Source organism: Amphiura filiformis, chromosome 14 (genome assembly GCF_039555335.1).
Source record: "Amphiura filiformis chromosome 14, Afil_fr2py, whole genome shotgun sequence".
NCBI classification, from domain to species: domain Eukaryota; kingdom Metazoa; phylum Echinodermata; class Ophiuroidea; order Amphilepidida; family Amphiuridae; genus Amphiura; species Amphiura filiformis.
In genome coordinates, this window is record NC_092641.1 from 27,839,300 (window position 1) to 28,127,657 (window position 288,358).

At 37.6% G+C, this 288,358-nt stretch overlaps 8 protein-coding genes and 1 long non-coding RNA gene across 20 annotated transcripts in view; 3 read left to right on the forward strand and 6 right to left on the reverse strand.

Annotated features, from left to right (window-relative positions):
- The first annotated feature begins 37,360 nt into the window (after positions 1–37,360).
- Positions 37,361–72,561, forward strand: LOC140169888 (uncharacterized). Its single transcript, XM_072193199.1, is given in 13 exon segments — positions 37,361–37,549; positions 51,582–51,722; positions 53,679–53,764; positions 54,687–54,748; positions 56,984–57,116; positions 58,147–58,211; positions 60,544–60,721; positions 60,724–60,834; positions 62,388–62,485; positions 63,958–65,182; positions 65,184–65,390; positions 66,661–66,739; positions 70,200–72,561. Coding segments are annotated over 13 exon segments (2,691 nt in total). The 5' UTR covers positions 37,361–37,389; the 3' UTR covers positions 70,346–72,561.
- Positions 72,562–76,244: 3,683 nt separating this feature from the next.
- On the reverse strand, positions 76,245–84,112 carry LOC140169889 (uncharacterized). Its single transcript, XR_011861427.1, has 2 exons — positions 83,983–84,112; positions 76,245–83,881 (listed from the first exon to the last, which is right to left on the reverse strand). It is a non-coding gene; the product is annotated as an uncharacterized lncRNA (long non-coding RNA).
- Positions 84,113–84,146: 34 nt separating this feature from the next.
- LOC140169891 (neural cell adhesion molecule 2-like) lies at positions 84,147–184,275 on the reverse strand. 11 transcript variants are annotated; one of them, XM_072193201.1, is made up of 18 exons: positions 184,135–184,275; positions 119,343–119,492; positions 117,725–117,868; positions 115,869–116,048; positions 114,456–114,617; positions 113,421–113,839; positions 112,322–112,484; positions 111,388–111,587; positions 110,331–110,424; positions 105,441–105,602; positions 103,450–103,575; positions 101,798–101,928; positions 100,820–101,033; positions 100,131–100,205; positions 98,115–98,331; positions 97,648–97,764; positions 92,142–92,233; positions 84,147–86,230 (listed from the first exon to the last, which is right to left on the reverse strand). In XM_072193201.1, exons 1-18 carry the CDS (start codon positions 184,181–184,183, stop codon positions 86,190–86,192), a joined length of 2,736 nt encoding a protein of 911 aa, XP_072049302.1. In that variant the 5' UTR covers positions 184,184–184,275; the 3' UTR covers positions 84,147–86,189. The 11 variants fall into 11 exon arrangements, with proteins under 11 accessions (XP_072049302.1, XP_072049304.1, XP_072049301.1 ...); XM_072193203.1 differs by having other exon boundaries at positions 84,147–86,985; XM_072193200.1 differs by having other exon boundaries at positions 92,142–92,236.
- Positions 184,276–195,605: 11,330 nt separating this feature from the next.
- LOC140170473 (prefoldin subunit 2-like) lies at positions 195,606–205,430 on the reverse strand. The gene is made up of 3 exons (XM_072193834.1): positions 205,250–205,430; positions 196,010–196,133; positions 195,606–195,800 (listed from the first exon to the last, which is right to left on the reverse strand). The coding sequence occupies exons 1-3, from the start codon at positions 205,399–205,401 to the stop codon at positions 195,606–195,608; spliced, it is 471 nt and encodes a 156-aa protein (XP_072049935.1). The 5' UTR covers positions 205,402–205,430.
- Positions 205,431–217,756: 12,326 nt separating this feature from the next.
- LOC140168990 (uncharacterized) lies at positions 217,757–223,391 on the reverse strand. 2 transcript variants are annotated; one of them, XM_072192286.1, is made up of 2 exons: positions 223,301–223,391; positions 217,757–219,529 (listed from the first exon to the last, which is right to left on the reverse strand). In XM_072192286.1, the coding sequence occupies exon 2, from the start codon at positions 219,326–219,328 to the stop codon at positions 217,940–217,942; it is 1,389 nt and encodes a 462-aa protein (XP_072048387.1). In that variant the 5' UTR covers positions 219,329–219,529; positions 223,301–223,391; the 3' UTR covers positions 217,757–217,939. The 2 variants fall into 2 exon arrangements, with proteins under 2 accessions (XP_072048387.1, XP_072048388.1); XM_072192287.1 differs by having other exon boundaries at positions 223,249–223,385.
- An 8,325-nt stretch (positions 223,392–231,716) lies between these two features.
- On the forward strand, positions 231,717–236,223 carry LOC140169893 (uncharacterized). The gene is made up of 2 exons (XM_072193211.1): positions 231,717–232,402; positions 234,572–236,223. The coding sequence occupies exon 2, from the start codon at positions 234,798–234,800 to the stop codon at positions 236,163–236,165; it is 1,368 nt and encodes a 455-aa protein (XP_072049312.1). The 5' UTR covers positions 231,717–232,402; positions 234,572–234,797; the 3' UTR covers positions 236,166–236,223.
- A 9,515-nt stretch (positions 236,224–245,738) lies between these two features.
- Positions 245,739–247,701, forward strand: LOC140168991 (uncharacterized). Its single transcript, XM_072192288.1, has one exon. It carries the CDS (start codon positions 245,929–245,931, stop codon positions 247,444–247,446), a length of 1,518 nt encoding a protein of 505 aa, XP_072048389.1. The 5' UTR covers positions 245,739–245,928; the 3' UTR covers positions 247,447–247,701.
- A 2,510-nt stretch (positions 247,702–250,211) lies between these two features.
- Positions 250,212–256,267, reverse strand: LOC140168992 (NADPH-dependent 3-keto-steroid reductase Hsd3b5-like). The gene is made up of 4 exons (XM_072192289.1): positions 256,113–256,267; positions 253,987–254,214; positions 251,466–251,636; positions 250,212–251,049 (listed from the first exon to the last, which is right to left on the reverse strand). The coding sequence occupies exons 2-4, from the start codon at positions 254,183–254,185 to the stop codon at positions 250,265–250,267; spliced, it is 1,155 nt and encodes a 384-aa protein (XP_072048390.1). The 5' UTR covers positions 254,186–254,214; positions 256,113–256,267; the 3' UTR covers positions 250,212–250,264.
- Positions 256,268–285,468: 29,201 nt separating this feature from the next.
- LOC140170474 (3 beta-hydroxysteroid dehydrogenase/Delta 5-->4-isomerase type 3-like) overlaps positions 285,469–288,358 on the reverse strand; it is a 3,586-nt gene continuing 696 nt past the window's right edge. The window contains exons 2-3 of the mRNA XM_072193835.1: positions 286,674–286,844; positions 285,469–286,256 (exon numbers count right to left, since the gene is read on the reverse strand). Of these exons, the coding sequence (XP_072049936.1) occupies positions 285,469–286,256; positions 286,674–286,844 (959 nt within the window). The remainder of the gene's footprint in view (positions 286,257–286,673; positions 286,845–288,358) is intronic.

Below are 288,358 nucleotides of genomic sequence, written 5' to 3' on the forward strand. Positions count from 1 at the left end.
GCCTACCAAGTACCATGTATACAATTCACCTTCTCAACATTTTTCCGATGTCCAATTCTTCATAAATTTGCGTTCGACATCCGTTACTATGTAAAACACCCCGGGTTTGACATCCGTCACTATGTAATGCACCCGACGATTTCGCTGAATCACTTGTGTCATATTTTCAGTTACAAAATAACCCATCATTGATCTATAAGTGTGTTGTACTTTTTCATATATACACTGCAAACACTGTGTCTAGAGCCCGGGGGCACTTAACACAAATGACCATACGGGAATGGTCCCCCAGAAAGAACTTCCCAGGCTCCCCTTTTTTTAGATTTCGCAGCTCCGGAAGACTCCCTATATATTTGGCAAAAATAGAGCTCTGAATTAAGACACTTGACTTTGATAATTTTAGCTCTTTTAAAGTCCACAAAATCGCTCATTCCTCTATTTCTGTTTTTTTCAGGCAATTTTCAACCAAAAAGACAAGAAATGCCCTTGATTTTGACTTTCGCAGCTCCTTAAGTCCCCATTTTACTTGTTCGCAGCTTCAAAAGAACCCCTTTTACCGGTACGCCGTCAGCTCCCAAAAACCCACCACCTCAAAGTTCCAGGGAACTATACCCCCTTACATATCAGGGCGGCCAGCATCCGACGGGGAGACTTCTCAAAGGGGCCAGCTGATCCTCCCACATCCCTTGGCTATACGCCACTGGATCGGGTAGCAACGTTTGCACGGTATTTCTTGTGCTATTAGCATTACATCACATATCGAATTGGGCTATTCCAAATTTCAATAAACGCCCACCCCTATAATACAGCCTGTCTCAAAAAAATTGTGCAAGTGAAAACCGCCCTCTCTGGCAATTAGAAAATACCGTTGTGACATAATGCTTACATCAACGTCAAGGGCGTAGTCTTAGCTCTCAAATGTTGTTTGTACTGTTCAATTTGCTTGTTTTAATCTTGAGATATGTTAAGTGAAAGACGAAAGGGTAAAATCACAATTGTGCCACTTTTACTAGGGAAGAGGGCTTTACATGTAACAGTGATAGCATCAAGTTTATCAAGAGTTCCTTCGTGAAATCAAAAGAATGCATCAATTACACAATACAAAATGTTTTGACTGTTTTTACTGTTTTATCATGATGCAGGAATGATGATTCCTTTTTCCACTTAAAAAGAGATTAAAAGATAAATAAATATTTCACATTCTGCTGTAAAAATTAAATACATGTGCATGTCAATGATTTTATCATGGTAAATGCTGTTCTCTTAGTTACTTAAGGCATGTTAAAAGACAAACAAATATTGCGCACTTATACATGTTTATATGTTAATGAACAAAGAGCTTTTAAATAGAAATAGAGTCGCAATAGATTATATAATCTTTTGTTCGTTTGATGCCGATTAGAAGTTGCAACAGGCTATTCATAAACGTGGTACCATTGTTTCGAATAAAGGGTTCCGCCATTAAATTGGTCACTGATCCGGCATCATATTAACGCTCTACACAACAGGCGAGTATCAATAAGTGACCACACTACAGTCATGTGTAAGGGCAGTCATGTGTAAAGTGGTACCATTGTATTCACGTATCCCAAATGTGTGCTTGTGTGGGTCTGAAATCTATAAGGAGGCTTTATCTGTCGATGCAATCATCTTTACCACCCACCTGACGTTAGGCGTTTCATTTAAATAAATTGAATGCTCTTGCTGGTCGATTACACATTAGAATGTATGAAGGCTGCCATGTCCAGTCCATATATCTATATTACACTATAATGGTAATCGCTATGCCTATAAAGGTTGTTTTAAAAAAAAATCCATTTAATTTTATTTTAAGAAGGAGATTGGTATAGAAAAAGTGGCGTACCCAAAGAGGGGAGGGGTTGGGGAGGGCAGATTCACCTCTGTGAGAAGTCTTGGGAGGGAGGAGGAGGAAGAGGAGGAGGGGATATGGAGAATGAGAGAGGGCTGGAGGAAGGGGGAAATAAAAAGATATAATAAAGACAAGTAGATAAATAGAAATATAAGGAAAATGATGGGAATGAGAGAGGGAGGGTGAGAGGGGACAATGAGAGCGAGGGAGTGATAAAGTGTAGGCCTAGGAAAGAATAAGTACAGAGAAGGGAAAAGAAAGGAATGATGAATACAATTAATAATAAATATTAGGCCTATATAATAACTAAACACATAACAGCACTGGGCAGCCATTCGATGATGTCAATGCCTTTATTCGTTACGTAATTAAAACGCCCAGTCAGATGTATTTCACACCTACCAAACACAACTCACCCAATTTCGCAAACTGGACGTTGAATGTACACTCTCATGAATATTGATTGGCAACATTTTCCAATATGTCAGCGCTCTAATCGGAAACAACAATAGAACAATAGACCCTGCAGAGCGTTGTTAATGAACGCGTATTACTTGTTGGGAGAGATATTAGACAAAATAATGCACGCGTGCTGATGTTGATGCGTCTAATGCATGCGCCCCGAAATGAGGAGTGCATTAGACGCATCAACATCAGCAATCATTGATTTACATGTACAACTCTCTTCCCTAGTAAAAGTGGCACAATTGTGATTTTACCCTTACGTTGTTAAATAAACATATCTCGAAATTGGAAGAAGCAAATTGAACAGAACAAACGGCATTTGAGAGCTAAGACTGCGCCCGTGACGTTGATGTAAGCATTATGTCACAACGGTATTCTCTAATTGCCATAGAAGGCGCTTTTCACTTGCACAATTTTTTTTGAGACAGGCTGTAAATCAATGATAGCATCAAGTTTATCAAGAGTTCCTTCGTGAAATCAAAAGAATGCATCAATTACACAACAATACAAAAATGTTTTTAGTGTTTTATCATGATAAAGGTATAATGATTCTCTTTTTCCACTTACGACAAATTAAACGATAGATGAATATTTCACATTCTGCTGTAAAATCAAATACATGTGCATGTCAATGATTTTACCATGGTAAATACTGTTCTCTTTGTTATTCAAGACATGTTAAAAGACAAACAAATATTGCAAAGTTATAGGTTAATGAACTTGGACAAGTTCATGAAATTTGACAAATTAATGAAATTAGACAAAATAATGCTCGCGCGCTGGTGTTGATGCGTCTAATGCACGAGCTCCGAAGGGGGCGTGCATTAGACGCATCAACATCAGCTATCATTGATTTACATGTGCAGCCCTATTCCCTAGTAAAAGTGGCACAATTGTGATTTTACTCTTTCGTCGTTAACTAAACATATCTCGAGATTAAAAAGAGCAAATTGAACAGAACAAACGGTATTTGAGAGCTATGACTGTGCCCTTGACGTTGATGTAAGCATCATGTCACAACGGTATTTTCTAATTCCCAAGGAGGGCGCTTTTCACTTGCACAATTTTTTTTGAGACAGGCTGTAGAGGGCATTGGAATTCCAGAATTTTCTGCAGCTTATTTTGTCTGGAATTCCATACTTTTTTGCTCTTTGATCATGGTGTCGGAAAAATATAATAAAAAACATAACAGAAACCGCTGGAATTCCAGACTAATTTTGAAAATGTGCTCTGGAATTCCAGGTTTTTCTTTCTAAACACAGATTTGCCCTTTATAGGGGGTGGTCGTTTATTTTCTGGAATAGCCATTCTGAATACGAGGAATGTCCTGATGATGAAAAAATTACATATCAATTTTTTTTTTAAAGTTGAAATTCGCGATACAATTTTATGGCAAATTATTAAAAATTGATATTGTTGGTATTTAACAGTCCTCAAAGTAAACTTTATAAATCTAATGTACTTTTAAAAACTTGTGTATGTAGCTGGGAGGAAAAGCCGACCAGAACGTTTTGACCTTTGGCTGAAGATGTACATTTTTCCCAAAAGACCAAAAGGTCTTTTGGGGAAAAATGTATAATTATCTTCAATACGAAAGGTCAAAATTTACATACACTTGAAGTACATATCATTAGATTGATAAAGTTTACTTTGAGGAAGTCCTGTTAAATACCATATTATTATTTGAAGACTTTGTGTTTATACGTAGGCCTACTTAAACCCGGGGGGAACTTCAATTTGAAATGGATATAGGTGTAGGGCTGGCACTTGGTGTCATTGGGTGAGAGCATGATTATTGGCATTCGGTGAGAGCAAAATGTAAAAAATATGGGGTCATTGGGTGAGAACATGACCTTTTTTTAAATGGAATCTTTGTGTGAGAACCGAAACAGCGCCACAGAAACCTCGAAAATCGAATTTCTAGTTCTAAATGGCTTCAAATCTTTCATTTTTTTTTAAATAAGTAACAAAATCAGTGATAAATGAAAGTTGCTGTTCAAATTGAACTTGTATTTTTGGGTCTTTAGGTGACAGATCAAATGGAAAAATAGGGGGTTTACGGGTGACATCGACAGAACATGTGTTCGTAAAAAAATTATGGGGTCTTTAGGTGACAGCGATGCTGAAAAGGGGGGTCTTAAGCCTGGTGGATAGTCACAGCGTTTTTCTCGCAGCGGCAAATCGCCGCGATTTCTCGCCAACGTGTGCGACTTTTCGGCGAAAGTTTGCGACTTATCACGCTGTCAATTGCGAGAAAAAAATTATAGGCTGGCGTTGCTAGTCTATTATGGTGACATATGTTGCCTAAATAATAGCGTCTTGCCCGTTTTTATGCATTTTATAACAGTGTCATTTTCGTATGAAGTATAGTACATGATTGGATACCAGTGATTTTTGAAGGACAATTTCAGATTTTGTTTCTTTCTCTCTCTCTCGCTCTCTCTCCAGTCTCGTGAGCTTTGAATATTTACCGCGAAATAGATTACATGCAAGAAAATAACAGCTGGTCAACACTCCGGCTGAGTCAAACGGTCAGGCTAAAAACAATAACTATAGTAAAACTATTAATGATAATTCTACAGCGGTAATGATAGACCCTATACGCTGGCGAAGTTACGTAATAATCGGATTAACTATCATACCACGCGGTACCTCTGCATTGAACCATATCGCTGATCACTTGCACCTGTAAGATTAGTTTCTTTGAAAAGACCAGTATTGTATTCAATCTATGATTGCAGACATAGGCCTACACAGGTGATTAACCTGCTTGTAGTGCAGCGCGCGGGGCAGCGCGATATGTTCAAAATTGTTTTCACCTATTGCTATGGTAGTTGATCCGATAAATTCGAAAGCGTATACCACTGAGGATCATGAAAGTATAGCCTAGATCACCACACATGCACATACAGACCTATTAAATTGTGCTCATATTAAACATAGATCTAGGCCTACACCTTCGATATTTAACGCAGAAGCAATGGATAATCACTCCGACGTAAAATATAGAAAAGATTTTGTTCCACATACGCTAGCTTACGCTGTTCAATTTGTTCGGTCAAGTTCGCCATGAATGTCTTTGATTTCTTCATACTTACTTGGGGCAATATTATTTCCCGGTAAATTGATCACGTGGTGAAATCGTACCCCCCCGGGGTGAAATAACACGACCTGATTGGACAACCACAGAAAATCGCCAGCTAAAATCGTTTCCAGTAGAAAAAATTTCTACTTGAACTCTTTCTATCGCAACTCTGTCGGCGGCAAAAAATGGACTCGCTAGCGTTTTCCGCTGAACAAGTGCGACAAAGTCGCTGTTCGTCGGCGGGAAAAAAATCGCGGCGATTTGCCGCTGCGAGAAAAACGCTGTGACTATCCACCAGGCTTTACTCTTAACAGCCCTACATGTACGCGTCACCTCCAACGCATCTAATTCCTGAACCTATTCAGTATTCTTAAAACATGTTTAAAAGTATGTTTACAAAATAATATTAATTACTAGTTTAGTGACTTACATAATGGCATATCCGAGAAGCGTTTACTGTATTTGGCCCTCTATTTGACGGCAACACAGATGTTCCAGAGCGGGAGATTGAATTCGTAAAATGAATACTCATGATTGTGTATTGAATATCACTGTTGTGTACAATTTCCGGGTACGATTCTGTATAGCACACAATAAAATATAATGGATGGAACCCCCGGCCTCGGGACACCGCAGTTTTACATCGCGGACACCGCAGTAAATGGCGAAATCGGATAGGCCGCAGCAATAGACGCTAGCTGGCAAAATGACCCATTTTTTGTTCTTTTCAGCCACTTTTTGACAATTCCGGTCGCTTGCCCCCCCCCCCCTTAGCTAACTTTCAAGAAAAAGTTTTTAGAAAAGTGGAATACATGTGCGCGCGAAGCGAGCAAACTGGCACTTTTTAGGCTAAAATGGCCAAATATGAGGTTACTTTGCATGGTCAGAAACCACAGCGTCAACATGGGGGAGAGGGGGTGATTGTATGGACTATCCCCCTGTCAAAATATTGGGGTGATTTATCCCCCCCACCCCCCAATCCCAATCCCCGGTCCCACTCCCACCGAACTCCCTCCCAACAGTACAGTCAAACATCAAACAATTCGCTCATTGAATTGGTGTTGCAGTTACACATGAAGAGTACACATCCGGGCAACGATAATGTTGCTAGAACAAACATGATATTTATTTAGGCTATACCGTACCTAGCCTAGATATTAATTTTGGCCAAATATTTCTTTACTGATTTGCACCTCCAAAATATCAACATATGGCATCTATATAAATAAAGTGTTGCTGCCGAAATGCCTATACTCCCAAAACGAACAAAACGATTTTTAAATTCATGTTGGAGTACTGCCATAGGCCTAAACAGTGCTTTTTGCCAAGAAGTATTGCGCTCGCAGTATAGTTTTTGAGTTACGGCCAACTGAAAACTGCCAAAGATACAAGTATCAAAATGATTGGTACCCATCAGATTTGGATGAGCATGACATATCAAAATTCAACATAAGATAAAAAAAAATTGAAGATTAATTGTATAAAAAAAAAGTCTTAAACTATACATTTTGGACATTTCAAGAGTATCCACTGTTGTATCTAGAAGAGGAAGGCTTTTCAATAAACATCAAAATTGATGGGTAACAATCATTTTGATACACCCTGTATATGATAATCATTATAAAAAATACCCATATTAGCTTTATTTGAAAAATTCGAACTCAAAATTTGGCCTAACTACTATGGAATAATGGAACTATTAAAGTAAACATCATAGCAACTGAAACCAGTGGCTTTGAGCAAGGATAGATCCAGGGGGTGGAAGGCCGATCCCCATATAAAACATATCCTGTTCGGACGGTTCATGACAATGTGTGCGATTTTGACCGCATTATTTGCAAATGTTCCGACTCTATTAAGCATGTTAAGGGGAACCCCCTCCCCCAGAAATTTTTCAAGAATGGAGACGGCAAAGGTTCCTTAAAATGACTAAGGGGTCATTCATTCAGATAACCCCATTTTAAATTCCCACCCCCTCAGTGGGAGATTAAAATCGTGTCTTGCAACATAGACTGTAAAAAGAATTACAGTCTATGCTTGCAAGTTGCAAGACTTTTAGTAATATTTCAACAGCAATAACCCATCATCATCAGCAAGGGCGTAAATCGGGTGGGGGACAGGGGGACACGTCCCCCTCACTTTTTAAAGTGGGGGCACAATATCATATGTCCCCCCCCCCACTTTTTGGTTTCCACCCCTAAAAAAAAGGAAAAGAGAGAAGAGAAAGGGAGAAAAAGAGAAGAAAAGGGAAAAAAAAAGAAGAGAAAGGTTAAATTGCATGTAATTGAGTATGCCCATCACTGCCCATGCCTACAAAAACCGCACAGTCGGTTTATATAGGCCTGTGGTTATTTTAGGCATTGCGTGAAGGCGGGTCCACGGCCCATAAAGCGTGTGAAAATTCCTGCAGGGCCTGTCACATTTTATCACAAAAATAAAGTCAGTATTAAGACGGACTCAATGTTGATTTCAACATCAATCCATGCATGCTTTAGCATGTTTAGTAATCATGGTAATTGTGAATCTCAAATCTCAAGTAAAATTTTGACAAAATGACTTCAATTGGACCTTCATTTTGTAAAATTTTCCAACGTCTGAAGGGAATTCAGGGGGCGGGTCTTATAGGCCTAACATATCATCAGTGGATCTGTGTAACATTTAAAATTTTTCTAATTGAGTTCGGACCCTTTTTTCTGTTTAAGCAATGATTTAAATAGTGTAAATATGATGCACCAAATGGCTTCAATTGGACCTTCATTTTGCAAAATTGTCCAACTTCTCAGGGTGGAACATCCTATTCCCCCCTCAGACACCCCCTGCATGCGTAGTGGGCAAACAAGTAGCCATTTTCGGTTCTGCTTTCCACATTTGCCAATTTATGTAATTTATAGGCCTACAATAGTAGGGAAAACTTTTCCACGAACATGGACCGTCATTTCACATATTTTTGGCTTTTTAAAACTAATATTTTACACACTAAGTGCCAAAATGGGCCACCAAATCGCTTCAATTAGGTATTCATTTTGCAAAAGTTTCTTACTTATGAGGGGGCACATCCCCCCTCAGACAACCCCCTCGTCGCGAAAGCGCGACGCGATGGCCGCTTTGCTGTATTTATTGATTTCCCCCACTGTCAGATTTTCCTCACTGTCAGTGTGTCCCCCCCACTTTGGACCTTCATTTTGTAAAATTTTCCAACGTCTGAAGGGAATTCAGGGGGCGGGTCTTATAGGCCTAACATATCAGTGGATCTGTGTAACATTTAAAATTTTTCTAATTGAGTTCGGACCCTTTTTTCTGTTTAAGCAATGATTTAAATAGTGTAAATATGTTGCACCAAATGGCTTCAATTGGACCTTCATTTTGCAAAATTGTCCAACTTCTCAGGGTGGAACATCCTATTCCCCCCTCAGACACCCCCTGCGTAGTGGGTAAACAAGTAGCCATTTTCACTTCTGCTTTCCACCTTTGCCAATTTATGTAATTTATACATGTAGGCCTACAATAATAGTCAACACTTTTCCACGAACATGGACCGTCATTTCACCAATTTTTGGCTTTTTTAAACTTAAATTCTACACACTATAGTGCCAAAATGGGCCACCAAATCGCTTCAATTAGGTATTCATTTTGCAAAAGTTTTCTTACTTATGAGGGGCACATCCCCCTCAGACAACCCCCTCGTCGCGAAAGCGCGACGCGATGGCCGCTTTGCGGCCATTTTTTAGTGTATTTATGTCAGATTTTCCTCACTGTCAGTGTGTCCCCCCCCCCCACTTTCAAAAACGGATTTACGCCCTTGATCATCAGGCTGGGTCATCAAGTTTTCCCGCCAACTATTACCCACCCGTATTGGTCCGAGTATAGTCCCGCCCGTTTTTTAGGTGAACATTTTTCACAATTGGGGGTGGGATTATACTCGAATTTCAACAAAAAATTTTTTTTTTTTATTTAAGTTTTTTTTCGGTTTTAGAGTGTCCCTGGACCTAGACCTAAATGCTAGGATCATTCATGGTTGACCTAAAAAAAAAAAAAAAATTCAAGATATTTTGTATTTTTAATATGAAAATTGATAATTTGTATTCATGTCATACTCTATTAATGATTTCAAAATGCATTGAACTTTAAATTATTATTTTATTTTTTTTTTACAATTTCTGGAATTTTTCGAAAAATGGGGGGGTGGGACTATACTCGAACGTGGGACTATACTCGGACGAATACGATAATTGTGCAGGCCTGTGAAAATCTTGTATCAAAGAGACTTATTGTTTTCATTGACCTGGAACACAAGTATCCCAACATGTGTCTTCTTGTTGACCTGTTAATTAATTAAGCAGCTTAATTACAATTAACGCCATACAAACATACATTTACAATTATAGCGTCCGTGTGGAATTCAAGTTCTCTAAAAAGAAGAATGCTGATTACATTTACAGGTCTACTTGAAATGACGATAAACGATGACGACTGGAAAATAGTAACAATGTTCTATGCACCATTTGAATTTGTGGGCGAAGTTTTTTTATTATTCAAAAAACTCCCACCCACCCCCAAATGGTGAGCCCCTAATGGCTTCCAGTTCATAGGCCTATTCGCCCATGTTTTCTCCGGGTCCTGGGGGTTTTCGTCTAAAACTGAGTTTCCGTCCCTGATTTGCCTCAATTGAATATCATAATTAAAAGCATTGGAAAAAGGCGCAAATGGTTTGAACCGTCCTACCGGTAAAATAAAGCGCCAATAGATCTAAACAACTAAAATTTAGTTAACTAAAATAGAACCTTACTAAATCCTTCCACATGTTTTGCTATCATTTTGTTTACTAATTATGAAGTCCGTCTTCTTATAGGCTATGCATGATTCACAATTTATTACTGTATCAGATATGTGACACTCGCGTGCTCGTCTCATAACAAGACATAATTACAAGCAAATTTAATTAAGGTCTTCCGGGAGCTCTTCCCCTTTATAACTAGACCGATGATTTCCAATACATCATCATCACTATTCATCAGCAACAACAAAACAACAACAACAACAACAACAACAACAACAACAACAACAACAACAACAACAACAACAACAACAACAACAACAACAACAACAACAACAACAACAACAACAACAACAACAACAACAACAACAACATCATCATCATCATCATCATCATCATCATCATCATCATCATCATCATCATCATCATCATCATCATCATCATAATCATCATCATCATCATCATCATCATCATCATCATCATCATCATCATCATCATCAATTCATCATCATCATCATCATAATCAGCAGCAGCATCGTGATGAAGATGATGATCATGAATGATGGATCATGATCATGATGATGAGATGACCCGGGGATGATGATCATGATGATAATGATTTATGATCAGCAGCAGCAGCATCATCATCGTCAGCATCATCGAATCGATCATTATTTAAATAATTTCATTACTTAAAATTACCATGATAAAAAAACAATTGAATTCGTGAAGCTGTTCATTTTTCAATTTCCTTAAAGGCAGGGAGGGACCACAAATTCACAATAGCCTCATCCCAATTGCATAGTTCAATAACCTCAATTAAACAATCAGAGTGCAAAATTTGACCTCATGTTGCAGAGTATGAGTTTTTGTACTCAAATTTTTAAAGGTCATTCAATGAATGTACAAATGTATTGGGGTTATAGAACTGAGCCCGGACAGATGAGCATGCATGTTGTGGATCCTGGTGTAGACCTCAATTTTTTTATGCAAGTATCCCACACACCGACACCGCCTGGCTAATAATTATTTGGTGCAGAAGGGACACTAAAATGAATACACGGGATCGATACACGTGAATTGCTATGCACGATTTTGATATCAGACGAAAATCTTCTGATACCGGGTTAGAAAATGATGAATATCTCCCGTCATGATTTTTTTCTCAAGAAACCAGATTTGGTCTCATAAACTTGGAAATACGTGTTGAACAGATATGATAGTCGCTAGAATGCGCTTTGAAAATTGGCCGTGCGCTTTGAACTCAAAATTTGACCATTTTATATTGCGTTGGTCCTGTTATTCGCTACTTGCACGGTTCCGCCATTATGCACTATGTGCGGGAGAGCCTCGAACTGGCAGCATACATGAATGGGAATTGAACTAGTCATAACGTTCTGTGTAAGGTTACATAATTCTTCCTTTCATGTATGCTGCCAGTTCGAGGCTCTCCCGCACATAGTGCATAATGGCGGAACCGTGCAAGTAGCGAATGGATTACAGCGTGCAGCGTGTAGTACAGCTGCACTCACTGTAGGCAGTATGATAAAAGTCGATGACCATTGACCTCAATGGGGTATACAAGCTTAATCACGCACAACCAAGATCGATTACCCGGCTATTGTGAGTAGCCTTAGTTATGTCCCTCGACTAATTATTAGTTTAAAAGAGCTTTAAAGGTTTGAACCAAATGGCTAATCGTGGCTGTGGATTTAACCTACCATGGCGATTCCTGCCATGAAGATATAGGGTCGAAGACACTGTGTCCCAGAGTCTTGAAATCCTGATGACATCGTTATTTTATATTCACATAATCAAGTACAAAACTATCACCGACGATTCTTTGATGCAAAGTGCAATCACACTACGCAACAACATGGTTCCAAACGCTATCGCCTGGAAATGAGATACGCGAACCATTCTGTAGTAAACAGACTAAATACTTTCTTCGGAGAAATGAGGAGATAGTTCGTTCCTGGACTCCGTGAATATTGAAATACTGCGGGGAAATACTGATGTCACTTTTGCCTTACCTTAAAAGCTAATCGTGGTTTAAAACAAGCTGGGTGGGGTACCAAGAACAAAATAATGTCATAAGACTATTAAGAGAAACATTTTTTATGTTGTAAGGACAACTCGCTCGCTCGCTGTACCCAACCACAAGGATTTTACATTTATTTAAAAATTTGTGTTTAAACACCCATAGGCCTACACAAAATCAAATAAAATACACAGAAACAACTCAAATATTGTCTTTGCCGTCCCAACCTGACCTTCTCGTTGATGTACCCTTGGGAGGGGTATATAAGTACAGTACAAATTTAGTGCCGCAATTTCGCCCATTTTGGTCATGCTGGTTGGCCAATATTTAGGGTTAGTCTGGTAGGCCCTATATGCATTGGTCTTTTTTCAAATATTTGTCTCAATTTGTTGTGTTAACAAAAATCATAGCCCAATTTTTGGTATCGATGCGTCTTTTCTTGGGCAATATTGCTGGGAAGGGTTTATATTATGAGGTCCATTTTCAGATTCCGACTCTCAGCAAAACTCTTCTCAAACTATAACTCGACCCCCCCCCACACACACCCTACCCCACGATTTAAATGGGAAACGGATGGCACCATCATAAATTTATCCCCCCTAGTAGCCTGATATATACATGTATTAATAGGCCTACAATGTATATTGGTCAGCCATACCCACACATTGCCGATCGTCATGGTGACGTGATTTGAAAATTTCCCGGCCTAAAATTTCTTTTAAATCACCTGGCAAAATCCCACCTAGATTTCGTACTCAGTTACGCTATTAATCATTAGCTTGAGAAGTTCAAGTTAATGTTTTGACACGAGTTTAAAAGGTCATTTACAAACTTGAGAATTGATGACACTTTAATAATGTCTGGTTGAAATAGAGTGCATTGAATAACTTAAACTATGGTACCTCCGTCGCTCGTACCATGCTCATAAGCCAGGACACAGTTCTCTAACCCCAATATACTTGCACATTCATAAAATGACCTTTGATACTCTGGGGTACAAAAACTCGTACTCCGCAACTTGAGGTCACATTTGGAGCTAGGATTGTTCAATTCGGGTTATTGAACTATGGTTTAGTTTGGATGGTCTATGGTTCATACATACTGATCCTGTAATACTTGAAAATCACAACGAAGTACATGTGTAGGGGCCTATACCAAATTTAGGCCTGATTATTTTAAGGTCTGTTGGCATGATATAGAACTCATCTGTTTCGTATTCTCAAGTTCACGTTATTCGGGCTAGTACTAGTAGTAAATGTATCATTTTAGGATGAAACATTTTCAGTTATAAAGATCCCAATTTAATTGGGATTATATAAACTGAGGAGTAGGACTATGCAGATTTTGTACAAGGATTTTACATTTATTTAAAAATTTATGTTTAAACACCCATACACAAAATCAAATAAAATACACAGAAACAACTCAAATATTGTCTTTACCGTCCCAACCTGACCTTCTCGTTGATGTACCCTTGGGAGGGGTATATAAGTACAGTACAAATTTAGTGCCGCAATTTCGCCCATTTTGGTCATGCTGGTTGGCCAATATTTAGGGTTAATCTGGTAGGCCCTATATGCATTGGTCTTTTTTCAAATATTTGTCTCAATTTGTTGTGTTAACAAAAATCATAGCCCAATTTTTGGTATCGATGCGTCTTTTCTTGGGCAATATTGCTGGGAAGGGTTTATTGATGAGGTCCATTTTCAGATTCCGACTCTCAGCAAAACCCTTCTCAAACTATAACTCGACCCCCCCCCACACACACACCCTACCCCACGATTTAAATGGGAATTGGATGGCACCATCATAAATTTACCCCCCCTTAAGAAGAGTAGCCTGATATATACATGTATAGGCCTACAATGTATATTGGTCAGCCATGCCCACACATTGCCGATCGTCATGGTGACGTGATTTGAAAATTTCCCGGCCTAAAATTTCTTTTAAATCACCTGGCAAAATTCGGACGATATCTGACCAAAGTCTGAAAGTCCATTCTTTTAGTTTTGAACTTCAAATAAATATTTAAATGCACAGTGAGTTTGGAAAAAAAATCCACGGTGGCCAACGTGGTGGTGGTATAAAAAATGACCTTTGTATCAAAAATAATACATAACCCGGCAAACACATCGCATGTAACATGCCGAAACAGCTTGATTTCATAAACAAAAAAATTATGCAAGTTAAACAAAAACACGAAAAGCTAGATTTCGTAAGCCACGTACGAGAAACAATGAAATTAAAGACAAATAAGCTTACCTTGTAAACAAATATATACACAAAACAGTTGTAAGAAAATCATGATGACAGGTTTGTAGGTCCACTTTATCGAATACAAAATGTGGTGCGTTTTATTCCATTAATTATCAAAAGTTTGATTAAGATATCAGCCAAGCATCTTGCGATTTACAAGTGGTATTTCACCGTGGTGCTCTCTCCGTGCCCCTGAGTCAAGTGAATTCAAAACAGCAGTGACAATTTGTAAGGCCATAAATATTACTCAAAACTATTAGTTGTTTGTTGTTCAGATTAGCAACTTTTGAAACTTTTTGTAATAATAGTTCGGACTGGTAAACTTCCGTGAAGAAAAGACAAAGAAAAGACAAATAAATATTTGGTTTTATCACTTGGAATTTTATAGCGTTTTATGTGGTGCGAATATGCAAATTAGGAACCTAATAGTGGGGTGTGAAAATGTTTGTACACTTTGCTATCTCGTCCATTTGTCCTGCCATTTGTTTAGTAAATAAAAAGTAGGTTTTAGTAGACGGGCCGAATGGTCATTAAGGTATAGGATTAGGGTTGGGGATATTAAAAGTTAGAGCATATAGGCTTTCAAATTAGTGTTAGAGCAGCATAAGGCTGTGCAAAATGAGCCAGGGTTTTAAATTTCCATAGGCCTACGGCTCGCCAAAAATTGCTTGCACCCCCCCCCCTCTCGGTCGCCAACCCCCCCGGACTGCCAAAATACCTTTGCCCCAACCACCCCATATATGGAATTGCATTCTGCACACCAAGAATATCCTTCTGATATCTCAAAATTTTGATTTTTTTTTTAATTCGCGACAATACAAATTTGATGGCAAATTATTAAAATGTGATATTTTTGATAAAATAACAGTCCTTAAAGTATGCACCTAAAGTGTATGTAGCTGCATGGAAGGAAAAAGCCGACCATCAATTGAAAATGTTGACCTTTCACATTGAAGATATACATTTTTCCCCCAAAAGACCTCATTTTTTTTGGTGTTTTACAGAATAAAATCTCAAAATTTTCATATGATGGACGGCTTTTCTCCCCAGCTACTCGTAAGTACATCGTTAGATTTATAAAAAATTACTTCGAGGACTGTTAAATGTCAAAAAATTTCAATTTTTAATCATTTGCCATAAAATGTGTATTCGCGAATGAAAAAAAAATATTTGATATTCCTTGTTTTCAAAAAGACATGCTCATCTATTAAGGCACAGTTCTTCAACCCCAATACATTTGTACATTCATTGAATGACCTTTGAAAATTTGGGTACAAAAACTCATACTCTGCATCTTGATGTCAAAAACTCAAAGTTGCACTATGCTTGTTTTATTGAGGTTAATATTGAAAGATGCCATTGGAATGAATGAGGCTATTATGGTATATAGTGACGCGGTGTATGTCAAGTGGGAGTTAATAATAATTAGTGTTAAACGTTTGATTAATGTGAGGTGACAATATGAATTTAAAACAAAGCGTATAAGACAGGTGAATTCTGAGGTCATAGGGTCATAGTTCGTATTTAGCAACATATCATACCATGACTGTACCATTAATAGGCCTATCGTACAAACCTGACAGGTCACTGACTCACCTTACTATATTCATTTAAAATCTATTAAATACTATAGGGCCTATTATAGTCCCATTTGTCATGCGAAGTTTACAGGTAATAGTATATAGGGTTTCGCTTCGTTATTCCGAAGGGTCGTTATTCCGAAGACTCATTACTCCGAATTAACGATAAGGTTCGTTACCCGGTGTCGTCACTTAACATTCAAAGGCGTAACGCATGATCGTTCCCTAAGTCAAAAATACCCCCCTATTTTGCGCGGTTTCAAGAACATTTTCGTCATTTTTTACCCCTATTTTACACGAAAACGGGTACAAATTAGCCTTAAAAAATACCCCTATTTTTTGCATTTCAAATACACTTTTACAAAAGTACCCCTTTTTTAACATTTCAAGAACACACACAAAAAGCTACAAAAACACTTGTTCTGGTTCATTTTCTTTTCTGAGGAGAACTCTGTTGTCCTTTTAATATATAAATGAGGAAAATAACAGAAAAATATATAGGCCTACAAATACATCCAATAGGATGCATCAAACTCGTCACAATCGCGGCACTATTTCTGGCATTTGCCACGAACAATTCCTTTATGATCAGCTTGATCAGGTGCCATTTCGAAGAGTTTGTGGTCCGGTTTGTGGGTACCCAGTTTGTCAAGGCTCCGGAGGCCGGGCGCGTCATTAATAAAGCCGATGAAAAAAGTCTCATGGAATCAGCGGCCAAACTGGGTAAGTCCCCAGTGACGTAATCGGTGTAAACAAACCATGAAACAAATAAAACCGAGTCAAGCGTGTTGCTGAATAGCCGGGATATTACTATTATTAGGAAGGCAAAAAAGTTTCACAAAAGTGAAATCCGGGAGTAAATTGAGCGAGAAATGGTAAGATTTCTTGGGATTTCAACATTATCAATTTATCATGATTCACAAAAATATACCCTATTTTTTAATTTCGAGTACACCGTCGTCAAAAACAACCCTATTTTTTAAACATCGCGAACATAAAATGTTCGCGAACATAGTTTAAAAATAACCCCTTTTTTCGCGAAATTGGGAACGATCATGCGTACACATAGTCAATGTTAAGTGACGACACCGGGGTTCGTTATTCCGAATGACCGTTATTCCGAAGGGTCATTATTCCGAATTTACAACAAGGTTCGATATTCCGAAGGGTCGTTATTCCGAAGGGTCGTTATTCCGAAGGGTCATTACTCCGAATTTAAAACAGGGCTCGTTATTCCGAATTTACAACTAGGGTCGTTATTCCGAATTTAAAATAAGGCTCGTCCCGAATTTAAAATAAGGCTCGTTATTCCGAATTTAAAACTAGGCTCGTTATTCCGAAGGGTCATTACTCCGAATTAAAAAGTAGGCTCATTATTCCGAATTTAAAACAAGGCTCGTTATTCCGAAGGGTAATTTCTCCGAATTTAAAACAAGGTTCGTTATTCCGAAGGATCGATCATTACTCCGAATTTAAAAGAAGGCTCGCTATTCCGAATTTAAAATTAGGCTCGTTATTCCGAATTTAAAACAAGGGTCGTTATTCCGAAGGGTCATTACTCCGAATTTCGGAGTAATGACCCTTCGAGTAATGACCCTTCGGAATAACGAGCCTTGTTTTAAATTCGGAATAACGAGCCTTGTTTTATATTCGGAATAACGAGCCTAGTTTTAAATTCGGAATTACGAGCCTTATTTTAAACTCGGAGTAATGACCCTTCGTAATAACGACCCTTCGGAATAACGACCCTTCAGAATAATGACCCTTCGGAGCAATGACCCTTCGGAATAGTGAACCTTCCCCGGAACCTTCGGAGTAATGACCCTTCGGAATAATGAGCCTTGTTGTAAATTCGGAGTAATGACCCTTCAGAATAACGGTCCTTCGGAATAACGACATTCCCCCAAAATTTTGGCATGTTCCCGGGGCATGTTCAAAGGTGAGGCAAGGATATAGGCCTATTATAAAGTAAACTTTGTTTTTTAATTCACCGCAAACGGAATATTTTTTCTTTATGGTCCCGAATTGTGGCCCACTCTCCGATCCAGCTTGATCCCAACCCTGACCTTCTAAATGCGAGGGGTTTATGAAAATACCATTAGTCGATTTAGTGTTTAAAACAGATATAGGGAAACCTGAAGGACCTGCTGACACTATAGTCTAAGTCTCGTCTCTGACGGCTAAGTTCGATCAATTCCATTCCTTCTTTATAACAATCGTATCCTAAACCGGGATCCTAAACTTTGATCAAAGCATTAATTTTTGTACCCAACTTGTTTTAATGTCATACTGATGCGCCTATACAACATATGGATTAAGGAACTGTACATTTATTGATGAGTTTGGCGAGAGATAGCGCGATCTTCTAGGGTCTATGGATGCAGATCTGAGATCTCATGATCATCATGAAATTCATGATCAGTTTCTCCATTTCTCCCCGATTTTCTCCATACATTTTTATTTTGGTTAAGAAAAGTATCATGTGTTTACCTGTTTATTGTTTGTAGGCCTACTCATTTGAACTTGCATGCAGATTAATCGCCCGCGCAAAACATTGACTAGTGCCCGGGGACTAGTGTAGGAGTAGAAAAATCCAAAAGGTCGACGATACCACGCAGGTAAAAGGTTAAAATTAAAGTGTAAGGCGATAAGAAACAGTAGAGGCAATGTAGATAGTACAGATTTACTTGATATCACAGGGTGATGAACAATTGCCTCCAGTGTAAATTTGTGTAACTTGTGAACTGCGGACCACCTGCCGTGGAACAAGTGGTGCCCTGCTGTTTAAATGTGCTATTTGGCGCATTTCAACATTCTTGTTGTGTATATACCGTCGGACAGGTAGCTATACGAGGGGCAGTCAGTATGTTTTAAGAGTGGACTCGTGACGTCATATGTGGATTGTTTTCATGGCATTTCTCAATGATTACATAAACACTGTACCTTTGTCTTTCAAACAACACATGTAAAAATTATATCACACACATGATTACGTAACAGCATTAGCATAAAATCAATGGTCTAGAGTCACCTGGTGAAATTGAGTCGTTTTTGTTAAAGGAAATAAGAGGCTGAAATGAGGTATTGTTGTATTTTCTATATTTTCTCGGGAATTAAAGAATATAGAATGCTGCCTTTTGGAACAGTAATAGAACACAAACTACCAGTTCATTAAACCATGTTTGTTGGGCTGTAAAGGTTTTAGTTTGTTTAAAATGCATGGTCAAATATGTCTTATTTTTGACAAAAACAAGGCTTTTCTTTCTATACAAATCTTGATATTGCCAAAAATAGCAAACGTGGAAATTAAATTTTTTTGGCCAGCTCTGTTGACTAATCTCCAAAAATTTAAACGGGAGTCTCCCTAGAAAATATTTGAATCCGTGATTAAAATATAACTCTTATTCTACCATTGTTACATTTATACAAAAAGTAGTGGTACAGAGAGAGAGGACATCGTTTTAATAAGAAATTTATTTTTAAAACTTTTCTGTTCATTTCAGGTTGAGATCATCCATAAAAATTCATATAAATATTAAAATTAAAATTTTCATAGCATTTTGTAATATTTTAGGCCCTATTTACATGGAATTTTGCCATTTTCGTGCATTTCCACCATGTTGTATCGGTCATCCTACCTACGCATGCGCAGATTACTGTTTGATTTGCACCAGTTATCATCGCACTGAGTACTAGCTCTCACACGTGACCAGTCATTATATTTTAGTCTGTTTCATTTTGGAGATAATTAATGTCATTTGTAATAACTGCTTTTTAATTAACGCCATTTTTGCAGAATAATTTTTCTTCCATTCAAGCACTAAAGTTGTTGAAGTTTCCAGACGTCCCATTTCCACCACAGTTTAATGACAAGTCTCATATTTTACCAAATGCAAACTGAGGACCTAGTGTTTATTCCTGCCAAAAACTAGCCTTATGCCCCTTGTACTTTTTCTGTTCTCGGACATTTTAAACACGTGTCTTTGCAGTAATTTAAAAGGCCCGCCTTTTTGCGTGATTTGGCAGTGTCCCTAGTATATTGATTTTATGCTAATGCTGTTACGTAATCATGTGTATGATATAATTTTTACACGTGTTGTTTGAAAGACAAAGGTACAGTGTTTATGTAATCATTGAGAAATGCCATGAAAACAATCCACATATGACGTCACGAGTCCACTCTTAAAACATACTGACTGCCCCTCGTATAGTCCGCAGCTCAAAGTTCAATGTTTTTCGCCAAAATAGGGTTCTGCAAAATTAAAAGCGCGCAGTGGCCTATAAGTTTCACCTTCATTTGAGACTATTATAAGGGTAGACGTCAGACGATGGGTAAGGGTTGGTCGAAGCCCCGGGGTCGAAGCAGTCAAAAATCGATTTTCATTACCTAAATAAATATATTCAAAATAACACTAATAGCCGGGACTAATAGCTACTAATGAATCATATATAGCCTACTACTTTGAAAACATGCTTGATTTATTGCTGTTAATGAGTATACATTTTACAAAAGTGTTGTTGTTTCAGCCTTCTTTACCAAATAAGTCAAGAACCACTGGACTAGGCCTACGCCTATAGTACAAAAGTCCCGGGGGGATCACTCATGTATAAAAGTTGTAAGCATCCGCGTGAATTGACTTTCAAAAATGACCCTAAGCTAGGATGTCGAAAATTTGTCAAACTGACCCTAAACAAGGATTGAACTGAAATAAAAACACCCTAAGCAAGGAATTGTCTTGAAATTTACCCCTAAAACAATAGACATTATAAAAACACCCTAATCGAGGAATTGGTTAGACATTTGCCCCAAACAAGGATAGACATTGCGTGTATCGGTACAGTGATATCAGTAAGCTTAAAATTGGCACTGTTGTTGAAGTCGGCTCCATTTTTAAAATCTGGTTGGTAAAATTGCTCAGAAACCACTCTTTTGTGCCGAATAATTTGATAAATATGTCACCACTAATGTCCGTTAATTGGGTAATTTTATAAAATTACCCTAAGCGAGGATCATCCTTTAAAAAAACACCCCTTCTTTTACTAAAATGAGTGTTTTGAGACCCTAATCGCGGATCCGCGCGGATCCTCGTTTTGCTTTTCAAAACCACCCTAAATCCGCGTTTTCTTTCACGCGGATGCTTACAACTTTCATATATGAGTGGCCCCCCCGGGACAAAAGTAGGCCTATACCCCGGGGCCTATACCTGTGATATTTGAATTCTACATACTCGTTATGAAATGATCAATGCAATTTTTGCCAAAGCTCACTAGGCCTATCATTCGCAAGATGTTGTGAACCCCGGGTTGTGAACTACCAAATCGCAACAGTTTAAAATAGTTGCTGAGGGACCGTTCACAAACACTTGTTAGGGGGGCCTGATACAAAAAGGGGGCCCTGAAAATTTTTGACCCTCCTAAATAGGGGCCCTGAAAAAATGACCAAAAATTTTCCTGGAAAAATTGAGTTTATATGCTTTTCTATGGGGTTGACCCATAATTTTCATGTCAAAAAAAAAAAAAGGGGGGGGCCTGAAATGTTTGAGGTCTGTATTATTTAAGGGGACCCGAAAATGTTTCGCGATGAAATTTTTTTGCATCAGGCTCCCCCTTACAAGTATTTGTGAACGGTCCCTAACCTTAAGAATATTATCTAAATTGAAAATTTGAATATTTTTCAAAAATCAAAAATATTCTCTTCTTGTTTCCCTCCCGCATCCAAAATTGAGAATTGCAAAATATTTAATTCTTTGATTTTTATTTCACTATACTTTCTTACTTTGATCATCTTATTAAACTATGAATCTGAACAAAAGAACACCCCTGCATTATTATCTATGTATAAAATCAATCATAATTGCAATTAAATCCGCACTGCCAAAATGTGATGTATGGGCTGTGACCACTCGTTTCAAAATAAAGAAAATAATAGGTAATTAAAAATTAATAATTAAAGGTTACCTCGTGCCTTTTTAAAAATCTTAAAGAGTAAACATGGTAAGAATTAAGGGGTTGTGCAATAATTATGAGCCCGCGGCCCCGGGGGGTAAAATTTTCAAATGGCTTGCCAAAAATCGCTTGCCACCCACCCTCTCGGCCCGCCAAAATCGCCCCCCCGCCTCTCGGCCCGCCAAAAATTATTTGCACCCCCCCCTGCACATGCCAATTTTTTGGGATCCCGCACAAGTAAAATCCCACACCGTAATAAACCTGCTGAAAATCAGGGTCACCAAGTTGACCCACAAAATTGGATTCATTCTTCCAATTACAATAATGAGGGCGTGCACACTTAGGCTGTCATATAAAGTCAAGACAATGATATGGTCATGGTGGTATTGATCCTAAACATGCTAAAGTTGAGCCCAATAAAACACTTCATTGCTCATGGCAGCTTTAAGTTAAGGGGGAATAATACCCTGTTTTCATCAGTACCCCTCTTCTTTTTTTCTTGCAATGAAGTACATAAATATGTTCATCACCTCATGTCCTGAACTTATAAAATATATCTACATACAAAGTGTTTTTAAACCATTTTAGTAAATCATTTTAGCCCTATATATTTTTTGTTTACTGTATCCTAGTAACTCAGATGCGTGTTTCATAACAAACCATAATTTATTCTATTCAACATGTTCAAGTAGGGTACATGAATAGAAAACATTAAATCCTTTGTTATACTCTCTATAGAAAATCTAGTGGTGCATGCAAAATATATAACACTGAATAAATTAAATAAACACTTACACAATGGATGCATAGTCATTAGTCAATTTAATACTATAATGTGTTGTTAGGAGAAGAAAAGGCTATTAGGTAACCGTATGTCAGATTATAGGTCAATTGGTTCAGGTCAAATTTAAGCATCAATTTTGAATACACATGCGAGAGTCTGTGATATCAAAATGAGGCATAATTTTGATATTCTATCTTTAACTGGATATATATCGAGAAGTGCAAGGTGGATATACTAATATACCTTGGGATGTAAATGGTGAGTACAATTTAGAATGCCTAGTTGAGATGGATTTCACAAATAAACATAAAATAGTTACCCGGGATAGTTACCAAAATCATAAAAGTTAAGCTTACGGAACCTACCCAATGTGGTGGTATAGGTGACAAGAAATATAATTTTTTTCAACATTGCTGTAGTATGGTTGTGGTAACCTGTTACCTGTGGCTTCATTAAGTTTCAGTGAAATAATGTCGCAAGTTAAAAATACAAAATATAGCTCAACATTGAAAATAGAAGCATTTTAACCAGTTCCTTTTTTGATAGTTGTGGAGCACCAAGTTCATGAAGTCATAAAAGAAATCAGGAACCACTTATTCCCATTTTACATATCAACTTTATTTCCCTAATGTGTTTGCAACATGATATCCAAAATTTTAACGAAATCCGTTGATAGTAAGCTTTCCAAAATGAAGTGAATTTAAATCATCAGTGATGTACCACCTTTTGGCTTCTACTTTTAAAAGCATGTAAGCTACGTTGATACCGATGCCACCAATAAAACGAGAAGATTTGCCCCTTAATTTTGCATACCACTTTGTCCATTTTTTTTTTTTAATTTCTTCACAAAATGCAAAAAAATGCAAAAAAAAAAAAATCAATGGGTGTAGTACCCCCTTAATGTAGCTACATCTAATGTGCTTATGGGGGTGTACAGGAAGCGTAATTTCTTTCTGCAACCATAATGGGCCGCAATTCGATAACACATAGTACATACATGAAATTATAGGCATATGAGGCTAGATATAACACGAGAATATTACCATTATTATTTCCTCTTACTTAATAAAATAAAAAGAAATCGATAGAATTAAAATTCTACAAGGGTTTACCTGGGGTTCGAACCCACAATCTATGTATCCATAGTCTAATGCCTACACGACTGTGCTATGATTCGTTGTGCCAGAAATGTGTTTGTTTATGATACTTATTGATTACGGAATAAAGTGCATACACACAATACATACTGCAGTTACTGTCCGTTTTCCTATACACAATACACAGTGCTCTCACCATTGAGCTGTGACCTGTACAAATCGTGCCATGTTAGAAGAATAGGCATTTGTCTAGTTAACGTCAATGTGTGAAAAATAACCGGCCAATATTAAAAGTACTCTCAAAAACTTCTAGCAAATATATTCCTCTAACATGAACTAAAATTACAGCTAGGTTAGATGCTCAGAAATATTCGTACTTTGGTAAAATAGTGAGTGAGGGCAAGACATAGCTAGCCAACGTCCCGTGTTAATTGAATGGAGATTTGACCGAAAATTTTGGTAAACGGACCGCTCATTTCTGAAGAATGCCACACGAAAACGGTACAAGCTACATTTAAAGTACTCTCTGTTCGATCATCATGATGAGTTTCTTACATAGTATGCCGAAATTGGGTACTGTAGGTGGTTGACAAAGGGTCGTACTTCGCTGATGAGTAAGTGACAGTGAACATGAAATTCAGCGCCCATAACCCAAGTTAGTAGCTAGTTAGTGGAGGCCGTCACGGGACTGATTATTGATTATTGAAGTGCCTTATTAATAGATACGCACGATTTAGGGCAAGAAAAAACCCGGGACACTTTTGGAGACATCATCATCATCATCATCATCATCATCATCATCATCATCATCATCATCACTTTCTACATTTTTCTAAACAACATACTGTTTTAATAAGATTTTTTTCTTAAAATGCATTTAACTATAATTATTGTTTAGAGCGTGGTGAAATAAAACATCACGATTTTCATCACAAAACAAATATAATGCATAAGAAATCGTTTGTTTTAGAGCGTGACGATGAAATAAAACATCACGGGTTTCATCACGAAACAAAGTAATACATAAGAAATCAATTTTTCGTGAGTGATGAAATAAAACATCATGATTTTCATCACGAAACAAAGTAATACATAAATCGTTTGTTTTAGAGCGTGATGAAATAAAACATCACGATTTTCATCACAAAACAAAGTAATAGGCCTACAAAAGAAATACTTTTTTCGAGAGTGATTAAATAAAACATCACGATTTTCATCACGGAACAAAGTAATACATAAGACATCGTTTGTTTGATTGCAATCAACCGCGACAGTTCGTCTCACACACATAACAATGCACTGCGATCAAATAGGTTGATGACAACATTTGATTGAATGGACTGCACTGCGACATGATTACGGTGCACCGGTTCAAATCCTTTGTTTGGAGCCAATCAATAATTTCACGTACAGCCTCTATGCAAATTAGAGTTTACACACGCTGCAGCTGGGGTAATCGACCGAAGCTGGTTGTCGTTAGTGATCGAATGCATGAGCTTATTTGCTTTACTGAATCGATTTACTGGATTAATATCCTGTTAACTGGGTTTAATGCCACAAAGGTCGAATCGGGCTTGCCATGGACCATAAGTGCATCATGATACTATTACTAGTATATTAGTACTAATAAATACGAATATAATCCTAACCCTAACCCTAACCCTAACCCTAATCCCTAACCCTAACCCTTACCATAACCCTAACCCTAACCCTAACCTTAACCCTAACCCTAACCCTAACCCTAACCCTAACCCTAACCCCTAACCCTAACCCTAACCCTAACCCTTACCCTAACCCTAACCCTAACCCTAACCCTAACCCTAACCCTAACCCTAACCCTAACCCTAACCCTTACCCTAACCCTAACCATAAGACCCTAACCCTAAGACCCTAACCCTGACAATAATGAACCTTGCCTCGGACTATGCGGTTAGTGATATATTGCGGCCCATTATGGTTGCAGAAAGAAATTAAGCGTACAGGAAGCCGGGAAATGAAACTGAACAATTTACGGAGATATAAAAATGCCAAATAGGCTCACTGAATGGTGACGCAAGAGAATCGGATAACGTTTGTACAGTATTTGTGGGACATGAGAGCATATCATACACATTACACAACCACCATGCAAATTGCATTCTAAATACGAGGAGTGTCCTTCTATATAGTATCAAATGATTTTGATTTTTTTTTTAATTCGCGATAAAATACAAATTTTATGGCAAATGATTAAACAGTGATATATTTCATATTTTTGATATTTAACAGTCCTCGAACTCGAAGTAAACTTTATCAATCTAATGATGTGCTTAAAGTGTATGTAGCTGGGATGAAAAGCATTCCATCTTTTGAAAATGTTGATCTTTCGTACCTACATTTTTCCCTAAAAGACCTACATATTTAGACCTTTTGGCTGTATATTTTATTTTGAATATATACGAAAGATCAAACTTTTCAACTGATGGACGGCTTTTCATACACATACAGCTACATACGGTACACTTTAAGTAGGCCTACATAGGTTTACTTCGAATGTCATAAATATCAATTTTAATAATTTGCCATAAAATTTGTATTATATCGCGAATTTCAAATAAGCACAATTGTTTGATTCAGAATGCAATTTGGTGTGTCTAATGTGCTCATGTTCCACACAAAAAATACTGTGCAAACATTGCTATCCGATCCGTTAAAATTGGTAAGATTTACATGGTAACCATTTGTGTAATTTCAATGGATGATTCAGTTTTGGATTTCAACCGGTTCATTTCATTAGCATCAAAATACAGTAAAATAGTTGACATGAGGTGGAGTGAAACAAAAACCATTGTTAGATTAGGCCTATGAATCAGAATGGGGCACTCGCATGTGCCGCTTTATGTTTTCAAGTTTTCAAAAGTTGGGTTTGGGGAACTGATTTTCTCCCAACAAATTGTGGTGGTGAAATCTAATTACCAGAGTGAGAATGTGAGCTTCCTAAAAGAACGGAGCATTGTTATTTTTTTACCCCTGTATAATTTTATTATGTAGGCCCAGAGCCTACCCTTTCGTGACCTCTCTAGCTACCAGAGGTCAAATTCATAATCCACATCTTTAAATGAACATTTGGAACTTGTAGTTCATGCGTGGTAATTCTCATGCTTCTACTAAAAAGTGCACAATAGTTCTCAGTTAGGGAGTTTAGCAGCTCTACTATATTAAACCGGAAGTCGGGAATGACTAAATGGAGTTTGTGTATGGGCGAGTTGTGCTTGGGCGAGTTGTGGAGCGAGTTGTAGGGAGAGTTGTATCGAGAGTTTTTGTAAATCAGAGGGATCAGAGGTTACTATGCGTCAGAGATCTTCTGGTTATTTGGAATCTCATCAAATTATAAACAAATATACTGATCACAGTAATTATTGCTATCTACTGAAGAGAATAATTATGCAATTTTGTATTACTGTCTACTACTACCAGAGACAGTAATTATTTAATTTCTTTTACTATCTACTGAAGATATAATACCGTAGTAATAACAAAATATATTATTACTATTAACTCAAGACAGTGATTTATTAATCTACTAACTTGGACAGTAAATACCGTATAAATTGCTATCTTCTGAAGACAGTAATTATGTTATTTGGGGTCTGAATTCATGAAGTCCGTGCTCATTCTTGGATTTCGGTCCGAGTTCATTTTATGAAAGGGGTCATTTAGGGCTAAACGGGCATTTGGGGTGACTTTGTGATTATTTGGGGACATATTGGTGTTAAATGTCATTTGTGGTCACTTTGGAGACATGCCAATTGTGGTCGCTTTGTGAAGAGGGGTCATTTGGGGTCACTATGGCATCAGGATGACCTTTGGGGTCAGGGATAATTTCGTTTTACTATAATACAACCGACAGTAATTATAAAGTGTATTCTTACTATCTATCGAAGACAGTACTTATTATCAGGGTCATCTTTCACTTTCAACTGCAGTCCAATGATGTGGCCCGGGGGGGGGGGTCGCTCCCATTGTGGCCTGTACACCATCCGCGATAATGAAAACGCGTAAAAAGGGTAGTTTTTCGTGGATATGCACGATACGCGCGTAACGTGTTTAGGGTGTCAAAAACATGAAAAATTGGAAAAAAGGGTATCAAAATTGCAATTGCTAATACGCGGAAATAAAATTTAGGGTATGAAATTTGATGCAAGGAATAAAATCCCTCTTAGGGTATCGTTTTAGCCAAGGGTTAAATCCTTGTTTAGGGTGTTTTTCAAAAGTTGATTATCGCGGATGGTGTACAGGCCACAATGGAAGTGACCCCCCCCCCCCCAAGTGGTCACTTTGTGCAGCTATGCTATTTGGAGTCACTCTGGCGTATAAGGATGAGTTTGGATCACGAAACACCTGGGATATATGGCAAACTATTCTTTGGTTAAAATGTTTTTTTAAGCGGAACTATTTGAGATCACTTTGATTTTTTTTTTCACGGCAGTGAAATGATGCCACTTGCACCCATATCTCATATGCACAGTTTATCCCTTACATATCCTGTGTCTTGAATAGCTACATCTAGTGACCCTGTGGTTAAGAGGCTAGGAAATAATTCCTAATATCTCATACCCTAGTTTGTATGCCTTTATCTAATCTTGCCCCACTGACAACTTACTTTTTAACACTTAACCTGTCCAAGAGTCTGTCCAGCGTAGGAATTTTGTAGCCTTTTTTAGAAACATGTTTGCAATTGGCTTATGGCCATCACATGCTGACAATACACATAACTGATTGGTTAATCAAAACTAGCAGGGGTTAGGCCAGGCCTCATCACAAAACCAAAACCTTGATTAGCAGATAGGCGAGATCTGCCTGTTCTCTGTTGACAAGGGGCAGTCTTCAGTGAACGACTCTTTTCAGAGTCATCAGTAGACAAGGGGCAGTCTACATGTCTCATTCTTAGGTACTTTGTCCTGAAGAAGTCAGAGCTACTCCTGACGAAAGCTTGACAGTTCTAAACTTGTCCGACGGCGAACCCGAAAAAACCCACTAATTATTGTTTTCCAGAGTCAAGATGCAGGTATCACATTATTAGCCTCATATCACTTATTTATTGTCAAATAAGTGCAGAGTAGGCGTTCATGAAAGTTCATCTGTATTGGTATAAATCATGATTTTGATTTAAACTTTTGATCCAAACACAAGGAGATAATTCCTACCTCGGAATTTTCAGATGGTACTCCATCTTTCATCAGCGAGTGAGTGACTGTATCAGGTCGTGATTTTCTTGACCTTTGACCTGATAACAGACTCGTAGACTCAAGCAAAGACGGGGGCCGGTTCAAGCTTTCAGGAGTCTACGAGTCTGTTATCAGGTCAAAGGTCAAGAAAATCACGACCTGATACAGTCACTCACTCGCTGATGAAAGATGGAGTACCATCTGAAAATTCCGAGGTAGGAATTATCTCCTTGTGTTTGGATCAAAAGTTTAAATCAAAATCAAGTGCAGAGTAGGTTAGATATGAATATTAAATGTTAGATCAAAGTAGCTCAAAGTACATGTACTATACACCTGATCCGTGAACTTGTCTTTTTTAAAGACAAATTCTTGTTACCCCTGTGGACAATGATGGAGACCAAAATTTGACATTTGACCTTTATGCCTATAATGCACGAACTGTATGTCGGAGATAGGTCAAACTATACTTTTTCTGAATCCTAATGGTTTTATCCATATTCGCCCAATTTTGAAATTGAGGCCTGCATTAGCGGCCATTTTGGATATATGCAAATTACCATGCATTGTATTTCCCCTATTTCCTTTTTTGGATACGTTGTTCCGGAGTGTTTACAGTCACTAGCAAGCAAAAACATTGGTGTTCCATTTCTGTCTAGGTGCACCCATTTTTGTACTTACATAATTGACTATAGTCTAAAGTCTGCACAAAAAGTAACGCGGCTGTTATAAATACGGGTATAGCTTCAGAACTAAAAACTGTTTTCACAATATTCAACATGAAGGATGATTTATTTACTACTACTACTACTACTAAACAGCATTTAAAATAACGCTTTACGTAAAAAACCACAAAGCGCTTTACAACTTAATACTACAAACATAATATACAATGTTACTAAAGTACAAGCAAAATGTAAAAAGGAAACAATATAATATACAACAATGAATTTTAAAAACATGGGATATAAATAACATGGCATAGAAAACAACAATAATCAACAGAGTCCTATAAGTCAAATAGATGCGTTTTCAGAGCACGCTTGAAAGAAACAAGGGTTTTAATGGAACGCAGTCTAGAAGGCAGCTTGTTCCATTCCATAGGTGCTGCTGCTGAGAAAGCCCGACTGCCATAGGTGGCAGTTCTGATGTTCTTGAATGATGGTCTTTTCAACAAAGGGCTCTCAATAGCAGACGACCTGAGACACCGCACTGGTTTGTGGATGGTAATCAAGTCCAGGATGTACTGTGGAGCCAACCCGTGGATGGCTTTGAACGCGAGCAAGAGGATTTTGAATAAAATCCTTTTTCTGATAGGCAACCAGTGTAAGGTGCGAAGGACTGGCGTCATGTGAACATGACCGCGCACTCTAGTCACTAGTCTGGCTGCAGAGTTCTGCACTCTCTGAAGCTTATCGATGATGTTCTGAGGCAGCCCATACAGAAGACTATTGCACGTGTCCAATCTTGAGATCACTAAAGCATGGACAAGTGTTTCTGTTGAAGCTTGATCAAGGTAGGGTCTGAGTTTGCCGATGTTATATAAGGCAAATGACGCATTTCTACAGATGTTATTAACATGTTGGTTCATCGTAACATGCTGGTCGATGACAGCCCCAAGATTACGCGCAGATGCTGACGGAATAACGGCAGCATCTCCTACTTGAAGAGATGGAGATGCAGGCGAGGAGCTGAAACGAGATTTCAAATGTAAAAGTTCCGTCTTGGAGTCATTGAGCATAAGATGGTTTCTTATCATCCAGCTACGGATATCCGCGACGCACTTTTCAACGGCAGACACGCTGATGTCCATGTCTTGATGATCAAAGCAACAGTATATCTGGCTATCGTCAGCGTACACCATGCACTCCAGGCCGTGTGCTTTAATGATTTCTTCAACCGGCGCAGAGTAGTATGAGAATGCCATTGGTCCGAACACGGACCCCTGTGGGGCCCCCTGACGAACATACTTCCACTCCGAGCAAACGCTGTTTATCTTAACGCATTGTTGACGTTCTTGGAAGTAAGATTCCATCCAACGAAATGCTGTTCCCGTGATACCAAATCGGTTACGGAGACGTTGAAGCAGCGTTTGGTGATCGAGCGTGTCAAACGCAGCCGTGAGGTCGAGTAACACAACAATGACGTTCTGATGGATATCAACTGCTCTGAGGATGTCATTGGACAATCTTACCAGCGCGGTCTCCGTGCTGTGCTGTTTGCGATATGCCGATTGTCGATCGCCTTCCAATTTGTTCTCACTGACATACTTCTGAATCTGGTTGCTCGCGACACGCTCAATAACCTTGAACAAGAAGGGTAAGTTCGATATCGGTCTATAATTCTGTAGCACATCCGGGTCCGAGTTCGCTTTCTTAATCAAAGGAGTAACGAGGGCACGCTTGAGACTTGATGGAACAATCCCTTGAAGAAGCGACATGTTTACAATTCTTGTAATAACAGGCAGGGTAGTGTCAAGAATTTCCGGCTTTGCGAGGATACTGGTTGGCATAGGGTCCAATCCGCAAGAAGTCTTGGCAGAGTCACTGATTATTTTGCGAACAAATTCCTCATCAACTTCCTCAAACGAGCTCAAACTTGAGGCACAAGAATCAACAACATTAACTGATACAGTTGGAACATCAGTGCTGCTAAGTTTATCGTGAATCTTTTCGATCTTACCGTCGAAGAAACCGTGGAAATCCTCAGCTAATGACTCTAACGAACAATGGGCAGGGAGAGTTTTTACTGGCTTTGCGGAGGTTAGCTTGTCTGCGAAACGAAACAGCTGTTTTTGACTACAGTCTTTGATCTTAGATTTGTAATGGTCTTTCTTTGCAGACTCCAAGGATTTGTGATAATTTCCGCAATGTTCTTGGAAGATCTCCTTGTCAACCTGAAGGCCAGATTTTTTCATCTTCCTTTCCAGACGACGCTTCTTGCGTTTCGCTTCCCGAAGACTGTCATTGTACCAGGGAGCGTGCGGGCGCAATGAGATGCGACGCTCAACTTCCGGAGCATGGTTATCAGTGAGTTCACGCAGAATCAAATCATATCTTTGAACTAAGGTTTCGAGATCACCAGTGTCTTCGTCTTCTTTGCTTATATCAGAAGACAAAATGTCACTGCGAAGGCTGTTTAAGTCGATATCCCTATATTTGCGAAATTTGACAATATGCTTAGAAAGTTTTGGGCGAGACACATTCAGATCACACCTGACAGCAGAATGATCAGATCGCATTCCGTGAATAACAGATGGATTCGTAACAGGATCGTCACATTCACGTGAAATGATCAAGTCTAATGTATGGCCACGCTTGTGAGTGCTACCGGATATGTGCTGTTTCATTCCAGCTGAAGAGATAATGTCACGCAATTTTCTTGCATCATAGTCATCATCACAATTTTACACGCATTTTGATACCCCGTTTGTCCAAATTTGTTCAAGATGGAATTGCATGAGAAGTTTTGCACTGCAGCACTGACAGGAACATTTAGTGGTAGTTCATTTATCATTAAATAATTATACACTTACATACGTGTTTTGGCGCAGCGTCAGCCTTCTATTCTAGCTAAAAATCACGGTTTTTAAAAATTAAAAATATGCAAATGAGGTAGCTAATTTGCATATTTTGCGACAAAAATCACATGGGATCTTAAGACTGTCCCTTACCACCATCCCACCAAGTTAAATCTCTATATGCCTCACCAGTTCCAAAAAATGGCAAAAAGCCTTTTTAAAAATAAACAAATAATATATGCAAATGAGGTGGATGATTTGCTTATGTTGTGACAAAAATAGCATCTGATCTTAAGACTGCTCTTAACCATCACCCCACCAAATTACATTTCTATATGCCTCACCAGTTCCGAAATATGGCTAAAAGCATTTCGACAAATAAAAAAATAGGCAAATGTGGTGACTAATTTGCATATCTTACGACTGACGCTTACCACAACCTCATCAAGTTACATCCCTATGTGCCTCACCGGTTCTTCGAAATAAAAAAAAAAAAAAAAAAAAAAAAAACAATTTTTAAGTTAAATATGCAAATTAGCTACCTAATTTGCATATTTTGTGCCAAAAATTGCATCAAGTCTTAGGGCAGCCACTTACCACCACCCTACCAAGTTACACCCCAATACACCTCACCAGCTCCGAGAAACTAACCTGGAAGCCAAAGGCATTTAAAAACAAAGTTCACACAATACAAATGTATAAGACCCCATTATAGCATAAGGCAATTTGTAAGTCGTTTTAAATGATTTTAAATGTGACCTACAGCCTGTCTCAAAAAAAATTGTGCAAGTAAAAAGCGCCCTCTGTGGCAATTAGAAAATACTGTTGTGACATAATGCTTACATCGACGTCAAGAGCATTGCCTTAGCTCTCAAATGCTGTTTAGTCTGTTCAATTTGCTTGTTTTAATCTCGAGATATGCTTACTTAACAACGGAAGGGTAAAATCACAATTGTGCCACTTTTACTAGGGAAGAGGGCTGTACATGTATAAAAAATCAATGATAGCATCACGTTTATAAAGATTCCTTCGTGAAATCAAAAGAATGCATCAATTACACAACAATAAAAAATTGTTTTTAATGCTTTATCATGATAAAGGTATAATGATTCTCTTTTTCTTCTTACGACAAATTAAACGATAAATAAATATTTCACATTCTGCTGTAAAATTAAATATATATATATATATATACATGTGCATGTCGGTGATTTTACCATGGTAAATACTGTTCTTTTTGTCATTCAAGAGCAGTGTTAAAAGAAAAACAAATATTACACACTTATGGGTTACAAGTTCATGAAATGTGACAAATTAATGAAATTAGACAAAATAATGCACGCGCGCTGGTGTTGATGCGTCTAATGCACGAGCCCCGAAGGGGGGGTGCATTAGACGCATCAACATCAGCTATCATTGATTTACATGTACAGCCCTATTCCCTAGTAAAAGTGGCACAATTGTGATTTTACCCTTTCGTTCTTAACTAAACATATCTCGAGATTAAAAAGAGCAAATTGGACAGAACAAACGGTATTTGAGAGCTAAGACTGTGCCCTTGACGTTGATGTAAGCATCATGTCACAACGGTATTTTCTAATCGCCAAAGAGGGCGCTTTTCACTTGCACAATTTTTTTGGAGACAGGCTGTATAATATTTGTCTATAACACAGGGAGATATAAAATGTAGGGATTTGGGTACTTTTTGTTCAATTTTCACAGAAATTGAAGGATTTTGACCTATGTTTTTTTTTGTCTGTTTACCCCAGGGTCGCTGAAACAAAGATTTGTGTGGAACTGATAGATTTTCACATATGTATCTGATCTTTTCAGTCACCGCACTCCCTCTGTTTGTTAGCTTCCCAAGTGGACTACTGACTTTGCCTGGTTAAGATTTTTAACACGGAACTCTATGGAGAGTTAGGCCAAATTCTGGCCTAACTAAAATTGGCCATGATGTAATGCATCTTTAAATGGATCTGCCTTGTGATTAGTCGCCCATATCTCGCTATGGTTTAAATATTCCGGGCTCGCACCATTACCATTAACTACACCGTATACGCCACTATCTGTGGTATTTGCGGCGCTTTTGTGTTGACGCGAAAGTTAATCTCTCATCAAACATCTAGCGCGTCTTGTACTATATGCTTAGTACTTGTGGTTAATGGACTGATAAACAAGTATATGCTTGACACAAAGTTGACAGTGTGTTTTTAGAGAGCAAAATCCCGGGGTAAAGTTCTGCTTAAAATTCAAAGTCCATAGTCGGATTTTCGGGGTTCGCTATCAATAAACTGGTAGATTCCAAAATTAGAATTGTTCAGTATTAAAGTGAGCCATTATAATTATGCAAGATAATGTTGCATTTAATTACTTTTATTGTCACTAATCATCTGATATTTTTAACTCTTTGTGACCATTTTACTATTGAATACTTTAATTTGAATAAACATCATTATAATTTTGAGTTCAACGAAATGGGTTCATCATGACTAATAATAACATATTTTTAATAAAATTCGACTATGGCATAGTCTACCCATAGAACTGCATGTTAAATGGCCAAAATAACTAGCAGGGTTTCTTTCACTTTACCTTGTTATTTCAACTTAAAATGGACAGCAACCCTTTCCGGCAGTTATTTTTGAATAATAATATTTCTACATTTTGAATAAAGAATAACAAAATTAAAATTTGACGGAAATCGTACATTAAGGCTTTAAGGTTACACAAAGAAACGTATAAAAGACGTATAAAGTTGTTCTCTAAAACAGAGTTTTCTCAGTAATCAAATATCGCAGCGAGTGAAATGTTGGTGCATTGGATGTAGCTTTAACATATTTATTTGTGTGTGTGTGTTGAAATTTCTAGAATAAATTTTAAAATCCTTCGTTTAAATCCTTTTTACGCACCACGGTTCACAAGATCAAAAACGCGTTCCATGACGTTTTTTTTCCAAATGTTCGCCCCGTATAAAACCATGCCGAGTGATTGTTTTCTTCTTTTTGGGTGGGTGCGGCGTGCCGCACCCACCCTGTATTCTCTGACTATTGACCTACTTTTTCACATGCCGCAGTGTTGAGAAAATATTCGTGCCGGTTATATCCCAAACACCCACAGAGGTGATAGTTTACGGCGAGTTTTGTAATTATTACTTGATTTTGATATGTAAGTAATACGATAAAGTCGTCATAGGCAGTAATGTGTTTGTATTAAAAGAAATAACAAAAATAATTATTTAAGTAATAGAAATACTATTTGGAAATTGCAGCAAGATTTGCAGATGTTTTTATTTGAACAGTACCAGTTCACCAGTTTTGCTAGTTTTCCTAATCTTTGGGCTAAATTAATAGCATCGTGAAGGTCATATATATCATTTTATACTGACAGCTTCGGCATGTACTTAAATACAGCTTGTATGTGCATTGTGTTCAGTGTGTATACATAGGCTATTTACTTTTCAAATCTTTGATGCTTGTATAAGGTATTATAGACAAATTATTAGAATGCATGTGCACCAGTAGAAATGGCCCAGGTTGAATAAAATAAATAAACATATGAATGAATATTTTATTCCCTGGATTATTTTTGTTGGGACAAAATAATGATATAGTTTGACGCTTTGAAATACAGTTATGTTAATCATAATAAAGTTACAAAGTTAAAAATAAGATCGAAATATTGTAAAATCACATTTCCCTCATAAGTTGCAATACAACATATTGAGGAAATTGATATGACAGATTTTAAACTTTGATATGGAAAGATACCCCAGCCCTGTTGTCTCACCAGAGAAGATGAGCAGAAGTCTTTCTATCTGATGATAAAGAAAAAAACCCTCTAGGTATGATTACGAAAATGTTTTAAATAACTATTATCTACAAAAGTTTTATATAAAATGTTAACATAAAACGTCTTGTGTTATGATGTGAAGGGTTAATAAAAAAACAGGAAAAATCTGTTCCAACTGACCAGCAGAGAACAAAGGATAAGCAATAGATCAGATTAAAATCAGGAAAATATGACACAACCTCCAATGGGGAATAACAAACGTATAAACGTATAAAGTTAAAAACTCTTAACTTTGTTTATACGTTTTGTGTTATTCCCCTATTGGAAATCGATGTTGTGTCATATTTTCCCTGTTTTTAATTGTGAACTTGACTTACTCATTCTTTCATTTCTCTTGACAATTTTTCATTTGCCCACCCTATTCCTTTTAAAGGAATTTTTATTTGTATTGTACTACAAATCGATCAACGAAATAATGTTGCCATGGGGAAGAACCAAATACAGTACCGATTAAATTTTAAAAGCCCGTTTTTGGGGAACATTTTCGAGAATCTTGCTTGAGAAAAAACTGTTTTGTTACATTATCGATATCTTGATTGTAGAACATTAATTTTGACATCTAACTACTCTCTAAATTCTAAAGAGTGAAAAGTCAATCCTCCTCGGAGTGACTCTTCGGGTCAATCGACGATTGACATTTCAATCTGCCAAGAGTGAAAATCACATATTTTCCTCCATACGAGTAAAATTTTCACTCTGCAAAGAGTGAAATTTTAATCTTTTCAGGGTGAAATTTTCAATCAGGGCCCCTTTTTGCATCAGGACCCCCCTACATTGTGCGCCCGGATTGTGCGGTTTGTGAAAGGTCCCAAAAATCCCACGAATCGGTAAATGCGCGCTTGAATTACTCGTCGAAATTGGGGTGCTCCTACCGAAAGGAGGAATTTCAATCAACAATACAAGCAGAAAAAGAAGATGGCGGCTCCCACGAAGGAACACGTTCTCCAACAAAAACGAAGGAGAGAGAACGTGGAATTGTCTTTTGCTCAACGTCTTGCAGGAAATGAAAAGAAAACAAGAGACAGAGCAATAAAGAAGTTGAATCAGTGGATCGAAGCACGCTCAAAGAAATCCGGTAAGCTTAAACATCATAGTTAAGCTTAAGGTAGTTCCAGTTAGTCGGGATTATGCACTTTCAGTTTCTCACGCGTTTGAACGGGAATTGGATTGCGTACTTTTTCGATGTCTAGTGAGCAAATTTCTTCAATATTTTGAGAAAATGATGTCAAATTTTCTATTCTATATTGTTTGGTAATAATTAGGTAACCTAGGCTAGGCAAACCTTAGTTAACACATTTACTAGTCAGCGAATTCACCGAGACCGGGGCCCCAACACAATGCATATTTACATAGAAATTTGAATTTTTTTCGAGAATAGGTGGGTGAAGGAAACCTACATAAATATGTTTTCTATACTTCACTTGACCCAAATATATGATTTTTATGGTGATAATCAAGTCGCACATGGAATTTTAGAGGATTTTGATAGCAGTTCCATTAAAAAAGCTGCCATCGCCATGAGACTAAGATCTAGAAACACCCCGAAATGCCGTTTTGGGGAATTTTGCTAGCTGAATCTTTTTGATGAAAGTCAATCTTTGACAAGATGTAACTTTGCTACGGAAAGTGCTATGAAAAAAAGGTTTTCAGTTTTGGCTTAGTTTACTCAAGGGCTTTAATTTGATATATAAAACGATGCAATTTGATGGCAAATTTGAATTCACCTAGGATACCTATAATAATGTCTTTTGCCAATAGTATGTTTAAAGTTGTAATTTTGTGTTTTTGATCATAAAGATCGGATATTTTCGCTTCGATTCAATTCTGAACCCTTCGCAAGGGTGCCGACTGCGGCAGAACTTTGATGATAATTTTGCCTTCTTGGACACTAAAATGCATTCGATCCTTAATTTTGTTTCAACCGAGTTTTAAATTAGCAAGCACAATAAGGTTGGTACCACTTTTATATACATTGATAAAATTTTAAAGATTTTTTTTTTCAAGTTTCTAACCAAGAATCGTTAAGTGTGTATTTCCCATTGACATCCAAAATGGGAAATACGAGTCTGATGGACATAGGGAACGGCGTCCATGAGACTCAGCGAGTCTAGTTCCAGTAGATAGGTATGCCAGGCAAACACATTCATGCATTTGCTAGTCAGCCAAATTCGCCGACAATGTCAATACATTTTTACATAGAAAGTTAAAACAACTGGCCGAAGAAAGAAACCTACATAAATATGTTTTCTATACTTCACTTGACCCAAATATATGATTTTTTATGGTGATAAGTCACTCGCACATGGAATTTTGGAGGGATTTTGATAGCAGTTCCATTAAAAAAAGCTGCTATCATCATGAGACTAAGATCTAGAAACACCCCCGAAATGCCGTTTTGGGGAATTTTGCTCTGAATCTTTTTGACATTGTTTGATGAAAGAAGTCAATCAAGATGTAACTTTGCTACGGAAAGTGCTATGAAAAATGGTTTTCAGTTTTGGCTTTGTTTACTCAAGGGCTTTAATTTGATATATAAAATGATGCAGTTCGATGGCAAATTTGTATACCTACATTATGTTTATGATAAAGACTGAAGTCTTGCTGGCATGGCTAAGCTTAAGGAAGCTTTTTATCATCTGCTAAGTGTGGGTATCCCAGGCAAACCTTAGTTAACACATTTGCTAGTTAGCGAAATTCGCCGAGACCGGGCCCAAACCATGCAAACACATGCATATTTACACGTATAGAAATTTGAATTTTTTTCGAGAACAGGTCGGTGAAGGAAACCTACATAAATATGTTTTTTATACTTCACTTGACCCAAATCTATGATTTTTATGGTGATAATCAAGTCGCACATGGAATTTTAGAGGATTTTGATAGCAGTTCCATTAAAAAAGCTGAGCACTATCGCCATGAATGAGACTAAGATCTAGAAACACCCCTAAATGCCGTTTTGGGGAATTTTACTAGCAGAATCTTTTTGATGAAAGTCAATCTTTGACAAGATGTAACTTTGTTACGGAAAGTGCTATGACAAAAATGTTTTCAGTTTTGGCTTTCTTTACTCAAGGGCTTTAATTTGATATGTAAAATGATGCAGTTTGATATCAGATTTGAATTCACCTAGCATACATAAGTGCTAGCATCATAACTTCCATAAGCATGACTAGCTAGTTCGCAACACAACCTTAAATAATGGGCAAAACAGACACATCATTTATCGGTATGACATTTTCGTATTGGTGCTGCCCTATCTAAGTTTGCACTGAAGTGCCATCTCAGTTTTGGTGCGCCGATGCATGTGGCTGTGGATCATGTGTTAATGAATTTATATTTATTTTAATTCAGGATAAATAATGGGGTATTAATTACAATTACAAGCATAAGAGTAAAGACAAGAAGTACAAGAAGCTGTAATTAATATTATGACAAACATGCAACTATTTAAGCTACAGGAGCCTTGTATAGTGCAAAGTGGCACTAGCTTTTTGTATACACTTCATCCCATACCGTTGTACGGTATGGGTTCCTCGTACTAATGACTAGCAGAATCTTTTTGATGAAAGTCGATCTTTGACAAGATGTAACTTTGCTACGGAAAGTGCTGTGACATAAAGGTTTTCAGTTTTGGCTTTCTTTACTCAAGGGCTTTAATTTGATATATAAAATGATGCAGTTTGATGGCAAATTTGAATTCACCTAGGCTAGCAGTGTTCGATTTACCGGAAAAAAAGGTACTTGCATTTGTGCAGGACTGCAGGTAACATAAATCTACCTGCACAAAGTGAAAGTAAGTTGCACACAATTTAACCATGATATAAAATAAGAAGTTTGTGCTGTGAAGAAAAATAAAATTGGTGTCACTTCGGAATATTTATATTACTTCTTTGATTTAGAGGCACATTGTATGTTTCTGATTCCAACTGTGTAATTTACGACTAAAATTCCACATGCACTTGTGCAGGTACATTTGAAAAGGTACCTGCACAGAATCAAAGTCACCTGCACAGAATCAAAGTCACCTGTGCAGGCGTGCAGGTGGTAAATCAAACCAAATAAAATCAAAATCAAAATCAAAATCAAAATCAAATCAAATGCAACCATCATTCTGTGTATGATCTGAGATATGTCATTTAAAGAAATAAATGGTCATCCATTATAAGGCATTGCTAGCAATAGTGATGAGTCAAATAGCCAACCAACGGTGCAAGGGACACACAGAGAAAGGAGAACGTTGGTCATCCACCAACTTACTGCAAGTGACTGTATCAGAAGTGAAGGGCAAGCGATGATTAGTATGGTACATGTAGTCATACAGGTGATGTGAGTGGTGGTAGTCAACCAACAGTTGGGTATGCAGTAATGGGAATATAAGGCCCTTCGCATTTGATTATTAGTTTCCTGTTTACCGCCCGCGTCCAAAATTGAAAATCTCAAAATAATTAATTATTTTATTTTTATTTCTAATTTTCTCCTTTAAAATAACTTTCAACTACTTCTACTTGCCATTTTATGACTTTAATAATATCAACAATGATGATGAATGTACATAGAGTACAACTCCACCTTCACTTATTTATAAAATCAAATATTGTTGTGAAATAATTAAATGCCTGCTCTAGTCAAAACGAGTCAACAGTTGCTTGTAATAGTTCAAACTAAATAAAGAAAATAAAAGATAATTAATAATTAATAATTAAAAGTCACCTTGTCCCTTTTTCAAAATCTTAAACAGGAAACTAATAATCAAGTGCGAAGGGCCTAATGATGGCCATCCATGAAGTTGTGTTGCAAAATAGTATCCTCTCATCAATCTGGCAGTGCAAGGGATACTTGTAGTGAAGAGAAGTTTGGCACCGAGAGTGTTTGTGATCTTCTTTAAAAGGCCTTAGGTCCTCGGCAAATTTTTTAGGACCATGCAGTGTGGCTTTTTGTGATAAGTGTGGGTGGACAAAAATAAGACTATAGTCTTAACAGGAGCCCGTGAAGACAGGTGAATACAGGTGAAAAAAAACCACCACTGTCACCTACATTGAGTATACATGGATCGAATCCATGGGTTCCTACAGTCATGGATTTATGGATTAGTTACAATGTACTGTCAAATGAAGTAAACAGTATTAAATGTCAACAAAACATGCTGCTGCAGAACTCTTTGCCTGTGTGTGTGTGTGTGTGTGTCTGAGGGCCGATGACCGGGCCGATGACACACATTCGATGGGTGTACATTGAATATAAGACTTCAAAAATTAAAAGGTGTCATCGGGTAGAAAATTTTTATTTCTTGTTCCAAATTTTCCAAATTCCCAACAAATTTGCTGAAATACATGAAATAAGAGAATTTGTAAATGTCCATATAATTTCATTATATATATATATAATTAGTGTCTGACCGATCAGATCCTTATCTGGATCGGCCGATTGACCGATCATTTCCCTCTTTGATCTGCCGATTCAATCACCGATTACCAATCAATCCCCCAAATCTCAACAATGGCTGCCATCGCCGAGTAAATTTCACCCGTATGTTGAAAGGGTACTTATAATTAATGCATGCTCTGAGCACCAAAAACACACTCCCGTATTCATTTAAAATACTTAATTTGACCATGATTATTCTCAGTTCAATTTACCTTTTTCCCCTAATGTCCGAGTCTGTCGAATCAATTCGATCGCCCCATTTTAACATTGTGTTTTCGTTCAAGTCATGTTGCACACGGCCCGTAGCTCTCTCCAAACTGACACGCACATGTTTGACCCGGAAGTACGAACTACAATAATGTACATGTTCATCTGTTGGCCGTACGGCGTACGTACATGTGCATGCAGGGAATTACCTGATTATCTCAGCTGCATGCCTGAATTACGGTATGAATATAAGTTTATCGCCTACAAAGCTTGTTCTTTTGCTAAATTTTGCTTGATTTAATTAGTCTAATTCGAAGAAATATATCAATAAATGAAAACTTGTTAAGCTTCAACAATTACTTTCATGATACTGGGTGATCGGTGCATTACATCGGTGGATGAAGGAAAAATCGGCCGATGCAGATCACTACCGATAAGCTAATAATCGGTCCGATTCGGAAGCTACCGATCTGATCGGTCAGTCTCTATATTTCATGGCATTTTGATGGTACCATTCTAGAAAGAAAGGGGGTCAATGGGTAGCCGTATCTAAAAAAAAATGGGGGGGGGTCATCGGGTATTAGAATTTTTTTTAAAGGGGTTCGTTGGGCATAGTCGACTTCAAAAGAGGGGCCTATTGACAGGCACATACCATCATTTTTAGCTCATTGTGTTAGCACAATGAACTCTAGGCATGATCCATTTTTCTGTATGTTTTTTCTTTCTCTTGCTACATCGTTTGAGCAATGGATCTGGTAATTTGAGGCGGCGATCTTTGCATGATGGTTCATGATTGTTACTTATTTAGCTAAAAAAATTCGGACGGAAAGTATCATTTTTGGAGCATTTTCTTACGAAAAGTTTTACCTAGTTTCATGGAATAGTCTCCTATGCAGACTGTTTGTGGTACTTTTCATATTACAAACACTGTACAAACTCCTTGATCGTGCGAATTTGTAAAAGAGATGGTTGAACTTTACTGTTTCAGTGCGACTACAATGTCTGCTTTTCAGTGTTGCTTTTAGCACCAATTGGGCTTGTGCAGTCTATAGGCCCTTACTTCTGTGCACGAGCCATGAGCAAATAGTGTCTCAAATTCTCCCAAATCGGAACTAATTGGGCTACCAAATTGTTGGTTGGCAACCCTGATTATGAACAAACATCTCACTCATTTACACTTTATATCACACATCTTGACCCAATTAGTTATGTAAACATTTACTCAAGGACACAGGTGAAATGTCCTTTTGACTGGCACTGGCCTAGTATATCGTATATGGGACCATGACAACCCCTCTCTGACATTACAAAACAGACAACCAGAAAGTCTGAACAGGGAAGTACTGGGGTAAACACTAGGCTAGTGGCCTTTCCCTGTTCAGAAGATTGAATGGAGCACTTGTTTGAAATATGAAGTCAGGAAAATTAGATGTGTGTGCAAAATTTTATTTATTTATTTATTTCATTTACCATGAAAGTGTTGTAGTTTTTAAGTTTCAAGTTTTTATTTGGAAATTGCTTTTACATCAGTGGCACTCATCTATCCGATGGTGCATCCAAGACATTAAATATACTTGTGAACAAAACTGTATTAAACAAAATAAAATCAAAGGATACTCGACAAGCAAATGGTACAAATAAATAAATATCTTGAGAACCGCAAGTATATTTTCAAAATGCTGATTTGTGCTTGATCACAGCACTATGGTGATTTTGAGGTTTGAGAATACTGAAATGTGTTTTTTCAAAGTTGGCAGCCCTATATACATAGTTATACATCAGAGGAGGCTTAAAGGCATTCCTACAATGCACTATGATTGGGAAATTTGATCAATATAACCTAATTTTAAAGGCAAAGTCCCCATTGCCACACACACAAAATGGTAATTTTAAAACTGCAGCCAACGAGCTAATAGTTGAGACTTAGGACTGATATTTGATTTTCTTACAGGAAACATTCATATTGTCCCACTGCATTAATTTTATTCCTAAGTCTCGATGTTTTGAATGTTAAAAATAATAGGATGAAAACACTAGATATTTGCACACAATCCCAATGCAAGGTATGATTAACTATACCACATGTGTACAAAAGCCAGACATACAAGGTCAGAAACCCCATTGGGTTGTGGGAATGTCTTTAAACATCCTCTGGTTATACATGGCTATACATGGCTATACATAGCTATATATGGCTATACATGGCTATGACATGGTTACATATGGCTATACATAACTATGCATGGCTATACATGGCCATACATAGGTATACATGGCTATACATAGCTATGCATGGCTATACATAGCTATGCATGGCTATACATAGCTATGCATGGCTATACATAGCTATGCATGACTATACATAACTATGCATGGCTATACATAGCTATGCATGCCATTTACCATGAAAGTGTTGTAGTTTTTAAGTTTCAAGTTTTTATTTGGAAATTGCTTTTACATCAGTGGCACTCATCTATCCGATGGTGCATCCAAGACATTAAATATACAAACAAAACTGTATTAAACAAAATAAAATCAAAGAATACTCGACAAGCAAAAGGTACAAATAAATAAATGCCTTGAATAAATAAATATCTTGAGAACCGTAAGTATATTTTCAAAATGCTGATTTGTGCTTGATCACAGCACTATGGTGATTTTGAGAATACTGAAATGTGTTTTTCAAAGTTGGCAGCCCTGTATACATAGCTATACAGGGCTATACATGGCCATGACATGGTTACATATGACTATACATGGCCATACATAGCTATTCATGGCTATACATAGCTATCCATGGCTATACATAGCTATCCATGGCTATACATAGCTATGCATGGCTATACATAGCTATGCATGGCTATACATAGCTATGCATGGCTATACATAACTATGCATGGCTATACTATGCATGGCTATACATAGCTATGCATGGCTATACATATGCATGGCTATACATCGCTACGCATGGTATTCCTGACCATAACCCATAACAAATATACATAGCTATACAGGGCTATACATGGCCATGACATGGTTACATATGACTATACATGGCCATACATAGCTATTCATGGCTATACATAGCTATCCATGGCTATACATAGCTATCCATGGCTATACATAGCTATGCATGGCTATACATAGCTACGCATGGCTATACATAACTATGCATGGCTATACTATGCATGGCTATACATAGCTATGCATGGCTATACATATCTATGCATGGCTATACATCGCTACGCATGGTATTCCTGACCATAACCCATAACAAATGAGCTACAGCACCAGTGGTGCTCTTGTTTAAAAGTTGACCCCCCGCCCAGGGTAAACTTGTCAATCAATGCTTAAACCTGTAATAAGGTTGTGTGCAATAATTTATGATGTATCATATGATTGGGGGGCAAATACATTACATACTAAAAAATGAAACAATTTACATGTTTTTGTACTAAACTGATCTCATTCATAAACAGTTCATCAAAACCCTATAAAATTATCACTGCAATTCCTGCAAAGCTAAGCCTTACTATGAATACACACGTGCAAACAATTGGTCAATTTAGTGGAAAAGTTAAATTTTATTTCAAAAATATACCATTTACCATACTTACATGTACTGTATGTATAAACACCTGTTCTGCTAAAACCATTTTTGATGTCATTGTAGGTTTACAAAAAAAGCAAACTTGTAATGATGAGTTTATATGTTGCCTAACTGAGATACAGGGTGTTTAAACGTCGTACATAATTTTTATGATTTTTATTACATTTTCAATCAAAACCTTTTTTCCTTCATATGCGCTACACAAAAACCAATGACATTATTTGAATTCCTCATCAAAATAATTTCCTTCTAAGAAATGATAACTTTTACAGAAGTAGGGAACCGTAACCGTAACTTATTCAAGAAATGTGACATTCAAAACATTTCGGAGCATAAATGCATGCTATTGCTTAGTACAGTAACATATACGTAAAGCCTGGAACCCATGACGCAGAATGCAACACATTAACAACAAATTAAAGTAGCTTTGGAGTAAAATTTGTCACATTACCTACTAGAGTTCCGGTACCAAAACAATGGTATGTATCCATCCCAATACCTTGCTGGGTTATGAAGTTACAGTAAAAAATAAATTTACAGTAAAAAATCAATTCGAAATGCACTAAAAATCAATATTCCCTATACTTCAACACATGCCTCAACCGTATTGACTCTCAACAGTATTCACCACCACCCCTGACATTACTTCGTTTGAATTGCAATACCTGTATCTCAAGAAGGAAATGTAGTGTGAAGTGGTTACTTTCCAAAATGTTAGCTAGATAAATTAGCAACAAAATGAGCAGGGCTCGAAATAAGGAGCCCTCGGCCCCCGAAAATCAGTGAGGGCCCACAAAAGACACATCCGGCAGGCCCAAATGGCCCGCAAAATTTGTGGCAATTTGCTCACTTTTTTGTGGGGTTCATAGGTTTTAAACCAATTACCCAAATTTGGGCCCACAAAAATTTGTGAGGGCCCTCAAACATTTAAGATCAAGGGCCCAAATGGCCCTGTGAAATTCTGGCTTATTTCGAAGCTTGAAAATGAGACCATTCTTGAGATCTGGTATAGAATGTCATGAAAAAAATGTAACACCACAAGCTTTTCCTATACCCCAATTCATGACGCACAACCATAAAAGCAGTTCCAATAATAACTCAAGAAAGTGAGTATTTTACTAGATAGAGTAACGATTACGAACTTGCCAAAACATTAACACTGTAGGGCACCAATGCTACAACTTGAGAACAAGTCCTCAAACATTCAAAATTTGTAGATACTACAACTGGTATCAACTTAAGGGCATACTACACCCATATATTGGTTTGATTGGTCTAAAAAATATTTTTTCATTTATAGCTAGGCGATATATGCACGGATCATGTGAAATAAAAAAAATGAAAAAAAGAAGAAAAAATGCTTTTACACATTGTAGTAAGTCATTTTAGCCCTATATATTTTTTGTTTACTGTGTATCCTAGTAACTCAGATCTGTGTTTCATAACAAACTATAATTTATTCTTTTCAACATGTTCAAGTAGGGTACATGAATAGAATACACATTAAATCCTTTGTTATACTCTCTATAGAAAATCTATAGTGGTGCATGCAAAATATATAACACTGAATAAATTAAATAAACACTTACACAATGGATGAATAGTCATTAGTCAATTTAATTATATAATGTGTTGTTAGGAGAAGAAAAGGCTATTAGGTCACCGTATGTCAGGTTATAGGTCAATTGGTTCAGGACTTCAGGTCAAATTTAAGCATCAATTTTGAATACACATGTAAGAGTCTGTGATATCATAATGAGGAATAATTTTGATATTCTGTCTTTAACTGGATATATATCGAGAAGTGCAAGGTGGATATACTAATATACCTTGGGATGTAAATGGTGAGTTCAATTTAGAATGCCTAGTTGACATGGATTTCACAAATAAATATAAAATAGTTACCAAAATCACAAAAGTAGCTAAAAGTTAAGCTTACGGAAAACTACCCAATATGGTGGTATAGGTGACAAGAAATACAATTTTTTTCAACATTGCTGCAGTATGGTTGTGGTAACCTGTTACCTGGGGCTTAATTATGTTTCAGTGAAATAATGTCGCAAGTTAAAAATACAAAATATAGCTCAACATTGAAAATAGAAGCATTTTAACCAGTTCCTTTTTTGATAGTTGTGGAGCACCAAGTTCATGAAGTCATAAAAGAAATCAGGAACCACTTATTCCCATTTTACATATCAACTTTATTTCCCTAACGTGTTAGCAACACATATCCAAAATTTTAACGAAATCCGTTGATAGTAAGCTTTCCAAAATGAAGTGAATTTAAATCATCAGTGATGTACCACCTTTTGGCTTCTACTTTTAAAAGCATGTAAGCTACGTTGATACCGATGCCACCAATAAAACGAGAAGATTTGCCCTTCATTTTGCATACCATTTTGTCCAATTTTTTTTTGTAATTTCTTCACAAAATGCAAAAAAATGCAAAAAAAATCAATGGGTGTAGTACCCCCTTAAAAGGTGAATTCAAATGTGTCATCAAACCACATCATTTATCTATATAATAATACGCATCGTCTATCTGTCTGTTTATCTGTCTGTCTATCTGTGTGTCTGTCCGCCTATTTTCTCGGAGACCAGGGGTCGCACGTTCCTCAAACTTGGTGGGTGGGTGCATGTTGCCCCCATACAGATCAAGTTTGTATTGGTTAGTGGGTCAAGGTCACCCGAGGTCATCCAGGGTCAAATTAGTAAAAACTGTTTTTCTTGGACACTGGGGTCGACGTTCCTCAAACTTGATTTGGTGGGTGCGTCTTGACCCGGGACAGAACGAGTTTGTATTGGTTAGTGGGTCAAGGTCACCAGAGGTCATCTAGGGGTCAAATTAGTAAAACCTGTCATATGGGCATGCAACTTGGTGGGTAGATGCATCTTGACCTAAGACGGAACAAGTTTGTATTGGTTAGTGGGTCAAGGTCACCCAGGGGTCATCTGAGGTCAAATTAGTAACAACTAATACGCATCGTCTATCTGTCTGTTTATCTTTCTGTCTGTCTATCTGTGTGTCTGTCCGCCTATTTTCTCGGAGACTAGGGGTCGCACGTTCCTCAAACTTGGTGGGTGGGTGCATGTTGCCCCCATACAGATCAAGTTTGTATTGGTTAGTGGGTCAAGGTCACCCGAGGTCATCCAGGGGTCAAATTAGTAAAAACTGTTTTTCTTGGACACTGGGGGTCGCACGTTCCTCAAACTTGACGGGTGGGTGCGTCTTGACCCGGGACAGAACGAGTTTGTATTGGTTAGTGGGTCAAGGTCACCAGAGGTCATCTAGGGGTCAAATTAGTAAAACTGTCATATGGGCATGCAACTTGGTGGGTAGATGCATCTTGACCTAAGACGGAACAAGTTTGTATTGGTTAGTGGGTCAAGGTCACCCAGGGGTCATCTGAGGTCAAATTAGTAACAACTGTTTTCCGCCTATTTTCTCGGAGACTAGGGGTCGCACGTTCCTCAAACTTGGTGGGTGGGTGCATCTGGACCTCAGACAGAACAAGTTTGTTTTGGTAAGTGGGCCAAGGTCATCCAGGGGTCATCTGAGGTCAAATTAGTAAAAACTGTCGTACGGGCATGAAACTTGGTGGGTACAGTCAACTTTTAGAGTCAAATTTTTGGACGGTCATTTTGGGGTCATCCGGGGTCACCCAGGGGTCATCTGAGGTCAAAATAGTAACAAATGTCGTATGGCATTGAAACTTGGTGGGTACAGTCAACTTTTAGAGTCAAATTTTTGACGATAATTTTGGGGTCATCCAAGGTCAAATTACTAAAAACTGTCGTATGGGCATGAAACGTGGTGGGTACAGTCAACATTTAGAGCCAAATTTTGGAAGGTCATTTTGAGATCACAAGGGGTCATCTGAGGTCAAATTAGTAAAAACTGTCCTATGGGCATAAAACTTGGTGGGTAAAGTCACCATCAGCCAGGTAATCGCGACAGCCGAGAACCGCCAAATACGGGTAACCGCATCTGAGGTCAAATTAGTAAAAACTGTCCTATGGGCATAAAACTTGGTGGGTAAAGTCACCATCAGCCAGGTAATCGCGACAGCCGAGAACCGCCAAATACGGGTAACCGCCTAGTCTATATAATAATACGCATCGTCTGTCTATCCGTCTATCTGTCTATCTGTGTGTCTGTCCGCCTATTTTCTCAGAGACTAGGGGTCGCACGTTCCTCAAACTTGGTGGGTGGGTGCATCTTGACCCCTTACAGATCAAGTTTGTATTGGTTAGTGGGTCAAGGACACCCAAGGTCATCCAGGGGTCAAATTAGTAAAAACTGTTTTTCTCAGAGACTGGGGGTCATACGTTCCTCAAACTTGATTTGGTGGGTGAATCTTGACCGGGACAGAACAAGTTTGTATTGGTTAGTGGGTCAAGGTCACCAGAGGTCATCTAGGGGTCAAATTAGTCAAAACTGTCATATGGGCATGCAACTTGGTGGGTAGGTGCATCTTGACCTAAGACGGAACAAGTTTGTATTGGATAGTGGGTCAAGATCACCCAGGGGTCATCTGAGGTCAAATTAGTAAAAACTGTTTTCCGAGGGGTCGCACGTTCCTCAAACTTGGTGGGTGGGTGCATCTTGACCCCTTACAGATCAAGTTTGTATTGGTTAGTGGGTCAAGGACACCCAAGGTCATCCAGGGGTCAAATTAGTAAAAACTGTTTTTCTCAGAGACTGGGGGTCGCACGTTCCTCAAACTTGACGGGTGGGTGAATCTTGACCCGGGACAGAACAAGTTTGTATTGGTTAGTGGGTCAAGGTCACCAGAGGTCATCTAGGGGTCAAATTAGTCAAAACTGTCATATGGGCATGCAACTTGGTGGGTAGGTGCATCTTGACCTAAGACGGAACAAGTTTGTATTGGATAGTGGGTCAAGATCACCCAGGGGTCATCTGAGGTCAAATTAGTAAAAACTGTTTTCCGCCTATTTTCTCTGAGACTAGGGGCCACACGTTCCTCAAACTTGGTGGGTGGGTGCATCTGGACCTCAGACAGAACAAGTTTGTTTAGGTTAGTGGCCAAGATCACCCGAGGTCATCCAGGGGTCATCTGAGGTCAAATTAGTAAAAACTGTCGTATGGGCATGAAACTTGGTGGGTACAGTCAACTTTTAGAGTCAAATTTTTGGACGGTCATTTTGGGGTCATCTGGGGTCATCCAAGGTCAAATTACTAAAAACTGTCATATGGGCATGATACGTGGTGGGTACAGTCAACATTTAGAGCCAAATTTTGGAAGGTCATTTCGAGGTCCTCTGAGGTAAAATTAGTAAAAACTGTCCTATGGGCATAAAACTTGGTGAGTACAGTCACCATCAGTCAGGTAATCGCGACAGCCGAGAACCGCCAAATACGGGTAACCGCCTAGTATCAAATTAAAGACCTTGAGTAAAGAAAGCCAAAACTGAAAACCATTTTGTCATAGCGCCAGGCTTCCAGTTAGTGTGCGTCATTGCGTCCAGAAGCATATTTGACAAATTTGGGCGCACATTTCAGATGGCCGATCAAGTATTATTTTGCGTCCATGTCACATGCATGTGGATACAGACATGCATTAGTTACGTATTAATCACCCTATTCATTTCTAATTTAATTTGCCTCAGTTTGATTTGTTTTTGTTCAAAGATTGCCAGTGAATAAATATGTATGCTTGAACCATTTTTTGTACCGGTACATTGTACTTGTTCTCAAAATTTTAAAAATGACTTGGGCAATTGTCGTAGCAGGGTGACAATACGGTAAGAAGAAAAAATGGTTTATGGTAAAATGACTGATAGAGACTTTGATCTAAAAGTGATTTAAACTGTATAACCTTATATATGATATATTAACGAACAGGTGCCTTCTCTGAAGAAGATTTGATGAAGCTATGGAAGGGTCTGTTTTATTGCATGTGGATGAGTGACAAGCCATTGGTCCAGGAGGAACTAGCTGGAAAAATAGCTGACTTAACTACCAGTTTTGCAACGCCTGATGCAGGTATAGTTGGATTTTGCTACGAAAAAAAGAATATGTGACACGATCTGGTCCATGGGGGCCAAAGGAGGCATTTTTGACAATCGAGTTACTGTAATTATTACATTATACATACAATATGCTATCATTTACTGAAAACACCAAAGGTCCAGCATACTTGGTTCTAAAGTTATGAAGTTTTTTGATGCCTATTTTCTTATGTATTTCATTGTTTTTTACTCCATATTATTACCTTTATCTCAGTTTCAAATTCGCCGCCTTTGGCCCCCATGGACCAGATCGTGTCACATATATAAAATCTAGCCCAGTTACTGGTAATTACCCCGGGTAATTACCCCCTTTAACAATTTCACTCCGAGCTGGCCAAGCATACCCCAATGATAAACCATAGTGGGTAAACCCACTGATAGAAAAATGTTTGGTAGTGGTACACCTTTCACAACCCTAAATACAGCTCTATCAATTGAGGATCAGGGGATAATTGGAGTTATTAGTGGTTTTAGTTTGATTCCATTTTCGTAGTTTTAGTTTCATTCTTTTTTTGTATTCAGATGTGTGTTCAGATAATACATTTTAATATAAAGGCAAAAAAGAAATAGTTGTTTGGTTATCCTCAACCGACCAACCCTAATCTTGAAATTCTGGAAAGGAGATTTCACTGTACAAAATAATGGATTTTTTTTCTTTCAGAAATGTTGCCATCCAGAAAAGATATTTCAATAGTTTCTTTACTCTTCTGAGCTGTTTTAAAACATGAATGAAGTCACACAGTAATGAAAGATCCCAATTTAGTCGTTATTAATTGACCTTTTCGGTAAATCCCATTAGCCTTTGCGAGTACACCTGAGATGTCATCATTTGATGCATCGGCCTGACGCATCGGCCTGAAGCGTACTGACGTCAAATGACGACATCTCGGGTGTGCTTGCAATGGCTTATGGGATTTACTGAAAAGGCCAATTAAGTTAATTTTGGTTATGACCTTTAAAAAAGATCTGACGACTGACCCTGTCTGTCACAAGTTGTTGAGAACAGCCAAAGAACTTTGTTTCCTTATTTGGGGAACAACCCAAAGGTTCGATGAAGCCCTATAAATGAAAGTCCTTTCATTAGAAGGCTAACCCCCTCCCCTCTAACGTAAGTGTCAAATATCGAAAATTCCAACCCGTATTCATTGAGCACAGGGCCGTCGCTATGGTCGATGGGGTTGCGGGGGTGCGACATTGCTAGGATATTGAGCACGTTTAAGAAACAATAATTCTATTTTATTTTGAAATATTTTTCTTCATAAAAAATTAGGACTTGCTGGAATTTCAAATAAAAAAGAATGCTTTAAAAATAAACTTACAAGTTGCAGGTTGAGAGTACTGCATTCTATATTAAATATAGAATAAATTTTATTGGAAGTCATTTTGAAGCAACCACTGTAAAATATCGTACTTCAGAAAATACTAAAATTTTACAATTTATTAAATACTTAAAAAAAGATTAACTTTGACCTATGTTTTAACTACTTCTTTACAAACGTAATCGGACTTTTTGACCCCCTCCCTCCCTAAACGAAAGGACTTTCGTTTATAGGACTTCATTAAACTGTTGGGTTGTTCCCTTAGCCTAATATGGGGGCCACATCAAAATAAAAGGCCAACACTTTTGTGCAATATTTTTGACAAAGCTTGTAATGGTGTTAACATTTTCATTTCACTATCAATCATTTCCGAAGTGACGCAAGTTGCGATATTTGGGTTATAAATTTCATTTTTGTTTGATATTTTTTACCTAATTTAAATAGCTATAAGATAGCTGTGAAAGTAAACCAAGTACAAATTTCATATTTTTGGTGAATAAAACATGTCACCTATTTAAATTATCTGTTAACAAAAATGCTCTTCTTTATGAATGTAGGTTTTATACTAAAAGAAGTGGCCATAATTATATTTCTTATTGTTTCTTTTATAGCGCTTGGTTTCTTTGATACCTGCCTGATGACAATCAAGAGAGAATGGGCAGGGATTGATTTCTTCAGGATAGATAAGTTTATGATGGTAAGTCGCCTTAACAAAATTGAACAATTATTCATGGAATAAGTATAGAATACCCTAGGGGTGTAGTTTTGTAAATTTGCAGTATTCATTTTGGGGTGTAGACATGGTTGTCTTGGTTTTTATGTCAGGACAGCTGGCGTAGATGCACTTGAAAGTTGGTAATTAAGGATGGTGCTATAACAATTGAAGACAATGAACCCTTGATGGGTGTGTGTTGGGCACAGAGGAGTAACATATAACAGAGAAAGTACCACCAGTCAAAGTCCCCGTGTATTGTATACTGCCAGTTCTCGATATTCATGAGGGCCGATTGTTCGATCGCGCCGTGTCAAACAATCACGCCAGCGCTGCGTGCCTTCGCTTGCGTGTTTTCGCGATTACGCGATAGACCATGAAAATACGCAGTAATTGCGTAGCAGTCTCGCCTGTCGCATTTCATGGAACAATCGGCCCTCATTATCGGATGAGGCGGAGACTTTGACTGGTGGTACGCGGTCTGTTATCTCTTTCGTCCATGGTGTTGGGAGGTGAGATAGGATACTATGGCTATGCCAAATAAATAAAGCTATTAAAATTTATTTTGTATAAAATTTTGATAAATTAATACTTCTAACTTTGTGTTAATTCAATTAAATTCAATTCATTCAAATTCAGAGTAGTGTATTCATATAATATGCTTTTCCATTTTACATGACATAATAACCAGGTACATGATAACAATAATAGTAGCATAATAAATAAGGTACAGTATAATGTATGAAAACCTGTTATACTTTATAAAATTGCATTTTATACAGGTATGCTCATTTTATACGGGTGTCAAGACAAACCTGTTTTTGCAAGTGCAAGTATTTTTTGTAATTTTTGCTCCTATGTTTTACCAATGCCATTATCAATTCACCTCTAATTGTTACCTTTACAGATGGTGAGGAAATGTTTGGCACAAGCGTTGGTTATACTGAAGCAGAATGACTGGAATGAAAGGTAATGAGTGCAGAGAAAACAAGAAGTTTACAAGATATATTGATTTTCCTCCCAATTTTACTCATTCATCCATAAATTTATTATGATGTCGACACATGTGTCGACATAACCCATACCATTTTCTTCAGAAAGTGATATTGGCGATATCAATATTATTGGATAGTCGATTTATCGACATTGACAAGTGGGTATCGTCCTTGAACAGGGCACTTTCAAAAAACACCCCAAACACAACAGGTATATGCATTGATTTGCACTCCTAAACAAGTATGGCAAATGTCATGTATACACCTTAGTATTGGCATTATCTTATTTCCCAGGCATGAGAATGGCTTTTTTGAAAACTGCTTGAAAAAGCCCCTGAATTTGACCTTTTAAAAAAGGCCCAAAACAGGCTGAAAAAAATATAAATGCATAAATTTGGACAACAAAACTGTCTGAATTCAGGCAAAAGCCTGACAATTCTCATGCTTGATTCCCTAAGCAAGTAAAGTATCAATTTTCTGGGCTCTTAAGGGCTGGGGTATGAGCGTTTGGACAGTATTTATTTTGGGACATTAGAGCACATCAGACATATCGAATTGCATTCTGAATACTGAAGAATGTCCTTCTGATATCAAATAATTTTGATTTTTGAAATTCGCAATGTAATACACATTTTATGGCAAATCATTAAAATTGATATTTTTGATATTTAACAGTACTCAAGTAAACTTTATAAATCTGATGATTTATACTTAAAGTGTATGTAGGTGGGATGAAAAGCTGACGATCAATTGAAAATTTTGACCTTTCAGTATTGAAGATATGGATTTTTTCCCAAAACACAAAAAAAATTAGGTCTTTTTGGGAAAAAAATCCATATCTTCAATATGAAAGGTCAACATTTTCAATTGATTGTCGGCTTTTCCTCCCAGCTACATACACTTTAAGAATATGTCATTAGATTAATAAAATTTACTTCGAGGACTGTTATATATCAAAAATGTGAAAAATATCAAATTTTAATAATTTGTCATAAAATTTGTATTATATCGTGAATTTCAAAAACAAAAATTATTTGATATCAGAAAGACATTCTTCGTATTCAGAATGCAATTCGATATGTCTGATATGCTCTCATGTCCCACAAAAAAATACTGTCGAAACTCTAAAATGCTCATTCCAGATCCCTTAACAAGTTATTTGAGACACAAATCCTTGATAATCAACTGGGAAAATACATAAAACTCACAAGGTTAGAAAGTTTTTTATAATTCATACAGTTTCCTTTTTGTCACAGGACCCTAATATGTACATGTATGATTTATTGAGCAAGAATACCATTTTCCGCAAATTTCAGTGCTTGTTTTTGATACCCTATTTGCATTATGTACGTGCAGTGCTTTGATCTTGAAAATGGCACTTTTTACATGAATATTTGTTCACATATGAAATCTCATTTCAAAAACAAAAATTATTTGATATCAGAAAGACATTCTTCGTATTCAGAATGCAATTCGATATGTCTGATATGCTCTCATGTCCCACAAAAAATACTGTCGAAACTCTTAAAATGCTCATTCCAGATCCCTTAACAAGTTATTTGAGACACAAATCCTTGATAATCAACTGGGAAAATACATAAAACTCACAAGGTTAGAAAGTTTTTTATAATTCATACAGTTTCCTTTTTGTCACAGGACCCTAATATGTACATGTATGATTTATTGAGCAAGAATACCATTTTCCATAAATTTCAGTGCTTGTTTTTGATACCCTATTTGCATTATGTGCGTGCAGTGCTTTGATCTTGAAAATGGCACTTTTTACATGAATATTTGTTCACATATGAAATCCACTAGTCCATTACATACCAAAATTCACCTTCATCTTGGGTTAAAATAGTATGAAATTGAAATTTTTCACATGCAAACATCCTAGTAAAGTTGCAACAAAATATGCTTGGATCCCTCTAAACCAAAAGGTGGCCACTTGAGTGCACATGCCTTCCTCACGGTGAGTTTGGGGCCTCCAAATTCTGACTTGGCACAGGGCCCAAAAAAGGTAAATCCGGCCCTGCCTGTTTGTACGCTATTCTATATCAATCCACAATGTTACGATTCCCAACGATTATGAGCTGACCAGAGTCTATTTAGCTTGTGTATAAGGAGAATTTTCTCATGAGAGTATAAATAAAGACCAATATGATGCCCATTGTGGTTGTAATCTTGAGTATATCGTTTGTCTTTACAGCTTGGTAGATATGTTTCTTCAAATCCTCATCAAGACCCCATTGAACCCAGATGCCTGGGCTTGTCCTGATGGTTTGCGTATCCATATCAGCGATATATTTAGAGAAGAATTGGGTAAAATAGGAGCCGATCAGGTGAGAAAATCTGTGTGGGGATATGGGGGGGTGGGGGGTATGCTTACCCAGATGCCTGGCCTTGCACTGATGGATTGCGTATTCATAACAGTGGTATATTCAAGGAAGAATTGGGCAAAATAGGAGCGGATCTGGTGAGAAAATCTGTGTGGGGGTGTAGGCTAAAAGATCCAAAAATGGCATTATTTAAGATGTCCCTGGTTGTCACAGGGTGTAGGACATGTACCCGATTGTAGGTTTTAGTGTCCCCAGTTGACACGCAAATATCCCCAATTGACACACAAATGTTCCCAATTGACACACAAATATCCCCAATTGACACACAAATGCCTCCAACTGGTGGGTTTTAGGCTAGAACTGTGTGTCCACTTTTGGCAGTTTTAGGCAAGTGTCCCCAATCAACATACGGTACAAGAGAGGGTGTGTGTGCTTGTTCCTACATGTAGATGTCTGGGCTTGTCCCAATGGATTACGTATCCATATCTATGAATATTCAAAGAAAAATTGGGCTATTCCAGTTGAAATCCACACTAACTCTGTGGAAGATAAGATCTAACTCTGTGGAAGATTTTAAAAATATCTTTCACAGGTATAGCCATAATACAGGGGGAGTATGCATTTCAAATGTAATCAGTCAGAGGTAATCATTTTGAAAACCCATACTCCCCCAGTATTATGGCTTTTCCTACATTTTCCACAACTGGAGTGAGTATTTCAAATGGAAGTTACCCAGTTGGCTATTCTATTTGAAACTCATGCCTCTGTGGAAGATTTTAGTTAAATCTTCCACAGGGGTAGTGTGGATTTTAAATGGAATAGCCCTAAATTGGGTAGAATAGGAGGGTATAAGTTTTTGTGCGCATGTTTGTGGGTGTGCTTATGAATGCAGAAAATAGAACAAGTATATGGCAATATGTTGTTCTTATTTAAGATGAAAAAAAAAAACATCAGTTAGTACTATATAATCTACTTAGAGTAAGAATTTCAAGTTTTACCATCCATATTTCTATTCTTTGTTATCACATTACAGCTAAGCAAAGAACAAGTGAATAAGTTTGTGGATCCATTCTGTGTGTTGGTCACCACCACTAAGAGGTAGGAACAATAATAACAATCTTTACAACTTCATGATTTTGATTTAAACTTTTGATCCAAACACAAGGAATTAATTCCTACCTCGGAATTTTCAGATGGTACTCCATCTTTCATCAGCGAGTGAGTGACTGTATCAGGTCGTGCTTTTCTTGACCTTTGACCTGATAACAGACTCGTAGACTCCTGAAAGCTTGAACCGGCCCCCGTCTTTGTTGAGAGATGGTTGGTTGGCTTTGATATGAACGGCTTCTTTGACTCCACGTTGGAACCACCTGCTATCTCTGTCAAGTATGCGGACTTTATCCAAGTCCACAAAATGTCCCGGAGACTCGATGTGGATGTGGTTTGAGACCTCTGATGCTGTGTTCATTAAAACATGTTTTCAGAGAGCTTAGAACTTCATGTTTACCTTTATCCTCTAATAAAGGGGGTGTGAAATTTTTGAAAAGGGGGCGTTTATTACAGGCCTAGTTCATTTTTACAACAATAACTCACAGAGAAATCGTTACGTAAGCTTAAAAATCACACTGAAACAAAAAATGTACTTAGGATCAACAACACTCGGATCACTTCCGAGTTTACGAGGCAATTTTCGCCAATACCGGCGCCATTAACGGTTGTGTGTACGTGGTAAGCTTACTTACACAAGATGGCATGGAAATTGTTTCTTTCAGGGGAGTTGGGGGGGCTTTTATTAGAGGAGGGCCTTTATTGGAGGATATATGAGGGGGGTATCAAAGGTTTTAGAAATGCCCAGAAGTGAAAGAGCTATATCAATGAAATTTTGTCAGTGCAATCACTGGTCCTTATGTACACTATGGTGCAAAAATGGTCTCATAAGTATGTTTACTTTTTTTACTGGAGCTAGATGTCACTACCTGCCTATGTAACCGCATAACCAGCAAAATGGAGAAAATTGAGGCATGCAGTATGATTAAGTTCCATTTTAAGGGTTACAATGCCCAGAAAATCTGTGATGAAATAAAAATTCCTTTTCCAAAAAGCGACAGTGACATTATCACAATCACCACCGAAAATAACTTTCATTTCATCATCAATTTTCTAGGCACTGCAACCCTTCAAAAGCAGGATCTTAATAATGCTGCTTGCCTCAATTTTCTCAATCTTGCAGTTTATGCGCAGTAACTGGGGCAGCAGGTTATTGGCATCTAGTGCCACCTGTAAAAAAGTAAACATACTTATGAGACCATTTTGGACCATAATGTACATAAGGACCAGTGATTGCACTGACAAAATTTCATTGATATAGCTCTTTCACTTCTGGGCATTTCTAAAACTTTTTGATACCCCTCGAATTGAGTATTTAAGACAGTACAATAAAATTAAAGCTAACAAGTGTCCACTTGCATCAATATTGGCCTGTTAGACTTGAATGCCCACATCATGCTGAGCAGTTGTAACAAGCAAAGCAGGTTTGGTGATGTGTTTTTTCCATCTACAAAATAACATCCATCGTGTAGAGGCTGGATTTGCAAAATTCTCAAAAATAAACCCCTCACGAAAATAACCAGTTACACAGCAGGGGTGTCTATTCTTCCAGAAAATTGAAATTATTCCCTCACCCTACCGCGCTGTGTCACATCCATCCCCAGATTCTTCCCCAACTGAGATCCCTAAAATGGATCCAAAAGGGAAAATTTTAGGCTGGCTGCTATCTACATGTACTTTATCTTATTTTCTTGTTCCCTCCCTTCCCTGCCTGAATGTGTGTTGTCAGACCCAGAAACTTCTTTATACAATTGTTAGGCTAAGTTGTGAGTTCTATTCTGTCTTCCAAAAACATCACAAATTCTTTCCTAGATGGTACAGTCTGGACACTGAACCATTGCATCTAAGGACTAATGGTTCAAAGGGAAGACAGGCTGGCAAACACCTTGCCCAGGTAGGGAAGAATTAACTTTTCCCTGTTTTATGCTAAAGTCCATGGTTTCCCTCAAAATAATTAATTTTGGGATGGGAATGGGTAAAAGCCAAGGGACCACTAGATGTATGCTAATGCTATGTACCCATTATAATTCTTCCCTTAATGACACTTGATGAATTCACCTACCCTGTAGATCAGTCACTGCCAGCCAGTGACCATTTATTTCATTCCAAAAATAGTCATAAAACATATTAATACATGTTCCAGTTAGTTAATTTTATTTTTAATCTTCCTTGAATCCTGTTGACTTTCATCTGGTTTTCCTCTATTTTTCTTTTTCGAAATGCAAAATTCTTCCCCAAAGGGATAAAATTATTCCCTCCCCTTTAACGGAAGAATAGACGCCCCTGTAATACACAGTATTCTATATTAATTCATTCTTTCCAGTAAATCACTTTCGCAAATAATGCTGCAAGAATTCTTTGGTGAGATTGTGAGCCAATCAGACGTGGGCATGGAGGAAGGCAGCGACTCGGAGGACGAAGGGATACAGTCTGGTGGAGATGGAGAACAAGAGGCGGTGTCCTTGAAAGATGAGAAGAAGAAACAGAAGAGGAAAGGGAAGAGGTTGAAGATGAGGAGGAGGAAGAAGGGGAGGAGGAGGAGGAGGAGGTGAAAGAGGGAGAGGAGTTGATTGACAAGTGGGAAGAGCATCTGGCAGAGATTCCACAGTTACAGGTAAGTTTAGAAAGATATGACTGTGGTAGGCAGAGCCAAACGAATGCTCAGTGCCAGAAGTGGGTAAGTCCAGTAGGTTCCATGTGTAGCTGTCATGTGTAGATAAATACAATATACTGTGTGTAAATTGCTTACTTACCCACTTCTGCGCACTGAGCAGTCAACTTGAATATCTGAAAACAACAATGACAACAAGTCCATATGTTGGCCAAATTTGACAGCAAAAGTAGATTACCAATTTATTTACAGGTGCCAAACTGTCAGAAATAAGGAACCTAATAATAAACATAAGATTCTGCTTGTCGAAATATATAAGTTGTCCCAAAAATGTGTAATGGGCTATTCCATTTAAAATCCACACTACCCCCGTGGAAGATTTTGCAAATATCTTCCACAGGGGGAGTATGAATTTCAGATGCAATGAACACATTTTGCAGCACTATTTGAATTTCATACACCCTCTGAGAAAGATTCAACCAGAATCTTCCACAGAGGAGAGAGAGTCTCAATTGGAGCTGCTTAAATGTGTTCATTCCATCTAAAATTCATACTCCCCCTGTGGAAAATATTTCCAAAATCTTCCACAGGGGTAGTGTGGATTTTAAATGGAACAGCCCAATATTTTTAGGTGCAAAAAAAAAATATTCAAATTTGCTTGATGATTTTTACACTGGACTGAAAAATCAGTCGGTAAGAATTCAGAAATCTGCATTACATAGCTTCCAAATTCACCATTCTGATCTTGATCACTGGCACCGTTGGTTAACTCGGTGAAATGGGTAATGAAAAAAATTCAAAATTGAACATGCTGAACAAGTAGGCATCGCAGCATACAGCATGCTAGCTGTGATTGGGACGAGGTGATAACATTAGAAATTGTATAGAAAATACTCAGTGTTGGAGATCTTGATAATACAAATAACTTTTAAACATGACGTCAAGTTTTATTTGTTTATTAATCATAAATTTGGAGGTTAGGTAAAATATAACGGTTGTCCATCGGACAAGTGCATGGTTCATCATGGTTGGCCGACATAATTTGGGGACAAGAGGACAAGTGCTTAATCTTCATGTATTATTTTTCTAGTTTTCACACTCTAGTATGACTTATATTCTTCAGTGGCGTAGATTTCTTTTTGACTTTGGGGGATGGGGTTGAAAAAAATTTCTTGAAGTATTGTGAATCCAGCACTTTTTGTCGACATAATAAATTTATGGTTCAAATGTGCACAAAAAAAATTGTCATATTGAAGCTAAACTGATGAAATATGGTGCAAAAGTGGAATAAATTTGTGGGGAGCATTCTAAAATTGGCACTTTAGGGGCTAACATTACCAAATATGAGATTAATTTGGTCAGAAACCTACATACATCATCAACATTGGGGGGATGATTGTATGGATCATCCCCCAGCAAAATATTATTCCCCATCCGGGATCTACGCCTATGTTATTTGTCAGTTTGATTCTTTTTTTTTTCATTTGTGTAAACGTTTCAAATTTGTGCATGTAAGTTATAACTGTCTGTATTATTTTTCTGTTTTCACACTCTAGTATGATTTTTCAGCCATTAGTGACCGTCTCTTGGAGCTCGCTGGTAGTAAAGATACTCTTCATCATGTAAGAAGGAATGTCTATATCATGGTGCAAAAGTAAGTGTGGCTGTAACAATCATGATGGAAAACAATATGTGATGCGATCAAGCAAAATCATCAGTTTTGAAGTAGGACAATTTTGGGATTCTTACATTTTCATCGTATTCAAAGCTCCATATCAGTGAAAACCCTTTGTCAATACGACCTTTGGTTACAAAGTTACTGCAGTTTGAACACCGGTGCATTAAAAAGAAAGAACCAGGGAAAATCAAGTTCGAGTACTTTAATCGAGTCATTTTAGCACACCTAAACTACATGTAAATTCATAGTCAACTTAGCAACGATACCTTTGGTTTAAGATATGGCTACTAAGTTTGGCATAACAAAACGCTAAATCAGACCTGCTTTTGGAATAATTTCATGATTTTTGACAATTATCAAAGTTGGATGGGGGTCAAAGAAGTCACTTTTTTAAAAACATTTTTCCTTCGGAATTTCATCAAAAAATATTTTCAATTTCAAGTGAGACTTTATGGCAGTGCGATTCTTGTGATTCAAGTGAATCGGGCTCTTGCTTTGAAATCTTATGGATTGTTACTCATTACATTCTGAAGTTGTATGGGCGTCAGGGGCGGATTTAGGGGGGCGCAGCCGGCGTGCGCACCCCCTCTATTTTTGACTAGCAAAGGGCGCTGGTAACTTAAAAATACAAAAATTGTAAGAAATTAAAAAAAGGAACAAATTCGCCATGAACAGCAAACAATGGGCCAAAAGCGTTGAGTTTTCGAGGGGGGAACCCCCTTTAACACATTTGTCGTCGACCAAAAGGCGCCCCTTTATCAAAAATTCCTGGATCCGACACTGGGCGTCCCTTCACAAAACTGGTTCAACCCAGCAAAAGTCTGGTCCGGAAACCTCTTCTCTGTGTATTTTTCTAAACTTGCAAGATGTCAAGCAACAAAGAAAATTTTTCATTCCTGAAAGTAATTAAAGAATTGTTAATATGGTACACCTGTGACAGTAAGTGATGTTGGAAATACAAGATTATGTTCCACTGTGGGAATCATTAACTGTACCGAAGTTGCTGCTATCCATTGGAAACACACTTAAAAAAAGCTCATCTTGTAATTATATTAAAAACTTACCAGACATAATGTTTCCACAAAAACAAGAAAGGTAGAATTCTCTGAGTGTTTTGAAGGCTGTTTTTGTGTAAAAATGAATACAAAATCTCACACCGATTTTGGTACCCTTGACCCATGAACTAATCGGGAAATGAGTATTTCTAACATCGTTAATTGACCTTTTCTGTAAATCCCATAAGCCTTTGCATGTAGACCTGAGATACCGTCATTTGACGTCACCCCGATGTGCAGATCGTTTAGCGAACATCATTAATGCACATTGCAAGTCTGTGTGACATCAAATGATGACATCTCGGGTCTAATCACAAGGAATTATGGGATTTACGGAAAAGGTCAATTATATACAGTGACTGTAGCAAGACTTTCTGTTTTACATTTGTGCAGGTTGAGAGACCTCGCTGTTGGATTTTATCCATTGCCCGACTTGGAGCAGCTGCAAGAGGAGGTCCAGAAGGTTGAGAAGAAAACTGAAAGGGAACTGGATCCAGAATTACGGGAGAAAGTAAATCTCCAGAATAAATTGAAGAAGAAGAAGAGAAAGCGAAGGAAGAAGACCAGTGAAAGCGAAGGGGATAGTGCTGGTGATAAGAAGGATGATGATGATGATGATGAGGAGGAGGAGGAGGAAGTGGAAGAGGAGGAAATGATGTCTAAACAAAAGCGGAGGAAAAAAGAAAAGAAAGCACAACAAAAGGATGTTGGACCGGCTGGAGAAGATGGTGAAGAAACAACCGAGAAGCCACGAAAGAAGAGGAAACGAAGGAGGAAGCAGAAATTGCAAGATCAGCAAGTAATTGGTGAAGGTCAAGAAGATGATGATCCTAGTCCAGCTAAGATGGCGAAGGTCAATGATGATGATGCTTCTGAAGAACAGGTCAAAGGTCAAAAGTCAAAGGATAAGGGGTTGAAATCAAAGGCTGATGTTACGGCAGAAGATGCATCTGGCACAGAGAAGTTAGAAATTGCAAGCCCACCGAGATCATCCAAGAAACAAAAGAAGAAAGGCGACCAAAGTGAAAATACACTACAGGATACTAGTAGAACTGGTGATGTTGAGTTGGAGAGTCCAATGAGATCTGCGACAAAGAAACAGAAAGCAAGTCCTGCAACACAAAGTAAGAATGCTCCCAAGACACCTAGGAAAGACATTGTCCAGCAAGAGGAATCTGGATCATCAGTAAGCTCTCCGAAGTCAGTAAGTACTCCAAAGTCATCCAAGAAGGCAAACCGTAAGTCTAGCATAGAAGGTAGTCTACCGTCATTGAGTGAAGAGACATCAGGACAGGACAAAATCAAGGTACAGGGTGAATCAGCGAAGAAGAAGAGAAGAAAATCAAGTAAACTACAGGAAGCGGAAGACAGTACTCCAGACACATCAAGTAGAGATGCAGCTGTGGAACATGGTGCCGAGCAGAAGACTGCAACTCCCGGAGAAAAAGCACAACCAAGATCAGCCAAGAAGAGAGGGAGAAAGTCACAAGTTGCAGGAGACATCAATCCAGAGGTACCAAGCAGTGAAGGTGCTGAGAAAGAGACTTCAACTCCTAGATCAGCTAAGAAGAAAGGGAGAAAGTCAAAGGCTGCATCCGAGATGGAAGACGGCACCGAAGATTCAAAAGGGCACCACCGATAAGAAGGGAAGTCCAGTGGAGAAAGAGGTGACACCAATCTCGAAGAGAACAAGGAGGAAGAGCGCCATCATTCAGGCTAAATTGAAAGAAGTAGGCGACGATGGTGATGTCCCGTCTACTCCAGTGGTTACCAGGCGATCCAAGAGACTGAGTGAGAGTGAGGATGGCGACAAAGGAGATGAATTGGTGAGTATTATTATAATTTCATACACTCCTAGATAGCGAGAACCAATCAGAGCCTCTGTTAGTAAATTACTAGCCGTGCATAAATGTTGTACAATTGCACGGGCGCGCACTCCTCCTCCTCGTAGTACGCGCAGTACTTTCGGACGCGTTCATTTTACTTACGGGTTGTTGCATTTATATTTGCCTGCATTTTCCAAATTTTTAGTGACAATTTTGTTATTAAAATGCAAAAATCACAGAATTTTTTTCTCGTGTATGAAATAGGTTAATAAATGCGTATCACTTGTTGTTTGAGAAATTGTACAAAATAATGCACTTGTACTGAGATGTTGATGCATCTAATGCACTCCCCCTTCGGGGCTCGTGCATTAGACGCATCAACTTCTTCTTCTTTGTGGTGAGATCTCAGTACGCGTGCATTATTTTGTACAATTTCACTCCCGACAAGTGATACGCATGTATTAACCTATAAATATTTTATTTTATATTGTGGTTTGTTCAGACTGATGTATCACAGTTGACTTTAAAGTTTATTAACCAATCCTTTGTATTAAAACTGAACACTCGCTACGCTTTACACTTTCTAGATTTTTTACAGCAACCCAAGTGACACCTCTGATCTATGGCAAACTCTCTCTCTCTCTGTGTCAGGTGGCGCTGTGTAGCGCTGCTGTGGTCTTCACAAGAGTACGCCATCTCACTCGATCTGATGCCAAGAGCGTTGCACCTTGCATTCCTTGGTTAGAAACCAGCTTCACGTCATTAGTCCAAGATGTTGGTGGACGTCCTCTTCCTCGTTTGCCTTCCTTAGCCCCTTGCAAAATCTGTTTTTCTACACCTCCATGTTTCCTGACAATATGGCCAAAGTACTTCAGCTTTCTCTCTATTATGCCGCTTCGGATGGTTAGACTTGTACCAATCTTGTCGAGGATCCAGGAATTTGTTCTACTGTCTTTTCATGTCACTCGTAGAAGCCTCCTGTAACACCACATCTCAAAAGCAAATGGCAAACAGTCTTTGTGAAATATTGATAACTGTGTAATAAACTTACGGTCAGGCAATCAAATTCTATTTATTGGATTGCACTTACTGCATATATTCAAGATGTTATGAATCACATTTATTTACTTATGTTGGCAGGTTTCACAAGGTCTTTTTGTGATATACAAGTTTAAAATTATGTTTTTTCCAGAGTTTTACAATAGGTCTACTCCTGGCATTGTTCATTAACAATATCATTTATCTCTGTGCAATATTTCTTTTTCCATAGACTACTGTAAAGCCAGCCACAACACCTGCCAGTGCCAAGAAGAGAGTCAAGATTGCACTGTCTCAAAATGAAGTCAGAGGTAAGACCAGTATCTTGTAAGATGTTCCTTGGTAAAGAGATGTCACTGAATTTCCAATTAACAATTTACAAAACAAATATGAAAGGCCTATTCAGTGATTTGTTCATCTGGAGGATCGTAAAAATCATCAAAATGCAGATTTTGCCACCTTGGTTATAGATGTGCTAATATAACCTGCTAGTAAAGCCGCATATTAAAGACAAAATTAGACATTTTGAGTCACTACCAGCAAATGCAGACTGTGATACACATTTTTTGTTTTTACTATCCTACCGCAAAGCCACTTGTTTGAGTTTTATGCTCCCAGCATCCACTGACCCTGCACCCTTAACCATTGTTGTTCCGGCTCGGAACGGAACAATACATCTTTCACCACGTTTACGTTTACGTCGATACTCAGCAGGATCCTTTCCGGACGTCATGCCAAGGGTGCAGAAATGTTGATCACGTGCAGACTAGACATACAGGTGCAGCCAACGAAAAACTTGAAAATTTAGGGTGCTGGAGTTGAAGACAACTGGAAAACTCAAATGGTGCGATGAACTGGATGAAGTGCGAGTAAAAACCAAGCAGCATGATTACAGGCTGGATGAAACTCCTCCCCTGAAGACTTCCAGGGTTGGTGCAGTTAGTACCACAACTGGGAGGGAGTTCCATAGGCAAACTGTCCTCGGGAAGAATGAGTTCCCATAGAGCTGAGTGCGGCTGGTGATTTTCTTTAGCTTGCTTGGGTGATAGTTTCTGGTGCTGCTGGTGATCATTGGTGCGAGGTATTCGGATGCATTGATGGCAACCATGTTGTGTTGAATTTTGTACAGCATGGCCAAGCTGGCAGCATGTCTCCTCCATTCCAGGGATTTCCACTGAAGTTCTTGTAACATGGAGGTCACGCTGTGTCTCTACGCTGGTATCTTTGCAGGACGAACCTGGCAGCTTGGCGTTGGATGCTTTCCACTTTGGTGATATCTTTTTTACTGTGAGGGCTCCAGATTGTGGGTGTCAGGCCCAGTAGCTTTCGTAACATTGAGAGATGTCAGAAGTTTTACTACTCCATCACAAGTAACAGTAATGTGCTTCATCGTAGGAAGAGATGATTCGCCAAGGTCGGGAATGTTGGTGGTGTCTTCACTGGTGAATACAGAACTGAACTGCATGTTGAAAGCCGATGCTTTGCTCTTACTGTCAAAGATGACCCTATTTCCAGCTTTTAAAGATGTAATATTAGCAGGTTCTTGTTTTTTGGAGTTAATGAATTTCCAGAAAGACTTATGCGACTTATCATCAGGGTCACTGAACATGCTGTTCTGGAATTCCCAGTAGTTTTTCCTACAACTCTTCTGCAGCTGTTTCTGGTATTGGTGGAATTCAGACCAGTCTGAAGCTTTACCGTGGATTTAGCTTTGTTATACAGTTTCTGCTTCTTCTTAGATTGCCGCCTTATGTCTCTAGTTATCCAAGGTTTTGATGAGTTGGGTCTAGACATTTTAGATGGTATGTGTCTATCCATTAAACCAGTGACATTCGATTTAAACAAGTCCCAGTCTTCTTGGACGGTTTGTTGATCAGGGTTGGCAGAAAAGAATGCGCTCTGAAAAGCATTCAAATCAGAACGTAGACTGGTCATGTCACCTCTGCCATACATGAAAATCTTCCTAGGCTGTTTCTTGCTAATCTTAGGCTTGAAATTTAGAGAAAAGCATACCATAAGGTGGTCACTTAAACCTCCACTCACTTTGCAGTATTCAATGAAATTTGGGTGTGAAGTCAAAACCAAATCAAGAATGTTTTTAGTTGCACCTGATATTCTTGTAGGTTCGTGGTTCATCTGGTCCAGAAAATTGTCATTACAAATGTCAAGCAATAAAGCACATTTTGATGACTCATTTGCATACGGCTTGACCACTCTCTCAGGCCAATCTATGTCGGCTAAGTTGAAATCTCCCGCAATTACCAGGACAGCATTCTTATATTTCTGATGGATCTCTCCGATGCTGTCAGCAAGTTGGTTCAGGTTGGATGGAGCAGACTTGGGGTCGATAAAAGAGCCAATAATTAAAGGCTTGTGACCCTGAATATGGATTTCGATAAACATGAGTTCGGCATCGGTAACAGTTACATTACATTCAGTAGCAATGAGGCTATCACGGATCATGATGACGATTCCACCTTTTCTACTAGTGAGCTGGTCTTTCCTGTAGGTTGTAAAGCCAGGAGGGGTCATTTCGGCCGTAAACATATGACTTTTCAGGTGGGACTCAGTCCCGACAATTATGTCAGGTTTCTGTTCCTGGATGATTGTTTCAAGCAGTTGATTCACCAAGTGATTATATTTCGACCATTACACAAATTTAAGGGAAGGGGTATGAACGTTTGGACAGTATTTATTGTGGGACATTAGAGCACATCAGACATATCGAATTGCATTCTGAATACGAAGAATGTCCTTCTGATATCAAATAATTTTTTGAAATTGCAATGTAATACACATTTTATGGCAAATCATTAAAATTGATATTTTTGATATTTAACAGTACTTGAAGTAAACTTTATAAATCTGATGATTTATACTTAAAGTGTATGTAGGTGGGATGAAAAGCCGACCTTTCGTATTGAAGATATGGATTTTTTTTCCCAAAACACCCAAAAAATAGGTCTTTTGGGGAAAAAATCCATATCTTCAATATAAAAGGTCAACATTTTCAATTGATCGTCGGCTTTTCCTCCCAGCTACATACACTTTAAGAATATATCATTAGATTTATAAAATTTATTTCGAGGACTGTTATATATCAAAATTTGACAAATATCAAATTTTAATGATTTGTCATAAAATCTGTATTATATCGTAAATTTCAAAAAATGAAAATTATTTGATACCAGAAAGACACGCTTCGTAATCAGAATGCAATTCGATACGCCTGAGGTGCTCTCATGTCCCACAAAAAATACTGTCGAAACGCCATAAACGCTCATTCTAGATCCCTTAAGACAGTTAATATTTGTTTTATATCACTCATACATAAATTCTGTTGCTCAAAAATACCATTTAAGATAGGGAATACATTTTTTCATCAACATAACACCATGTTTTGCCATGACATTTTGCTGTGACAAGTTGCAAAAACACATGCACACACCTGCATGACAGATGGTTACATCCCTGGAATGAGCTATTCCAGTTGAAACGCATACGCCCCCTATGGAAGACACGACCGTAATCTTCCACACAGGGAGTGTGAATTTCAAATGAGATAACCTGAATGAGTGACTCCATTTGAAATTTACACCCCCTGTGTGGGAGAAAAAGGTCACATCTTCTATATGGGGTGTATGCATTTCAACTGGAATAGCCCAATGCATTCATTATCATGAAGACATGGAAATTTGTAAATGATGTCATAATGATAATATTAATACACAATATTAACTTGCCTGAAATGCTACTTGTTCTCTTTATCAGCTGCTAAGGATTACCGCAAACGTGTCCAGAATAGTCCGGGAATCCCGTTTGATAGCGCCAAGAAACCAGTCCAACCAGCACTCAAGTTCACGCCACCTACAACTAGGGCTAGATCTAAAGTTGTGTCTGCCAAGAAGAAGAGATGATGCAAGGAGAATACGGGACCATTCGTATGATTAAGATGAAACTTTTTTTAATGATTTGACTTAATGGATGAATAGCTACTTGTTGGTTTCAGGGTCGTAACTAGGGTTTATAGTACCCTGGGGCAAAGATAGAGCTGACTTGCTCCTGCAAATACCAAAACACTTTTATTCCTGATTTTTTCAAAATTTTGGTCGGTATTCATTTGTATAGGAAAAAATTGTTCAGATGCTTGTAAAATCTGTGTCGGTCAGGCCCATAGAACAGGGTTTTCTTTTTATCGTCACCTAATGATACTGTGTGAACAAAAAATTTAGGTGAAATTCCTTCCTGAAGGCACCAGAACCAAATTTGTTTGATCTTCCAGTGAATCGACCGTCGATGCTGCTTTGATGCTTGTTATTAATGAACTATCAACTAATTAATCAAAATTAATGCTGAATTTTTATTGGTCAATATCAATACACACATAGATTTGTATGTAATCACAATTAACAATAGTCAGTTGATTGCATGAATAATAAGGATCGACCAAGCATTGATGGTTGATTAAAATATCAAACTAATTTGGTTCTATTGCCTAAACAATCACATGATGACTTTTTTTGTTGCTTATTATCAAGTTTTATTTTGACCCCAACAAAATGTAACAAAATATATTCAGGGTTCCTGTGGTCCTTGAATTTGAAAACACCTTTTCAAGGCCTTGAAAGTCCTGGAAATTTGCACTAGGTCCTTGAAAGTCCCTGAAAATTGGAATTTTACCTAAAGTGTAATTTTGACAAAATTTGGGGAGTGGAGAGGAGCTGTCACTTTAGAATATCGTGCAGCGTGCATGGAGAGCCGCATCATGATTTTTGTGTTGTGGTTAGTCCTTGAAAATCATGCTTTTGGACCTTGAAAGTCCTTGAATTTTAAAGGTTTCAAGGTACGGGAACCCTGTTTAAATAAGTTGGGGTTGTGTGCATTTTGTAATTATTGGCCACAAAATAATTTGCAGGTATTCATGGGACCATGTTTGTGAACTGGACTTCTATTCCAGTGTGGCTTGTTTTATATTTGTTTTTAAAGCTTGGCTTCATTTATGCTTGTATTTTGTCCTTGGGAATTAACCTTAATTAATTAACCTTGTTAATTTGACATTTTCATGAACTCAGGGCTTGACCAGAAACCTTCTGTGACCAAAATTTGCTGATTTTAATAATTTACGATGTTTTGGGCATTAAACCCAAGGGGGGAAGTTCAAGACAAAGGCTCATGAACCAGGGATGATATAGCTGGAGCCCACTGTGTGCAGGATGTGTCTTTTTCTTGGCGCATTCAGTTTTATTTCTTCAGTTTTTAATTTAACTTAGGATCATTTTAACTTACAATTTTTTTTATAATTTAATTTATAATATTGTCATTTTCACAAATGCAATCGCATCAAATGGACTGTTGAGAATCTAACCTAAATTTTGTTTTATTGGTGCACAAAAATACTGTACTTTTATAAGACATTTACACAAAGGACGGAAGTCCACAAAATTGTTATATTACTCTAGGGGCTGTCATTTACTTTGGAAGGGGTGGGTGTATGTAGGGGTGTTTTGGCAACCTAAAATAGGGGGGGTCATTTATAGCACATTTAACCCATCGTGGGGACGTTTTTCAAACAAATTCCGGCGACCGAGTGATCATGCATATTACGCTAAAGACGAAGGACAGATGAATGACCGGCAGCCTGGATTTGTTGAAAAAGCGTTCCACGATGGGTTGAACCTGCTATAGTCATTCAGCTTTTTCCCCAAATACAAATGAAAGGTAATTCAATTGAGTGCCATGAGAGCTCTCATTTATGCCTTCAAAAACTTGTCAAGAATCATTTTACATTTGGTGATGTGCAAAGGGGAGGGGTCATGAAATTTCAGATTGGTGGTTACACAGTCGCTCTATTTCCAAAGAAAATGACAGCCCCATTATGTGCTCAAATAACTTGGGTATAAACTTTATTTGAAAGCATAATCATGTTTTAGGACAGTGAATGTTTTGAGGGTCAGTTTGGGGTCAAATATATCTTGTTACCACGCACATTTGAATAATTTGTTTATTTTTAAATTACATTAACTTAAATTACATTTGTTATTTTTAAATTACATTTAAACCTAATAATGTACTAAACCAGACAGTAACTAGTGCCTTGATTTTTGTGATGCTGAAAATAAAGCAAAACAACATATGTGGATCGAATCGATACTGTCTTTGAAGTGTTTAATACTTAATGTGTGGTTGTGTGCTTTACGGAACAAACCAATACCCAAAGCCATATTGTAACATTTCCATAAGAATAGATTGTATTTCTTTTCTACTAAGTGTTAATTTTTATTATATCACTCATACATAAATTCTAGACAGTTCATTGGTTGATTACCATTTATCATTTTTACTATCAGCCTCTCTGTGTGATAGTCTTTACCATCATAGTGCCTGCCGTAGTGCGCCTGCGACAAGCTGTGCGCTGACTCTTAGACTCACCGATTTAGTTATGGGGTGGATCCCAATATGTGAAGTATATCACAGCAAAACATGGTGTTATGTTGATGAAAAATGTATTTCCTACCTTAAAGGGGGTAACCCTATTGGTTTTGGATATGGATTGTCTTTAAAATTACATAATAATATCAAATATTGCCCCTTTATGCTGCTTTGTGAGAAAGCCAGAGCATTGTCAGCGTAAATGTGAATAAATAGCCAAATTTGCAATCCAATACCTTGGTATACGTGAATTGCATTATGGGCAGGCAAGCAACAACAACAATTCCCGTTCGTATGACGACAATGCTGTACAATGCCCGGCCCGTATTGACTGGAAAATATTTTGTTTTTTTCGTTCCGTTTCAGAAAAAAGGAAACAAAATATATTTCCCTTTGCAATTTTTACATTTCAAATGAATATAAAAAAGTTTGGGTTAAAAATGGAGAGGAAAAAACCCGTCCGATACCGGATTTTGAACCGGGTATCTCTCGGGTAAAACACAACGCGCTAATCGATTGAGCTAAATCGCCCACCTCGTCCATCTGGGATTTGTATAACTATATACGGCGTACCGTCTCCTCAGCAGTTAGTGTGGTTCGCTTTTTCACAGAATGTGTATGACGCGAAACCAAAGTAGCTGTTGAGGGGACTGATGATTCGCAATTATTTCCGTCCCCACAATTCCGATGAAGTTTTAGTATTTACAAACCGGTAACCTGTAAAAACCGCTGCGACTTGGAGCATCAAATTTCAGGATAGTAATGAGAAAAATAGTATCTATCATGTGATACCAAAACCTCATCAACAATGAAAAATATCGGGGATGATGCTGTCGATCGGGTTACGGACCTTTAAATAGTATTTTAATAATAGAATTTATGTATGAGTGATATAAAACAAATATTAACTGTCTTAAATTTGTGTAATGGTCAAAATATAATCACTCGGTGAAAGATGTATTGTTCCATTCCACTCACCGTTCCGGCTTGTGGAATGGAACAATCCATCTTTCACCGAGTGATTATATTTCGACCATCACACTCATAGACAGTTAATATCGTTCCGGCTTGTGGAATGGAACAATCCATCTTTCACCGAGTTATTATATTTCGACCATCACACTCATAAACAGTTAATATTTGTATACTGTTAGGTATGAGATATGGCTCCTCCTGCACGCCATGTATGTATACAGTGTTATCAACATCGCGTATGCATTTGACTAATATTTTGATCGTATGAATCGTAAAATGGCAGGACAAAGTTGTTTGATTAAAATATTAGTTTGCAGGGTGCATTACTTGAGGACATCCTCCTCAGCAAATGTTACAATATGACTTTTTTAAAGTAGCTGTGTATCTTATAAACAAAACTACTCCTGAAACCAGAATAATTTGGCAGTAAATTTGGGGGATTAAAAAAATAGGTAAATTGTATTGCATAACAATAAATAGGAGGTGGATAAACCTTTGTTATTACAATACGCATATTTCAGTCAAACTGATTTTAAGACAAACCTGGGATCCACGTATAGAGGGAAAGAGAGTCGTGTTCGAGTGCATTCCAAATATGGGATTTTGGTGTTTGGTGTATGTGGGTCTCTTCTTTACTTCCTTAGGGAACTTGTATGCGAGTTGCTATTGGTCGTCATGTTTTAGCCTGATCGATTTTGGGAAAGGGAAGATGTAAAAATCATCTATTTTTATAAACTTTTGAGCAAAATTTTGTGTTATTTTGTAAGATGAAGAGATTAAAGTGACGGTTATGAATGAGGTTAATAACTTTGCATGCATCGGTAATATATACCGGGCATTGTGAAAAATCTAAACATTTTGCTTTGGACCTCGGAAAATCCTCGGGCGACGCCCTCGGATATTCCTCGGTTCCAAAGGCAAAATGTTTAGATTTTTCACAATGCCCTCCAAATAACCGATGAGTTATTAACCTCTAAATATTAACTTGCCTGAAATGCTACTTGTTCTCTTTATCAGCTGCCAAGGATTACCGCAAACGTGTACAGAGCAGCCCGGGAATCCCTTTTGATAGCGCCAAGAAGCCAGTCCAACCAGCACTCAAGTTCACGCCGCCTACAACTAGGGCTAGATCTAAAGCTGTGTCTTCCAAGAAGAAAAGATGATGCATGGAGAATATGGGACCATTCATGTGATTAAGATGAAACTTTTTTTAATGATTTGACTTAATGGATGAATAGCTACTTGTTGGTTTCAGGGTCGTAACTAGGGTTTATGGTACCCTGGGGCAAAGATAGAGCTGACTTGCTCCTGTAAGGCGACAAAAAAACCCCTGTTCTACGGGCGGACGGACCTTTCAAGTAGGGTTGGTTGGTCAGGCTTTTTTTTCGCAAATGACCCAAAAAATTACAAAAATCTGTAAATATTTTACAATTTGGGCAAATACCAAAAAACTTTTATTCCTGATTTTTTCAAAATTTTGGAAAAAATTGTTTCCAGATGCTTGTAAAATCTGTGTCGGTCAGGCCCATAGAACAGGGTTTTCTTTTTATCGTCACCTAATGAATCCATTCCAAATATGGGATTTTGGTGTTTGGTGTATGTGGGTCTCTTCTTTACTTCCTTAGGGAACTTGTATGCGAGTTGCTCACACAAAATGAGCGTAAAGTCGCAAGTTTTGAGACCTCCTGGCTCGTCAGTTGATGTTCTTTGTTTGACGCCCACCTGTGCAAGCCAGTAGTATATATCCTGTGTGATTGCCCCATTGTGTATATCTTGTGCGCCACTCACCAAGGATATACTCCTGGTTTGTAGCCCATTCAAAAACATTGTCACAAAGAACACCAACTCACAAGCCAGCAGGATTCGAAGTCATCAACTTGGGGACTTTATGCTCATTTTGTGGGAGCAGGTCACATATAGCAGCATTACGTAACATCAGGTTTTACAAGAGGTAAACAGTAAATGAATGCAAATGTACTAAAAATGGAGGATGGGTTGTACCAATTCCCAAATGCTTACAGCCAAACTAATCCTAAATCCATCCTTTGCATTCATGCCACATTGCGAGGCCAAGCATTGAGGGTCGTGGGTTGGTTTCTTCAGTAAAACCATGATTTTCATATTTGCTCTTGTGAATTTATTCTTCGGGACATTAAACTTGGTCCTTTTTGTGGCATTAGTGGTTCTCAATCATGTAATGCACTGCATGAGTTGTATAATATTTGCGAGTCCAAATATAAAATACCACATCCTGATCCTGCAGAGAACCAATATGGGAAGTACTAAGACTTTTGATTGAAAATGGATAAGGCCAAGTTGGTCCGGGCCTCCGGCCAGGGAAAATTATTTCCACCAGCTCATTTTATATAAAAAATACACAGTACATCAATAAGATAAATGACACAGAAACACTTGTTTTTAATCAAATGCAAAAACTTTTTATTTTATTGCATTTCAAAGATTTTCATTTCATCATGAACCCCCACCCTGATCGTGTTAATATAAAAACTATATAAAATATTTCACTGTTTGTCAATTAACAAAAACAACTTACAAACCCTGTCAATTAATGGCCATGTAAACCTGTACACAAGTTCTATCACATGTACCATAAAAAATTAAATTCCGAACAATTTTTATTAAAAACCAAAAAAGGGTGTGAATTCTATTCAGGTAACCATCATATTTCATTTGATTAACAGAATTTATGAAGCATCGCTAACGTTTATACTTTGATCAGCTCGTAATCGGCGGGAATTATTAGGCTTTTATCACTACGCCGAAAAGTAGACCCATGTTAAGAAGTACATTATTGATCGCCTGGTCGATATTTTGCGTGTTGAAGAAAGTAGACGAAGTATAGGACTTCAAATAATACTTTGTAATAATTCTGTCGAGATGTCACGAGACAATTCTCCTAATAAAATATATTGATATTAAACCGCGATGTTATAAGGCCTGCCGATTACGAGCTGATCAAAGTATAGGTCAAGAGCACCTTATAGTGTTCTTGATTAAAACAAATCGTATGGGAACAGACAGACAGTATGATATGATAGAAGGAAATTGCATACTAAAGCTGTTTAAACAAAAGCACAAAAATGACAATAAAATCATGAACCATTGTCAGTGTAAGCACTAAAGCAAACCACTGACTTTGAATCCTTAAGAAGGGTTCTTGGGGCTTGGGTAGGTTTCCATGCTGGTGCAGGTGCGGCACAAGTGACCTGTATGTACAGGACTAAAATATTATGATTGGGACCCAAATACCAAAACAAAAACCTTATAACAGAACTCTTAACAAATACTCATTCATGATGATCTATACATAATCCCTAAATAAAATTTCTGTTTCTCAAGATTTATGACCTATTTGGGTATTCCATGGAAGAAATCGCCAAAACTATAGCCCAGTGTGAAATCTTCATTTAGGGATTATAAGCTTTATTCCATCCATATCCATATAATGTATAATCCCTCAATTCACTTTACTTTAGCCTAACTCTGCATGGCTTGTATGAAGGAAACTGGTCCTCTTCCTGGGAAGTTGTGATTGTATTCCTATACAGGTTGCTCTTGATTATTTTCCTGTTAGTCCCACCTCAGTCCTGCACTAGCATGGGAACCTAGCAAATCCCCTCTCCCCTGTAAACAAAAACACTTCTTGGTGCAATTTAAACCCAATGAAGTACAGGACTCGAACTAGTCCACCTTTCTTAACAATGCCCCATTGTGGGACCCAAAATTATAACCAAGACTCACAATTGTTTAGCTAAATCTAAAATCATAACTTCCACTGGAAGTTTACAATTAAACATCACAAATAAAACACAATTTTGCTATATACAGCAACATAAACATAATAAAAGCCCTTGGAGGGACTTAGAAATGGGCTATTCCACTGTATCATGTACCCCTATGGAAGACATGACCTTAATCTCCCACACACAGAGTGTTAAGGGATGAAATCAAAACTTGACCAGTGGTCAACCGCCAGTTCCGTCCGGTTGGAGCCAGTTTCTATTGTTCTAAACAATGGAACCAGCAGTCGAGTTTTGATTTCATCCCTAATTTCAAATGTGGCTACCTGAATGGGCAACTCCGTTTGAATTCTACACTCCCTGTGTGGGCGATTAAGGTCATGTCTTACAGAGGGTATATGAGTTTTGACTGGAATAGCCCAATTAGGAGTAAATTATAGGCAAACTTTGCATATTACTTGCTACAATCAACAGAAACACATTTAATCAAATGTGCATAAACAGAGAACATAAAATAATTATTGCTCTACACAGTGAATATTTGTTAACAGAAAAAATTCACTGTGTACTAACTTTAAAAATAATAAATAATCATGACACTGGTTACATGTTGTACTATGCTTTGTGCATGTGGCATTGTATACTCTGCAAATTAGCGAAACTGGTGTTAATTTAGTAAGCAATAAATAAGTAGCAGGTTGCATGCGGGGAAGGGGATTGATTATCAGGGGAAGGGGTTTATCATTAAGTTTTAATTTTGCACAACTTGACGTCCTGAGATTTGCGACTTTGTACACACACAGGCAAATTTTAAAAGGGCATTAATTCCGCATAACCGAAGGTCTTGGGGTTAAAATAATTTGGATATGTTTCAAACAGCACACACAACAGGGCTCACACAAAAGATTTTTAACTCTCGACGAGTCAGTAATGGCAGGGTGCATTTCATTGAATTGGGTGCACATCAAATCGCAGGCGTTTAAAGATGCCACCGCACATATACATGCACAAAATGGTTGCCTTGACGCCGAGAGAAAAAAATAATATCATTCTGCATACACAGTACTTTACATGGTGGTTATATTAAATAATGGCTACAATTCAAAGCAAATTTTATGTAACATTTCAAACATAATCAATAATTAAAGCCAAAACGTCATAAATATCATTAAGCACATAGCCACAAACTCTGAAAGCAATAAATAAGTATATCTATAGCGGGATTATGTAACCAAGCACCGTCTTTTGTGATGAGTTCAGAATATATAATTACTGAATTTTTTTTTAAGCTTACTTGGAAGTTCTTTACATGAGGAAAGCTGCTCTAAATTAACCAAGACGGATTTCTCCACCTTAATCTTCCCAAAAGACAGCGCCTGGAAGCTAAGGGTTGGATGTTATAGGGAAGGCTTCAAATCCCAACTGCCATGCCCTAGAACCAACTGGCAGTTTAACCATGTTCTATTGTTCCAAACAACAAAAACCAGGCCCAACCGCTATGCTAGGGTGCAGGCTGTCGACTGGCATTTGAGTTTTGACGCCATCCCTTAATGTAATTACCCCCATTTTCTCAAGCAATATGTACTGGCAGTACTGGTCATGCAACCTACATATACAAACAAATTTCTACTTAGTTTTCACCATCATGACATCAGTGTTGATATACCCTATGTGTACAGGGTTTCTCAAAATGATTAGTACCTGTACGCATGCTACAACTTTTTCAGACATTCTGGTATCACTCGGTACAGACTTGAACCAACCCAAAGTTTACAGCAACGATGGATCTTTCGGTAGTGTTATCAAAATTCTTTTCAAACAATTGTCAACCTTGCTTTGAATAGCAAGTAACACTTCCATCAAAACTGTTGCATGGATGAATACTAATCATTTTGGTACACCCTGTATAGTATCTTTCATGCTTCAGTTACCGTATAGACTAATCCAATTTCACACATTCCTACTCCTCAATGGCAGCCATTAGCCACGACGGGTACCCTAGTATCTCACCTAAAATGTGAGATGATGCAGCCTTGAAGGGTATTATAAACTGCATTCTATCACCCGTGTTACACATAGACAAAAGGATGACAGTTTACACCACAAAATAATCTAACATCGAATTTTAAGCGGGTTTAATCCACCCAATTGGGCACTCACAACACCTGTTTGGTGCATGCGGGTAACCAAATATGGCTGACCAAATCCTGACCATGACTTGGCTCATTTGATTCGTCTATATAAACACTGATATCATTTTCATATTAGGTGTAGAGAATGCTTACATGCTATCTAGACTCATAGCTCTAAATAATATCGGGCTACTCCAGCTAAAATCCATATATCCCCTATGGAAGACAGGAGGTGTAGATTTCAAATGGAGGCACACATTCAGGTTACCCCCATTTGAAATTCACACTCCCTGTGTGGAAGATTATAAAAGATGTCTTCCATAGGGGTGTATGGATTTCAACTGGAATAGACTTATTTTTTTACTAGAACCCTTCTGATCAATGCTCCCCAATTGTTCAACCAAATATGTATAGGCCCTACCTTATAAACATAAAACATATCTTTAACTACGGTACATATTTATTTTCAAACGAAAGACACTGATAATTATCATGCCATGTGAAATCAATTAACATACTTGGAACGCTTCTTTTCATCAATTTGGTCCTTCATAAAATTAACATCGTATTGGGGCAAACAAAAAAATCCACATTGATTTTGGAATAAAACCAATCTAGTTTAAATCCATACACCCCATACGGAAGACATAACCCTAATCTTCCACACAGGGAGTGAAATTCAAATGGGGTTCCCTGAATGAGTGACTCCATTTGAAATCTACACCCCCTGGGTGGGAGATTAGGGTCATGACTTTCATGGGGAGCATGGATTTCAACAGGAACAGCCCAAATTTAATACGGATTAACCCGGATTCATCACCTCATATAGATTGGCCTACAGAACAACACGTTCAGAGTAATTAGGACATTTTCAGGGGTACTCATTGCATACTTGATAATTTACATAATTAGATTATCCCATGTAGATTGGCCTACAGAATAACACGTTCAGAGTAATTAGGACATTTTCAGGGGTACTCATTGCATACTTTATAATTTACATAATTAGACTGGGTTGCAATTGTTTATGGGGAAAATGTTTAGTAAAGTGAATTAATAACAACTTTGAAACTTTGGGGAAAAAAGTATGTACAATATTCTAAAGCTCAACACCTATAAAACAAGAAACGATAACAAATATCAAAAACATTGACAAAATCTCAATGATCAAATTCATCAAATTACAAATAGTTATCACAAAATATTTCCCGTCTCTAATTCATGATACAAATTAATCATAAAATATATGCATAATTAATTTTTAAAGAAAAAAAAAAAAAAAGACACATTATTTTAGGGAAATGTAGTTACAGATCACATAGAATGGTATGATTATAGACATTTCAAAGATGTCTGATGCTCATTCATTTCAAATACAATTGGTGCTTATTATTACCTAATGTTACCCCAAAACCATTTCATGGCAAATATGACACTATACCATGTATCACCCAGGGGCGTACTGCGGCTACCAAGCCATGGGGGACAACTTCTCCCAATTGTCTTGCTAACCCCCGCTACCAAAATGATTTTACCGCTATAATTAGCAATTTTAGTGCTAAAATGGATCCAAGTTAGGACAATTGTGGCCTAAAACCGGGACAAAAGAGACACATGTTCAAACTTTTGGTCAATTTTGTCCCGGTGTTTTGAGACCACCACATGGTCGGTACGCCTCTGGTTTCACCTCGAGCGTAGTAGTGACATAGATGCGCGCATTATCCTTCTGCCGCATAACGTATGCAACACATACAAGGGCATTTTGTTGATATGCTTGCGGCACGCGCTACAGCTTAAAGGCACTGACGTCACTACCAAACTTCAGGCGAAACAAATTATACAAAATTGACTTCTTGGTTCTGGTAATTTGTAAACTCGGACCAACCATATTTGGTGTTTTCATTCACCGATATTTTATCAACAGCTTGGATTCTTTCTAGAAAAAATCTTACAAAAGACAGTATAAGAGCTATAATTAGTTTTCTTTTCGTCCCATTTAAATGAGTCCAAAACTATATACACTATGTATATTTCTATCTATCATAGAACTGGCTTGTTTATGATACAAAAATCACAATAATAATCGGGGCAAAATATTTCAATGATGCATACCAATCATCTTATAATTAATTTGATTTCATCAAATCAGAAACAGTCGGATTAAAGTTGTTAGTTCTTCAAAGCACTGGTTTGACCAGTCATAAAACCAGAAACTACTAATTTATCAACACATTTCAACAATTACATATTAATTTTTTCCACTTTTGTGATGGTTTTGCTCTAAAATGGATATTTTATGAATTCACAATTGTTGCATATATACAGTAACAGCCTAAAATGAGTGAAAAAAGGCCAAGTATTTACTGATATGTACACTTGTTTTAAATATGACACCTTCTGACCTTTAAAACTAATCATGACTATACAAAATATTTTGTATAGAATTGCAGTCCTCATGTGTAGTGGTAATAAAATGAGAATAATTTAAAATTAGACTTTTGTGACATCACAATAGGTGATGTCACCTGATCAGGTTGGTCAGAGCTAAGAACATCGGCTGATGACAAGACCGCAAAATAAACAAGTGTTGAAGCCCAAGTTTAAATTATTCTCAAAATAGGTAAGTTTATCACTAAGAGTTATGCAATGGATGAATTTGTGTGCAAAACTCTAGTTGATGTATCACTAAAGGCAAAATATCTAATTCTCGATCACGAGAGGGTGTACCTTCTGCGTCAGCATACTGTTCGTAGAATAACACCATTGCACGACCTACATGACCGAACCTCCTAGTGAAGACCCAATTCAAAAACCATGATTGGTCAATTCTAAAAAGCTTTGTTTGAGCTGCAAGCATAATGGTCTTTGTGTAGTACGCTCGACACAAATATCTATGGGTATCTAAGATGGGTCTCATGATCGAGAATTAGATATGCATAACATTTGAATGAGCAATTTTGCTTACTTTTTTTCCATAAGGCAAATATGTTTTTCATCTTTATTCCTTAAAATGAATATTCAAGGCATGACTTGGGAACATACTACAAAAGCAGCAGGTTATAGAAAACATAACGTAATACTATGTGCTATTCCAGTTGAAATCCATACACCCCGTGTGGAAGCCATGCCCTTAATCTCCCACACAGGGAGTGAGAATTTCACTATTTGAATTCTACACCCCTTGTGTATGGGGAGATCAAGGTCATGTCTTCCATATGGGATATATGGATTTAAAGTAGAATAGCCAAATATTAATTTAGTGATAGCCCTGATTTTTCGACAAAAAAGGCACTGCCTGTTTTAATAAGGCCAAGTACCTGAACCAGCATACAAAATTTGTAATTTTTACTTAAGGTGAAGGTTCAATCTTATCCATTATGGGACCATCTTCAAATTCTTGCTTCTAAATATTACACAGCTTGATATCATCTCAAGAGTACAGATGCAAAATGTGATAAACCAAACAGCTGCCTTATGTATAAATAATATCACTTACCACTATATAATCAAAGACAAAATTAAAAAGACTAGTTTGCTTCAGACGTCACTGTCATTCAAACCCCCAACGACACTTCTTTGTTTAGTAGCACATAAAAAGAAGGATGATTCATCTGATGACGATCAAAGAAAAGGAATCACAGAAAATGGTGAAATATTATGGCACTTTTACAAGGCAAAAAGCAACTTTTCTCGGCATTGCTGACATGATTACTTCAGGAAAGAAAGTTTCCTGCTATAAAGACCTAACTTTTCAGACAGTTTGAATATTTGAAGGTGCAAAATTAACCACAAGGCACAATGTTTTACCGCCGTGTTCAGAAATGCAACCATCCGTGCCCGAGTTTGATCGACAGATGACTTTTAGATGCAAACTAGTCTTCAATTCTGTCTTTGATTACATTTTTATGCAATGAAATACATTGTAATTTGCTAATCAAGGGCACTAATTAATTAGTGTGAGTATGGTATTGAAAGCTTGTGATCATGATAAAAGACTGAAATATCTTCAACACAAGGCAGCCATTGTGTATCACATGTTTGCAACTGAATTCTTTGTCTCATGAATATCTCAACCTTCCCTTACACTTTCTTATCTTTTCTTTGGCACTTTGGTAAATGTACTGAGTATATCATATTCCATGAGATAAACATGTCCCTCCCCATAATTATGTTAATTCTCACTTAAGACACTTCTGAACTCTCTAGTGCTTGTAAACAGACATTGATAACAACAAAATATATTAAAAAAGCATGAACCGTACATTTTGGAACTATTTTTCAGTGACTGAACATGTTCATGTTGTATTAGGTTCATCTGGATTGTTCATAAATATTATTTGATGGGAATTCATACTATCAAATCCATTTTGATGAAGTGCTGCATACACTGTAGCAGCATGAAACTGTAACAAGGTATGTCACCAAAAATGGATTTGATAGTATGAATTCCCATCAAATAGTGAACATGTCTGTTATATAAGATGTAGACTGTTCCATAAAAAGAGAGAACCTTCTGTGTAAGACTTGTTCCATCACTTCATAGATTAACTTGACGTGCCACCATGCTTATGAAAGAGTACAATGAATAGCACTGAAGAGTTTTTCAAGTCAATTTACTGTCAAAAATCCATACATAAAACCATAATTCTTAATCTCAAATTGTACATAACAACAAATCACAATTCATTGAGATGTTCAGGTAAAACTATACAAACACAAACAATATTACATCTTCATGCTCTGATGAAGACCAGAATACGCAGCGTCTCAGCACCCAGGCTATTCACAGCCCGTGTGCACCATACCAATTACCATGCTAGTATGTGAATCTCAGCTGTTTTGAATTGCACACATATAAAAGTCAAAAATTATCCGGAAAGAAACTTCTTTCTGTCCAGATGAGATCTACTTGTTGTTGCAACTACCGCCATTATGTTGTGACAAGTTTATTGGTTTACGCTGAAATGGCTCGAAATAATCACTAACGGTTTTAATCTAAACATATCAAACTACAGCTGCAACATCAAATAGATGCAAAAAACTACTTTCCTGGGATTACAAATTGCTCATTGAATGCAACAAGGTCATTATGCACATAATAAGGCCTATAAAAAAGTTTGCAATGCCTTTTTCAGACTGACCACAAATATCTGAACAAATAGGGTCAGGTTTTATTTAATTATTATTATTTTCATATATTTGGGATGAAATTTGCAAAATATTTAGCCTGTTTCTAATATGCACCGCACAAGTCAGTTTACCACTTGATTTCTGAGATGAACTTGCACTTTTTAATTATATGTGGCAAAAATGTATAATAATTATAATAACCGATGGACCGACTTGACTTTGAAGCTTTACAAACTTTTTAGGCCTATCAAATGACCTATGACCTTATTGCATGCAACCATCAAAATGGGTCTGATTTCACAATGAAGTGCAAAACATCACACAGGCATGAAAATAAACATTTTTTTCAGGAGACCATGCAGTGACGTATGATATCAGACCCAAGAAGATTAAATCACCCATTTCAAACTTTCCATTATCATGCCTCCCAAGTCTCATTTTAAAGTCGTTGTTAAAAGAGTTTGAAAATATGCCAACAAAGCAAACAAATAAAAAAGTACCACAAGGCGACAAAAAAACATCACCAAGTTCTATGTGCCCAACCGATCTAGACTTATTTCGTAGTTGATTTATTTTGGCTGGAAAAAAATGTGAGTGAAGGGGGCAAATGCAATAAAAAGTGCAATATATTTGCATAGTTTGGTGATTTTTAGAGTAATTTGATTTAAAAAACCATCCAACACTACTTGAAAAGGTCTGTCTGTCCGTAGAACATAGTGGATTTTTCATCACCTTATCACAATATTTGTATGTGGAGATTTGGGAGCCATAATGGAGGAAAACTTCAAGAGATCTCATATTGACTACATGACGTCACCTTGTAAAAATGTATCATTATAACATTCTCTTTCCATGAGCATACAAAACCCACTTCCCGATACATCAGACTGTGGAAGACAGGTTATGTATGTGACATGCATCATAAAATAATCGCAAATGTTGTGCCCAGCTGTGGTGGTCCACTTTATCATTGATCCACTTCTGTAAGTACTCCACATTTATGCAATACATTTCCACACTCAAAATACATTTTGACACCTGCATTGTTCATCGTAATGCTTATGAATGTGGTTCAAGTTCACATTATCTTTACAATTCATAAAAGATCTGCAGCTTCCCTCCGGAAAGTACTATGACTGCATATGTTGCCTGTGCAGCACCATTCTTGAAATATCCACGGCTGAATTAACCTTCCTCTTCTTGACTTGAATGCGTACGAGTTGACGATTTAATACAATTAACGCAAAAACAGGGCTAAAACACGCCCTCTATCTAGCTAGCTAGGTCTCAGCACTGCGATCCCCAGTGATCATCATCATCAAGTGCTTTTAGTTTCACTTCAAACTCATCGATGCCACGGACTTCCTCCACGTCGCTGTATCATGGAACAACAAAAAGCACGAAGGCAACGGGATGAGAAGTAAGTCTTTATACACAAATTGGTTTTATGTGATGAAAGTCTTCATGAATATATATGCCTTGTTTCAGCATTATCTGGTAGTGATTTTTTTTCGCTGAATAATGGCTATATATGCTCAGATTGTTATTGTTTCAATATATGGTTACATATCCAACACCTTTTTCCACCTAAGCACAGACTTTGTGGTACAAACCTCAACAGTATTATTCACATATCATGTGAGAATACCATGCTGCACTGTGCTGTGTATTTTGTGCATCATGGGTGTTAGCTCATACCACTTTGTGTACAATCACAGAACATTTCACAAGTTAAGACCATTTTACAAAGTGCACCCAATGATTTGACACAGACGCCCTGTTACTGTTAATTTTGTCACAAGACCTCAATCAGTCGGTGGGATTCAATTGCACAATCTGACCAGATATTGAGCAGTTTTGACATCCAATTTCAGTCTTCCTTTTTAAGAGGGCTGAAAATACGGAGTCAAACTGTGAGCATAAAATGTTTGATCACATGATTCATCACATGTTATGTCACATGATTCATGAGTGTCATCAATCAGCATATCAAGGTATTAATAACAACAGGCAGGAGTTGTGATGAGTATAAAAAATAAGTGTTGTTAACGCCATGAGTTATAGTCATCGTCCATTGATTTCAGTTGCACCTCAAAGGGATCTATTCCTTGCGTGTCACCTGGTTCACTTCTGTATAATGGTGGAAAGAAAAACATGAGGATAGGGTGATCAATGAAGATGGTAAACAAAAAATCAAATCAGAAATAAGGTGTAATGAAGAAATATAGGCTTATTACTAACCATATCCCACACCCTGATCAAAGTAATGGGTATTTGTGACCTGCTACCACCAAATGAGCATAAAGTCACAAGTTGGTAGTTTTGAGACATCCTGGCCGACTGAGTCGATGTTCTTCGTTTCAAGCACACCTGTACAAGCAAGTAGTATGTCTTTTGTGAATGCCCCATTGCGCCCTATGATGGACATACAGACATACCACTGGCTTGAACAGGTGCATGTGTTGTGAAACAAAGAATACCAATGCAGTAGCCAGGGTGCCTCAAAACTACCAACTTGCGACTTTACACTCAGTTTGTGGTACATGTAGTAGGTCACATTTATCTGTGTGTATGTATATGTACCTCAAAGCTTTTTGTGGATTTATACTTTTTGAACTCTCAGATTGGTTTCTAACAATTATTTCATCTGAATGGGGATTTCCAAATTAAGAGGGATGTGGTACAAAATGTGTTGTTATTAGTCTTTCCAGTCGAAGTCGGGGCCAAGGGGCTACTGAAGAAATAAAGTGTACACATGCCAAAAACAAGAAGTGGAATATTAGCAACCATGCAAGTTAAACCATGCAAGTATCTTGCATCATGCTTTTTCGGGGTTGAAAAACTTGTTCATTTGGAAAATGGAGGGCATTTCAAAAGTGACTTTTCCCTCAAAACCTGCTAATTATGAGCGCAGCAAGTGTTGATCTGTCACGCTATAATGAGCTGTTACAAGAGCCAATAGGAATTTTAAGGATGAAATTTCAAATATCTCAAATTTGTCAGTTTTGAAATGCTCTCCTTTTCCATTCAAATTGGTATAACTTGGGGGAATAAAGTCCCATTGTGCTGAATGAGGTATCAAAATATGCAGAATAAAATTCATTATTTTATTTTTTTAATTTAGGTTTAGTGCCTATTAGATATTGGTTTTGATTTTAAGTGTATGGATCTGTTGTGTGCAGTATATAATTTCCACGATCTCCATTCTATAATGCATGCCGTCTAATATAAATAAAAGTTTGTGAGACAAATACAAATGTTTGGCTTACTTGCATCCATGCACAAATGGGCTGTTCCGGTTGAAATTCATACACCCCTATGAAAGACATAATCTTATAAATCTCACACACAGGGGGGTATATATTTCCACCCATTTGACATTCCCCGTGTGGTACGTGGTACATGTAGATTAAGGCAATGTCTTCCATAGGGGTGTGTGGATTTCCACTGGAATAGCCCAATGCATTCGTTTATCATGAAGACATGCACATTTGTTTCAATTTGTAAATGTTATTCCACACAAATCATTTTGTATGATTGGATATAACTAGTAATAAGCCCATATAATGAAGCAGTTCGAATTTAATTAAAACAAATGCAAAATGTATCCACCAGAACTTTGTTAATACAGAATAGAGCAACAAATACATTCATCAATTCATAATCCATGTGTGCTTATTGCTTTAGTGCAACAGAAACCTGCAAATAAAATAATGATGTTATTTACCAACCACGCAATAAGGTTTTCTGAAAAGCAAGTGTCTTTAGATTTTAGTCATCAATTCCCTTTAACAGATTTGGATTGGAGCAAGAGAAGAATGAGATTTAGAAGATATTGGAAGGGTTTTGCGAAACCACCATGTATACAAGTTATACGTACACCAAAAGATTGGGACTATATAATTGAAGAATTATCAAAGTATGTACATAATTTAACTGTGGTGAATATTTACTCTTTAAGAAAAGTTAAAGTTTGGTTTTGCAGAGAAAAAGTTTATTTAGTTTTTTTTTTTTTTTTAGGTCACAATAAGTATGGCAAATTCCCAGTGAGGACCAAAATAAGATGCAAAGAATGGTTGGTGGTTGCCTAAAACAAAGTAACACATGTTGTTATCATGTACAGCCATGCATAATATAATACCATGACTCATCACTTTATCTACTTGTAGGGTCAAACAGGTTATATTCCAACACTTTTTTGTTCCCAACATTTTGAACTCTGCAAATTAGTTCATCAGTATTGTCAGTAAACAGTTATTTAAATCTAAAATTTGGGTTGATGTTACATTACGGCTCAATGACAGTTTCGTGCGAAGATTTGGCACTTTCTCAAACTGACTGACTATAATTCCCGCACATCGTCGGCTGCTTGCTGTCGGAGCTGACTCAACAGAGACAAAGGGAACTACCTTCTTCCGCATATGACCAAGTCCTTGCAGTGACATCTATGTTAGCTACAACTGGACGTAGCAGACAATGTGCAGGAATTGGTCATGTAATTTAAGAAAGTGCCAAGTCTTAGCATGAAATGGTCATTGAAATACGTAACATCAACCCAAATTTTTGATTTGTATAAAAGAATGCAAAAACAATCAATTTCAACTCTGATTATCTAAGCTTTGTCTCTATTCATTGTTCCAATGTAGTAGAAAAACTTTGAGGAGCAAATGGCGATATTGGAACAAATAACCATTTGGAATAAAATGAGGTTGGAATAAACTTGTCAAAATGCAGCAAAACCCTATTACTAACAGGAATCAATCTGGCTATGCTACTGATAATTATATCACACAAAGTATAGCATAATTATACCATGCAAAGTGAAATAAAATGCATACAAAAATATAACTGTCCTAATATAATAATATACTCTAAACTAGCAGGGATCATCTTGGAAAAGTTACTGATTCTAAAATTGCAGCATGTGTATACATGTATCAAAAAGAAACTATCTGAATAATATTTACTATTTGGTAACATACTTTGAACTAATAGTGCTATAAGTTCAGTCACTGTCGATAAGCTATTGATAACAATATTGACATGCATGATATCATGCAAACTGAAAAACTATCATAACAAAACTGTCAGAATATGATAACACTAAACCTAACAGGGGTTGTTGTGGATAGCCATGGACTGATAATAATATTGCATGACATGCATGTGCACATAGGAAAATAGGATAGTACTAACAGAAATATTACACATACCCTAGGGTTCATTTGCTGTTACCTAATAACATTGCAAACTGAAAACTAACAAAATAAATCTTGTCAGAATAGGGTAACCTACCTACACTGAGCGGGAAAAACCTCATAATGTACTTTTGGCCCTTGAACATGGATAAAGCCTTGTAGGTGTAGACTTTATATTGAAGAGGTTGCTTCATCCATGTTCAAGGGCCAAAAGTACATGCAGGAAACACCTCATATTTACATTTGGCCCTTGAAAATGGATAAAGCCTTATAGGTGTAGACTTCATTTTGAATGGTTTGCTTCATCCATGTTCAAGGGCAAAAAGTACATGAGAGTTTTCCCACCCAGTGACGTTACTCTAAAACTAACAGGATTCATTGTGGATCAACTATGTGTAAGGATTGCATGCACCAAGAAAACTAATAGTTTCCATCATAAAAGAGAGTAAGGGGTAAGGTAAAGCATAGCTTCAAATGCCATGAAGCAGTTTCCACGGGATACCATTAATTTTGTGAACTCGATAAGCAATATTCTATTCTTGACGATCCAAATAGCCCACAAAGATCCATTTATTTACTAGGGCATTTACAACACAATAAAAGTAACAAAAAAACTTTTAATCAAAACTTTAAATTATTTTCAATGGTTATGGTGCCATTCAAGTCTTAAAATACTCGGTACAATTATCAAACTTGCTAGACTTGAGTTCAGTCTTTGTTTACAAGATTTAGGGTTAGGGTTTATGGTTGGTGTAGAGCAGTCTTGTAATGAGACTAGTGGAGTTGCACCCTATTAAGTAATCGCTCCCAATACTCGATGATAGCAACTAAACAAAGAATGTTGTATCAAGAGGCATTGGTTTATTCCAGTTGAAATTCATACACCCTGTATAGAAGACATGACCTTAACCTCTCACACAGGGGGTGTAGATTTCAAATGGAACAACCCATTCAAATTACGCATTTGAAATTTACACTCCTTGTGTGGAAGAGTAATAAGGTCAATGTCTTCCACAGGGGGTGTATGGATGTGAAGTGTAATAGCCCATTCCTGTGCATACCATGGTATCTAGTCCTGTAAACTGATAACATTTACATGATAAAATTCAATTTATGTTAACAATAAAATATGGTTCACCCCCAGGGTTCAGTAAAAGTTTCTGGGAAGTGAAAAAAAAAGGTATTGTAAAAATATTTTATGAAAATAAACCAACAATAAGAATTTTTCCATGATTTTCTAGAAGATTGAGACCTATGATCAAAGATACCAATTTCATTATGTACCAATGCAAACTTTTTGATAAATGATAAGGCGACGAAAAAACAAACCCTGTTTTACTGGCAGATTGACTTTTCAAATAGGGTCGGTCGGGATTTTATTTGTTTTATAATTATTTTTTTCTGGAAGGTAAAATGACTTTAAAATATCAAGCTTGACAATTTTGCAAAAAATTGATGATTAGTTGCAAACATATTTTGAAAGTAATTTTCCAAAAATCAATAAAATTGTGGCCCCAAAACGGCTGATTTCACATGATTTGAGCAAAAAGTACAAAAACATTCTCCCAAAATGCAGAACAGGGTTTTTTTTTGTTGCCTTACTACATTTTTTGCATGAAGTGTTTGCATGATAAACATATGTTAAAGAGTGATGTAAATACAGAACCAGATAATATACATGCAATTTGATAATTCACGGCAAGAGATATAACAGAAGAATAATTCAGACAGATTTCCCAGTGAGTCCACTTTCCCAATTTTAACAGAATATCAATTTTGAAGAGGATTTTCATGATAAGAACTATAATAGTTCCATTTTTTGTACAAGAGAGAGATTCAACATCATTATATCACAGGATGTCAACTGTTGATCACACAAGGGACATTATCGAAAAAGTAATATATTGTTAAAAGTTGTAGTAGTAGTTTTAAGCAGAATTAAAAGACTTAACATAATGTTAATGCAGTGCTGTATGGAGGCAGCTGTGCTATGCTTAGTTTAATGAAAGTTATACGCCCCATTCTACCTACATACAGTATCGTAACAAATATAATATGATATGCAGTAACTATAATATATAAACCCACCAATAAAGCTATGATGATGCATGATGTCTGATGGCGCCTCTCTTAGGCCTCGTTTCTCGGGGTACCGACGGTATCCGGGTAGATGCTCCTCACTGCTAACCACCAACACAACACACACAAGCACCCATAATGCCACACCACCAAATCGACACAAATAGGTTGCCATGGAGATTTGCAGGTCACATGTCACAAAATGACAAAGTAATTCAGTCACAATTGGGGAGATATCCAAGAGGCGAGAGAGAAAGAGGAAGTGTTACCATGGTTACATGAGAAGGTAATTGACAGAGATTAAGGAGTAGCATGCATTGCAATCATATTGGAGATAATTTTTCAAGAAATCCAGGTGACAGAAGATTTTTTCGGGTGAAATTATTTTACAAGTATAGTATTATGAAAATAAAATATTAATAATAACTGTGTACGTTAGACCAGCAGTTTTGTGTGTGAATTTCTATAAGCTCTACAAGAACTGATTTTCTGTAATTATCAATAATGTGCTTGTCTGAATCACACATTTCACTGAACATCTCATTATTTTAACCAAAGCAAGCCCATTGTACATGTATTTTCTTCTTTCTTTTTTCAAAATTGTTCATAGGTGTATCAAAGCTAAACGCACAATGGTAGCCCATTTGGGAAATTGTCCCTATATCAAAGTGATTCAAGAAAGTTCAACCAAGTTTGCCTAACATGTTCTTTAAAATTCAATCCAATTTCATTTTAGCAGATTTTTTGGCGATTTGTGTGATTTTTCATGTGGCCTTCCCACAAAACAATTTTATTTGCAACCCAACTGCTTTTATTCCAAATTCAATACAAAGTGCAGTATCGTGTTTTGTTCTTATATCTGTTTTTTTTCCTGATCATTCTGTTTGTTCACCTGGATTTCAATAACACAGTAGTCAAACTGAGCAAATACCAAGCATCTATTTTGTCAACTTTGGAGAGCTCAAAATGCTCGCACAATTTGCAAAATTTGACTACTCAACATCGGTTTCTGGGTTATAGGTGTTTATAGTAAATATCATGCATTTTGCTGTGACATTATAATGGGTTAATTTACATAGCAAATCCATGCAGTGAGAAAAGAAATATAGATCAAGGCAGTGGCATTATGGGATGCGTATACAGGTACTCATGCAGAAGAGCATTGTGAGATAGTTAGCATTTAAAACCCAGAGGCATTGTGGTATAGCAGTGATAGCAGTATACATAGTATGAGGGTGTTTCTAGATGATTGATTAAAGCTGTTGGAGCGTGTCATGTTATGATACCGTGAACCCAGTAGGCAGAGTGAGAATGCGAAGAACTCCAATGGAATGGGCTGTTCCGGCTGAAACTCACACACCCCCTGTGGAAGACATGACCTTAATCTCCTACACGGGGTGTAGATTTCAAATGGGGTCACCCATTCGGGTAACCCCATTTGAAATTCACACTCCCAGTGTGGGAGATAACAGTAATGTTTTCCACAGGGGGTATATGGACTTCAACTGGAATGGCCCAATGTTGAATGTCATCGACTATGTACCCCTCACACTAGACTAAGTTATAAACTATAATGATGACCTATTTTACGATACACCATATGTCAAAATACTCCCCATAACAATTACTCTATAATGTCCTATTCTGTAACGCATTATGCATCAAAATATTCCACACAACTCATTGAAATTGCTTCAAATTTTTGTAAACAGAAATACCTTTCCTTCATTATAAAAAACCTAACCTCAATATATTCAAACAACTATATATTGTATGCACAAATTCAAACTCCAAATAAACCGAACTAGTTTTGCCCTTCCAACTATTTGGATCCTTGACATGTTTGTTGAAATGGTTCACACTCCTTAGACAACAAATTAATCGACCTGATCCGTAAATTACTAGTCAATTCTGACCTGCAGCTATGCACTCAACTTGCTAAACCTATCAAATTTCTATAAAGCTAACATTATATCAATATCTTTGTATTGCACAAACAGTTAATTTCTAGGTTTAATATTTTTATGAGGGTCTTCAAATCGAGGTGAAAACTCAAATTCCTTACTCTATCAATATAAATGTAACTCCCACCAATAAAGCCAATAAAAATATATCACATAACTCATGTAAGCCTTGCCTCTAGTACAAACCTATAAAAAAAGTCCATCTCTATTGCACCTGTTTTTTCTCTTCTATACCCTACTACACTAATTGCTGAAATTTTCATTGCCTTTGTCATATCTTATTACACATGATTTGTTTGTCTGAAATTCTGGATTGATCTTGTGGTTTTAAAACCTTGTAACTTACTATGGCTATATGTATCATATATTATTATGTCAATGTGCCATACAACTGATGATAACAAAATCAAACCAAAATGTTGCAATGGTTTAATAAATTGATGCAAACACATATCAAAACAAAAAATAAAACCAAATTTATGATAAAATAATAAAAAATATAATGACCTATATTCACAGTCTTTTAAATAAATTGAACATGCAACTTTAAAGATACGAATCACTAAAAATAAATAAATAATAAATAGCACTTTGTGCAGCATAAAATAATTATTTTTTACACTATCAAACACTATGCATGATCGTCTCATGCATGCTATAAAAGATGCACAATTCAATTATTTTATGTTTCATTTACAAACCTATACTTTTAGTCTAGCTATTCACTACAGCCATCGTCATGATGCAAGGAAAAAAATAAAACAATTTAGTTCTTTTATAACCATTTGAAAACAATATAAGACTTTTAAACCAAGACTTTTTTAACAATTCAAACTTTTTTCAACCACAGACCCTATTAAGAAGGGTATGTGTTTCAACAAACTGAGAATTTGAAATCTAACAACATATTTGCCCTATTCAATTTCTCTGCAGCAAATGTCCATATGATGACAGTGAATGTCAAGTTAAACTAACACAAATAATATTATTATACTTAACTTTTCAACTAAGTTAAAAGTTGGAACAAATTTTAATCTTTATCCAGCGCACATAAAAAAACCAATAGCTAATGCATCTGGCTGGACTTAAAACCAGCAACCTTCACAATACTTGCACAATGCTCTTACCAACTGAGCCATAGAGGCATGCTGGAGTAGAGCAGAAGTTTGAAATTTATAGGTATCAGAACTGCTTAATATATAAGTTAAAAGTTATTTATTTTCAAATTACTAAGAAAGTATACGCAAGATATTTGAAGCTTAAAAGATGCTACATTTTATGATTAATAAATTTTTGGAATCTAGATTAAAAATGCATCTTTATCAAAAGGGCATTTCAAGTCGCATACAAAAACATCACAATTCACTATAACAGTCTCCTTCTGAGACAGGTTTTCATTTATACAGGCCTATTTGTCAAATAAATTCAATGGTGTGTTAACAGTCTGCAAAAGAAAACCAGTTAGCCCGTTCTTTGTTTGAAAGAAAAACAGTTACATGATCAAAATGAGTTAGTACATGATGATGATAATGAGGATGATGATGATGAGGGTGGGTTTACCATGGTTACATAAAAATTTAAACATTACATATGAAACAACAATTAATAATTGAAACAATTTAATGGAAAATTAATTTCTTTTGTGAGATTACAATGAAGTCACATAGTTAAGCCTGAAAACAAAAAAAAGAGAAAATGGGTGTAAAGTTAGCGGGTGTCGGTGCTGAGTTACTGCTTCAGAACACATGGACAGGTGATATTTTTTAAATATAATTATATATAGTTCTTTGTAATTTTATGCAAAAGGTTAAATCTTAAGCAGCTTCAGGTGCAACGTTGATTCACATGCTGAATGCATATACAATGTGTATCAAAATTAAAATCTCACAACCCATTTTAGATTAATTTGGCTTTAATCATAATAGTGGAGTCTGGTTGGTTTTTATCATGAAAGCTTTCCAGACTTCCAAGGACCTTCATCAGTGTTCTGAAGCTGCAACCTTGTCTACAATGATGATAACTAACATGGAACTTCTAACTTAGCTTGACCACTATGTAGTATGATTTCTCTTAACACAGGTACTTTAAACATGGAACTCTGTTGCACTGATCCTGGTGCTCAGCATTTGTGCATAAATTATTATATCTGCACACCTTTATTTTTTATGCTAGTCTTCAGCAGCAAACTTGATATTTCCCCCAGGCTGCTGCAATATTCCACAAAAGCTACCATAACCCTAATAATGTTTTACCCACTGGAGAGGTTTATACATATTTGTAATCAACTAAGGTAGAAGCTTATAGATAAAGCAGTGGCTAAGTTTCGTGAACATTTTTAGGATCTGCCATTTTGTTACTTGGCCATCATTATGTGCAAGTTTACAGAGTTCGCAGATCCCTCAAAGTTCAAAACTCTGCCACTAACGCACATCTTCGCATGGCTTTTCACATAGAACACAGGCTATTGCTTTTGCCATTATTCTTCCAACCGAAGGGGTCCAGTACAAATGCTCTATTCCATTTGAAATCTACACCACCTATGGGAGACATGACCTTAATATCACACACAGGGGTTGTATATTTCAAATGAAGTCATCCATTCAGGTAACCCCATTTGAAATTCACACTCCCTGTGTGGAAGATTTAAGGTTTATCTTCCATAGGAGATGTATGGATTACAAATGGAAAATTGTCTGCTTTGTTCTGATTGGATCAGATCCTGTGACATATTTATTTATCCAACATTTTGAAGTGACGGTTACAAGCAACCTTCAACGTGACAAAAGCATGAAGCGCCTTGTGTTATACTTGAAAAGCCATATGAGGAAATTCACCAAGAGGCAGCCATTCACCACGTTTTACTCTCTCGTTATCTAATTTTACTTGTCAAGATGAAATCAACATTGGACTATTCCAGTTGAAATCCCCCCCCCCCCCATGGAAGACATGACCTTAATCTTCCACACAGGGAGTGTGAATTTCAAATGGGGTTATCTAAACGAGTAACGCCATTTGAAATCTACACCCACTGTGTGGAAGATTAAGGTCATATCTTATACAGGGGGTGTCTGGACTTCAATTGGAATAGCCCACTGTGCTACCTCTTTGTGAATTTCCTTCATATCTTTCATGATACTACACTATACTTTGCCCCTTCTCTAGTGAAAGATGATGCAATGCTCATTGTAGTCATCGCAGTTACTCAATATCAAGCTCTGAACCAAAGTCAAGAAACCCGATCTGCAAGTGGACTGCAAAATCTACTACACAGTGACATCACCTTGCACTAGAAATAAGATAAAGCAACGCCAGAGTTGTCTCCTCACAAGTTGAGAGAAACGCCATGGATTTTGCAGTGGCAGATTGAAACAGTACATTTACGTGGTTGCGTGATCAGCATACGGACAAATTGCGTTTGTATACGCATCAAGAGATTAGGTTAGAGCGAGCGATTTGAATCTGCCACTGCGAACTCCATGGCATTATTCTCAACTTGAGATGAGACAGACTATTATAGCATAATACTACTCTACTATTGTAAGAACACACACCCCTCGGAAAACCCATTCACGGGTGGCTTGACGATAGAGTCGTCGTCATCGTCGCTATAACTCTTGAGCGGCATGACTGTGTCTGGTACTTCACCATTGCCCCTGTCTAATTTATTGCTGTGTAAGGTTCAAAGGTCACAAGTTAGGAGAGGTCATAGGTTAAATTGAACATGTACATACATTTTTTTTTTTTACTAATCAATTATTGCACACAATAATAAAATGCATAATAATTGTAAACACACATTTTAAGCTCAAATTTTGATTAACATTTTTGAAATATTTACTCATCAGGTACACCAAGAAGCTAAGATTAACATTCACAGTTCCTCTGCAATACATGGTCTAACAATTATTTTGTATCTTCAACTAATACTGCTTTAAAGAAATTCACATAACAAAATCATTATAAAAACTCCATAATCATAAAAACATGAGCCTACAAAGGCAACACAATAGACACTTACCCATACCCTGGTGGCCCATCGCCCAATTCTAGATCGTCCTTCTCATCTGGCGGTACCTTGCCGCAACAGTGTACGCAGATGCACATCATGAACCCGCAGCTATTCATGAAGTAACACGAGATGTCGACTACGATGAGTAGGACGAAAAACGCCCCCAGGATGATACCAATAAGTGCTGCTGTGCTAAGATCACCCGAAATTTGCGGTAATTTATTGCCTGTGAGAGAGAAGAGAGACAAGAGAAATGAATGAGGTGTGGATGATTTACAAATTGCTAGGATTTTGGCGTGTCTGGAAGCAGAGATGTTCTAGTGGCTTGGCGGCACAAAGACTTATTTCCATTAGCTGTAGTGATATGGTGTGTCCCCTTAGTTGCCATGCAATCATATACAACTCAGCACAAACACCGAAAAATGAAGTCTCTGTGCCTACTACTTGGTTATATAGAATCTGAATGGACATCTACTTCTTTTGTGAATGAATATGCAGCAATTCACTGATTTCACTGACTATGGTTGGCTTGTGATTTTATATTTTTGCTTCTAAAGTGTTTGAACCCACATTCATGAAGTAACATGAGATGTTAGAAATAAATTCTATAGTGTTTATCTGGTAAATGTAATTCTAGAGTTGTGAAATGAGGTTTCCTTGCATTTTTCACATATATATCGCATATTGTGAACAAGAAACAAACTGGTTTCAACAAGTTTATTAAAAAAATGTCTGTTACATTTTCATTATCAACTTAATTTATATATTGAGGGATCGGTGCAAGTAGGCCTATCTGCAATAGTTGCCATAGACATTTAGACAATTGCTGCGTTCTATATTGTACACATCTTCAAATGACACCTGGCAGCTTTTGCAGAGAGGACCTTATTGCCTGCGATATCTTGAAATCATTTCACTTGCTATTTTTCAAATTAATCATATTAAAAGGGTGTAAACAGATCATCGTCTCTTTGCTCATTTTGCAAATAGCCATGCAAATGCCCTCTTTTTGTGCTAATGCAAATTTGCTGATGCATAATGCTATGTGCAGTGAAGCATCTTTAAAGAGAATTCAGCTAACGCTTACAAATGTTCTTCTTTTATGCCAATATTATGTCGTATATGGGGTATTAATTCAAGAAAATAATCCTGAACATTAAAATAGGTTAGTCGGACGGGATTAGGTTAATAATGGTTAGCTGGTGTAACAAATGATTGAATAATTCAATGGAATTATAGTATTCGGCAAGGTCCTTCAGCAAGTGTCCGACTGCTCTTCCCGGTTATCGCAAAATAAAAAGAACTAGGTCAAGATGCAGATGTGATGACAACGTGAATCAATTAGCCAATCAGAACCTCACTTTTGTGTTGACAAATTGGCAGATTGTTGCAGAACCTTGCCGAAAACTATGGCTACACGAAGTGCTTCCTATTGCAACTTCTGAACATGCTTAGTACTAAGATAATTCAATGCAAAAAAATGTGAAACAAATCTTCAACATTAAATACAACAAAATTCAATTTTAAATCATAACAAATAGAAAAACAGTGGCAAATCCAGATAGCGAGTTTCCAGCGATTCAGCCAAATATAGCCCCTCAACCCCCCTGTTTAATATTAAACCATTTTTAAGTAGTGAATCCAGGGGGAAGTGAAGGGGGATACCAGCATCCTGACAAAACTGCAACAATCATGCGAATCTGCCAATCTTAGCCTTTCAACTCCCGTTTAATTTTCAAGTAGTGAATCCAGGGGAGGGTGGGGGTAACAGTCCCTTGACAAATCTGCAAAAAACATGCAAAATCAGCCAATTATAGCCTCTCAACCCCCCCTAATTTGACCATCATTTAAAACCTGGATCAGCCTCTGAAAAACACCAAAACTCAAATTATCTTTAGCAGCAGTAACGTGTGTGTGTCTTTAGCAGCAACATTTGTGTAAATCAATCAAAGAAATTGTGAAAAGCAGAAAACTCAAAATTCAAAATGGAAGATTGATAATCATATCAATCATTATCTGCCTTACTGTTGGGGTCTCTAGTCACGTTAACCTGTGGATGGGACTCATCAGTTGTACCCGGGGTCTCGGTACCTGGGGTCTCTGCAAGTAAGGATTATTTTCAAATACATGTACACTGTAAATTATACATTTGAGTACAATTTATTGGTAGTAAAAATTGGATATAGACAAAACTTATTGTAAACGAGTAATATATGAAACCGTCATCAGAAATATCACTCCTACACTATTTTGCAAAGACCTTTCGCACTTGCTGATCGATCGCATAAAAATATTCATGTCACATGATTCTATGCAGATTGAACTACGAATAAGGTGCTAATGAAACCCGACCTCATATTTACGCCGTAAACTGTGCTAAATCAGGCAGTGTGAAAGGTCTTTGCAAACAGGTTCGTCCACTCTAAAGATTTTCTTTATCAATCCGGAATAACTACCCTCAAAACCCTTCTTTGATTGACAAAGCTCTACTCCGATATTAGAAATTCAGGATATAGATGTCTTTCTTTTGAATAAAATTGTCTTCAATAAAATGTTTCTGATACAGTAAAAAATGTTTTAACTGGAATGGTCTAACATGTCAAACAATGAATTAACTACAGAAAAATGCTTCTATTTGGGGAGGTCATTTTGGTGGCCTGTGAGAAGGTTTCCCCCCCCCCCCAAAAAAAACCCCACAGTACACACTGACTCACCTGGATACTTAGTTGTGGGTATTAACGGCACACCGCCAGGCATCACTATATTAATGCCGTCTGATTTACTTAAACCAAATGCATTCCTTGCATATATTTCTATCCAATAATATTTTCCCGGCTCTAGATTGGTTATTGTGTATGCTATTGCGTTTCTATCAACTTCGATATCTTGAGGGTCTGGTCCTAGCTCCGTCTCGTCTTTATTTGATACCTGAAAATAAGAAAGATGATTATAAGCAGAAAAATAATGTACATATGTGCCCGTCCACAGCGAAATGCTCGTAAAGTCAGCCCTGGTCAAATTTGTTTTCTTCCGTGTTTAGAAAATATATATCATAAGCTTTACAATGATATATCATTTGACTTCAAACGATATCCAGAAGTGGAGTTATGGCTTGTTAAACTTTGCTCCGTCAGTAAAAGGTACATTATTTTGGTACTTCATTATTTCTCTTTTTCTTCATTGCTGGTATTAAATATCAAATTGTCATAATTGGCGGTCACTTCAAATCATCCCCAAGTCAACGAGGTTCAGGAATGTCCTCTCATTGTTAATTGTTGGTTAACCCACCACTTGAACAGGATTTAGCCAAAGCAAACAAAGACTAAAGCTACTGCCAAAAACATGCACTCCATGTTCAAACCTTTGTAGCGCTCAAGCTTACACACACCAATCATTCCATTTCGGGCTGGGGGTATTTACCAGAGCATTACACAGAGGGCAATTTTGAGTTGGTATTCTTTGGGTTGAATCTCTTTGATCTGGACAGATAATTTGATCTAACCAATAGGCTATTCCAGTTGAAACCCCCCCCCCCCCCATGGAAGACATGACCTTAATCTTCCACACTGGAAGTGTGAATTCAAAATGGTATTACCAGAATGGGTGACTCCATTTGAAATCTACACCCTCTGTATGGGAAACTAGGGTCACATCTTCCGTGATTTCAACTAGAATAGTCCACTCCAACTTACCAGGCTCCAACGAATTTCAAATTTCTGAACCGGACCTCCGCCGTTATTATCAGCTTCTCTCCATTCCAATGTGTATTTATCACCCCTGCCGTCATCCTTTTTGCTCAGAATGATGGGTGCATCGGGTGGGCCTTTAACATAACGTAAGTTAGCATTTAGTAGTAAGGCTAAAAACACACATTTTTAAGTTAAAAAAATCACACAAAATGAGTCTAATACCAAAAATGTTCAAATTCATGTTTTTTACATCAGTTACTAGTAGGGCTGTTGTCGAGTAGAATTTTCATTGTCGACAATCATCAAATCCCAAGATCCGATGTTGGCAAGTTGTTGACAAAGCAATACATCGTTTTAGTCCATATATCAAGTTCAGAGACCATGTTATGCATAGTTTATTTACATCAAAATATTACCGTCAACTATACGTAATCAAATTGGTAACTTACCACTACAAAATGAAATCTATTAATCCGCCCTATCATTGTCATCTTGTGCTCAATTATTACTTTTTATTAATTTCATGGTAAATAATTGTGATCTTAAGCTTAACTCTAACATTTTTAATGACTAGTCTTTGTCGACAATAGTTCATGCTTGTCGACAATCGGGAAAATTACTTTGTCGGCAACAGCCATGTCGACAACAGCCCTAGTTACTTGTCCTTTAATGTTTTGATGCAAACGCCATGAAAATTGCACACTTTTTTACCATGTTATAGACAATTTATTAGTTCAAAATCAATACTTGGGCTACTCAAGTTAAAATCCATACACCCCCTATGGAAGTAATGACCTAAATCGCCCACACAGGGAGTTTGAATTTCAAATGGGGTTACCCCAATGAGCGACTTCATTTGAAATCTACATCCCATGTGTGGGAGAAGATCATGTCTTCCATGGGGGTGTATGGATATCAACTGGAATAGACCATTGGCGACATATAAGACTCATACCACTTGATAGCGTCACATCTCTGACCGCGGCATATTCAATTTGGAGAGCATTATGCTTCACTGATACATGTTACACGTATCCTTACACACAGTACATGACGCTGCAAGATTCTCAATCGCACCCTTGTTCATTTAACGATGAATTTCTCAATTATTCTTGGATAAATTTGGTAATGCATCTAACAAAATTCCTCTACGTTCATATCGACTTGATTGGTTTAATTTAACTGTGCTCAAGGTATGGCTACTCAATGTAATGGGACTTTCTGGGGTTTGCTTCCTTGGTGTGCTTTATACTTGCTATGTCTGTCAAATTTAACAAGATTATTTTAAGACATCTTCTCGGGAAACAAATTAGTATGTAACCGTTTTATTGTAAAAAGCAGTTCATTATTAGTTGTAACCTGTTTGGTAAACTTGACAACATTGTAACTATGTTTAACAAAAAAAAATCAAGAATTAACTAACTTAGAGACTGTTCAATATTTATGCCGGAGGAGAGGGAGGTGGGAGTTTCCCATTTACCATTTCCCCTCATGTTTCAAAACAATTCAGTTTCCCCCCCTCAAGATAAATGTGGATTCCCCCTCCCCTGGCATAAATATTGAACGGTTCCTTAGTCATTAGAGTAGGTAAAAGACAAGATACAACATGTTAACAAAAATGCCCATAAAAAGAACACTCCCACGCTATTACTTACTGTAATACTCTGTAGTGACAGTTTTGTTATCGGAGAATTCACCAACGCCTACATCATTGACGGCTGCCACTCTATAGAAATATTTCCTGTCAGGAGTTAGCCCTAACACTTTAATGGGTTCAGTTTCTGAAAAAGAAAATTAATAACAAATTAGTCAATCGATCATTCCATCTTTTCCGGTGGAAGATTCTGGAAATATCTGCAGGGAAGTATGAATTTCAAATGAAAAGAACACAATTTAGACAGCTCCAGCATCCAGATATGATTTCGAGGGTTGAGAACCAGAAGCCTTAACTCAGGGATGAAAACAAGCACTGACATAAATTCCTGAAACTGCTTTAACATTTCCTGAAAATGTGTATTTCCCTATACTTTGTACAGAGAAGAGCCAAGCAAGATTTACATCCTTGTTAACTCAAAAAATGCCATTAAGAGAAAAACCAAGTTTTAATATTTTTGTTAACAAAAAGTATTTATAACTCACAATGATAGTATCTGATTTAAATAACAAAAGTTTGGTCCTATAACCATAACTTATCCTATTCATTATGTCAGAATAGTGGAATTTAAGATATTCATTAGTATTCCCGTAAGTACTATGTTACTCCATTAATTTCTGGTTCTGAACCCTCGATTTCTTTTAAAGCTGATCAAAACTGTAAAATTTTTAGACAGGGTGTCCCAATAAGAACAGACCTGGCCAAGTTGGTTCTATTTTCCAGATATCATTTTATTATGTCATTAACACCACTGGTGCCCAAGCCCCCTTTTTGACACTCTGCATGACATGTTCTGACTATATCAAATAACACTAGACAGAAAGAATTCAAGTTCAAAATCATGAAAATAACATAGACGGTGATCATTACATATTTTTGCGACCAAGTATCACTATGGACCACAATGGCCTCATCCCAATGCCACAGTTCAATATCCTCAATAAAACACTCATAGTGTAAAATTTGACCTCAAGTTGTAGAGTATGAGTTTTTATACCCAAATTGTCAAAGGTCATTCAATGAATGTACAAATGTATTGGGGTTAAAGAACTGTGCCCTGATGGATGAGCATGTTGTGGATCCTAGTGTCTTCACACAATACTCAATCTCATAATGTAAGGTAAACCTGCCAAGTGTGTCATAATTCTCAATTGACCTTTTGAACTGTTGTATTTTATGTGTCTGATTGTGTCTCCTTCCCACCACAGATGGAATTTTTTTGTCATTCAATTTTTTTTTGTCCTACGTGAGCTGTGGATCTCTTTAGTCCCTTTTAATGTATAATTTTCTAGTCTTACAGTTTTTCTTGTCTTAAATTGATTATCTAACAAGTAGCTAATAGTCAAGAATGACACATGTCCCTCATGGAAGAAGCATTATTTTTTTTAAACTGAAGATCAAACAGTTACCATTTAATGCCAGTTCTTTCAAAATCAAAATGTTTCTCGAGCTAAAGCTTGTCAACTACAGGTCTTTGTGAAATGGCCCTCACAAGTCAAGCTTGTTAACAACAGGTCTTTGTGAAATGGCCCTCACAAGTCACATCTTATGACATACTTTTCTCACAACAGGCTCTTCTAGTTGAAATCCATACATCCCTATGGATGACATGACCATAATCTCCAAATCTTTTCAAAGGTCATTCAATGAATGTGCAATGTATTAGGGAAAAAGAACTGCACCCTGACAGATGAGCATGTTGTGGATCCTAGTGAATTCAGCTTCAGGGCACAGAGTACATACAGCTTGTTAACAACAGGTCTTTGTGAAATGGCCCTCACAAGTCTCATAACGGGCTCTTCCAGTTGAAAATGGAAGACATGACCATAATCTCCCAAAACATGGGGTGTAGATTTCAAAAATGGAGTCACTCATTCAGGTAACCCCATTTGAAATTCATACTCCCCGTTTGGAAGATTCAGTTCATGTCTTCCACAGGGGTATATGAACTTCAACTGGAACGGCCCAATTCCTTTGCTATAAAAATCTTACCGTTAAAATCTTGGTAATCTTCTGGATACCCTGGTAGATGATAACCGACTTGATAGCCTTCTATTCTGAGCCCGCCGTTATCGTCTGGGTCCTCGACCTCAATGGTAAATGTAGTGGAGCTGATGTCTGTCACACGGATGTTGGTGAGTGGCTCCGGAGGAACTAGGAATGCAGGTGATATCAATAATGTACATATGAGACAAGAATATGCACAATCAAATCCCATCGAGATACTATAAATTCCGTGGGTATACCATAGAATGAAATCCACTGAGATCCATCTTTGAAACTTGACAATTTAAAAAATAAATTTGTTTTAACTATCCTCTACCGTCCTATATTTTGAGCTTTGCTGGCGCTGGTGCAGCTCGTATCCGCTACGATAAAATATTGGACCTGTCTGTTGTCAATCACACAATAGAGGATAGTAAGATCATAAATTCGTATTGTTCATTCTCACTCTTGGTTGGTTAAATATTAACAACTTAAACAGGAAGACCAGCTTGCCCATTTCTCCACAGAAGAACTGACAATACACCTGTTACTTTGATGACAGACAGAACAGAATTTACACGGATAAATTTTAACCTTGACTAATTCCCTAAGGAACTTGAACCAAAAGTGGGGCTTCCACTTTAAACTAGGAAAATTAAGGTACCATCACAAAAACTCCTCTAATTCTAAATTGAATGAAACTTTTCAAATTCAATTGCGTATATGGTGTGGCACTGACAACATGCTACATATGCGCAACTAGTGCGCACCTCCAGAAGCGTGAACAGACACTGCAGTATGGCATGCAGGACCCAAATGAAATTCAGCGCTAAATACAAGCTAAACTACAGCCACTGACTAAGAATTGCTCTTAATGTTTGTTGAAATACTGCTAAGCCACAATACCAAACTGAAAATGTAAGCATTTCTCAAAAAGTGCTTCAAGCACAAATATAGCATGCATCTGAAATCTACTTGCACTAGTACTGTGGGGTATTTTCGCTGGGTTAATTTGTCTCAATTTTATAAATTCTGGACAGTTTTGTGGGCATTTAATCCATATTTCCACATATATTCACATGAAGTACTATAATGTAAACATTGTCAATATTTTCGGCAGGTTAAAAATTTGCAGCTGCCTATTCGAAAGCGAAAAGCGTGCACATTAAATCCCACAAAAAATTTCCACAATACAGTATTCAGGATCAAACAACAAGCACCTCATCAGGAACTGTCTGTTCATGCATTTTTAATGTATAAAAGCAGCAAAGAACTTTTGCAAGCATCTTTTTTTAAATGGTCAAACGTTGAGCCAAGGGTAGCGCTAGAACAAAGCGCTCTAGAGTCCGTAGGGACCCTGTAGTAGAGTTTGGTGAGTCAGAATTGCACAAATGCAGCATAAATAGTACATCTGATCTGTAGTAGCACTAGATTGAATAGCTGGGGGTCTGCAGGGACCCCTGAACTCGCAGGAAATTTCAAAATAGGGGGTGCGAATTGTATTTTGGTGAGTCCGGGACCCCAAGAAGCAGCCTAGCGCTAACCCTGCATTGAGCTAACTAATAAAAACAAGAGCACCAATGGCGCTGTGGCTCTGTGCTTTTTTGAATGTGAAAGTAATTGCAGTCGAATGTGCAACAGGTGAAATCATATACATTGTATGTGCCAGATCACATGCAATCATACATCTTGCTGGTTGGTAGCTATATCTTATTTGCAGAGCATAATACATCCATCAATAAGTTTCATATCCACATGAGGTTTTAGTAATTTGACCACAGATGACCCCTGAGTGACCTTGGATGACCCCAAAATGACATTCCAAAAATTTGGCTTGAAATGTTGACTGTACCCACCAAGTTTCATGCCCATGCGAAGTTTTTAGTAACTTAACCTCAGATGACCCTGGGTGACCTCGGATGACCCGAAATGACCTTCCAAAATTTGACTCTAAATGTTGACTGTACCCACAAAGTTTCATGCCCATACAACAGTTTTTAGTAATTTGACCTCAGATGACCCCTTGGTGACCTCAGATGACCCCAAAATAACCGTCTGAAAATTTGACTCTAAATGTTAAGTGTACCCACCAAGTTTCATGCCCATACAAGTTTTTAGTAATTTGACCTCAGGTGACCCCTTGGTGACCTTGGATGACCCCGAAATGACCGTCCGATAATTTGACTCTAAATGTTGACTGTACCCACCAAGTTTCATGCCCATACGACAGTTTTAGTAATTTGACCTCAGATGACCCCTTGGTGACCTTGGATGACCCCGAAATTATCTTCCGAAACTTTGACTCATAATGTTAAGTGTATCCATCAAGTTTCATGCTCATACGACAGTTTTAGTAATTTGACCTCGGATGACCCCTAAGTGACCTCGGATGACCCCAAAATGACCGTCAGAAAATTTGACTCTAAATGTTAACTGTACCCACCAAGTTTCATGCCCATCGACAGTTTTAGTAATTTGACCTTAGATGACCCCTGGATGACCTCGAGTGACCTTCACCCACTAACCAATACAAACTTGTTCTGTCTGGGGTCAAGATGCACCCGCCCACCAAGTTTGAAGAATGTGCGACCCCTAGTCTCCGAGAAAAAAGGTTTTTGCATATTATGCATAAATTATGCAAATTAGGTAGGTAATTACCATATTTTGCGCTGAAAATCGAATCAGGTCGAGATCCTCTGGTCATGCTACCCCACCACGTTTCATCATCATAGGGCTTAGCATTCTTACAGATCCCCAGAAACAGCTTCACAAGGCGGATTTCTTCAGATTTCCAACCATTTTGTAGAAGCGTTCCGCATAAATTATGCAACTTAACAACTAAATGCGCATACTTTTCGCCAAAAACTAATCAGGTGATCAGCAGGTGTGTATCATTCCTGTCACAAGGTTTCGTTACCATGCACCGCTATCAATTTGCGCTGATATTCGCATAAATTATGCAAATTAGCTATGTTAATTTGCATATTTTCACCGAAAACATACAATTACGGAGCAAACTTGGATACCCTTCCTCCCACCAAGTAAGCGCCCCGTGAGGTCTTACGGTTCCCCAGATACAGCTCCGGACAAACATTCGGACATCCCACCCCCACACACAGACGGAAATAGTGATTACTAAGTCCCATCCTGAACAAAGTTCAGAAATGAAATTTTATCAATTTGCGCTGATTTTTTGCATAAATTATGCAAATTAGCTATGTTAATTTGCATTATTTTTCACCGAAAACATACAATTACGGAGCAAACTTAGATACCCTTCCTCCCACCAAGTAGCGTCCACGCGTACTCGTGAGGTCTTACAGTTTCCCAGATACAGCTCCAGACGGACACACGGACATCCACACCCCGGACAGACAGAAATACTGAGGCGAGACAAAAAATGAAATTTTATAACAAATTTTTGTGACTTGAGATCATTTGCATTTTTTGTAAACACCAAAACTGTTCTGTCCTGACATGTCTGTTGTGTCATGTGTGTTGAACCGGTCCAACCGAACAATCGTAAGTTCTGTTCGGATCTGGATCTGCCTGGTCTGGATGCTGTACTCCGATTAAGCAGGACTAGCCTACATCACATCAGTGTTTATTTCTGATAGATTTCACTTCATGATTTTTTCTTCAATTTCATCACTTACGAAAGTACAAAAGTAGACAATCTAGTAGTCAGTATAACCTCGGAGCAGTTCGTGTGAGACCTACGTACATGGAATAGTAGTACATGGCTTCCGAATTTGGAACTTCACATGTTCAACTTGTCATGCCGGTCGAGTCCAGCGTTTACAACTAAAATCAAACCACTTCTAGATTAAGTCCATCGCTGAATTTTACAAATAACTTAAATAAACATCTTTATATTTAATAAAAAAAATATTATGGTAAGCTCGTAAATGCTTTGGAATGACATTTACCAGAAGCTCATGAGCTCAGAATGGTAAACAAACTAGCGTATTTTCACCTCGATTATGCACCGTAGCTCTCTGTGGTTGAGTTTGCAAGGTCAGTGGGTCAGTGAACTTAGTCTCCTATGCAGCCAGTTTGGTTACGCTCCCTCCACAAAAATGTTTGTGTGGAAGGGCAGAACCAAACTGGCTGCTGTGGAGACTACTGCAAGAATCGATCAATCACACAAAACTGTTTGCTGATTGGTTCAGAAATGGTGATGTCATCAATCAAGAAAAACTAATCGATTTATTGGTTCAAAATAGCCTCATAGAAAAGTACGAAGTTTGTTGAGCATCGCAGCTTATCGGTAAAAACGTGACCTTTAACAAAAAAAATCGGCACAGTGCTTTCAGACTGCACTTGCGCAAGCCAAATAGTCCCCAGAAAAGTCATTTGTTCAGATTTATTCGGGATTTATTCAAGATTCAGACATGTTCTTGACTATTTTTGACATTCCTTACCTATCTCTTTATTTAAATTATAAAGAAATAGTGAAGACAAGTTAAGAAGTAGTCAAATAATTTCTGATCTGAACTAAATCTTAAGAAATGTACCTCCATTGGTTTCCGTCTGTATTACGCATCTTAAATTATACAGACCAGAATAATCTCTAGCACACACAGGGAACCAAGATATAACTCGATTATCGTGACTATTTTGGTCTTTTTTACCCAAAAATAATACTTTTATCGCCTGAATTTCAATAAAATCTGGAGTGCAATCGATTCGAAAATAACTTAGCCAAACTTAGAAACGAAACTTAAGTCTTCATATCAGTCATTAAATGATCCTTAGCATAAAAACCAACAGCGTATTGTGGCCTGAAAATGAATGCTAGTTAGTTGCATGACAAAGGCACTGATAAGCTCCGCTCAGAGCCAAAAACAGTGTCAAAATTAGTGCAAAATACTTCTGCAGAATACAGTTACTTACAGACTTGCTTGAAATTAATATTATGAGTTGCTTTTCCTAGGCGATTCTCTGCATGGCACTCGTATGGGCCAAAATCCCTGGATGTCGGAGTCACCTATGGATGTGGAGAGGGGGGAGAAAGAAATAATAAATACAATACAGTTTTTTTGGGTTTAATACCGTAAGTTGACAAGACATCCTGATATACCAAAACTGACTGATATCAGCAGGTCCAAATGAGTCAAGATAGCTAGGTTATCAACTTTTACTCAAAAAAGCTTCAACAATTTTCACAAATTTGAGATTTTCCTCTAGCCCACAGCAGCTCAAATGTCCATCCCATCGTGTTTTGCAGTAAAATAATACAACTGCACGTGCCATAGAAATTGCACATTAAATCATTCACTTCTAACTTTCAATTACTTGATTATATAACAGGGTGCTTAAACTTTGTTTGAAAAAATAAGGCCTGTAAAATATTATTATTACTCTCAATATTTAAGCAGCTCTTACTTATTTTTTGTATACATTTGATATAGAGAAGTAAGCAGATACACTGTAATGACAGAATATACTCCCTTTAGATGCTGTATTTGATCCAAGACCAAACAGCCCCATCACATCAGTTATCAGAAAGCGCCGCCTACAGTGGTTTGGCCATCTGCAACGTATGGATGAAGACCGCACCCCCAAGAGGCTCTATCTTTGGAAGCCAACCCATGGGAAACTCAAACCTGGTCGTCCAAAGACATCATGGAAAGACGTCATCCACAGAGACATCTCAAGGCTGGACCTAGGGTGGACTGTAAAGGATGCTGAGGTTGCAGCTCTGGACCGTAGGACTTGGAAGCATCTCTTGAGCCAGGCAGCATGTGCAGAAATGCATGAAGCTGACTATTAGGTAGGTAGGTAGATGCTGTGCTCTTCTGGCTCAGGACCAGGATTTGAACCAACAAACTAGGGGCCTCTATTTTGTAAACTTCAAAGTAATTGTTCCTATCAGAATTAATACATTGTTGTCCCAGGTCTACAGACGTAACCTCACACAAACACAATCTCAAAATTACTTTTGACTTACATATAGTATCGTAATCACTCCGCCAATAACCTCTTCCGTCTCGATAGTAGCATTGACTCCGTCCTTAAGAGGAATTTGATTTCTCGACCACCTGACCTTAGCGTCTGGAAAAGCGTCCCAGTGGCAGGTCATGTTGGATTCGTTGTCCACCCAACCTTTGACCTCGTGAGGTGAACGGTTAAGATCGATAACAGGTGCATCTGCAGGAAAGAAGAAATTTTTGGTTGTTGGGTGAATCATTCAATGTCTGACAGAGTTCTCCCGTGATCCACAATTTCCCCAAGTACTATATACCATTTTTCACCCTGATGTTTTATTTCTTACTATCTACTCATGTTGCCCTTCTAAATACCAAGAAACCATATAAATATTGACCATCAATAAGTTATGTCAAATTGTGTACATTTTCTGTGACTTTTTGAACATAATTTTTTTTTGTGTATGTGTGTAGCATTGAGAATCATTTACATATGATTTTGGAGACAAAATGTAAGAGTTTTATGGAAATGAAGCATGCTTGATCAAACAAATTGAACACGTTACTGGAATGTGCACACCACATCATGCACTTTCTGTTCCTATACAGATTTCGATACTGAAATCATTCTGAAAATAATGTTTTGTGATGATTTACGTTAGATTTACGTGATGATTTTCTAGAGCCGTCGTTATAGGCTAACTACTCCATGTACACTTCTTTTGCATTGTGTAAGACATAGGGATGCAAGCTGACCTGAAGGAAAAAGCCTGAAAAGTGTGTGAATCAGGGCCAAAAGCCTCTAAAACGGGCTGAAAAAAAAGAAAAGTGCAGGAATTTGGACTTTAAAAAAACCAGGAATTCCTGCAGAAGCAGGAAAACTTGCAACCCTGAAGACAGAGATGGAGGCTTCAAAGAGGCATCAACTAAAACTGAACTGAACCGAACTGAACTTACATTCAACCAGCAGCCAATGATCCTCTTCGTCCTCTCCTCCGGCATTCTCTGCCCAGCAGGTATACGGCCCCTCATCTTCCTTCGTGATATCAGTGATGCGTAGCACTTTCACTGTGCTACCCTGCTCCACACGGGAGAAAACCTCCCACCTTTCGTTGAACTCCTGGAAATAACGACAAATTATTAGAATGATACAAACAGTGGCGGCGCCAGACATTTTTTTCCGGGGACATTGAGGGGCAAAGTGAATTTCAGGGGGGGCAAATCAACCAATTTTGCGCAAAATTACATAAAAAAGGTGAAATGTTCGTAATTTTGGGTTTTACTGGGGTGGGGCAGCCCCCCCCGATGGCGCCGCCACTGGATACAAACTTGGAATTGTCAGCATTCATGGAGGAGTTTGGTTTTAACAAATTTTGAGGTTAATATTGGGAGGGTACTGTAATTATGGTAGGTGGAGTATGTAAATTATATGTATTTCTTCACAAACCTTACTATGTTCGGCAAAGAACATTTAAAACGTTCAGCACCTAGAAAACACATTCGTACAAATGTTTTATAGTCAGAAACGTGTCTCCGAGTATTTATACTTTAAAGAACTGGGGCCAAAGCACTGATGAAGACCTCAGCATGGCTGGAAGCATATTTTTTTGCCGACTTGGAATTTTTGCCATGTTCAGGGATTATGTCAGACACAGCATAGTATTTCAAGGCCTTATTTGTCGGTATGTCTCCGAATCAGTGGAAGAAACTCCAATTGGAACCTTACTAATATAACTTTTCATGCCAACATAGCCACCTCTACTTTATTGCTTTACATGCATGCAACAATTTCTTAGAATGCAATTCACAAAAGCAACAGAACTATCAAAGCACTGTTACATTTATATCACCATCTGGCAGCCAACAATAATGTTGCCAATTTTATATGACTATCCCCTAATAGTTCCCCATTTTACACCAGGGTGGAGCGGAACAACCCAAGATAAAGTGTCATGCTCAAGGACACAACACGCAGGCCCTGACAGGGTTAAAAACCCACAACCTTTGGACCACGAGTCAAACACTCTAACCATTAAGACCACCATGAAATACATACCTGTTTGCCATCTCTCAACCATTTTTCACCTCTTCTCCACCTCAACCATGTGTCCTCCTCTCCCCGTCTCAAGAAGCACTCCAACTCCACCTGCTCATTCAGACTCTTTGTCTGATTAAATGCCGGATTCAGCAGCGGTGGGATGAAGACATTCAGAAAGCCTGCTTTCTGGTCTATTCCAGCTGCATTCTCTGCCTGACAGGTGTAATCGCCCAAGTCGTTCTTCACCAGGTCCTTGATGGTCAGCTCCCGACCCTCGTCGCCCAGCGTATACTTCTCGCCGTCTTGTAGCGGGTCGCCGCCGCCACGGTACCAGGTGTACTCGGGTTGCGGGTCGCCTTCAGCTCGGCAGTAGAATGTGATTGAACCATGCTCGGTACCGTTTTTGTCTTGCGGTGGTAGGATGATCTTGGGTGGTTCTGGGATAAAAATTATGACAGTATGATGTTACCACATAATAGCTTATGGATCAAATCAAAACTCGACCAGCGGTTGGCCACCAGTTCCGTTCCGTTGGAGCCGGTTGCTATTGTTCTAAACAATGAAAAGCGGTTTAACTGCCAATCAACCGGCGGTCGAGATTTTGATATGATCCCTTATTAACAAAAGGCCAGCACCTCAAACCTTCATTCAGAAGCTGGCGATATCAACGTATCATGAAACAAAGCAACAAACCCATTTATCATGCCAACTAGAAAAAAAATTTAGTGTTTAGAAAGATGATCTACTTTGTATGTCTGTGATATCCATAGGTTTGTGCACAGCTTGATGGGCAGCTTGACACTTGTATAGTCCCCTCATCGTACCGTGTCACGTTAGCAATGGTTAAGTATGTGTGTGATCTCCTCGCCCTGAACTGTATCTTCAATTTTACCTACCTTGTACATCTACCGTGATATCCAGAGATTTGATCACAGCTTGCTCAAGCTGGGAAGCCTGGCACTTGTATAGTCCCTCATCGTACCGCGTCACATTACCGATGGCAAGTATGTGTGTGATCTCCTTTCCCTTAAATGTATCTTCAATTTTACCTACCTTGTACGTCTACTGTGATATCCAGAGATTTGATCACAGCTTGCTCAAGCTGGGAAGCCTGGCACTTGTATAGTCCCTCATCGTACCGCGTCACATTACCGATGGCAAGTATGTGTGTGATCTCCTCACCCTGAACTGTTCTTTGGAATGTGTATCGTTCATCTATCAAAGAGAAGTAGTAGACAAATGTTAGGATCCTACTACCCCTAGAAGAAGTTTAAGGAGGTCTTTCAGTACCATAAAGTGGTAAGTTTTGAACAATAATTTTTCCTCCATGCAAACAACTTGAAACAATCTTACTTGATTTTTTTTAATCATGTATCATTTTTCTACACTTTTCTACATTTTCTTAACATACCGTATATTTCCATTAATAAATGCCCCCTGGCATTACATTTTCTAAAGGAGGGGGGGGGCATTTATTAGGTCTCTTTTACAACCATAATTCCTGTAAAAATTGTTAGGCAAGCTTAAAAAAATTCACGGCAGAATGACAAACTGTGAACTTCGGGTCTATGACTTCTGGTTCACTTCTGGGTTTACGATGTCATTTTCGGCAATTACAGATTGTGTGTGGACTGTGGTTTGCATACTATAAGCATGGAAATTTCAGGATTTTTTTAACATTTTGGAACTTGCTTTTTGCAACTTTGCTACGTTGAGTCTGGAACCACCAGACTTCATCAGGCAACTGACCTGCTGTACTGGTCATGTGATAGATGGCTAGGTATCGTCTTGATGGCCTGGTCCCATGCATGAGATAAGTTAAAGCGGAGTCCCCCTCTCTGGTTTAGTGATGGCTGCACTATACGCTCCTAGACGGCTTCTTTAATGCCTCTCCTATGCCACTGTTCCTCCTGATCCAGAATAACGACTTCCTCATTATCAATCCGCTTCAACTTATCTCATTCACAGTACCGGGCCATCAAGACGATACCTAGCCGTCTATCACGTGACCAGTCCAGCGGGTCAGTTGCCTGATAAAGTCTGGTAGTTCCAGACGCAATGTAGCAAAGTTGCAACAAGTAAATTCCACTATTAGATTTATTTCCAAAATTCAATCTTTTCACACATTTGGTTGCACAGACCATGTACCTATATTATCCATAAAGGAAACTAACTGACTACCTAACTTCAATGCCGCTCTCTCCTATCCCTCGGTATGTATCACAAGAGTCTTTGACAAAGACTAGCCCCCATCAGGCCCGTACACAGGATTTCATTTGGGGGGTGCTGATTTTGAAAAAGTGGACTTTTTTCCAAGGGGGAGGGGCAATTTTGTGAAAAGTTGACTTTCTTCCCAAAAAGTTGACCTTTTTTATCAAAAAAAGCGTAAAAACCTGATTTTTTTTGATCGCTACGCTCGATAATTCTTAAATTTTGGGACTTTTTTTTATACTTTTCCAAACTTACCAAGCTCCGAGATAGGATTGCCCTTGAAGTTCCATCCTATTGTTGGTTCTGGTTTACCAATCACTGTACACTCCAGCCTGTCTGCTTCGTGAATGATGATATCTTGATTGTCTTGATGCGTCTTGTCACATGGCGGGTCATTGGGACCACGAGGACACTTATTTGGGAATTCCAACTCCTCTGTTAGGTACAATTATCAACAACAATAAAACAGGCATGAAAATTGGTCTTGAAGAAGAAAAAAACACTGAAAACCATATTTTGTTACCATTTTCTGTGAATTTCATTCAGAAATAGGTTGAAAAACACTGTTATAACAAAACAGCTAAAATGCTGAAAATTTTAATGCATGAATAAAACATTTCATTTACCATATATTTGGTTTTTGCTACAAATATAAAGACTACCTATTCGTCCAGATTGTATAAATCTACTGCTGCCCTTGTTCTAATTATAAAACGTGGCTTCAGACATAGACCGTGAAGAGATGGACGGTCGTCTGGATAGTGATTCTATAGAAATTTCACATTATGCTGAAACCATGTACGTCTCACTCGCACCTGTTGGATTAGCGTGTTTGAAAGAAGCGGCATTCAATCGAAGTATACACGTTGTCTCTGACACAGTTACGACTGCAATTGTAAACTCTGTTGTCGCAAAACAATTATAGTTACAAGAAATGAAACGGTAAAAACCCTTATTTGCTGCAGTTTCAAGTTAATTAAATAAATACATATATTCACCGTTTCAATTTATCTAACACTACCTGTTACTCTGGCATTGAATGAGTTTCAATTTGCGTTATATAAGCCTTGGTCTCAACGTCACACTTACACGGATGCTCCGAGCGCAAAATTCATTTGGATTGCGACTGATAATGCAATTGAGTGGACGAGAGTTGGGTTATTGACCTTTTGTACGGTAAATCGATTCGATGGCAGGTTTGAAGACTATCTTGCCTTTGTGTTTGTGCGAGACGATCATAGCTTCAAAGGATATGCCGCAGATGACCGTCCATGTCTTCACGGTCTATGCTTCAGATCAGATTTACTTATGGTTTTCCCAAAACTATATCCTGAAACCCCTTCAGAGGGCAATGGAGGGCACGTGCCCTGAGCGCCATCTTGGGGGAGGTTTGCAGCATCAACCAATTCAGTGCCACTTATTGAGTAAATCTGGATTATAAAAAGCCTGAAATCAGGACATACCTGAATAAATAAAAGTTAATTTCTTTCTTAGATTGACTGTTTTACTTCATGCTTCTACAACTTTTGGATACAACTAAGATACATCTATGATGTAATTTATCTATTGCTAAAAATTCATCTTCAAGGTGCCGAATTCAACAGGTTTTTTTTCCCATGATTTTACCAATTTTTTTCTTTGACATTTTCACATGTAAAAACATGTTTTGATTTTTTGTAAATACCTGATAAGATTGCTTATTATGCCTATGATTTTCAAATTTTTTTTTAAATCAAAAAAAATCAGCAACCCTGCATTATCAATGAGGAACAATGTGGATAAAATGGTACTAATACGCTGGCGAAGTTAAGATGTAATAAACGGATTAACAACCATACCATAGCAATAGATGAAAACAATTTTTGAATATACTGTGCTGCACTAGCACGTTCACGCTGTAACCATATTATCATGCTGATCACTCGCACCTGTAAGATAAGTATCTTTGGAAAAACCGGTATTGTATTCAATTTATGATTGCAGACATACACAGGTGATGGGTTCAACCTGCTTGTAGTGCAACGCTATACAAAATTGTTTTCACCTATTGCTATGGTAGTTAATCCGATTTATTACGTCACTTCACCAGCATATTGACCGTTTTCTCTTACCAAATACAATTAATCTTCTTGAGTCCGAATCCTGGCCGAGGACGCAGCCATATGATCCTTCATAATTCTGGATGATGTTAAAAATATTCAGCTGAGATCTCTTGTCTGCTGGATACACAACCACATGCATATCTTGGGATCCACCTAGAAATGAACAGCAGTGATAATGAGTTAACCCCATGAGAACTATCTGCCGATTGGCCAAAAAGAAGTTTTCATTATCAATTGGACCAATCAGCAACATTGTTAGAATGATTTCACAACACAAAAAAATTGGGGTGAATTATTTGCAAAGCACCATTCTGATTGGTGATTTAAGTGTAGATATCATGTAATTGACCAATCAGAGGCAATGTTAGATCAGCAGGTAGTGCTCAGGGGGTTAAGGATACACAACATATTGTTGCAGCCAAAACAATTGATTTTCATTAATATATTATTGAGAAATAACACTTTGATGTTTTGCAAAAGTTCATTCTACAAATCATATACTTTGAAAATGTGCTGGAATTAAATTGTTGTTTAAATAAGTTATGAACGTTTTACAAAAGTGTTATTGTTTCAGCCCTCTTTGCAACATAACTCAAGAACCACGGGACCTACAAAAGTATCTGTGAATGATATATTTGAATTCTTCTACATGCTCGCTATGAAATGATCAATGCAATTTTTGCCAAGGCTCACTACCATTCGCAAGATGCTGTGAACTACCAAATCACAACAGTTCTGCGCTCTCATGAACAGGGCCGATATAGGCTATCTAATTCCCTTATATACCCACCCCCACTAGTATTTTGAGCAATATTCAAAATATATTTTGTGGTACTTAACCACCACCCCTTCTCCCAAGTAAATGCTGTCATACTTTTCAAGTATCCTACCCAACCATACAAGTCACAGCCCCTTTACCCACTCCCCCCCAGGGTAACACTTATATCAAATTCAGAATCTGGATATACCTTCAAGTACACCATCCACCCCCTGACAGGTCACAACACTTTGACTCACTTGCCACACCCCCTTCAAGTGTAACATTTTTACTTCTTTCAAACTGTGGATCCGTCATTATACCGCTGTACCTTTTGTTTAAGGATGGTCTTAACCCTGGAATTATGGAAACTTAGAGCCTTGTAACTGCTAAATTGTTAGTCTAAAGTATATAAAAGTATACATGTAGAATGGTAAAGACTTGATCAATTCATCCGAGGTCAATTTGGGCCAAAATGTTAATTTTTAGCCCCAAATCCCCCAAAACATTTTTTTTTTTTGCCCAAATATTTTCGTTCAACGTAACAAAAAAATTCTTGGGTCAAAAAGATTTGTTTATTAATTTTTAAAAACTAGACAAAAATATCTAGGATCTGTTTTTTATTTTTTTTCTTAAATTATGACCAACTTTGAGAAATTTGCACCAAAAATGGTCAACGAAATGCTTAATTTTCAAAAAAATCATAAAAAAGCATGATCTTACTTTCAAATATTGTTTGCCATTCTAAATATGTATACTTTTATATACTTTAGACCAACAATTTATCAGTTATGAGGCCCGAAAATGTCCGTAATTCTTAAGACCACCCTTAACTTCCCCATCCACCCACCCATCCCTGTACATACTTACCATTGTCAATAGTTCTTATAGGATATCCGTCTGTATCCTGCCACGTGGGTATGTCTTGGGACGACGGGTCGTTATTTGTGCATGTGAACAAGACACTCTCGCCAACACTTTTTGTTATACTTGTAGCTGCTGGAGTTAGATATAAAGCCTCTGTTGATGACAAAATACAGAACACAAAAAAGATTAAAATTAGTGAATTTTGTCCAAGTATTATGGAGCTACTTTCTGGAAATTGCTCAGATGATCCATGCATATTCATTAAATTTATTCATCCACATCACCTCAAATGACCAAATCATAATCATGGGATTTCACCTAAATTTACCTAAATTTTTGTCCAAAAATATTGACAATTTTCCTCAATTTCTTTACACATTTTAACTGAAAGTGAAAGGCATGCCTCCTTCATACTGGTTCTGACCGGACTGTGTGTAACTGAGTGAAGGTTCCTAGCTGGCACGGTCTTGCCCCCTTGTTGTTTGTGCATTGGCCCTTGCTACATGGCTATAAGTTAATTCTTTGGTAAGTATACAAATTACGGTCTAGACCTGGTCCACACAAGTGTTTTTCATCATTTTATCATGATTTCCCCAACAACACAAAATTGGTCAGCACAGCTTCGCCATTGTGCCGTGATCACTTCTGGTCATACAAACACCACTGTATTTACCATGTCATCATTCATGATGTTGGCCTCGGATTTGGTTTATTGAGTAAACATGGTATAATGGAGCAATGCAGGCATGCTGGAAATTTTTGGAGGCAAATACAGTTCACGATCATGTTTCAAACTAGCCCAATGATATTGAGGGGAAATTTAGGGGGGGCAAAATCAACAAATTTGCACAAAATTGCGGTAAAAAGTAGAAATTTTCGCAATTTTGGGTTTTTACTGGGAAAACAGGAGGGCATCCCCCTCCCCCATTTTCGTACAAATAAGGCGACATTGGATGGAAACACATTTACTAATTCATTAAATTACAAAATTGTAACACTATATGGATGGGGAAAAACACACTCTTGTGGACCGGGTTGCAGATACATCAATCCTGCTAGCAATAGCCTACATGAATGCATGTTATCATATGGTTTAAAATACTTTATTTCTCCATTGGCAACTGGAACTGGGTGGTGAACTTCCGAAAACCAACCTAGTATTATTTATATTGACCATTATACATCATATACCAAGGCTAGGAAATACTTCAGTCAATAGAAAGTTGTTTGAGTCAGTCAAGGACAAGGGTAAATCAATCCTCAAATAAAAACATTTCATTGTATTTGTGTGATGCACGTCTAATTAATCCCTACAAATGATATAGGCCTATTCAGCCATCATTTCTACCTTGTCAATAATAGGGCCAAGTTCTCATTCTTTTTTAAAGTACCATCATTTTTTGGACAATTAAACAGCAATTATTGAGTTTTTGTGTCAAGGTGATGGACCATGACCAATTACAGTGTACACTCTACCAAATACACATTATCACTCTGTGGTTTGTTTTGTATATCCTACAACTATTTGGGTCTTATCAATGGTCAGGAAGTGGTTTCCAAAGTTCCAAATGAATGTGTAACCATACTGCAATCACAGCGCACAGAAACTAGAGTGATTTTCACACAATCGCTGCACCATGGCCATTGTTTAAAAGGGGGGCAAAAAAGGAGAATCATCGGTGCTGCAGCGCAGCATGTCACGCTTTCGTGACGCAGGAAGGTGTCTGAGGGGGGATGTGGCCCCCTGAGTAGTAAGAAACTTTTGCAAAATGAAGACTTAATTGAAGCCATTTGGTGGACCATTTTGGCACTATTATTGTGTAAAATGTTTATTTGAAAAAGTCGAAAATTTGTGAAATGACGGCACGAGTCATTCGTGGACAAGTTTTCACTAATATTGTGTAAATTATTGCTTTAGTGTCGGGTGCCCAAAGCAGAAGCGAAAAGGGTAACTCATATATGGTCGAATCCAACCAAAAGTGTCCACGGGCCAAAAATAAAAGTCCGATATAAAAATGTCTCCACAAGTTTTTCCTTTTGCCCATTGATTGATGACATATTGGCCTTATAGGAACCAAAAGTGCCATTACTAATCTTGAAAAATAAATCCAGGACGTGTGATAGTAAATGTGATATCAAAACCCAATGTTACCTACGAATACCACTAGGATGCTTTCACTATCGCAATACTAATCAACCTAAAACAAGTGGAATATTCCCATTAACGCTTTTTTCGTGTAATGTAGACCACAGGGTGTCAGGAAAATGCTAGCTCAACCAAAAAATATTTATTTTTGTTTTTATAGGAACCAAAAGTGCCATTACTAATCTTGAAAAATAAATCCAGGACGTGTGATAGTAAATGTGATATCAAACCCAATGTTACCTCGAATACCACTAGGATGCTTTCACTATCGCAATACTAATCAACCTAAAACAAGTGGAATATTCCCATTAACGCTTTTTTCGTGTAATGTAGACCACAGGGTGTCAGGAAAATGCTAGCTCAACCAAAAAATATTTATTTTTGTTTTTATAACGCGATCATTATGATCTTAGTCAATTTATGCTAGTTTATTTTTGAAAATGAAGTTTAGGTCAGCTTCTGTATTTTATTTATCAAATGAGTATGAATCAATTTACACATTGTATAAGAACGAGTGGGATATATGGTTTCAAGAAAATTTGGAATTATACGCATACACCTAACGCTTTATAAAATGAAAAGGTGAAGAAACCCGGGTATTCGTAGGTAACATGAGCGACTTAACAATATCTATATTGAGTTTAGAGGTTTAAATTTTGCTATTATGGTAATGAATTAATAAAATGGTAGTGTTTAGATCTGTTTCAGATGGCACGTCCAAATGAATAAATGCTATTACCTTAGATCAAAAAATGTTGATGCTTTTAGCAAGATTTTGAACACTTCATTTTGATATATACAAGTAGTTAATCAGCAATTTTACATAATAAATAATTGTTGAATGAATCCGTATATGGGTAATAATAGTGTCCTGGGGTACCGCTTAAAGTTTTTGACGATTAATTTCCATTGGTATGGACACTTCATTACACATGGCACGTATTATGCTGTATTCGTAAGTAACATTTCAGTATTTGTAGGTAAGAATTGGTGGATATCGCAATCAAAACTTCATTTTATAAAGCACTTTGAATGTATTATTTTCTTTATGTGCGTTTATTGATACTTGAGACCCTATCATGTATTAATAATGTCGGTTCACAGCGGTTGAAAGAGGATTGAAGTAAGAAACAAAGGCACTAAAGTGACTTTAATTTGCTTAATTGCACACAAATCGCATAAAACCGTTATTGCAGACTTGTGAAGTCCATCTTGGAGTCAGTTACGTCTTGTGGCCTTTCGTTTGAGGGCAACTACAATTAGTTTTATACCAGGGTCCATCACTGTGTTGTCTAGATCATGAGACAATGAGAACTGTCTTTTTTCCATGGTATTAGTAGGTAACCTTAGCGTAAAAACGTCAAAAGTTACCTTGAATAAATCAATTTGGACACAAATTACTCAGAAACCAGAAGGTCGGTAAACATTTAAAATGAAGCACACATGATAGTTGACAAATCCAAGTATTTATCCCTTCTAATCTTCTTGAATCTGATTTTTCTTTCAAATGAGCAGACCGTCGTCTATTTCAGTACATATTTTTCAACAAGTAAGCCGTATTCAGTTTTGCATGGTGGGCATGTATGTGAATTCGCAAATTTCATTGACATATGATTTGATAGCAAACATACAGGTCTTCGTTATGTACCAATATGGGCATTGGCATGAATGGCGGTGTTTCACAATACCGTCATGATGTCAAATTGTATTCGTAGGTAACATTCGGTTACCGAAATTTACCTATGAATACTTGCTTTTATTGTTGACATCTCAGAAATATTTAAACGCAGGCTATTAAAACTTGGTAGAAATAAAGAGTGTATTACCCTGCACCTATTGCTTAACTATTGTTTACTATTCTCTCAGTTTGTGGAAATGACACAGCTTTTAACATGTATTCGGAGGTAATGCATATTTTTTACCAAACCTACCTTTGTGCCATTTAGAATTTCTGGCAGCTAAACACAATAATAAAGATGTCTGAATGCAATGTATTTCACTATTGGACATATCAAAGCTTGTATCAATTGCGCATTTATTAGTGATTTCCATTTTTAAAGATATATCTAGTGCTATGAAAAATTGTATTCGTAGGTAATGTAAAAAATACCACTCAAAAAATTATCACAAAAAATTCATAATTATGTACAAATATGTGAAAAATTGAACAGGCAATCTTTGAATACACACCTTTCAGGAAATCAATTTAGATTCAATCCAATGACTTCTTTTCATAACTGATTTAGATGTTTTTAAAAATATTTTAAGAAATATTTTGAAAAATGGGTAAAAATAGCATGTTTGGGGGTCTCTGTGTCTAAGTTGTTCACAGAAGGGGGTCTTATTATATATGGCGCGAAGCGTATGATCAAGGCGAATAAACACAACACAAAAACGAATGCCAATTGATTAATACTTTTAAGTTATGGCCCTGAACATGCCGTGTACACTTTTCGTTGGATTCGACCATATATATGGATATGTGCACACAAGGGGGGGGGCGGTTAAATTTAAATTCTTAATTGTTTCTCTTTCTTTTGACACCAGTTGGGGGCATACCTTAGTGGCATTTTGATATACGTCTATGACCAAAAGGTTACTCAGCAAGTAAGATAGGGCCTACATTATAGTCTGCACTAAGATACACTACAGGCTGCACAATAACTGGAAAATTGCTAACTGCATAAAGAATCCTATGTTTCTATGGTTTCATTTTCCATCATTTCTAAATATAGAGCATCAACTATATAGAACATTCAAAATATACACATGATTCCATGAAATTATTCAGGCAGTGACTGAAATAGCCAATATAATCAATTTCAACTTTTTAACAGCTATTTCAAGCAACATTTCATTCATTCGTACCTCGAAAGCCACCCACCGCAAATTGCATTACATGTGTACACTAACAGATAATAATTGATAAATCTATAGAGAGCTGCATCATTCTTTGATCTCCATCAATAGCCATCATAATAATACTCCTACTAGCAAATGGTGCAGAAAGCAATCCATAAGGCTAGCTTCAGACTCCATATTGTACGCATACAATATTGTATGTACAATACTTTTCGTGACGTCAAAAAGTATTACACGTTCAATAAATATACGTGCCACGACTAGTTGAATCAGATTAAATAACGCGCTATAACCCTGACGGTTCATTGTTTGCTAAATCCAAGCGAGGACACCAGAAAATCTATGCAAGATAAATTTCTACTGCTGCTGATGAAAAATCCTACAGTGCGTTTGGAGGTTTTTTCTGCACTTTACCAGTAGGCCTAATAAATTCATAAAAAATAAAAATCAAATAAAGATTTAGGGTGAATGTTTTTAATCACTGCTCATCTGATCCACTTTCCCAGGAAACTAAATACCGATACTCCTTAGTTTTTCCCTGACTTTCCAGACATAATTATGACTAAACATCAAATTTAATGTTTACAAAACAATAAAATATATATACATTCGTTTGCATTTTGTACATAAATATTAATATTAATAATGTACAAACATTAAACAAGGGGGCCTAAGAGTATGTCTATTTTTAATCATATACTAATTCCGCCATGCCCAAACATATTTTATATAATATGAAATACCCAAATTCCAATCAAAAATAAAAACAAATTTGTTATCAAATACACTAGGCCTATGTTGTATTACAGGAATTTAATAGATGGTGCATTTTAATAAATAAATAGATTAACACGGGTAATGGACGATAAATATTTGGCAATACCGGATTTACCACAGAGCCAGTGGATAAAGAAATCAATTACAATTAAAACAAATTAAATGAGAAAATGAAAGCAAGGACATTTTGGTGTTCAAAGTTCCGGTTCAAAGTATTGTTTTAGAATGCGAAGGAGTCCTAAATGTTATCCTGGCCCAGGACACTGATTAATGTAAATTCGACCCATAGTTATTTTATCTACTTTTGCCACCATTCAACCTGTTCAATGTGATTTGTGCCTATTTTTAATACAATTCCAAATATGACGTATCAACGTTGTATCGGTCCACAAACTATGATCCGAGACTATTTCATTTGACACGGTTGTATGGATTTCAAAAGATCGGTCCTATAATAGATATCGATTAGAGAATTACAGCATGAGGCTTTGAGGATGCCGTAAACCTCTTGACAATCAACCAATCAGAGAGACATATTTCAGATATATGTTCGTATAATAGAAACTCCTTCAAATCTGAAATATATATTTCAAGTAATCTCGTTTCACGTTTATGGATGTATTGGGATTATCATAAGTAGGTCTATAACATACACCATCATAACATGCCTCAACGATATCAACATGTAAAAAGCTGTTGCAAATTCATAACACAACGTGTTATAATGTATAATGTTATATGCCAAAACTTTAAAAAACAATAAAAATATCGGTATCAATCAAATCAAAACCAGAATAAATACATAGGCCTACAAATAATACTTAAGAAACTGACTAAATCAATATATGACTAAATGTCGGTATAAATGAATCGCTAAATCAATTAATCAATCAGTAATCAATCAATCAACCAATCAATCAACCAATAAATAAATAAATAAATAAATAAATAAATAAATAAATAAATAAATAAATAAATAAATAAATAAATAAATAAATAAATAAATAAATAAATAAATAAAAAATAAAAAATAGGCCTAAATAAATATATCTATAAATAAATAAATAAAAACTGAATGTGCCATTTATATTATTATTACAATTTTATTATTATTATTATTAGTAGTAGTATTAATAGGCCTTTTAATATTAAGTACAGTTGAATACAAGAAGACATAAAAAGATGTTTAGCTTTCCGTGTACGAACACTCACTAAATTTACCACTCTTAGAAATTTGGCAACTCCGTATCAATTAAGCAACCAATGATTGTAGCAAAATATATATTTTCCCGGTACATACTATTTATTGCACGTGTAATACTTTTTGGCGTCACGAAAAGTATTGTACATACAATATTGTACGTATAATACGGAGTCTGAAGCGCTTAACATTTCACTAATGTAATGTTTAATATTATCTGATTCAGATTAAAAGCTATTATCATGATTATAGAGGCCTAGATGTGCATCAAACTCAATTGAAAGATATAGATCAGAATATGGTGAGCCTACACTACATTGTTGTCAATTTATTCTATATAGCCTAGGCCTATAGCAAGGTGTAGAAGCTTTAAAATGTTCTCAACTTGAAGGTCGGTGACCTGATCGACAGCCGCATCCCCCATATTTATTCATCGAAACTGAGATTTTGGTATCAGAAGAAAGCTCATATTATTTTTCTCATTACCCCAGTGAAATTTAACGCCCAAGATATGTTTCGTTTACATGGGGTGAACAAAAACGTAGTGATATGTGGTTACCACACTGGAAGTTTATGTACTATTTGATAGGGCATTGTTATACAGGTCGGCTTCTCTTAACAAAACCTATGCAGCAATGCAACTTGGAATTTGGAAATGAATTGTTTTTTTAAATGGTAGGCCTCAATCTAAGATAAACAAGTTTTTATGTAGTTCAAAATCGGCAAAGTGCAAAAAATGACATTTGCGAAAATTACCACTTTTACAGTATAGGCCTACTTGTTTCAATGGTGAAAATCAGTTTGTTTGGGTGTTTCTGGTACTGGAAACTCTAACTTGGAAGCACTAACATTAGTGTTAAACCACTGACAAAAACAGCAATGAAATCCAGCTCGTAAATGTGAGCCCAGATTTGCATACAATGTTCTGAGTGATCAATCATAACATTAATTTTTGAATGTAATATTTGTCAGGAAATAGTGATTTGATAAATAAAATAATATTTCAAAAGTTCCAGTTAAGTTGGATTTATGCTTTATTGGGACAGGACAAACTCCAATATGAACCAATATTACAATAATACTGTTAAACCACAGAAAAACAACATTGAAACCAAAACCAGGCCATTCAAACAGGCCCATAATGCAAACTTCTGCATACAAAGAGAGGGCGCTTCATTCCTCACACGAAGATTCACACTTTTTCTCTGTAACAGGTGTTTTGGGGACAGTACAAACTCGCACCATGGACTAATATTACAGGCATGAGACTGCACTTTCCTAAAAAAAACTGAAAAAACTGAAAATGCGCGTGAAATTGGGCAAAAAGTACCAAAAACAGGCTGACTATAATAAAAAAAAACTGAATTCAGTTTTTAAACTGAAAATTCTCATGCCTGATATTAGTGTTACACCACATAAAAAACACCAACACCAAAATCAGGCCATGCAAGCATAGGCCTCCAAGGCCTATGATGCAAACTTCACCATAAGGAGAAGGCGCTTCATTCCACACTTTTGCCCAGATGTTTTTGAGATGGGACAACATGGATGGAATAATAATAGAGAAAAACACTGCAACCAAAATCAGGCTATGCAAACTTCTGTAAAAGTCAGTTCACTCCTCACCTGAAGATTCACACTTTTTCTAAAGTATTGGGCTAAGGCACAAGAGAGTAGCACATCAAACTTGAGTCATGCATTTCTGTGTCATCCCTGTAACTTTCACTGATGTGGAAAATTAGACTAACACCTTCCAACACCTTCTGGGTCAAAAAGGCAATCTTGGGTCTACACCTTATTACCAGGAGGGGGACTTGTCAGCGCAACCATGTATCCCATGGGAAATTAGCTCAAGAAGTCACTCAGAATGGGATGTGCAAATAGATTGTCAAGAAAAATAGATTTTCCACAAGCAATAGACAAACAGATCCAATTGCTGCTACATCTTCCCTTGAGGGATGGATGATGGCTGGTTTGAAGCATGTCCACACGGAGGACTTTCCATTTTAAAGAATCACAATTCTCGAGCATAACCTTGGGAAATCCGCCGTGTGAAATGTCTTGAGGACCCCAAACCCAAGTTTGTCCCCAAATTTATCCCCAAGAAATTTACAGAATTTACATAATTTCCCGGAGTGATCATAGAGTGCTACAGCCTACTGCTGTGTGTGTACAAGCAAGGTTTTTTTTTTAAATTCTCAAATTCTGAGCTTAACCTATGACGGTGGTTTAATTCTAATATGGTTTGATTTGGCAAGTCACTAGAGAGGCTAGGTCACAGCACAGATAAGCTTACGGTTGTAATTCATTCAAAGCTGTTTTCATCAGGCATCCCAAAACCCAAGGATTCCAGTCTTAGAGACCCTGTTCACATTAGAAAATTTCTTCATTCCACGAAGATAAGTTAATCTTGATTAACTAATATTAAGCATGCGTACACATTACACTGAACGAAGCTCGAACGAAGCTATTAATGCCCGGCTATTATTAAAGCCAGCGAAGGTCACTCGTCACATGATCACTTTCCTTCGTTGAACGAAGCAAGCATACACATTACAAAATAAGCTTTGTTGAACAAAGTATTCCTTCGTCGATATAACCTTTTTTGCTTCGTTGAACGAAGCAATTTTAATCTTCGTCGAAGGAAGAAAAGTGCGTACACATTAGGAAAAAATTATTTTTTATCTTCGTTCGAGGTTTGTCGAAAAAAGGAAGTTTCCTAATGTGAACAGGGTCAGAGTCGTACATAAATTATGGACAGCGACACACAGTCGGGGATTGACTTGGGAATCACAATTCTCAAGTATTTCCAATCCTCAAGAACTGTATAATCATCTGAACAATGTGAACATGCCTTTAAATGAGCATCATTCATGGGAGGAGAAAGCCCTATCTGTTTCTCTTACTGAATCCTAATGGGTTTGTGACTCAATAGTTCTGGTATCCAAACACTGACTTGGTTTGATGGAGGAAACTGACAGATAGACTGTTATTATGACTGGCTTGTCAACTGGGAACTGGGACAGGTCAATTAGGTTGTCCAAATCTGGCATTGGGAGCTAGTTTTGGGATGTCAAGTTCATGGTGTGTGAGTTTGGATCCAAAGTCTTCATCACTGATGTCATCTTTTCCATGGTGATTGGTGCATACATGTAGATCTATCAAAACCAGTCATATGATGTTCAACCTGATCCACTGATGATATAGTCGTAAGTTCATAGAATAAAATAATAAACTTGTGATCTTGTTGATCACTGTTAAGGGGGTACGACACCCCTGTGGTAAATTTGTGACTATTTTTGCATTTTTCTCAAAAACTAATAGCACAGTGGTAACAAAAGCTATGCATATTATTGGGGCAAGGAATCCAATTACTACACCGAAATTTCTGTGACTCAAGACAAGCGGTTCAGTATATATGATAGGAAATGAGGTACATCCTAGCGGTACCTTATTTCTTATCATATATAACGAATCGCTTGTCTTGGGTCAACGAAATTACAGTGTAGTAATTGGATTCCTTGCCCCTATAATATACATAACATTTGTTACCACTGTGCTATTAGTTTTTGAGAAAAAATGCAAAAATAGACACACATTTTTCGAGGGATGTAGTACCTCCTTAAGGATTTGTGAATTCTTATCTGAGACCAAAAAAATGCTACGTCACAGTCTGAAATTGTCTATTCAACAGTCCTGATTATGCTCATCTCATTAGGAATTACTCTGACAGTCTTTTCTGGTAAAAACAATAAAATGGATGCTTAGCTATGAACAGAAATAAATTAAAGCTCATTGTGTAATGTCCACACAAACTACATGATTCATGTTGGGATGGTTTTTATACCATTTAATTTACAGCTACCATGGATGAATTTCAATGAAATCAATTTAGCATAGGCCTACATAATGAGGGCCATAAACTGCCATAAAATCAAGTGCAGCTACTTTTGGAAGACACCAATTATGACCATTACTGACTTTACACTACCAATCACTTACAATCTTTATTCGATAAATTACAAAATTTATTGGGCAAACTCAAAACTAAATTTGAATAATGATTGCATGGTCTACTTAACACTGCACACATTGTGTAGCCTTATTTTTGGTTATTACTCAATCTCTGAAATCAATCCTAATTTGATCAACTCCATAAACTAATTGATTAGGCCTAAAACTTACACATATTGATCTAATACATGTATTAATACTTGTAAACAAATGCAAAAATACAATACATTTATGCGGCCTTATGTTTGGTATATTACTCAATCTCTAAAATCAATCCTAATTTTATCAACCTCATAAACTAATTGATTATATTGATCTAATATTACTTGTAAACAAATCCAAAAATACAATACTGTTACATGCTATTGCGATCAAAGAATACTGAAACTAAGTAAATATGAGAACCTTGATTGTTTTGGATAATCCTGCAGAACCTTGATGAAATTTAATATCTTCAACAATTATATTATTATTTTCCATAATTCTTTTTCCTGATCTCATAAAACTCAATTGTTCAATATTTTTTGTGAAGGTCTTCGTGTTGCATTGTGATCAGAATACAATTGAATGGGCTAATTTATTCAAATAATATTGACTAGTTCTATCCAGGGTCTATGGTTCTATTAATAGGAGTAGGACTACTCAAGGCAAATTCAAAGAAAACATCCACCCACTGCATGTTTGACTTGTCCATTTCCTAGTTATGACTAGTTTTAACCCAACTAAACCACAATGGCCTAATCATGCTAATGCCTTCATTTCAATTGATACAAAATATAATTTCAACCAGCCAAGCCTCACATTCATGACATGCATTAGCATAGGCCTACAATCCTACGTATCTTCAATGTGTGCATGTACACCCCTGAGGGTTATTTCCATGTGAAATAACATTGTCCATGTTAGGAATTATGCGCTCATGTTCACAACGATCCAATGACAGTGCAGGGTTCTATTCCTAAAATGGCCTGTAGGCCTTGCTTGTTGTTCGATGATAAACATTCCAATTCATAGGCTTTGTGAAGGATTTGGGCCTTGTTCTGAAATCCCTGCAAAGTAAACAGGGAAATTTAACAGAAACAGTGAGGATCCAGGAAGTCAGTCAGGGAAAAAAATAGGATGAGTAGAGATGTTTGAAATAAGAAGAAAGCAGAGTAGGTAGGAGGAAAGAGAAAGAAGAAAGAGGAGGAGGAAGAAGAGGAGGAGGCGGAGGGGAGGAGGAGGAAGAGAGAGGAAAGAGGAGGAAGGGAAAGAGGAAGAGGAAGAAGGGGAAAGAGGAGGAGGAAGGAGGAGGAAGAGGAAGAAAACAGAAGAGGAGGAGAAGGAGCAGTATCAGTCGGAGTTGCCATTTGGAAGTGGGATTTAGCAATTATGCTTGGGAAGGGACATGAACGAGAAGGAAGAGGATACAGAAAATGTGGTGAGGGCAAGAAGAAGGGGCTTGCGGGTGCCTACACCGTAATTTAACCCATTGCACCCCTCCCAAATTAGCGCCCCCTGAGAACTTTTCACTAAAATGTGGGTAACTTTTGCATGAAAAGTAATAAACAAATCACAGAAAAATTCATTTACTAAAAATTAAAATGTAAGGTTATTAATTTATTTTAATTTATGTATTGCAGCATTATACATGCATGAATATCTTGTTTCCTATTTCAAAAGTCATAAATGAATGATAGGGCAAATTTATCTCTTTACAAGGTCAGCATTGGGAATGTGTACAAAAGATTCTTTCTCCCTGCATTGTTTGATGTACCTGTTCAAAAAGGAATTAGCCACTGCTTAGTGCCAGAAGTGGGTAAGTGCAAATAGCTGCCCTGTGAACATTTGGTAAGTTACACAGTATATCATAGTCATCAAACACATGGCAGCTATTTCAGTTACCGGTACCCACTTCTGGCACAAAGAAAATGTTGGGAATCCACAGAAATGTTAAGCTCACATCATACAAGCTTATATTATAGACCTGTACTAAACACAGGGTTTTCTCTTACAGGTGCAAATGAATTCTGACAGCTCTAACAACAACTTGAAATACCTCAACAATGGATTTAAAAAGTATCATCTCCCTTTAAAGTGCATTAAAACTCAATAGAGTATTTGTGAAATGGGGGTGTTGTCACTCTTCAATCTCTGGAGTGTTTACCTAGCAGCAACTGATGTGCTCCTTTGGAGACTGGTGTTTAGAGAGTGAATTGACCCAGGGAAGAGGGCAGAGATGTTGGCAGAGAACCACACTCCTACAACACAAGCAAAGGTGTTGTTTCAAACTTCATTGGGATCTTCTTCTGGCAATTGAAATAGACAGGGACAAAATATCGCAATTTGCAAGCGTAGCGAGCAAAAATATCAGGTTTTTAAAACTTTTTTGGTCAAAAAAGGTCCATATTTTGGGAAGAAAGTCCACTTTTCACAAAATCATGTCCCTCTTGAAAAAAGTCCACTTTTTCAGAATCAGCACCCGCTCCCCCTCCCCCCAAAAAAATCCTGCATACAGGCCTGGACAGGGGCATAATGGAGAGGGGCTCTGCTCTCAAGACCCGATGCACACCATACATGAGCTAGGAGTATTAAATTAATGAAAAACATTACTGATTGGGCTATTCTACTTGAAATCCATTCACCCCCTATGGAAGACATGACCTTAATCTTCTACGCAGGGGTGGGAATTTCAAATGGAGCTACCTGGATATATCGGCGACTCCATGTGAAAATTTACCTTGTGAATGAACTTGTGAAAAATATATTCAGGCATTTAATACCATTTTAACAGGGTTTCTATTGGGTTTCAGGTATACATAATTTTACTGTGGGTGGGGTTCTGGGTATTCATTCAAATGTTTCTATTCTACCCACACACTTCCCATATTTATATTACAATCCTAATGCCGTTTCCCCAGGTCGCTCACTTCAATATTAATATTATTTTTGAAAACATATTTTGATACTTAGTTGTCAATCAAGTCAACAACAACGTGCCCTGTATAAATATAAGCATGCAGATTGTCAATAAACTTCTGACTTCCATGCAGATTCTATCAACTTGGAAGATTCTTCACCAGACATGAACGCCATTGAAAACTGCTTAAATTTCCAAAATAAATCACACAATACCACTATGGTCATGCTTCATAAGATGTGGACAAACATCTGACGCAAAAGGTGTCACTGCAATTCAGGTAGATTTCTTGAGAGTACCGCAAGCTGTGTGACATTGTTTAATTTTACAATGGAATCCCGGACAGATAATAATATAAGCAACGCTTTAAGCTTAAGCCACTTCCAAGGTTTCATCAACACAACACCAATGCTTAAATTTCACCATGTGTAAATAATACCTCATCGGAATACAATACTTATTTTTATTTTTTTGAGATTTTCAGTTTGAAACCGTCAGTATTCGAGACCGATAAGATTACTTTCCTTATGCAATGAAATATTTTGAATGTTGCAATACAGAAAACAACAAATTTGAAACCGTCAGTATTCGAGACCGATAAGATTACTTTCCTTATGCAATGAAATATTTTGAATGTTGCAATACAGAAAAACAAGGAAACTGAAGAAAAAGATTTATAATGAAATTAATTTGGCAAAAATGTTGCATTCAGTTTGTATTCAAAAGTTTCAAAAGTGACTGAGATTCATGGTGAACATGTACATTTCTTTTCACTTTGAATTCAATTATTTTCACTTTGATCACTGGGTGGCAATGGCCTTTGTAATTTTGTAATCTTCACTTTTGTCATCCAACTCACAATATTATGCTTTCAGATTTCTTGAAAAATTCAAATTCAAATCATAATTGCTCAATCAATTCTACTTTGGTTGCTATAAGCATGATAAGGGGAACAAACCACTTTCCAAACAGCAGGGCTAGAACTTCTGTATGGTAAATTAATTCTAACAAAAATTCTTTAAAAATTCTCACAAATTTTTTTAAAAAGATTTGTGTGGTTCAACTTCAAGGTTGATTTTTGTAGATTTTTGAAGCCTACATACATGTATTTTGCACGAATCAATTAATTTCAAACAGTTAACAATAATTGTTTGACACAAAATTATGTTTAAAACACCTTATTAAAGTCCTGTTGTAATAAAAAGGTGTCAGAAGAAATTTGTCCACAAAATATTTACGATAATTATAACAATTGTGTCTCTATTTGTACCAATTAACGACTGTGTACTTGAACAAGTTGTACTGTTAAAAGTACAATATGGATGACATGTCCGATTAGGTCAATAACTCAATTTAACGCCCGATTAGATTCATTCACGCTTATCATGCAGGCACCCACCTGATCTCATCTGGTCTAATGGTAATTGGCATTCACCTCAAAGTTGTCAGAACTTGTAATGCAATGATTCACTCCCGGGGGGGGCACTCAACTTTTTTTTTGGTAGGGGTGTGCCACCGCCAGTTTCGAACTTGAGGTCTAAGGAACTGATCGGCAGGTCAAAAGGGGGTCTAGGGAACTGATCGGCCGGTCAAAAGGGGGGTCTTGAGAACTGTTTGACCGGTCAAAAGGGGGGTCTTGGGAACTGATCAGCCGCCAAAATCTGAAAAATCTCAGCAACTAAACCATGCAGGCCAAACCAGGGTTCAATTTTGTTGCGTTTTTGCCACAGATTTTTGAAGGAATCGATTTCACTTTGAATTGTGCATTAAATTATTAAATCAGGAAAACCATTAAATTTAATGCAAAATAGGTCTGGTTTGGCCTATTACGATGAAAATCTCAGCAAAACAAAACAGCAGTTGAATCAAAATTACTAGACCCTGCAGACCTACAATCTATGCTATTAGCCTACTGATAATTATAGCAGCAGCTAGCAGCATTACATAAAAGCCCCCCATAAAAACAAACCCACAAGAATTTTTTTTTTCAGTGCCGAAAAGAAAAACATTTTGACTACATAGAACTGCATGAGATGATTGAGTGAAGTGTGCAGAATTTGACACCATTCCACTAGACCAGTAGATCGTAAATTACCTTTTAATTCACTGTTATGGCCAGCTGCAAGGATGTGCACACAATTATTTGAGGTACTTTTCCTCATATTTGGCAATTTTATTCCCAAAAGAGATCTCAAAATCATTTATTTCTAGCAAAATGTTCATCAGCTGAAGACATCGGCATCGCGGCAGTGCAGTGCTGTTTATAACAACAAACCAGTGTTGCCACTACTAAAGGAGCCCAAAATCCCGCCCAAAGTTCACCTTATTCCTAATACAACGTGTTTCAATGGGGAAGAAATTTATGGAAAATTCCCTTTGATGTTTTTGGGCTCGCAAAAGTAGCTTTTGGGCTTGAAATAGTAGGACAAAAAACACGCCTGTCAAGATGCCAATGAGAGCGGAAATCGATGATCTGAGGGTCTATGGAACGGCTAGAAAATTTTCGGGCTTCAGAGCGGGCAATCAATGAATTCAGAGGGTCTAAGGAACGGCTAGCGGCTCTGAAAAGGGGGGTCGTCGCCATGGCACATACCAGTATAGTTGGGAAATGTGAGTGCCCCGGGATTCACTCATTGGCATTGACATTCACTCATCAATTGAATAGTCTTCTTTCCATTTGAGCTGTTGCTTTAGATTACTACATGTACTATTCAGAATTCAAGCAGAGAGGGGTCATGCTTTAGTGCCCATCCAGGTCCACAGGCTGTAGAGTAGAACTTGATCAGTTCCCTCAGATTGTGATGTCCCAACAGCACAGGCGCATACTGAGGTGCGCAGTGCAGAGACGAGAAGAGGTGCATAGCGCCCACATCGAGGCGCGCAGCGCAGTGTGCCTCAGATAAGTCACATTGCTTGTGGATATGGTAGTATCAGACCTCATTCAGTGTGTTTCAACTGAGCAAACGGTTGCGGGTGAATTCAAGTGAATTCGGGGTGATGTGAGGAATATGTATGTGGTAACAGCCCCAGCAGAAACAGATCGGGTGAAGGTGAATGCGCGGTAATGCAAGTGAGTCCCGTCAACCACCTAGATTTGAGGTGGTTAATAGTGGTGAATACGCGGTAACGTTAACAGTAGAAACAGTTTGGGTAATGATTTTGGTGAGAGGATTAAAATGCGGGTGAAGGTAAAAGCGTGGTAATGGTAGTGCAGGGAATGTAACATCATCATGCTTTCTTTTATTCACAACTGGCCCTCACAAACTGAGGGTTCAGCGCAAAAAAAATGCCAAAAATGCGATTTTGGTATCAAAATGTAGCTAGAAACACCATCCATTTGACAGCCACAAAATCTAACTCCACCATGGTATATAAATTATATTCACACAATACACAATAGAAATATCAGGCTGCTGAATGCGCCAGAGCAACAACATCGTAGAGTTTGCATTGGCTCTGCAGGGGGTCTTTTGCACTTGGAACCACAAAATCTTATCTCCACCGAATTACGATAATGTCGTTTTGTGTTTGTCACATTAAAAATGCAAGTTAAAGTAGACTTCTTGTGATTGCTTTGTCTGCTTTAAAACATCACCTGCATCATGCAGTCACACCCATCAGACTTTGCCAGTTATCTTCCACTGAAGTCTGTTGCCCACATGCAGTCAGAATTTCAACTGAAACTTAAGCCAAATTTCACCACCAATCTGACAGCTCATTTACATGACTTCAGGCCAAATACCAACTTATAAACCCAAATAAAGCATAGAGGTAAGTAAAGCGAGAAATCAAGCACTTATAATAGACATCTAGTGAGCAAATATAATGACCGGTGTCTAAAAAGCATTGCATGAATGTACTTGTTAAAACACTCCAGGACAACCATTCTGATCTGGTAATTATCTGATCATCAAAGACTCTATGATGTGGATGCTCAATGTGACAATTCATGATATTCATAATGAAGCCTAAAATACAATTTGAATACTAATTAGCCACTTGCAGTTCGCCATTATGCACTATGAGGGAGAGCCTCGAACTGGCAGCATACATGAATGGGAATTGAACCAGTCATATAACATTCTGTGTAAGGTTACGTAATTCTTCCTTTCATGTATGCTGCCAGTTCGAGGCTCTCCCGCATATAGTGCATAATGGCGGAACCGTGCAAGTGGCGAATACCTTAAATCAGGATAGTGATTTTACAAGTTAATGATGGAAACATGGGTGGATGTATCACACTGCACAACCAGAGTCCTCCCCTCCCCCAACCATGAAGGTGCCCAGCCCAACTAATGTCCTAAAGTCTAAGAATTTAAAAATGGTTGCTTCTGTACCTAAGACAGGCCATGGAAGTACTTCGATGGACATACCAAAAGTCTTTGCAATATCAAGAGACCAAGAGAGGCCAAGCCTTGCTTGGATTTAAATTAATCATGGATATATCATGACCTGATGTTTCTACAATCCTGGCAAAACAGTTGCCACAATGCAATGATGCACAGTGTTTCACTGTACATTTGTTTGAGATTGCAATTATCCCACCCCTATCTTTTCAAAGTTAGAGGGTATCATCATCAGAGGCTCCGGAAGATTTTTAATATTGGGGGGCCTAATGGCGCCTGGCTCAAGTTATTGTGGGGCAATGGTACTTTCCCATAGCCACCCATAGCCACCAAAATTATTGCTCCCCCCCCCCAGTTCCAGCGCCACTGATCATTGATCTTCTGACATGACTGACAACATGGCTTTGTCCAACATTTCATTAGGGGCATTCACCAAAGTCAAAGAACAGTAATTTATTCAGGATTGTCCACAAATCTCAACACAGGGCAGGAGATGAGACTGTGGTCTCATCTAACAAAAAATTTAATTGTTTTCAAACATTAGAACATTCTCTGCAAAACGCAAAAGTTTTTGTCCAGCTCCATCTGCACCATACACCTACGTGTACTGCATAAATCTCCTAGCTAAACATTAAATGTAGGAGGCATTTAAATCTCCCACATCAATTGCTTTGAACTGCAGGGCAAAAGTCTGGAGTCACTCAACAAAAGTACAAACAAACAGTTCAGTGTTAAAATGCCATCAGAATAGTGGCTCAACTTGTTGTATCATTAGCACAAATTGGTCGCAACACCCGCTTGCACACTTCGCTTTCAACGGTTTCATTAAACGAGAGCAAGTGTTTGCACTTTTCGGTACATTTGCTGACTGTTCATGCTTGATTTTACCTGTTAGATTTGTTACCAGGCTGTACATTAACAAAGGTTTGGAAATCTAAAAAAGAAAAATTTAGGCTATACCTCAGACGCATTACTTCTGCACGAACGGAAATCATCAGCTGTTAAAATATGTGTATGGCCTAAATCCTGCATGGAATTTATTCCTTATTTTCATAAGTTTTGTAGTTTATGTTTAAAACTAATCCAGATTTAGTATTAGTTTTACAATAAAACTGTATGTACATAAACCATCACAACTATTGTGGTAATGAGGTTAGAAAGGTGAAGATATTAAAAATGTCCAACGTGCAAGATTCAGTTTTACTTTCTGCGCATTCACAGACCTACATGTATTACAATCATGAAATAAATGGTGAAACATAATGAGTGGGATTTGATCTTCTCTTTAGACGTCATCATCACAGCCCGGTGGTACGTACGTAAGCTTGGTTTTGGTAGGGGTGTTGAGAATTTGAAAATAGACCCATCAATATATCAATTTTTCAAGAAATTTAGACCCATCGATATACCAAAATTCAATATTTTCGGCCAAATTTAACCCGAATTGTCTTGGTTTTTCAAATTTTTCCAAAAGTTTTAGGAAACTTTCCGATAATTTTGGCTAGATTGAGGCACAATTGGGCTATTTTCCGAATATATTGAGAAAATTTTGAAAGGACCCATCCATATAGGCCTACCAAAATTGGCTTAGAAAAAGGGGTCTTTGATATAGGTCTACTACCCATGAACATGCTATTCATGTTTGCAGCATGTCCCCTGTATGGTCATTTGTATTGAGCCCCCCCCCCCATCACAGTTCTTGTCTGTTTCCTAATCACAAGAACTTTAAAACAACTACTCATGTTTAAACTGCTCCTTACAAAACATACGCATACCATATTTGTACAGCTAAATGCTAAACTAAACCAGAAACCAGAAATTGAAACAAAATTCACATCTTCATTAAAATACCCCATCACCTCTGCTCATCCAGTCATCATCTCTTCCTCACAGACACATCATCAACACAGAAGCCTAATTAGGCCACAACAAACACCTCCCAGAAAAGGTGCAAATGATCACTGATACTCCACCGTGTACCAATCAGCATGATATCATGCTAACGCAGCGTGATTAGGACAACAGAAAGTTATAACTGACATTGGATCACCCGTATTCCGTTTCTTCTAAACTTGGACATTTCCACGGTATGTTATGATAAGGATCGCGATTATTTGTAATGTCAGTTTTGCACTGATGACAAATAATTTGTCTTGGTCCCTAAATCAAACTGTGTGCTGAGAAGCCTGAATTGGACAAATCACAATCCTGCTCTGACTGCACCCCCTTTACCAAATTAATACAGCACTTTGAACACTCCAAGATCTGTGATAAGGCGCTATATAAAAACCGATTTATTTATTTACCAATTTTCTTCTAAAAACATGAAAACTTGCATGCTTCCAGAATTGGACCATTGTTTTTTCAAAGGAAAACTGTGAGCATCCCAAAATAGATCCTTGGTTAAAGTCACCATGTACATGAAATTTACCACAATCATGATCACATGAGTCGATGAACTATGATCACCAGACCACATCCAGATTGCAATATTATATGAGAGTGAAAGTAAGAATGGTTTAATTCTTAGGGATAAGAACAACTAAAATGGATTGAAAATCTTTGGTGTGAGGTCAATTGAAAATAATGCTAGTATCCTTGATTCATGGCAAAAGTTCATGAAAACAAAATGTTCAACCAGATCAAGCTGATATTCTGATTCTGACCATAGATTGTATTAAAAGGAAATATTATATATTTATTTGAAATGCTCCATATTTGTAAGCATTCCTAAAATGTTTTGTATGGTCAATGCTCTGCAAAAGTTTCATTTCCATCCAAATTGCGTTTGATTTATTTATAACCAATTCAGTTTCTATGCACACCAGTTGTGACCAACAAAACAAAGGTCTCAAAATCTGACAAATTCATAACTCATATGACAAAGTACTTACTAACTTTGCCATAAATTTAGTTTTTGTGTTGTTTTTTTAACGAAAAATGTAACTCAAGACGAATTGTTATTTATGGCAGTGGGTGTATGTTGCCATGGTGACAAGTCAAAATTCTGGTAAAATATGTTGGACTCATGCTGTAAAAACTCATCCAGAAAATAGGGAGTGAAACATTTCGGCCTACATTATTGAGGCCCACACATTTTTTCTGGTAAATAATTTACAGATAAAAAGAGTTGCATGAAGGCTGACCTTAACATATGTAAACATCACAGAGTAAGACACAAACATTCCAAAACATTGATAACCCCAATGTTAACATGATTTTCTGCATCTTAAATGAAATATGCATTCCACATTTACACCTTCAGCCGTTTGCAAAAGCACAAGTTTCAAAGAATATTAGAATGAACTACTTACACTGTAGGTTGTAGGCATGGCATAGATAAAAATATTTCTCCATTTTATAACACATACCACAAATTATGAATTTTTACCACCTGAGGGTCAACCATTTTTAAATAATCCAGAAATGTACGTATAAACATACAATTTCAACAAATTTGACTTTCCCAGTAGACAATGAACCAACAATAAAATCCTCTCCAAACTTTTACAAACTTATGAATGGGTTTAAAATGTTCTACTTAGCAGCTGAACTTTTAACACTGTTGACTACAAAATGCTAGCCATGTGTTCCCCCTGCAGTCAACACTCACCGTTTTTGTGGTTCTTCAGGACCCCATGTTTGTTGCTTTTCTATGACATATTTCTACGCATGAGTGGGTGTGCCTCTCATCTGGAGGCACGTTCTGGAACCCAGATGAAACATTGAAGCCCTACACTTCGAGGCAAAGTTCAAGACTATGCAAAGCAGCATTTGGTAAAATGGGGTAACTATGACTTCTGGTAACATTTGATGATAAAAAGTAGCTTAATAACATAATGGTAACCTTATTGCAAGTTAATGATATCTTTTCAGCACGTTACTGTCTGGGAGGTGGGGTGGTGTAAAACCCCATGACTGGGGTAAAGGACCATGCAATCAGTCTGTTTGCAATTGTCTCTTCTAACCACATCTTAGCTACAGGGTAGGAGAGGTAGAATGGATAGCATTCAAGGGTACCTACTCTCAGATTAGGCACAAAAAAAGGTTCGTCTCAAAGCTCACTTGTTGAGTGGTTTGAAAAAAAAATGCAAAATGAAAAAAAAAAAAAAAAATGTATTCCTGACTTGGTAATATTATGGTATTTTAAGAAAAAAGTATGATTTTCGATAAATTTTTCCAGAATTTTTTTTTTTTTTTTTTTTGAAATAAAAAAAAATCTGAATTTCTTTTCTTTCAAATCTCGCGATTTTACAAATGCGGGCGCAAGCTTTGAGACAAATCTTCTTTTTTTTTTAGCCTTATCAATTTTGGTCTGATTCTAAAATGTAGGGACCTATAGATATAATTTGGTGTACGGTCAAACTGATTGTAGTTTAATAACTTGAATTATATTTTATAATCCCTTTTTTGATATGAGTCCTTTCCAATGAAATAAATCGGGTTTTGAGTTCATTGTGAAATGAAACAGAAAATTACGCATTCTCCAAAATATCCTCCAAATAAAGCAGATTTACTGTAAATATCTAGAACAGAACAGATGTGTATAACTTGCAACCCAATTCTTTTATTTTCAGATTTTCTGTTAAGCCTAGGCTAAACAAACAAACAAAAAATATATTTCCTGTAGGATGCACACCATAAACGCATTTAATTTTTGTGAACAATTTTACTTCATGCATTTACTTTATCGTCAATAAACGCCAGAGCCCAGAGGTACACTATTTGCCCTCCATGAGTGACAATCCAAAATGGCAAATTTACAATGTAGCACTACATGTAGGCCTACACACAGGGCAGTTGTGTCGATACCCGTTGGGCCTAATCTCTTCGGTTTTGTCACAAATAACGACAACAAATAAAATCCAAATGTTACATAGCTCAAAAACATCCTCTAAAACCAGGGATGTGTCCCTCAGTCCATGTCTGACCTAACAAACAAATTGGGCTTTCCCCGTTTTCCTCCCCAAGACAAAGACGATGGTTGTTTTATAGTAGGCTGTGCTTGTGAACTGATTGTGATGTTAATTGTATGCTATCATCATTTAGCCTAAAGCATCTGTCTGCATTTTGACTAGTTATCATATGTTTGACATGTGCGTTGGGCTATTTTAGGTAGACTGCTAGCAGATCTATGCCCTGTAGCCATTGACACTCTGTTTCGCAGCATGCGCACCTATCTGTATAGCTATCAAAAACAAATGGCTCTTTCCGTACCTTTATAACAAACTTAAAGGGACTTTCTGAGATCTGTTCAGGTCCACAAATTTGTGAGGCCTAGATGATGTAGGCACTTCTTCTCAATCTTCTATTTTCTAGTTTCACTTTTTTGCTTGGCTACAAGCCAAGCAATATTATCATTCGTTTGCGACCTCGACCTTTGACCTGAAGTAGGAAACTAGTCTTGTTAACATGCATTGCTTCATCCTCAGTAAAACAATGTTGTAGGATAATGCTCAAAATTTAAGTTGTGGGTTTGCAGGAGGCTAAAGCGTAGCCTCACTCCCCATGACTCAATTCATTTAGCTATATATTCAGCAGTGAACTCTTTGACTTGACCATGTTAACCCAGGGATGAAAAAGCAACCTCCCAGATAACCTCATTTCCCTCTTAAAGCAGTGCTCAGTAGTGATTGTTTTTTGACCTGGAGGATGATGAGTTTTAATGACTGTTGACAGGTGTAACATGGAACTTGCTTGGTTTCCAAGATAAATTTAACAAATTATTATATTGTCCTTGGACATGGAACAATTGACCAAGAACAATTTTGGTGGTTAATGAACTTTCGCATCACAGTATACTTTGGTATTAGAAAGTGTAATCACAGTCTATTCATGTGTTTTACTTCCATGGACTATGAGTACTGCGAAATTCTTGATTTAATGTAGTGTTTGTCAGTCATGTTTGACGTTTGGGAGAATGGATAGCTACTGTTTTATAGGTAGGTGGGTATTTAGGTTGTGGGTTGGTAGTCTATGTTTATAGGTAGGTATATATGGCCTATAGGTAATGGAAGGTAACAATGCATAGGTCAGGTACCGTGGTAGTTGCTGTTGGAGCAGGTGTGTAAAGGGCCAGTGCTGACTCTGATTGGATCAGATCGTTTCATATAACCGAGTATAGGCCTACTGCAATAAGAGTTCTTGTAGTGTAGTATGTTCTTTGTATTTATTTTTTGATATATTTCATTCAGTTTGGGTATTCCAAGGCCAAGCTCTCCCTTTTAAAGGGATTTTTATTAGTAGATCCACATAATCAAAAGTATTACTCTCTCGAGTTGAGCAAGAGGGAAACACAGCTCTAATTACGAAAAACATTCAGATTTTGTACATACTTTTGTTTTTTAAGTCATACAAAGTAACACAAACTTCTCACATGATGCACACCATTTTGGAAATATTGGGAAATATGCATTCATGTATGTGTATTGTGTAATGTAGTTGTAGACATTAACTTTAGTTTGCTATTTCACTTTTAGTACGTATCCATGTGGGCAAAAGTATGCAATGGTACTATCCAAATCAAGCAAATGTTTTGAATGACGTCTGGAAAGTAATACTGTAATCCAAATTATTTATATAAACAAAATTGTATGAACATTTCAAAAAGAAACTCCCATACTCCCTTTATTTCAAAAACTAATCATGCTAATTACTATACACCAAATCCTATACCAACAACATTAAACTCAAGACACTGTAAGGTAATCCTGGAAGTGATGAGATGACCAATTTTATGAATTTGTGTCACTTATCTTGTCAAAGAGCACCAATATATTGACCAGGGTTGAGCACTTAACATCAGCTGTCATGTCAGTACAGTTTACAAATAAACATAGGCCCATTGAAAAATAAACAATTTTATGTACAGACCTACTAACCTACATTGAACTTGCTTCAACTAAGTTTTAAAAAGAAAGTTTATGACTATTTATATGACTATGTAGATATAAATGAAATAAACTCAACTGTTAATGTGAGCAATAATTATGCAAGTATAACCTGAAATTATAATTTTAATACCTTTTCAAATTAAAAAAAAATGCAATTTGTGGTTTTTGCAAACCTGGGTCCTGACTCCAAACTTCAAGTTCAGCAAACCAGCAGTTCTGATTTAGTGATCTGGACTTGTCCCAAATGCTATTTATATTGGTTCATTGTGATAATGCTGTTCTGGAAGTGAGAGTTTTGAATAACTTCCTGATCTTTGTAATTCAAGATAGTAGCTACTACGTATTTATACATAGTACCAGACTATGTATAATTACCCAATATGAAACCAAATGTACAGTTACACTCGAGTTAATTGGTAGTAAGGCACTAGGCCAAATACTTTTTGTTTCAATTTTTTTTTATTAATAATATAATTATTTTCTTTCTACTTCTTTTTTTTTCTTCTTTTTGAGAGAGATGTCATTCATTAGATTATTTTCAATGCCGTTTTGCGTGTGTGTGTCTGTGTTCTGTTGTGAACTTTCTTAAAGTTGTTTACCCTTGTTTTTGTCAACATTTTTCTCACTATTGCTCAAATTCTAAGTCTGTTGTTTTGTTTTCTGGTCACATTGTGTGACAAAAATTATTTTTAAAACAGTACCTTAAAATTCACTTCTACACATTTTTTCAAGATTGTCTTGTACCACTTTCTCCATGAATCATATAATGTTATTAACAAAAAATTGCTCTCTTTGTTTTCCAATTAGCATTTTCCTCTCCCAACAGGTCAGTGAACACCATCCTCTCAGCCTTCTGTTTGAACTTCAAGCTTGTCATAAACCATCAGATAACACTAGCAATTTAATGCACTTAACTCTATCATCTCACCCTTCTCATTTTGAGCTCCACTTCTTCAGATCTAGAGAGATTACACCAGTAAGTACCATGTCAACCGTAATCCTCAATAACAAAGCCTAAGGACAGCGATTTCTAACGACTCGCAACCTTTAATTGCTTGTCGCGATTAATTAATCCTGAATGATGAAGTGAGAGTAAGTTAATCCTCTCTCCTAACCATCCTCCTCACCATCCTCAGACCCGACTCCTCCTGGCTAGAATTTGTTTACAAGGCCCATCTGTCAAGCATGTCTTCATCATCTTCATGATGGTATGGACTGTATGGTACATTAAGAGGTGCCATGTTTATTTCTACAGGTTCTCTATTTAGCATCTGAACTAAGATGACCTCAAAATAAGAACACATTATGAAGTTTGAAAACAACTTTTGCATTGAAATGTTAATTTATGAAATAAGGCCAAAATTGAACTTGCATTTTCCATCCCTCATCCTTATACCACGTAAATGACCTACTTTTTGTTATTTTAGAAATGGAATGATTATTTATGAAATTGACCAAAATTTTTTTTGTTCCATGCAAGCAGTTTAACCCGAACTCCCTCTCTACATTTTGCCTTCCAAAAGAAGGAAGCATGGAAGAAGAAGAGAAAAGCTGTTTTCCTCGCCCTGTGAATTGACCCAGCAGAACGGGTATAGTAAGCCACATGTGCGACCGCCACCCAGCCAACAGTTTCATGCCTATAGTTTGGAATGATTACGCAATCGGATCATGTGGGATGCATGGTCTTGCAGTCGCTTCTTTCTGTATGGTTTTGTATAGTAGCGTTAGGGTTAATAGCAGGACAATGCTTTTTTCAGGAAGATCAAGTTACATTGTTATCTATGCCCGTGGAACGGTGGCATAGATATTGTATTTGTTGTGTTTAGTCTTCTGGTTCTCCTCCTCCTCCTCCTTCTCAAGACCAGTCCTTTGCACTCCTCTAGCTCAAGAACCAAAGTAGCCTTGGGGCCCATACTTGGTACAATGATGGCCCATGACCCCTTAAAACATCCTAGGGTACCCTCGACCCCAGAGGTCAAAGGTCACGGGCTACAGGGGCAATATGTGTGAAATTTCAAACAGCTCTAGCCCAAGAACTATAGTGCCCTCAGGGTTCATACTTGGTACAATGATAGCCCATGACCCTTAGAAGTAAATTATGGTAGCCTCGACCCCAGAGGTCAAAGGTCATGGGCTACAGGGGGAAATATGTGTACAATTTCAAACAGCTCTAGCCCAAGAACTATAGCGCTCTCAGGGTTCATACTTAGTACAATGATGGCCCATGACCCTAGAAGTGACCCATGGTAGCCTCAACCCCAGAAGTCAAAGGTCAAGGGCTACAGGGGGCAATATATGTAAAATGTCAAACAGCTCTAGCCCAAGAACTATAGCGCCCTCGGGGTTCATACTTGGTACAATGATGGCCCATAACCCTACATGTATTCTGTGGTAGCCGCAACCCCAGAGGTCAAAGTTCAAAGGCTTTAAACTGCAAATTAGGTACGAACTATTAACACGGTGTAGCGCAATAGGCCGCATTTTGTTAGCTACCTGTATTTGCAATGATAACGGCCTGAATCGCACGTCAAGGAAACTGATCACTTGACAAAAACTCCCTTAAAAGGGAATATGTAGGCATTTTGATTTTGGTTCCTTGGACCACCTCAATAGGTTGTCATGATGGGACAACGGGTGTGGTTGGTAAAGGGGTGGGGTATAAGAGAGAGTGTGGTCAAGTCTGGTGGTGTTTAAGAGAGAGTGAGTGTCTGATGGGTATAAGAGAGAGTGAAGGCTTAGAAGTGTATTAGAGAGAGTGTGGGCCAGTCTGGTGGTGTTTTAGAGCGAGTGAGTGTCTAATGGGGTATAAGAGAGAGTGAATGCTTGGTAAGGTATAAGAGAGTGTGGGCCAGTCTGGTGGTGTTTTAGAGAGAGTGCGTGTATAGTGGAGTATAAGAGAGAGTAAAGGCTTAGTGGGGTATTAGAGAGAGTATGGGTTAGCCTGGTGGTGTTTTAGAGCGAGTGAGTGTCTGGTGGAGTATAAGAGAGAGTGAGGGTCTGGTGGGGTATTAGAGAGAGTGTGGTCCAGTCTGGTGGTGTTTTAGAGAGAGTGATGGTCTGCTGGAGTACAAGAGAGAGTGAGGGTCTGGTGGGGTATTAGAGAGAGTGTGGTCCAGTCTGGTGGTGTTTTAGAGAGATTGATGGTCTGATGGGATATAAGAGAGAGTGAAGGCTTGGTAGGGTATAAGAGAGAGTGTGAGCCAGTCTGGTGGTGTTTTGGAGAGAGTGGGTGTTTTGTGGAGTATAAGAGAGAGTGAAGGCTTGGTGGGGTATTAGAGAGAGTATGTGTCAGCCTGGTGGTGTTTTAGAGCGAGTGAGTTTCTGGTGGAGTATAAGAGAGAGTGAGGGTCTGGTGGGGTATCAGAGAGAGTGTGGTCCAATCTGGTGGTGTTTTAGAGAGAGTGAGGGTCTGGTGGGGTATAAATGAGAGTGAAGGCTTGGTAGGGTATTAGAGAGAGTGTGGGCCAGTCTAGTGTTATGAGCATTACATGTATATCAAATGAAAGTTTAAAACAAGGGTTTCACATGGTGCTCACCAAGTTTTCGTTTGTGAATAGGGGAAGGGGGTTAGGTGTGGTCATCACGGGCATAGATATTCGTGTTTGGTCAAACACAACTGTGGTTTCTAGTTGATGTTGTCATTGTGAACATAATCATAGTCATCCAGACATTAATAGCATAAACAATATCTAGTTATCAGACCAATTTTACTGCCAGATCAGATAAGTAAGGATCAGATGATGCCCAATCCTGCATCATGTGATAAACTTGCAACTTCCCCTTAGAATTCAAAATAAACATGACTGCAACTTGATTCCTTTCATAATGATGTATTACCTACATTTTGAAAGAGACAAATTTATAAATCAGTTTCTAAAACATTTCCTGTTTCAAAACCAATGTCAATATGAATAAATCTATATCACATATGAGTAATGTTTTTAACAAGTCCACACATAAATGACAGCCAGTGGAAAAAAATAACATTGATCATCCAGGATTTGAACCTTAGGTCATCATGTTATTTCAACTTTCAACTGGTATGTAAAATGGCATGCACATTGATCAGCAGGGGTGGGAATCAATCACAACTGAAATTACTGAATATTTTGTATCTAAACAAATGAATTTGGAATAACCCACTAATAATAGTACATTGACAAATAGTCCAGAAAAATTTACTTGTACTGGTGAATGGTGATTTCTAAATACTTTTCTGTCCTGCCCAAATGGTAATTATCTATGCCCGTGGAACGGTGGCATAGATATTGTATTTGTTCTGTTTATCTATGCCCGTGGAACGGTGGCATAGATATTGTATTTGTTCTGTTTAGTCTTCTCCTTATCTATGCCCGTGGAACGGTGGCATAGATATTGTATTTGTTGTGTTTAGTCTTCTCCTCCTCCTTCTCCTTATCTATGCCCGTGTAACGGGGCATAGATATTGTATTTGTTCTGTTTAGTCTTCTCCTTCTTCTCCTTCTCCTTCTCCTTCTTAAGACCACTTCTTTGCACTCCTCTAGCTCAAGAACCAAAGAAGCCTCGGGGCCCATACTTGGTACAATGATGGCCCATGACCCCTAGATACATCCTAGGGTACCCCGACCCCAAAGGTCAAAGGTCATGGGCTACAGGGGGCAATATGTGTAAAATTTCAAACAGCTCTAGCTCAAAAACTATAGCGCCCTCAGGGTTCATACTTGGTACAATGATGGCCTATGACACTAGAAGTATGCTATGCTAGCCACAACCCCAGAGGTCAAAGGTCACAGGCTACAGGGGGCAATATGTGTAAATTTTTAAACCGCTTTAGCTGAAGAACTATAGCGCCTCAGCGCTCATACTTAGTACAATGATGACCCATGACCCTTAGATATTTTTTGCAGAAACATAGACCCCAGAGGTCAAAATTCTTTGGCTACATGGAGCAATATGTGTAACAATTTCAAACATCTCCAGCTCATGAACTACAGCGCCGTCAGGGTTCATACTTCACTACAATGATGGCCCATAACCGTAGCTGTATTATGTGGTAGCCGCAACCCCAGAGGTCAAAGTTCAAAGGCTTTAGACTGCAAATTAGGTACGAACTATTAACACGGTGTAGCGCAATAGGCCACATTTTGTTAGCTACCTGTATTTGCAATGATAACGGCCTGAATCGACGTCAAGGAAACTGATCACTTGACAAAAACTCCCTTAAAAGGGAATGTGTAGGCATTTTGATTTTGGTTCCTTGGACCACCTCAATAGGTTGTCATGATGGGACAAGGAGTGTGGTTGGTTAAGGGGTGGGGTATAAGAGAGAGTGTGGTCAAGTCTGGTGGTGTTTAAGAGAGAGTGAGGGTCTGATGGGGTATAAGAGAGAGTGAAGGCTTAGTAGTGTATTAGAGAGAGTGTGGGCCAGTCTGGTGGTGTTTTAGAGAGATTGATGGTCTAATGGGGTATAAGAGAGAGTGAAGGCTTGGTAGGGTATAAGAGAGAGTGTGGGCCAGTCTGGTGGTGTTTTAGAGAGAGTGCGTGTATAGTGGAGTATAAGAGAGAGTTAAGGCTTGGTGGGGTATTAGAGAGAGTATGGGTCAGCCTGGTGATGTTTTAGAGCGAGTGAGTGTCTGGTGGAGTATAAGAGAGAGTGAGGGTCTGGTGGGGTATTAGAGAGAGTGTGGTCCAGTCTGGTGGTGTTTTAGAGAGATTGATGGTCTAATGGGGTATAAGAGAGAGTGAAGGCTTGGTAGGGTATAAGAGAGAGTGTGGAGCAGTCTGGGTGTGTTTTAGAGAGAGTGTGTGTATAGTGGAGTATAAGAGAGAGTTAAGGCTTGGTGGGGTATTAGAGAGAGTATGGGTCAGCCTGGTGGTGTTTTAGAGCGAGTGAGTGTCTGGTGGAGTATAAGAGAGAGTAAGGGTCTGGTGGGGTATTAGAGAGAGTTTGGTCCAGTCTGGTGGTGTTTTAGAACGAGTGATGGTCTGGTGGAGTATAAGAGAGACTGAGGGTCTGGTGGGGTATTAGAGAGAGTGTGGGCCAGTCTGGTGGTGTTTTAGAGCGAGTGAGTGTCTGGTGGAGTATAAATGAGCGTGAGGGTCTGGTGGGGTATTAGAGAGAGTGTGGTCCAGTCTGGTGGTGTTTTAGAGCGAGTGAGTGTCTGGTGGAGTATAAGAGAGCGTGAGGGTCTGGTGGGGTATTAGAGAGTGTGGTCCAGTCTGGTGGTGTTTTAGAGAGATTGATGTCTGATGGGATATAAGACAGAGTGAAGGCTTGGTAGGGTATAAGAGAGAGTATGGGCCAGTCTGGTGGTGTTTTAGAGAGAGTGAGTGTATAGTGGAGTATAAGATAGAGAGAGTGAAGGCTTGGTGGGGTATTAGAGAGAGTATGGGTCAGCCTTGTGGTGTTTTAGAGCGAGTGAGTTTCTGGTGGAGTATAAGAGAGAGTGAGGGTCTGGTGGGGTATCAGAGAGTGTGGTCCAGTCTGATGGTGTTTTAGAGAGAGTTAGGGTCTGGTGGGGTATAAATGAGAGTGAAGGCTTGGTAGGGTATTAAAGAGAGTGTGGGCCAGTCTAGTGTTATGAGAATTACATGTATATCAAATGAAAGTTTAAAACAAGGGGTTTCACATGGTGCTCACCAAGTTTTCGTTTGTGAATAGGGGAAGGGGGTTAGGTGTGGTCATCACGGGCATAGATATTCGTGTTTGGTCAAACACAACTGTAGTTTTAGTTATCTATGCCCGTGCAACGGGCATAGATATTGTATTTGTTCTGTTTAGTCTTCGGATTCTCCTTCTTCTTCTCCTTCTCAAGATCAGTCCTTTGCCCTCCTCTAGCTCAAGAACTAAAGTAGCCTCGGGGCCCATACTTGGTACAATGATGGCCCATGACCCCTAGAAACATCCTAGGGTAACCCCGACCCCAGAGGTCAAAGGTCATGGGCTACAGGGGGCAATATGTGTAAAATTTCAAACAGCTCTAGCTCAAGAACTATAGCGCCCTCAGGGTTCATACTTAGTATAATGATGGCCCATGATCCCTAGAAGTAACTTATGGTAGCCTCGACCCCAGGGGTCAAAGGTCACAGGCTACAGGGGGCAATATGTGTAAATTCTTAAAACCGCTTTAGCTCAAGAACTATAGCGCCCTCAGCGTTCATAATTAGTACAATGATGACCCATGACCCTTAGATATTTTCTGCAGTAACATCGACCCCAGAGGTCAAAAGTCATGGGCTACAGGGAGCAATATTTTAAAATTTCAAACATCTCCAGCTCAAGAACTACAGCGCCCTCAGGGTTCATACTTGGTACAATGATGGCCCATAACCCTAGATGTATTCTGTGGTAGCCGCAACCCCAGAGGTCAAATTTCAAAGGCTTTAAACTGCAAATTAGGTACGATCTATTAACACAGTGTAGCGCAATAGGCCGCATTTTGTTAGCTACCTGTATTTGCAATAACGGCCTGAATCGTACGTCAAGGAAACTGATCACTTGACAAAAACTCCCTTAAAAGGGAATGTGTAGGCATTTTGATTTTGGTTCCTTGGACCACCTCAATAGGTTGTCATGATGGGACAAGGAGTGTGGTTGGTTAAGGGGTGGGGTATAAGAGAGAGTGTGGTCAAGTCTGGTGGTGTTTAAGAGAGAGTGAGGGTCTGGTGGGGTATTAGAGAGAGTGTGGGCCAGTCTGGTGGTGTTTTAGAGCGTGAGTGTCTGGTGGAGTATAAGAGAGAGAGTGAGGGTCTGGTGGGGTATTAGAGAGAGTGTGGTCCAGGCTGGTGGTGTTTTAGAGAGATTGATGGTCTAATGGGGTATAAGAGAGAGTGAAGGCTTGGTGGGGTATTAGAGAGAGTATGGGTCAGCCTGGTGGTGTTTTAGAGCGAGTAAGTTTCTGGTGGAGTATAAGAGAGAGTGAGGGTTTGGTGGGGTATCAGAGAGAGTGTGGTCCAGTCTGGTGGTGTTTTAGAGAGAGTGAGGGTCTGGTGGGGTATAAATGAGAGTGAAGGCTTGGTAGGGTATTAGAGAGAGTGTGGGCCAGTCTAGTGTTATGAGCATTACATGTATATCAAATGACAGTTTAAAACAAGGGGTTTCACATGGTGCTCACCAAGTTTTCGTTTGTGAATAGGGGAAGGGGGGTTAGCTGTGGTCATCACGGGCATAGATATTCGTGTTTGGTCAAACACAACTGTGGTTTCTAGTTTTCCTTCTCCTCCTTCTCCTTCTTCTTCTTAAGACCACTTTTTGCACTCCTCTAGCTCAAGAACCACAGTAGCCTCGGGCCCAAACTTGGTATAGTGATGGCCCATGACCCCTAGCATCATCCTAGGGTACTCCCGACCCCAGAGGTCAAAGGTCATGGGCTACAGGGGGCAATATGTGTAAAATTTCAAACAGCTCTAGCTCAAGAATTATAGCGCCCTCAGGGTTCATACTTAGCTTAATGATGGCCCATGATCCTAGAAGTAACTTATGGTAGCCTCGACCCCAGAGGTCAAAGGTCACAGGCTACAGGGGGCAACATATGTAAATTTTAAAACCGCTTTAGCTAAAGAACTATAGCGCCCTCAGGTTTCATGCTTGGTACAATGATGGCCCATGACCCTTAGATATTTCCTGAATTAACATCGACCCCAGAGGTCAAAGGTCATGGGCTACAGGGAGCAATATGTGTAAAATTTCAAATAGCTCTAGTTCAGAACTATAGCGCCCTCAGGGTTCATGCTTGGTACAATGATGACCCATGACCCTTAGATATTTCCTGCGGTAACATCGACCCCAGAGGTCAAAGGCCATGGGCTACAGTGAGCAATATGTGTAAAATTTCAAACAGCTGTAGCTCAAGAACTACAGTGCCCTCAGGGCTCACATTTGGTACAATGATGACCCATGACCCTTGATGTATTCTATATTAGCCGCATCCCCCAGAGGTCAAAGTCTAAAGACTTTAAAAAGCAAAATTGGTACGACATATTAACACAGTGTAGCGCAATAGGTCTGAATCTTACGTCAAGAAAACTGATCACTTGACAAAAACTCCCTTAAAAGGGAATGTGTAGGCATTTTGATTTTGATTCCTTGGACCACTTCAAAAGGTTTTCATAATGGGACAAGGGGGGTGCTTGGTTAAGGGGTGGGGTCACGGGCATAGATATTCGTGTTTGGTCAAACACAAGTGGTTTCTAGTTAGTTATCTATGCCCGTGGAACGGTGGCATAGATATTGTATTTGTTGTGTTTAGTCTTCGACTTCTTCTTCTCCTCCTCCTTATCTATGCCCGTGTAACGGGGCATTAGAGAGAGTTTGGATCAGCCTGGTGGTGTTTTAGAGCGAGTGAGTGTCTGGTGGAGTATAAGAGAGAGTGAGGGTCTGGTGGGGTATTAGAAAGAGTGAGGTCCAGTCTGGTGGCGTTTTAGAGAGAGTGATGGTCTGGTGGAGTTTAAGAGAGAGTAAGGGTCTGATGGGGTATTAGAGAGAGTGTGGGCCAGTCTGGTGGTGTTTTAGAGCGAGTGAGGTCTGGTGGAGTATAAGAGAGCGTGAGGGTCTGGTGGGGTATTAGAGAGAGTGTGGTCCAGTCTGGTGGTGTTTTAGAGAGATTGATGGTCTGATGGGATATAAGAGAGAGTGAAGGCTTGGTAGGGTATAAGAGAGAGTATGTGCCAGTCTGGTGGTGTTTTAGAGAGAGTGAGTGTATAGTGGAGTATAAGAGAGAGTGAAGGCTTGGTGGGGTATTAGAGAGAGTATGGGTCAGCCTGGTGGTGTTTTAGAGCGAGTGAGTTTCTGGTGGTGTTTTAGAGAGAGTGAGGGTCTGGTGGGGTATAAATGAGAGTGAAGGCTTGGTAGGGTATTAGAGAGAGTATGGGCCAGTCTAGTGTTATGAGCATTACATGTATATCAAAATGAAAGTTTAAAACAAGGGGTTTCACATGGTGCTCACCAAGTTTTTGTTTGTGAATAGGGGAAGGGGGTTAGGTGTGGTCATCACGGGCATAGATATTCGTGTTTGGTCAAACACAACTGTGGTTTCTAGTTCTCCTTCTTCTTCTCAAGACCAGTTCTTTGCACTCCTCTAGCTCAAGAACTAAAGTAGCCTTGGGGCCCATACTTGGTACAATGATGGCCCATGACCCCTAGATACATCCTAGGGTAACCCCGACCCCAAAGGTCAAAGGTCATGGGCTACAGGGGGCAATATGTGTAAAATTTCAAACAGCTCTAGCTCAAAAACTATAGCGCCCTCAGGGTTCATACTTGGTACAATGATGGCCTATGACCCTAGAAGTATGCTATGCTAGCCACAACCCCAGAGGTCAAAGTTCATATGCTTTAAAAAGCAAAATAGGTACGACCGGTTAACACAGTGTAACGCATAATAGGTAGCATTTTGGTAGCTACCTGTATTTGCAATGATGAAGGTTTCAAATATACGCCAAGGACGCATACAATGGGGTTAAGAGGTTAACCGCTTAAAGGGACACAATGTTTTGGGATTAAAGGGGTATTCTCCAGTCTGGTGGTGTTTCAGAGAGTGAGGGTCTGATGGAGTATAAGAGAGAGTGATGGCTTGGTGGGGTATTAGAGAGAGTTTGGGTCAGCCTGGTGGTTTTTTAGAGCGAGTGAGTGTCTGGTGGATTATAAGAGAGAGTGAGGTTCTGGTGAGGTATTAGAGAGAGTGTGCGCCAGTCTGGTGGTGTTTTAGAGCTAGTGAGTGTCTGGTGGAGCATAAGAGAGAGTGAGGGTCTGGTGGGGTATTAGAGAGAGTGTGGTCCAGTCTGGTGGTGTTTTAGAGCTAGTGAGTGTCTGGTGGAGTATAAGAGAGAGTGATGGCTGGGTGTGGTATTAGAGAGAGTTTGGGTCAGCCTGGTGGTGTTTTAGAGCGAGTGAGTGTCTGGTGGAGTATAAGAGAGAGTGAAGGCTTGGTGGGGTATTAGAGAGAGTATGGGTCAGCCTGTTGGTGTTTTAGAGCGAAAGTGCGTGTCTGGTGGAGTATAACAGAGAGTGAAGGCTTGGTGGGGTATTAGAGAGAGTATGGGTCAGCCTGTTGGTGTTTTAGAGCGAGTGAGTGTCTGGTGGAGTATAAGAGAGAGTGAAGGCTTGGTGGGGTATTAGAGAGAGTATGGGTCAGCCTGTTGGTGTTTTAGAGCGAGTGAGTGTCTGGTGTAGTATAAGAGAGAGTGAGGGTCTGGTGGGGTATTAGAGAGAGTGTGGGCCAGTGTGGTGGTGTTTTAGAGCGAGTGAGTGTCTGGTGGAGTATAAGAGAGAGTGAGGGTCTGGTGGGGTATTAGAGAGAGAGTGAGGTCCAGTGGGGTTGCGTTTTAGAGAGAGTGATGGTCTGGTTGAGTATAAGAGAGTGAGGGTCTGGTGGGGTATTGGAGAGAGTGTAAGCCAGTCTGGTGGTGTTTTAGAGCGAGTGAGTGTCTGGTGGAGTATAAGATAGCGTCAGGGTCTGGTGGGGTATTAGAGAGAGAGTGTGGTCCAGTCTGGTGGTGTTTTAGAGAGATTGATGGTATGATGGGGTATAAGAGAGAGTGAAGGCTTGGTAGGGTATAAGAGAGAGTGTGGGCCAGTCTGGTGGTGTTTTAGAGAGAGTGAGTGTATAGTGGAGTATAAGAGAGAGTGAAGGCTTGGTGGGGTATTAGAGAGAGTATGGGTCAGCGTGGTGGTGTTTTAGAGCGAGTGAGTTTCTGGTGGAGTATAAGAGAGAGTGAGGGTCTGGTGGGGTATCAGAGAGAGTGTGGTCCAGTCGTGTGGTGTTTTAGAGAGAGTGATGGTCTTGTGGGGTATAAATGAGAGTGAAGGCTTGGTAGGGTATTGGAGAGAGTGTGGGCCAGTCTAGTGTTATGAGCATTACATGTACATATCAAATGAAAGTTTAAAACAAGGGGTTTCACATGGTGCTCACCAAGTTTTCGTTTGTGAATAGGGGAAGGGGGTTATTAGGTGTGGTCACGGGCATAGATATTCGTGTTTGGTCAAACACAACTGTGGTTTCTAGTCTTCTCCTTCTCCTCCTCCTCCTTCTTCTTCTTCTTCTCAAGATCACTTTTTGCACTCCTCTAGCTCAAGAACCAAAGTAGCCTCGGGGCCCAAACTTGGTATAGTGATGGCCCGTGACCCCTAGCATCATCCTAGGGTACCCCGACCCCAGAGGTCAAAGGTCGTGGGCTACAGGGGGCAATATGTGTAAAATTTCAAACGGCTCTAGCTCAAGAACTATAGCGCCCTCTGGGTTCATACTTAGTATAATGATGGCCCATGACCCCTAGATGTAAATTAATGTAGCCTCGACCCCAGAGGTCAAAGGTCACAGGCTACAGGGGGCAATATGTGTAAATTTTTTAAAACTGCTCTAGCTCAAGAACTATAGCGCCCTCAGGGTTCATGCTTGGTACAATGATGACCCATGACCCTTACATATTTCCTGCAGTAACATCGACCCCAGAGGTCAAAAGTCATGGGCTACAGTGAGCAATATGTGTAAAATTTCAAACAGCTGTAGCTCAAGAACTACAGCGCCCTCAGGGTTCATATTTGGTACAATGATGACCCATGACCCTTGATGTATTCTATATTAGCCGCATCCCCAGAGGTCAAAGTCTAAAGACTTTAAAATGCAAAATTGGTACGACATATTAACACAGTGTAGCTTAATAGGCCGCATTTTGTTAGCTACCTGTGTTTGCAATGATAACGGTCTGAATAAATACGTCAAGAAAACTGATCACTTGACAAAAACTCCCTTAAAAGGGAATGTGTAGGCATTTTGATTTTGGTTCCTTGGACCACTTCAAAAGGTTTTCATGATGGGACAAGGAGGGTGCTTGGTTAAGGGGTGGGATCACGGGCATAGATATTCGTGTTTGGTCAAACACAAGTGGTTTCTAGTTTTAGTTTCTTGCAATCAACTGCGCAAAACGATTTACTCCTTAGTTTAAACCTCCTTTTCTCAACACACACAATCCTATATTTTGTACACAGCACAATTTTGGGCTATTCCGGTTGAAATTCATGCACCCTCTACGGAAGACATTTAAACCTTAATATTCCTACACAAGGAGTGTGAATTTCAAATGGGGTTATCAGAATGGGGCAACACCATTTGAAATCTACACCCCTTCATGGGAGATTAAGGTATGTCTCCCACAGTGGGCGTATGGATTTCAACTGGAATAGCCCATTTTTTTACAAGCCTGATTAATTGAAATAAATGCAAGGTGGTGTTGAATCAATCTCAATTGGTCATAATCATGATAATAAGGACCAATTCTATAACCTAAATCTGGCTTGTTGTCCAAATAATTTACCTTATAAAAGGTTCAGTGACCTATGTAAATGGTATTAACACTTCATCTGTTCAGGGAGAAAAGACTTTTCTTTCATGAGGCTATGTAATTGTTAGTTGCCCATGACTCATGTTTGGTTTACAATAGAAATCCAAAGTCAATGTTTTGATGCCTATGATCCAGAAACCTCCAAATACCTTCACATTATTTTATTGTTCTGTGTGCAATGTTTTCTTCAGAAGTTCAGAATGAAGGCTAGTTTTCCAACAACTAACATCAACAAGCTCAATGTAACGTACTTTCTTAGAACCACCATGGATATGAGACAACAACTTTATGAGTGTAAACTGTACAATTTGATACTTTTTCTAACATGAGCTCAAGCTGAACATTTTTTTTCTAACAAGCCCAAATGGAAAATAATGTACAACTTCTCATGGATCCGGCCGATTCTAGTTGTGAAAAATTCCTTATTGATGATGTACAGATATTGTTCAACACCTCAAAGTTCAGAACTACAACTTGGTTGTAAACTTGGACAGGTATGAAATGTTGAAACTTTTATCAAAAGCAGACTTGTTCAAGGGGAATTTTGTATTCTCAGTATGAAGGTCATGATCATAAATTTAAAATTTTAATTCAATGTTCAATCACATATGGTTCATCAACTGGTAAAGCAACTTGATGCCCTTATTTGGAATTATTGCCCTGATTTTCAGGGTGTAAACAACATTTGACCCACTTATTGAGTATACATGTAAATTAAAATGTGGCACATGATACATCTGTATCAAACATGTTTGAGAATGTATTTAATATGCGGGTATCAGAATAATATAGGAGCAACTTTATCATTCATAGAGTACCATATAGTGATGGCCGCACCCTATTCCTACAGGCATAGCCTAGTTTTAACATACTGTATACTGTCATCCCATGTCTAAAACCTAAAAATTTCTGTGGCAACACCAAAATTTATTTTCTCAAATCTTGCCAAATCATAGCTTTTTTTTTTAATGATGATTTTAACAGATATGTTCAATCAAAATAGCAATGTTTTTCACTTAAAATTAGTATTTTTAATTTTTATTGAAAGACTAGTCTTAAAATTGATTACCTTAACAAGTAGGGCCTATACAGCAATCAAAATTGACAAATATTATGGAAGAAGCAAGCATTAGGCCTAGGCCTAATTATTCAATATTTGTGGGGATTTTTAAAAACTGAAGGTTAAAAAAAAACCAATCGACCAACCGGCCCAACCTTCCCATTGTTCCCACTTGAGGGCAACACTACAATATTTTTTTTTGCCTAACAATGAGCAAATCGGCTCATCTCAAGCCTCCTGGTTTTGGACACAAGTACCAAGATCATCCGGACTGAACCTGTCACTGGTATTGGCGGTATCTAGGCTAATCTCCCTTCCCTAAAAGTGGCACAAATATTTACAAATCATCTGTACTGGCACTTTGATATCAACACATGCGCAAAATATCCAATTATGCGCATGATTTAATTCATATTTTAAAAATTTTGGTCCCTAGATGCGCCAACGCATAATATTATGACAAATTCTGAAGGGTTACTACATAACAATGAACTATAAAAAAGTGCAAATGAGATAAAAAATATTCCCATATATTATAACCTGCATCAATCGGTTGCTACGGTTACAGCTGATGAGGCAAAAAGATGACCTGAGGCGATCTTTCTTTGATGGAATTGTTCTCATCACAATTTGAAAATTTTAGTCAAATTGGTTTTAGATATATCTGGTCATCAAGTCAAAGTCAAATTCTATGAAACAATGCCCCAGGGCAAAGGTTTGACTGTATTTGTGTTTTGATCCAGTCAAATTTGAAAATGTTTACATTAAATTTGTCACCTAAAAGCCTGCTTAGAAATCCTCTTCTGTACTTAAAATTATAATTTCATTTTTAAACTTTCCATGCTTCTCAACGTCAATAAACACCAAGTAATACATAAAGTCCGATTCAGACTCCACATCGCAGCGCAATGCGATGCTAGTATAAAAACTGAAATGTGAGCCAGGTTTTTACGAGCTCGACTACAGGTGAAAATTCTCATTGTGCTGTGCGCGATGGAGTTGGATTTTGTTCACCTTTATCGCAGCCATGCACTGTTGTGATTGGCTGCTGGAAAATCAAGGTCGTCAGAATTACCAATTGACCACAAAAGATGCAGACCCCACTCTATCTTTTAAGGGGGTACTACACCCCTGTGGTAAATTTGTGACTATTTTTGAATTTTTCTCAAAAAATAATAACACACTAGTAACAAAAGTTATGTATATTATTGGGGCAAGGAATCCAATTACTACACTGAAAATTCAGTGACTCAAGACAAGCGGTTCAGTATATGATAGGAAACGAGGTACATCCTAGCGGTACCTTATTTCTGATCATAAATAACAAATCGCTTGTCTTGGGTCACTGAAATTCCACTGTAGTAATTGGATTCCTTGCCCCTATAATATACATAACTTTTGTTACCACTGTGTTATTAGTTTTTTATAAAAATGCAAAAATAGACACAAATTTATGGAGGGGTGTAGTACCCCCTTAAAACATCGCAAAATTGAAATGTATATTTTAATAACTGCAATCGCATCACTGTGATGTGGAGTCTGAATCGGACTTAATACAGGTACATGTAGCATCATCAATTTAGCGCCAAATATTAACGGGTGGAGTAGACCGCCACAGAATCGTGTTATAATGCAAAACAAAAATGATACCATTCTCCATGAAACAAAAAATATTGACATGCAGACAAGATAAAGCAAATATTTCTTTATCAGTTCAAATAGATCTGTCAAAGACTCAAAGTTCATATTTGCCAAATGACTGATCCACGCAAAAATTTTCAGAGTACTTCAATTTTTGTAGATTGCAGTCACTGCACACATACATACCACTTGCACACCGGGCATGTATTTTCGGATTGAGCTATCGACATGCTTTTTCTTTTGGTGTGAAAATTAAAAACTTTAAATTTGACAAATAGACCTAAACTGATATCAGAGTAATCCAATTGTATTAAATGATAATAAGCAGCGATACTGATAGTGATAGTTAATTGTGCTTCATAGGTTCAGCATTCAGTCCGCTTACACATACTGAGAGCTGAATTTGGGAATTCCAATTATTGATTCAAAAACTCTGATCACAATGCAAATATGCAATTGGGGAATTTTTCTTGACGTTGGTTGTAAGATCAAATAATAATGTTTATCAATGCTGGTACTACGTGTAGTACCAATTTAAGACTGCATGTAGTGTGTCCTACCTGTTTGAGTTCGGTGTTTGGTCACCACCACTCACTGAGTTTCAAAAGGAAAATCCCATGTTGACAACATGTACCACACCAAATTTTGCCATTATTATGTCACTTTGGATCATTTCACATTTTTTTACCAACATTTGTAAAGTTTCTTATGACACAAATACCTAACCTAATGTATAATTTTGTTGAAATTTTCCTTTTAAAACATGCATGGGAATAAACTTTATTCCAAGGAGAAAGGCAGTCCACTCAGAGCAGAGTTCATATCAGAATATCAGTACATGGGATTTCAAAACAGGGGCTACAACTGGGGATGGAAGCTTCCATCAAGCTGTACTACCATTGAACACCAGGGAAAGCAATCTGTGGGTGTTTCATAGATCAATGTTATTTCCAATTAGGAACTTTTACATTTAATCTCCACAACAAGATCTGCATGACTGACCGATTAAATATTTTTAACTTGACTCAAAACTGTTGTACCAGCCAGGGAGTCAGGGACCAACTGAAAAAACTTTGTGAGAAAAGACCAAACGTTGTAGCCATGTCAACAACATTCATTTATTGATGAGTACATGTAGTTCTGTACCCGAATTACAAAGTGTGGGCATTCCTATCCTTGGACAGGAAATTATTCAAAGTCACAGCTATCAAGAAGTAAAAATGAAATTAAAGATTTTTTTTTTTTTGGGGGGGGGGGGAAGGCAGGGGGGAGTGAGACAAAATCCAGTAATTTGGAGTCTTGTCTCTAGTAAAACAGCAATATCATCAAAGTAGAATCCCATCTCATCTACCGTCCTCTCTCATCTTCAGGCTTCCCAGAAAATATGGCCTTCTCTAGTTGCCATGTAGGCCTATACCAATTTCAGTTTAAAAGAGACCTGTCTAGTATTAAAAAGAGCAAGAAAATATTTTACTGTACTGGTACGTGTATGCAGATTTTCAATTTACCAAGCACGTACAAAAATAAACCCATGGGCTATTTGCTCTATTGGTTCCGATTAAGACAAATCCATGTCAAAAATCTTGTATCTCCTTTCATTCAAGTTTCAAACTACATAATCCAATTACATTGTTCTGAATACACTGTGCAATAAATTATTTTACAATAATAGCTGATTTTTAAAACATAAAATAGTGTCTTTGTTCAAGATTCCATTCCAATCTTAAAAGTTAAACAGAATGAACTTGTTTCTGAAATTTAAAAATAAAATCAGAAGAGGGGACTAACTAAGGGAGATTTGGCTGATTGCCTGCACAGTGCACACACTGCGCTCCAAAGTTCCCAAAACAGCCCCTAAAAAAATATTTTTCAATGGCAAAAAGTACACAGGAGGACTACTCTTCAAAATCTATTCAAGTAGCCCCGTATTAAAAATAAATACATTTTGAACCGATCAAAAAAAGCAGATATCATATTACATTTTTAATCATTTTTTCAATACTTTTGTTACTAAGTAAATACCATGCTTTACTCATATCTAGGTCACATCCCCTACAAAAATAACTTATCTCCAATCCCGACCTGACAAACACTCGTATGTTCGCGCTATATTCTGTATCAATAAACGAAACCCAAGGAGTGACAAACACGCGACTAGATACATGCAACAATGCTGCACTGGGCCATTCCAGTTGAAATCCATCCACCCCCTGTGGAAGACATTACCTAATCTTCCACATAAGGGGGTTTGTAGATTTCAAATGTAGTTAGACCCATCCAGATAACCCGATTTGAATTCACACTCCATGTAAGATTAAGGTCATGTCTTCCACAGGGGGTGTAAGGGTTTCAAACGGAACAGCCCATGACAAATGCTTTTATGAAGAGGGGTAGTAGTCATTTAAAGTGTTTCTATGCATGATGAAATTTAGGGCAGGGCAACATAGCAGCATGTTTTTAAACGTTTCCACATTGGTGGCCTACAGGACTGACAATTGAATAATGTTCGTGGATGTGTATCATCTTCTAAATGAAAACTTACACCTTTAAAACAGTTTGATTACTTTCACATTATGACAAATGAGAACAAGTTTGTTCCACTACTACATGTAGTAGTAGTAAATTAGTCTCTATCCCAGCCGGTTTGAGCTCCTCCCTTAACAAATTGTGAATAAGCTCAAAATAACAATCCCTGATTTGTTTACGAATTTCCATATATATAAAAATGTTTTCAATTGGCTATGGAACCAATGCTAGTGCAGAATTAGGATGCGACTTAACGATATCGCCCAGATTTGTAGCTAAACTTAAAACCAAATATATGCGCAAAAATGTACAACAGTATGGTAGGACTAGAAATGGGGCGAGAGCCATGGAGGCGCTAATCGTTTGATATCGCCTTTCATGCTAGAGAAACCGTAGCACGTACTTGTGTGCAAGTGCATTGTGTGGATTTATATCAACGCATGGCTGTCACAGCCGATGAAACCCGTAAAAATTTGGGATTCGGTTCGGGCCAATCAAAAATAACACACTAAGAGCTTGTCGCCAGACGGTGTGTCTAGTGACAAGTGCTGAGCACAAACCGACGGGACCATGACTAGTTTAAATTTATAACTTTCATCTTTAGGTTTCTTCTAACACATTGTCTGCCAAAAACCGAATACTAATTGTGTAAAATAAAATTATTCATACATTTTTTTTACGCAACATCAAACTATGCCCGAGTAAATTTCTGAGTACCCCTAGTGTTACCATGGCGCAAAACCAATACACTAATTGGCATAATGGAATATAAGCGCCTGGTTAAAATTTCCCCATTGGTCATTTTAATTAAACAGCCACATCCCACGACCAGCAATATTATGACCTTAATTGGTAAATTACGAATGGCAAGCCACATTAATTGCTTCACCATTTTTTTCAACACCATGCCCAATCTTTAACGATTAAATATTCAGTCCATATTACACTTCATATTGGTTAAATCATCCAATTACGCACACTTTTCTCATTAAAAGGTGTAAGGGCGTCGTTAATTAGAGTTATTAAGGACATCTCCAATGCAGCTATGAATAAATCATAAGTTAATTAAACACTTGTGGTCTAAATGAAGTCACCTTGATCATAGACCATTTGCCTTGATCAAGCAGGAGTTGCATAGGGCAGGTCTTCTTGTGTCAGCTTTGAACATTGAATTGCAATAAACTTCTTATCTGGTGTGAAGAATTCCAACAAATTGATGAGACTGTAAGGGGCTGGGCAAAGAGCCCTGGGGAGGGTAAAATGGTGGTGGGGGGGCAAGAATTTTAGCAAGCCAAAAGGGGCAAGCAATTATCCAGTGTGTCCTAAAAGCAATGAAATTCTATGCAAAACTTAACTAACTTTATAATTTTTAAAGCAACCGGTTGACACGCTCAGAGCTTAGGCAAACTCTTTTTTTTTCAATGCCTTCAAGTTAGGGCAAAATGTGAAAAATATTGTCAAAGCAGGGTACAAACACACCGCTTAAAAATGTGTTTATGTTTTTTGAAGATATTTGGTGCTTTTCATTTCAATGGAGATGCTACTAATATTTGGTGGTGTGCACCCTGAACATGTTGATAAGTATGACAAATGGAAACTTCTGTTCTGAACAATTCATCATGTGTTCTAAATGTGGTCCCCTGACCAACAATACCAACAACATTCTTTTACCATCTGTAATGTCTAGAGCTGTTGCCTGCTCATGAATACCAGATCTATCTGATGTGGCTGGCATCTGTCATTTGCCATGCTGCTACTTCAAAACTAACAATTGAATGCTGTGTGTAGACTGTAGACCATAGTTTAGGTTAATTTCTAGTTGTAAAAAAAATATAGCACATTGTATTACAAAAACTTCAGACAAACATAGATTTTTTATGATGTATTCCTGGACACATTGATACAGGGATGGGCTTTACCACATATTTTCAATAACTTTTGTGAAGTTGACTGTAATGAACATCACTTCTTTTGGCTTGGTAACTATTGAATAGTATATGAGGGCACGGTGGATCAGTGGTTACGGCCTTGGACTCATAATCTGAGAGCTTGCTCGACGTGCGTGGGTTCGATTCCCCGTCCCACCACCGTCGCTTGCCTCACCCCACCCAGGTGCAATGGGAAGCTGTTAGGAGTAGTCACAGTCGTTGAACTGATGGACCCTGCGCCACTTGTAGGCTGCAAACGTGGTTCCGACATATTCTAATGACGGCGGAATAAATGTAAAGCGCTTTGAGGCTGTTTACGGCATAAAGCGCTATATAAATGTCTACATTTTTTATTTTTTTTATTTACCCTAATCGTGTGGTTTTTGTTATCGGAAGGAAAGAAGGTACAAAAAGGAGAGAAGATGAACAAAGAAGTCACTTTGTACCCCCGGGATTCCAAGCTCAGACCCCTCGCATGCCATGCAGAAGATCACCATCCTCTAGCCACAGGTGTTACGCTGTCCCGGCCAGCGATTCTCTGAGTATTGTGTCATCGCATCATGAGGAATGCATGCACGAGCACTCAGCAGTGGTTTTAATAGTGAGCTTTAGTGAGCTCTGGTTAGGTTCGGGTTAAAGCCTACATAATTTAAGTACTAAAGTAGGCCTACATCCATATAATTTGTATGATTGTATCACAAACCCTAAACTTTGGCAATCACCTTAAGTTCAGTAGTGACGCAGCCTGTGCTTAATTCGATGATACTATGTGTCAAGTTAACTGCGCAGACTGCCGCAGAGCCTATGTGTACGACCACGTACAAGGGAGGTTTGTCAGCACACTTAAGGCACACAACCCAAAAAAAGTACAGAAGTCAATAGTGATGTGGTCGACATGCCTTATGTCAACATAATGTCGACGTCGGCATGTATGCCGACATGTCGACATCAAAAAATCATGTCGACAAAAAATTTTCTTTTCTTTTCTTTTTTTTTTTTTTTTTTTTTTTTTAGTTTTCAAAAAATATTTTTGGCCAGAAAAGCAAGTTATAGGCCCAAACTGACTTGTTATTCAAGGTTAGGTTTTTCCAACTTAAAAAAAAAAAATGCCAATTTTTTTTTACAAAGTTGGATGAACTTGTACATTTTGATTACCTTTGCTTCTATTGAACAGTCAGGGACACATTGAATTAGTATGCATTGCTAGCTGTTCAATAGAAACAAAAGTAATTCAAATGTACAACTTTTTTTAATTTTTAAAAAAAAAATTGGCATTTTTTTTTTTTTTTTTTTTTTTAGCAGTTTTTCTTTTTCCAACCTTTGAATTACAAGTTAGTTTGGTCCTATAACTTGTTTTTCTGGCTAAAAATATTTTTTGAAAATTTTTTTTTTTTTTTTTTTTTTTAGAATTTTTTTTTATGTCGACACACTGTCGACGCCGGTATACTGAATTATATCGACATGTCGACAATAAAAAACGGTGCCGACCACATCACTAGAAGTCAACACGGAACTTGAGAAATGACCCCACTCGGAGTCTCCCAAGCACCAATTTAGAGGGCTATATTTTGAATGATAGAAACGAAACTTGCAAACATTAAACATGGTCCCTGCTTCAACTTGCAAACCTGTTTTTATCTTCTTTAAAAAAAAAATCTTACAAATCAACAAGAACCCACACAATGCTTGTATTAAAATGACAAATGTTACATTACATTTAATCAGAAAAGAAAACTTCATATATTTGGATACTAAAGTACTTTACTACATTAAGGGTTGTTTTACAATCAGGGTACACAGATTGTCTCACTGGGGGTGAAAAATGAAGTGTCTAGTTTTTCCTCAATTTATTTGTTTTTCTGTTGCTGATGGGTCAAATAGGACATCTGTAAAATTTTTAGGCGCCAAGTGTTCAGAGTTTCAAGTTATGCCAGAAACATGTTTTTGATACACATGTTTCTGTATACCCCACTTTTTTTTTTTTTCACATTTTGACGGAAACCTGACGTCCAACTTTCAAACATGTGATACATGGAAACTAAGTGTAAGTGGACTAAGTGTTTATTATGAGTTTGTAGGATATATATAAGTGTTTTTCAAGAAAATATAATTTTAGTCTTGAGTCAATTTTAACTATGGATTACGAGCTTGTATTCGGAGAGGACATTTTTTGACGGAATTTTCAACATAAATTTGAAGAAATGGTACAATTAATGAAACAGTCGCAATCTTATGTGGTTCTCAATTTTGAACAATCATGTTTCAAACATTACTTCTGAACTGTCAAAATATGTTTTTATGGTATTGCTGACAGTGAGATATCATTTGCAAAGTTCACAAAGGTCAAATGAGACGGCTATTTTGTTCCAAAATCATACAGAAATGTATATTTTCATCATTTGCTAAGTATTTCAAACAGTTTCTTTGTGGCTGTAGGTGGAACTAATAGGGGCCAATAATTAGGCATGGCAACTTTTAATCACAAGTTAATCTAATATTTGAAACAGGGCACAATATGGTGCTCAGCCCAAATGTACCCTGATTGTAAAACAACCCTTAATACTATTGACTTTGCGGACTTGATCCCACTCAAAAGCAGACAAAAACATGATTGCACAAACAGTGTAATAATGGCTGTATACATGGTGTATCTCCCTTTGATTTCTTTGGACAATAGACCATGCACCTGCATGTTATGTACATGCCTAATGGTTTCATGGGATGTTTCATGGGATAGCCAAGTTTGGCTATCAGAATATATATAAATTGTTGCAATTTTCCAATTTATATTACCGTAATTTTGTATGATGTGATCAGATATGATTTAGATTTTTGTGTAAAATACACCCTACATTCACTCTACAAGCTTCAGAAACTGAATTAAATAAAATTTATCACCATGTATTTTGAAATAAAATTTCAGAAGGCATATTAAATTTAGGTAACTTCAATGAATATTGGACTTTGATCCCGATTAAGATTTAAAAACAAGATGGCAAATGAAAAACTGAATGTGTGTCATTGATCCATCTGTTCAATTCTAATGCTGAATTCTCATGAAGATATAGGCATGTCCACACAGAAAGAAGGCCAGGCCCATAGGCAGGATTGTTTTTTGGGGGGAGGGGGTGCTGATTTTGAAAAAGTAGACCTTTTTTTCCAGGGGGGGCAATTTTGTGAAGGCAATTTTGTGAAGGCTTTATGCTTTTCAACACAGTTCTCAAGAAAACTTGGGGAAATAAGTTGTGTAAACTATCTTAAGTATTCCAATCCAGGGCCATGTTTGTCTCCAAATTTACACCCAAGTAATACAGAGGATTTTACAATTTCCCAGAGTGATCCTCACATTATGGTCCTCCTAAACGAGAGCAGCCACAAGAGTGCCATGAATGCCACTAGCTTTACCAGTAAGCATTGCAAAACTCTAGGATTCCAATCTTCAATGGAGTTGTGGACACATTCGGGGATTGACTTGGGAATCGCAATCCTCGAGTATCCCCGTTCCTCGAGAATTCCATGAACATCTAAACATACCTCTTGTTGACACTAGACAGTAATCAAATTACACCATACATCTCTCATTTGAAGCATCTTGTACCTTTTGCTCCTTGTCTCATAAAAATGAAATATCAGCAACAGATATTGACATTGTATCTCAATGATTATTTATGGGTGCAAATTCATTGGCCTTTTCACAGCCATACCTAGCAAGATTTATCATCAAAACCTACTGAACACCAAAAGACACAGTTCACACTTCCAAAGTTTTCTTTGAAGTGTTTTCAATGACCTTACAAATTCAGGTACCATACAATGTTCATCATTTTATGATCAAGGATATGTGTTAAATTTTAAGGTCAGCTATTGCTATTAAATGGTGGAGTTACCATGGTTACTGGAGTATGAACATGGATGTTCAAAATCCACATTTTCCAATATCTGTGATTTAACAATGTTAAATTGAGATCATTGAACAACCATGGCATGAAAAAGAGGATTCTATCATTATAAATATTCCCCACTATACATTTTTCAAAACTACACAATATAATTTTCAAACGTGTCAAGTGAGCATCATTTTGATATCAAAATCTCATTTTCGCAAAAAAATGAAGTTACGTCTTTGTGTCACTGACCCCTTGATGTATAGAGCTCAAAATATTTGGGCAAAAAGGTGTGATTTTCTCTTTAAATTGTACAATTTTTGCAGTAAAAGAATATCTTTCTTCACATGCAAAAATATTTAAAATGAGTTCAGGCATGTTTGGCTGTACTTACTATTATTAACAATTTAAATTTGCTCTCTCGGACGGGACGGTACATTATTGGGGTGTAGATAAAGGATACGCATTACCCTAACATTTCTATTTTCAATCACTGCACACAGTCCTTTGTAAATCAATACTTGGTAGCATCCCATTTTGTTTACTGTGATTTTCAATTCATGATTTAATGTTTTGGAATGTCACAGCGTATAAACATGTACAAAGTTTTGTCATGCAGTTCAAAGATTCCCTTGACATGGGAAATGATTACTTTCAATTCTTGTTTACAGTCAATGACTTTATGTAAAACAAGTATCCCCAGTACAAACCATGCATTACAAATAAAATCTGAGGATATAACCGGTTTTTCTTTTTCACAGTTGTTGATTTTAAATGGGAAACACATCTAGGCCCTATCCTGTGAACAAAATATGCATAAATAAAATCCAAGGATATAGGCCTAAATAATGTACTGGTACGCAACAACAAATAAACAAATCTTTTCATATGGTAGCTAAAAAAGTTACTAAATTAGAAATAGTCAAAACTTCTAGAAATAGAATTTGGACCAACAATGTACTGAATGTAGCATGAGCCTAATATCATGAATACCTGTGTAATTCAGAACTCACCCATAGGGGTGTGATTTTCGGGTAATTTTGTGCCCGGGTAGTCAGGTACCAGTAGCGTTTTTGGTGGGTAACCAGGTACCGAAATTGCAAAAAAAACAAATTGCCAAATTTTTAGTTATTTTTTCCTGTTTTTTTAGTGTCCCCGGACCTAGACCTAAATGCTACTTTCATTCATGGTTGACCTAAAAAAAAAAAAACTTTTTTTTTATTATTTTTTTTGATGGGTAGAGGACGCCTGGTTTAGGGTTCCAGGAAACGTCCCCCATTTATCGCAAAATATCAATTTTCTTATTAAAAACGCAAACATCGTGCAAAATTTTTTAATTTTCTTTATTTTTTGGTGAACCATGTATGATCCTAGCATTTAGGTCTAGGTCCAGAGACACTACAAAACTGTAAAAAAACTTTTAAAAAAAAACTTCAAAAAATCTTTTTTTTTTTTTTTTTTTTTATTTGGTACCGGGCCGGGAATTTCCTGCCCAGGTAACAAGATTCTCGGGCGGGACTCGAATTCCCGGGACTCACTCACACCCTTACTCACCCATTCACTTGCTCTTATTATAAATACAAAATATTTTAATTAAACCAATGTTAATGGTGCAAATTGCTTAAACCCATATCAAAATGATGCACTTGTCGTCTGCTATGGGCGTCTCTTTTTTTAGAACAGCGGAAATGAATACCACACTCACCTCCAAGTGAAGGTCACTTCAAATCATCCCAAGTCATATGGGTTTTGAATGTTCAGTATATTCCTAAACCATGTGACATTGAGGATGATTTGAAGTGACATGCACTTGAGATGAGTCTGGTATTTATTCCTAGCTATTACGTAAAAAGAAGAGACACATGTGGCTGCCGACAAGTGCATTCTTTTGATATGGATATGTACATAAATAAATTTAGGCATAAATGTAGGCAAAACAGGTCAAGTACAAGTATAATTCAGGTGCATACATTGTAGTCAAGGTTGATGGGAACTTGAGAAGCTAGCACCTACTAAATACATGTCACACTTCACTTCCCACTGCACTAAACAATGACATCAACATAGAAATACCCTTTTTAACAAAATCATTGTCACTAGGTCAAGTTTATTCTATTCCTGGTAATGAACTTGGTTCTACATAACTGGTCACACACAATTGTTTTTACACATGATTGAGTTTCATTTTTAACCATTTTCATGATATGACTATTAGGAATAATTTCCATACCTATATCTTTTAGCGAGTCTCCAGGCCCATATATATATATACACGCAGAATTTTTTTTGGGGGGTGCTGATTTTGAAAAAGTGGACTTTTTCCCAAAATGTTGGACTTTTTTACCCCCCCTTCTTACGGGCCTGCGAGTCTCCATGTAAGACTAATTAGTTTTCGTCATAAATAAACTAGTTTTCGTAAATAATGTTGAATGATACAATCTTTTTCAGCACACTTACACTTTGTAACAAAATGTCACATTGATGTTAGTGACAATAATTCCTATTTCAACCAAATTGAATCAGAGTTAGTGATGTTGTTCCTGTTCGCAAGTCACTTAAATTTCATCTTCACCAGAATTCTGGTTTTAAAAACAAAAATCATAGAGGACCAGTTGCTCAGTAACAAATATGCCTGGTAAACATGAGGAAAAACAATGTAGCTTGACCTTTTGGTTATAGAATAACACAAGATATTGACCAAGCAAATATCCCCAACAAAAGGTGAAAGAGGTGTACCAGTGGTTATCAAAACATCTCTGCTAAAAAGCTTTTGGACCTAAGCTGGATTATTGCAATTTTTACTTTGTCCTACACCACATTGTAAAGCCAGAATCACTCAGAGAGTACCTGTGTGCACTGCAACTATTATGTTATCATGGTTTACTAGGTGAACTTGTTGGTAAAACAAAGCTCAATTATCAACTCATTCTTGAGGTTTACAAGCAGGGTTCGAATTTGGCTGTATCGCATAGCAGTTTGCTCCACGTTTTGAAGTAACTGCTACCCAATTTTGCATTTGTATAGCACTTTTTATAGTGCTTTAGTATATGGAAGTATCCTGATTATGATGAATTAGCCAAAAACTGCTACACAATTTTTTTTAACGAATTCGAACCCTGTTTGCAAGAGTCCATTGCATAAAAAGTTCAACCATAGATTTTAAAATCTATGGTTCAACAGAATTTCTCTTGGACAGTCAGACCTGGAAAATATGGGGATTGGGGAATTTGGGAAAATAATTCACCGGAATTTGTTGTTTGGAGGGAAATTTAAGGTTTGAAAATTAATTGTGCATGATTTTAAAACAAAATGAAGGGAAATCGTCTTGCCCAGAGGGGAATTTTGAGTTATATTCCCTGAAAATTGACATTTTTCAACTCGGGTTCCAGCCCTAAATTCTAACCTTACTGACTACTGACTAAGCAGGACCAAGGAAAAAATAGCTCAAGGTTTAAAATACTTTGAATAAGGGCTCTACTTTTGATCAAAGTACCCAGTTGAGGCGCATTTTGTGTGAACCAGGAGCCACTTGTGACCAACCTAGGGTTAAAATGTACTGCATGCAAATCAATACATTTGTGACAGCTCCCAGTCCTGTTCACACAAGAAACTATCCAGGAGATAACCAACCAATGGGCAAAACTGTTTATTTTCCCCCCAAGCAGGACCTCAAGACACAAACCTTAAAGTTGTTAACTCTAAAATCATACAACTAAATCATAATTAACTTTTAATGCACAATCTAGACACAGTCCTAATCACCATGATGATCATCGTATCATAGAGCCCGTTATAGAGGTACCAGATGAACTTGCATTCTTGATCCAACTGACCATACAATATAAATACCATGCCATCTCTTCTCTATCAACGCAAAGGGTCATATTATTGTTTTATGAAGCAAGTGCTAAATAAATAGAACTTTATGATAATACCAGTACCAAAACAATTTTCCAATTCCAATCTGTCTGCAACTTCAATCAGGACTTGGGCTCCGGTCTCAGGATCTATGGATCATTTATTTTTTAAAATTTTAAACACTAGATTTACTTAGCAGATGATAATTTTAGGGGAAATCAATGTCTTGGAGGTCATAAGACCATTTTAATCAAAGCGCTTACAAACTTAATTTGCTGTTACCATGCTTACTACTTGAACAAAGAGTCTGGTTTTCTGCTGTAATCAAAGCATAATTTTTATTGATCAACTCAAAAAGTTGTGTTTAACAGCATCATTCATCCAAAAAGTCTCCATTTCATATCATTTAGTCTCATCATAAGGCCAAGAAAAAAATTGTTTGCTTGCCCTCAATTGAATTTTAACAATTGGGTCGGTCGGTCGGGATTTCTTTTTTTTTTTTTTTTTTTTTTTTTTTAATTACTAGCAAACTCTACTGTTTGTATTAATTAAGGCTCAAAATATGAAAAATCTGACAATTTTGGTGTCAAAATGAATCAACTAACATTGCAAAACAACTAAAATGTTGAACACAAGCTCTAAAATGCATTTTTTTTTACATCTTCAGAACATAAAAATTTGAAAAGAAAAAAAAAACTTTTTCAGGAATTTCCAAAAATAGGGTCGGTATTCTTTTATACAGTAATACAGGTTGAGGGCAAGCAAACATCTTTTTTTTGTGCTTAATTGTGGTTTGTATCCTCCCCATCTACACTTGTAGTATTTAAAAGATTGGGCCTTGAAATGGGGTGAAAGAACCTTGTTTTGTCTGGATCAAAAGTATAGAATTAGCCAAGAATTACACCTACATGTTATCAGTCTATTCATGCACTAGCGTGAACTCTTGCTATCTACTGAAGATTACCACTCTCCTTTTGTAAAATAGATGAATCGCATGAACAGACTTTAAACATTGCTGTCTACCTAAGATTACCAACATTTGTGATAATAATTACTGCAACTGGTGCAAACTTCTGGATTTATTGATTTGATAAAATACTGACCAACTGATTTATGTTTTCTACAAATCTCTAGGGCCAAAGATATGATGAAGAGAATTTTTTTCCTTCATCAAAATTCAAAAAGTCGTTATTTTGCATCTTCTTTTGTTTTGTCCTGTTTTTGCACCTGTCACAATAAAGCAAATTTTAAATACAGAAGTTATTACTAGCTCATTATGAACTTGTTTCCCCCTGACCCTATTGCTCCAAATCTATCCTATCTGCCTTCAATCACTATGGACCACAATGGCCTCATCCCAATGGCATAGTTCAATAACCTAAATTAAACAATCATAGTGCAAAATTTGACCTTAAGTTTCAGAATATGAGTTTTTGTACCTAAATTTTCAAAGGTCATTCAATGAATGTGCAAATGTATTGGGACTGAAGAACTGTGCCTTTTATAGATGAGCATATTGTGGATCCTAGTGAATGCACACTCAGGCTGGACTAATTCAGACTATTTTGATTACTATTTGGCCCCTAACTTGAAATTTATGAATGACAATCTAAATATCCAGAGGTTCTCTACAGTTGGAAACTTGGAATGTTAAAAACTTTATTTCTGTCTAGCCTGACATCATTAGCTTATCAAGCTCATCTTTAAGACAAAGTTCTTTAACCCCAACATGCTTGCACATTCATAGAATGACCTTTGACTTGGTGGATACAAAAACTCATACTCACATCCTCAGGTCAAACTTTTAAGCTACAGTTTTTGAATGGGGGTTACCGAAATTATCGCGCAATATGTGGTGAAAGGGAGACTGTTTTGACTTCTAACGCTTTGTACAGCATCTTTCTTCTAATAGGATTTAGAAGGTGCGCTTTATTATTCTAGAGTCTAATACAACCAACCTCTTATCAGGGTTGCCAAAAGATTTCAGCCCGAATCGCGGGTCAAATAATCGAAAAGTCACCCAATTTTTCTCTTTACCATTGGTTTCTATGGGGCAGGAAACTATCGGAAGTCGCGAGAGCCAATGTTGAAAAGTCGCCCAATTTTTTTCTTAAAAACCATTGGTTTTTATGGGACAGGAAATTGTCAAAAGTTGTGGGGAAAATCTTGAAAAGTCGCCCAATTGGGCTACCAAATCGCGGGTTTGGCAACCCTGCCTCTTATCGCTTGCTGCCATGATTTGTTTTTCCAAAAGGTGGTGAGAGATCATCGTCCGACATAGCAGTTGATAGTACCATCTCTATCGCTCCAAAACAATTGCTTGTCACAAGTTTTTTCTGTCTCTTTCAACTACAAATCTATCCGCAAGCTCTCATGTGTCATATACTCATCAACATCAGAAAGCTATCATCAAACTGACGATTACCTTGTTCAGTTGGTCCCTGGTTCTGTGTACGTGTGGTTTATCATTTTGCATCCTCATCATCCATAAAAATGCTCGATTCTTTTTACTAAAATGAAAATCCATGGTCAGTAAACTACTTCAAAGGTGTTTTCAAGTTCAAATTCAATGTCTTTTCAAATTTCAATCACTTAAGTTTGCTTCAGACATATTTGTTCATACAGTTGTTTGGACAGAAATTTTTGCTTTGAATGAAAATACCATAATCTGGAAATTACTTGAAAAAGGTATTTTCAAGTTCAAATCAAATCTTTTCACAAATTTTAATCACCACGTTTGCTTCAGACATAAAATAGATCATCTCTTCATGCAGAAATTTTGATTGTGAAACAATAATTTCCACTCCTTTGCACCATTTCATGCAAGTCTGGCATATGCACTTGGAGATCCCCAAGTAACCAGGAAGTTAACAAATTGTTCACAACACGACCCTTGATTTTTTCTTTAAGAACACTTACCAAAACTTCAGCGAACAATGAGAATGCTTGAGGCCCGTATTAGAGGCTTTTGATTCGAATGATGCACTGGATAATATTTACCAAGTAGACCATACTTCAAATGTTGTAAGGTTCATTTTGGGTTTATAAGCACAAATTATGGGTCATGTACTTGGCTATCATGATGGGCGGCCAGTCAGCCACACCAATTTAAAACTTTGCAAAACTTGCATGGAATTTTAAAATCAATCCTTGCTGTGTACAGTTGCTTAATTTTATGTTGGCATAAACCACAATACTGTATGTGGGGACGGGACGACAAAAAAACAAACATTGTTTTTATATGACAGCATGGCAAAGAAACAGTAATTAATTAGACCTATACAAATTACCATTTTTTGATACTTTCTATACCAAATTCAAAGCCCTTTAATTTTCTTCCTTTTTACTTGAACATGTTGAATCGGACGCTCATTTCCACCGCAGCAGAGAACTCGAACACCAAAGCAATAAAATCCAATAAAAAGCCTGATTATCACAATGGATATCGGCATTAATAATATAAAGATCAACGACGTGAATTGGCCATCAATCGCTGGAGGTCCCCTACTCCGCTGATTGCATTGTACCAAAATGAACTCGATACCGATTTGGCAAATTAAAAAGGATTGTTTTTACCCTCACGGCAGAGCAAAATTCGAAAACAGATACTGAAAGTTTCTCGCCCACTTCCGCCTGTGAATATGGAAATACCCATGGGGCTATAAATGGCACTGTGATTTTGATTGTAAAGTACAGTATCAATGGGGAGAATCTGGTAACAAACACAAGTCGGGTGGACTTTAAGTGTTTCTTGGGGTAACGTTAGAATTGTTAATGGAATTTTAATCAATTGTACTACAATTATTCTTGCATTTGTAATGAGTTTGTAAACTAGTCTGAGTCACTTGTTACGACTTATTAGACCTACTTTTCAAGTAATAACAAAATTATACATTCACCTTTTGCACACCAAGCATCTAGGTTTATTTTGGTGGATTTTTTGACTGGAAAATGTAATTTCTAATGTAGATCAGACATCGCAGGTAAATAACTCATGTTTTCCTAATAATATTATTTGGTGGCATTTTCTTTAGCACTTTTAAATACCGTATAAGGCCCTGCGTTACAAGGTGGGAGTACTAATAAGTGGGTGGTGTGACATTTTTCTTAAAATATGAAATGACTTTAGTTGTTTAGATATGAAGATGAACACCTACAGCTTTCATTTTGATATCATTATAAAGCCTATTCTTTCTTCTTTCATTAGACACCAAAGCCAGCCTTCTCCACCAATTCTAATTAACTTTATGATTAATTATGCTAACGAGCATGCAGGTGGGCGGATATTGGGACACAGATATTGGGACACGGTACCATAGAAACTTTATGGGAAAAGCGGCATCCCAAGTTTGGTTGAACTTTATTTGATTCTACAAACTAAAAACATGTCTAGAGGAAATATTATTTGATTAAAGAATTAATAATATGTCATAAGTAGTCTTAAAAAACTTTAATTCTTGTAAAACTTCAATTCAATTAGAAGGATTAAGAAATTAACGAGCTCAGATTCCTGATTTACGGCTTCCGATCAAAGCATTATTTTACAGAACTTACATGTACGTAAAATGTTTACCTCCTATTTCATATCCAAGTGTTTTGCATTTATATTACAATGTACATTGTTAATCTTAAACATGTTCAAAATTACATTTTTATTAATTAGAAGGGTAATTAGGTATCAATAAAGGATTAATTATTAAGGTGCAAGGGGGGGGGGCTCCAGAAAGTCTAAGTACCAATGTTGCTGAAAATTCAATTGAACCTGTTGAACCAACTGAAGAACAGCTTAATAATAATATGTATGATTTGATATGCAAGGGATCATTTTGTTGCTACTAAACCTGGTTCTGATTCCCTACATGACTACCATTTGTTTGAATTGGAATCAGACGGAGTTATTACTGTTGATGAGCAAACACAAGCACAGTCAGATTTTAACTACACTTTTGTACATGGAGATGAAGTAATTGTTGTTTTACCAAAAAACATCAAGGGATGGTTGCTTACTTGATCCAAGAAAAGTTATTATCCCAAAGCAGAGCATAGTATATTAGGTATTGACATAACTCCATCACAGAAAAAAATCTACTACAAACCTTGTTGTTCTTCAAACTGAGGATCACAAAGACATATGCTCAATATAAACATGTGCTTGTAGAATGACTTATTTTGATATTTGTATGTTTGATCTGAGATTTGTATGTGAATATGTTTCAGTGAGTTTATTGATGATTTTTTCTGTTTAATCAGGCTACTTTTTGTAAATCATATTTGCCTTTATTGAAACACACTACACATATTTCTGCCTTTTCGTTGTTTTATTCAAGTCGCGAGTTGTCAATTTTCATTCCAATTTTTGGGGTTAAGTAATATGTCAACCCCCAATAAACTATACATATTTGGAAAGGTCTTGGCTTGAGGAATTCAAATCTGGCATTTAATTTCATGTAGGGTATATCATAATGAAAATATGAAACTTTTTTCAGACACACTTTTTTCAAAAAATTCTTCCCTACTTTGGAATATAACATTCTAGGGCATACTCCCAGCACAAAAACAATGTCATTTTTGGAATCCTTGGATAATTTCCTTTCAGAAAATGTATAATTTTGCTGGAGTAGGGTCAATACTTTTCAAGATATGGTATTTTGAATGCGGGAAGACGTAATTTTCAGAAATTTATGGTGCGTCACGAAAGAGGTTCCCACCTTATATCACATGGCCATACGTGTTCTTTCAATATTTTCTTTTTAAAAGAATTTTTATTTGGAGGCGTTTGGCACTTTGCATTGGCAAGCTGGCTGGTCATATTAAAATGGGCTATTCCAATTTAAATTGGCATGCCCCCTATGGAAGACATTTATAAGCTAAATTTTCCATACAGCGTATGAATTTCAAAGGGGGTAACATGGGGTACATGTAACTCCCATTTGAAATCTTTACCCACGCATGTGCGGGAGATTAATGTCTGGTCTTCCATAGGGGGTGAACATAATGGATTTAAACTGGAATAGCAATAGCCAAATCTTGGGATGGAATTGTAGAACCTTCCACTTTACTTCATCAATGCATAAATTGTACTTGTACAAATCTATGTTAATTGCGGCACCGTTTTCTGCATTTGCTAGCAAGAGAATTTTATTGACTGAAATCTGAATTGAATTGATCCACAGTAGTATAATTGACCCCAATAAATGTTGGATAAACACTATCACAAAATCACACACAGAAAGGTCCCATTTTATATCAGCGTTAATTTGGGTTTCTTTTATCTTCATGTAGGTCCACATCAAATGAGCAAACACACATGTCTATACACTGGTTTAAATAAAAATCTACCCTTGTTGTTTGCTGGAATATAGCATAACCTTGTGTCTGGCCACAAAAAAAAAATAATCCTCTCCATTAAACAACATCATTCCTTCAGGCTAAGTTCACCGAAAACAAGCACATTCTGTTAACTTGGTGAGCAAACTCACCCAAAAAAACTTAAAATGCCAAGTCATTTGGTGTGATGAATGGAAACACAGAACTGTGCATGTAGGGTTGATGTTGAGGAGGATGTGAAATGGACCTTGCATAAATTTATTAGATTCAATTTCTCAACCTTCAATAATTGGATTACCATTGTCCAACACCCCTGCCTGGTATTTCTCTGTTCTGGGCTTTATTTTACCTGTTGAATTGAAATCAGAACTTAGGAACTGGAAAAGGGAAAACAGCATTTTATTAAAATATGCTTTTGCTTCAGAAATGGATAACCTATTTTTTTCCAAAAAAATAAACGAGGTTGTAATTTTTTTTTTTTTTATTGCAAAAAGTGTACATTACACAACCAAAAAAAGTCTCATGGCTGGGTGGATGGACTTTTAATATTAATGTAGTGGTCATTTGGTTGGGATTTTTATTTCATTTTTTTTTCTAGAGGCTAAAAATGGCTAATTTTGCATAATTTTAGCAAAAAGTATAAAATAAATTGAAAACAAAATTCTCCCAAAATGCAAAATCTGGGTCCGTAGGGATCGTAAAACAAGGTTGTTTTTCATAGCCTAAAAGTCAAAGAAAATATTAGTTTGACTTTTCACTAAAATGCACACAAGAATATTAAAGGAACTGGCATACATTGATAAATAATCTATTGTATAATTCAGATGGTAAAGAACTTCTGTACTGTCCTACTCCTATGAAATATTAAATTGCTGCTATGAATGAAAGCTGACATAAATCATAAAAATAATGATGTAGTGGGATTGATTTACAATCAAGGTTGTGCAAAGTGCCAATATTTAAACAATGCAGCTCACCTACATTGTAAAATACATCAATTGTAGACCCCTGCCTACATGTATGATGTATGATGTATATCTACGATCTGTGGTATGTAGCCCCCAGTTTGCAGGTCTACATTTCACCATCCATTGTGGCATTCAACTTTGTCATGGGGACCGGTAATTTTTTTTAATCTAGTACCTTTCTGTCTTGACAAAATAACGCAACCCTCCTTAAACCTAGGCTACCATAAGATTTAGGGCATACTTAAATTTACCAATAAATAAATTAAAAACATAAAATAATATCAAGAAAATTGACAGCGCCCAAAATGTTATCTTCACATCAACATACATTGTACCACTACCAGTAACCATGGTAATTGGTATTAAATCACAATAAATGACATCAAAGCATATAATTTTCATAGTAAAGTTCCCCTAAAATCCTTACATTTCAGGTCACTGAACTTTGTGTCTGCCAGTGACATTCACCATGAAAATGGTCAGAGTCAGTCAACCTATATAGGCCTAAACTGTTATCTCTGCAGTCGTTTCCATGGTCAACCACACTCTTGAATACCTACCAGCACTGATGTAGCACATAAACTCATACTCTACAACTTGAGGTCAATGTTTGACCCCTATTGATTTAATGCAGGTCACTGAACAGTGCTGCTGAAATTAGATCATTTGTGCATGGTGTCAATGAATGTCAAAGCACTAAACCCCATCCAGGTGGGTGTTGGTCTACCTGTGTAAAGCAGGTGTCCCAAACATACACAATTGCATGGATCTTGAGTTTCAATCTCCACCGTTCGACCTTTAACCCCTTACTATAACTGCCCCCTATATCTTGGCTGCTAGTGTGACCCTTGGGCCTCATAAATAGTCACAATCACCATGGTTTTATTGTTGAACAATGAGTCATAGCACATGCTCCAGTCCCACACATGATTTTACAAAATCAAATGTACTGGTAGGCCTACATAACTTTTCTACAAAATTTATGTACTGGTAGTGGTAGGCCTACATGACTTTTCTTTACCAATTTAGCGTTCAGATTTATATCAATTTTACATGCACTAAATATTCGGACCCAATCCTAAATTTTATGATTTGTTGACTTTTTTCAACGGGAACTACATAAAGCAACAAAGTGGAAGTTTGAAAGCAACAATCATCTTCTCTGCAACAATTGAGTACAAGCTGGGATCCATCCAACCCAGCAGAATAATGATATCATTATCCACTCTGGTATTACCGTACTATTAGTGCATTAATTGAAAATTCAAAATGTGTCTTCACTCATAGTTTTGATACAACAAAGTAACCCATGCAGAAAAACACACAGATGTTGACAAAAGAAGAAAAGGAGATTTGAAATGATTTCAATAATAAGCCCATAATAATAGCCTATTGTGTCTGCTCTGGGGACCAAATTACAGTGTGCAGTCATGGCAAAATGTTGTACACAAATTTTATATTTAATGTCCAATTTAACATTTTTAATTCCCCTAAAGTTCTGTTATCTTGATCCAGCTGATACTGTGATTCAGGTACAATGTATTTGTACTTTTTGTAGCGAGGGAATTCTTTGTGAGGTTTTATTCTGCACATTACATCACAGACTTTTCTGATTGGGTCCAATAAAATATCTCTGGCCAAATAATATGACTGTTTAAATTGTGAAGATGCCACCTTCTAAAATATCCTGCTGTAAATCAATTATCAAGTGCTGAATTCCTACAATATGTTTGCACAAATTGGCACCCTGGAATACATGATAGCTTGAGTGGGTATTTTTAACAGGATACAATAGGACTAATGACCCGTACATGATGAGCAACACAGGAAAACACAAGCATGTTTTATACTGGTACTGAAATAGGCCCAATAATGAAAATGTACAATGAATTATGTAACTTACAATATGAAAGAGCTTTACCGGTATAGCTTTTGAGATGTTGTGCTAGTAGAAGATGTTGAGAATATTGTGGAAGTGGTAGGCCTACCGGGTAGGTCTTTCATGTGACGCATTTCAACCAACCCTCAGCTCGAATAAGCAGATCTGGACCAGGAGCCACACATTTGGGAAAGGGGCTCCTGGTCCTGTGATTATCTAGTGAACCTGAAGCCATTTTTAGGCCAAGTAAAATAAAAAACATGTTTCACGTCCGGGTTTTTGAAAAAAAAAAAAAAAAGGAGGAAGAGGGGCTTTTATTTTTTATCATAAAATCGGTGTAAATACCCATAATTAGAGCTGTTTTAGCGTGTACAATAATGCCTGGAAAAAGGAGGAGGTCTCTTTTTTATTTGTTGTTCTGAGAGATAGGCCCCTCTTACTATCACAAAACCTTACAAAAGTGTTTCTTGTATGTTAGCAAGGCTATAGAAAGCATCTCTACTTCCCAGACATATTTTTTGAAGAGTTATAACTTAATTTCAAAAAATAAAAATAAAATTGAAGAAACCTCAAAAAAGGAAGCGGGAGGGGACGTGAAACATGTTTTATTTTTTATTTGGCCTTAAAGAGCTAGGAGTCATTTAATCTTTATGTTAAAAATGCAAAAACCGATTTAACTACCAGGCTCTATTTGAAAAAAATGTAGAGCCTGGTTACATGATTTTGGTGTGGCAGGAGCCAAAATGTTATAACCATTGAGTAAATGGCTCCTGGGTGCCTGCTTATTTGGAGGCTTGATTTTAACAAAATTGTGCACGATTTTGAATAATGGGTCATGGAGATTAAAGTAATAGATTACAAACTAGTGTAGGACCAGGAGCTCATATAAATAATGTTATGCTTGCGTGGAACTAGGTAGGTACATTGAATTTGTGTCCCTCTGTAGTCTGTAGTCCTACAGAACAATCCGGTACAGCACATCAGGCTCAGGCTTAGTGCCGTACTATTACGCTGACTTTCGTATTCGGCGAGGAGGACGATTTCGACCTCCTCGTTTGTTTACAAACAGAGAGGTAGACAAAGGGGCCTGTCAAACCTGTTCCGCTTGTCCAAATACTCAAGTATCAAAAGGATGGTCCACAAAAGAGACTAAATCAGTGAGTCACGCAACATGAATAGGGGATTAAAAAACTGTGAAGTAGCACCATGTGCTTCTATTGTCCAATTTGCCATCAAGATTTCGAATGAAAACAGTTCAGACCCAGTACACGATAATGTCAGAAATTAATTTAATTTGTTCTGGGTCTGATTATTCGGACTAGCTCAGGCTCAGCTGTTGTTACGATTTACATGGGATGATTGAATCAGAATCCCACTTTCATGTTTATTATATTTTTACCCAGCATTTTTATGACATAATGTATGTGCCCGGCCATGGTTGTACAAGAGAGATCCATTTATTATTTACAATTAAATTTTATAATGAATATCATCAATATTATAGACGGACATTTAACGGTCTTTTTTTTTTATCCACGTCATGACATCTAGGCGTATAAAACCCATTTATATACATGTACAATTTCTGTCATATTATCATTTTGTTAAATTCTTAACCCAAAAGGTTGATTGCTAAAATGTTGTAAATCCGGAAGGAGTTCACTTCTGCTTCTGCCAAATTTGACTAAAATATTTCATTTTAATTTTAAAATAATTCATAACCAAGAGAGTCTAGTCACAGAGCAGGTGCCTGGTACAACTATTTTTCAGGACAAAGTCCATCTTGATAAGAATATACATGTGAAATGCTGACCAACACAACCGTTACGACGAATCGGACGAATATCAAGTGTAAACAACATCAACAAGCAAGGGCCCACATCACATGGCTGTGTACACACGAGTGCAATCACACACACAAAATTACGATAATAAAGTTTGCAGAAATTTGCAAACAAACAATGATGTCAGGGCCAATTTGGACCGTTAAATGAAACCTCAAACCGTTGATAACTGTTTGCGTTGATAACATTTTAAAGTGTACGTAACTGTTAACCGTTGAAAATAAGCTGAATTACTCATAAATGACGGTATTTAGGCGTATGCTTTCTCCGAATCAGCTGCGCATACATCATGTTTTGTATTGCCCGCTATGTACGCTGCAGTATACTGCTGTAGCAAGGCCATTTTCTCTCGAGCTCACTGCGAAAATACGATAGAAAAAGTAACCGATTTTACTTGATATATCCAATAAAAATTTAGAACTTACCTGATGCGCCAAAGAGGAACGCTACCAGAATCACCCCTCTTAAAATCATCTTCTTAAGTTCTTAGTATTGTCAAATTCAAGCAAGTATTTTTATTGTCGCAATCAGTATGTCTTCTTCCGACAGCTCCGTTTCATCTGATGCATGCGTGAGCACAAACAAAATTAGCATATGTAATTGATTTATGAATGATTCATATCGGTAATACATATTCTATTAGTCCGCGTAAAGACCGCATCACTCCTTTCTGGAGCCGTTTCAGACAAATATGATGCAGAAAAGGACAATATTTTGTTTTGATATATTTTTACTGAGTTGAAAATAACTCCAAACGTTACAAAGAAGTGCTTACATATCCTTTTAACAAAATTTTAGCTCAAAATTATTCCAAAATATGAAGAACTATTTTAAACCGACTAACATTCTTAACCAATGACGGCGACTAATCAGTTCAATGACCTTGTAGAAAAGGTAAAAGGGTAAATAAATTTACCTTATATGGCACGTGTGACCTTATTTGCATATAAAGGTCTGTTGTTTTAAAGTTGGTACATGTAGTTGGTGGCAGTAGAACCTGAGACGAATATTCGTCTCAGGTAGAACACATTAATTTGGTTCCTTTGCACAGTTTTTTTCTTGAACAAAACCAAGATTTTGAAAGCTCAGAGAAATAGTAAATTTCTTGAAAAAAAAGCATTGGTGTTTCTTCTCCTTCGGCCGCCAATGTAGATCTATTTTGCGTGAAAAAAAAATCGGCTTTGATGCAAAAAATGGAGGCCTCATAGGCCTATCCTCAAGTAAAGGCCTTTTGTGGTTTCCCAAAAATTTGGATATTTTGCAGGTAGTTTTTCCTTTTTATTAAGAATTTTGAAGTAATGGTTTATGTAACAATTAACCAACAATTCAAGTCTATACTTACAGTGGTGGCTTTAAACTGTGGGCCCCTTGCTATACGAGCCCTAAAGTTCTACATCCATTATCACATCTCTCATCTAGGCCTATAAGGCCCGTAATCAGGGGGGCTGGGCGGCCGTCCCCCAATCCCAAAATGCCCCCAAAGTCCCCTTTTTAGACCTAAAAAGTCCCATTTGCGAGTGTGGCGAGGGAAAAAAATTGGGGTTTTTTTTTATGCCTTTTTGGTCAAAAATTTTTGGGAAAAAGGCCACTTTTTCCAAATCCGCCCCCACCCAAGTCAAAAAAGATCCATTTTTGAAAAAAAAAAGTCTACGTTTTCAAAATCGGCCCCTCCCCCCCCCCTCCCCAAAAAATAAATCCTGGTTACGGGCCTGATCTGGCACATATTGAAATTAGGCCTACACATGAATCTTAAATCTTGGTTACAAATTGAAAGTTATTTGATAAAAAATGTGATTTTTGGTTGTTTAGATATGTTGTTTTTAAATCTGTATAAATACAGATTTGGTACGTCGGAAACGGTTAAAGACATATTCAGTGATCCCAGCGCAAAGGTAAAAAAACTTCAAACTCAGTAGTAGCGTAGACAGCAGGGGGGCAGGGGGGCAGAGTGCCCCGGCAGAGTGCCACCCCTGACAAAAAATGAAAGAAAAAGTGCAGTGCCCTTTGACAAAAAAATGAAGAAAAAATCTGGAGTGCAAGGGACTAAAAAAAAAGGGCAAGGAGCCCCTTTTCCACCAAAATGCAACCAGATTATGGGCCAAAATTGTGTAAAATACAAAAATTGTCACATGTGAGCCCCTTCATCCCAACAATGGGCGAAAAAAAGTGCTAAATTTTACAAACAATTTCCACGCTATGCGCGCACATCTATTTAAAGTCTTTTTGGAAGCTCCAAGACATGTGCAGTGCAGTGCAGTGCAGTCTCTCTAAAAAAAAACCCCGGTTATGCCTTGGTTGTGCCCTCGAAATTTTATTTTGCCACCCCTGACCAAGAAAGCTGGCTACGTCCCTGTTCAAACTGTTTATAAATTGCTTAAAAGTGAAGGAAAACTGGTATTTTTATATGACCCATGAAGTCACTTATTTGTTGCAATATGCAGAGTGTGAAACTATGATGAGCAGATTTCTTAGCTCTGGTCTGGACCAGTAGCCCCGGAACAGCAGAAAAGTTTATTTGGGTATTTTCACACCTTTGGAAAACTCCTTGCTGTCTACTGAAGATAGCAGACAAAACAAGCATTAATAATTGGTTTCCTCCAATTTCATGAATAAAAACTGACAAAATGGTCTTTTGGTGTGAGGAAATTGAGGTTGTGTGAGTGTGTGTGTGTGTGTGTGGGGGGGGGGCTTCACAGTGGCGTAACCCGACCTTCAATCCGGGGGGGGGCACAATTTAAAAATTTCCCCAATTTCTGATCAAAAAGTGGTAGTACTTACCGGTATGTGCGAGTGGCTTTGCGCTTGCCGCGAAGCGTTAAAGCCATAAATTATGTGTGCTTTGAATAAAGAATAGATTCCTATTTAATTAAATGTTAGTTTTCACTGATCACATTATATCCCCTTTTAATTTCGAGCCACTTTAAAATTGCAATTTCATTCCAGCGCCTACAATACGTGTATTAGATCGCCGATTGTACTACATCGCGCTCGACGTGTGTACACAACATAAGCTGATATCCACAGAACATGTTAGCAAGCATTCGATCGGTGAACTCTGAATAAAACCGGGTCTCCCCGGTTTTAAAATAAGAACGTAAATTGTACTGTTATTAAAGCACTTCGGGCTTAGTCTTTTATGTGATATTTTAGTAAACCACTGGGCATTATAATTATGCAAAAAGTAGAAATCCGAGTAAAGGGCGTCGCTGTGAAGTAAATTACACTTTAAACGGACGGGTTTTGCCCCGAAAGCTCCTGGGTTTGGGCATAATTAGAAACTACAAAACCAGTGTTTAGGCCTAAAAGAAGCAAAGCCACTCATGAAGAGTGGAAACTACTCTTCTGTATGATATTATAAGGGACATTACTATCCTTTATATCATACCTTGAACGAGTCGTTTTCAGGTAAATAAGCCTTAATTTACTGGGTGGGCAATTAAGGGAGTGTTCATAAATACTTTGGTGGGGGGGGCTGGAAATTTTTTTTTTCATGTCGAAATTTTTTTTAACCCCCCCTCTTCGCGAACCCAAAACTTTTTGGACCCCCCTCTTAATGGACCTAAAACTTTTTGACCCCCCTCATATAGGTTCAAAACTATTTTGACCCCCCCCATCATAATGTACCATTCTACTAATTCAATTCTACTACCATTCAAATGGCATTAATGGTATTAAAATTTGTATTCAAGTGCAATAAAATTGTACGCATGTCATTGATGTGGAAATGTGGAAGCTAAACGAATGAAATTTGATGTAAAAGTGGATAACATAGGCGCGAAAAAAAAAAAAATTTGTACTTTGGGGGCTAAAATGGCCAAATATGAGCTTAATTTGGTCAGAAACACATACAAGCGTCAACATTGGGGAGATGGTTGAATGTGCCATCCCCCGGGATCTACGCCTTTATGTTTACTACGCCTATGTATTTTAGCCCAAAATACAGGGGCGTAGCAAGTTTTCTTGGTCGGGGGGTGAATAAAATTTCAGGGACACAGACGAGAAAATAAATTGCAGTTGCAAATACATATACCGGTTTTGTTTTTAGAGAGACTGTACATGTATTTGAGCTTCAAAAAGGCTTTATTGGGATAATACGCGTGCAAAAATTGTGTATTTCGCCCATGATGGGATGAAAATGCCTTTATTGTGACAATGTGGGCACACAGCGTGCAAACATTTTGTATTTTACACTATTTTGGCCCATGATCGGGTTGAATTTATATGGAATATTGTCTAGGCCCTATAGCATTGCATTGCTTGTTGCATCGTATAATTTTCATTTGTCCATGCTAATCTCCTTTTTTTGTCAGAGGGGCACTTTTCTCTTTCATTTTTTGTCAGGGGCCCTTCCGCCCCCTGTCTACACTACTGCCGAAATGGTGTGTTTTGCTCTTAAATTGATGGGCCAGTTCGCATAGCTCAAAATTGTGCAATTTTACCCTATTTGGGCCCAAAACATGGTGCTTTTCGATGTGCTAAAAAAAGTTGCACATGGCAATTATTATTATTGCTTTATTTTTTCTTCTTTAAGGATTTTTAGGGGATGTCCCCCATGGAAAAAAAAATTAGAGGGGAGGACGTGTACCCCGTTTCTCCAAGCTTCCTCCGCCTATAATTGTAATGCAACATGATTTAGTTGTATATATTAGTGATAATAAATGAATAATCTGTACTACATGAAACATTATTGTAAAAATTGTCAACACTAAAGAAGAGCAAAGATATGCAGCTTTTAGTGATTTAAAGAGCTGACCAGAAAGACCTGACACAAACCTCAAAATTAAGTTATAGACGACAATTTTTAACACTGGATCAAATGTACTTTTGTTCTGGATTAATACGGGAACATTTGCGCGCGCAGCGCGAGAAATTTTTTTACACCCCCCCTCTACATGCCGAAAAACTTTTTAACCCCCCTGTTCATACACCCAAAACTTTTTAACCCCCCCTATTCAGAACTCCTAAAATTTTTGACCCCCCTACATATTTTCCAGCCCCCCCACCAGAGTATTTATGAACACTCCCTAAGTTTATTTTTTTCCATCAAATCGGGGAAAATAATTTACTGGTTGGGCACTGAGCCGCTGTTATTAATGCCACCCGGTGTGTGGATTTTCCAAAATGGACATGCCTTTGCGAAGAAATCAGTTTCAATGTAAAAAGCGAATTTTACCGTCCGCATGGACCTTTGATGCGTGATTTAATCTCTTTATTAAAAATATTTTCTCCTAAATAAACGGATGTTTGTGATAATTCCCAAATTTGGAAAAAGAAAAAGTTATAGACCATTTTATGATTGTACCTAATCCGTAATGTTCAGACTCATGCTTTTCAAATTCTGTATCAGTTAAAGCTAAATTTGTTAAGAATTTTGGGATGTACAGGGTGTAACAAAAACATTCAATTTAGAAGATAGTATTAGGCAAACATGTCACCTATTGATTGTATTGAGTTTACTTGGTCGTACTCAAGGTAATTTCTTAAATAAAATCGGTGGTCTTCAACCACAGATATTGCCAATTGTGTAATCTGAATTGAGTTAAATCATGCACCTTCTTTTCTGGTCGTTTTTACTTGCCGAGCAATTTGAGACCATTTGCGATGAAATCGGAACATTTTTAATGCTTGGCCCCTGTGTGGCCAAAAAACTGACCACCCCCTAAGAATGGACTTTTTTGCTTATAACTCAAGAACGATATGACACAGGTAGGTCAAACTATACTTTTTCTGAATCCTTAAAATGAGATGAATAATTTGGTGTGCTTTTAAACCAGATTTGAGCAACTTTGAAATATGACCACTGTGTTGACCTTGGACCTTGAATACATTTGTTTAATATTTTTGTAAACATCTTGAATGTGATATAGGACCATCAAAGGAAGCCAAAAAGTTGGGTTGGTAGAGTCCGGACGGCCTGCACATTAAATCCTGGTATTTACTGGACTCAATTGAGAGTACCGGTATTAAAATCATGAAAAACATAAATCATTTCATTCTGTTTTCATTACATTGTGCTTTTATTAATCACTGCATACAAGTACACATTATTTACATTTGCATACATTATTCATTGAGTACATGTATGATTATTAAATATTCATAAATGTGTAAATAGCGAATCCCCAGTAATGAATTCCTGAAAGCTTATGAATGAATCAGACCACACAACTCCGGCTCCACCTGGTTCAAATTTCAGGGCAAATCAAACCCACAAAGATTCTTGTAAACTATTTGCATGAATCAATGTTGATTCTCACAAGTTTTTAAAATCTAAATGGTAGACACATTGAATTCTGATGCAGATTCATCTTGTTGGTAAATCCCATAAGCCTTTTAAGTGTGGACCCTCATGTCGTCATTTGACATCACATTGATGTGCACATTGTTAGCGATTTTTGTTACAGTACATTTCCAAAGCCTATGGTTAGTTTTTCACTTTCAAACATACAAACCATCTCAAAAGTTAGGTGTAAACAATAGGACACTTTCTTTCCAATGTCCAAAAAAGTCACTTTTTGCCTTTTTAAAGTACCAACATCATTTGTAATTTTCTGTGATTCTTCTCCAATGAAGGCACCAGATGAATCAACCTTCCATTTACACACTACTAACCAATCACAGGCTGTGAGGAGTTGATCGTCACTCGTCAGACGCAAAATAGTTTCTTTATCGCTCGACTTTTACTATACACACGTCACTTACACTGGCCATAACGCAGGCAATCCCTGCACTTTGTTTACTGCCAAAGTCAGTCCTCGATTATGTGACTCCAATTATGTAAACAAGCACTCTTCCCATAGAGCAAGCAATATTATTTGATACAATAAAGCAAGATTTGTCATTAAAAAGGATCTGTGCAGTGCTTTAAGTGTATTCAACATGGAACATTACGATCTTGCAAAATTTAACACAGTCCAATTTCTGTGAAGTTTTCATCATGTTGATACCTGTTTAATGAATAGGTTAGAACACTCAATTGTGATCACATGACAAGGACTCAATTTGTTTGATTGGGTCCTGATCTGACAACAGCTTTGATAGTACCTTCAGTGACCTTCACATAAGCCTAGTTCGCCTAGTCTATGATCTGGCTTTACTGTCAATGAACCATGTAGATAAACCATTAACCCGAATAGGTGAGACGAAGAGAGTCGGAATTCTCCTGTACTTATGTGTCGGTAAAAATGGGAAAAATAGTGCATCTCTGGATTACATTCCACAATGCCTGTTATGACGGTAAATAATGCATGTTAATTTGCAAAGTTCTGCACACCTTTGTAATATCCATTCATTACTTTTATTTTTTTAAAGCGCAGTGATTAACAGTAAACCCACAATAAGCCATCACAGCCAGGACCAACTCCCCACGTTCTCGTGCGGGTAACCAAGCCAATAATGCAGTTAGTTCCTTGTCCAGGAAATTTTAAGTTAGCTCAATTATTTAGACAGTGCATGATCAGAGGTTACTTTTCCGAATCCAGGCTAATTTTTGTACATTACAATGCATTACAATGCATATAGCCCGTATAAGGCTCTCTATAACGATACGCATACTGTACGGAATGAAGCATAGTATCAACACGTCAGTCAATAGCCTCAGATTGAGCATGTTATGTTATTTCACAAGAAAGAACAAACAGGGATTGCGCCAGGGCTCAAACTTGTTTACTCCCATCGCCACACTCCAATGCACAAGTCTAACAGATTGAGCCAACTTAACTATTTGAATTACAGATGCTGACTTGTTTGGACTGTAACCTTTGTAAAAATATGCCAGAGGTACACTACATTAGACCTCATATCTGATAATTCAATATCACATTAAGGGGGTACTACACCCCTGGCCAATTTTGTGCCTATTTTTGCATTTTTCTCAAAAATTATAGCGCATTGGTGACAAGTGAGATATGTATATTATAGGGGCAGGGACTACAACTACTGCACTGGAAATGTTATTTCGTCACAGACAGCAGTTGTGGAGTTACAGTCAAAAATGAGGGAAAACCAGTATTTGATCAATAAATCAATAACTACTTGCCTTGAGTTGCTGAATTTTCAGTGCAGTGCCCCTATAATATACATATCTTACTTGTCACCAATGCATTATAATATTTGAGAAAAATGCAAAAATAGGCACAAAATTGGCCAGGGGTGTAGTACCCCCTTAAGCATGGGGATATTATGGATTCCACAGTCTTCTGATCTTTTTGACATAGCTGTAATATAAACACAATCTCTTTTAAAAATACAAAAGAAAATAACTTTTACATGTATTATATTTTACATGATGATAAATAACTTTGGTTCCACAAGTAGACAAAACCACATTTCTTTCTCCAGTATGTGTATTCAATGGTAAAAAGCATAAAGAACTGGTAATTTAGTTAACAGCATGTAGTATCAGCTTCATAAAAAAAGTATTACATGTCATTCTTATTAGCCAAGCAAGCACTTGTTTATATAAATGCTTGTAAGAATGTTGGCATACAAATATTAACTGTCTATGAGTATAATGGTTGAAATTATATATTAACCAAAACGACACAATTATGAAAATGATTGAGTATATTATGTATCAACTTGACCAGTAATGATGCGTCTATAAATAGCTCAGTTTGCAGAGAGCCAACACGTCCATTACGGCTACTCCAGATGGTATCAGATGGCGCTCCTGAAGCTCACTCAACTCAAGTTTTGCTATGCATCCAAGAAAAAGTTCTAAAAGAATTATTATTTTCCCTCATTTCATGCTTGATGGTAAAGGAGCTTTGAAATTCTTGGATGTGGCCAATGCAACTTGTCACAGCATCATGTACAGACTACAGTGCTTGCACTATCATCAGAAAGTCGTGAATTATGTCAGTGGAGTGTCATTAATTCAAATAGCCTATGTTTACAACCTGGGGCCACTTGTATTTCAAGTTAATATCACATATGTGTCCAAGGACTTTCAAAAAGCAAGTATTTTTCATTAGTGTAAAATGGACCCAAAGCAAGTATTATGCGGTTGCTTTCCTACCCTAAGCAAGTATTTCACTGTTATGAGTCACAATGAACACACCTAAAACTGAGGGTTGCGATCAGTCAAAGAGGTCAGAAGAAACGCACACCCAGAATTTTACCTTCTATTCAACTGATTGTTGTCGGCCTCTTGGTGCCGAGTTGTGCTACCCTTTTTGAGTACGGTAACATCTGTGTGATTAAGGTACCCTTTTTCCCCGTTTTTGCTGTTTTTGATATCCTAAATGAGATACTTGTGTAATGCGCATCGCCATGAAAAAAGATCCTTTGCTTTTTTGTACGTGGGTGATATACAACTTGAAATACAAATAACTCCCCACCGCGCTTTACACACAGTGGAATTCCCAAATGTTAGGCCCTATGTCTATACAGATGTCTGTTAATATCCTTGTCACTGCTGACGAACACAAACCTAATGTGTTTGTTTGAAACAGTAAAGTCATAAACAATGACAACATGTTTAATAAACATTTTTATATTTTGTTCAACTCGTAATAGGCGAAAATTCTTTGTTTTTTGCTACGGTGTGCATCAATGAACTTAATGAAGTCCCAAATTTAGCTTGTGTACATTCACAATTTGCATTAGTCACACAAGACACAAAGCACACTTCGCTTTATCAATAAATAATGTTATATACGAGTCTCTCCTATTGGGCTATTACAGAACTTTAAAACCCATACACCCCCTACGGAAGATAGACCCTTATCTCCCACGCCAGGAGTGTGAATTTCAAATGGAGTCACCGTTCCTGGTTCCCCCATTTGAAACTTGCACTCTCAGTGTGGAAGATCAATGTCAAGTCTTCCAAAGGGGGTGTATGGATTTCAACTGTAATTTACGAGTTGAACAAAGTATAAGCCCAACTTACATCTGCTCCTTAAAACATAGCAACCATTTACAGCCATGCAAGTCATGCAATGTAAAATGTAGTAATTGGCAGTGCTGTACGGTGCGACCATTTTAGGCGCATTGGCGACTAGATTTTTTCTAATGCGACTAAACCTTCAATCCATGGCGCCAATGGCGACCAACTGTTGAAGCTTTTAATCGACAGCAAATGCATAACATGTACATATGGATGATAATATAGGATAGGTCAAAAGTTTTGATTGTTTTTAAACACTCAAGATGGCGTCAAAATCAAAAAAAAAATTTGAATTTGATGGAGCTTTTGGGAAACAAGAAGGATGACAATGAAACAATTAAATCAGGGAATCCAACAGCAGTTGATACTTTTATAGCCTTGATCAAGGCTTCCTCCTTTATACTTTTTCTCTATTCATGCTCTTCCCCATGTATAATCAGTGGTAGAAGTAGGCCTATCATATACCATTGTATACTTCACTCTCTAAAATTTTTAGTCAGGTCAGATTTTTTGTGTGGGACGAAAGCCTTGACGGGTTTGTAATTGGATTAAATCTGGCCCTACACAAATGAATGGGAGAGCAAATAATCTGCAACACAGATCTGAAGAAACCAATCACAGGCTTCCCCTGTTTAAGTCACTGCTATTTGGGAATCATAACTTTAAAAAAGGACCAACTTTGAATTTCATTTAAAAAAATTTAATGCTTTTGTTATGAAATGTTCAACTAGGAAGAATTATATCACATTTTTTGGAAATCAAGCTTAACCATCACAAATGAAGTGACATTATTTGTCTAAATAATATATATTTCTTTTTACATTTTGTGTATAATTTCCAGTACAAACCTACTAAAATAAATGGACTTTCCCAGATTTTGAAAAATAACTGAAAGCCTCCCATGGTGTATTATGTAATCAATTACCAACTCTACAAGTCCTTGGCGCTGGCTACATGAGCTAGGGAGGAAGTGTGCCTTGTGGGGTGGGCGTGGCATGGTGTGCATTTTGCTCAAACACTACCCCTGCAGTGCACAGTATGCCTGGAGTAAAGTAAAGATAAGAAAGTCCACTATCTGGCCTCAACAATTCAAATGTCAAACAAATTTTTACAAAGATGATGGTAAATAATTATTTCGACAGAATAACTTTTGAAAGAGAAATTTTTGGAAGATGTGGCAAAGCTTCCATGAATTTTACATTCACTAACTATGGACACCAAAGGACTTATAGCAAGTCTAATACTTTTAATGAACCTAGTAGAACCCGGAACTGGAAATGGAAGTAAGCCTAAAAAAACTTTGGGCGCCTAAATTGATAAAGTTAGGAGCCATTGGCTCCTCAATCAGTTTTTGCACCGTACAGCACTGGTAATTGGTGCTCATTAATTGTTCTATCGCATAAGATGCGCATGCACATAGAGCAGAGCAGGGACTGTCTTTTGGAATTTGCAGGAGAGCATTGAATAGCTCTTCTGGAGCCTTCAAGGAGGGCTGTTTAGAGCATTTACAATAGAATGTAAGGAGAGAATGGTCAACTAAGGAGAGCTAAAGAGCACTCTCCTATATTAGATTTAAGGAGAGCAGTAGAGAGCCATTGCTCTTGCTCTATTCAAGAGGCAGTCCCTGGCAGAGGTTACACTTAAGACTGTAAAAGTGGACATTTTTGCGCTTCATTTATTTTTGCTTTTATCGCATGCCAAGCAGCTGCCGCAAAAGTTACAATGTGCGCATATATTCCTTTTGTGTATAGGTTAATGTACAAAAGCTTAGAATCAAAATTTTAAAACAATTGAAACGGTTCAAATTGGCAAAGTGCAAAAAATAACACCCACAAAAATTGCCACTTTTACAGTTAGAATACAACCTTCAAATACCACTATATTGCTCAGTGCCAACATGGTACTAATAAATTTATAAAACAAACATAATTACAAATACAAACAACTCTCTACATAGGAAAACAAAATTATAAAAAAAAGCAAGAAGAACTACGCCATCTGTTAGCGTTAGTCCACGCTTTCTAGTCCGCTGGAATTTGCTACTAAACGCCTTGTGCACGGGACCGTGGATTTCTTATGTTCAGCTGCTTCCTCCGGCGGTTGCTCGCCTCGTACTCTGATGCCAAACTTTTCACGGTATTCGTTGATCTCTTTTCCTTTGGCTTCCACTTGTTTATTGAGTGTTTCTATAAGTTTTGCAAGCTGAAAGAAAGGTAGGAAAATAAAAACACTTTATGTTAATATGGAGTGCATTAATTTATGTACTTTCTGCTTTTTGAGGGAAACAAAGGAGACAACAGTAATCAAAATCTTCTTAGTTCAAATTTGAACAGATTGCATTATTTGCATATATTCTTTCTATACTATTGTATAGTATTTTACTTATTTCTATATATATTAGGTCAGCTCACCTGGTCTTTGTTATGATCTAGTGCTGGTATTACATCTTTGACTGTTCTTTCTACTAAAACACCGCCTACTAGTCTAAAGCATCGCCTCTCGCCATCAACTTCATTTAATGTTTCTAACACCAACCTGCAAGAAACATAGAAACAGAGAAAGAAACATACAATTATATATTGTGTAAGTTAACTCAAATGATAGAATTAAACATCAATCCAAGATATGAGCATATCCTACACAGCAAATTGTTTCACAGCGCACTAGTGTTGTCATCAAGATCTTTTGTCTCATGCCAAAATGTCACAACTATTCTGTACTCTTTCTGGAGAGAAGAGAGACTATTGAAACTATGCAGGTATTAAATTATATGTTGAATAGTAGTTTGCTTCTTAGGTAATTATGACTATAACTTAAAAGTTTCCAATCAAAAGACATGGTCAGGTATGTCTAGATTGCATTTTGGTGGATGCATTCATTTGCAGATGAAATTATGGTTCAATCTCATCAATTTAGATAAATCATCACCAAGCCATAAATTTAGATTTAGTACACATCATCACCAAGTCATTCTCTGATCATTTCATGATCCTTTAATTCTTAGTTCACCAAGAAAATCTGCACCTCCTCCGCTCCCTCCCTGGAGTTCTGTATCGCGTCTGAGATAGTCTTGATATATAATGTTTTGCCGATTTCCTTTTTACAAATAGCTATGGTCCAGCGCATATTTTGCACAAGGTCCTATGCACATGCTTGATGTGACGATGTCGCTCATACAAGGGTTAACACTTTAAAAGGACCTTGCAATTTAAGATTATAATGCCAAATCAAATGGTAAAGCTATTGAGCTACATTTTAAGCCATTTTTGACAGAATAAGCTTGTGCTTAGGCCTGGGCAGGGAATGACATCAACAAAATTAAGTGAAAAATACAGAAACTGACAGCCAAAAATTCTTGTTTTTGGCCCTTCACAATTAATTCTTAGTTTCCTGTTTCCCGCCCGCGTCCAAAGCAGAGAATTGCAAAATATTTAATTATTTTATTTTTATTTTGGATTTTCTCATTTAAAATAACTTTTAATAACTTCCATTTGCTGACTTTGATCATATCAACTATAATGATGAATAAACAAAGAACATATTACTGTACCGTACACTACCATTACTTATGTATAAAATCAAACATAGTTGTAAAATAATTAATATGGCCGTGTGTCGTGAACTGGTGTTCTCAATAGGGTGGTGTTGTTTCATATTTTAGTAAAAAATGACTTATTTGTAATAAGTAAGCACCTTTAATCATTTCCAATGCCATCAAATTTACATTCATTTTAAAGCCTATAGTGTACTCCTTAATTTGATACCAAACTTAATATTCTGAGGTTTATAATTACAAAGTTGAAAGTAATGAAGTAAACGAAGACGCAGGGTGGTGCAATTGGGATACGGAATTGGGATACGGAACCATGTAAAGTCTATGGGAGAAATGAGCACTCTGCTCATCAAGGTTTTTCTATATTACAACAATGAATAAAGTCTTTAAATAAGATACTGCCTAAAGGTCTAGAATGTACTCTTTAATTTGGTACCAAATTTGATGTTCTGAGATTTGAAATAAGAAAGATTTAATTAATTAAGTAAACGAACACGCCGGGTGGTGCAAAATTGGGATACGGCACCATGTAAAGTCTATGGGAGAAACAAGCACTGATCAGTTCATCATGGTTTTCTACATTACAACAGTGAATGAAGTCTTTAAATCTCTACTTTTATACTAAAGATCTGTTTGTTTTGTGATAATTTAATTAATTAATATTAATTAATTAATTAATTAATTAATTAATTAATTAATTAATTAATTAATTAATTAATATTAATTAACTAATTAATTAATTCAAATTAACACGTATCTTGGGACACCGAAATCAACCATCTCAGGGTTTTTTAACTGCCATAAATCAATTGTAATTGTTTTTACAGGCCTGTACTATTGAATACTCATTAAATTAATTAATTATCTAATTAATTAACAAACAAACAAACAAACAAACAAATAAATAATAAATGAAATAAATAAATAAATAAATAAATAAATAATAAATGAAAAAATAAATAATAAATGAAATAAATAAATAAATAAATAAATAAATAAATAAATAAATAAATAAATAAATAAATAAATAAATAAATAAATAAATAAATAAATAAATTAATTAATTAATTAATTAATTAATTAATTAATTAATTAATAAATAAATAAATAAATAATAGCTACAGACCAAAATTTAATATTTGCTCAGCCTCATTCATATTATGGAATTTTAAAATTGGACATTTAAAAAAATACACACACATTTATATTAATGATTATATTATAACTGCTCACTGCATGTGAGCTATTAAAGAGTGTCAAGAGAGGTAATAAAAATTACGGTGAATTTGGTAGGGCTCGGTTGCTCACACAACCTTTCTGGTTAGTTTATAAAAGCAACAGTGCCCGAAAGTATTGCTAGGAAATAATCTGAAGTGAGTTAAACTTGTAGTTAATACCTGCAGTTTTTACATGTTTGAAGTCAACACAAGAGATTGGTTCTTTTTATTTTTTTAAACTGAACAAAATGTACGTCTTTTATGTCGGCATGTTTTGATGTACCGTGACATCACACCACAGAAAGTAGGCCTACCCTATTTAGGTGCAACCTTATCAAAGTAAACATTTTTAGGATGGTTGTTGCTTGCACTTTACAAATGTATTAATGTTTTTAAGAATAAACTAAGATTTTAGTATAAAGAGGCCCTTTTAGCAATTCAAGTATTATTTTGTATTTTCCTCAAATTTTGATGGAAAATTTTGTAACGTGTCATTCCGTGTATCAAAAAAGTACATCAAGTAGGGGTAACCCTATCAAAGTATACATTTTTGGGTGGGCTATTGCCTCTACTTTGCACCAATAAGGTTGTTTTTCAGATAGGTGCTATGGTTTGGATGTTACATGTTTTTGAGGAGGTGCTACTTTTTGACGAGTTTTTCATGCATATTTGGATTTTTACCTGATTTAGACTTACCCCTACTGAAAATTAGATGCCATTTTTGGAAAGATTGGACTTTTTCCATTCAGAAAATGTTTACTTTTGCTATGATAGGATATATAATTTTGAAGTTATAAATGTTTCAATGAAAAATGATGCGCGATCCTAGAATTTACTAACGAAACGCAAAGGAACACCACTTCAAGACACACGGCCATATGTATGTTCCTAGACTAGTCAAAATGGGTTGATGTAGGTTGCGACCACATGTTTTGAAATAAAGAAAATAATAGATAATTAATAATTAATAATTAAAAGTCACCTCATCCCTTGTTTTTCAACCATGAAACAGGAAACTAAGAATCAACTGTAAAGGGCCTTAAATATTATTTAATCATTCATGAAAACTTAACTTGATGTTCACCTGTATTCACCTGTATTCACCTGTTCTTCGGGCTCTGGAAATAGGGTTGTTGCCCTGTGATGCCCACCCAATTTCATCCTATTATTCACTGCATGATAACTTAATATATGCCATGGAAAATATTTTAAATGGAAACTTGTTGCCAGAGACATCCAACTCCAAATGTAAATTTGTTGAACTTCTTGGCTAGGGCTTTATCCACTGCTGTCTTGAAGCAATTCATTGTTGGAGCATTTACTGTCTCGTTTGGCAGGTCATTCCAGGTGTTTACTACTCTGTTGGAGAAGGAGTGCTCTCTAAGTCTAAGTCTTGAGTGCTGCTTCATGATTTTGAGGCTATGTCCTCTGGTCACCGACGTGTGGCTTGTCATTTCAAATATGGCTTCTTTGGCTATATCATTAATCCCATGCATGATCTTGTAAGTCTGGATCATGTCGCCTCTCAAACGTCTGTAAGCCAGTGTAGGGAGTCTCAATTCTCTCAATCTTTCTTCATACGACTTATCTTTCATCTGTGGTGCTAACTTACTGGCCCTTCTTTGGACTTTTTCCACCAGCTGGTTGTCTTTGTGATGCAGAGGGCTCCAAATGCAGTTTGCATATACTCTAAGTGAGGCCTTACTATGGTCTTGTACAGTGTTCTCAACATGTCTTCATCAATGAAATTAAAAGTCCTCCTGATGATCCCAACCATACTATTCGCCTTCTTCACCACCATTGCAACATGCTTACTGAATGTTAATGTTGGGTCGAACTTTACTCCAAGATCTTTTTCTTCCTGAAACACATCCAGGTTCCTTCTACTGTTTCCATCAGACATGCTGTATGTGTGAGGATCATGTTGGTTGCCATAATGCATAGTGCCACATTTGGAGACGTTAAAACCAAGCTGCCATCGGTCTGACCAATCACTCAACTCATCCAGATCTCTTTGTAGCTTGTTGCAGTCATCCTCATCTTGAACATGTGTAAAAACCTTGGTGTCATCAGCAAAAACCTTAACACAACTCTGTACTACATCCGGGAGATCGTTGATGAAAACCACAAATAAAATTGGTCCCAAGACACTGCCTTGCGGAATGCCACTAAGTACATTTGTCCATGATGAAGATTTTCCATTTACCATCACTCTCTGTTTCCTTCCAGTCAGGAATGCCTCAATCCACTTCAGTAATGGACCGTCAATGCCATGTGCTCTTACTTTCTTCAATAGCCGCTGGTGAGGTACACTGTCAAACGCTTTTTTGAAATCCAAATACACTACATCTATTCCACCTCCCTCGTCCAGCATACTCGTCCACATCTCCATAATTTCTAGTAATTGTGTGACACATGACCTCCCAGGTCTAAAACCATGTTGGTCCTCGCTAAAGAGATCGTTTGCATTCAGGAACTCCATGACCTTATCTCTTACAATGGATTCCAGTAGTTTGCAGATCACTGATGTTAAGCTCACTGGTCTGTAGTTTCCTGGTGACTTGACACTCCCTTTCTTAAAGATGGCAGTAACATTGGCAATCTTCCAGTCAGACGGAAGCACACCCTCACTCAGGGACCGGTTGTAAACTGTTGTAAGTGGAGATGCTATAGCCTCAGCTGCTTCTTTTAGTATCCTGGGGTGAAAACCATCTGGACCAGGTGACTTGGACGGCTGCAATTTCAATAATTTCTTCAGCACTTCTTCCACGAAACTGAAATTGTATTCAGAGTTTCTCCTGGTGTCTGGTCTCAGGTTCTGGTATATTACTGGTATCCTCTTTAGTAAATACACTTGAAAAGAAAGAATTCAACTCTTCTGCTTTGTCTTCATCTGTATGCGCTGTGGACCCATCAACTCTAGTCAAGTCACTGATGCCGTGCTTCACCTTGGTCTTAGAACGAACATACTTCCAAAAAATTTTTGGGTTTTCTTTAATGTCCTCCGCAATCTTTCTCTCATACTCTCTCTTAGCTTTCCGAACTTCTTTGGTGGCAGCATTTCTGATACTACAGTAAGCTTCATAGTCCCTGTACTGATGGGTGTTGGTGTATCTTTTCCATGCATGGTACTTTTTCTTAACTTTCTGCAATGCCTCCTTACACATCCAGAGTGGTTTCCGCCGTTTCTCTTGTCTGCATTCTTGTCTTGGCTTTGATTTTGGTATGTGTCTTTCCATGGCTTCATTTAACTTGTTGGCAAATAAATCCCATGATTTACTTGCATCCATATTCTTCATTTCCTCCTCCCCATCTTCGTCAGCCAACTCATTTCTCAGTGCCGTGTAATCTCCCTTATCATAAAGAAATCTTTCAGGGCTATTGTTGGCAGTTTCATCCATGTAGCAGAACATCTCTATAACAATCACAACATGGTCACTTTTACCAAATGGGTTCCTGCTTTCTATTGCTCCAACCATTCCTTCTTCATTTGTGATAACAAGATCTAGTAAACTGGGCTTCTGTCCTTCTCGGAACCTTGTGTTGAAGTCTACCATTTGGAAAAGAAAATTGTCTTGCAAGCAGTCTAATAGTGTCCAGCTGGGGTGGTTAACACCTACTCTGCTTCTCCAGATTTTCCAGTCAATTTCAGGATAATTAAAATCACCAAGGATCATAAGATGGGAATTATTCCTGCTGCTGGCTTTGTTAATTAATTGACACAAATTAGCATTATTGTCCATTGTTGAGTTTGGGCTCCTGTATATACAGCCAACCAATAGCTTGTCATTCTCCTTCAACTTTATTTCACTCCAGATACTTTCATGAAATGTGTCATTGGTCAGCTCATCAACTGGCGTCGCCTTCATGCTTTTTTTTTTGGTATAAATACAGCATCCTCGTCCTCCATCTTTTAGAAAACAATCAAAACCTTCAATCTCGAGTTGGTCTCTGAACTTCAACATCACAGTTCTTGGGGAAAACTTCTGTGATGGCTATAACGTCAGGATTGGTACATTCAATACTGGCCTCTAACTCATTACGCTTGTTTAGTATGCTATCAGCATTTGTATACATTATCTGCAGTTTCACCTTATCATCAGAAGAACTGCTATCATCAGGAACTTCACTACTGGTTGACTTGTCAGAAGTCTCTCTCTTGTCCTCTCGAGTTGAATCACTGTCATCGTTGCTGCTTCTACTGGAGGATGACTTATTTCTCCCACTATTCTTTACTTCTGCACTAACTCCTGAAGACTTGTTTTTCTCATTACTATTAACTTCCTCTGTGCCTCCTGCACTACTTCTTACCGAACACTTGCTCCTCCCTTCCTTATCCATGGCATATGTGCCTCCTGCACAAACTCTCTTGGAGGATACCTTTCTCCTCCCTTCACATCTAACAACATTATCAACTTGGTTGGTGCCTTTTGCACCAGACTTATTCCTCTCCTCTTTCTCAATCTCCACGACGTGTGTGCCTCCTGCACAAACTCTCTTAGGTAACACCTTACCTCTTTCGTGACTAACATCACTATCTTCATCAGCTTGACTAGTGCCTTTTGCACTTGTCTTACATGAGGGTTTCTTTGACCTCGTAAACACAAAATCTGGGGAATTGATTTTTTCCTTTATTTCTTCTATCCTTACTTACTGATTTACTTACTGTGCTTCTTGCACATTGGGTACTTGAGGGTAGCTTGCTCCTCAAACTTGCATTCTTCTTATGCTGTGCTGACTTGTCAACGATGGTTGGTTCTCTTTCCTGACCATTCTTGTCAGCGTCGTCCTCAAAATTATCATCATCATCATCATCACACTGGTGCAACAGATCAGCTAAGGGGTGAACTTATTTCTAAGTGGTAGTGCTGTGCCTGGTGCTGCGTTAAGTTGGTGCAGATCCCCGTAGCCGACTATCCTCTTGTTACATGTACTAACGAAAAGTCTGACTGGAGTGAGGGCTGGTGCCGACGGTGTCACCTTCCTCAGGCTCAAGTTGAACTATCCTCCCCCTTCTTATCACCAATCTATCTTCTCCTTGTTCAGTTCTTTCTTTCAGTTGTTCTCTAAGTATCTTATTAGCTTCTCTTTCTTTTGGTGACAAGTCAGGTGTGATATACACTTGCTTCCAGGACTGCGTTTTCTTGAGCTCCTTAGCATTACGTAGCATGCCTCTTTTCGAGCCAACAGAGTCTACTACAACCTTAAGTAACCTCTTCTTCACTCCTTCCTTCTTACCAAGTCTCACCGTTGTCTGTATTACCACTTCTTCAAGGCCGAGGCCTTCAGATAGCAACTCCTTGACACAGTCTATATCCTCTTGCATTCTATCTTTGGATTCTGTACGGTCAGATTCAGGAAGATTGTGTACGATGACGTTACATTTCCTATTTTCTCTTTCCCTGTACTCATCAATTGCTTCTTTAACTTTGGTGTCTATTGAGTCTTCCAACTTATCTACCTTTATGTTGAGATGTTCTATTTTTGAATTACATGTAACTTGCTCATTCTTCACTCCCTGCAATGTTCTCCCAATATTCTTGATTGTAGGGAGCGCAGCAATGCATGGGTCACAAGTCCATAAGAAATTAGGTAACTCCTTTTCAAGCATCATGTCATAAACTCTCTCAGGGAGTCCCGTGCAGTGGAGGCACATCCATGATGCACAAAACTCACATTTAAGTGCCTTAATACCATCGTTTACTATGCCATTACATTTACTACACGGCTGGTCTTGTGTATTACTCTCTTCTGGATCATGGCCTGATACTTGTTGGTCAACAACACTTTCATCTGAGCTATCAGTAGTGGACTTATAATGAGGAAGTGGTTGGGAGCTGAATTTGGAAGACTTGTTCCTAACACTTCTAGTACCTCTCTCACCAGGAAGATCATCAATAGCAGAAACACTCTTAGCTACTCTTCTAGTTCTTATTTGGGTTGGTTCTATACTACTACTATTGATTGTGGTATTACCTTTCTTGGTATCAGTCTTGGGCTTGGGCGCCATCTTGGTAAGCTTATGGACAGCTGCACATCCAGTCACAATGAAAATTTTATCTCCAAAAATCACCTCTATAGATACTACATCCAACTTACTTACTTACAACGAGTGTCAAATAATAGTTACTAAGCACCATGCAGTGAATATTAGGAGTAAATATGAGTGATAAAGTGACAAAAATAGCCTAAAATACCAGCAGGTAACTTGATGTTTACCACCTTCCTGGCTGACCTGTTATAAACTGTCATCATTGATTAGGGGTTCATTCATGACTAAACGGTTGTTTATGCTTTCCCCGTTCAATGCTGTGATGTCATGGATGTACATAGCAGAACATTTTGTGATTCTTATTTCATCAAAACAATTACAAAAAATAAACAACAAAAATAACATCATTAAAAAAACATGAATTTCTTTAGTTTTCTCTACCCTGTGATCGCACACCCAGGGCCCCGGATCTCGACCAATGATCAATCATGCGCACCGTTATATTGCGCATATCATCCGTATGTACAAACACATGATCATGGCCCACGCATCAGATTCGTGCGCATAGCACACGATCAATTGATCGTGATGTGACGTGGTCGTGGCTCAGGCAGCCTCGCTCGTAACTTAACTGGGTGGGAGGTGGAATAAATAAATGAATACAAGCAATGCCAACACCCTGGCCCAACTTTAGAATGTTAGGTAGAATATGTATACCATGATATTTATAAATTTGATACATTCACATGCCCTGTCAAGTCTAATCTAAATCGTGCAATGCGCGAGTTGCAAAAGCAAAGCAAAATTTTTAAAGACTGCATAATTCGGCAGGTTCGCCCATGCAACCAGCACTAGGCGACATATAAATTGATTGATAAACTCGACAAACCTGTGCTCATTTTGATCTCCTTCAAGCTCAGCAATTTTGGTCATTAAAGCCCTCTGTTCTTGCCGTAGTTGATTAAATCCTGACACGATTTGCTCATTTGAGGGCTGTTTACCCTTGCCACTTTTGATTGATTTGATCTTTTTGTCTGCCATCTTGGATTGGAAACACACCTACTTGTTGTCATCTGTCTAAGTACTTATCCATAAACAGTCGTGTTATATTCATTAATCAACACTTGATGTTTTGACGGGGAAAAATCAGTTAGTTAACTAGAACAACAAGAATCTTTAATAGATTTAACTAATTTTAATTTCAATATCTTTATTGATGCATTAAATGAAAGCAATTCTTTACCAGATAAAATAAAGCTACAACCATGTCCAAAATTAGTGATGGCGCTATTTCAGTCAACATAATGGTGCTTGGGGAGCCCAACTCGAAACACGTTACTTTTCTTCTTCTGCTCCTCTCTTCTTTTTCTTTTTTTTTCTTCTTCTTTTTTTTTTTGTGGCGTTTCAATAAATGGCCAAAATATGAAATTGAAAAGCAGTGACTCCGGCCAGGAAAAAGTTCCGCAATGCAGAAAGTGTATGTTAAAGGAGTATTTCGTGATCCTAGCATCCTCTATTTATGTCATTTTTCATTAGATATCCATGAAAAAAACCTATTCCCAAAATTTCAGTTGATTCCGATTTTGCGTTCTCGAGTTATGCATGATTATGTGTATTACACTGCTCCATAGACAATGCGTTGTAATCTCGTTCTGGTGCACCAGAACGAAATTCAAATTTCACGATATCTTTTGACTTTGCTAAACGAATTAATCTGCAAGAAATATTTTGTACATAAACATTATGTAGCCAGAGGTTTCCAGTGATATAAAAATCTCAACTTTTTTTTGAGAAAAGTGGGGGATGAGGCTGTGGATCACGAAATGCCCTTTAAAGTTTAGATCAGTAATATACGTTTATTCAATTTTACGCTTAAAAAGTTTTTACCTACTATAAAATAAAGTTATGATTTTTATCTACTGGCTGTCATTGAACTTTAGACCGCCGCTTTTGGTAATTAAGACCCACTGAGTGTCACAGATTCAAGGTGCGGGCTTATATTTTTCCCGGATATTTTTGTAGCAGACTCTCTGTGAAACATGGAAACCAAACCTCTCTATTTGAATTGCTGCGCTCTTTTTATGATTGCAGTTTTGTTACAAATTCTCAGCATTGCTGTAGCTCAACCATGTCAGTGTTATCCGCCTTTATTTACTCTTAGTGTTTGTGAGTATGATACGATTTTAGTTTTGTTTATGGTCTATAGGCCTACTTTTATATGGCTTGTGGCTGTGCTGTGCTGTTGATATTCACTTCATCAGTAGAGCTAGCGAACTGCGAACCATGGATTACACTAAAAATTCCGATGAAATGCAACGATTTCATGGGTTCGATTCAGATCCTCAATTTAGCTGTGGTGCCGGGGTTTCACTGAGTAACAGAAGACACCAAAGAAAATACTGATGATGATGATGATGATGATGATGATGATGATGATGATGATGATTTTCGCGCCGTCGGCCATTTTGATGTACTGTATACTTCGTCGTGTATAAAATTTAGTGAACTTTTTAACTTTCGGCTAAGTCTTTGGATATTTTAATCGCTGTTTTGTGCCTGGATATCATTTTATTATGGGGAATCTACGCATTTCATTAGCTGTTTTGACATATATGTGCTTTTTAAAGAAGATTGTAGTGCCTCTGGACATCTCATCAGCTGTACAACTCAACCCGCCCACCATATTGGATTTAGAACATTGGGCGTGTCCATCCTTTTTGATTCAACGTTAAACATCACTGAAGACATGCCGGTGAGTCTGTTCCATTTTCTCTTTTGTCATCAACAAGCCACAACAACCGTTTTGCCATTAAGAACTTGAATAGTACCACCCATCTGAGTTTGCTCATGTTAATGTTATCTGGGGATATCAACATCAACCCTGGTCCATATGCCCCCAAGTACCCGTGTGGTGTTTGTAACAAGGCTGTGAAATGGAAGCAACAAGCCATCGAATGTGAAGGCTGCAGTGTATGGTATCATAAACAATGTTTGAATATGAGTGACGAAGTGTTTGAAGCTTTACAAAATCATGTTTCTTACACCTGGATTTGTACCGCATGTGGCATTCCAAATTTTGCCTCATCCCTTTTTGACTTTACAGACAGTTTTGATTTATCAAACCCATTTGACCCATTGGCTGCATCGCCTGATACTAGCATGGATTCCTTAAACCTTGAAAACCTGGAGCTTAGAGATGTTCACCATCCTACTTCTAGCCCCAAGCGTTCTGCTAGTCAAGAAAGTAAAGCCAAGCAGAAATCTAAGTGCAAGCCCATCAAGTTTCTAAACATAAACTGCCAGAGTGTTAAAGCAAAAAATGACCGTTTTCTGATGATGCTCGACACAGAAAACCCGGACGTTATTACAGGTACAGAATCGTGGCTTAATAGTAATATTGCCACAGGTGAAGTAATCCCATCTTGCTACCAAGTCTTCAGAAATGATAGGAGTGGTGGCGACTCACATGGGGGTGTTTTCATCGCTATTAAAGACAATCTCATTGCTAATGAGGAGACGGACCTTATGACAGAAACAGAAAGCCTATGGGTAAGCATTCGCATGCAGGGAATGACGCCTATGTATGTGGGAGTTTTCTACCGTTCGCAAGTTACCAATACTGACTATGTGAAACAGCTCGATAGTGCTCTTAGTAAAATACCACCTCAAGCTTCAGTGTGGTTGTTGGGAGATTTCAACCTTCCGGATGTCGATTGGGAAATTTTCAAGTTCAAGCCGGGAGGTCGCTATGCTGGACCCAGCAAAGCAATGCTGGAAATTGCGCTTGATTTCAATTTACATCAACAAGTGAAAGAGCCAACTAGACTAGACAGTATTCTTGATTTGTGCTTCACGAACTCGCCATCTTTTGTGGAAAGCGTGGTGGTTATTCCTGGTATTAGCGACCATGAAGCGGTGATTGTGAATGCTTCTGTGAAACCAAAGTTAGTTCGACCAGTCAAACGCAAGATTTTTCTCTACAAGAAAGCCAAGTTTGACGACATAGGGGAAAAGATTAAGTCTTTCGACGAGAAGTTGACTCCTGACTATATAAACGCTAAGACTGTTAATGAACTTGTGACTGAATTTAATCAAGTTATCCTGAATTCTATGGATGAATTTGTGCCTTCCAAAATGACTTCTTCAAGATGGAAGTTACCGTGGATCAACAATTCAATTAAGAAAGATATTTGTAAAAAGAAACGCCTTTATAATAAAGCAAAGAAACATGGCTCCACAGCTGCCTGGGATGCCTTCAAACATTTTCGTAGACAAACAGACCGTAAAATCCGTAAAGCAAAGCGAGAGTATGTTCATGATATCATCGGCGGTAGTCTAGAGAGTAACAACACTAAACCGTTCTGGAATTGAATCAAATCAAAGAGGCAGGAGGTGTTTGGCGTCTCGTCTTTGACTTCTTCTGATGGTACCAAAGTCTGCTCTGCTAAAGACAAAGCTAATGTGCTTAACAACCAATTTTGTTCAGTATTTACCGACGAGGACAAAGATAATTTCCCTAATATGACGGACTCAGATTTTCCTGATTTACCAGATATTGTCGTTGACACGCATGGTGTTGAGAAACTTTTGCAAGATGTGAATCCAAATAAAGCTTCGGGCCCAGACGCTATACCAGCGAAGATTTTGAAAGTTTGCGCCTCTTCAATAGCTCCTGTGTTAACCAAGATTTTTCAAAAATCGCTTGATTCGGGATGTTTACCTGATGCCTGGCTTGATGCTAACGTAACTCCGCTTCATAAGAAAGGCGATAGAAGTAACCCTGGAAATTACAGACCAATTTCGTTGACATCAATTCCATGTAAGATTTTGGAGCATATCCTGCATCACCACATCATGAATCATTTTGATCAACATCACATACCGTATTGGTTGACGTGCAACATGGTTTTCGTAAAGGACGTTCTTGTGACACTCAATTATCTGCTCTTGTTGACGATCTTGTTAAGATTTTGGATGATAAAGGCCAGGCGGACCTAATTATTATGGATTTCAGCAAGGCGTTTGATTCAGTGCCCCACCAACGTCTTTTGATGAAGCTTCACCATATGGGAATCAGAAACAACACATTGAAGTGGCTTGAGTCTTTCCTTACTTGTCGTCACCAGCAGGTGGTTTTGGAAGGAGTTTCGTCCACCAGAGCTTGTGTTACGTCGGGGGTCCCCCAAGGTACAGTCTTGGGACCCCTACTGTTTTTGGCATACATTAATGATTTGCCGTCAAAAGTTCACTCAAAGGTCAGACTTTTTGCGGACGATTGTATTCTCTACAACAGAATACAATCCACCGAGGATTCGAGAAACTCCAAGAAGATCTTGATGCTTTAGTCAAGTGGGAGAGAGACTGGCAGATGTCTTTTAATTCTTCCAAGTGCTTCAGTATGAGAGTCACTCACAAGAGGAATCCAGTTACCAAGAATTACAAGATGGGTCACCATATCCTCGAGGAGGTGAAACATCACCCGTACCTCGGCGTTGAACTTAGCAATGATTTGAAATGGTCTACTCACATCAATCAAACTGTTACCAAGGCTAATAAAATGCTGGGCTTGCTGAAGAGAAACATATATTACTGCAACAACAGCACTAAGTCTATTGCCTACAAGTCCCTGATAAGACCCAAGTTAGAGTACTGCTCCGTTATCTGGGATCCACAGCACAAATCAGATGGGGATAAGTTAGAAAGAATCCAAAAAAGAGCTGCCAGGTTTACTGTTGGCGACTACAGCAGGGAGTCCAGTATCACTAAAATTCTTGCTGATTTAGAGTGGGAACCTCTTCAGGACCGTAGGACCAAATTACGCTTGACGACCATCTACAAAGAAACTCACGGGTACATACCAAGTAACATCAAATGTCATCTTCGTGATACAAATTCATCCAGTCAACCCAGGACCAGGCAATCGGGGCCTTATCTTACAACATTATCACCACAAACAAAGACTGTTATAGGCACTCGCTTTATCCAAAGACTATTCGCGAATGGAACCAACTCGACCAGAACCTACGCACCGCACCCGACGTCAAGACCTTCAAGACCAATCTAGAAACCATCAACATCAAGACGCTGACTTCAAAGGCCCACTTTAATATTTAACCGCGACTTGCACATGACCCCCAACGTATGCGACAACCAGAGATGGTGATTGTACGTGACAAGACAGATACAGATACAGATGATGATGATGATGATGATGATGATGATGATATCAGCCCATGAGGATGATGTTGACGATGACATTATGATGATAATGATGATGACGTCATTGTTAATAATATATTGGGCCACTACATCGGGCCCCATGTCCCAGGGGAAATTGCCAAAGGTTGTCCAAAATTGTCAGATAACAAAGTTGCGCAAAGTTACATTAAGCTGGTAAACATTTTGCAAAGTTGCGCAAAGTTGCATTAAGTTGCCTATACATTATAAATCAACTGAAATCAATTATCTGATCCCGGGACCTTTTGGCTGCCACTGATGCTTTATGTTATGTAGGCATACATGATGCTATCAAGTTAAATTAATTTCAGTGAAATTGATTTTGAAATAAAAGAAGCGGTTAAATTCTATATCGATCCGATTTCGATGATGATAACCGTGAACGATAATGTGATAATGATGATGACGATGATGATAATGCTGTTATGATGATGATGATGATGATGATGATGATGATGATGATGATGATGATGATGATGATAATAATAATAATAATGTTGATGGGAATGATGTTCAGTGATGCCCGGGTGTTGATGAGGATATGGCGATGACGACGTCGACGATGATAATCATGATGACGGCGATAATTACGAGGATGATGTTGATGAGGAGGCTGATAATGACGATGATGATGTTGTTGTTGTTGTTGTTGTTGTTGATGATAATGATAATGATGTTAATGGTAATGATGTTGATGAGGATATATGGCGATGACGACGACGATGATGATGACGAAAATGATGATGACGACGATGATAATGATGACGACGATGATTATTATGATGATGAATGTTGATGATGATGATGCTGCTGCTTCTGCTGCTGCTGCTGATGATGATGACCATGACGCGTCGTCGGAGATGACAACAACGATGATGATGACCACAAAAATATCAATGACTCATCGCTTCATCGCCGTGGATATTTGTGATGTGATCAAGCAAAATCAGTCGGAACTCGGACATATTGATTTTGAGATATAGCCAAACAAAGAAAATATTTCCTTATGTTTCCTCTTGTTTTGGAAACTCTAAAATTGCTCATATCGTTGGAACTGGTTGTTCAATTTTAATGGGGTTTTCTGCAAAATGCAGTTTGTAAATGCTGTTTACTTTCCTATAAGAAACTGAAAATTTAGTATTTCTGAGTTCCGACTGATTTTGCTTGATCGCATCAAATTTATGTTTCCATCTCTTCACAGCGGAGGTATCTCACACCTCCGAACCAGCGTCCATCGGAAATGAACTGATTACAGAAAACGGCACATACTTTGGTGACAGATCTTTGAACAAGTTTGCACAGATTGTGACGATAAATTCTTTGGTACAAACTCAGCCACCACAACAAGTTCACACAATTAGTGATTACAGTAAGGTAGGCCTAATACAATACTATTAAGTCGATATTTGACAGGTTGGTTTTTTTTTTGGTTTTTTTAATATTACACTGAAAACGAAACTTGGGGTGACTAACTAAGGAAAAGTTAGTTAAAACAATGTCAAGTACGACTAACCTGTAACTAATACGGCTGGACTGGACTAAACTATATGTTAGTAGGTCAGGATACACTAGGGACTTAACTATCAAAATACTAGTTCAACCTTGACCTACTAATATAATAAATTAGTTCAACTGAGACCTACTAGAGCTTACTAGGGACTCTACTAATATATTGGGGTGTTCTACTAATGGGCTCTAGGCCTACTATCAAAAACGATGTCAAGTAGGCCTACGACTATTTGTTTTAATAGGGCATTCTGTACTAATGTTCGACTAGTTCAGCTGACTGAACTAGTCTGTGGAACTAGCCCAATTCTAGCCCGGTAGAAGTGGTCGAAGATATGGAAACTTACGTTTTATTGACCTTTTTTCCCAACCTTGTATTTTTTAATAACTTACAAACCGTTTTAGCATGGTTAGAATTTGAAAAACAGATTTGGCCCTGTTTTTTTAGCCCTGTTTTCTACTACACACGGCATGATGAAGGTTTCCACGAATTCGGCAGCCATGGCAGCCTCAACCATGCATGCACAAACCCACGGTCCGTGATCATGACATTTGTGTTCCGATTTACAATCTCATTTCAAATTGTAACGGTTTGTAAGTTATTCAAAAACAAGCTTGGGAAAAATGTCAATAAAACATACCTTTCCATTTCTTCGACCATTTCTAACGGGCTAGAATCGGGGCTAAAATGTCCATCTCAAGATGGTAGATGTGCTATGTCTACAGCTGCATGTGTGAAATGTCGTCTATAAGCTAGTAGAGACTAGCTCTACTAGCCTAATTTGTCATAAGAGTCATGTCATGTGATCAAAAGGGCGGTAAATTCAACTTTAGTACAACCCTTGGTACGGTCCACAACCATGATTCGTTCTACCAATTCGTAAAGCCAGAAAAGTTAGTTGGACCAACTTTTGCGGTGCAACTAATTTTCACTTAGTAGTAAAGTACCATAATTTGGCATAGTTCGGCATGTCCGTACTAACAATTTCCCTCACTGCATGCTGTACTAGCCAAGCATACTAGATGGACGTTTAGTCCGACATTAAAAACTAGTTTACCAGGGGAAACTAGTGGTCCTACTAAACAAAAGCTTAGTTCAGCTTACATAATACGAGTTTTTGTTTTCAGTGTACCTTTATAATTAATTAGACCCTCGTGATGCTAGTATCTGTAGTTTTGACAAGTTTGCAGATATTGCATTTTTGTCTGGGAGTGGGATTTGCAATCAGGAAAGAAATATGTCAACCTTCCTTTGTCCAGGAAAAACCCTAAAAGATACCAGATATGAGATATTTTATACTGTGCATAATAATTTTATCACACCACTGGGTCAGTCCGAACCCCCGCTAGTGCGAATTTTAAGCTTACCTAACGCTACCCCTAACCAGAAACCTAACCCTAACACTAAACCTATCCCTAACCCTAAAAATTCGGACTAGCGGTGGTTCGGACTGACGGTGTTTCGGACTAACGGGGAGACCGCACACGCACACCACTGATAGGCCTAATGCTTATAAACATACACCGGTAATTTGACAAAATTATTGAATCTGATAGTGAATCCGTCTGTTTTTCTCGATACCCAGGGTATTCGATATATCAATCATTGACAACAAACTGTGTACCAAAATAGCTATTACTGGAGAACCGAGTGCATGTATTCCAGGTAAGATTATTAGTCTGTGCTAGCTACAGACCATCATAACTATATTAGCCATAGGGAGAGAAACTACTGGGTATCACACTCTCACAGACACCTCTCACCGCTTCGCGGCGAAGGCGCTCCAATCATAGCTTCGCCATTCGTCCCCCTCCACCATGACTCGAAGCTTTGAGGCTCGTCTACCGTCCACGGTGAGTAGTCTTTGACAAAGAAAACTCGTAATTGAGGTAGCCTTATATTATTCAAGTTGGGGTAGTAAATGGTGACCAAATGTCTGGTAAAACGATAAAACTATAACAACTTGAATAATATAAGACCTTACAATCTAACGTCGTCTTACCAGGCGCTGGGTGACCATTGGTAACTATACCAACTTGAGCAATATAAGACCTTTCAATCTAATGTCGTTTTACCAGGCGCTGGGTCACCATTGTTAACTATACCAGCTTGAATAATATAAGACCTTACAATCTAAAGTCGCCTTACCAGGCGTTGGGTCACCATTGTTAACTATACCAACATGTACAAGACCTTACAATCTGACGTCGTCTTACCATACACTGGGTCACCATTCACTTTACCTACTTGAATAATATAAGACCCTGGAATCTAACGTTGTCTTACCAGGCGCTGGGTCACCATATTTAGCTGATGCACATATTTATTGCGTGTATAACACATCTTTACATTTGCCATAATGGTAATATTGCGTCCTCGCTTTTCATGTCAGCTGCTGATACTAGGAGGTCCTAAACACGAACCTGCCGTTGATTTATGTATATTATGATTGCTTGCTTGATTGTTTGTTTGAAAGCTAATGGAATCTATAATCCATGCCACAATTAGCTGATTGCATCAGAAGGTATTTTGGTAATCCATACGAAGAGCATACTAAACCCATTTTTAATACGAACCCATTTTTTGTTTCTTCTCATCAAAGCCAATTCTACCCACATAGGACAATTCAAACTTGGCGACATATACCCAGTCGATCGGTGGCTATTCCCGCGATTGGATGGAGTCTTTGAAGAAATCACAGTGACACCTGACAAGTGTGTTCCTGTTTCGTATGTCTATACTAAACGGAACGGAAACAGTGAGTTATTTATAAACTCCTCAACAAAAGTTTGGAAAGTTTTTTCAAGCACCTGTATCTCAAATTATTTGTGAGATATTCATATCGTGTTGTATATCAATGGATAGCTACAATACTCCCCTTTACAATGACACCCCATTTGAAACAATAACATTTTTCACGGCTGAGTACACGCCTTGTGAATGTAGTGGGGTCTCAAACAGAATTTGCCAAATTGAGCATTATTCTGTGCAGCAAGCTGCAATCGCATATCTTCATAATCTGAGACCTAATGCAATCCTCCAAGATGACACCGCTCGCCCCACAGAGCCACGGTAGTCAACGACTACCTACAGAATATGGGAGTAGAGCCAAAAATGGCCTGCCATCAGGCCAGACCCGGGGGCTAGACCTCAACCCGATTGAACACTTGTGGGACCAACTTGATCGTGCTGTACGTGCCAGAGAAACCCATATGCAACCACATTGAATGACCTGCGACGAATTATTGTTGAAGAATGGAATACCATCCCACAGTAACTAACGTGTAACCAGGTCGGTGAGCAGCATGAGGAGAAGGAGCCTGACTGTTGTGGCTGCCTGTGGTTTTTCCATCCGCTATTGAGGTTAGTGGCTAGCACAGAATAATGGTCAATTTGGCAAATTCTGTTTGAGACCCCACTACATTCACAAGGCGTGTACTCAGCCGTGAAAAATGTTATTGTTTCAAATGGGGTGTCATTGTAAAGGGGAGTATTGTAGCTATCTATTGATATGCAACACGATATGAATATGTCGCAAATAATTTGAGATACAGATGCTTGAAAAAACTTTCCAAACTTTTGTTGAGGAGTTTATTATCTATTTTTAAATAATGTGCTTACAAATATCAAAAGTTGCAGATAATCGACAAATTGATGAACGAATATCTAAATGTTACATAAAGTTGTGTAAAATCATAATATACGATCTTTTACAAATGTGTTTGGTCAATTTGTTTTAAATTTTTTGATTTTTGTGGCATATTTGTAATGTTTACAGTTTTACACCTGTCCCAACTTACACCTATTTGGATTCAGCCAAATGCATTGTTTTTATGGCAACCAAGCAAAGTTTTCCCCATAGAACACCACAGTTAAGCGGCTAAGATAGTGGGTTTTCTTTCATTTTATATACCGCACTAGTTTGGATTAAAGAGGAATCCCCGCCAGAGCAGTTCACCTGGGGTGAACCAAACCTGCCTGGTTATCAAATTAATCAGTGACAATGTTATCTCTGAATTTGGTGCTAATTGATGCAATAACATTAAAACATCAATTAGCACCTGTCAAATTCAGAGATAACCTTATTACTGCTTAATTTGATAACCAGGCAGGTTTGGTTTACCCAAGCAGAACTGCTCTGATGGGACTTCCTCCTTCAAATGATTACTCAAAAGAATATAAAATTTGACGAGATATATCATTTTTTCATTCAGATTATGACATGTCGACGTACGAATACTTCAACTTTAAACCAATCATTTCAAATCCAGATGCGGTTTTTACTCCGCCGGTGTTTTGCAATCATGAAGACGACGACGGCTTCACGGATATGAATCAGGTACCGTGTTGTGGTTTTTACTGTGTTTACTAGATTAGAAAATAAATTGAATAAAACAAGAAACAACGAAAATAAAATAAGATAAAACTAATATATTTTTTTAAATAAAAATACAATTTGTAATGACACATTTACAAAATGACAAATTAAATAACAAATTGATATTTGTTAAAATAGTTCAATCTTGCATTTTATTCTTGAAGTAATAACTTATTTGTGTCCCTGTTTTTATTTTCTAGATTCCAAAAGCGTTGAAGTCTATTATGAAATATGTGGAGATGGTATCACCGTTTAGAAGAAATAAATTGTATAATCATGATAATCGGGACGACTGCTAACGAGTTGATAATCGACTAAATGAGCTACATTAATTGTATTATTATTATTTACGTTTTAGAATTGATTCTGAAATACGGCCAAAACACAAAACAATTTTTTGGCGTCGTTTATTTGTTTTGTTTTTGCAGCAAAAAGATATTCATATTATTTCAAATTGATTTGGTTTTTGCAGTCGCCTATAGCTCGTTAGCTATAGTTATACCGGATTGATTGGACAAATGGAGCATTTTAAAAGTGATACATTTGAGATATTTCCTCCTTCAGGACGATTCCCACCGGCTATTGTCACGGGCTCATTACAGCGTGACCGATCAACACTCACTCGCGGTGCTCAAAATTTGCATGTTTCGAGAGAAAAGTCTAAGCAAATTGTGTCACTTTAAAAAGGCTATATATTTTTTCATTCAAATTGGTATAATCTGGGAAAATAAAGTCACATACACTGAACAAAATTTTCTATCTATTGACTACTGCATTTTGTGATTATGTTTAGGTGTCTTCAATTTGCTTTTGTTTTAAGATACCGTACTTTTTGTCGCAGTACAGATGAGTTGACATCAATGTTTATCAACAAATACAAGGGACTGATATATCGATATGCTTGAGCGAACTGCATACGACCACTAAACTGTTCAATAGCCTTATTGTGCATAGGCGTAGATCGGGGGGTTATCCATACAATCACCCCCCCCCCCCCCATTTTGACGCCTGAATATAAGTTTCTGACCAAATTAACCATTTGCCCATTTTAGCCCCAAAAGTGCAAATTTTCGCGCATTTATTCCACTTTTGCACCATATTTCATCAGTATAGCTTGAAAATAGCACAAATTTTCGCGCTTCGCTGGCATTTATACCATAAACTTATTCTGTCGCCAAAATGGGCTGGATTCACTATACTTCAAGAAATTTTTCCACCCCCCCCCCATGTCAAAAAGAAATCTACGCCACTATGGCGGGAGTTTAAAAGCACGGGCCCTGAACAAAATATGATGCATGCGCGCATACTGCCAGGCAAAAAAATTGCAAATTGTGATGATGCGTGAGTATACTGCAAGGCAATGATGTCAGAAGTCAACTCATCTATAGAATGAAATGTTCTGAATAAACCCAAACAAATCTGCCCAACTCAACCTCGAAATCAAAATATGACTAAAACTAGGAACGACCAAGGATCTGATCGAAATGCCGCTTTGCCTCTGTCCATATCTGTACCATACTCGTGTCCAAGGTTCTAAAATCGGGCAGATCAAACGTCCTATGGCGCGGATTATCCATCCTATAGTGTACCATCCTCAGCTCATGATAAGGATCAGCAGATCGAGCTGATCCTCCAAGTTTTACTCCATGAATTTTAAAATAATACACATTCTTTAATTGCAATATGTTTTTATCTCTGCCAATATTTTGAGGATGCGGTCTCCCCGGACGATACTGATTTCTTTCAAAAATACTGTCAGATCTGTATGAAAATGTCGTCCTGTTTGGTCTACCAAAAAACCAATTGTCAAGTCTGATCGAGCTTAAGGTTTCTAATGTAGAATCATCGATAAGATAATCGGGAATTTTTGTTTTTAACGGGTTCATTGGTTGGACGAATTCATCTACATCGACTTTAATCATCCAATCAACGTCGTGCTTATGTCGCCATATGCAGTCGTTTTCATGTGCAATTTGAATTTCTAAAAACGTTTTTCCTGACGACGGCCGATGAGGCCAAGGCACGACCGTAACATACCCTGCATCAATATAAGGCTTCATTGTTTCTCTTAAAGTACTGTTTTTATACGGAGCATTGTCGTAAATATAGAAATGTTCTACTCCAATGTAGGCATGGTATTCAACCCACTCTGGTAAAAACGTGTCCATATTTCGCACCATCGTACACATGGCAAGAAAATATCGTTTTACCGGCCATATCCCGGGTCGACACACTGTTAAATTCTCGTATGTGTCTACAAAAGCTTCGTCAAGATTTGTGATATTGAGAACGCTCAGCGATAATGTAAAATTTGACTGTTTTAAATAAATCTTTGGCATTGAACATGTAACTACGATTAAGAATTGAGTTAAATATCCGAAGCTTCGTCCATCTTGAACAACAGGATCGCTCATGGAAATATCACCGTTGTCAAAAACGCAGACGAATGCAGCCTGATGCCAATTTTGCGACAACCATTTTACACCGACAAAAATAACACTTTCAGTGGCTTCGTCTGCAAAGAAAGAGTGGATTACGGGCATGTTGGGCTTGTTGAGTTTTTGTCGGAGATAACAGGCGTCTCCAGGGGGGCTCGAGAAAAGGTAGTCATTATTTATGACATTGCAACTCTCCTGTTTATTTCGTGATGCCATTTGAGTCATTTTGGACACACGTTTTATATGCTCTTCGATTATTCGATTTCCAAAACGACTGGTATAGAAGATTAATGTAGTTACGAAAATGATGTAAAGCATCAAAATAACTAGGAGTATTATTGGTCTAAATACGTGTCGGTTGGCATAGTTGCAATATGAACGTCTTAATTTGCGTACAATCATCAGCATTTTCCGGAGTTTTCCTGCCACTTTTTACCAAGCACCCGGCCGGCACGAGCACCGTTTTCAGATCAGTTCTGTTGACTGTTGTAGTGTCATAATCATCGTCAACATGATCAAGTAGAACTTTCTGGTCCGGGTCTCACGTGATTCCTTTATGCCAACACAGTCTGCCAGAAGATTCTCATTTAATATTATCTGTCAGATATGCTGCAAGTGAAAATTGAAACATATTATTAAGGTTAGCAACTATTTTAAACTGTTACGATTTGGTAGTTCACAGAATCTTGCGAATAGTAGTGACCTTTGGCAAAAATTTCATTGATCATTTCACAGATATACTTTTGTAGGTCCTGTAGTTCTTGACTTGTATTGTAAAGAAGGCTGAAACAACAACACTTCAACAACACGTAAAACGTACAGAACTCATTAAGGGGTTGTTTGGAATGACAGGTGAGTCAGGGGTCAAAAACAAAATTTGTACCTTTTTGACCTCAGCACATGTGTATGTATGATCTGCCATACAAAAATTAAAAAACAATACCTCAAAGTATCATTTTTAATGTTTTTGTCATAATCACGCTTTTCTACAAATTTCATCTGTTTGTACCGGGGGCGTGTCTGTTGCCAGGTAGGCCTACATGACAGCATAGACACACGTTACAACCTTGAATAATAATACAGAATGACGTTATATTCTTCTTAACCTATCTTAGAACTGCCTATTATTTCAATTGTTATACTGTTCTGGTTGGTTTATTGCATATACTGTATAGAAATTATGCAATATGACGTCGAGCATGACAGAGTCATCTTCATTCAAATAAAATTCAGGTACCCGTAAGGTACCACGGAGCAATTCGCACGATAATACAATAAAACAGATGAAAGGTATGAATGGTTGTGGAATCGAATTGCAGACCTGTCCCTCTGTCACCTTAGAACTGCATCTCGTAGGCAATGGTAGGTAATAAACCAACCGGAACGATATAACAATTGAAATAACAGCATGTCTTGGTCTCAATTCAAGATGTGCAATTTGGACACACCTACTCGTTGGCTGATTTATACTTCAACAGTTCCTCAAAGTGATATCAGAAAAGCCACTATCTCATTGTTCATTGGCCCGCAGTATGCGCTCGCCCCTGGGGCACTCAACTTTAGAATTGATGGGTATATGTGCCTACATTTTGTACAAGCGTCGCGAAGTAGGCGCATATCAGTACAAAACGTTGGGTTTTTTTTTATAAAAAAAGGGTCAATTATGTACAATCAAAATGAAAAAGGGGTCATTGGGTATAATATTTTGAAAACTGAAGGTGCCTGGTCATCGGGTATAGTCGGCTTCAAAAGAGGGGCATATATTGACAGGCACATACCGTCAGCTCTAAAGTTGATGCCCCGGGTGCTCGCATTATATTTTGTTCATGGCTCGGCTTTTAAAACTCCCACACATCACAATAAGGCTATTGAAAAGTGTATAGAATAGCTAATGATAGACTGGTCCCTGCGATTAGTCGCGGACCCGAGCGACAATATAGTAAACACATCGAGTTTATAACACAAGTGACAGTAGTCGTGAATTATGGAGGGTTTCATTGAACTTCTACCAGCAAAATATGGAATAATACTAACACAAGACACCAATCGAGATGATGATACCAGCCATAATGGAAGGCTTGTATTTGACCTTCTTATGAATCCAATTTCGTGGCGAGAAGTTAAAAAGGTAATGTATATTTCAAGAAATTTGGGTTCAAAAATTCCGTATCAGCTCGTATCATCAATTCCGTAAATATGGCGTATAGAGGCACAACTTGACAATAAACTGAACTATTTAAACGTAAAGGACGCACTGGATACACATAAATTTGTGTTTCCTTGCTGGCGGAATAGTTGTAAAACTCATTTTTGTCAAAAAAGTTGGACAATTTATGAATTATGATTGGCAAAATAGCGAAAGGAAATAGACTTTTCCAACCATGTAAAACTACACTGGGTTGTTGACATGGTCGACATACATTAAGACATACGCATGTTCCTAAAGTAGGAGGTAAGTACTATAATTAATTGTTTAAAGTGCTCAACATACCAGCAAAAAGTCATAGGGTCATCAGAGTACAGGGACTTTGTGAAATACTGGGTACAAAAATAAAGTGCGTGAGCCGATATGCAACATCAAATATAAAAGCCGATTTACATAATTTCCCATGACCTTACAGAAGTGATCGTGCTCAAATATAAAACTATAGAGTTTGGTCCTTGATATGCACCATCAATTGTGTACTTGTGATCAATATTGCTAGGCAAACAATCACAGCAAACATGCCAAAATCCTCCCATTTCTCCTCCATTTACACACATATAAACCCATCCCTTAACAACAATAAATCAAGCAATATTTAAAAGTATAGGATTTGTAGAATGAACTTTTGCAAAATATCAAAGTGTTATTTTTCAATAATATATTGATTTAAATAATGAAAATCAATTTTGTTTGGCTGCTTCGACCAACAATACCTAGTCTACCCTTAAAAAGATAAGTAAAGAGGCTCTCACGACCTGAGACGAATATAACTAGATATTCGTCTCAGCTCACGACGGGAATCCATGTCAAGCAACAAGATTTCAACGGGTACGCCGTTGAATTGAAATGGGTTGTCAAGCTTTCGTCAGGTGTTGCACTGATTTAAAGCCAAGTCTGACGAAAGCTTGGCACATTTTTTCAATTCGACGGTGCATCCGTTGAAACATTGTTGCTTCATATGGATTCCCGTCGTGAGAGCTATAATAATAGCCTTATTGGCAGTGCCCTTTATGAGTAACTGTTACTGCAGCAACGTTAGTATTTGTAGCTGAGAATCCTGAGATTGGTACGATTTCATGATGGTGCATGGTGCAATGTCAGTGACTCTCACTCGGGGGCACCTTTGTTTCCAATGGACATTTTATTGTGAAATGTCATTGTACAAGGAATACATAAAACAAATTCCACACAGCCCCGAATGAAAAGTATTTAATTATCTTTGTAATCACTCAAAAAGCATTTGGTGTGAATTTTACATCCGAACTAGAGACTATTAAATTTTTACGAGCCGTTTTATTTTACATGTAAAGCCTATGGGGATGACGATTAGAAATGGACGGCAATATTGAAAAACCCTCATTTTGGGCTATTTTAGACACTAAAATGCCCATAAAAAAGAATAGCCTCTAATTCGGATGTAAAATTCACACACAATGCTACCTGAGTGAGTACAAAAATAATTAAATATATTTCATTCGGGGGCTATATCAAAAACAAAGGTGGGGGGTCTTCCTGTTTGAAGCTGTACTGGAATGTGCCACGGTTTTGGGGTACCTTTTCAACTATTTTGGTATCCACGGGTGGGTTTTCAATGGGGTCCATTTGGGCAAAAGTGCATTTAAAAGCACCTAATTTGTACAACAGGGGGCTTGTGTGAAAAATTGGTACACTGATGGGTTACAAAACAGCAAGTATAGGTAGAGAGAAAGTCAGCATCCGAAATTTGGCACATCCCCGTAAAAAAACCTTCCTTCAAAGAACCCACTCCATGGTTCTCACTCTTCCTGAAGTTTCATGTCGGTAGCCTATGCATGGCATTGTAATCGCTTGTTTGATACAGAAAAAGTGGGGATGACGAGTTTTGATCGGACCATCGATCCTCTAGTAAATAGAAAGTATATAGGGAAACAGACACAGTATCATTAAAATACATATTGTAAGCCTATCATCATGTGCTAACTTCCCGATCGCAGTGTGCTTGTCGTAGCTCATATTCAAACAAAATGTATGTTTAGGGAATCATTTTGGGTTCACACAATTTGAGATGTTGGCTGAGTGACGATTTTGGCCTGGATTTCGGAAATTCACCGTTTATAATAAATTGTCTATTAAAACCCCGTACACATTTATAAGCTTCCTCCATCTTATCTTTTCGGATTTAAATGTCTTCTTACCTTCATTATCAGCATCAAGAAATTTTGCTTGCTTTCACCTCATCTCCCTGGTCTATGCTGCACCACCATAGACCGTAAAATTTGACATAAACATGATAAAGCGTCATGCAACCATGGAAATAGAGGCTGTTTTACGCTGTTCGACCGGTCACATGCACTGCACGGTATAATAACATTATCGTAAAGTGTAAATACTTTTACCATTACACCATAGACCATCACGTACCACGTACAAAGCATGGGTGACCTCTCTATTGTCATGTTAATTGCATTTTAGTTACGTCAAATATAAGTTGGAGGTCACCGGGTATATAGACACTTTAGCTCACTCACGATTGATCAAAATACACAAACAGTTCGATTTGGAAGCCCAGGGGGTACTCAGTACAAATGACCATACGGGGACGTGCCGCAAACATGGGTAGCATTTTCAGCCTTCTGGTATATCAATGACCCCTTTTTCAAAGCCTATTTTGGTATATGAATGGGTCCTTTTTCAAAATTTTCTCAATTTTTTTGGAAAACAGCCCAATTTTTCCTTAATCTAGCCAAAATTTTCAAAATTTTCCCAAAATGTTGGGAAAATTTGTAAAAAAACTAAGACAATTTTGGGTAAATTCGGCCGAAAATTTTGACTTTTGGTATATCAATGGGTCCAAATTTCTTGAAAAATTGGTATATTTATGGGTCTACTTCCAAAATCTCAGCGGCACGTCCCTACCAAAACCAAACTTGAGTACCCCCCCCCCCCCGGGTTTGGAAGTAGGTATAAAAAGGAGTTCGATTTTCAGAAAGCATTTCTGTATGGAGAACATTGCATTGATCATCGAACTATTGAATTGAATAAGAAATAGCCCGAAAAGGGGGATATTAATAATCATAGTTTAATATTCTTATTTAGTTATTTACGTTCATGAAGATAAAAATTCCGAATTCCGGGGGGGCATTCACATGAAAACATGGTAAAGGTGGTACGGGTACATGTGCGGTGGTCAAATGTCCCTTTTTCAGGCTGTCCGGCACACACCGACACCGCCTGGCTAATAATTATTTGGTGGAGCAGAGACACTAAAATGAATACACGGGATCGATACACGTGAATTGCTATGCACGATTTTGATATCAGACGAAAATCTTCCGATACTGGGTTAGAAATTGATGAATATCTCCCGCAAATGAATTTTTCTCAAGAAACCAGATGTGGTCTCATACACTTGAAAATACCTGTTGAACAGATATGATAGTCGCTAGAATGCGCTTTGAAAATTGGCCGTGCGCTTTGAACTCAAAATTTGACCATTTTATATTGCGTTGGTCCTGTAATGGACTACAGCGTGCAGCGTGTAGTACAGCTGCACTCACTGTAGGCAGTATAAAAGTCGATGACCATTGACCTCAATGGGGTATACAAGCTTATCCGCACAACCAAGATCAATTACCTGGCTATTGTGAGTAGCCTTAGTTATGTCCCTCGACTAATTATTAGTTTTAAAGAGCTTTAAAGGTTTGAACCAAATGGCTGGCGTGGCTGTGGATTCAACCTACCATGGCCATTCCTGCCATGAAGATATAGGGTCGATGACACTGTGCGGCAGCCCAGTCCGACAGTTCCTCAAGACCCACATTTGGATCTGATCCAGCTCTTTGGGCGTCAGATTCTGACAATTGTAGCTCTTTAAGCTCAAATTTGGAAATAAAATGGAATTTTTAAAGCTCCACAGCGTTTTCAGTTCATTTTGCCCGAAAATCAGTTCTTGGTTCCCAAAGTTTGGCGCTTTTAAATTTAAGTCGATTGCCCCTCCGGAAAAAATATATACTAAAACTTCCTCAGAACCCATGGTTTGCATGCAATTCTGCATAGCGCATGCGTTGTATGTATTTCTGTAGTACTGTATTTTGTATTTTCTTGGAATCTTTTGCGCTTTGGTTTCTGTAAAGTGTGCTGAGGCTTGTGGATCAACGTCTATAGCGTTGTGCTTGTGTGTAGCGCACTATAAATCACTGCGCTTTTCTTTTCTTTTCTATTTTTTTTCACCATGGAAGAAAGTGGTTTTCTTCAATGGTTTCACAGCACTGCAAAACGTCGAAAAAACATTTGACCTCCTTCAGCACAATAAGAGTATTTGCTATTTGTGTCAATAATACCGGCTTACTCCCTTAATACCATCATACTCCAATAACAGAAGCAGAATCTATTGAAAATTACGTAATATGCATTGAAAACTTAAGAAGTGTCTTATTTGAGAACACCACTCATAACGGGTGCAGTTAGACAATACAGTACCAAGTACCTTATTCATGCTTACACCGTTATAATAATTATTGCTACTAATGCTAAAGTCATGACTTAGTTATTTTTAGCGCTAACTCTGGAGTAAATTGTTTTAGACGAGTAAATCATCGAGATACTCTTGATGATTAGACATCGAAGGCAGCTTCTTCATAAAAAAAAGTTTCTTGAAGATAATGCAATGATATACAGGAATGTGCTCCGGGAGTATACTAATTACTATAGTATAAACGTTCTGGTAAGTTTCAATTTTTAACAAATCTTATGTTTCTAGATGTTATATATAGTTTTTGTGTTGTGTTGCGAATTTGATAAGTGTTCAAAGGGACGCTTGGGAGTTTGGAAAGCGCATTACATTTCTTTTAAATTTTGTACATAAAAATCTTTATCGTATGCAATTTTACATAGATTTCATGTATTTTCATTTGTTTTCCCGATTATATTTGTGGTCAAATTATTAGTAAATGGAAAATGCGAATCAGTGTTGCATACTAATGTGTTTACATCAAGACAAGTATAATTATGTTACCGTTAACTATTATCATAGCATTTGCATCATGGAATAAAATATTGTTCAGAAAATAATCATGATAATAAAATATTAATCAGTTCAATTTTATGATCAATCAAAGTCTTTGATATATGACCATAGGCTAACCATCGTAAAATCGATCGATTTCCAATTCATTGTCAAATTTCACTGCATGATATCACTTTTTAAACACTTGCGTTTAAACTTATTTGGCCTATAACTTAAAAGGAGGCGTTATTTACGATTAACACTACAACACATTTACATCCTGATAACATTAACACCCATATGCTCCCATACATCTGTACATGTATTTGTAACACCATTACAAACATTTATGAATATATGAGTATGAACGTGTTGTATATCTGCAAGAATCGCAAGTAATGCTATAGCGCACCTATATACGAGTTGAACTTTAGTCAAGTGCTTAAAAAGTGTCATAAATGAAACAAATTAACGGTGTTTTAAAAACTACGAAGTTATTGTCCATTTGCACTGCTATAAAAACACTTTTTACGGTAAAATACTGGATCTTCGCTGCCAGTAACGCGATTTTTTGTGTGGATTATTTCAAATTTTGTCAAAATTTCCACTCCCCTATGGCGGAAATATCCCTAGTATTATTATTTTCCACCTCCAGACGGGGGTACTCATATTTAAAACATGTTCATTACACTCATTGAACGATGTTGTCAACAAATAAAAAGTAAACCTATCAAAACGCAACATTGTTATGTATTGTTTTCTACCAGCACCGCGTGGGGTTTGGGGTGCAATTGTAGGCCTATCACGTTCACTGCGCTCATAATGATAGTTGTCAAAAATAAAAATTAAAGCCTAACAATTAAACAATCGAGTTAACAACGTCACGAAATTGCCTGATTTGCAACAATAAAAAGCCCCATAAAAATATTATTATTGCCCATGTTGCATGAGTTTACGTTCTTATAACATTTCAAGTTCGGGATCACATCCATGTATCCAACATGAATGATCTTAATGAGATTTGTTGTTCTGTGGTAAAACTCACTATAAAATACTACATTACTCTCATACTGCGACGAACAGGTAATTAGTCCGCCTATTTTATGTGTTAACATTATGGTTAATTATTAATTTTTTGTTCTTTTACTTGTCATAAATTGCTGTGTGTGTGGGGGTGTGTAGGGGTGGGGTGGGTGGGGTTGTATGTGTGCTTCATAAGTACCGAATATGTTGATCCCGGGATAGTGCGAGGATAACGAAGTGAAGGAAAGTCTACCTTATGATTGCTGGTTATGTCATGTATTTGCGGCGTGTTTATTTTATGCAACTAAACGTGGGCCACAATTTAGGGGCCTACTCTAATACGTAACCCTAACCCTAACCATAGCCCGAAAGGGTTAATGGTTGCGGCCCATATGGTTGAAGAAGTAAGGGTGTGCAGTGATATGGGCAGAAAGAAATAAATCACGGTGAAACCCACCCTGGTGAAATCGAGACAAAAATTATTATGTTATAATATAATTCCCCTTATTTAATAATTAATTTCTAAATTACCGGGTTTGCCGTGTGTGGTTCAGGGTGGGGATCATGGGTAGGAGCTGGTAGGCCTATACGGCGAGACGCGTGTTCGCAACCGGGGTTCGCATATATTCGCATATTTTACAGTTGTAGGACCATCAGCTACCCGGGATCAGCTACTATTTTAACACCAAATACCTACTTTCAAACTGTTTAGGGCCTACATTATTTTGATACACCCTGTATATCAACGTGATCCGGTGCCGACATCAATTTTTTTCAGTGTTTTTAGGGATCTGGATTCTGGAATGAGATCTGAGGTTTGTGGGACATTAGAGCACATCAGACATATTGAATTGTATTCTGAATACGAAGAATATCTTTCTGATATCAAATAATTTTAATTTTTTGAAATTCACGATATAGGCCTAGGCCTAATACAAATTTTATGACAAATTATTAAAATGTGATATTTTTCACATTTTTGATATATATAACAGTCCTCGAAATAAATTTTATAAATCTAATGATATATTCTTAAGTGTATGTAGCTGGGAGGGAAAGCCGACGATCAATTGAACATTTTGACCTTTCATATTGAAGATATGTATTTTTTCCCCCAAAAGACCTAATAGTTTTTGGTGTTTTACTTCGAGTACTGTTAAATATCAAAAATATCAATTTTTAACCTTTTCCCATAAAATGTGTATTACATTGCAAATTTCAAAAAATCAAAATTGTTTGATATCAGAAGGACATTCTTCGTATTCAGATTGATGTATGATGTGCTCTAATGTCCCACAAAGGTTCATACCCCACCCCTTAATCTTGATCATGTTGATGGCCAGAGATGCCAATGGGTTTTGGAAAAAACAATCTGAAAGTTGCGAACGTAGGGAGCGAAGCGACCGAAGTCTCGCCCACACGGCCGGGGGTCCAGGGGCCCGTTTAAGGGCCCCTGGTGGGGTCCAGGGGCAAAGCCCCGGTGGGGGTTGAGGGAGCGAAGCCCCTCGAAGCCAGAGGGTTTCTACACATTTTACACTGCAGGAGACACCATTTCTGAGGGTAAAATTACATTCAAATGGATTAAAAAATAAGGTTATTTTGAGAAAACAAGCCTAGATAACAGCCTTGAAGACTATACATGTAATATTCTTAAAGGCTTGTTTTCTCAAAATTATACCATAAAATATGCAAATTAGGTACATAAGCCCAGGCAATTTTAGCAGAATTAGCACCCCAAAAGGCCATTTTTAACATAAAAACCTGTTTTAGACTTTTTTGAAAAAATGTTTCCTTCATCCCAAAAAAGTGGTTTTTTGAAGGGGTGGGGTATGAACGTTTGGACAGTATTTATTGTGGGACATTAGAGCACATCAGACATATCGAATTGCATTCTGAATACGAAGAATGTCCTTCTGATATCAACTAATTTTGATTTTTTGAAATTCGCAATTTAATACACATTTTATGGCAAATCATTAAAAATTGATATTTTTAATATTTAACAGTACTCGAAGTAAACTTTATAAATCTGATTATTTTATACTTAAAGTGTATGTAGGTGGGATGAAAAGCCGACGATCAATTGAAAATTTTGACCTTTCGTATTGAATATATGGATTTTTTTTCCAAAAACACCAAACAAAATTAGGTCTTTTGGGGAAAAATCCATATCTTCAATATGAAAGGTCAAAATTTTCAATTGACCGTCGGCTTTTCCTCCCAGCTACATACACTTTAAGAATATATCATTAGATTTATATAATTTACTTCGAGGACTGTTATGTATCAAAAATTTAAAAAATATCAAATGTTTATAATTTGTCATAAAATTTGTATTATATTGTGATTTTTAAAAATTGAAAATTATTTGATATCAGAAATACATGCTTCGTATTCAGAATGCAATTCGATAGGTCTGAGGTGCTCTCGTGTCCCACAAAAAATACTGTCGAAACGCAATAAACGCTCATTCTAGATCCCTTAAACTGAACATTTAAAAATGTTCAGTTTCCCATACTTTTGTACATGAGAGACATTCTCCGAAGTATTTTTTGGCCTAATAACATGGCCTACATGGCTGAAATGGATATATATAATGCGCAATATAAAAACTATGATTCATCAAATTTTTGCCCCCCCCCCCTATTTTTTTTCAAAAATATTTTTGGCCAAAAAAGCAAGTTATATGCCCTAAATTACTTGTTATTAGTATTTAATGTTGGAAACCATAGAAATACTGCTACTTAAAAAAAATGCCAATTTATGTTTACAAAGTTGGATAAAGTTGTACATTTTAATTACTTTTACTTCTACTGAACACCTAGCAATGTATACTAATTCAATGTGTTCCTGACTGTTCAATAGAAGCAAAAGTAATCAAAATGTACAACTTTATCCAACTTTGTAAAATAAAATTGGCAATTTTTTTAAGTAACAGTATTTCTATGGTTTCAACCTTGAATAACTTATAATAAGTAATTTAGGCCTATAACTTTCTTTTTGGCCAAAAAATATTTTTTGAAAATATTTTTTTTTTTTTTTTTTTAGAAAATCGGATTTTTTGGAAAATTACAAAAAATCGGAATTCCGATTTGAACATTTAAATATTTAAATATTTGAACAGTCCAAAAGGGAGCGGTTTAATTTATTTAGTACTTGAGTTTTTCATTCATCTTTATTTCATTCAAATATAAAATATAACAGCACAACAATTAAACACATATACATGGAGTTTACCGCGGCCTTGCTCTATTTTTGAGGAGACAATACTCCCCCAAAAAAAAAATCCAGTATGGCCCCCTGGTCCATTTATCATTAAGATAAAGTGTTCGAATATAAGGCATTTTTCCGATGATTTTGCAATTGGAAATTTTGCCCAGTTGTCTGAATTACACTGGGTTATCATCTCCGTATAGGCTACTCATGGGAGAATTTAACCAGAATTGGCTTTGTGAATCTTTCCTATTTTTAGTCTGGTATAAACTCCTTGATTTGGGGAAAAATTCCAAATTGGCTACTTGATTTTGGGGTAGGCCTATAGGCCATGTAGGTCATGTTGAAAAAATTTCGCGCATCGAGAGCAATCGTTCAGTCTGGTAAAATTGGGCTAAAGTTCTGCCCACCAGAATATTATTAGTTAAGTCTAGTAATATTGCCTAGTGCTATACATTTTCAAAGACTTACAAAAAGGTCTGTTTCCTAAACATGCTAAATGACTCTCTCGCAAATGTCAATTATAAATTTCCAATTCCGGAGTCCAGTTCTGATGTTGATTGCCGGCGGGTTGCAAGCCAGTAGCCTATGACAGTATTGGTAGGTTTTCAACAATGAACTTTCAATAATCAATCAAACCTGCTTAATCATACCTGTTAAATGTATTAAGGGAACAAACCATAAGTTCGATGATGTCATATAAACGAAAGTGCTTTATAGAGGCTCGCCCCAATCTACATTTGCAGAGACTGGTATCTCGTACCCTGAAACGTATGTGTGAAATGTTGAAAATTCAAACTAGAAAGATCAGTGGCGGCGCCACGGGGGCATGAGGGGGCATGAGGGGGCAAATTCCCCCAGTCAGAACTCTTTCCCCCTTGTCCCCCCCCCCCTCAGTAAAACCAAAAATTACGAACATTTCACCTTTTGCGCTAATTTTGCGCAAATGAGATTTGTTGATTTTGCCCCCCCTTGAAATTCACTTTTCCCCCTCGATTCCCCCAGGAAAAATACCTGGCGCCACCACTGAAAAGATCAACTTTGATATATTTTTTGAAACAAGTATTTTGCAAACGTATTCGGCCTTACCATATTCCCTACCCTAATGAAAGGCCCGATGAAAGGACGTTCGTTTACGTCATCGAGGTTTTGATTTGTTCCCTAATTCATTAGATTTGGTATTGACTAATGACGTCACAGTCCAAAGGTATATTGATTTTCGCTGTATTGAACAAACTGAACAGGTTGTGCATTCCTCCATGCTTCAGTGCATTATGGGGTCACTCGTGCATTAAACTGCGTCCTTAAATCACAGAAATACCTTTCCAAAGTTGCATGATATTACTAGAGAAGCTTAGAGAGGGTGTTCAGTACGGTGGTTTGCATAAAAAATATGTCGCTGTCGAATTTATTTCTTGCCATTTCGAAAAGTAAATAGGATCTGTTGATGTTTGATTAGTGAATGCGCCCGTAGCTATGTACAGCGCTATATAATTATTACCATTGCATGATTATGGTGTGGACATAGAAATTTCAGTTTTCGATAAGAAATACCGATGATGGTATAATGACGAATGCTTCATAGCTTCCATACGCGAGGAGTGACAATTGATCATGATTATTTCTTTCAAACATGTCTATTATTAATAGGCCCTATTATTATTCTCCGCGTGGTCGTCAGTTTTCTCAGCTGAAGTTTACATGGTATACCAAATTTTAACCCCATGGACTATTAACTCGTGTATTGAAGCTTAAAACAAATACATACAGCGGATTTTCTATACCATACCAGTGCAGGGGAGCTAAGCAATTTAATTTGTCTACGTGTCAGTAAGCAGGAATAGGAGCCTACTAAAAATCCAGACAATTGAACAATGATCGTTTTCTATACCATAATATCAAATTGAAAAACAGCTCGATTTGTACGTGTTTTGGACCTGCAATGGTGGTCGAATCACTGTTCCTGATCGCATACTGGTAGCCTACACTCTGGATGATCAGTTGGCAATAGTTTCATGGTTATTAGACTGACGGCGTAGGCCTACTACAAATTAAGGTAAGCTTTCCAGTATCAGCTTCAACGTTTAGGTCTTTATACTCCACTATATGGAGCCCGGATATGGAGTGTGCGGAAAATTCGTATTGATATTTTTGATCATGTTTAATCATTTTGATAATAATACATTTTGAGCGCAAAGGGATCTGGAATTAGCGTTTTGAGCGTTTCGACAGTATTTTTTGTGTGACATGAGAGCACATCAGACATATCGAATTGCATTCTGAATACGAAGAATGTCCTTCTGATATCAAATAATTTTGATTTCTTGAATTTCACAATGTAATACACATTTTATGGCAAATGAAAAATATATATTTTTTGATATTTAACAGTACTCGAAGTAAACTTAATAAATCTGATGATTTATACTTTAAGTGTATGTATGTGGGATGAAAAGCCGACGATCAATTGAAAATTTTGACCTTTCGTATAGATATGGATTTTTTCCCCAAAACACCAACAAAAATTAGGTCTTTTTGGGAAAAAAATCCATATCTTCAATATGAAAGGTCAAAATTTTCAATTGATCGTCGGCGTTTCCTCCCAGCTACATACACTTTAAGAATATATCATTAGATTTTTAAAATTTACTTCGAGGACTGTTAGGCCTACATGTCAAAAATATCAAAAATGTGAAATTTTAATAATTTGTCATAAAATTTGTATTATATCGTGAATTTCAAAAATTAAAATTATTTGATATCAGAAAGACATTCTTCGTATTCAGAATGCAATTCGATATGTCTGATGTGCTCTCATGTCCCACAAAAAATACTGTCAAAACGCTCATTCCAGATCCCTTAATATTGCATGAACTAAAATCCTATATCGGATAGGCCCCATACAATGTTTATAGGGCCTACACAAAAAGTGATTATATTATTAAAATTCACAATGCTACTCATCTATATTATGAATTTATGATAATAATTATGTCTACCTATGTCTGCGATAAAAAAAAAAGTATATTAATTATTATTATTATAAATTATAAATAATCTGATCGTGTTAGTTTTTTTTCACAAATATTACAAAATAGTAAAGGCAGAATTTCATTAAAAGGATTATTAAGCAAATAAAAATGAATAATTAAATACAATAGGTCTACCCAACATGTCAACTTCCCCTACCCCCCAAAAAAAAAAACCCCACAAAAAACAAAAAACAAAACCGAAAAAGACCTTTCCAGACGTTTCGGTTGGATAATTCTCGACACTTCATATCATTAGAACCCCAGGTTAGAACCTAAAGCTATTAATGTATGTACAAGCTTATAAATCATATTAAAATTGATTCATTTTTTAAAACCTGATTTTTGGGGCATTTTTGTCTGCACACATGTCACAACTTAAACCTAAACGGAATCAGTCAAATTCGTTGTTGGCGGAGTCAAGGCAACGTTCAAGAGGGGAGGGGGGGATTTGACGAAAACTGTCTAAAATGGGCTAAAAGTTCAAAAAGGTCTAAAAATCTTACATATTACACTCTAAATTACAAGGATTTAAAAATAAATCCTTATGGTTGCAATTAGGGACCAATCAATTTTAGATTTAAAATTAATCTTATAGATGTGAATTTTAAATCTGTCAGATTTAATTTTAAATCTAACACTTGATTGGTGCCTAATCACAATCAGTTGGGATTTATTATTGAAAATGAGAGTGTAGGGCGGCCAGCATGACACAGGGGGAAAGGTGGAGACTTCTCACAGCCCCCTCCATTTTGGAATTTATTGTGAATTCTATTCTGTCTTTTATTAAAGTAGGCCTTACAGGGGGTCAGTTCCTATGTGTTGGACAGGCTGAGTGGGGTGGCTCCTGTAAGTGAGAAGCATTGCGGATATAGACGATTCTTGTTTGAATATTATACTACTTTTTAGTTTTCAGTCAATTAGCGGTGATTGGTTGCCCAGGCCTTGTGAACCAAATCAACCAATTATCATTTTTACATGCTTTTTTAAAAATCCTATAATGAGCACTTTTGCTATGTAGGCCTATGCTCCATTTCCTTTAAAAAAGATTTTTTTATTATCCAGTTGTCAACGAAGAGTTTATTTAGGAATTCAAAATGTACTTTCATTTCTGTTTGATTTATACATATTTTGTAGATTATTCTCATTACACAACACCACGTACATAATACATCTGAATGTTTATATTTCCCCAGGTTTATACAGAGTGAAACGGATATCCGGATACACGACAGGGCAATCGACGGAAGTGTCCAAATACCGAAAACTACTAGGTCAAAGAGAGTCTTCATATGTTGCATAATACTGATGACATGCTCTTCGCTAATATTTGTTTAAAATTGCCTTAAACATTGCTGACCACATTGTCAAAACCATTTATTAACCCAAAACAGATATTACTGTCTAACCCGAACCACCACAATGGTTGTGACACCGGTTCGAATCCTCCGAACAGGCAGTGTATGTACACTCACCTTCGGTATCGGTTACTTCATGCTGCTTCTCATGTCCATAGAAAATCGTGTCGATGACTTTTCTTTTGTTGACGTAGACGCAGACGATATGTCACGTGATGCACTACTAGCGAACCAGATGATGGCGGTGGAGGCAAACAACAATCTGCCATCGAATGTAAATTATTCCCGCCCATTTCCACCAGACGACACGTGTTATTTTCAAGATAAATTATCCGGTGGCGGGATGCCTGACATTCATTCAGCATTTGCAGACCCTATCGGTGGCTACATTGTGTTTGTAGGACTCAAATTTTTACCCGATCCATGGGATATTTTAAACTATACATTTCAGTATGAAAACGAAGAGGCTGTTGATTGTAATGATATTTTGAAAGATAGACGAAATATCGGCTTTATGCCGCAGTATATGCTAGTCATCACATGTCCACTCACTGATGCCGTCCGTATGAAGAAGCAATTCGTAGGAACGCTTAAAAGTTCCGAAAATAAGACATACGAGAACATTACCATTTGTACGTCGGGAGTTTCATTGGCGAAAAAACAGTTTTTATCTATTTGTACAATGGTTCGCAGTGTGGATGATTTTATACCAGATTGGTTGGATTTTCATAGATATGTTGGCGTGGAGCACGTGTATATTTACGACAATGAACATCCAGATGCCACGACTTTACCGAAAACTCTAAAGGAATACACAGAAGATGGTTACGTCACGATAATACCGTGGCATCATTCAACGTCACCAATGAAGACTTATTTAGAAGTGCAGATAGCGCACGAAAACGACTGTATTTGGAGACACAAGCACGACGTTGACTGGATGATCAAAATTGACGTCGACGAATACGTCCAACCAATGGATCCGAAGCGAACGAAAATACCCGATTATCTTCGCGATCCATGGTTTCGGCACTTATCGGCAATTCGGATGTCGAACTGGTTTTTCGGTCATCCGAAATCGATTAAGCCGAAAGGGCCGACGATTATTCATCGGAATATGTGGCGATCGAAAGAACCGACTATGCAAAATACGGGACACGATAAAAATATATTACGACCGATTAATGTGCATTATTTTAAGATTCATAATGTAAAAATGGGATCGGATACTTTATCGGCGGATCCGTACGATGAGTTAAGACTGGTGCATTATAGAGGTGATAATCCGCGTGCTTTGCATTTTGAGTTACCGCAATTTACAGAACGGGATAGCAGCATGTTGACTTTGCAGATGAAGGCGCAGTATGATAAGGAACAGAAGGCAAAAGAAAAGGCAGCTAGAGCAATGAAGGAAAAGGCTGCTAAAGGATGATACTCATAAAAATACTGTCATTGAAGTTCAAGTTTAAGTTCGATGAACTTTTATAGAAGTATCCGAATATCTGTGCAAAGTAGCCGTACATACGTATTACCTCGCCACCTCTTTTTGGCTTTAGAGTAAATCTCTCAAATTATGATGTCACAAATGCCGAAATGTTATCGGTGTGGTCTTTTTTGTGACGCGATCAAATTGAGTCACTTTTCGCGCCAAACGAATTTTCATTGATTCATTTTGTAATAGTCGTGCACATACCGGTACATCGTTGTAAATTCTGCATAGTGACGAAATACGATACTTATAAACGTGCCTTTGAATTTCAATGAATATTGAGGGCGACTCTATCAAATCAAATCAAATTTATTTATTATCGAATTATCGAATTCTTTGCAGTGTAAATTCGTGTTTGCCATAGTCGCTATCCGCACTCGGCGTATCCCGCGATGTAATTCGATCACGGGTTTTGTGTACATCGATTTTTAACTATAGTATTCGCCACTATGCAGACATTTCGACGACATGCGAAGATTCCCACCGATGTTGGACTGGTCATAATAATAGGTCTACTAAATATGGATATTTAGACCGTGTAGTAGGCCTAGCTATTTTCTTGATGCATACAACGAACGAAAGAAGGTGAACACTTCTTTCGGCCATATCTCAAAGTGAGTTGTACAATGCACGTTTTAGGGAGGGATCACTTACGCCAGGGGACCGAGGATTTTAGGGGGGCGTAATTTTTGATTGACTGGGGAGGACATGAAATTTTGACCTTAATATTGGAGGGGGACATGAAATTATATACAAGGAAGCACTTCAATGAAGGATTCAAGGGGCGTGAAATTTTCCTTCGATATGAGGGGGATGCAAAATGAAAATCCTTCGTTCCCCCTGGCATAAATAGTGATCCCTCCCTTTAATGGACAGAAGACAATTCACGCACTTTGCTGTAACTGCGTCTCTCTTACAACGTTTTTTTTTTTACATCATCTTCATGTTTGATGAGTACAATTATTAAGGCGGCGCTACACGGCAATGCGTACGGTTGTGGCAATCTTTTGCCTTTTACAATAATATGCCAACAATCATTTACAGGGTATGACGGGAGACAATTTAACCCGTAATCAGATCGTGTTGACCACAATAGTTTGCTGTACAGATAGATCAGAGATCATATTGATACAATTCGATATATTCCAAATATTTATTTACAATATTATACTGGCCAAACCGTACCGGGGGATTGCACTTAACACAAATGACAACACGTTATGCTCCCCGGAAAGACCCAGTTTTAGGACGGCGCAGCTCCCAAAGACCCTGACTTTTTACCAAAAGCGCTGAAAGACCCTCATTTTGAATATGACTGTTCACAGCTCCAAAAGACCCCCTTTAAGTAGCACGCCGTAAGCTCCCACAGACCCACCATCTCCAAATTCCGGGGGTGCGTACTCATCAAAATATTGAGGATGTGCCTCTCCCCGGGAAACCGTATATACTTCTGTATCAAATGAAGTAGAATAGATACTGGAATGCAATTACACAGAGTCGACGTATAAGATACTCAGATGATATTTATTATACAAACCATGCATATTGCCATGGTTATCAGATTATTCCAAAGAAACCGATAGAATCGGAAGAACGTCATAATTATATCGAATTCCTAAAAGCACAAAAGGGTCAACTGCATTTTTTGAGGGTGGGGGTGGGAGGGGGATCTTTTTTTTCACATTTCCTATAGCTGGTGCCCGGAGCAGCTGGTGCACGATTATAAGGGCTAAGAGTATTGCATAAGTTTCATGGTCACCAACTGTATTACTGACATTGAACATAGAGCCTACTGTAAAAACTCGATAGTTAGCATGTGTGAGCAAGATTTAATCTTTCCCTAGAGAAGTCCTTTTCAGAGGGCTGAGCTTTCGGAACTCTAGCGAGTACATCGACGGTAAGCATTACGTGCTTAGGGACGCACCATTAGACTTCAAGGGGGGGGTAGGAAGTTTTGAAAAAAATTCCCCACTACATGAGCAAAAACAAAAAACTTTCCCCATCAACACTAAAAAAAAACTTCCCCCACCTAACTGTGTACGTGTATATTAATGCATGAAATTAAAAAAACACCTAAAAATTAAAAAAAAAAATTTCGCCCCAACTTCCTACCCCCCTTGAAGTCAATTGGTGCGTCCCTTAGGCCTCGTATCCATAGGCTGTTCCCTTGTGGCGTGTGCCCTTGTTCCGTGTTTACTTTTTCCCATGTGACCTGACACACAGACAACGAACCTTTGTTTTGCTTAGTGGCCGCTACGGTTCGTTGTCTGTGTGGCAGGTCACATGGGAAAAAGTAAACACGGAACAAGGGCACACGCCACAAGGGAACAGCCTATGGATACGAGGCCTTACCGTCGAGCGCTTACCATATACATGAACTCCGGCGCTTTACAAACTGAGCTAATGGGGTTGAGACTCAAATCTGCATGTACTATGTGTATCAAAAGTCAAGATACATTCTTCTTTTGTCACGTAGAGTGCTCAATCATTACGGAGAGCAAGATATAAATAAAAAGAAGAAAATGTGTAAATTTACTCCATGTTGGTTCACTACAGTCTGTTTCGCCCTATAGGCTCCTCGTATATCGATGATTTGCTCAAACCCCTTCACTTTTCTGGATGTAGCTCTTCATGTCCGCATTTTAAAAGCGCTCGATAGCACAAATCTGTTAACAAGACCTTTATGCCCTATCTAGACGAATCCAATTTCACGCATTCCTATATACCTTAATGGCTGCCAAAGTTGCCACCCGTCCCGTCGGCTCAATCTCACCGAAAATGTGAAATAATGCGGCCTTGGAGGGTATTTTAAACTGCATTCTATCACCCGTGTTACACGTAGACAAAAGAATGATGACAGTTTACAACACAAAAGAATCTAACATCGATTTTAAGCGTTTTTTTGGTGTTGCGGGACCCAAAGATGGCAGACCAAATCCTGACCATGACTTGGCTCGTTGGATTCGTCTATATCACACATTCAGCATAAAAAACTTCAAGGAAGTTTCTATTATTGTCTGGCACACAAAAATGTTTGAACACAATATTTGAACCCAACGGAGGCTTACTTAAACGTGCTTAAAATGTATTCAAGCATGTTTATTGGCATGTTGGCCCAATGAGTAATGTGTTATTGAGGTAAAATTAAATTTAATTGAAAATGCCCGGGGTTTGGATGCAAACCTTTTTTTTTCACTCGTTTCAATCGTCTATTTCTCATGGAATATACGTTAACTCATTTCTTTATGATTAATTAATTACAAAATAATTTAATTGCAATGATTTTTCAATCATCTTATTTCGTAGTGTGTTACGGAATTTATGTGATTTATTCTTAAACACTTGAGAACGTTCCTGCAATCTTATTGGTTCTTACCCAGCTTTACCCGTGTGATATGACACGATATGACACGGGATAGCGCGTGTGCGTCGACGCGATACCCGTACTCGCTATTTGGACCAATCGGAGGCGCACAGCAACAACGGGACTGATCGATTTTAAGTCCTAGGTAATTCCTTGCAAAATGTAGGATTTAATTTGATTAAAATATGTATGATATTTTTTATTTGAATTGAAGTGTTTAAGAATGAGAATAAAGGTATTGTTTTTAGCCGCTGTCGTGCATCTATCGTCTCATATAACACGGGCGACATCATTATTTTTGGCGTAAAACAACTCGGCTTCGCCTCGTTGTTTTACTTAAAATAATGATGTCGCCCGTGTTATATGAGACGATAGATGTACTCCAGGGGCTAAAAACAATACCTTTATTCTCTAAATGTTAATTACCGCCAAGCAATAATTAAAACAACCGCAGATAGGGCTACAGCGGTCGTTCATACGACTCGGAATCAAAATGTTTCCCGGAATGTTTAAAATATTGGGCTATTCCGTTTAAATTCACACTACCCCTGTGGAAGATTTTAATAGCTAAAGTCTCCCACAGAGGGAGTATAGGTTTCGAATAGAATATACTTCGGGTAATTTCCTTTTGTAATAATCATTCAAAAAAAAAAAAAGACATTGTGGAGGAAATATTGATTTTTTGAAGAGCTAAGCAAGAAGCCAACTTTATGCTCATTTTGTGAGAGCTGGTCATTGTGAGTTACGGCTTTCTGGTTCTATACGCCGTTGAAGTGACGTAGTTAATCGGATTAACTCCCGGGATTAACTACCATAGCAATATAGATGAATAAATTTTGGCTATATCGCCTATAACGTTCATGCGGTACCGATGTATTGAACCATAGATGTCAAAGAAATGCTAATCACTTGCACCTGTAAGATTAGTCTCTTTGAAAAGGGCGGTAATGTATTCAATCTATTATATGATTGTGGACAGGTGATGAGTGCAACCTGCTGCAGTGAAGTGCGGTATATTCAAAAATTGTATGAATTCATCTATTGCTATAGTAGTTAATCCGATTATGACGTCACTTCTACGTCGATGTATTTCATGACATGACAGTTTATGTTCTATTTATTTATTGTTTAACCGTTTATAATATATTTTGTCCAATGATTTAACCAATAAAACTAATTTAGTAGATTTTCAATCTCTTATCTTTGCAATGTGTTCTTTTTTCAATCAATAGTTTATGGGATGACAGTGGTGATGGGATGGGGTGGGGTGTACGTTTGTGGGTAGTTTTTCTATTGTTTTTACATGTACACAGTCTCAGTAAATAAAAAACGATTCTAAAACCTGTATTCTACATGTATATTGAACCGTGTAAATATGTAAAGGCCAAAAATGATTCTACAAAGTGTTCTTTCAGTTTAAAGAACCCTTTTCTTGCGGGTTCCATATAGAGGACAAAAGGGTTCTTTTAAAAGGCTTAGAAGAATTTTTTTCTTTGTGTGTACGCAGGTGAGTGTTATGAGTTTTGATCATTATTTTAGATGGGTTTGTCATTTTGATCATACTAATATGGGTGTACAGTGCCTCATTTCAAATATATAGTTTTAGTTTTGGTTTTGGTTTTGGTCACGTGGTTTCCTATTGTCCTGCCTAACCACTTGACTCATAAGATATCGAACTCATTGTTTCTACCTTTTGTTTAAAGCCGAACATTTGTGTCAGTCAGTTTCGGTTTTGGTTTCAGTTTCTTATAAGTGGTGTGGATCGTAAAATTATTTGATTTGAAGTTACCTACTCTAAGTATACAAAAGAAATGTTTAAATTTCGCAGTGCAATATTCACGAGCAGAGAAGTCGAACAAAGCAGTCTACATTTGAAAGCATTGATTTAGTTTGAAAGCATTGACTTGAGACTACGAATTAGCCTAAGTTGATTTCACTGTGAAAATATATAGACCATCGAAATATTTCCACAGACATTACAATAGCCACTTGACAGATTATGACTTCATTGATATCAACACTATTATACACAACTCTATTTATGTGCATGTCGCATGACGGAAGATCAATATCATAGAAAGCGGGTTTAAACTAACTTTTATTCAATTTATTTATTGGAGAATAGAGAGAGAGAGATAGAAGAGATCGCCAGGGAAAGAGGGTAGGGGTGTGTGTGTGAGGGGGGAGGTGGTAAGGGAAAGGGAGAAAGAGAAACAGAGGGGAGAGAGCATTGGAAGTGGGAAGGGAAGGAGGGGGAAAGGGGGCTCAAGAGTGGAGTGGAATAATAGGGAAGAGTCGATATCGAGTGTGGGGAGGGGGGAGGGAGGAGGTTATATATATAGGTGGCGGAGGGAACATAAGGTAAGGGAGAAAGAGAAACAGAGGGGAGAGAGCATTGGAAGTGGGAAGGGAAGGAGGGGGAGAGGGGGGCTCAAGAGTGGAGTGGAATAATAGGGAAGAGACGATATCGCGTGTGGGGAGGGGGAGGGAGGAGGTTATATATTAGGTGGCGGAGGGAACATAGGTAAGAGGTATGGGTTGTGCTTTCCGGGGAATAATCTAATTCATAATCAAATCATCTACATCATCATGCATCGTATATATTTCAGACAAATAAACAAAACACCCCCCCACCCCCTCAATATATGCACATGATTTCTACATGTAGGCCTAGGTCTCGTATATATCCAACGATGTCTATGCATAACTTCAAACGAATCTCGGAACTCGGGTGTAATTTTATGGTGTCATGGAAGTGTGCCATCTACGGCAAAAGTCGCCCGCGTTGATAGATATCGTTAATGAAAATGTGAGCACAATAGGCTATTATATACGTATGGTTATAGGCCATTATACTTTTGATTATATATACCCTCTTGTGTCCTCCCAGCACAATAGTGTTATGATTGCATACCAGTTCATCTCCACATTTTAATCCCTTGATTTTTGGTTTCTGAACAATAGAGAAACAAAACTATATATTTGAAATGAGGGAGTGCCTCATTTCAAATATATAGTTTTAGTTTTGGTTTTGGTTTTGGTCACGTGGTTTCCTATTGTCCTGCCTAACCACTTGAATCACAAGATATCGAACTCTTTGTTTCTACCTTTTGTTTAAAACTAAACATTTGTGACAGGTAGTTTCGGTTTTGGTTTCAGTTTCTTATAAGTGGTGTGACGAATAAAATTACAGGATTTTCGAGTTACCTGATCTAAGTATACAAAAGAAATGTTTAAATTTCGCAGTGCAATATTCACGAGCAGAGAAGTCGAACAAAACAGTCTACATTTGAAAGCATTGATTTAGTTTGAAAGCATTGGCTTGAGACTACGAAATAGCCTAAGCTGATTTCACTGTGAAAATATATAGACCATCGAATTATTTGCATTCGACATTACAAAAGGGACCACTACTGTAATTCTATAGGTGCTATAAACAAAATCGATTCATGTCCTTAATCCCATGTACCAGAATCGATGGAAGGCCATTATATGACCTCTAATAACCTAATGACTTTTACTGAAGCAATTTTTACTGCAAAAAGTAGAAGATAGAGGGGAGAAGATTGGTGTGTGTGTGTGTGGGGGGGGGTTGAAGGGCAAGGGGGATATGGGCCGGGAGAGAGAGAAACATATGAGAGAGAGCATTCATTTGGAAGTGAAAGAGAAGGGGAGGAGAGCTCGAGATGAAGATATCGAATGTAGGGGAGGAGGAGGGGAAAGGGTAATTTAGGAAAGAGGTGGTTATATAGGGAGGGAGCCCCTCTTAAAGAGGTATGGGTTGTGCTTCCGGGGATAATAAACTAATTCATAATCAAATCATCTCCATGCATCGTTTATGTTTCATACAAACAAACAAATTCCCCACCCCACCCCATCCTTCAGTATACGCGCATGTATATGATTTCTAGGCCTAGAACTCGTGAGTGTAATATGCCACCTACCTTCGACAGAGAGCATCAACTGTCGTCCGCGGGATAGATTTCCGATATCAATCATGATAATAATTATGTTAGCACAATAGGCTATTGTATACTTCTGGTTATATACCCTATACTGTGTCCTCCCAGCATAATAGTGTTATGATTGCAGATCAGATCAGCTCTACTTTTTAATCCCTTGATTTTTGGTTTCTGAACAAAAGAGAAACCAAAACTATATATTTGAAATGAGGGAATGTATGTGTGTGTCGGTTCCGAAGGCGGGTCGCAAATTATTTTTCCGCAGTTAACATTTGAATATAGGAAGCTCGTTTAAGTGTCTGTAACGTGGTGTCCTGTACAACACTAGGATTAGGTGTTAGGGTAAGGAAACTTTTAGTTAGGATACATATAAGTTTCTCCTATATTCAAATGTTAAGTACGGAAAAAATATTGCGGCCTGGGTCACAAAGTGGTGTTGTGAAAACTATATTGAATTCGATGACATCACTACCACCCGCACCCTCCCCACCCCTATACAACACCCAACCCAATCTGCAATTATTATAATTATACCGGTACTAAGGGTATTAAATAGGCTGAGGTAAAACGACAAGCCGATGTAGTTTGACCACTTCTTGTAATACCAATTAATAGAAAAAAGTAATACACCGTCTAAACTGATAAATAAATCCTACCACAAACTTTTAAAATGGACCACATGACTGTGAGGCTGGGGATTGTTTTTTATGATTCTTGATACAGGAAATGGAAATGAACAAATTTCAGTCATAATTCGTTTTTGAACACGACAGAGTGCCGAATAATAATTCACTATAAACCAGACCTATCTACCACATGAATAGAAGTGATTCGCTGAGGGCGAATAGCGATCAAGCCTTTTAATTGTTTTATTCTTTTAACGATGAAAGGTTTATAACTCCTCAACAAAAGTTGGGGAAGGTTTTTCAAGCATCTATATCTCAGATTATTTGTGACATATGTCGTGTTGTATATCAATGGATAGCTACTTAATGTACCTTCACAATGACACTACATTTGAAACAATCACATTTTTCATGCATGAGTACACGTCTTGCGAAGGTAGTAGGGTCTCAAACAGAATGTGCCAAATCAGCCATTCTGTAAGCTGTAATCCCGTATCTTCACAATCCGGGACCTAATGCAATCATCCAAGATGACAACGCTCGCCCCCACAGAGCCAGGGTAATCAACGACTACTTAGGAGTCGAGAGAATGGAATGGCCTGCCATCAGCCCAGACCTCACGATTCAACACTTGTGGGACCAACTTGGTTGTGCTGTGCGTGCCAGAGTAGCCAATGCAAACACATTGAATGACCTGCGACGAATTCTGGTTGACGAATGGAATGCCATCCTGGTGAGCAGCATGTGGTGGTTGTTGTGGTAGCTTGTGGCTGCTGTTGTGGGAGATTGTGATTGCGTATGGTTTTTCCATCCGCTATTGAGGTTAGTGACTAGTGTTGTTTGAGCACAGAATAATGGTCAATGTGACACATTATGTTTGACAAGACGTGTAATCAGCCGTATATTAGGTGATTGTTTCACATGTGGTGTCACTGCAAAGTGGAAACAAGTAGCTATCCATTGATATGCAACACGATATGAACATGTCACAAATAATCTAAAGATACAGATGCTTGGAAAAACGTTTGTTGAAGAGTTTACGAGTTGTCTTTGATATTAAAATCATTACATGTATGTTAGTATTGTTTTTATATTTTTTTGCAGTTTCACTCCTGTGGAATTTTCTGGCAACAGAACCGGTACCAAAATATTGAGTATTCTGCCCTGTAATATGAAGGAGTGATGTGGCCACGGTTATCACCTTTGGAATAGTCCGCCTGCGGAATGAGTGACATTGCTATACCTGTATTCTCCGGAGTAATTATTTATACCTCGTTAGTCATCTCTGGAACTTAGTCTGCATACTGCATGAGTGACGTTGCCACAGTTACCCCTAGCCTATATCGCAATCTTCAGTATGAGTGATATTGTCACGTACCAGTCTCCTCCGGAATATAGTCTATCTGCAGCTTGAGTGATTTCGACACATTACTACTTAACCCTTGGAATAGTATGTTGCAACGATCACGCAACCATCACAAACCTCATATCTTTCCACCTGTCATGTGTCTGTTCTTACTACATCTTATCATGACGTTACTCAGCGTACTATATATGTATTCAATTGTCTGAGGCATTCTGAATCGCAGTTGTCATGATTGAATAGTAGCTACAAGTCATAGATATGCCGAAAGTATTGAAGATACGAGACATTGCATGATATCCATTCTTAGTTGTTTTGTGACTTCATATCGAATACCCTTAGTCGCTATAACATTAGCCTATCATTGTGTTATACTTTGAAGACAGACAAGATGGCGCTTCGACGGCAATCTGCTCTAAGAACATTACTTGTTAGCGTCATAACCTTTAGTTTTGGATACATTTTCCTGATGATACATCTTTCTGTAACAACTCCTCAAGAAGACGAGGTTACCACAGATGGTAAGGTCAAACTAGAGTTATTGTTAAGACACATAGAAACAGTTAACAAAGAATACAGATTAAATCTTGAGCACAGTGTCATCACGCCTTCCACACGCGCAAATACGGCAGTGGCACCAGAAGAACATCAAAATGACACAGATGAATTTTCGTCAAATGTTGCCGAAGCTTATAATGATAATGTTGATAATCAAGTGACAGAGAAAGCTTATTATGCAGGCCCTGTAAGAGATGTTCTCAATGCAAGACCTAATTATACAACTACTCTTCCACCTGATTCAAGCTGCTTCTTTGTGGACAAATTATCTGGTGAAGGAATGCCTGATATCCATTCCGCCTTCATTGATCCAATTGCAGGATATATTGTCTTCAATGGACTCAAGTTCCTTGAAGATCGCGCAGATACGCTAGAGTATTATGTGGATTACCTACATGGTAAAAGCAAACAATGTGACCCAATTGTCAGGGATGACAGAAATATTGGCTTTATGCCTCAATATATGCTGGTAATCACATGTCCGTTGCCGAATACTCATCGATCCGCAAGAAAACTGACGATTACGCTTCGAAATTCCCAACATAACAGCTATTCTAATATTACAGTATGTACATCTGGTGCGTCATTGGAGAATAAGAAATTCTTAGCAATGTGTACAATGGTGAGGAATGTAGATTCATTCGTACCAACATGGTTAGATGTCCATAAATATCTTGGCGTGGAGCATGTGTATATTTATGACAATGAGTTACCAGAGGCATCAACTCTGGCACAAACTGTCAGAAAACATATTGAAGATGGTTTTGTGACGGTAATTCCATGGTCACATAGTATATCTGTATGGAAGACGTATTTAGAGGTGCAAATTGCACATGAGAATGATTGTTTATGGAGACATAAATACGACGCGGATTGGATGATAAAGATCGATGTGGATGAGTACATCCAACCGATGGATCCAAAGCGAATTAAGATCCCCGATTATCTTCGCGATCCATTCTTCAGCGATCTTGCTGGTATCCGCATATCGAACTGGTTCTTTGGGCGTCCTGAAAGAATCCACCCCGAAGGTGACGCTGTGATACAACGTAACAAATGGGCCGCTAGAGAACCGACGTTACAACAAACGGGTCATGATAAAAACATAGTCAGACCAGCTAATGTACATTATTATAAAATTCATAATGTTAAACTTGGCGGGGATATGATTTCAATGGATCCGTATACAGAGCTTCGTATGGTGCATTATCGGTATGATAATAAGCGTGCCTTGCATTTTGAGTTACCGAAAGTTGTGCAACGTGATTTTAGTATGCTGAAGATTTTAAGGGATGTGTGGAAGGTTAATAATAAAACGAATGAAGATGAGTCTTCAACAGAAGAAGAATAAAATAAGCACACACAGCTACACACCTGTGATGTCACGCTATGATTTCTGCGCTCCATTACGAATGGAACAGTAGCGTGACGTCTCAGATATGACAACTATATAGTTAATACTCGGAAGTCTTCATCCGAGTGTTAGAGAAAGGATTCCCATACTGCGGCCTTGGTTCTTTCTAACCATCCAGGAAACCTTCCTCGTATTCCTATCATTATCATACAAGAACGAAATATTATGCATCTGTATTGCGTTCAATCTAGACTTTTTATCAAGGACGATGTACGGTAACGCACGACTTATTAGAGAGGTTGCGATTTACAAACGTACGTATCATACGCCCGTACATCTATTCAAAATCACTCTCATGTAACGGGATTTTGAATAGATCTACGGGCGTACGATACGTACGTTTGGAAATCGCAACCTCTCTATTTTAAGCGATTCACACCATACTTTGGTTCACGTTCAGTAGTGACGTCAGTGCTTTTTCACGGTCGTCCCGCAAACGTACCGATAAACGGCCCTTGTACGCACGCGTGTACGATCAAGCGATTACGTTTACGCGCGCGATTTGATATTGTACTTCCGCATGTGAATTACGCACCTGCATCATTACCAGACTTGAGGTGAACCAAAGATTAGGAAAGCCATATTATTTTAGGCAACATATCTGCTATGTAGCTCTGCTCTTCGTCAGACTGGCAAATGATAACACAAATTAATAGAGAGATTGCGATGTTCCATACGCGGCATGTGGACCGTGCGTTTAAACGTGCGTTTATACGTTTTAATGCTAATGTAAATAAAAGTTAACAATACTTACCTCGAGACAAGATGGAAGAAGAGATTGTAACAAATTATGTAGTTATATTGTTAATAACACAATATACTCAGTATTATATTTAATTGTATCATAAACAATTTTATTGCTTTTTTCTCAGTATTAAAACTTCATGAATTTACAAGTTTGCCAAAACATGTTCTTTTTGTAATTTTTCGTGTTAATAAAATAACACACTGTTGACATCCAAAATTAAACAAATTAGCACAACATAATATGGTCACTTAATTATTAAAGGAGGATTTCGTGATCCTAGCATCCTCTTTTTATGACATTTTTCAGTAGGTATCCACGAAAAAAGCTTATTCCCAAAATTTCAGTTGATTCTGATTTTGCGTTTGAGAGTTATGCATGATTATGTGTATTTCACTGCTCCATAGACAATGTGTTGTAATTTCGTTCTGGTATACCAGAACGAAATTCAAATATGACAATATTTTTGCTAAACGAATTAATCTGCAAGACATTTTTGGTACATAAACATTATGTAGCCAGAGGTTTCCAGTGGTACAAAAATCTCAACTTTTTTTTTTAGAAAAGTGGGGGGATGAGGCTGTGGATCACGAAATGCCCTTTTAAATTTAAATCTTAAAACTATTAAACTGAACTTGCGTTTTTGAGAAGATACGGTATCGCAGATTATCCTACAATCTTTGAAAAAACTACTTGGAACACTTGGCACTCTCCGTCGATATTCCGTGCAGAACTTGTTATGATCATAGAAATAACGTAACAAACATGATATCTACAAAAATGATTTACCCATCCCCTCTCCCCATTATCAATCAATGTTGAACACCCGGGGTTGAACACATTAGGAAACCGCTGAAGACATTGACATTTCTCAACATTGCACGAAGGAGAGGGAGTGCCAGCATTTACGCAAGTGTTCCAAGACTTTTTCAAAGATTGTAGGAATGGCAGGTGCATCTTCAGGCCATCTGTTGATCTAGCGGTAATTGGTCATTGACTTGTAACTTGCTAAAGGTCGTTGATTTTGAGTCAAACTTCTTTGGAATGTGATTACAGAATTGTATGCCAATGTAAAAGTATGGCGAACGCACCTCTGTTGAGTGAGGGTTGTTCTTCATGTTCTTTCTTGATATGCTTATAGATCGTTTACTTGACTCTCCTCCGTACCACCTGCGCTTTCTGTCTAAAATCACAATGTTTTTGTCAAAAACATTGCAAAGAAGTTTGACTCAAAATCAACGACCTCTGTCTGGCAACATCATCTTGTGGGATTTTCGGTAAATCCCATAAGCCTTTGCGAGTACATGTACACCTGAAATGTCGTCATTTGACGCCACGCCGATCTGCGCCGATGCACACATCGTTTATCGAACATCGTTACTGCGCATTGCAATTCGGTGTGACGTCAAATGACTCGAAAAGGCGTATGGGATTGACCAAAAAGGTCAATTGCCACCAGATCAACATACGGCCTTACGATGCACCTAGGATCAAAAAAGAAACGTAAGTCCAGTTGAATATAGTTTCATGAGTTCAATTTGATTCATTTGTAAAATGAATTCTGCAAAATATAATATAAAATAAGTACTTTTTCGCGGGATAAATCGACAAAATAGAACAACAAGTGAATTGTACTAAATTGGTCAAAATAGGCCTTCCATTATTGTGAGCCGTAAAACGAGTACGCTCACTACAGTCTCTCTTGGTTGATAGCATTATCAGATTTTAATATTTACCCAGAGCAGCCAACGCACATAAACTTTGAAAACAATAAAGAAGCGCATCTGGCCGAATTCGAACCGGCAACCTTCATTCACACCTAATAATACCTATAGTTTCAATCTTCCGCTCTTCCCCAGCGTGCCTCTGTGGCTCAATTGGTTAGAGCATCGTGCTAGTGTAACCATGGTAACGGATTTTGCCGGTCAGAATCAGGCCAGATGCACTGGTATTTTGCAATGTTTATATGCGCTGGCTACTCTTGGTAAAGATTAATTATACAATAATATACTATTCTTTATCAGTATCATTTTCCTTTAGATAGACCCAGCTCCTTTCCACTGAATCCTTATAGGAAAAAATGGGTGAATAACCTAAGCATCTACGGGATAACTCCCAACTGACTGTATAATTGTTACACACAAACGATACTCCAGACCACTTCATTTGCACTCTCAGGGAATAGATGGGCGATAGCACCCAAGCTACGCAATCGACGAAGCCGCTTATTAGGTAGAGAACTTTGATGGGTATCGCTGGACCGATTGCAATTCCACTACGTCTTGCAAACTTTTTGTAATGACTACTAAAAGACATGAACGGGGTATGGTCACCTATGAAAATGCTCTTTCCTGCTGGGGAAAATGCAGAATCAGGACTCAACAATTTATGCACCGCTAAGACGTGAGCCCAAGCCGCGTTACCCGCGTAAATCTTTTGAACGATGTTTTCGTCTCCCCCGAGTAGATACAATTTCTTCTGCTTTGCGGCATCTCGGATGTAATTTTTCGCTTGTACATCACCCTCACCGTATGAGAATGGTATCCGTAATGCGCACGTTTTGAGCTTTTTTCCATTCTTCAGGAATTTATTGTTAGCCTCCAGTACTAATTTATTGGCGTTGAATTTTGATTCGGCGTATGGTCCCATTAGGAACTTGTGCGGTTTTGGAACTTGTTCTTCGGTGACTTCTGGAGTTGAGAATGGTTCGGGTGGTAGGAATGCATCCACGGAACTGGTAAAAACAAGTCGTTCGGTGTTACTGTTGATGCATGCTTGGATTACATTTTCTGTTCCTGTGAATAATAATGTTTCGATTATGATATCATATATGATATGACGTATGCGTATGACGATAGAGTCAAATATTAAATGCAATTAACAAAACTGGGGTTGCTAAGCTACAGCAACAAAGTCATTGTGTCCAGTAAGTCCTAGTGTTGATTAATAACCACTGCTTAACCATAGAGAATTACGGTTAAATTTTCAGCGTCATGGGTTTATTCACCGGCGTGGCTTGAATTGTATCGACTTGAAAGTTATCCAGTAAATAAAATAAATACAAGTAATGGACACAATTTTTCAGGGTAGGGTTCATTAGCCCCACAAAAATCATACTCTACAATATTTGAGGACACCTTTTGAGGTATGATCGTGAAATGAATGTTATTAAACTATACCATTTAATATCGGTCCATTATGTGCAAATTACCTTTCACATTGACCCGTTGAAGCTTCTCTATATCAGGTGATGTTGTGACGGAGATGTCAGCGGCACTATGGATAACGGTTGTTGCGTCCTGAAACGCACTTTGGAGTTGATCAATATCACCGATATCACCTTTAACATACTTGATCGTGGCCTGGCTGTTGTTGGTATAAGCTGTGTTTGGGAAATGAGAATCGCCAATATTTAAAGTATAACATGTAGTATACAATCAAACCAGGACGGTTATATTTTGATGGTATTTTATGGGACACTGACTGATGATTGCCATTTCGTCTAATACCATTTGGTGTAGTTAAGGGCTGGGGTAAGGGCAAACTTAAAGTACTGGTAACTAGAGAGAGAAAGCGACGAGGAATCTCAAATCACAGCGCCAGGTAATGACCGGGTCACGAAATGCAAATGTGCATTTATTTTGGAAGGTTCATGTTTGTTTTAAATTTTGGGGCTTTTTTTCTTCCGAAATTTGATATTTTGGTGATATTTCAAGAAAGCGACATGCCAAAGACTAATATTTTTGCACATACTTTGTTATTGCTAATACAACTCTTTTCTGTATATCTACGTTACAATTCGTTTTGGTGATTTAGTAATATTACAAATGTTGTGACTGCATTTTGGCGTTTTCGATGCGTTTTTAAGCTTACCGGGAATTAACGTTGATATATGGTCCTGCTCCTTTTTTTTTCTTCGATCGTCGGCTTTTGCAAATAACAGTATGTAGATTGGCTCTGAATAAGTATCGTAGTCCTCTCGGTGGGATTTTTCATAATATAATTACTTTGAATTCCATGTAACAACCTAAAATTTACCTCTGAATTCAGGGTTCAAGGCTGCTTTTGGAAAAGCCGTAGACTAAACAAAGTGCACGAGTGGCGACTATGGTTTTATACTTCCCGCATTGATGATTGCGTCTACGACTAATAATATACTTGTATATGTTGATTGTATCATGGTATACAAAGAATTGGTTACATGTCAATGACCTCTATATATTTATTTGGTTAGTATGACTAAAGGGATAGACCCTTTATGCACTTCGTGCTTTTCTATTTACGTAGGATCTTTACCTACAGGCATGTGTCCGGGGCATGTTCCAATATTGCGTAAAGATAGAGGTGAATATATTACTTTGACATGGAGTAGGATGTATTGGTTCTGTGGCCGAGCGGGCAAAGGCGTTTATTAATTAATTAATTAATTAATTAATTAATTAATTTATTTATTTATTTACATATATATTTACCTAAGGAACTCGAGAGAACTGATTTATTTATTTATTTATTTATTTATTTATTTATTTATTTATTTATTTATTTTTATTTAAAAATTTAAAAGATAGTCTAATATATTATAACTATGAGTAAAATTTTGTTATATATATATATATATATATATATATATTTATTTATTTCATTTTTTGATTGATTATTTGAACGACGTGATGATTGAGAACGCAGATTGATCGATTGCTACTTTAGTTGTGGGACTTCTATTTGAAATGACATCATACATTAGTATTGATTCATTCCGTTAAGCATTATCAATGATTAATATCACAGGTTGTAGTGCAGATAGTATGTTGGTTTAGTGGTATTATCCCGGGGGGGTCACTCCCATTGTGGCCTGTACACCATCCGCGATAATGAAAACGCGTAAAAGGGTCGTTTTTCGTGGGTAGGCACGATACGCGCGTATCGCGTTTAGGGTGTCAATAACATGAAAAATGGAAAAAAAAGGGTAGCAAAATTGCAATTTCTAAATACGCGGAAATGAAAATTAGGGTATGAAATTTGATGTTAGGAATGAAATCCCTTGTTTAGGGTGCTTTTCAAAAGTTGATTATCGCGGATGGTGTACAGGCCACAATGGGAGTGACCCCCCCGGGGGTATTATCCGGGCTTCAGAACCGAGAGTTACCGGGTTCGATTCCCACCTATGTCTAATTTTTTTAATTTTTAAAGACCAGGAAAATTTATTATGCAAATAACCAATTTCTATGGCAAGGTAACTAACCTTTGTTGTCTCTTCCCAATTTATCGTGGTAAAAGGTCGCGCATTATCATGCATCACTGAATATCAAAAGAGCTCTCCTAGAGCTAATGTTTATGTAACTGCTCGTAAACAAAGTAGTGTCATACACAGCCAGTTTGGTTACGTGTAACCAAACTTGCTACGGAGGAGACTACTCTTTATTTACTGTACTGCATTTGAAATAAATTTAGCTTCGTCCGGGGGGAGGACCGTACGAGCCCGCATTTTACCGACACAATTTCTTTTTCAGGAGAAATACGAATAAAAAATTGCAACGAGTGTCAACTTGTAATGTAATAAGTATTCTCTCCGAATGGAGTTAAACTTGTTTTTGCAATAGATATGCCCTTTAACATTGTTTAATCCCATCTGTTCCAGTTTTATTATCTTTATTTACTTTTTAATTCGGGGTGTTGTCAAATGTTGATTAAAGGTCGAAACTGGGTCACTTCTTGTATACTATAGCACTTACGTTCCATTCCATGAAACCATTTGAATTCTTGAATATCAAAGATGCGTATTTCTTTCAGCGGAAATAGTCGCTGTTCCATCAGTTGTCTGACGATATGTTGCCCGATGAACCCACATCCACCTGTTACCACTATTGTCTCCATGGAGGCTTTATCTTGTCTGCTCGTAAACTTATCCACATTCATCATAATATCTGCCATCAAAAATTCAATACAGATTTGCTGCCGTTCTGTTTAGAAAGTAAGAAGATATCATTCAAAGTAAACAGGGTGTAACAATAAAATTTGTACAATTATAAAGATAGAATGACACAAGTATGCCGCTTATTTTTTGGTTTTATATTTATATGTCTATCAAGATAATTTCTTTAGCCACCAGATAAGCTTTGTTCCAATAACATCGATGATATACAAGTGATGATATGGCCAATTATGTAACCTAGTCTTAAAATTGCTTGGGCCACTTTTTGTCTAAGTGTTACAAAAGTGACTGAATAGAGTTGAACCATGGACCAGTAGGACGGTGCTCTTATGATTGGTAGTTTTAAACAATGGGGTATTCAAAGTGGTAGAAATGATTACATAATGGAATATCTCCTTGAGTTTTTGAAAGTCACAACTAAGCACTGACATAATAACCTCATTTACTAGAAATCGTGGCTGCAGCTCAACACCTTCAACCCAAATTCACGTTGGAAGAGCGTATTTTTATGGTTGTGACATTCGGTAGCACATGGAGTCAAGCTGGGAGTCAAGCAGAAACCATAAGATTGTTTATAGCTCATTTTCCAAACTCACGTCTTCCATCAAGGCAAACAATTACATATTTGTATGAGAAGTATGTAGAATTTGTTAACAGAAATGCTTGCAATAGTGGTCGCCCTGGAACAGCTAGAAGCCCAGCTGAACTCAAATTCAATTTTTGTTTGTTTTGTACTTTGGATGCAAAGACTGTTCTCAGTTTTACCAATGATATCTCAGAGATATTAGAAATTACTTTATTTATAAGATAATTTGAAAGAAATTTCATGACTTCATTTATAGATTTTAAAGAAAAATCATTATTATTATTAAGTTCATGTTAATTATATAAAGAAACACCACTTATAATTCCTTTGTGTCAGTTCTTTGATGTTTAATGCACGATAAGCATATCTACGCGGTTCAAACTTGATGATATACACAAACATGGCACAAAGTGGCCCAACACGTTTTCTGGACGATTTGATTAATCGGACATAACTTTTGAACCCAAGCTAGTAAAGAAACCAACCAAACGTCTTCTTTTAGCCAAGAGATTACTGATTCTATTGCATATATCATTTGTGCCGTTACTTTTTTAGTTTTTTCCTGAGAAGTCAAAATGCAATTGTATAAAGTTTATTGTTAGCTATTGTTACACCCTGTACATGGTAGACAATATAATACATTATAGCATATAAGAAACACTTTGACCAAGTTTCACGAAAGTTTCAAGGCAAGTCTACAAAATAAAAATACTCTGAACATTATATGCATTGATTTTTATCCAAATATTGGCCAACATTACATAATATAAATGAGTTTTCAGTCATTTTAGCTCATTAACTATATTGATTTATATAAAAAAACATAAGATAAATAAAGAAAATATAAATCGATGTATTATGAAAACCGTATATCCGATTTGAAAACAAAAGATATCTTGATCATCATGCCTATCATGCCTATAGCCGTACTGAATTAGTCTGTTTAAAATATGCATGCCCAATTCAGAGCATTTCCTAATTTCCAGAAATGCCTCATGTTCCACCTTAATAATATATAAATGTATAAGTGAAATGGGTGATTCGTATTCGGAAGCTTTGGATTTCAGGCAAAGTTTATTATAAACTTCTAGCTACTTCTATTGATTGCTCAGTGCCAGAAGTGGGTAAACACAAATGATAGCTGCCCTGTGAACATTTTGGAAATTTACACACAGTATATTGTACTCATATCTACACATTGCATATTGCACTTACCCCGGGGCACTTACCCACTTTTGGCACCGAGCAGTCGCTATATAAAATTAATAAGCTTACTTGCATGTAGTCATCATGGTGGTTAGTGCTGGTATTACTAGTACTTGAAAACTTTTAATATTTACCTGATTTAAAAAGATTAAATCTGCGTAACCCTTATTCGGCCATACATGTATTCCATATACTACACGAAGAAGTCATTGATGACGTCTGCGGCACAAACGTAACAGCGCATAACATAAGAATGAGAATTCCATTGAACCAGGGAAGTACAATGTAACCTACGGACTTTGAATTGCCGTACTAGGGTCAAAGTTGTGTTCGAGTAAAAGCTAGTAAAGGTGACTCTGAATTGGGCGATCATATGACATCATGCCGAGTTAAGGTGGAATATGACTACACAGTCTTTAGTATAATTGAATCAGGGGCGGCGCCAGGGTATTTTGATAGGGGGGGGGGCAAAACAATTTTAGAAATTTGTTATGCGGGGCGACAGCGCCGCCCGTCGCGCTTGCGCGACGCAGGGGGGTGTCTGAGGGGTGATGTGCCCCCCTGAGAATTTGGAAAATTTTAAAAATGAAAGCACAAATGAAGCCATTTGATGCACCTTTTTCGGGTTATTTATTTATTTTCCAACCGCATATTTTTATGGATTTCATTCACGGGCCCGACTTTCAGCCCGCTGGTTTTAGGCATGGACCTACTCAATTAGTAAATCCAGCACCTTTTGGCAACAAAATAAGTTCATTGTACAAATGTGCACGAAGTGAAATATAATAATAATAATAATGTACACTTAATAAAGCGCCGGTATCCGTCGAGAGACGCTCATGGCGCTTTGCAAAAAACAACCAATGTACAATGATACAAACATATTATAACAATTAATAACAAAAACAGTTCATCAGTGTTGTATAGTTCATGATATGCAAAGAGTCAATTAAAAGCATTTTGGAACAAATGTGTTTTCAAATTTGTTTTGAAACTACACAAGCTCTTGGCAGAGCGAACCGAAAATGGCAGATTGTTCCAAATGTTTGCAGCTGAAACATGAAATGATCTGCTGCCCCACTGGTTTCTGGCAACTGTTTCCTGAAGAAGTCCTTTTGTAGTAGAACGGAGGTTACGAGTTGGTGAATACATTTCTACAAGTTCATTTAAATATGCTGGAGCTGATATATACAAGATCTTGTAGACAAACAAGGCTATTTTAAATGTGATTCTTTGTTCAACTGGTAGCCAATGCAAGTCATGTAAAACAGGTGTAATGTGCTCACGTGGTTTTGTGTATGTTATAAGTCTGGCAGCAATGTTTTGAATTCTCTGTAGTCTGTGCAGTTGGGTCTTTGTGATGCCATGCAACAGAGAGTTGCCAATGTCTATCTTGGATGTTATGAAGGCATGTACCATCATTTCGGCAGTCTCCCTGTTTACATGTCTACGAATACGACCTATGTTTCTAATGGACGCATATGCGGCTCTACACACTGTTGTGATATGGTATTCCATAGAAAGGGATGAGTCAAAAATAACACCCAGGTTTCGAACCTCTGATGATGGGATAACATTAGCATTTCCTACCCTGATATGTGCAACATGGACTTTTGCAGTTTGATATTTTGAACCAATAACCATGAACTCTGTTTTGTCATCATTCAGTTTCAAGTAGTTATTGGACATCCACACTTTTACCTCATCAATACATGTTTCCAAGTGATTGATAGCAGCATCAACGCTACATTGGGTAGGGTCTACAGAAATATATATCTGGGTATCGTCCGCATAGCAATGGTAATCAAGGCCATGGCTTTGTATAATGTCACCAAGTGGTAATGTGTATATTGAGAAAGCGCTAGGTCCGATGACAGAGCCTTGGGGAACGCCATAGTCAAGACGTACTTTTCGGACCTTTCATTATTAATGCACACAAGCTGATGTCTGTCATGCAGATATGATTTAAACCATTCTAACGCTACGTCATCAATTCCAATTTGATATTTCATTCGATGGATAAGTAATTCATGGTCCACAGTATCAAACGCTGCAGATAAATCTAACAGCACTAGCAGTGTGATTTTCCCATTGTCCATTGCTTGAAGCAGGTCATTTTGTACTTTAAGCAAAGCAGACTCGGTACTATGGTGAGCACGATATGCTGACTGGTGATCATCACATAATCCATGTTCTTGGAGGAAAGGGTTTAATCTCGCGAGAACTACACGTTCAAGAGTCTTGCTGAGGAAGCTTAGGTTTGAAACAGGCCGGTAATTTTTAAGTGTATTATGATCCAAATTCTGCTTTTTAATGAGGGGGCGGACATGCGCAGTCTTAAATTCCTGTGGCACAACACCCGTTTTCAAAGAGTGGTTTACAATGTCTGTTATCAGCGGAACAGTAGCACTGGCACATTTTTTTAGCAGAGAAGTAGGAACTGGGTCTAATTCACAAGATTTTGTTGGTGATTTGAACAAAATGTCTTGGATTTCCTCTTCTGAAGCAGGTGCAAAGTTGGTGAGATGATGCAGTGGTGCTACAGGTTCATTGCATGATAAGTCATCAACAATCTGAAAACCATTTCTGATTTTCTTAATCTTTTCAGTGAAGAAGTTAGAGAACTTGTTGGCAAGGTTTTTATCTGAGTCACAGTCTGGGAGAGGGGACTCCTGCTTATGATGAAGCAACTTATTTACAATGCTAAAAAGCTGTTTCTGGTCATTGGCATGGGCTACGCATAAGTCATTATAATAATTGGCTTTGGCTTTCTTTAGTAGTGATATCACCTTTTGTTTTTGCTGTTGTGGTGGGAATGTAAACAAAGTCGCGCGAAGCGCGAAAAATTGGCACTTTTTAGGCTAAAATGGCCAAATATGAGGTTACTTTGGTCAGAAACCCACATACAGGCATCAACATTAGGGAATGATTGTATGGACCATCTACCCTATCAAAATATTGGGGGGATTTATGCCCCACACCCGGGTCGGATCTCTACGCCTCTGGTCGCAACGCGGTGTATGTTAAGTCAGTTGCATTGTATATGATATGCCGGGTTTTTTATTATAAATTGGCACGATAAAATTATATGAAGGGGGGGTCTTAAGGTTGGAAATATTTCAAACTGAAAGCCGTAATCAGGAGCGTAGGCGGGAGGTAGTCACCCCCTATGATCACTAAAAGCCCAAAACCCTGTTTTTTATGCTTTTTCAGTTAGAAAAGGACAAAATTTGCCCATTCGCGAGTGTAGCGAGAGAAAAAACTAGGTTCTTTATGAGTTGGGAGAAAAGGCAAGAGAAGCCATGTGACTTTTATGGGGGAAAGTTTGCCGAAAATGGGCCCAAAATATAAAAACCAACAACTTTAAAACCGTGTAGGTCAGCATTTCACAAGGGGCAAGATGTCCGAAGGGGGAGTTTCCTCCATCTAACCATGGCCAGGGAGGGGAAAGGCTCCTTTTCTTCTTCTCCTCCTCTCTTTCTCTCCCCTCTTTTTCTCTCCTTCTTCTCTTTCTCTTTTCCTTCCTTTTACCTCTTTTTGAAAATCATAGGGGGCAATTGCCCCTTGCCCCCCCGTGGCGCCGCCCCTGAATTGAATCATAGGCAAAGTGTACTGATATGCCTTTTGTTCGAAGCTTAAATCGAACCAGTTTTCATATAACGCATACATTTCTTTGCATTGTAATGTTTTTATCATTATTTATGAGCTAATATAACTTGAAAGTGCTCTTCAGAGGGCCCTTGTGTAAAGCAGTGCTGATCCACTGATCTTGGCTACCCCTAAATAAATACATAAATAAATAAATAAATAAATTTAATATAAAATTTTTGCCAATATTTTGCTTAAAACCAAAGCATAAATGTACATAACATTTTTATTTCACAGGTTTCAATATCTTCCGAATGACTTGCAGATAATGTGTGCATAATTAATTAGCTAGCCGCCTTATTTTGCAAAATGAAGTGGCATCGTGAGGCTGTCTTTATGAGCTTTTATGGGCCCCCCTAAACGTTGCATCCTATACACACGCACTAACGTAACGGTTTCGTAACATTTCGAAAAAATTTCGAACTATACCTAACTAAAAGAGAGGGTATAAGCAGCCCGAGAGGTAGAAACCCAGCAAACACAAAAACGTTTTAAAAACGTTTTAAATAAGTTATATTTTAGCTTTTGGTTTAGGTAAAAACGTTTTAATAACATTAAAATGTCGGGTTGTATAAAGGTCATGATAACGTTTTAAAACGTTTTGTATGAAAACACACTACAACAATATTTTTTAATGTTTTCAAAAAATGTTATTGTAAACTTTTTTTGCAAACATTTTTACCAAATATTTTGTCAATACTTAAATAACATTATGTTAAAATATTTGAACCCAGCAAACACATAAATGTTCTTAAAATGTTTTTTCAAAACCTTTTAATAACATTTAAATGTCGGGTTATATAAAGGTCATGAAAACGTTTTTAAAACGTTATTGCAAATATTTTGGGCAAACATTTTTCGCAAAATATTTTTTCAACTCCAAAATAACATTCTGTTTAGAATGTTTTGTATCAAGTTTTCAAGAATGTTTTTGGAATGTGATTAAAACGATTTTACACCCTTTATATAACCCGACATTTAAACGTTTTCTGTAAAACATTTTTGTTTGCTGAGCAGTAGATTATCACAAAATGTTTTTTAAGGTTATGAAAACGTTTTATACTCTTAATATACCCTTTATATAACCCGACATTTAAACGTTTTCTGACAACCTTTTATAACCTTTGGCGAATGATGTCGAAAACGTTTTGTGTTTGCTGGGAAGGAATTGTTTTCTTCCATTTTCGTCAAACGTCTTATTATGAACAAACATAATCGTATACAGAACTAATCAAAGGACCATCAACTAACCATAACATTTATTACATATTTCTTAATTGACTCAACAATTGTATAGATTATATTTTACATCCTGTAATATCAGATGGACTTGACTCTTCCGCGGCGGCGTGAGAACAAGTAAAAATTTCATTTTTTCTGGCAGTATGGTAAATGACTCCAGCACTGATGAGCACTCTGATGGTATTCAGAATTCAATTCGACATGTTTGATGTGCTCTCATGTCCCACAGAATATACTGTTGAAACGTTGCTACCAGAGCCCTTATAACACGATTTAATCCAACCACGACAAAGGAGACAAGTCCCGGAAGACATTAATATTTTGAAAATTGAGTTATCATTTTGCACCGTGAGTAACCAAGTGTGCTAATGCTGAAATCCTTATAATAACCGATTGGTTGCAATAATTATGAGCTTGCTTCCAAAAATGACCATTTTTGTCGTACAGACTGTAACAATAAAAATTATACAAATTATTGTATCTTCATTTCTCAGAAATAAATAAATGTGATCATGGGAAAAATATAATAATATGCTGTTGAATTAGTAACATCTTGGCTAACAGAAAAACTTTACTTGGTTTCTTTACTAGTTCGGGTTCAAACGCTATGCTCAATTAACTTAATCGTTCAGAAAACGAGTTCGGCCACTTACATTTTTGCGTATATCAAGCTTGCATTGCGTGTAAATGTGATATGCAGTAGAATCAGTAATATCTTAGCTAAAAGAAAAACTTCACTTGGTGTCTTTCCTAGTTCATGTTCAAACGTTATGTCCGATTTTATTTAATCGCCCGAGTTGGGCCACTTTTTGTCAATTTCGCACATCTCACCTCACCTCACCAGGCTGTGTTCGACCATTGTTGGGCGTAGCCCTCTTCATGATTCTGCCAGTTTTTTTCTGTTCCTTGCATTTCTTGTCCATGTAGGTCCCATGTAGGCAGTAATGTCATCACGCCACCTCCTCTTCTGCATTCCTCTTGATCTTTTCCCTGTTCGTTGCCATTCTGAGAGTCGTTTAGTCCATCTGTTGCCTTCCCTTCGTGCAAGGTGACCTGCCCATTTCCATTTCGCCTCTTTAAGTTTCACCATAATGTCTTTGACTAGAGTTTGACGTCTTATTTCAGTGTTCTTAATTGTATCTCTTAAAGTAACACGTAGCATCTTCTTTTCCATCGCTCTTTGGGCTGTTTGTAGTTTCTGTTCCAGGTACTTGATTGTTTCGGCGCCATATGTCATTATTGGTTAAGCACATTCTACCTCTCAGATGCATCACATATAATATCCTTGAATCTGTCAAAGCAACTCCAACCCGCCTTTATTCTGATCAAAACTTCTTCCCTGGTATTGTTCTCCATCTTCACTGTTTGACCAAGATAGCCACCCACCTTTTCGATAATATCGCCGTCAACTACAATGGATTCCTCCCGGGGATTCCTCTGACTGGTGTTTTGTAATTGTGTTATTTCCTTTATTCAAATCATTTAATTTGGACCTCCATGTCCTTTACTGATGTTGTCACAAAAGCTACGTCATATGCAATTCTTAGATCTGTTAGCTTCTCGCCATCTATGTTGATCCCTCTATCTTGTAGGTTCAGCTTTTTAGAGCATATCTTCCATTGCTGTTGTGAATATTTTTGGGGATATAGTATCTTCCTGTCTCACTCCGCGCTGAATTGAATTGTTTTGGAAACATCGTTTTCAATGTAGATTTTGGCTGTGGCGTTTTTGTAGATATCCTCAAGTATTTGAACATAATTCTTCATTTACTCCGACTTTACATAATGCTATAAATAGGTTCTTATGTTCAACTGAGTCAAATACCTTCTCATAGTCTATATAAACTCCTCAAAAAAGTTTGGAAACTTACCAAAACGGCTTTATATCTGAAATATTTGAAATCTATTTTTATATTGTTTAATATCAATAGGCCCTACAAACATTGGTTTTTTCCTGTCAAAAATGACTACAAATTTGTGACCATAACTTATTCCATGGTTGAGTAACTGTTTTTGAAAGACAAGGAGGTCTCAAACAAAATGTACCAAATCTGCCATTGTCATTATCTGCGCCATTTGGATCAGTAAACATAAATAAGGAATATCACACTGTTTCATTAAAAACGGTTTCAAAGTGCTGCCAGTCTGATGTACCGGTCTTCTGCAGCCGTTGTTTTTCTTGGGCGGTCACTTCTGGGTTTGTCTTTGACATCCCCGGTCTGACGAAACATGGCTTTTAGCTTGGAGATCATACATTACTACGGGAAAATCCAAAGGTTGCCGCAACTTGATTCTGAGGTATGCCAGCCTCCAGCTGACCAATAGCACGAGCCGTATCCAGATCTGATAATTCAACCATGGTTGATTAGAACTTGCAAATGACCATTCATTCTTTTATTCATGCATTAAGGGATGGGGTAAGGACGTTTGGACAGTATTTTTGTGGGACATGAGAGCACATCAGGCATATCGAATTGCATCCTGAATACGAAGAATGTCCTTCTGATATCAAATAATTTTGATTTTTTGAAATTCACGATATAATACGCATTTTATGGCAAATGATTAAAAAATGATATTTTTGATATTTACCAGTCCTCGAAGTACACATTATAAATCTAATGATATGTACTTTTAAGTGTATGTAGCTGGGAAGAATAGCCGACGATCAATTGACAATTTTGATCTCTCGTATTGAAGATATGGAATTTTCCCCCAAAAAACACCAAAAAAATTAGGTCTTTTGGGGAAAAAAAATGTATATCAATAATAATTTATGAAAGGTCAAAATTTGACAATTTTCAATTGATCGTCGGCTTTTCATCCCAGCTACATACACTTTCAATACATATCATGAGATTTATAAAGTTTACTTATAAAATTGCTAAATAAAGTACTTATAAAATTGCTAAATAAAGTTACTTATAAAATTGCTAAATATCCAAAATTTTAACAATTTGTCATAAAATTTGTATTATATCGCGAATTTCAAAAAATCTAAATTATTTGATATCAGAAGGACATTCCTTGTATTCAGAATGCAATTCGATAGGTCTGGTGTACTCTCAGCTCCCACAAAAAATACGTGAAAACGTCGCTAAACGTTTATATCCCATTCCTTAAACCACTCGTTCATACATTCAAGGCAATAAGGTGAGCGCTGACAATGGTCAGTTTGGCACATTTTCTTATTTTTTTTTTATTATCACCGAGTTTGAGCCCCATACCCCTTACATAATTATGTCCAGAAAATGCATTTCTAAGATTTGACCTCTGCATGACTTTTGATCCGACCCCTGCAAATTGTTACCCTGGTCATGAGATTTGTTGTCACTGAGTTTGAGCCCATACCCATTACAGATGTCCAGATAATGCAATTGTAAGATTTTACCTCCTTAATGACCTTTGACCCCAAATCTGTCAACACCCTAAATGCACATGGTAATAACAATGCATGTGTGCAAATAGTGTCACCCTGCTATGTTGTTTGTGGCAGAAGAAGCAATTTGAAGGTATTTCGATTCAGACCGGGCATGCCCCTTTAATGCATGTGTGCAAATTGCATCACCCTTCTATGCTGTTTGAGGCAGAAGAAGCACTTTGAAGGCATTTTGATTCAGACCGAAAGTGCCCCTTTAATGACCTTTGACCCCAATTCTGTGAACACCCTAAAGTCACATGGTAATAACAATGCATGTGTGCAAATGGCGTCACCCTGCTATGTTGCTTGTGGCAGAAGAACCATTTTGAAAAAAAAAATTGCCAGAAAGAAGAAAGCAGAAAGAACGGATAGAATTAGAGTAACTAGCTGAGGGTTTAAAACCTTTGTACTAATACTAGGCTTGTTTGTACTAATTTTAATGCCTTTTTCATGCTGATTCCAAATATGGTCATGAAAATTTACAATTCTGAAATTATTTAATTTAATCTTGCCACTTATTGATTATAGTATTTCTGTATTATTCTTTATCAATGACAGTTTTCTTTAAATAGACCCAGCTCCTTTCTACCGAATCTTTGTAAGAAAATATGGGTGAGTACCCCAAGCATCTACGAGATAATTCCCAACTAACTGTGTAATTATTACTGGTAAAAAATGCCGCTGTAGCTCGCATGGTTTCCGATCTCAAGGAATAGACTGGGGATAGCACCAAGCTATACTTTCTACGAAAGCACCTATTGCGTAGAGAACAGGAATGGGTATTGTCGGACCAATAGAAGCCCCAGCACGTCTTGCGAACTCTATGTAATGGCTACTAAACGACATGAGTGGTGTATGATCGCCAATAAATATGCCCTTTCCAGCTGGAGATGACTCATGTTCTGGATTCAAGAGTTTGCTGACAGCTAAGACATGCGCCCATGCCGCGTTACCCGCGTACATTTTTTGAACGACGTTTTCGTCTCCGCCAGCTAGATACAATTTCTTCTGCTTTACGGCTTCCCCGATGTAATTTTTCGCTTGAACATCGCCCTCGCCGTATGAGAATGGTATCCGTAATGCGCACGTCTTGAGCTTTTTACCATTCTTCAGGAATTTAGTGTTAGCCTCCAGTACTAACGTATCGGCGTTGAATTTTGATTCAGCGTATGGTCCCATTAGGAACTTGTGCGGTTTTGGAACTTGTTCTTCGGTGACTTCTGGAGTTGGGAACGGTTCGGGTGGTAAGAATGCATCTACAGAACTGGTAAAAACAAGCCGTTCGGTGTTACTGTTGATGCATGCTTGAATTACATTTTCTGTTCCTGTGAATAATAATATTGTGTTTCGATTTAATATTATGACATCACAACATGAATGTGCCGAAAGAGTCCAATACATATTTTTACTCGTTACGTCCAATTTGTCATTGTAACGGAATGCACTAAAGAGTTGTAATTAACATTATCCCACCATTTATATTTTCTGGTTTCGCCCTGGTACACGGTTTCAGAGCTGATTGTAGCTTACTCTCGACAGGGAAGGGTTTATTCACCGGCGCGGCTTTAATTGTATCGACTTGAAAGTTAGCCAGTAAATAAAATAATTAAATTCAAGTAAAGAACGCAATTTGTCAGGACAAGGTTCAATAGCCCCACTATGTTTGTGAATGTCATTAAACTATACCATTTGATATCAGTCCATTTTGTGCAAGTTAGTTACCTTTGACATTGACCCGTTGAAGCTTTTCTATATCAGGTGATGTTGTGACGGAGATATCAGCGGCACTATGGATGACGGTTGTTGCGTCCTGAAACGTACTTTGGAGTTGATCAATGTCACCTATGTCACCTTTTACGTACTTGATCGTGGCCTGGCTGTTGTTGGCACCAGCTGTGTTGGGAAAAATAACAATCACCGATATTAAATTGTGGGATAGTCTCCAGTGAACGGCTCTTTTCAGAGCCACCAAACCTTTTACATTAGCAGATAAGCGATGTCTGCTTGTTCTCTGTTGACAAGGGACAATCGTCAGTAAACGGCTCTTATCAGAGCCACCAAACCTTTTACATCAGCAAATAGGCGAGATCTGCTTGTTCTCTGTTGACAAGAGACAGTCTTCAATGAATGGCTCTTTTTAGAGCCATAGAAAAAAACAAACCGGCATCACTTACGTTCCATGCCATGAAACCAGTTGAATTCTTGAATATCAAAGATGCGTATTTCTTTCAGCGGAAATAGTCGCTGTTCCATCAGTTGTCTGACGATATGTTGCCCGATGAATCCACATCCACCTGTTACCACTATTGTCTCCATGGAGGCTTTATCTTGTCTGCTCCTAAACTTGTCCACATTCATCATAATATCTGCCATCAAAAATTCAATACAGATTTGCTGCCGTTCTGTTTAGAAAGTAAGAAGATATCATTGAAAGTATACAGGGTGTAACAATAAAATTTGTACAATTATAAAGATAGAATGACACAAGTATGCCCCTTATTTTTTGGTTTGATATTTATATGTCTATCAAGATAATTTCTTTAGCCACCAGATAAGCTTTGTTCCAATAACATCGATGATATACAAGTGATGATATGGCCAATTATGTAACCTAGTCTTAAAACCGCTGGGCCACTTTTGTCTAAGTGTTACAAAAGTGACTGAATAGAGTTGAACCATGGACCAGTAGGACGGTGCTCTTATGATTGGTAGTTTTAAACAATGGGGTATTCGAAGTGGTAGAAATGATTACATAATGGAATATCTCCTTGAGTTTTTGAAAGTCACAACTAAGCACTGACATAATAACCTCATTTACTAGAAATCGTGGCTGCAGCTCAACACTTTCAACCCAAATTCACGTTGGAAGAGCGTATTTTTATGGTTGTGACATTCGGTAGCACATGGAGTCAAGCTGGGAGTCAAGCAGAAACCATAAGATTGTTTATAGCTCATTTTCCAAACTCACATCTTCCATCAAGGCAAACAATTACATATTTGTATGAGAAGTATGTAAAATTTGTTATCAGAAATGCTTGCAATAGTGGTCGCCCTGGAACAGCTAGAAGCCCAGCTGAACTCAAATTCAATTTTTGTTTGTTTTGTACTTTGGATGCAAAGACTGTTCTCAGTTTTACCAATGATATCTCAGAGATATTAGAAATTACTTTATTTATAAGATAATTTGAAAGAAATTTCATGACTTCATTTATAGATTTTAAAGAAAAATCATTATTATTATTAAGTTCATGTTAATTATATAAAGAAACACCACTTATAATTCCTTTGTGTCAGTTCTTTGATGTTTAATGCACGATAAGCATATCTACGCGGTTCAAACTTGATGATATACACAAACATGGCACAAAGTGGCCCAACACGTTTTCTGGACGATTTGATTAATCGGACATAACTTTTGAACCCAAGCTAGTAAAGAAACCAACCAAACGTCTTCTTTTAGCCAAGAGATTACTGATTCTATTGCATATATCATTTGTGCCGTTACTTTTTAGTTTTTTCCTGAGAAGTCAAAATGCAATTGTATAAAGTTTATTGTTACACCCTGTACATGGTAGACAATATAATACATTATAGTATATAAGAAACACTTTGACCAAGTTTCACGAAAGTTTCAAGGCAAGTCTACAAAATAAAAATACTCTGAACATTATATGCATTGATTTTTATCCAAATATTGGCCAAAATTACATAATATAAATGAGTTTTCAGTCACTTTAGCTCATTAACTATATTGATTTATATAAAAAAACATAAGATAAATAAAGAAAATATAAATCGATGTATTTATGAAAACCGTATATCCGATTTGAAAACAAAAGATATCTTGATCATCTGCTATCATCATGCCTATCATGCCTATAGCCGTACTGAATTAGTCTGTTTAAAATATGCATGCCCGATTCAGAGCATTTCCTAATTTCCAGAAATGCCTCATGTTCCACCTTAATAATATATAAATGTATAAGTGAAATGGGTGATTCGTATTCGGAAGCTTTGGATTTCAGGCAAAGTTTATTATAAACTTCTAGCTACTTCTATTAATTGCTCAGTGCCAGAAGTGGGTAAACACAAATGATAGCTGCCCTGTGAACATTTTGGAAATTTACACACAGTATATTGTACTCATATCTACACATTGCATATTGCACTTACCCACTTTTGGCACCGAGCAGTCGCTATATAAAATTAATAAGCTTACTTGCATGTAGCTGTAGTCATCATGGTGGTTAGTGCTGGTATTACTAGTACTTGAAAACTTTTAATATTTACCTGATTTAAAAAAGATTAAATCTGCGTAACCCTTATTCGGCCATACATGTATTCCATATACTACACGAAGAAGTCATTGATGACGTCTGCGGCACAAACGTAACAGCGCATAACATTAAGAATGAGAATTCCATTGAACCAGGGAAGTACAATGTAACCTACGGACTTTGAATTGCCGTACTAGGGTCAAAGTCAGTGTGTTCGAGTAAAGGTGACTCTGAATTGGGCGATCATATGACATCATGCCGAGTTAAGGTGGAATATGACTACACAGTCTTTAGTATAATTGAATAAGGCAAAGTGTACTGATATGCCTTTTGTTCGAAGCTTAAATCGAACCAGTTTTCATATAACGCATACATTTCATTGCATTGTAATGTTTTTATCATTATTTATGAGCTAATATAACTTGAAAGTGCTCTTCAGAGGGCCCTTGTGTAAAGCAGTGCTGATCCACTGATCTTGGCTACCCCTAAATAAATAAATAAATAAATAAATAAATTTAATATAAAATTTTTGCCAATATTTTGCTTAAAAGCAAAGCATAAATGTACATAACATTTTTATTTCACAGGTTTCAATATCTTCCGAATGACTTGCAGACAATGTGTGCATAATTAATTAGCTAGCCGCCTTATTTTGCATAATGAAGTGGCATCGTGAGGCTGTCTTTATGAGCTTTTATGGGCCCCCCTAAACGTTGCATCCTATACACACGCACTAACGTAACGGTTTCGTAACATTTCGAAAAAATTTCGAACTATACCTAACTAAAAGAGAGGGTATAAGCAGCCCGAGAGGTAGAAAGTAATTGTTTTCTTCCATTTTCATCAAACGTCTTATTATGAACAAACATAATCGTATACAGAACTAATCAAAGGACCATCAACTAACCATAACATTTATTACATATTTCTTAATTGACTCAACAATTGTATAGATTATATTTTACATCCTGTAATATCAGATGGACTTGACTCTTCCGCGGCGGCGTGAGAACAAGTAAAAATTTCATTTTTTCTGGCAGTATGGTAATGACTCCAGCACTGATGAGCACTCTGATGGTATTCAGAATTCAATTCGATATGTTTGATGTGCTCTCATGTCCCACATAACAGAATATACTGTTGAAACGTTGCTACCAGAGCCCTTATAACACGATTTAATCCAACCACGACAAAGGAGACAAGTCCCGGAAGACATTAATATTTTGAAAATTGAGTTATCATTTTGCACCGTGAGTAACCAAGTGTGCTAATGCTGAAATCCTTATAATAACCGATTGGTTGCAATAATTATGAGCTTGCTTCCAAAAATGACAATTTTTGTCGTACAGACTGTAACAATAAAAATTATACAAATTATTGTATCTTCATTTCTCAGAAAAAAATAAATGTGATCATGGGAAAAATATAATAATATGCTGTGGAATTAGTAACATCTTGGCTAACAGAAAAACTTTACTTGGTTTCTTTACTAGTTCGGGTTCAAACGCTATGCTCAATTAACTTAATCGTTCAGAAAACGAGTTCGGCAAATTGACATTTTTGCGTATATCAAGCTTGCATTGCGTGTAAATGTGATATGCAGTAGAATCAGTAATATCTTAGCTAAAAGAAAAACTTCACTTGGTGTCTTTCCTAGTTCATGTTCAAACGTTATGTCCGATTTTATTTAATCGCCCGAGTTGGGCCACTTTTTGTCAATTTCGCACATCTCACCTCACCTCACCAGGCTGTGTTCGACCATTGTTGGGCGTAGCTCTCTTCATGATTCGGCCAGTTTTTTGTGTTCCTTGCATTTCTTGTCCATGTAGGTCCCATGTATGCAGTAATGTCATCACGCCACCTCCTCTTCTGCCTTCCTCTTGATCTTTTCCCTGTTCTTGGTTGCCATTCTGTGAGTCGTTTAGTCCATCTGTTGCCTTCCCTTCTAGTGAGGCGGATATGTGACATAGATTGGATGAGATGTTCACTTTTGGCAGAAATCATGAAAATGCGTATATAGGGGGTTGAAGGTGTGCTGATTTCAAAAAGCTACGGATACAAATAATCCGACCAGCCGTTTGGGCGCCATCTTGGAATTCAAAATGGCCGCCATTTGAATATATAGTATGTTAAATTTCTCCGCTTGTGAAGGTCACAGAAATGGAAACGCTGAAAGTAATTGGAAACTGATAGGATGGTAGTGGTTGGATTACCGCGTTGGCTACCGCAAATGTCACAACAAAAGGAAGAGCTGATAGTCATCAGAAGGGATCTCACACATCAAGAGCACAATGGGCACATCAATTTACCACTGCAGTCAACATGCAGGGAAAAGCATACACAACACATCAAGAACAACTCAGTCAGAACTTCTTTCTCCGAGTGGTGCCATCATATGGAAGTCAATCATCCGCAATTCAACTATTTGAGTACAACACTGCATGCAACTGGAACTACTCTTCCTCCAATTCGTGAGGGCACAGCGTTAGGCAAATTTCCCGCTGTATGTAGAAACACTTTCCAACGGGAAAATTATTCCATGGATCTTTGCTATGGATCACTACCACTACACAAAATGGCTTTCAGTCCTTGTTAGAGATCCTATGCAGCTTCACGCTCAGTGTCCTGGTGCTTTTGTTCAATTCTTAAAAGGCAACTGTGTTACACAGGTCGGGCAAAAGTAAATCCTCAAAGTCCAAGATGAAGATCACAGGTATGAAAAGTAATGTACAGCTGTTTTCAAGAATGTATATATCATGTCAGGCCAGAGATGGAAACACTGATTCTTTCTCTGAACATGAGAACCATGCTGGCCACCTTCATTTGCTGAAAACAACATGATGCGTTAGTGTAACAAGACTGGTTTACTTGGATACTTGGAAGATTTGGTACCATGCCCAAAAGAACGCCACAAGTAGATGTGAAAATCATTTTCACATCTACTTATGGCGTTCTTAATCATTGATGGTGCCGCACTGGTGCACATGCTTGACCCCAAGAAATCACCAACTATAAAGTTATGACATTTAATGACTATGCACACCAAGTGTTCCTTCCATACCTAGCGAAGTGAGAAGATTGGCTGTGATATGGGATACATACAAACCTGACAAAGTCTCAAGTCATATGCGTGGTGATAGCCACAAGCAATTCGTGTTGCTGACAACACTAGAATATCAAGAAACTGGAATTTTTTCTCCGTGAGGATTCCAATAAAGCAGGGCCTTTCCAGTTTCTCGCTTCTGCTATGAGCAACAGTCTCGGTACCAGAAGGTAAATTGCTCGTGACAACCAATAAAGAACGTGTTCTTTCAAACCCACCATCAGAAGTATCTGAACTACAACCTAATTGTAATCACGAAGAGCCCGACTACATGATGCTGCTGCGTGCTATGCATGTCCTTCATGGAGACTACGAGTAAGCAATGATACTTGCCACAGATACAAACGTGATTGTATTAGTCATGGCAAAATCAAGTGTTTGCTCGAGTGTGAACTATGGCTGGCATTTAGACGTGGATCCAAATTTAGATACATATCGGCACACGGTATTGCCAATAAGCTACGCACAGATTGTTCATGGAGCCTTCTATTCATGCATGCTGTTTGTGGATGTGATACCATATCATCGTTTACTGGGATTGGTAAGAGGACTGCCTGGAAAGTTTGAACTTCGTTGACACAACTAAAGCTAGTCTTCAAACCCCTATCTCAATCTCCACAAACTTTGACAGATATGATGATATGGATGAGCTAGAGAGGTATGCTCCAATATAACTGGTTAAAATGAACGAAGCAAGGAAACACCTATATATTTGCTTATGGGAACCGTCATCTTGAGAACGTTCCTCCAACTAGGTCTACACTTGTCCAGCATGTCAAGCGAGCTGTAATCCCGGCAGGCTGCATGCATTTGTGGACAATCACTAATACTTGCAATACAAGGATTCCCTCTCCTTCCAATTGGTGATGGGTAAAAGAAGACGACATAGCACACTGGGCTCTTGGTTAAACAACACTTCCAGAAGCATCCAAAGCATGTAGGGGAATGGTCAAATGTGAATGCAAGAGGAACTGTCATGGAAGGTGTAAATACTATAATGCCAATCGAAATGTACACAGTTTGTTCGGCTTAAATAAGGCGAAAATTATTCGGCTTTTGTTACTGCTCAATAAAGTCCCAACTCAGGCTCGCGTAAATTCACGCAAGTGTGCGCCAGTCACACATTGCGCAACGCACAACTCGCGTAAGCATTAATGCGCCCAACTGTGTTCATGTCATTCTATATTAATACATATGAAGGAGCCAAACGAACTTTAGTACCGTTTTACTTGTGTTGCTTACGTCACAAATTACAAAGGATATACTATTGTCATGGACGTAAACTTGAACGATAACAGACCGCGTGCAAGCAATCACATATTTCAAAGTCTCAGCATCACCCGATAATGAGGATTGATTCTTCCATAAAATGCGGCAGGCAAAATGGCTACGCACTTATCGCGTATTTTTACGGTATCGCGTAATCGCTAAGGCACGCAATGCGCGAAGGCACAAAACGCTGGCGTGATTGTTTATAACGGCACGATCGAACAATCTGCCCTCATGAATATGTGAGAATTCACAGCATACAATGCACATGGACTTTAACTGTTGATACATGGTCTGTAGTAGTCTGTGACTATTGTACTTAAATGGCGGCCATTTTGAAATCAAATATGTCTGCTTAAGATAGCATTTCTCATGTTTGTAATAATATATAATTATGGGACCCTTGGCATTGCAAATATGGGTATTGCCGCCAATTTTAGCATCCTGTGACCTTCACAGGCCAATCTATTCAACATACTGTGTTGAAATGGCGGCCATTTTGAAATCCAAGCTGGTCCCTTAAGGTAACAGTTCTCAATGTTAAAAATACTTTTTATGGGTCCCTTGGCAATACAAATATGGGTATTGCCACCATTTTTAGCATCATGTGACCTTCACAGGCTGAGATATTAAATATTCTATATATTTCAAGGGCGGCCATTTTGAAATCCAAGATGGCCGGCAAACGGATACTCGTATCATTTGTATCCGTAGATTTTTGAAATCAGCATACTTCAGAACCCCAAGTACCAATTTCTATGATTTCTGCCAGAAGTGAACATCTATTTCACATATCCGCCTCACTATTCGTGCAAAGTGACCTGCCCATTTCCATTTCGCCTCTTTGAGTTTCACCATAATGTCTTTGACTAGAGTTTGACCTCTTATTTCAGTGTTCTTAATTTTATCTCTTAAAGTAACACGTAGCATCTTCTTTTCCATCGCTCTTCGGGCTGTTTGTAGTTTCTGTTCCAGGTACTTGATTGTTTCGGCGCCATATGTCATTGTTGGTAAAACACATTCTACTTCTCAGATGCATCACATATAATATCCTTGAATCTGCCAAAGCAACTCCAACCCCTTTATTCTGATCAAAACTTCTTCCTGGTATTGTCCTCCATCTTCACTGTTTGACCAAGATAGTCATCCACCTTTTCGATAATATCGCCCTCAACTACAATGGATTTCACTGACTTGTGGTTTGTAATTGTGTTATTTCCTTTATTCAAATCATTTCATTTGGACCTGCATGTCCTTTACTGATGTTGTCACAAAAGCTACGTCATATGCAAATCTTAGATCTGTTAGCTTCTCGCCATCTATGTTGATCCCTCTATCTTGTAGGTTCAGCTGTTTAGAGCATATCTTCCATTGCTGTTGTGAATATTTTTGGGGATATAGTACCTCCCTGTCTCACTCCGCGCTGAATTGAATTGTTTTGGAAACATAGTTTTCAATGTGGATTTTGGCTGTGGCGTTTTTGTAGATATCCTCAAGTATTTGAACATAATTCTTCATTTACTCCGACTTTACATAATGCTATAAATAGGTTCTTATGTTCAACTGAGTCAAATACCTTCTCATAGTCTATATAAACTCCTCAAAAAAGTTTTGGAAACTACAAACATTGTTTTTTTCCTGTCAAAAATGACTACAAATTTGTGACCATAACTTATTCCAGGGTTGAGTAACTGTTTTTGAAAGACAAGGAGGTCTCAAACAAAATGTGACAAATCTGCAATTGTCTGCGCCATTTGCATCAGTAAACATGAATAAGGAATATCACACTGTTTCATTAAAAACGGTTTCAAAGTGCTGCCAGTCTGATGTACCGGTCTTCTGCAGCGGTTGTTTTTCTTGGGCGGCCACTTCTGGGTTTGTATTTGACATCCCCGGTCTGACAAAACATGGTTTTTATCTTGGAGATCATACTACGGGAAACTCCAAAAGTTGCCGAAACTTGATTCTGAGGTATGCCAGCCTCCAGCTGACCAATAGCACGAGCCGTATCCAGATCTGATAATTCAACCATGGTTGATTAGAACTTTCTTGCAAATGACCATTCATTCTTTTATTCATGCATTAAGGGATTTTTTTGGGACATGAGAGCACATCAGGCATATCGAATTGCATTCTGAATACGAAGAATGTCCTTCTGATATTTTATGGCAAATGATATTTTTGATATTTACCAGTCCTCGAAGTACACATTATAAATCTAATTATATGTACTTTTAAGTGTATGTAGCTGGGAAGAAAAGCCGACGATCAATTGAAAATTTTGATCTCTCGTATTGAAGATATGGAATTTTCCCCCCAAAACACCAAAAAAAAATAGGTCTTTTGGGGAAAAAATGTATATCAATAATAATTTATGAAAGGTCAAAATTTTCAATTGATCGTCGGCTTTTCATCCCAGCTACATACTCTTTCAATACATATCATGAGATTTATAAAGTTTACTTATAAAATTGCTAAATAAAGTACTTATAAAATTGCTAAATAAAGTTACTTATAAAATCCACCTGTTACCACTATTGTCTCCATGGAGGCTTTATCTTGTCTGCTCCTAAACTTGTCCACATTCATCATAATATCTGCCATCAAAAATTCAATACAGATTTGCTGCCGTTCTGTTTAGAAAGTAAGAAGATATCATTGAAAGTATACAGGGTGTAACAATAAAATTTGTACAATTATAAAGATAGAATGACACAAGTATGCCCCTTATTTTTTGGTTTGATATTTATATGTCTATCAAGATAATTTCTTTAGCCACCAGATAAGCTTTGTTCCAATAACATCGATGATATACAAGTGATGATATGGCCAATTATGTAACCTAGTCTTAAAACCGCTTGGGCCACTTTTGTCTAAGTGTTACAAAAGTGACTGAATAGAGTTGAACCATGGACCAGTAGGACGGTGCTCTTATGATTGGTAGTTTTAAACAATGGGGTATTCGAAGTGGTAGAAATGATTACATAATGGAATATCTCCTTGAGTTTTTGAAAGTCACAACTAAGCACTGACATAATAACCTCATTTACTAGAAATCGTGGCTGCAGCTCAACACTTTCAACCCAAATTCACGTTGGAAGAGCGTATTTTTATGGTTGTGACATTCGGTAGCACATGGAGTCAAGCTGGGAGTCAAGCAGAAACCATAAGATTGTTTATAGCTCATTTTCCAAACTCACATCTTCCATCAAGGCAAACAATTACATATTTGTATGAGAAGTATGTAAAATTTGTTATCAGAAATGCTTGCAATAGTGGTCGCCCTGGAACAGCTAGAAGCCCAGCTGAACTCAAATTCAATTTTTGTTTGTTTTGTACTTTGGATGCAAAGACTGTTCTCAGTTTTACCAATGATATCTCAGAGATATTAGAAATTACTTTATTTATAAGATAATTTGAAAGAAATTTCATGACTTCATTTATAGATTTTAAAGAAAAATCATTATTATTATTAAGTTCATGTTAATTATATAAAGAAACACCACTTATAATTCCTTTGTGTCAGTTCTTTGATGTTTAATGCACGATAAGCATATCTACGCGGTTCAAACTTGATGATATACACAAACATGGCACAAAGTGGCCCAACACGTTTTCTGGACGATTTGATTAATCGGACATAACTTTTGAACCCAAGCTAGTAAAGAAACCAACCAAACGTCTTCTTTTAGCCAAGAGATTACTGATTCTATTGCATATATCATTTGTGCCGTTACTTTTTTAGTTTTTTCCTGAGAAGTCAAAATGCAATTGTATAAAGTTTATTGTTACACCCTGTACATGGTAGACAATATAATACATTATAGTATATAAGAAACACTTTGACCAAGTTTCACGAAAGTTTCAAGGCAAGTCTACAAAATAAAAATACTCTGAACATTATATGCATTGATTTTTATCCAAATATTGGCCAAAATTACATAATATAAATGAGTTTTCAGTCACTTTAGCTCATTAACTATATTGATTTATATAAAAAAACATAAGATAAATAAAGAAAATATAAATCGATGTATTTATGAAAACCGTATATCCGATTTGAAAACAAAAGATATCTTGATCATCTGCTATCATCATGCCTATCATGCCTATAGCCGTACTGAATTAGTCTGTTTAAAATATGCATGCCCGATTCAGAGCATTTCCTAATTTCCAGAAATGCCTCATGTTCCACCTTAATAATATATAAATGTATAAGTGAAATGGGTGATTCGTATTCGGAAGCTTTGGATTTCAGGCAAAGTTTATTATAAACTTCTAGCTACTTCTATTAATTGCTCAGTGCCAGAAGTGGGTAAACACAAATGATAGCTGCCCTGTGAACATTTTGGAAATTTACACACAGTATATTGTACTCATATCTACACATTGCATATTGCACTTACCCACTTTTGGCACCGAGCAGTCGCTATATAAAATTAATAAGCTTACTTGCATGTAGCTGTAGTCATCATGGTGGTTAGTGCTGGTATTACTAGTACTTGAAAACTTTTAATATTTACCTGATTTAAAAAAGATTAAATCTGCGTAACCCTTATTCGGCCATACATGTATTCCATATACTACACGAAGAAGTCATTGATGACGTCTGCGGCACAAACGTAACAGCGCATAACATTAAGAATGAGAATTCCATTGAACCAGGGAAGTACAATGTAACCTACGGACTTTGAATTGCCGTACTAGGGTCAAAGTCAGTGTGTTCGAGTAAAGGTGACTCTGAATTGGGCGATCATATGACATCATGCCGAGTTAAGGTGGAATATGACTACACAGTCTTTAGTATAATTGAATAAGGCAAAGTGTACTGATATGCCTTTTGTTCGAAGCTTAAATCGAACCAGTTTTCATATAACGCATACATTTCATTGCATTGTAATGTTTTTATCATTATTTATGAGCTAATATAACTTGAAAGTGCTCTTCAGAGGGCCCTTGTGTAAAGCAGTGCTGATCCACTGATCTTGGCTACCCCTAAATAAATAAATAAATAAATAAATAAATTTAATATAAAATTTTTGCCAATATTTTGCTTAAAAGCAAAGCATAAATGTACATAACATTTTTATTTCACAGGTTTCAATATCTTCCGAATGACTTGCAGACAATGTGTGCATAATTAATTAGCTAGCCGCCTTATTTTGCATAATGAAGTGGCATCGTGAGGCTGTCTTTATGAGCTTTTATGGGCCCCCCTAAACGTTGCATCCTATACACACGCACTAACGTAACGGTTTCGTAACATTTCGAAAAAATTTCGAACTATACCTAACTAAAAGAGAGGGTATAAGCAGCCCGAGAGGTAGAAAGTAATTGTTTTCTTCCATTTTCATCAAACGTCTTATTATGAACAAACATAATCGTATACAGAACTAATCAAAGGACCATCAACTAACCATAACATTTATTACATATTTCTTAATTGACTCAACAATTGTATAGATTATATTTTACATCCTGTAATATCAGATGGACTTGACTCTTCCGCGGCGGCGTGAGAACAAGTAAAAATTTCATTTTTTCTGGCAGTATGGTAATGACTCCAGCACTGATGAGCACTCTGATGGTATTCAGAATTCAATTCGATATGTTTGATGTGCTCTCATGTCCCACATAACAGAATATACTGTTGAAACGTTGCTACCAGAGCCCTTATAACACGATTTAATCCAACCACGACAAAGGAGACAAGTCCCGGAAGACATTAATATTTTGAAAATTGAGTTATCATTTTGCACCGTGAGTAACCAAGTGTGCTAATGCTGAAATCCTTATAATAACCGATTGGTTGCAATAATTATGAGCTTGCTTCCAAAAATGACAATTTTTGTCGTACAGACTGTAACAATAAAAATTATACAAATTATTGTATCTTCATTTCTCAGAAAAAAATAAATGTGATCATGGGAAAAATATAATAATATGCTGTGGAATTAGTAACATCTTGGCTAACAGAAAAACTTTACTTGGTTTCTTTACTAGTTCGGGTTCAAACGCTATGCTCAATTAACTTAATCGTTCAGAAAACGAGTTCGGCAAATTGACATTTTGCGTATATCAAGCTTGCATTGCGTGTAAATGTGATATGCAGTAGAATCAGTAATATCTTAGCTAAAAGAAAAACTTCACTTGGTGTCTTTCCTAGTTCATGTTCAAACGTTATGTCCGATTTTATTTAATCGCCCGAGTTGGGCCACTTTTTGTCAATTTCGCACATCTCACCTCACCTCACCAGGCTGTGTTCGACCATTGTTGGGCGTAGCTCTCTTCATGATTCGGCCAGTTTTTTGTGTTCCTTGCATTTCTTGTCCATGTAGGTCCCATGTATGCAGTAATGTCATCACGCCACCTCCTCTTCTGCCTTCCTCTTGATCTTTTCCCTGTTCTTGGTTGCCATTCTGTGAGTCGTTTAGTCCATCTGTTGCCTTCCCTTCTAGTGAGGCGGATATGTGACATAGATTGGATGAGATGTTCACTTTTGGCAGAAATCATGAAAATGCGTATATAGGGGTTGAAGGTGTGCTGATTTCAAAAAGCTACGGATACAAATAATCCGACCAGCCGTTTGGGCGCCATCTTGGAATTCAAAATGGCCGCCATTTGAATATATAGTATGTTAAATTTCTCCGCTTGTGAAGGTCACAGAAATGGAAACGCTGAAAGTAATTGGAAACTGATAGGATGGTAGTGGTTGGATTACCGCGTTGGCTACCGCAAATGTCACAACAAAAGGAAGAGCTGATAGTCATCAGAAGGGATCTCACACATCAAGAGCACAATGGGCACATCAATTTACCACTGCAGTCAACATGCAGGGAAAAGCATACACAACACATCAAGAACAACTCAGTCAGAACTTCTTTCTCCGAGTGGTGCCATCATATGGAAGTCAATCATCCGCAATTCAACTATTTGAGTACAACACTGCATGCAACTGGAACTACTCTTCCTCCAATTCGTGAGGGCACAGCGTTAGGCAAATTTCCCGCTGTATGTAGAAACACTTTCCAACGGGAAAATTATTCCATGGATCTTTGCTATGGATCACTACCACTACACAAAATGGCTTTCAGTCCTTGTTAGAGATCCTATGCAGCTTCACGCTCAGTGTCCTGGTGCTTTTGTTCAATTCTTAAAAGGCAACTGTGTTACACAGGTCGGGCAAAAGTAAATCCTCAAAGTCCAAGATGAAGATCACAGGTATGAAAAGTAATGTACAGCTGTTTTCAAGAATGTATATATCATGTCAGGCCAGAGATGGAAACACTGATTCTTTCTCTGAACATGAGAACCATGCTGGCCACCTTCATTTGCTGAAAACAACATGATGCGTTAGTGTAACAAGACTGGTTTACTTGGATACTTGGAAGATTTGGTACCATGCCCAAAAAGAACGCCACAAGTAGATGTGAAAATCATTTTCACATCTACTTATGGCGTTCTTAATCATTGATGGTGCCGCACTGGTGCACATGCTTGACCCCAAGAAATCACCAACTATAAAGTTATGACATTTAATGACTATGCACACCAAGTGTTCCTTCCATACCTAGCGAAGTGAGAAGATTGGCTGTGATATGGGATACATACAAACCTGACAAAGTCTCAAGTCATATGCGTGGTGATAGCCAAGCAATTCGTGTTGCTGACAACACTAGAATATCAAGAAACTGGAATTTTTTCTCCGTGAGGATTCCAATAAAGCAGGGCCTTTCCAGTTTCTCGCTTCTGCTATGAGCAACAGTCTCGGTACCAGAAGGTAAATTGCTCGTGACAACCAATAAAGAACGTGTTCTTTCAAACCCACCATCAGAAGTATCTGAACTACAACCTAATTGTAATCACGAAGAGCCCGACTACATGATGCTGCTGCGTGCTATGCATGTCCTTCATGGAGACTACGAGTAAGCAATGATACTTGCCACAGATACAAACGTGATTGTATTAGTCATGGCAAAATCAAGTGTTTGCTCGAGTGTGAACTATGGCTGGCATTTAGACGTGGATCCAAATTTAGATACATATCGGCACACGGTATTGCCAATAAGCTACGCACAGATTGTTCATGGAGCCTTCTATTCATGCATGCTGTTTGTGGATGTGATACCATATCATCGTTTACTGGGATTGGTAAGAGGACTGCCTGGAAAGTTTGAACTTCGTTGACACAACTAAAGCTAGTCTTCAAACCCCTATCTCAATCTCCACAAACTTTGACAGATATGATGATATGGATGAGCTAGAGAGGTATGCTCCAATATAACTGGTTAAAATGAACGAAGCAAGGAAACACCTATATATTTGCTTATGGGAACCGTCATCTTGAGAACGTTCCTCCAACTAGGTCTACACTTGTCCAGCATGTCAAGCGAGCTGTAATCCCGGCAGGCTGCATGCATTTGTGGACAATCACTAATACTTGCAATACAAGGATTCCCTCTCCTTCCAATTGGTGATGGGTAAAAGAAGACGACATAGCACACTGGGCTCTTGGTTAAACAACACTTCCAGAAGCATCCAAAGCATGTAGGGGAATGGTCAAATGTGAATGCAAGAGGAACTGTCATGGAAGGTGTAAATACTATAATGCCAATCGAAATGTACACAGTTTGTTCGGCTTAAATAAGGCGAAAATTATTCGGCTTTTGTTACTGCTCAATAAAGTCCCAACTCAGGCTCGCGTAAATTCACGCAAGTGTGCGCCAGTCACACATTGCGCAACGCACAACTCGCGTAAGCATTAATGCGCCCAACTGTGTTCATGTCATTCTATATTAATACATATGAAGGAGCCAAACGAACTTTAGTACCGTTTTACTTGTGTTGCTTACGTCACAAATTACAAAGGATATACTATTGTCATGGACGTAAACTTGAACGATAACAGACCGCGTGCAAGCAATCACATATTTCAAAGTCTCAGCATCACCCGATAATGAGGATTGATTCTTCCATAAAATGCGGCAGGCAAAATGGCTACGCACTTATCGCGTATTTTTACGGTATCGCGTAATCGCTAAGGCACGCAATGCGCGAAGGCACAAAACGCTGGCGTGATTGTTTATAACGGCACGATCGAACAATCTGCCCTCATGAATATGTGAGAATTCACAGCATACAATGCACATGGACTTTAACTGTTGATACATGGTCTGTAGTAGTCTGTGACTATTGTACTTAAATGGCGGCCATTTTGAAATCAAATATGTCTGCTTAAGATAGCATTTCTCATGTTTGTAATAATATATAATTATGGGACCCTTGGCATTGCAAATATGGGTATTGCCGCCAATTTTAGCATCCTGTGACCTTCACAGGCCAATCTATTCAACATACTGTGTTGAAATGGCGGCCATTTTGAAATCCAAGCTGGTCCCTTAAGGTAACAGTTCTCAAAGTAAAAAATACTTTTTATGGGTCCCTTGGCAATACAAATATGGGTATTGCCACCATTTTTAGCATCATGTGACCTTCACAGGCTGAGATATTAAATATTCTATATATTTCAAGGGCGGCCATTTTGAAATCCAAGATGGCCGGCAAACGGATACTCGTATCATTTGTATCCGTAGATTTTTGAAATCAGCATACTTCAGAACCCCCAAGTACCAATTTCTATGATTTCTGCCAGAAGTGAACATCTATTTCACATATCCGCCTCACTATTCGTGCAAAGTGACCTGCCCATTTCCATTTCGCCTCTTTGAGTTTCACCATAATGTCTTTGACTAGAGTTTGACCTCTTATTTCAGTGTTCTTAATTTTATCTCTTAAAGTAACACGTAGCATCTTCTTTTCCATCGCTCTTCGGGCTGTTTGTAGTTTCTGTTCCAGGTACTTGATTGTTTCGGCGCCATATGTCATTGTTGGTAAAACACATTCTACTTCTCAGATGCATCACATATAATATCCTTGAATCTGCCAAAGCAACTCCAACCCCCTTTATTCTGATCAAAACTTCTTCCCTGGTATTGTCCTCCATCTTCACTGTTTGACCAAGATAGTCATCCACCTTTTCGATAATATCGCCCTCAACTACAATGGATTTCACTGACTTGTGGTTTGTAATTGTGTTATTTCCTTTATTCAAATCATTTCATTTGGACCTGCATGTCCTTTACTGATGTTGTCACAAAAGCTACGTCATATGCAAATCTTAGATCTGTTAGCTTCTCGCCATCTATGTTGATCCCTCTATCTTGTAGGTTCAGCTGTTTAGAGCATATCTTCCATTGCTGTTGTGAATATTTTTGGGGATATAGTACCTCCCTGTCTCACTCCGCGCTGAATTGAATTGTTTTGGAAACATAGTTTTCAATGTGGATTTTAAGCTGTGGCGTTTTTGTAGATATCCTCAAGTATTTGAACATAATTCTTCATTTACTCCGACTTTACATAATGCTATAAATAGGTTCTTATGTTCAACTGAGTCAAATACCTTCTCATAGTCTATATAAACTCCTCAAAAAGTTTTGGAAACTACAAACATTGTTTTTTTCCTGTCAAAAATGACTACAAATTTGTGACCATAACTTATTCCAGGGTTGAGTAACTGTTTTTGAAAGACAAGGAGGTCTCAAACAAAATGTGACAAATCTGCAATTGTCTGCGCCATTTGCATCAGTAAACATGAATAAGGAATATCACACTGTTTCATTAAAAACGGTTTCAAAGTGCTGCCAGTCTGATGTACCGGTCTTCTGCAGCGGTTGTTTTTCTTGGGCGGCCACTTCTGGGTTTGTATTTGACATCCCCGGTCTGACAAAACATGGTTTTTATCTTGGAGATCATACTACGGGAAACTCCAAAAGTTGCCGAAACTTGATTCTGAGGTATGCCAGCCTCCAGCTGACCAATAGCACGAGCCGTATCCAGATCTGATAATTCAACCATGGTTGATTAGAACTTTCTTGCAAATGACCATTCATTCTTTTATTCATGCATTAAGGGATTTTTTTGGGACATGAGAGCACATCAGGCATATCGAATTGCATTCTGAATACGAAGAATGTCCTTCTGATATTTTATGGCAAATGATATTTTTGATATTTACCAGTCCTCGAAGTACACATTATAAATCTAATTATATGTACTTTTAAGTGTATGTAGCTGGGAAGAAAAGCCGACGATCAATTGAAAATTTTGATCTCTCGTATTGAAGATATGGAATTTTCCCCAAAACACCAAAAAAATAGGTCTTTTGGGGAAAAATGTATATCAATAATAATTTATGAAAGGTCAAAATTTTCAATTGATCGTCGGCTTTTCATCCCAGCTACATACTCTCTTCAATACATATCATGAGATTTATAAAGTTTACTTATAAAATTGCTAAATAAAGTACTTATAAAATTGCTAAATAAAGTTACTTATAAAATTGCTAAATATCCAAAATTTTAAGAATATCAAATTTTAACAATTTGTCATAAAATTTGTATTATCGCGAATTTCAAAAAATCAAAATTATTTGATATCAGAAGGACATTCCTCGTATTCAGAATGCAATTCGATAGGTCTGTTGTACTCTCAGCTCCCACAAAAATACGTGAAAACGTCGCTAAACGTTTATATCCCATTCCTTAAACCACTCTTTCATTCATTCAAGGCAATAAGATGAGCGCTGACAATGGTCAGTTTGGCACATTTTCTTATGTTTTTATTATCACCGAGTTTGAGCCCCGTACCCCTTACATAATTATGTCCAGAAAATGCATTTCTAAGATTTGATCTCTGCATGACTTTTGACCCGACCCCTGCAAATTATTCCCCTGGTAATGAGATTTGTTGTCACTGAGTTTGAACCCATACACATTACAGATGTCCAGATAATGCAATTGTAAGATTTTACCTCCTTAATGACCTTTGACCCCAAATCTGTCAACACCCTAAATGCACATGGTAATAACAATGCATGTGTGCAAATAGTGTCACCCTGCTGTGTTTATTGTGGTAGAAGAAGCAATTTGAAGGTATTTCGATTCAGACCGGGCATGCCCCTTTAATGACCTTTGATCCCAAATCTGTGAACACCCTAAAGGGACATGGTAATAACAATGCATCACGGTGTGCAAATGGCATCACCCTTCTATGCTGTTTGTGGCAGAAGAAGCACTTTGAAGGCATTTTGATTCAGACCGAAAGTGCCCCTTTAATGACCTTTAAACCCAATTCTGTGAACACCCAAAAGTCACATGGTAATAACAATGCATGTGTGCAAATGGCGTCACCCTGCTATGTTGTTTACAGTGGCAGAAGAAGCATTTTGAGACAAAAAAAAATGCCAGAAAGAAGAAAGCAGAAAGAACGGATAGGATTAGAGTACCAAGCTGGGGGTGTAAACACCCAGCTAGGTTATCATGAGCTATCTCAAGAACCTATGTACCCATAGTAGACTTGTTTGTACTAATTTTAATGCATTTTTCATGCTGATTCCAAATATGGTCATGAAAATTTACAATTCTGAAATTATTTAATTTAATCTTGCCACTTATTGATTATAGTATTTCTGTATTATTCTTTATCAATGACAGTTTTCTTTAAATAGACCCAGCTCCTTTCTACCGAATCTTTGTAAGAAAATATGGGTGAGTAGCCTAAGCATCTACGAGATAATTCCCAACTAACTGTGTAATTATTACTGGTAAAAAATGCCGCTGTAGCTCGCATGGTTTCCGATCTCAAGGAATAGACTGGGGATAGCACCCAAGCTATACTTTCTACGAAAGCACCTATTGCGTAGAGAACAGGAATGGGTATTGTCGGACCAATAGAAGCCCCAGCACGTCTTGCGAACTCTATGTAATGGCTACTAAACGACATGAGTGGTGTATGATCGCCAATAAATATGCCCTTTCCAGCTGGAGATGACTCATGTTCTGGATTCAAGAGTTTGCTGACAGCTAAGACATGCGCCCATGCCGCATTACCCGCGTACATTTTTTGAACGACGTTTTCGTCTCCGCCAGCTAGATACAATTTCTTCTGCTTTACGGCTTCCCCGATGTAATTTTTCGCTTGAACATCGCCCTCGCCGTATGAGAATGGTATCCGTAATGCGCACGTCTTGAGCTTTTTTCCATTCTCCAGGAGTTTGTTGTTGGCCTCCAGTACTAACTTATCGGCGTTGAATTTTGATTCGGCGTACGGTCCCATTAGAAACTTGTGCGGTTTTGGAACTTGTTCTTCGGTGACTTCTGGAGTTGGGAATGGTTCAGGTGGTAGGAATGCATCCACGGAACTGGTAAAAACAAGCCGTTCGGTGTTACTGTTGATACATGCTTGGATTACATTTTCTGTTCCTGTGAATAATAATGAAATAATGTGTTTCGATTATGATATCATATATGATATGAAGCTATATGACGTATGCGTATGACGATAGAGTCAAATATTAAATGTAATTAAAAAACTCGGGTTGCTAAGCTACAGCAACAAAGTCATTGTGTCCAGTAAGTCCTAGTGTTGATTAATAACCACTGCTTAACCACAGAGAATTACGGTAAAATTGTCAGCGTCATGGGTTTATTCACCGGCGTGGCTTGAATTGTATCGACTTGAAAGTTAGCCAGTAAATAAAATAAATACAAGTAAATGACACAATTTGTCAGGATAGGGTTCATTAGCCCCACAAAAATCATACTCTACAATCGTGAAATGAATGTCATTAAACTATACCATTTAACATCAGTCCATTATCATGATTATGCGCAGGTTACCTTTCACATTGACCCGTTGAAGCTTCTCCTTATCAGGTGATGTTGTGACGGAGATGTCACCGGCACTATGGATGACGGTTGTTGCGTCCTGAAACGCACTTTGGAGTTGATCAATATCACCGATATCACCTTTAACATACTTGATCGTGGCCTGGCTGTTGTTGGTATAAGCTGTGTTTGGGAAATGAGAATCACCAATATTTAAAGTATAACAATCATGTAGTACAGTCAAACCCGGACGGTTATATTTTGATGGTATTTTATGGGACACTGACTGATGATTGCCATTTCGTCTAATACATTTGGTGTAGTTAAGGGCTGGGGTAAGGGCAAACTTAAAGTACTGGTAACTAGAGAGAAGAATCTCAAATCACAGCGCCAGGTAATGACCGGGTCACGAAATGCAAATGTGCATTTATTTTAGAAGGTTCATGTTTGTTTTGGGACCTTTTTTTTCCGAAATTTGATATTTTGGTGATATTTCAAGAAAGCAACATGCCAAAGACAAATCTTTTTGCACATACTTTGTTATTGCTAATACAACTCTTTTCTGTATATCTACGCTACAATTCGTTTTGGTGATTTAGTATAGTGATATATGGTCCTGCTCCTTTTTTTTCTTCGATCGTCGGCTTTTGCAAATAACAGTATGTAGATTGGCTCTGAATAAGTATCGTAGTCCTCTCGGTGGGTTTTTTCATAATATAATTACTTTGAATTCCATGTAACAACCTAACATTTACCTCTGAATTCAGGGTTCAAGGCTACTTTTGGAATAGCCGTAGACTCAAAAAAGTGCACGAGTGGCGACTATGGTTTTATACTTCGCGCATTGATGATTGCGTCTACGCCTAATAATATACTTCTTATATGTTGATTGTATCATGGTATACAAAGAATTGGTTACATGTCAATGACCTCTATATATTTATTTGGTTAGTATGACTTCAAGGGATAGACCCTTTATGCACCTTTCGTGCTTTTCTATTTACGTAGGATCTTTACCTACAGGCATGTGTCCGGGGCATGTTCCAATATTGCGTAACGATAGAGGTGAATATATTACTTTGACATGGAGTAGGATGTGTTGGTTCTGTGGCCGAGCGGGCAAAGGCATTAATTAATTAATTAATTAATCAATTAATTAATTAATTAATTAATTAATTAATTAATTAATTAATTAATTTATTTATTTATTTATTTATTTATTTATTTATTTATTTATTTATTTATTTATTTATTTATTTCCATATTTATTTACCTAAGGAACTCGAGAAAACTGATTTATTTATTTATTTATTTATTTATATTTAAAAATTCAAAAGATAGTCTAATATATTATAACTATGAGTAAAATGTTGTTATATATTTATTTATTTATTTATTTTATTTTTCGATTGATTATTTGAACGACGTGATGATTGAGAACGCAGATTGATCGATTGCTACTTTAGTTGTGGGACTTCTATTTGAAATGACATCATACATTAGTATTGATTCATTCCGTTAAGCATTATCAAGGATTAATATCACAGGTTGTAGTGCAGATAGGATGTTGGTTTAGTGGTATTATCCGGGCTTCAGAACCGAGAGTTACCGGGTTCGATTCCCACCTATGCCTAATTTTTTTTTTAAAGACCAGGAAAATTTATTATGCAAATAACCAATTTCTATGGCACGGGAAC

What these genes read in the sequence shown, in the direction of transcription:
- LOC140170473 (XM_072193834.1), bottom strand. Translation starts at nt 205,401, where the DNA reads ATGGCAGACAAAAAGATCAAATCAATCAAAAGTGGCAAGGGTAAACAG. An exon ending in GGAGATCAAAATGAGCACAG is followed by an intron (nt 196,134 to 205,249) that starts GTTTGTCGAGTT and finishes TGTTTCTTGCAG; the next exon opens with GTTGGTGTTAGAAACATTAA. An exon ending in TAGATCATAACAAAGACCAG is followed by an intron (nt 195,801 to 196,009) that starts GTGAGCTGACCT and finishes CCTTTCTTTCAG; the next exon opens with CTTGCAAAACTTATAGAAAC.
- LOC140168990 (XM_072192286.1), bottom strand. Translation starts at nt 219,328, where the DNA reads ATGCTGATGATTGTACGCAAATTAAGACGTTCATATTGCAACTATGCC.
- LOC140168992 (XM_072192289.1), bottom strand. Translation starts at nt 254,185, where the DNA reads ATGGCAGATATTATGATGAATGTGGATAAGTTTACGAGCAGACAAGAT. An exon ending in ATGGTTTCATGGAATGGAAC is followed by an intron (nt 251,637 to 253,986) that starts GTAAGTGCTATA and finishes TCCCAAACACAG; the next exon opens with CTTATACCAACAACAGCCAG. An exon ending in TCAACGGGTCAATGTGAAAG is followed by an intron (nt 251,050 to 251,465) that starts GTAATTTGCACA and finishes TATTATTCACAG; the next exon opens with GAACAGAAAATGTAATCCAA.
- LOC140169893 (XM_072193211.1), top strand. Translation starts at nt 234,798, where the DNA reads ATGGTTGTGACACCGGTTCGAATCCTCCGAACAGGCAGTGTATGTACA.
- LOC140168991 (XM_072192288.1), top strand. Translation starts at nt 245,929, where the DNA reads ATGGCGCTTCGACGGCAATCTGCTCTAAGAACATTACTTGTTAGCGTC.
- LOC140169891 (XM_072193200.1), bottom strand. Translation starts at nt 184,183, where the DNA reads ATGATTTTAAGAGGGGTGATTCTGGTAGCGTTCCTCTTTGGCGCATCA. An exon ending in GGTTGAGAGATGGCAAACAG is followed by an intron (nt 112,485 to 113,420) that starts GTATGTATTTCA and finishes CGTTATTTCCAG; the next exon opens with GAGTTCAACGAAAGGTGGGA. An exon ending in GATGGGCCACCAGGGTATGG is followed by an intron (nt 97,765 to 98,114) that starts GTAAGTGTCTAT and finishes AACCTTACACAG; the next exon opens with CAATAAATTAGACAGGGGCA.